The sequence below is a fragment of the Mustela putorius genome, unplaced genomic scaffold (assembly GCF_011764305.1).
Source record: "Mustela putorius furo isolate JIRA1106 unplaced genomic scaffold, ASM1176430v1.1 tig00000275_pilon_pilon_pilon, whole genome shotgun sequence".
NCBI classification, from domain to species: domain Eukaryota; kingdom Metazoa; phylum Chordata; class Mammalia; order Carnivora; family Mustelidae; genus Mustela; species Mustela putorius.
In genome coordinates, this window is record NW_025421341.1 from 12,800,654 (window position 1) to 13,070,914 (window position 270,261).

A 270,261-nucleotide genomic window follows, 5' to 3' on the forward strand; every position below is an offset into this window, starting at 1 on the left:
GGGCCCACACCACCTAAGTGACAGGTTGTAGGCCTGTCCTGATTGCAGGAGCAGAAGCCCTGCTGTCGGGGGGGGGGGGGTCAGAGGAAAGCAGACAGTCCCCACTTCTCCTTCACTCTGCGTGATACATCACTTCACCCGGGAGAAACGTTGTGAAACAACCTGGCAGCTCATGGGAGAAATGTAACCCAAAAAAAGAAAGCAACGAAGAAAGAATCCTGTTAGTCACAGAGCTTTTCATCTGAACCAGCGAACAGACTCTGGCTTTCTGCGGGAATAATAAAATCGCAGCTCTGCACTGTGTTAGCTCCTCCAACAAAGGCAGCTCCGGAGAATGGAACTCTTCGGGGCTTCTGAGTTAGATTAGTTTGCACCGGGTGAAGGCATATGTGAAAAGGAGAGACCCAGTGCCCTTAAGGAAATCAAAGACGAAAATAAGCTTGCTGTTCTAACAAGGAAAACAGGCCGTGGGGCGGCTCCCCTCTGGTCCGTTCAACACCTGGTGAGCAGACAGCAAGGTCTCCACCCCAGCTGGAATTTTCCCACAGTGCACCGGCAAGTTCAGAGGCTCCGGAGAACGCCAGCACTGTCTTCTGGACCTTGGAAAACAGGGTGAGAGGGGAGGCCTGCAGGACAGTCCATTCCAAAGGAAAATCACAGAAGTTAAAAGTTATTATAGGAGGAAAAAAAAATAAATAAAAAACCTCCAAGCAGGCGGCTGGAGCTATTTTCGGGGTAAAGAAATACTCTTTGTGGGGAAATGTTTAGAAACACACACACGTACACATACACACACACACATACACACAGAATGTATGATATCATAGCTTAGGGAAAAAATGCTCTCTCCACAATAAAAAAGCCGGTACAGAATGGATTCTTTTAACATCGTGTAAGCCCAGTGCACGCCACCTAAGCAGCAGTCCGTTTGAGGTAAAGAAATCAGGGCTTGGTAACTCTGTCTTAACCATGCTTCACCTTCCCAGTCCTATCTAGCCAAGCTTCTGCCTTCAGGGCCCTCTTCCTCCAAAGGCATCCGGGACTCTCAGGATTCTCCAAGAAGACTGTTCCTCTAAATTATTCATAGTACAGTGCTCCTTAGTTCCACCCCTCCCTTCCCAGAAGTATTTGCTACATAAGAATCAGTGAAAATGAGCAATGCTTGAACGAATAATCACTCCTGGCAAAATTTCAAGCACTCTTAGAGATTTCACTGGGGGTGGAGAGAGTAGAGACTCTTCTCTCAGCCTAAGTAACACAAAGTATAAAAATATACTATAAACTTGGCCTCTTTTAGAGCATTAATTCACATTGTATGGATGTGAGAACATTATTTTTGAAATGCTGGCTTTTAAAATTTAAGAGCACAACTTTCAATCAAAATAGCCAGGTAGCTAAAATAGGTCAGCAAGTAAATATTGATGGACTTATTTCCAAATTATGTCCTCCTCACGTTTGAACTTTTATCTCTATAAAGGTAAGAGAAAACTATTTACAGTAAACAAGACTTTCTAAAATCCTGTTTGATCTTGCTTCTTTTCTAGCCATGCACCAAAAAAAAAACCTTGGAAATGCTTCCTCCAAATTCATACTCTGGTCCTGGTAAGGATAAAACACAATAAATGATCTATGTCCATAGTTACAATGATAAGGGGTTCCTACTATACAATTGACATCCTCATTCCTGACCAGGGCAGACTATATTACTGGACAGATACAATAATCCTTCTTAATCACATGCCCTTTTTTGTTGTGACTTGGCCACTGCTCCTTCCCATCAGTAGTTGGAGTCCTCTCCCCTTGAATCTGGACTGCTTTTTGTGACTTGCTCTGACCAACAGAATCCGGCAGGAGGGAGTCGGTGTGATTTCTAGGCTTAGAACTTGAGAAGACTTAGAATTTCCATTTCACCCTCTTGCAACTCCAAGCCTCCAAGTAAGGAAGTTCAGGCTGTACTAACAGAGTCTCCTAGAGAAGCTCCAAGGTACTCAGCCCTGGATGTGTGAGTGAAGCCATGTTGCATCCTCCAGCCTTAGTCATGGCTGGCCTGCACATGGAGAAGAGAGGCAAGACTTCTGCCCTGCATCCTGCTCAAATTGCAGACCTACAACATCACAAGCAAATGAATGCTTTAAGCTTGCTTTTGGGCTAGCGTGTTACATAGCAGTAGATAACCAAAACTCCTAACCTCTTACAAAAATGATAAAATTGTGTATACCTATCCAGATCTGACATATCAAAGATGAGATACTTGACCTCAGAAAGCATAATCTGTCTCAGGACAAACATGTAAATGATCAAAGTTCAAATTATGCTCCAAATCAGAGGCTGCTCCCCAAATATTCACACTCCCCTTTTAGGGTAGTGGTTCTCAAAGTGTGGTCCTGGATCAGCAGTATCAGCAACACATGGGAGTTTGCTAGAAATGCAAATTCTTGCCTCTTACTGAATGAGAAATTTGTGCTTCAACAAGTTTTGCAGATGATTCTGATGCATTTAAAACTGCTGTCCTATAGCAATAACTCTTGTGATACGTAGCAGGTATATCAGGCCACCTGGATAAAGATTAAGTACAATGGCTGGGTAAGGCCACTAAGTTTTGGTCAATAAGAAATAAGCAAAGGGGCACCTGGGTGGCTCAGTGGGTTAAGGCCTCTGCTTTCGGCTCAGGTCATGATCCCAGGGTCCAGGGTCTCTGCTCAGCGGGGAGCCTGCTTATCCCTCTCTCTCTGCCTGCCTCTCTGCCTACTTGTGATCTCTGTCTGTCAAATAAATAATTAAAATCTTAAAAATAAGCAAAAATGGGGGAATGAGTATTCCCTTGTCTGTCTCTCACCTTCATGCTGGCTGGAATTCAAATATGATGGCTGGAGCCCCTGAAACTGTCCTAGACCATGAGATGTTCCTAGGGAATGAAATCATGCATCAAGCTACAAGATGGAAGGAGCCAGGGTCCTGAATCTATGGAGCCACATTAGCTCTGGACGGACGCTCTGACTTCCTCAACATGACAAGGGAATTCTTATTTCCCTTATTCCTCTGTTTCTTAAATTTTCTGTCCCTTCCAACTAATACACCATCCTAATAAAAGACTCCTTCCTCCCCTCACCTACAGAGATATTCTTTACTATAAAAATATTTTATCTTCCCTGTGTGTGATAAGATATCGTTCAGATTATTTCTTTAGTTGTTTATTAACTGTCTCCCTATTTTACCGGAAGTCAAATTATTGAATCCTGAACAGTTAGCACAGTTTTACCTTCACAATAGAGACTTGGTGAATATTTGTTGAATCAAATGGACAGATGGAAGGATGGATGTAGGCAAACCAAATTTGTCCAGTTTTTCAGCACTAATAAACTGACCAAGCCTTAAAATAAATCTTTTTTTTTTTTTTTAATACTGAACATCCAGGTATGTGTTGGTGACTAAGTTGGTTAAGCATCTGCCTTTGGATCAGTCCATGATCCCGGCGTCTTGGGATTGAGCCCCATGTCAGGCTCCACAGTCAGTGGGGAGTCTGTTTCTCCCTCTTCCTCTGACCCTCCCCCTGCTTATGCTGTTTCTCTCTCTCTCTCTCAAATAAATATAAAATCTTTAATGATAATAATAATACATTAAGGAAGTAATTAATTAATAGTGAACACCCAGCAAAATGATCCCCCCCCAACATCCCACTTCTTTCCTACATTTTAACGCAAAGGAAATAATAATGACGGTCAACAATTTTGTAAACCCTCCAATGTGCCAAAGGCAAATTCCAGTAGAGGAGCAATTTTCAGTATACTTGACCAGTATTCCTCAAAACTGTCAAGGGCATCAAAAACAAGAAATCCAGGGAGATTGTTACAGCAAAGAAAGCCTAAGAAGACACAAATATTGGATGTAATATAGTATCCTGCATGGATCCTAAAATAGAAAAGGACATTAGGTAAACACTATGGAAATCTGAATAAGCTACAGACTTTAGTTACTAGTAATGTATCAGTATTGGTTCATTGATTGTAACTAATGTGCCTACTAGTGTACAATGTTAATAACGGGAAACTGAGCTGGAGGTAGGGTGAGGGAGGATATGTAAGTAAATATTCTTGTACAGTCGCCTCCCCTTTTCTGTGAATCTAAAACTGAGCTACAAAAATAAAGCCTACTAATAAAAGAAGTACACCAAAAACACTTACAAGTATTAACTCCTGTTATACATACTAATTCTCATAAAGACTAAAATAGGTATTATGGTAAAATGTATTTTACAGATACAAGAATATACTAAGTTCAGTTTCGCCAACGCCTTGAGGCTTAACCTGTATGTTTCTTCTGGACCACAATTTACTTGATTTAGTCATTTTAATAATGCATATTGACTAACATGCGTCACCCAGGGACTGAGCTTAGGTGATTCTATGAAAAGAGTCAACATTGGGAAGGCAGAAAGGGTCTGCCTACTGAAATTCAAAGGGTGCAGGTAAACTTTGTAAAGAGCATACGATTCTAGAATGTGTTATATTTACATGTTGACACTACATATACTCTTCCAACAGCTAGAAACAACTGAGCTTGTCATCTAATTATCAAAAATAATTATTTAATATGAAGCCACCAGATGGCACAGATTGTTAAGAACACATAAATCATACATTGTAACTTAGAAAGCTGATTTGAGAGTGAATCTGTGTCTTGTCCCATGTACTGAAATAGCTAGGGCTCTCTCTCCAAGGACAAACCCTGGTCTGCACTGAAAGAACACCTCAAATGAGAAAAAATATCTATGTCATTGCATTCCTTTCTAAAGATAATCAATATAAACTTCCCTAACTACTATTTTGGCTAGCAGAATCTTAGAATTTCATTACTGGCTACTCTGCTGACCAAAACAAAGATTGAGGCTGGTCAGACTGGAATTCCTGGCCAATGCAGTTGGACCATGAAATGTTATCAGTGCTCACGATAATAATAGGGTACACCCAGACAGAACTAAGCTTTGTTGAAACATTTGCTTACAAAGTTCATTGCCTATGGGATTTAACTTCCTTACTCTGAACGGTAATCATAGGTAGTATCCAATCTGAATTTCCCCCTGAAATAATACCCAGGGGAGGACTTTGCATCTGTGATTTCATTGCTTCTCATGATACCTTCAGCCATCTCAGTCTGTTTATTGGGAAACAAGTTCAGCTGAGGCATCGGCTCCTTCACAAAATCTTTATTGACCTGCTCAGTGCAGACCATTTCCATGCACTCCAGTGGAACCTTGTGCTGATCTTGGTCATGGGATCCATCACAGTTCAGTGCACTTCAACAAGTGTTGAGCGGATGCCTCTTGGGCACTGTTCCAGGCCCTTGGGAATCATCAGCGAACAAATTAAAGGTGTCTGCCCTTGTGAGAAATCTAATAAACAATTATGCACCATATCCATATGATATGATATGATATGATTATGCACCATAATCAATAAGTAAATTTTACCATATGCTATCCTGTTACATGCTATGGGAAAAGAAAACATGGAATGTGTTAAGGGAGACGGGGTGGGCTGGGGTACAAAGGGAGGTTTGGGTTGCCATATTAATTCAGGTGGCCAAAGGTAGACTTCTGTGAGAACCCGAGCAAAACCTGAAGGAGGTGAGGGAGTTAAGTCCGTGGATCCTGGAGGCAGTTTCCATGCAGAGGAAAGAGACGGCAAAGAGAGCATGCCTGGTGAGACTAAGAACCAGCCAGGAGGCTAATGAGTCTGGAGGAAGTGTCCAGAAGGGAGGAGGAGGGGAAGTGGGGGGGGGGGAGCAGGGAGCATCAGTTATGGAGGGTCAGGGGAAGGGGGCACTGCAAAGACTTTGGCTTTCACTATGAGTGAACCCGCAGCTAATGCTTGGTTTCAGGTAGAGGAGGGACAAGAGCTGACTTAGTTTTGCATGATTCATTCAGGCCACTGTGTCGACGGACAGACCTGTAACGGGGCCAAGACAAAAGCAGAAAAACCTGTTGGAGGTGATTATAGGTGAAAGATGATGATGCCTTGGGCTAGAGCAGCAGCGGTGGAGAAAGGCATGTGAGAGCCGGGTTCTGGATTTGAAATCTTGGTGGGATTGGATATGGGGTGTAACAAGCCACAGACAGACAAAGGTGACTCCAGGAATTTTGTCCTGAGCAACTCCTACAATGGACTTAACCATAAACTAGTGGGGGAAAGACCCTGGAAGAAGCGAGTTAGGATGTGGTGTGCAGGAACTGAAGAAAGAGTATGAATTTGGTTGTTGCCTGAGAATGCACCGTGGACGCTTCCTGGAAAGACAAAAGAAGCGCAAGGAGAGGGCATGGCAGTGGTTTGCAAGAAAATCTGGAATTGCGCGGAGGATTCATTTCTAATTTCTAACACTTGACATGACAGAAAACATTGTGAGAAAAAACACGGAGATCCATGTCTCTGAGACAGAAAGTGATTCTGATGAATTAGACTCTGAGCAGGCAATGGTTCCTTTGCATCTATATGGCCTGAGGATGAAATATGATTTTTAAAGTCTGTCCAAGTCACTCTAAAATTTTTCAATAAATAAAAAATAATTATGATAAGAAATCATGTAATGGTTTAGTTGATGGATTTTTTTCATTGTGACACAAAACTATCCTTTAATTGGATACAATAAATATGATGATAAAAATATCTAATACTTACTAATCTCTTACAGTGAGTCAGGGACACCACTAAGTGAGATACACGTTTTGTTTTGTTTGTTTTGTTTTGTTTTTCATTCCACCTCATGACAATCCAGCAAAGTAGTTCCATCCCCCACCCTACCCTCCACAGAGGAAGCTCCAAACAGTGAAGAAAACCAGTGTGTTTCCTGCACGCCTCGTACAATCTCTGTACTCTGCCATTGTTTTTGGTTTTTTTCCCCCCCGAGATGAAATTCTCTGCTTCTGGTTTAATAAGTTCCTCCCCTTTAAGAATTTTAAGAATGCAATCTTTAGCCGGGTCTTCTTTGCCTACCCCCTCTTCCACTCAGCCGTCTCATTCCAGTCTTTCGTGTCCTGTGTTTTCGATGTTGAGTTTGGTTCACTCTGTTCAAGGCAATGAACAGGCACGAAAGGAGGTGCCCGAAGTAAGACTCCATCCCCGCCCCGAGGTGCTTGGAGTCGTTTGGTTAAGCAAATTAATACCTGAATGGGTCCTCTACCTCCTTAGACACAAGAGGTGCTCTGCCTGCATGAGTGCAGCAAGCTCTGACGGGAGCAACAACTTAGGACAAGTCCTTTTGGAAAGAAAAGGTGTTTTTAAAACTCCTTTGGCTGTGTGCTGTGTTATGGGTAATTCCGATAAACACTCGTGAGCTGCAGCAAGCCGCTTATGGAGTGTTTTGATTATAAGTCTTTTCACACCTTGCATCATGTAAGCCTAAAGCGCAAACACTATCTGTTTAATCTTGGACCAACAATGACAGATGAGGTTATATAAAAGTGAAACCAGGATATTGTACGTCGATTAGAGTTCAATTAAAAAAAAAAAAAGTCCTGAAAATGATTCAGGGCTGCCTTCCTGGAAGAAGTAGAAGAAACTGACACACGAGTACAAAAGTATTCTACTGGCTCGTTTTAAAACCACAGTGACAAAAACTGTTTAGTGTTGTGCCATAGAACAGATGTTGGGAATATTATAGGGTGTCAAATGGTACCATATTAGACAATAACATTTACAGATCCCTTAGATGACATCTACACAAGGTAAGTTTACCGACAGGAGGGACAAAAAAAAAAAAAAAAGAATGGGATCCATCCTGGAAGAAAATCAGTTTAAGGAGGAAGACTCCATCATCCTAGAATAAGATGTCACCCCCTCAAGAGTCAGAGCTGGGAGCATGACAAATTCTAGTAAATTCAATTCTATTTTACTAGTAAATTCAATTCCATATAGCCTTCCTTTGTAGTTTGAGAAGTGATTACTAAGGGACCTCTTATTTTAAGAGGATCTCAGAACTGTGAAGGTATGCGTTCCAACCCAATAGATTAAGATGAAACAAAGTTGTTTTTCTGATCTGCAAATGCACGACCGTAATGACATAACATTGCTTGTGCTGACGAGGCACGCTTGTCTTCCTGAAAGTTCTGTTGGCAGGAAGTTATTTTCCAGAAGAAGCAACGCTGTAGTTGACGCAGCATACAGAACCATATAGTAAATTGTCATCGATAAGTCCCTTACAAAAAGAAGTATGTCAAATACTGAAATATAACAATCTGGCTGACAGGACCAGATTCCTTACTAAGAAAAGTCTACATGGAGAAGGGACACTGGGAATAATACCATCGACATTTTTAAGTGTTCTTAGGCTCATTTGAGCCTGGTGACATGCACAGGTAAGAAGATTTATTCTCTCCTTCCCTATCATCCGTACACACCCAAACAAGAAAACTCTTGCTAAATTCCTTGTAGAAGGGGAGAAAGTGGAGAGGGGCTCCCAGCGTGGGCGGGAGGAGCTTTTGAAAATACACAGCACTCCTCCCCCCACTCCATCTTTGGATGTTCTTGGTAGAAATGTGTTTTGTGAGAAAAAGAAAACTTGATAACCACTCATTAAGTCCCTAACTGCATAAGTCAAATACCTTGATATGGCGAGTTTTAGGAGACACAGGGACTCCTGTATCCAGAGCTAACCAGGTTTTGACAGCCCTTCACCGTGCAGAGATGGGATGCTTCTCAGGGTATGGTTTAAACCTCTACATCCTGCTCCTGAGTTCAGGTAGTCACAACTCCTGTTAGGGCAGGAGTCAGCTGTGTTCTTTTCCAGTGTGACCAGGACAACATTCATGATGAAATCCCAGCTAACAGATACCAGAAGCGTTTTTTCAAGATACATATGAACTTCAGCGTTAAAACTGACAGAGTTACTGACTACTTCATCATGTTTGCTCATATATTGAAAAGAAATGTCACTATTCCAGGGAAGAAATGTGCTCTGGCACTTCTGAAATGTATCCTATGATAAATTGTATTCTGCTTTATTGCTGTAAAGCACCACTTGTGAAACCTTCAGCGACATTTAGTATGGACGTTTTTGTCTCCTTTTAATAAGCTTTGGGTAGCAGGAGCATAAAGCCTGAAGGGAAAGAGGCAAGAACCTAATAAGCCAGCTGAAAAAGGCAAGAGAATCCCTATGTTTTTATATTACTATTACAAATGCCTTAAGTATTTGACTATTAACATGAGAGCCGTGCAGTCAAAAATGCAGCATTTGGACAGGACTGCAAAAAAAAAGTAATCTTGTTAGCCTTAGAAAGTCAAAAGTCTTCACCTCGGGGTTGCTAATGCCGCTTTCCCATGGTTTCTTGGAAAACACAACTGTTTTCTTTGGACTTTTTCCAGGTGCTTTATTGAAGGGCAAGCTGGACGAAGAGGAGGTATCGTAAATAACTTTGCCACCTAAAGACAAGGAGCGCTGACCTCAATATGCTTCTGTTCTTTCTACATAAAATTCTCCAAGTATAATTGAGCAGAAGGCAGCATCACTGGAGGGGGAGCATGGGTCATTTGCTGATTGTCCTAGGACAATAATTCTCAAATGCTTTCATCCTAGAGCTTTACTTTAACACCCTAAATCAGTCCTTTTAAAACTGTGGCAAAGGACCACATTTTTTAAAACTTCCAATCCAATGCAGATGTTTGCAAAATACAGTAAAAACGAATTACTAGGAAAAAAATTTTAAAAGCAAAGAATACAAAACAGAACCCTCACATTTTGTACTATTGGTGTTTCATTTTTTTTTTTTTTTTGGCGTTTCAACAGACATAAAATACTCTATTGAATTAATCAATTTTAGTTAATGAATAATTAATGAATGGTTATTAATTAACTTATTAAAGCTTATAAATGTTTGCTCTCAATTTCTGTACTGAGCTTGTGGCAGACAGGTACCAGAAATTCCCAATTACAGTTTCAGAAGAACTGCCTAACCACACACATAAGGCAAACATGGGACACACACACGTCACAGAGGCACAAGCGCACAACACACCATGTAGGTAAGATTCTACCCACTTAAAAAATAATATAAATTTGCATTTAATTATGATATTGCATAGTGTTTGAAAGAACTCACTTTGTACCAAGAAAGCTGATGAGGAAACAGCAGTCTGTTAGCCCACCACTCCAAACCTTCTAGTGTCTACCCAGACAGGTGGTTGTTGAACAGTCAGACCTGTCACAAAGCTATCCCCCTCGGTTCCTCCTCCTCTGCCAGACTAACCTTCCTCCTGACACTCTCTCCCTCCTTCCTCACAGGTGCTGCTGTAGGGATTCCTTTTGGCTCTCTGCAAGGGTTCCCTTTTAGATAGAGTGTATTCTTGTTCAAAATATATGCTTCTCCTGCACTGAATGGATGGATGGTATTTCTTTACCCTCCTGACAGCCCACGCCATGACTTGTGATGTTCCACCCTATGGAAGGAGTCTACGTTTCTGCCATGTGAAACTCAGAAGTCACCATGTCACTTGCCAATTTGTGTGTCACCCCAAGGTAGAAGCTTAAGAGACAGATGATATCTGTTATCTCTCTTTCTCTATCTCTCTGCCTCTGCCACAAGGCTAGACAATAACATCCCGGGTAGAGAGTCCCAACAGAACGACATGGTGAACAGTTGGGTGAGTAAACGTTAAACCTTTATTGTAAATCGTGGAGATTTTCATGTTGGTTGTGACTACATCATACCCTAAACTGACAGATACATGCTTGTTTCCTGGACCTTCTTTCTTGGCTTACTCTCTCATTTTGGTAATGCATATCTTCTCATAGTTTCCTGAGGAAATGTTCATGAGGGGCAAAAAATCTAGCATGTCTAAAAATAACAGTAAACTGCATACTGCATTTGGAATAATTTTCCCTCAAGATCAGAACACATGAACACATTGCCTTCAAGCTTCCAGTGATGCTGTTGAGAGTTCAGTGCCCTTCTCATTCCATGTCCTCTGTACATACCTTCAGCCCCTCCCAGAGGCATTTACTTTCTTCTCGTTTTTGTACCTGGTATTCTAAAATTATATGGTCATACACTTGGACATGGGCTCTTTTCAAGAGATTTGAATATCTCCTTCAATCTTAATGCTCATGTTTTTCAAATCCAGGGAAGTATCTTTGATAATTTTTCCCCAATACCACGATTTATCCCCCCCCCCTTTTTAAAAAGAAAAATCTAGTTTTATCAAAGTTATACATGTTCATAGTTTGAATACCACAGCCTTCTCACTGAATATGTACCCTACCCTACAGATAGCCACTGTGAGTTTTCTTGGCTGGTTCTTCAGACGGACCTCCTTATCTCTACACATGTTTTATTGTGGCCACTTGGTACTTCTGCTTTAGGCATTACTCATTGCCTTTGTATTATGGAAATGAGGGTTTATTTTCCTCCCTCTCTGCATGCCTACCATACACATGGCCTTTCATTATAGATCATAATTTTATTTTTTTTAAGATTTATTTATTTGAAAGAGAGAGATGTGCAGGGGGAGGGGCAGGAATAGGGACAAGCAGACCCCATGCCCAGCACGGAGCCCAACAGGGGGCTTGATCCCATGACCCTGAGACCACTACTTAAGCCGAAATCAAGAGTTGGTTGCACAACCATCTGAGCCACCCAGCCGCCATTATCATAATTTTACTTAGATTAATAATTGGTAGTTGCATTTTTAGAGCCTTGTATTCTATTCTATTTGAGCCATATAATAGACTGTAATTAATTTTCCCCTCCTGCCTAACCTTTTTTTTTTTTTCCTGGAGCTAATAATTGTATTGTTCTTTTCACTTATGTGATTGTCTAAGCACATGTCACTAATTCAAAACTCTCCACCACTTTAACTCTCATCTCAATATCGTCAGACTTATCAGGCTTTCTGTTGGCTGGTTTTAGTTGGTTGAATAGTTTGTTGGTTTCTCTCTTTCATGCTGATCAAGTACCCCCAAATGGAAGTCCCTTCTCTGCACTTCTCAAGATAGGACAGAATATACTTTAGTTAGCAGTTTGTTAGCTGGATTTATAACTTACATTTTATAATTTACATTTTAAGGCCTCCTCTTTTCCTGGGCTCTGTAAATGGGATGCATCAGGTATGACCTCCAGTTCCTGATCCCTTCTGGGTTTCTCTAGGACAAGTTACCTGCTTCTTGATGCCATCCCTTCTCCCTCCTGTAGGCACTCAGGTATCCCCTTCTTCCGTCTTCCATCTGTTACTTTTCTTCCATCTATCACATCTTATAACATGTGCTGAATTTTCCGAACTGCTATGGTTTCCTTTCCTGTTCTTTTTGTCCTTAGGGAGCTGAATTAATTTCTTATTGTCAGTGTAACAAATTACCGCAAACTTAATGGCTTAAAACACGAATTTATTATCTTATAGTTCCAAAGGTCTGAAGTCTAAAATCAGTCTTGGTGGGCTAGAATCAAGGTGTTGGCAGAGCTGTACTCCTTCTGGACACTCTAGGGGAGGATCTGTTTCCTTGCCTTTTCTAGTTCCTAGAGACTTCTGTATTCCTTCGCTAATGACCTCATCATCTATCTTCAAAACAGAGCATCTTTCGATATGTTTTTTTCTTTCTCTCTGACTTGAATTCTCTTGCCTTCTTTTTTGCTTTATAAGGATCTTTATGATTACACTCAAATAATTCAAAATAATCTCCCCATGTCAAAACCCTTTGTTACATCTGCAAAGTTCTTTTTGCCAGGTAAGCTAGCATATTCATAAGTTTTGGGAATTAGGACATGAGAGTCTGGGGGCAGGGTGGCATTATTCTGTCTGTACCGTAAGGGTTCATACTTTTCTTCCTCCTGTACTATGGAGAGCCAGGAAAGAATAGACCAAAAAGTGTATATTTAATCATCTTGTTTGATCAGGTGCCAAGTAGTATGTGTCCCAGTTCATATCTCTAAAACTCTTTTCCTACATACTTCTGAAATAGATATAAGTAAGGAGAGCATATAATAGAAATAACCAATTATCACTAAAGCCCTCAATCTATGTACAAGATTAGAACCTGCCTGAGAATGTTTTCATAAACACTGAGTGCCACTGGTTGGGAGAGGAGCCAGCAGAGTGGAAATGAGAAGAAAACGAATAAAAAGTGATAACCAGAACAAAGGGGGGGGGGGAAAGGCTTGCAGAAAAGGTACGTATGTTAAGATTATGAAATATGGCTGTCACTCACTAATACAGGTGTTAGCCATGGCCTAGTAGACACAGATTTGAGATGGGAATAGGAAGATAACATTATATATAAGAAAAAAAAAAAGGAAGCTAAATTTAGAATTGGAAGCTCTAAATTCAAATCCATCTTCAAATTTATAGTTTTATCTTGTGCAAGTCAATTAGGTATCTTGAATACATGGTCAAGGAAACTGAAACCCAGAAAAGTTATCTCAGTTTTAAATTAGCACATAGATATCAAAGACCCTAGGGAGACATCACATAGCAGTTGAATAATAGTTGAATCTGAGGCAGAAAGAAGAGCCAAATGACAATAGCGTGGTGGCGTAGGCAATGGTAACATGGAAACCCAACAGCTGAAATGCAGACTAAAAGAAAATTATCTTTTCCATTTCAGGCTAGACAGACAACCTTGACCATAAGAAAACATACCTTAATGCATGGATATAATAGTCTATGGGAAAAAACACTTTTATTCATTCACTCAAAACAATTTTACTGAATTGCTCCAATGTGAAAAACATCATGCTAGGCATGTCTCAGTGAATAAGGTGGATGTAATCTCTCCCCTCATAGAGATTACAGTCTAGCAGGAGACTAGACAATTAAGTCATGACCAGTAAGTGTGATAGGCACTTTGATGGAAACAAAAACAGAGGCCCCTAAACTGGACCTGAGTGTTGGGTTGGGGGTAGAACAGTTAGGTAGGGCTCAGAGCTAATGATATACCCTTCAAAGCTCCGCTAAAGAGTAGGAGCTAGTGAAGTAGGGAAGGAAGGGAATGATTTGGCAGTGTCTCAAGGAGCCTACTCCTTGCCGAGGAAACATGGTATCTTGGAAGATAGTTGGTCTGATCCTACACACACACACACACACACACACACAGATTTTATTTACTTGACAGAGACAGAGAGCACAAATGGGGGAGCTGCAGGCAGAGGGAGAGAAAGAAGCCGGGGAGCCGAAGGCAGAACCTTAACCAACTGGGCCAACCAGGTGCCCCTAGTTGCCCTGATTCTTGTGTTATATAGGAAAACATCAATAGGCAGATGACAGAAAAAAAAGAGTTTGTGTTCCTATGGGGCTTCCAGAATGGTAGACTTATGCTGATGAAATCATAACTACTCTGTTTTCCTTTCAGTGCAAAGCTCCTCCTCACTGTCCCCTCTACAAACAGGCAGGGGAGCACTGTGGTTGAGAGTAAAGCTCTGGAACCCGAATTCCTGGGTTCCCTTTCTGACCTTGCCTTTTCCTAGCTCTAGGACCTCAGAGACATTTCTTTGCCTTTCTGTGCTCCAGCTTACTCATCTATAAAATTGTTTTTTTTTTAAGATTTTATTTATTTATTTGACACACAGAGATCACAAGTAGGCAGAGAGGCAGGCAGAGAGAGGAGGAAGCAGGCTCCCTGCTGAGCAGAGAGCCCGATGTAGGGCTCAATCCCAGGACCCTGGGATCATGACCCAAGCCGAAGGCAGAGCTCTGCTTTAACCCACTGAGTCACCCAGGCGCCCCTATAAAATGTTTTTAATGTTAATACTTCTCCCCATTGGTTTATTGTGAGGATTAAATTAATTAATACAACAAAAGTGTTTAGAACAGTGCTTGGCAAAAAGTAAGCACTCAACAAATCACCTGTTACCACTACTGATTTCAATCACCAACCACTGGCCCTTTTGTAATTTCTAGAAGGATAAGAGGCCATCTGATTGTTTATGTAGCACTGCACTCAGTTACAGGCACTGGTAGCTTACCATTTAGTCCTCAAAATAGAAATTAAAAGTAACCAGAATCTTGCTGGTCATTTCCTCAGTTCTGACTCTGGGACATGGGAAAATCAGAAAGCTTCAAAAGGGTCCTCACCTCCTTCAGGTTATATAGAACCAAGACAGAGATGGCAGAGAACATGGCCATGCTGAAATCAAGCCCCATGAGAAGACAGTACCTGGGTGGAACCCTCATGATTCAGACTGCAGGATAGAAACTCAGTATCTTTGGATGCATCCAGAGGCGATCAGACTGAAGGGGATGTGTTCTGCCAACCAAATACCAGGAGATTAATACTGAATCCAGAATTTCAATTACATTCGGTCAACAAATATTTGAATGCCAGCTATGTAGAAGACACTGTTCTAGAGGTTAAGGATACAGCAATGAAAAAAAGAGATAAAAGTCCCTGCCCTGGAGGGATCAGATGGGCAATAAACACAATTAGTGAGTTAAGAGTATAACACGCCACAGAATGATAGGTGCCACGTAGAAAAATTAAGTGGGAAAAGGAAATAGGGGGAGCAAAAGAGCAAAGGAAGGTGGAGTGGAAGGTGAATGATTTTCGTCAGGGTAGTAAGAGAAGACTTCACAGAAATGGAGACATCTGAGCAAAATCCTGGGGAGATAAGAGACATGAAAATGCCTGGAAGGAGCATTTCAAGCATGAGAAACAGCAAGTGCACAATCCCCAAGGAGAAAGCAGGGCCAAGATATTTGAGGAACAGCAAGGTGGCCAACATGACCAAAGAAATTAAGAGGAAGAATAACAGAAAGTAAGAGCAAAGAGGTAATGGGAATTTTGGCTAATTGCAAGAATCATGGCTTCTGCTCTGAGTGAGATGGGGACGTGCTGGATAGTTCCGGACAGTGATAGCATGGTTACTCTGGCTGCTTTGTTGAGTATAGAATGAAGATCAAGGGTAGCTGATATAAATCCTAGTCAAAGGTGACGGTGGGGGTATCAGGGGAGATAGGGAGCGTGGTCATATATTTTGAAAGGAGAGCAACACATTTGATGACAGGTTGGACATGGGGTATAAAAGTTGCTGAGTCAACCTCTGCCATGAGTACGACGGAGCTGCTGTTAACTGAGATAGAGAAGGTTGTAAGGAAAGACGGTTTTTGAGGGGAGAGGAGATCCAGGGTTAAGTTTTGCTAGAATGGAAATGGAGAGGTCAGTCCATTAAATATCGAAGTAGGAAAGCTCAGGTACTTGGTTGTACAAGTCTGGGTCTGAAATGAGGGAGTTGTGAGCTTACTTCGTAAGACTGAAAGAGATCACTAAGGGAGAGGTTACAAGAACAGAAGTTGTCCCAGGGCCCTGGATGGCTCAGTTGGTTGTGTCTGGCTTCACCTCCGGTCATGATCTCACGGTCCTGCCATCGAGTCCTAAGTCGAGCCGCTTCCTGCTCAGGAGGGAGCCTGCCTCTCCCTCTGCTCCTCCCTGCTGCTTGTGCTCTCCCTCTCTTGCTTTCTATCTCAAATAAATAAAATCTTTTTTAAAAAGAACAAAAGAAGTCCAAGGACAATGTCCTGAGACATTCCAATATTAAGAGGTCAGTGAGCAAAGAAAACTGAGAACAGTGACCAGTAGTGTAGGACAAAAACCAGGAGAACACAACGTCCCAGAAGCCAAGTAAAGAAAGTGTTACAGGGAGGAGGGAAGCATCAACTGTGTCAGATGCTGCTGATCGGTCAAGTGGGATGAGGACTAAAAACAGGTCATTGGATTAAGTAACATGGAGAGCAGTCGGGGGGAATGCTGGGGGTAAGAGCTAGTTGCAGCAGATTTAACAGAAAGTAAGAGAAAAGGAATTGGGACAGTGAATATAGAACTCTTTCAAGGGTATTTGCTGTAAAGAGAGCAAAAAAGAAGAAGAAAGAAAGAAAGAAAAAGAAAAATGAGACAGTAGTTAGAGAAGGAAGTGGAAATCAAGAGTTGTTTTTTGTTGTTGTTAAGATTAATTTTAAGAAGCAATGTATTAATCTACACGGAGAACTATTACTTATAAACAGACCGGGAATAATTGTAACAGTTCAGTGCTTTCTCATCTCTGTTGGAAAACTATCTGGAAAGTACAATGAGAAGCACAAAATGACTTCTTGAGCATTGATAAATTTCACTGATTCCAACTACAAAGAGCCCCAAGCATCCCTCTACACTTTGTAGGAGAGGAACTCAGGAGATCATATGCTAGCATCCACTGGGCAAGGGACCTCTCCCTTGACCAGTGCTGGAGAAACTCTAACCATACTTTCATTATTTTATTCAAGAAACATTACTAAGCATCTATTATATGCCAGTTACTATGGATGCAAGTTCAACAAAACAAAACCTTGCCATTAGGGAGCTCATGGTTCAATGAAGGATGAAGACAAGCAAATGAATAGTTACAATATAATCAGTATTTTAAAAAGTTACATGTACCTATAAGGGTCAAAAAATTAACTCAATAGTTAACTATTTAGTAGTGGGGATACTTGGGTCATTCATTTTTTTTTCTTTTTGTTGTTATAAATAGAGAGCCAAGAGTTAATGATTTCAATTATTTCCTGATCCAGAAATATTTACTGGTACCTATTACATTAAGTTTAAGATTATAAGGTAATTATGAAATAAGAAGAAAGCCTTTTATACATCTCTGCATTTTAACTGAAAAAGCAACCAAGAAAATAAATCTGAATGGTATGAACCATCTAAGATCAAAGACAGGCAAGTTGGAAATTCATTCAACAAATACGTATTGAGCACAGGGTATATGTTAGGGCATGGTTCTAATACTCGACATACATCAGCGAACAAAATGAAAATATTACTTTTTAAAACTTGTATTTTAGCAGAGAAGCCAGTCAACAATGAATATAAAAAGTAGTAAAATAGTATGTTTGAAGTTAATAAGTGCCACAGAAAACAGAAAAAAATACTAACAGGATATGGAGATTCTAGAAAAATGGGCTGGGTATGGGGGTATGGTTGAGGCAGGTGAAAAGTTGCAATTTTAAGTAGTATGGTAAAAAAAAAAACCCACCAAAAAAAAAAAAAAAACCCACAAGGAGATGCCCTTTTTCATCTATAAATGAGCAATCGGAGTAAATAAAGATGGACTGAGGTGGGTACTTTGATACATTGCTTAAAGGAATGTAAATTGCTATAACCCTTTTGATTAGCAATTTGATAATCAAGGACTAGGAATGCTTCATGATCTTTGCCCCAGTAATTTTACTTCCACTCTGAGGAAGTATCTCTAAATAAAACTTCATGAATAAAGCAAAAGATGATAGATAGATAGAAAAATAGAGAAAAAGAAAGAAAGAAAGGGAGAGAGGGAGGAAGGAATGGAGGGAGAAAAGTCAGTGAGAAACTGCTTTCTCCCTCAGCAGATTTGAAGTGAGGGAGTTAACTCTCTCCATATTTGGAAAAAGAACATTTTAGGCACTGAAACAGCCCCAAGGCGCTAAGGCAGAAGTATGGCTGGTGTATGGCCAGGCAAGAAGTAAGGAAACTTCTTCAGAAGAAATTGCAGTAATCCAGGCAAGAAATGAAGGTATTATAGATTTGGCTCACTCACAGTGAAGGTGGTAAGCAGTCAGATTTGGATACATTTTGCAGGTATAGCCTATAGCCAATACATTTTCCTAAAGGAATAGATGTGAGGTGTGAGAGAAAGGCAAGCACTAAGAGTCATGCCAAGATTTTTAACTTCAGCTATTAGGGTGGGAAAAGCAGGGAGTAAAAATGTGAAGGGGAAATTCAATTTAGATTTGGATATTTTGAGTTTGAGGTGTCTATCAACCCAGTTTAAGATAATAACCAAGTCAAGTTGTGAGCCTGGGGTCCCTAGTGACTTGTGGGGAAGGTATAAACGTGAAAGTTGTCAGCGTATACCTAGTGTTTACAACCCTGAGACTGGATGAGAGCACAATGGAGAGCACGATGGTGAACAAGAAATGTCAGAAAAGGAGAGGTTAAGGATTTTTGTATCCTTTAGATAGGAGCAATGTTTTATTCACTACTCTGCCCTCAGTTTCTAAGAGTGCATGGCACAAAGTAGGTGTTTAACTGATACTTTTCGAATAAATGAAATAGTTCACCATGGCCTTGGGGTTAGGTAGGAAAGCAAATTAAGTCATGAGAGGTGATGAACTGGAATAGGCAGGGTTCATGAAATGGCTTTGTAGTGACAGTGATAATTAGGTTCAACAGCAAAGGCAAGAGAGAAAAATAACAGGAAAAGGAAGCTGTGGTTAGAGAGAAGCTCTTAGATATCACTTTCTCCTTGAATCTTTTTATAATCAACTTATAAGACCTTCCCCCTTTTCTGGATCTGTCTCAGGGCACAAAACTTCTCCTCTTTTCCCAATATTGGTCATATTTTCCAAGGCTATGATTGAGTCAAAAATAAAGGCAGCTTCCAAGTCACAGAGACAAAAAAAAAAATGGATGCTGAAAGTTTGACATTTCTCCTTCATTTTCGTGGTTCATAGAGGTGCTAGAGAAGACTAGATGAAATTGAGAGACTCAATTTCAAGTCGGGAGTATATCCAAAATGTTTAGTAAAATAACTTGCACTTGGATGAATGGATGATTGAATGAATGAGTGAATGAACAAACTTAGGTGAGAACAGAGGCCAAGAGAGCAGAACTCAAGGAGAATGTAGGGTTTATAACTGTTGGTGGCCCACAGGTCTGACCACAGGGCACAAGGGAATAAGGGAAGTAGGCCTGCAGTCAGAACGCTCCTAGGAAGTTAGCAAAGTAAGATACGAAGAGATAGGGCCTAACTGAAGGTCATCGTGAGCAGAAAGGAAGAATGTGAAGAAACTTTGAAATAAAAAATTACCAGTTTGATTGGTGATAAAAATAGGCTATGAGTAAATAATTCCAAGAACTTGGTATCATCTATAGGGTAAGACGAGGAAGATGATAAGCTCAGTTTTGAAAACATATTTGACACAAGGGTAAGATGTGCAAGTAAAAGCTAGTAATACATAACATTTTTTTTAAAGATTTTATTTATTTATTTGACAGAGAGAAATCACAAGTAGATGGAGAGGCAGGCAGAGAGAGAGAGAGGGAAGCAGGCTCTCCACTGAGCAGAGAGCCCGATGCGGGACTCGATCCCAGGACTCTGAGATCACGACCTGAGCCGAAGGCAGCGGCTTAACCCACTGAGCCACCCAGGCGCCCCAATACATAACATTTTAATCCACTTATTTTACATGCCAAACATTGTTCCAAGAACACATTCCATCAATGGTCTCATTTAATTATCATAATAACACAAGGATGTAGGTGCTATTATCATCTTTATTTTGCAGATGGAAAAAACTGAAGGACAAGAATGAACAATTTGCCCAGTGTCACATAGTTAGTAAGTGGCTAAACCAGGACTTGAACACCAAGATGTTAAGGAACTTTGCCCAGGACCAGACATATTCATTATTTATTCAATAAATAACAAGTACCGCTACATTCTAGAAATTGTTGCTGGTGCTAGGAATGGGAAGGGAGGGGGAAGAGCTGGTGGTGAACAAGACAGACATAATCAGCACAGATAAGTATGTAGGGTGAGTTAGAAAACAAAGTGAGAAGTTACGGTTTGGCATGGGGAGTGGGTAGCAAAAAAAGAATTCCAGAGGAAGGGAACAACATCATTAAGTACCTTGAGATGAGAGCCTGCAGTAGGGAACAAAGAGAGAGAGAGAGAGAGAGAGAGAGAGTGAAGAGCCTAGAAAAAATAAAAAGACTAATGTGGCTGGAGTGCTGAGAGCAGGACAGTTGGGAAAGCTGGAGACAATGAGAAGTATGAGGTATGGTAGAGGGTCTGGTGTCCATGATAAGGAGCTTAGACTGTTTTCAGTAAGCAAAGGGAAGTCATTAAGAATTCAAGTAGAGTAGTGACTTGGTCAGATTTATATTTAAAAGAAAAAAATTGACTCTGGCTACAGCATGGCAAATGGATCGGAATAAGCCAAAAGCAGTTCTGTTGGACCTCGATGGTAATCATTGCAGGACTTCAAACGATGGAGGTTGATTATACTAGAGTATGAAAAGGAGCCACAGGAAAGGAGAGGTCGCAAGTCAAATTTTTTAAATTTTTTTAAAGATTTTATTTATTTTAGAGTGAGAGAGAGTGTGGGGCCTGGGGAGGGTGAGGCAGAGGGAAAGAAAACCTTAAGTAGACTCAGCACTCCGCACAGAGCCTAATACAAGATTTGATTCCCATGGACTCTGAGACCATGACTTGAGCCAAAATCAAGAGTTGGATGCGTAATCGACTGAGCCACACAGGCACCCCACAAATCCAATTTTTTAAGGCAGACGCGTGTAGGTGATTTGGGTGTGTCAGAAGTATCTTAAGTTTCTGGCTTGAACTGAGTAGATGAATAGGATGCCCCTTACTGATCCAAGGGCTGTGAGAAGATGATTTTGGAGGGAATATGATATATAGGTTGAGTCTGACATGGCCCAGTCATCCAAATGAAAGTGTCACAAAGCCAGTTAGAAATATGAATTCAGAGCTCAAGAGCAAGATCAGGCTTGAGGTATGAGTTGGACCGTCTTTGGCAGAGGGTACCTGTACATGAGGGCTGGGTTATCCAAATACTTGGATAAATATTGGGTTATCCAATATTTGGTTAACAGCGAAGCTGCTTGTTAAAGAACCATCAGAAAAATGAGAGGAAAACTTTGAAATACGAGCAGAAGGAAGAGAATGCTACAGTGAGGGTGTTGGTCAATAGTTTCCAACGCTAGAACGAGGTCTTGCAAGAGGAGGACTGAAACTTCAGAACCGCTTCAGGTGCGTGGAAGGAACAGAAGCCAGACCGGGGATGGGGGTGGGGGGTGGGGCTGAGGAAAGGGACACGTGAGAATGTCCCGTGGGTAAGACACAACTGCAGTCCCAGCTGGGGAAAGACTTAAGGAGAGAAATACTTTTACATAAAGGAGAGCCTTCAGCGTGTTCGAGTAACAGAAAAGCCAGGAGTGAAGGAAGGGTTGGATGTAACCGAGGGAAAGAGGGACCCTCTCCAGCCCCCAGTCCCTGGGAAAGCAGGACATCGAGAGCACCCGGAAGGGCACCCGGAGCGGGTGGGGCTCCGTCCGATGTGACTCGGTCCCCTCGGCTTCCTAAAGACAGATTCGCTTTAAAGGACAGAAGAACCGTAAGACCGGAGAGCCCGGGGAGAGGACTGCAGAGCTCAGTAAAAAGAAGAGCCAGAAACGTGGCCTTGAGCGACCTCCGAGAAAGCAGTGTCCGAGTCACAGGAACGCTAGTCACGCCGTCGGGTTCCCCGCGCGGGTGCAGGAAAGGGCGCCGCGGCTGCAAACCGCGGCGGTGAGAAACCGCGGCGAAAAGACAGCGACCCGGGGCATCGTCCGGGGGACGGGGGGGCGGGCAGGTTGGGGGCGGGGTTCGTACTTCGGAGAGCCCCAGAGCAACCTCGGTCGAGACCGGTCATTGCTCGGGGATCCCCAGGGACCGAACAGGTTATCACGGCCTGGCTGCTGGGCGGCGCCCCGCGAGGCGCCCCAAGTCCCGGGGCCTACGTCCCCCGGGATCGAACCCTGGCACGGGCGGCCGCCGGGCAGCTCCGCGGACTCTCGGACAGAAGAGGCCGCGGGCCGGGCAAACCCTTCCCAGCCCCGCGCCACAACGCCCGCGCGGCGCAGGGGCCCCGGATCCCGGCACGCGGCCCAGGCCCCCGGCTGCGCGGCGGCTGCAGAGCCTCCGCCACCCGCCCTCCCGGCTCGCCCGGCTCTGGCTCTCAGCCGCGTCCCAGACCTGGCGGCGCGTCGGCCACGTCCCCGCCGCGTTTTTGAAAGTTCCCGGGGCCGCAGGCGCTCCGGGGCCCGGGGCTCAGGCCCCCGCCGCCGCCGCCGCAGCCGCCCTAGAGCCCGCCGCTTGCTGCCACAGGGGCAGACAGGCGCGGGGGTTTCCACCGAACGGTCGACACGCGTCAGGAATTCCCCCGAAGAGCCACACACAAGCCGCCTTCCTCCTGCCCGTTGCCGCCGCCGGGTTTTATCCGCCAAAACCACGAGGTGGGGCTCAGACCACTCCTCCCCCGCCCGTCCCTTCCCACCTTAGCCACCACCCAACTCCAGGCGGAACGCCTTCGCCTCGGCCGAAGGACCGCGAAGGCCTTCGGCAAGTTCCGCCTCCAGCGCGGGGGGGCGGGGCCGCTCGAGCTCCTCCGGGCCGAGCTCGGCTGTTTCCGTGCGCGGCCGCTGCGCACTCGGCACTGGGCGGCGCTGGCTGGCTCCCTGGCTGCGGCTCCTCAGTCGGCGGCGGCTGCTGCTGCCTGTGGCCCGGGCGGCTGGGAGAAGCGGAGTGTTGGTGAGTGACGCGGCGGAGGTGTAGTTTGACGCGGTGTGTTACGTGGGGGAGAGAATAAAACTCCAGCGAGATCCGGGCCGCGAACGAAAGCAGTGACGGAGGAGCTTGTACCACCGGTAAGAGGAGCAGGAGGAGGAGGCAGGAGCCGGAGAGAGCCGGGGGGACGGAGGGGGGACGGGGAGGCGCCGGACACCCGCGCTCGGGGCCTTCCCCTCGCAGGAGGGGCCGCGGTAAAGATGGAGCCTCCGCCCGAGCCCCACAACATCGCCGCCGCTCGCAGCGAACAAAGAATAATGGCGGCGGACTGGAGCCAGCGGCGGCCGGGGCGGCAGCGACTCTGCCTGCAGCCAGCGGCGGCGCTCATGGCGGGGGGCGGCGGGCGGCGGGCGGCGGGCGGGGTGGGAGCCGGCGGCCGGGGGTGTGTGCGGGCGGCCGGCCGCGGCGAGCTGGCGCCCGCGTTCCCGCCGCCGCCGCCGCCGCCGCCGCCGGGCCGGGCGCGGAGCCGGGAGCCCGGAGCCGGGAGCCGCCCCGGGGGAGGCCGCCCGCCGCCCGCCCGGCCCGGCCCGGCCCGGCGCTGCCCCCCGCGCCGCCCGTCCGCCCGCCCGGCCCCCGCCGCCCGCCTCGCCCCCGGCCTGGCGCGACCTGGCCCGACGGTCCGCCGGGGCAGCGCCGCCGGGGTGCCCGCGGGGGGTGGAGGAGGAAGAAGGCGACAGTTGAGGGCAGAGGAGGTGAAGGTGCCTGCCTTCCCGGTAGCCTCGGTGCCTGCCATGCCCGCTTCGCGAGGGGAAGCGCTGCAACGTCTGACCTACTCTTCTCTCCACGCTCTTTGTGCAATAAAGTTCGGAACCAAAGGTTTCCTCTCGTGCTGTATTTTATTCGTGCCCTTTCCCCCCGCTCCCACCCCATTGGGGAGACACTGTTTTCTGTTCTTTCCTGCTTCGTTGACAGGACGAGAGCCGCGCTTTTAAAGATCATTTTTGACTCTCTCCCTCACTCTTTTTGAAGTCAGTAGTCAGTCCTGGAAATGCATTCTTTGGGGAGGAAGGCGGGTGCTAAGAAAAAAAGATTTGTAAAACTTTTTTTAAAAAGCTGTTGGGATCCTGTAAAAGGGAAGCTGGTGTCTGAAAACAGTTTCGGTTTTAACCCTTTTCAATAAGGTAGTAATCCTTCAGAGCTATCATTCTGAAACGCTTTGAAACGAAGGGTAGCCGACTCACTTTTGTTTTGCCTCACTTTGGGGGTTAGGGGTAACCGAGGTTGGGTCCTCTGGATCTCCCACCCCCTACCAAGGTTCCCACGTTTCTGTCTAAACTTAAATAAGAGATGGATTAATACTAATTCTAAAAATAGGCATTTAGAAGTATCCAGTGTTTGCCTTCCAGGCAAGAAGTAACTCCGGCGGGGACCGACCATAGTTTAAGCCACAAGGCTTATTTTTTCTTTGCCTGTTGGGAAAAAGGAACGGCAGAGAAGTCACTGACACATTAAAGATTAAAAGACAGTTTTGAAAGGACCTGGAATATGACCTATTTAAGTTTGTGATAGCTTCCTAAGAAGTTAGAATTTTATCCTAGCCTTAGCTTGCCTCGGTTCAGCCTTCTAAAGGGTTGGTGTAAAAGATACTTTGGTTGTCAGCTCTTGAAATCTTTTTACACTCACGGCTCATTTCCTGCTTTAAAAGCAAAGCCAAAACAGTTATTTTAGGTGGTGCAAAAGATGAACAAGTTATTCGTTGTAAGAATACTCTCGTAGTAGGATGGCATCGTGATGGATACATACAAGGTTTCTTCTTAAGAATAAATACTGATGGATAATAGAAGCCCTGTCTTTGGTTTTTCTGTATCCAAGTCACTTTTTCAAAACTACTTTACTGTAAGTCAAACAACAACAACAAAAAACATGTTAACAATATGTTATTGCTGAGAAACTTCATTAAGATGCAGTTAGGAGTGCTTACATAAGGATTGGGGAGGTGATTTTATTTACCAACACTGAAGTAGTTACAGTATCGAAGATGCCATAGATTACTGTTTTTCCTTTGATTTTCGCAGGCCAGCATCAGTTGAGTAGAATATTTTTCCCTTACACAGACTATGCCAGTGACTCTCTTTTTTGTGAATTTAAAGGGAAAGAATTTTTTTTCAGATGGATTTTTTCTTGTCTTATCCAAAAGGTCTTTTCAATTTTGTTTTATTCATAGATTCATAATCTGTAATTCTTAGCAGTTCCAAGTGGAATGTTTTAGACTTTTATATTCATTAATTTTTGAATGTTCACTTGGAGCATGGTTATAACTTATACTTATGTCACTTCTCAGGGAATCACGAAAAATTACAGTTAAATCTGTACTCTTTTTTTTTTTTAAGTGGTTACATCTATTCAGAAAGTGAATAAAAAGATCTTTGACCCAAACAGACTGAAAAATGTTAAAGGGCCACTTCTTGTGGAATTTTAAAATTCTGGTGATACCCCTTTTTGAATGATTTTTTCCCCCCATGTAAGAACCTAGGGGAACTTAGAAACCTGATTCATAATATGGTACCTTCCTTTTCCTGCTTTTGAAATTAATTTTCCTGATTATATCTAATAGTAATTTTCTATAGACAAGTAGCTTTATTTTATAATCTCCCACCCTAAAGCATTGGATTTTACTTTTTGGATATAATGTGGTTATAATAAAACCAAGTATGCCTTCTTCACCTTATTTTAATAGTTTTAGTCATTTTTTTCCACAGTAGAAAAAATTGTAACATAATGGCTTTCAGTGTATCGCTGAAATTTATAATTCAGTTTATTCCATAAAATAATTTAGCAGATATGGTTATATAGACTTGCTTATAACAGCCTGTGTCAGTCTTTTACAAGCATGTGCTTCTTGAATACTTATGCCTCTAATCTGAATTTAAGAATATACTAGATAATCTGGGAATGGAAAAAATGTAAGGGTTTTTTTTTTCCTTACTCATGTGTGAACTCATCTGTACTGCAGAATCACTTGAGGCAGTAGTTGGTCATAATTCAAATATTTAGTTGCCTGCAACAGAGAATGTAGTTAGTGGAAAGAGCATTGGGTTTGGATTTAAAGGCCTGGGTTTCATTCCTTCTGTTGCCACTGCTATCATGTGCCTACCCCTCAAGAAATTTTGTGACCTGTGGGAGTTTCTTAATCTTTCAACTTTGGTTTCCTTATCTGTTAAATTAGAATACCACCTACTTTATAGGGCTGTGCGATAAATTATAAAGTACCTCCTTAGGGACTTCATGATAGCTATTCATTTTAAAGCTTTTTTAACTTCTTGGCTGTGGGACCTTAAGTAAATTTCTTCTCCGTTCCTCAATTTCCTTGGTCACAAATATACTATACCTACCTCATAGAAATGTAGGTGTTGTATAATACACATATTAAATGCCTAGCATTTCACAAGTGTTCAACAAACATTTCCTATAATTTTAAAATTATTCATTATTACTACATTTAATACACCCAGCCAGAAACTGCAACAAATCCAGAGATGAATTACACTGTTTTATCTCTACCCTCAAGGAACTTTTGGGGACACGATGACTAATGAGACAGAATATATGTCATAAGAAAGAAATCAAAGGAGAGATCACCCTTAGTGAAATAATGGAAGAAAGGAAGATTATATATTTATATTTCCTATTTTATTTTTTTAATAAGTAATTCATTCAGGAAGTCCGTAACTCAAAGCATATAAAATGTAATACGGCAGATTGTCATGTGATACACCCTCGTGCTCATTCCCATTGCCCAAGTGTTACCAATTTCTTCTTTGTCCTTCCTTTCAAAGGTAATTCTATCCATATAAAAGCGAATACTCTGTGTTCCCCACCCTGTACCCACACTTTTTTTTTTTAAACAAATGATAGTATACTATATATACTCTCCTATGTCTTCCCTTTTTTTCACTTAAAATGACTTGGCCATTGGTTTGTATCAGTACATAAAGAGCTTCACTTTTTTTTAATGAGGCATCTTATTGTATGGATATACCTGTATTTAGTAACCAGTTAGTAAGTTGATTTTATTTTTAGGTCTTGTATGACCTTTTAAGCGAAGGGCTTCTGTCATTAATGTCTTTATTTCTGTTGAATGAGAAATACCAGTTTCTGACAGGAAATGGTTATTTGAACTGCCTTATTACCTTTTAAGCTCTAGTTTTTAAAAGTTTTAGTGAAATGATTCAGATGTGCATAAAAAGGCAAGTGTGTAAGAGTTAATTCACAAACTGTGTTGTCTGAATTTAACTCTTTTTGTTAAGATTCTTGTTCCTTGAACAGACTTCCTTCTATTATTGCAGCCAAAAAAAGTGTCTATAGTTTTTTTTCTAAATGAGAAAGAACATCTCATGTAGTCCAGTCTTTTTTTTTTTTAAGCAGACTATTCTCATGCAGTATTACTGCCCAGCAGTGCTGATTAGGGTGCAGCTTTTTCCCTGGTGGTTGTTTGTTTGTTTTTTTTTTGCTTCTCATGATGATGTTCCAGTATTTCTTCGTGTTATTGTCAGTGAGTTTTATATTTGATACCTAGGTAAATAGCAATAAATAATAGCAAATAATCTGTAAATGGCAAGAAATAAATGAGTTTCACCTATATGCTTGAGTACTTAGACTTTACTGCTTAGGTGATTGTGTGTGAGGGGTGGGGGCGTGTGTGTAAGTCCCTGGTCAACCAATTGGACAAAGTAATACTCAGTTTAACTAGAACACAAAACAAGTTTCAGTACCTTTCTCTTTCTTTTTGGCTGTTAAGTAGCATTTAACTAAAGTACATTTTACATGCAGTTAGTATATTTATCTTTAAAATACAAATTCTGTAAGTGTTTTAAGTTGATTAAACTTAGAAAATGATAACTAATAATCCAGCAGTAGGGACATACATAAGTCTCTTATCTCTCAAAAAAAGCCATTAAATGAAACTCTTGTGGTATATTTCATTTTCTGTATGCTGAAGCTGACAGTTACATGTGTGAAAGTTCTTAGTGTAAGAATATTGTCTTACTAATATTTTCATGATTTATAGTATTTTATATAAAATATTGACATATTTGGTTTTTACCTGCTCAGGGACTAAAATGTTTACAAAGCAATCATCTTTACGGATTTAAGGGGATGGAGATCCATCATTGAAATCTGTAAAGGCAGAGAATTTTCCTTCTAGAACCTATCTGTGGGAACCAGGGACTTAAATGATTTCTCACAGTATCCTGGAATCAGTAAATTGTCTTCTGTGGTAGAGGTAAAGATCATGAACTAAAGGGACAAACTCATAGTGTGAAAATGACTGTTTTCCTCTGCCAATTTTATATGCTCAATCATGATAGAAGAGCTTAATCCTAGTCAGCCTCTGAAGCTATAAGAAGAAAGATGGTTTTAAACGTATTCTATATTGATAGCTATCAATATTGGTTTTTGAGACATGTTTGAAACCTGGATAAAGAGTAGCTGTTGGATTTTCTTACTCAGAATGCTTCTCTCCCCTTAATAAATATATATACTCTTTGTTTTGCATTCTTAGCTCTGCCAGATATGGCCCTGTTGAGATGTATTTTGTTATATTTCACCTAGAGTCTTGCTCACCTGACTTCTAGGTTATCAAAAAGAAGGGGGGGGGCAAGTCTTTAGTATTCTGGTGTTTATTCAAGCAGATAAGTGAAAGAGGCTATTTTACACCTCCAAAGCTAAAAAAATTACCTTTAATATGTAATCAGTTCTTGGGGCTTAGTGACATGAATTTAAACTTAAAAAGTACCACTCCTTGATAAACTTTTAATTGCCTGAGTTGCTTTTTCTTATGGTTGAGTTGAAATAATAAAGGAGTTTACTGTGAATGAGATAGGCTGTCTGAACAAAAATGAAAAGCAGTTTTCTGGGGTGTCTGGGTGGTTCAGTGGGTTAAAGCCTCTGCCTTTGGCTCAGGTCATAATTCCAGAGTCCTGGGAACGAGCCCCACATCGGGCTCTCTGCTCAGCTGGGAGCTTGCTCCCCCTACCCCCCGCGCCTGCCTCTCTGCCTACTTGTGATCTCTGTCAAATAAATAAAATCTTTAAAAAAAAAAAAAAAGGAAAGGAAAGCAGTGTTCTTTCTGCTGTTGAATTAAAATAGAAAATTATGATCTCTGAATAATCTAATAAACAGCACGGTTTAGAGAGAGAGAGATCTGAGGGATTGATGGTCAGTTTTTTGCCAAAAGACTAGAAGTAAAGACTGATACTTTGTTACGGAAGAGAGAATTAAGTAGAAACTTAAAATTGCTAAAAATGACCTTGGTGTAGTAGTAAAGGATAGATCTGAAAGTTGACGGTAATAGGAAATTTTTTTCCCAAAGGTTAGTGAATCTTTTCTGAAACTAAGATTTCTCTCTTCAATTTTAGTAGTATTTCTAATGAGCTGGTTATCTGGGTTTCTGGCTATAATTATATGATGGTATAGATGTAACTAAAAATGCTTGTAATTTAGCCAAAGCTGAATAACCATTATTTCTGAGGGTTGTTATCCCTGTTTCTGTAGATGATTGGCAAATAGGGGACTCAGAAGTGCATTATCACTGAAGTGAAAATTGCTATTTGTTCCGAACTATTTGTACTCCTGAAGGAGTATCATTTCCTTGAAAGTATCAGTAGCAGCTTTGTTTGCTATGACCAGTAATACTAATGCTTTGGTTTAATTTACTGTCATTTATCAGTCTAGTCATTTATTTGGTGAACATTTATTGACCATTGACTTTATACTAAGCGAAATAATTGTAAGAAAATTTATTCAGGTAAGGATTTTTATAGATATTAAATGAAGTGTTGTGCTAGTTGCTTGTAAACAGTGAAACCTGAGTGTGTCGCTTCTGCCCTCCGGGAACCTACATGTGCTATAGTGGCGAGGACAAAGGAGCGTAAGGAAGAAGGATGTAGGCATGGCGTAGTGTCAGTTCTTCACTGCTGTCTGTGTAATAGGCACAGACAATGTATTTGTTTAATAAATGATTCCCTCTTGGGAGGGTTACAGCTTTGAAAGGCAGGAATTTAGTGAGGAAAAGTTTTATGAGAAAGAATATAAATTGAATACTAAAGAACTTGGTTGGGTAGTGATAGTATCTTCTAGGCAGTAGCAAGGACAACAAAGATGAAGACATGGAAGTAGAGTGGGGTAAAAATCAAGGTACAGCAACTTGCAGTGAAACATTTTAATTTGAAGTACCATATTTTGAGATTTGTTATGAACAGTTTATTATGGTGTCTTTATGGGTATTACTCATAAACTCTACTATACTGGGGAATTCAAACTTAACACACTTTTGCCATTGAGGGAGTAGTAACTCCTTCATTTTTTACAGATGACTAAACTGAGCCCTGGAGAGCTTAAACGATTTATTTGCTGGTAGAGCCTTTTCTCTGAACAAGACATAACAGTAAGCATAGTTTTCATCACTGTTTTTCTAGCATTATCTCTTTTGAAGAAAGTTTTCATGTTTCTGGCTTTATTGGTGATTACTAGGATTTCTGTTCCTAAACAGTAATAGTTTAGGTTTATAAAATTTCACTTGGAAGGAGTATTCTAGCCAAGGTATTAAAAAAATACATTGGTTTCATTATCTTACTAATTAGATCTACATCAATAGGAGAGATGCCTGACTGGCTCAGTCAGTAGTTTGTTGACTCCTGATCCAAGGGACATGAGTTCAAGCCCCACATTGGCCATGGAGCTTACTTCAAATAAATAAATAAATAAATAAATAAATAAATGAATAAATAAATGTTTTCTTAATCTGCTTCGGTAGATAGATTACCATAAATAGCCAGCTCATGCTTTATTTTTTCCATAATTCATTGTATATCTTTCATTTTGAACTGGGATTTTTATGGTTTTAAATCATTGTTATTAAATACCTGTTTGAAGGGAATTGGTAGGCAACCTGGTTATAAAAATTAGTTTATACTTGCCCAGCTCTGTGTGTGTGTGTGTGTGTGTGTGTGTGTGTATCTTTTTATAGAACACATATTTTATCTCTTGTTAGCTTGAGAGCTCTTTGAGAGAAAATTTCGTGTCTGTTTTAAACTCTAGTCCCCATAGTTTTTGGCAGAACACTTATTATGTAATAGGCACAGAAAATGTATTTGTTTAATGAATGATTCCCTCTTGGGAGGGTCACAGCTTTGAAAGGCAGGATTAAAAACAGTCCCCCTGTAGGGATGACCAAGTAAAGGAAGCAGACATACATGCTTCAGACAGTTAAAACTAATTGAAATTACAGATTTTTTTTAAAAGATTTTATTTATTTACTTGACAGATAGAGATCATACGTAGGCAGAGAGACAGAGAGAAAGCAGGGAAGCAGGCTCATTGCTGAGCAGAGAGCCTCATGCGGGACTTGATCCCAGGACCCTGGGATCATGACCTGAGCTGAAGGCAGAGGGTTAACCCACTGAGCCACCCAAGTGCCCCCAGATTTATTTTTTAAAAAGCCAAGGAAATTAGGCTCATTTTCCCATGGCTTAAAACGAAGCTTTTCTACTTAACGTTTTCATTACACTCTGATGCTTTACCAATCCTTCTTGCCTCTGAGACATGAGAAATGGCATGAGAGTGTATTATTAATCAAAACGACCTTACCAGAAATCACTACCAGGTTGGGTAAAAAAAAAAAAAAAAAATAGTACATCACTGATTGGACTTGTTTTTGATTCTTTCAGGAATAAAGATACCTAAACTTGAAGTGAATATTTTATCAGAACTATACATAAAGTCTTTGCTATTGTCTGCATGTAATTTATCAGCTTTGTAGCTTTACCATGGCTAAGTTTTAAATGTAGTCCAATATATTCTTGGTGCCTTAGGTGCTTGGGCTTTTTCTAGCAAGCAAAACACAATAAAAATGCTTAGCCAAAAAAAAAAAGGCTTAGCATGTGGCTTAATTATCCATGCCATTCCATTGCCAAATACAAAGAATTCTTCGCATTTTATAATACTGGAGGTTACGTGGTATACCTCTGCAGTCTTATAAACTCCTTGCAAATCTCTTAACATGTCTAATTCTCCATCTGTGAAGTGAGAGCTAAAACCAGGATTCCTGTTTTATAACTCCTCCTATAACACGTGCTGTCTCACTTCAGGAAAAGCGAATTGTCACTCTTCCATGTCTAATTTGTAAATAATTCACAAAAATAGCATTTTAAAATATAGTTCAAAACAGACCTGTCAAAATAATGAATGTTAACTTTATAAACACCCTTGGATATTCATTTTCCATTTGAATTTAGTGATTTTCACATAGTTCCTCTGGTTTTATTGAGCAAATGGAATAGTAGACTTTAAATATTTAACTTCAAGGCATAACTTTTGTGGGTCCTTACAGTTTTAGCATTGAGCTAGTTTATGAATCAGAACTTAAAATATGAAGACAGTTTCACTCTTTAGTCAACACAGAAATTGCTTTTCTATAAGTAACTGCTCGTAGGAGGTGTATAATCCTTTTTTCTTTAAAACAAAAATCATCTCCAAAAAAAATCGGTTTAGTAGAACTTTATATAGGAAGTTTATGTAGGATCACATCTTTGAAATGCTTAAGGTGTGAAAAGCTGTAAACATAGTATTGGATGAGAAAGAAAGGAAATTGGGAAGGAAATGGGATAAAATGTTATTATCTAAAATAATGCACAGTCATGGTTGCTGCCTTGCTAAGCAACACTGTCTCTTGGTGACCAGATACATGAAGGCTTGTTTGAGAGCTGTGAGTAGTCCATCTTCCTTGAAGGCAACAAGACAAATACATTTGCTAGTACTTAGAAAATAATGACTTTGATTTGAGAAAGCACTAAAGCTTTTCTCTTGAAAGTTACTATAGAATTAGTCACGTGTTATAGGATGGCTGTCATCATGCATCATGCAGTACAGTTCTATAAATCACATAATATTTTTCTAATTCACTTCTGTTAAAATATTTCTTTGAGAACAGTGTCTTTTTTTCTGATTTTTTAACTATTATTTTAATTTTTTTAATTAACATATAATGTATTCTTTGCCCCAGGGGCATGGGTCTGTGAATCATCAGATTTACACATTTCATAGCACTCACCATAGCACATACCCTCCATAATATCCATAACCCAGCCATCCTCTCCCTACCTCCTCACCCCCCAGCAACCCTCAGTTTGTTTTGTGAGATTAAGAGTCTCTTGTGGTTTGCCTCCCTCTTTCTTGTAGCACATGCTACATATTTTAAAATAATTTATTAAAAATAGCATCCAAATACTGTGGTGATTACAGAAGTGCAATAAATTGTAAAATATGAATATTGAACTTAAAGCAGTTTCTCTCAGTTCAATCCAGTGAATAAGTCAGGGAATTAACTTTATTAAATAACATTGAAAAGTTTCCCTGTTACTGTATGTTGCCTTTTTTGGTACTAGTGGTTGGGCGATACTGATATTTACTATTAATACAAAGAATTTATTAAAATATATACACAAATTTTTAGGTTTTTATTTTTCTTTTGTAAATGTTTAAATCTCATCGAGTTCAAATCACGCAATTAACTTCAGTTACAACTTTTCTTGCCTTTAATATCTAGACTATAGGCAGAAATATGGATTTATTCTCCTAATTAAGGGAGGGAGAATTTGGTAGGAGCACAGAGTAAACTTTTTGAAAAAACTGTCAGAATTTACACCAGTTTATTTTAGCTTATCACATTTCCTGTCCATACTCTCTCTCAGAAATGTATTTAACTAAATTTTGATAGTGTGTGATTATTCTAGTTTAATAAAATTTTAGAATTGAAGTTGGTATCTGTGTTGCGGGGTGTGTGTGTGTGTAATGCACACGTGTGCATACCTACACGTTATGTATACACATGCAACATTGAATCAGCTGTTTTCCTTTCAGGTTTCAGTGAAGATATGCTAAACTTATTACCCCAAGACTATTTATTATTAGCATCAGAAACCTGGAGCATTGCTAAATTTCCAGTATTGATTGCATACACCTCAGTTGCTCTAGATTAAGCATATGATAAGTGGCAACTATTTCCAAGTTAACAACACTCAAAAATGTACAGGGGTGGGGGGTGGGGGATAGAGGGAAAAAGGCAGTGCCACATAGTTACTGATTCTTGGAAAGCCAAAGTCTGTTGTGTAACACCTGGACATTTTGTAATTTTATTTAATAAACTAATCATAACACTTTAGAAAATTAATTAAGTCCTGTTGGAGTTTTTGAGAATGCGTTAGCAATGCTTTGAGTCAGTTATATTATCCTAAAAACTAGAAAAGAGGTAGAAAACATGTACAAGATATTCTGTACCACTCATGGCTGTTTCTAGGTATACTTCTGTAAAATATTCTTAGTACTGTATTTGACTCTGACAACAAAATAGTCATATAGTTTTAAAATCATGTGCCCAAATGTTCCTTTTGCTATGGTTACCCTAGAGACCTTAGATTTCTGCTTGTGTGATTTCCTTAAATCCCTGGGCTTTTGAGTTTCGGAGGAGTCAGCCACTCGCTAGGGTGCAGGGGGAGGTTTTTTCTCATTTTTTAATGAAGATCATTTACATTTTTAACAATCACAGTATTCATATGTTCCATTAGTTATGGATGCATTATTCTTCAGTCAAAATTCTTAGTTCATTTCTCTGAATATGGTAGTTATCCATCTCATCCTAAACTGGATTGAGATTTAGATTTAAGGGATTAAAAAGTAAACTAGGTTGTGAGGGGTAGATGGGTTTATTTTTTATAAACTTGAATAGAATGTTTAGGATCCTGTGGACTGGGGCACTTCCTAAAAGTCAGAATATTTCAAGAGGAAAGAACAAGGTAAAGATCTACAGCATTCGTTTCTTTTGTTTAATGATTTTTAGCAGAAAGTGAGAATATGAGCTTGCTTTCTTGTTGATGAGCTTTGCTTAACTTGGTAGAGGCAGGTAGGTATGGAAATAGTACTTCCAGAAATTGTCCATGATTTGGTATAGTTTTGTATAGGTGTTTAGTAGGTGAATTAAAATGCTACTTTAGCATCAAGATTTTCACTTGTTAGCTTTAAAAATATTGAAAAATCCCCCCAGCATCCTTCTCAGCTTGCTTTTTATTTATTTATATGTATGTTTGTTTATTTTGTGGGGGGAGGGGTAGAGGGAGAGAGATTTTTTTTTTTTTTTTGACAGAGATTACAAGTAGGCAGAGAGAGAGGGGAAAGCCGGCTCCCTGCTGAGCAGACAGCCCAATGCGGGGCTCGATCCCAGGATCCTCAGATCATGACCTGAGTTTAAGGCAGAGGCTTTAATCCACTGAGCCACCCAGGCTCCCCGGGAGAGAGAATCGTGAGCAGGCTCCACACCCTACATGGTGCCCAGTGTGGGGCTTAATCTCACAACCCTGAGATCATGACCTAAGCCAAAGTCAAGTCAGACATGTAACTGACCTGCCACTCAGGTACCCTTCAGCTTTATTTTTTATGCAATACTTCTCACCATCTGATTTATTACATACTTTATCTGCTTTCTCTTCCCTGCTCCACACACGGGAATGTAAGTTGCACAAAGTTTTAAAAATTTATATTGTATATTTCTTTTTCCCCAGTAATTTGACAGTGCCTGAAATATAAGTCCTCAGATATGATAACCTAATACAAGTATAATATATATAATGCCACTTGTTAAAACTGAAGATATTGTTGGTTCTATTTAAAGTTACTAGTGGTGGGTGCCTGGGTGGCTCAGTGGGTTAAGCCGCTGCCTTCAGCTCAGGTCATGATCTCAGGGTCCTGGGATTGAGTCCCGCATCGGGCTCTCTGCTCGGCAGGGAGCCTGCTTCCTCCTCTCTCTCTCTGCCTGCCTCTCTGCCTACTTGTGATCTCTCTCTGTCAAGTAAATAAATAAAATCTTAAAAAAAAAAAGTTACTAGTGGTGAATTCTCTCAGGATATGTTGCCATATAGAGTAGAAGTAAAATTCATTGTGATATGAAAGTTCTAAACACAGTTACTTTAAAGAGACATTATTTTCAATTTTCATTTTGTCCTAGTAGGCAGTTGCTGATTGCTTTTTGAGTGACTTTTCTGTTATCATTTGTCCTCTCTCCTTCCTTCTATATAGAATCTGGCACTAGCCACGGATTCACTCATTTCTCTAAAGGCATACTAATGTAAGCCTTTGCTCATACCATTTTTCTGATCAGAGAAGTTACCCTCCTTCCCCAGATTTATGGTGCTGGGTCCATTCTCAGTGCTGCTTTGGAATTCCCCCACTCTCTTGACTATTGCAGAACGTTTTCTATTCTTTTAAATGTCATGGAAGCACTCATTTGACACTTTACTGAGAGGTTTATCTAAACTACATTCTAAGGTTTTAAATACTGTCTTTACTGTATAAAGGGTACAAAAGTGGTACAGTCTTAGGGAAGTTTCTTGAAGCTTTCTAAGATGGGAAGGAAAAACTTTGTCCTCTGAAAATTAACAAAAGGGGACTGTAAAACTATTTAATAACGAACAATAGTTGTGACCAGATCAGTGTAATGAGTAAAAGAGTTGTTCTCCCAACATGTGAGAGAATCTTTATTGACTAGTATCTGGTCTTGTAGCATTTTTTTAAAGGTACTGCTAATTATGTTAAGTTGTATTGCATTCTCATGATTTTGTAAATCAGTAAGTGGTGATAGCTCTGTATTAATCCAAGATCAAGAGGCTAGATGACCTATTCTTAGTGAATCTGTCTTCTTTTACTGTCTACATATATTACTATAGAATAAAAGGAAATACTTCATTTATTATATATACTATTTTATTAAGTTGCCTGCATAATTATGTTTGCGTACATACATCTTGTGTCATTTCCTAGGATCAGAGCATATAAAATTGGACGAGCTCTTTAATTCATCTTCCTAGCTTTTACAGATGAAGAAACCTAAAGCACAAAAAGTTTAATTTTTCCAATGATCACTTGGTGACAGATCCAGCTTTCTACCAAGTGTTAGGCTCTCTCAGTAACACTAAAAACCACTTCACTTTTTATTTTTCATATTAAGAGGGATAACTCTAAAGAGCATTACATAGCAAAATGACACTTATCTTTGTGAATTGGTTTAAACATTTTGTTTCCTTTACGCATGATACTGTTTTGAAATTTATTATAAATTTATGGTTTCCAAAGGATTATGTTAATTTTTAGGGGATAAATCATGAAAATTCCCAAATCTTAAATATCCCAAATTTTGTAACTCTGAATTATTGGAAAACAAGAATCCCCAAACTCAAGCTAATACTAGATTTTCAGTGATTTCTAAGTTCCAATCTATTTCTCATATTGTAGGCCGAGTATTTATAGAACATTCTTTCTGAGTTTTTATGTACCTGATCTTTTACTTATTTTATAGTAGTATTCAGTCTTTTTTTTTTATTTTTATATTCCTGAAAAGCATTCATTTGTGTAGTGAATTAAGAATCTCCTTTCTTGCGACACCGAGTGGCTCAGTTGGTTAGGCATCTGCCTTCGACTTGGGTTGTGATCCCAGGGTCCTGGGATGAAGTTCTGCATCCATCTCATTGCTAGGCATGAGCTTGCTTCTCCTTCTGCCTGCTGCTCCCCTTGCTTGTGCTATCTCTCTCTGACAAATAAAATAAATCTTTAAAAAAAAAAAAACTTTCTTCAAACAACTTTGGAAATCCACATATTGGCTATAGTAATTGATCGTGTGTCTGAATATTATACTTCTGGCTGGACTGCTCCTTGGTTGATAAAAAAATTGAAGACTGTAGATGTAATACTGTAGTATCTCTTCCCTCACCACCTGAAGATAGAAAAGAACAAAAGTTTTCGAAGTCCAAAAAGAATACACCCACTTTAAATATTAGTTTAGTCTAGTTGAGAGGCCATTTAGTACCTTTGTGGTAAAGACCAAAAGAATAATGTCTGTGTTAGTTCAGTCAGTGAGTTGTTTATCTGAAACAAATTTTTATTCCTTAAATATATCTCACCTGCACTTTGAGAATTTTCTGATGAAAGACAGTATTTGTACTGTTGCTTTGGATGTTGCTATCTACTTGAGCTAAGAGTTATAAAAATTAAGAATGCTGTACCCTTCTCTAAAAAAAGATTCTGCCTGAATGAAAGAAATGATAATAAAACCCTGGCAGTTTAAATGAGAGAATCATATCCGTTGGAAATACCACTCTTTTTGTTTTGGGGTGTATTTTTTTGGTTTTTTGGTTTTTTTTTTAAGAACTTACCAAGTTGGGGAGTGAAGAAGAATGCAAATCACATTCCTGTTTTGAATGTGTCCTTGTAGCTATAATTATTTATGTTAACTAGTGGTTTTGTGTCTTTATTATAATAACGTCACATTTTATTTTTTGCAACAAAAAATTATAATGATGTCCTATACCTGAAGTATCAGGAAAAAAGTAGTCCTAATTCTTGTATAATAAACAAAAACAAAAGAAATATGATCTGTGCCATAGATTGCTTTTAATCAAATGGGGAAGTTAAAAATATATGGATGACAGCACAAGTTTAAAAAAAAAAAGTGGCCTGAAATAGTCTTTCAAAAATGGTTGGTGCATACTCTCTACAAAGGATATATTATGATTATATGATGATAAATTTGTATTTGTCTTCATTCTCATTAAAATGATGGCGTAGGGAGAGGATGAAAAAAAGTTGATGGAATTCTGCCCTTATTTAGCTTGACTCAGTTCAGTCTTTTTTTTTTTTTTTTTTTTAATTTATTTGACAGACAGAGATCACAAGTAGGCAGAGAGGCAGGCAGAGAGAGAGGAAGGAAAGCAGACTCCCTGCTGAGCAGAGAGCCCGATTCGGGGCTCGATCCCAGGACCCTGGGATCATGACCTGAGCCGAAAGCAGAGGCTTTAACCGAGCCACCCAGGCGCCCCGACTCAGTTCAGTCTTGTCCTCACATGGATTCACTGCTTGTTCCTGAGATTAGGTTTTAATGTTTTTACATGCTATTTTCTTGCAGACCAAAATGCAATGAACAACATTTAGGATACGTAAACCATTTTGTTGTTGATGTTGTTTTGTTATTTTGAGGTCTTTCTTAAATTTTTTAGTTTAAAAGAGCACAGATTGTAAGTATATAATTCCAGTTATCACAATTAAAATAAAATTATTTGATAATTTTTTATCTTTGGAATTGTGGGGTATTTTGGATATTTTTTACTCTTTGGAAATGTGGGGTAAACAATTTAGGCAAGATATAAATAAAAATAGTTTCATATAAAAATATCTAGGACTTAAAAATTTTTTTTTCAACAGGTATCTCAAAATCATGATTGAAATACAGTTTTTGGTTCATAGTTTTCAAAATGTTATTCATGACTTCTGGTATTAAAATCTTAAATTGTACAAGTGATCCTGAATCAATGCTGATGGAAAGAAAATAAATACTAAAATATGTAAAAAGTAAAAGGTGGAAGTCATCATCCTATCCAGTTCTACAACATCTTCCTCTCCTCAGAGCTACCACTTAAAATTTAGTATGTAACTTACCATACCTTTTTTGATGCACATACATGGGAAACGTTTTATAACAACTTGTTTTTACTTTTTTTCTTTTAAAATAAATAGAATTCTCTTTTTTACAGTATGCTCTGTGACTTGCCCTTCTCAGTTTGTTTTGGAAAACTTTATATGTTATTATATTACAGCTAGATTTTTCTCTCTTTCATTGCTATGACTTCTCGAAAGGTCCTTTGAATGATGGATACTTTTTCCAGTTTTTCACTATTACAAAAAAAATTCTACAATGCATATCCTTGCATACATCTTTGTGAACTAGTCAGTAATGGAGTTTCTTATTGACTAGTAGTTTCTCCGTATTCTAGGTGTTATTGTGTCGATTATACGTGGCAGGTATTTTCTCCCTGTGCTCTTGTCTTGGTGTCTTTTGTCATTTGAATGTTTTAAATAATTATGTAGTCAGGTCTGTTGATCTTTTTCATTTGTCATCCCTTTTATTGATTCTGTATTTCTAAATTATTTATACTTCTTTCCACAGAGGTATTTTTACTTCCATTTTTACCTGTCATTGTAAAACTTTTTATAGAGCCCTGTGAATGATGGAAAATATATTAGTATGTGATATGTTCCGATGGTGTGTAGTAATGATATAAGGATCAGTTGCAATTTTGATGATCAGTTTCAGAGTTATAAAATAAATGTAATAAATTCTGGAAAAGTGTTGGGGTTTTGTGTTATTTATGGGATTGCTATAAGTAGTCATCACTATTAATAAATTCATTTTTGACAGGTAATATGCCAGGCACTAAATGATAACAATAGAACAGAAATGAGAAGTAATCCCTTTTTCTGTGACTCCTTTAGACATGATTATCACCAGGAGTTTATTTCTGTTATCAGAAATATCTGCATGTAGCTGCTGCTGCTTTGAATTGTTCTCCACTAAATCTTGCTGCCATTCAGTGCCAGATTACCCAACAAATATACTACCAAAGCAGGGTCCCAAAGTAAAAAAGAGCAGCCTTGATTAACTTACTCAAAATTTTATTTCATGTTTGTGTGCATGTGTAGTATTGCACGCTGTATATGGGTGAGGATGCAGAAGGCTAAGATCTGCAGTGTTTGGGGTCTCTGATTTGGCTTTGTGTCTATTTATCCCACCTTTCTATCTTGATACCCCACAACCTGGGCTGCTTTTGTCCCACCACCAGTAATTATCTTGGAAGTAGCTTATACTTTTATGTTTCTGCCCTATAATAGAAGGGAATGCCCTCATATGAAGTACCATGAAGCCAATATCTCATAGACCCTGATATCAGCTCACTTCTATTCTCTACCTTCTCTCCATACCTGAGGAGTACAATTTGAAAAAAATTAGAATTTTACTGGCACCCCCTTCCCCTTGTTAATAGGGGAGATTCATTAAAGGGAGGAGTTCCTTCTTTCTAGCTGGAATAACAAGGGAAAAGAGAGGGGTTTTTTGGGTTTTTGGGTTTGGGGGGGAGGTTTTTTGAAGGGGTTAGAATTTTACAGCTCAGCAGACTTGGATAAGTTTACAATAATTGAGCTAGATTATTTTTTAACTAGATTTCTGAGTGCATTTTCTGATCTAACCACACATATACCTATTTATAACCTGAAATTTGCCTTTAAAGTCACAAAAGCACAAAGCACTGTAGTGCTTGTAACACTCTTCCATATTATTGTAGGTAACTAAATGACCATGGAATCTGGAGCAGAGAACCAGCAGAGTGGAGATGCAGCTGTAACAGAAGCTGAAAGCCAGCAAATGACAGTTCAAGCCCAGCCACAGATTGCCACATTAGCCCAGGTATAAAATACATGGAGAGATTCCAAGTTATGTCTCTTCCAAGAGAAATATGTTTTAGACAAGAGGATTTAGTTTTTATTGCAGAGATAGACATAGAATTGAGCAGAGACATTCTTAGAATACCGAAGTTCCTATTTACTAAGTATTAGCATAATTTTAGAAATGATTTACTAACAGAACAGAAAAATGTATTGTTAGAACGTTATTTGTAGTGACCTGATTTAGAATAATGACATTTTAACTAATGGGTAGAGATTGTCTCTCCTAAACGAGGGAAAAAAACCTGATATGGTAACTGCTTTTTTTTTTTATCACACAGATTTATTTTGAGGCATGGGAATTTAGATAATCCGAGACACTAAGTTTTCTATGTGCTTAAAATAAAAAATAGGGTAACCAGATAAATTGACACACAAGTAAATTTCAAGGATGATAAATTTTGTTTCCTATATCTTTTACATATAATTTATGATTCCTTTATTTTGTCTTTGTCTTAAACATTCTACCTCTAGAGTTATATTCTTTCATCCTTATTTTTTATTCTGATTTATTTTTCCTCAAATATTTTATTAACCATTATTTGCATACATAAGAAATAAGTTAATATAAGAACATTATATAACCTTATGCCTTATATAAGAAAGGTAGTTATAGATACATAGATAAATAACAGACATAAACCTGCTAGGTAAAGGAGTATGTTACTGCCTCTTTTTGATAAAGGCTCCCAGGAGAAAATAATCTTAGCAGAGGCTCTACAGTGTTGAGCTTCAGCTTCCTGAAGAATTTAAAAGCCCTACTAAGGAAGTCCCTGAGCAAAAATGAGTCTTGGCTAATAGGGGGCTAACCACAAATGGTTACTACACCATTTGTGGTGTAGTATTAACGTATGGCCCAAATACTGGGATCTCCAGCAGGAATATGGTCAGAAGAAGTGAGCTGCTCTGTGTTTTCTTCTGAGAGTATTAGGGTCTACCTCCAACCCTCAGCAGTAAGGCAAAGCAGAAAATATCTAGGGATAAAGTAAATACTTAGATAAGGCAGATGGAGGAATGAAGAAGAAAGAGCCAGGACTTCATCAGTACATGGTCAAGGCAAACATGCACAGATCAGAATCTGGGCTCACCTAAGCATTTGACCCTATGGGAAAAATAAGATATAATCCCAGAAAGGATCTTGGTGATGATGACAGCCCTCCAAATAACTGTCTCTTGGGGGGCACTTTTCCATCTGATCCGGTTGTCCTCTTAAGTCTGCTATACAATACAGCCCTGGAAATTCCTTTCCCCCTGCTTTCTTACTGAATTTGTTTCGTTGGTATAATAAAGCATGTTTTCCAATGGTTTTTTGAGCAAGTTTGGGTAAAAAATTCTTGGTAAGGATATCATTTTTCTTGGGGCACCTGGGTGGCTCAGTTAAGCATCCAACTCTTGGTTTCAGCTCAGGTCATGATCTCCCAATCCTGGGATAGAGTCCCATGACAGGCTACATGCTCAGTGAGGAGTCGGCTTCAGATTTTTTCTCCTTCTCTACCCCTCTCCACCTGCATACACATTCTCTCTCTCTCTCAAATCAATAAATAAATTATTTTTTAAAAAATGATTTTTCTTCCAAAGCTTGAAAGTTTCTCTCAAAGTTGGAACAGTCACCATGTGGTGTTGCTTTTGGAAAAGACTAAGTCCATTTATTTTGCCTCTCTGGTATCTTATTTCTCTTTGTTCACAGTGCTTCACTATTTCATTATTAGGGTCTTGGTTTGAATAGTTTTTATCCATTGTGCTGTATATTTTCATTGGGCCCTTTTTAGTGGAAGCTCATGTCTTCAATTTTGGGCAATTTCTTTAAATTATTTGGTTGAAGATTTTTCTCTCTCTCCTTTTTTCCTTGTCATCTAGATGTTATACCTAGAGGACTGTTTCTCTGATTTTCTCATCTTTTCTCTGTTGCTTTCTCTTTGTCTTTTTGCTCTGCTTTCTGGGAGACTTTTTCAGTTTGATGTTCCAACCCATTTGTTGAACGTTTTATTTCTGCTGTCATGTTTCCAAGAGTTCCTTTTGTTCTCTGAATAGTCCTTTTGTGTTTTAATAGCATCCTGTTTATGTTTAACAAAGGGAATATTTTCTGTCGTCTCTGAGAATATTAATTAGGTTTTAAGTTTTCTTCTCCCCACATAGATTTTCCTCTGTATAGCTTTTTGCCCTTCAATTTGTTTTGGTCTCCATCTTTCATATTAGAAGCTTTCCTCTATTGTTTTATAATTGTGGTTGTCTGCTCAAGTTTAAAGTAGGGGACCAAAAAAACCATTGGAAGCTCTAAGTGTGCTGGGGCCTAACAACTACGAGTTGTGTGTGAGCCTCACTATAGGGTGGTTATGGCCTTCCCAATGTCAGTATCTTTTAAGTCTTTGTTTAGCCCCTTGTCACTGATTAGGTTCCTCCGGGAAGGCTTTATTGATCCCTTGCTTGTAGGGTAAAGACCAGGGAGCTAAGAGAGAGTAGACTGGAGGTTAGTAACCCAACCTTCAGCAGTGTCTGTTATAGGCAGTCAGGAGATCCACTACCCAGAAATTAATTCTCCATTTTTCTGTCAGCATGGAGTAGATTAATTACTCTTCTACAGAGGGTGTGGGGAGGGGATCCAGTTGCTTTTCAAAGAGCCTTCAATTAGCCTTCCTTATTTTCAGCTTCTCCCTTTACTCCACCTTCCAGGATGACTTAGATCCTGCGCCTCTTAAGGATTTTGTGGTTCAAATCAGGCTTTCCCTGTTTCTACGTCATGAGTTGTCCTCCTGAGGTCTCCCAAGTTCATTACCATTCATCCAGTCTTCTTTCCAACCTCCAAAACTCTTTGTGTTATCTTCTGTCCCATTCTTTGCTCATGTAATTGTGCCTGTAAAAACAAAATCAATTTTATGAAGTTTAATTGAAGATTCAGGAAGGAGCAAAATGATATATACATGTTTAATTTATCATCCTTATCAGGCAGTCCTTTAGCATTTACTTTGAAGAGCAGAATGACATGATAGTTGAGTTTTAGAAAAGCTGGTTTTCTATTCCTATTTGTGTAGGTTTTGTTCTTTTTATTCCTAACTACAGAGTTTTTTCACTTGGTCATCCAAGTCCTTAACACATACATGATGCATTTTTGTCATAATTTCCTTTCATAATTCTGAAACCTGGTATTTTTTTGTCAGTATTTAATAATGGAAAAATATAATAAAATTGCCAAATCCAAGACTCTACAGTGATTTGAAGTGAACAGGAAAAAATTCAGCCAAGCTAGCAAAGGAAGAAAACCAATCTAAAACAATAATGAGATGCTTTATTTTACTTTTGGAATTTGCACAGTTTTGTTCTTTTAAGTGTGGGGCTTGAACTCTCGACCCTGAGATCAAGACCTGAGCTGAGATCAAGAATCAGATGCTAACCAAACTAAGCCACCCAGGCACCCCTACAGAGATTTTTTTTTTTAATGGGAAGGAAAAAAACAATATTAGTTTTGACTATGAGAATGTAAACTTTTATGGATTTAACTAAAGAGTTGGGTAAAAGGATGATCATTGTAGCTTCCTTGTAACAGGCAAATTTGAAAACCTAAATATCCAATAGTAAGGAATTTATTAAACAGTAATTTTTATTGTACAGCCCTAAAACCACTTAAGAAAATTATTAATGGTATGAAAAGATATAATGGATTTGAAAGATTAAATTAGATTCCATGATTGTGTGTTATAAAAATTGAGTGTGAGTGTGCACTTTTAAAAGCATCTAGATCTTCAGCAAAAATATTAACAGCAATTATCTCTGAGTGGTAGGAACATAAGAAATTTTTATCTTCTATATCTGTATTGTTTACGAAGTTATAATGAGACAGCTGTTCTGTAGAATGATCCAGGTAGAGAAGAGATTAACCAGCTCCTTGAGTTAGCTTGTTATATTTATTCTGTAAAATAGAGAAGAGGATATAATAATTGCTTCATATATCAGAAGAGCCTTTGTACGGAACTAAGAAGAAATATTCTGAATAACTTAGGGTTGTGGTTCTCAAATTTCAGTATAGGGGAAAGTGTCCTTAGGTCCACCAAGAGTCTGACTTTATAAATAGGCACATGTTGTAACTCTGTTGGAGGTAGTCCATGGACCACATTTTGAGAACCAGATAAAACCAAACAAAATTTATAGTGGCCAGAGAGAAAATGATTATATTAAGGAGGGATGTCCTAACTGCCCAAAGATGGATACTCATAGTTTTAACTTCTCATTTCATTAGGGCTCTTTCCTGCCCAAGCTTCTCCTTACTTCTTGTGTTCTCTGTTTCAGTTGATAGCATAGTTTATCGATTCTTACCAAAACATGAAATATGTGAGTCATCCTGGATTCCTCTCTCACCTCCTTCAAGCAGTCATTCATGAAGCTCTTTCTAGTCTGCCTCCTGGATTTTCCTTGAATCAGTTCTCTCATTCTCCTGTGTACCACAGCTAGTACTTTACTTCTGGCTTTATCATCTCACCTAACTACTAGATAGGCTTTCTCAGTCTTCTCCCCTCCACTTTGTTCTTTCAATGAAATAGATGATTTTCATACTGCCACTGAAGTGATCTATCTAAAATTCAAACCTCACCATGTGATATTCCAGAGTTTGAAAGCCGTTAAGTGCCTTTCCCAGTCTCCTCAAGATATAGTGTAACTTTTTTAATGGAATATATATGGTTTTTCATGACGAGCTCATTTAGCCCCTGCCTGTTGGTGTTACAATTTTATCTTGCCCTGGTTCCTACATTCCTACAGTAACGCACTTAGTAGTGCTATCATTTATTTATCCCTTCTTCCCCCAAATTCTGTGCCTCTCCCCTGGGAATCAAAATATGCCTAATTTGTAATCTTTATTTCAAATTTGCATTCTTCCCTTTTTAGGGGAGGTGGGGTAGCTTTTCTCAGTGTGTGTATTTTTCTCTTGGCAAGCCTCATTACTTCACTGGATTTTATTTATTTGTGTTCTTTTCCCCATGCCTTCATCATACATGTACCCCAGTAATTCCCTTCATGTTTGTAGTTTCAGTTCTGACATTGCTCTTAGCACATGGGTCCACAATTACTGTTTACCAAATGAGCAAAAATTATTGAACATTTGAATGTGTTCAAGCATAGGAACAAGAAATACTATCTGATAGATATAGATATGACATAAGAGCTCTTTGGACCTGGATATTGATTCATTAAAATTGCTTTCTTTGTGCCTCAGGAGAAAATTAGTATCTCTTAAATTCACTCAGTTCAGTTCTTTTATTCCTTTAAGAGGAAAATAAATCCTTAAAATATCAACTATCATATCAGTTTGATTTAGGAAGGGTAGAAATTTTCAGTTTATAATACGTATTAATACTTTCTCACTAATAAAAGGCATACTTGTAATTAGTTTAAAAGAGAAGACTGTGCTATACATTTTTAGATATATATTTATTCTAGACTTCGCTAAGTTTTGCCCAAGTCTGAGAGCAGTTGTATTTTAGAATATGAGTTATTTAACACAAAATATTCTGAAGACTTTTATGTTTCTTCAAAGCTACCATAGCTCTTGACCTTGGGTAAGTTACTAAATCTCTTGAGCAGTTGATATTTCTAACTCTAAAATGGAGATAATCCTTATTATCCAGTCATGATTTCTTCGAAGAGCAAAATGAGAAACTGGACATGAAAGCAGGTAGGAAAAATTTAAAGCACCATACAAATTAAAGTGTATTTAGTATTCAGAGGAAGTCTGTGTTACAAATTTTAAATATTAGCAAAAAAACCTAAATTGTAAATATTACATTAAAATAGTTTTTTGTCATTTGGAAGGATTTGAAAGGGAGGGGGCATGTACAGTTGTTTTTTTTTTTTTTAAATATATATTAAATGTAATCATTAGTTTCTTTCACACCAGTGAAATACTTGGCTAGCAGAAGTCATCTTTTTCCTGCTAAAAAAGTTGCTTCGTACTGAACGTGACTACTCCCAAAGAGGTATCTGTGATGATAATTTTTTTCCATGTTCAACACCATAGGTATCTATGCCAGCAGCTCATGCAACATCATCTGCTCCCACCGTAACTTTAGTACAGCTGCCCAATGGGCAGACAGTTCAAGTCCATGGCGTTATTCAGGCGGCCCAGCCATCAGTTATTCAGTCTCCACAAGTCCAGACAGTTCAGGTATGTGTATAAAAAAGTTCTGCATCTACTTTCATAACTGTCGTTTATAGCCATATCTCTCTCCTTTCATTAGTTATGGAATTAGGAACATATCTAGTTCAGAGTTTATTTTATTTACGGTAAAGGAATATGCTGCGTCTGTATAGTCACCTTATGTATAGGAACATATATACACATAAGAACAGACCAAAAAAAAGACTTTTTCTTAAGCTACAGAAGAAAAAGACTTGATTGGGGAAAAAAAATCTTAAAGTACATGGGGTAAAGTGGAAATGTTTGGGAAAGACCAAGGCTGATATACCTTAGTTCAGGAAAATTGAGATAACAAAAATAACTTTGTATTTATTTTCTAAACATGCAATTGGAAAAAATAAGCCCTTGTCAAAATTAATAACATTACCTAAGATACTAGCTTGAATTTGGAGATCATAGAAAGCATTATAAAACCAGCTATGTCTAGGGGTGTAAGTTAGAGTATATAATTTTGAAATAATGATATATTCAGGGATTACACTGCGCATGTTATCTAATTCTTTGGAGAGATTGTTCCTTTGGATTGAATCCAGGGCAAATAAAAGCACACAGAGCTCTGAATGAAGGTGACTACTCTACTGAACTGTAGGGAACCTCGAGTAGTAGACATCTTTGCAGTGAGCTTATTGAAAGAAAAAAAAAAGACTTGAACGTTCATTCAAGTAGGCCATAACCCCAGCCTCCCATTTCATATTTTTTGCTTCACAGTCTTCCTGTAAGGACTTAAAAAGACTTTTCTCCGGAACTCAGGTGAGTCCTAGGTCCTAGATTTGGAAAGAACTGTTTTTAGAAAGGAAGGTGAGAAATTATTCTTTATGTTGTTATCCTTCTATAAACATGCAATTTAAGGTTTGCATAAAGATCGTAGAGATCATCTAGGTCTAGGCCGGACTTGTTACCTGCCGAGCCCTTAGAGTATTGCTTACTTTCCCTGCGTATCTTTTCTCCTCTCCTCCAAATGGTAGTTCACCGTTACTTGAACACTAGGGAAATGGAACCCCTGTCTCCCGAGGTAACCAATTTATAAAGAGGGGTGATTGCTGAACTGTTCTTCCCTGTGGTGAGCCAGAATATACCTTTCTAAAACATCTAACTAGTGGTCCCACTTCCATCCTTAGAAACTTATTAAGCAAATTTAATTCTTTCTCCTTTGGACCACTTCTCCCTTGTCTCTTGCACCCTTCCTACTTTGAAAGAAAAAATGTCCAGACTAAACAAATGTCTATTTTTCTTCAGTCATTTATTGTACGATGTAGCTTTTATTGCTCTTTACTGTCCTTGCTATCATCCTGTGGATGAGAGCTGTTGTGTTTTCCTCGAGTATGGTAGCCAGACTGATTGATATTTGTAGATGGGACAAGTGCTTCCTTTGCCCTGGAAGCATTCTGTTAATGTCCTCAAACGGTATATTCGATTTAGTCAGCCGTATTATATTATTGAGTCCTTGAGCCACCATTACCCACCTCTACTTATGCTTTTGGTTCGCTTGGACACTTACATGGAAGAAAAAAAAAAAAAGAACGTTTTCATGTAAAAATATCAACACGTGTGAATTTACATACTGAAAGATACTCGGAATGGAATTTGTTACCAAGATGGAGACGGTGTCATCCTGGTGAAAACTAAGGAATTAGACATTTCTGTGAAATCACACTGACTGGCCAATAGTCTCCGATCCTTTGCCTCAGTTTTTATTTCATTGAGTGCTATATTACTATTCTCCATACAATGCCATTACTAATTTCCCACTCATTTTCTTCTTGGTAATAGTGGAAGGAACCTGACCTGCTAATCAGGAGACCTAGATTCCCGGTCACATTTAATCCTTACTTTCTCTTTTTCACTTACGAGTAGGAGGCCTTTCTATAAAGAACACACCAAAATTTTCTAAACTTATTAAGATGATAATTTTTCGTCATAATATGTGATATTTAATTGTCAATTATATTTTTAATTTTAATCTTTACTTTGTGACAATAATAATTTGGACCTGGGGAGTATATGGCTATTAACTTTGTAGAAATATTTATTCATCTTCTCAAGAGCACATTTTTCCATCAAGGTGAGCTATATTTATAACTGAAAACCTGAATTCTACAAATAGAGACACAATATTTTTACTTTATTTTTTTCTTTGAAGGGCCTAAATCATGAAGAATATATTAAACTTTATGGGTCATTTGAGCTGGTTAACAGGGATTAGTATTTTGGTAACTAGGAAGTAGTTTACATCAGAAGAGATGTGTTTAAACAGAGAAATGATCCTGTGAACTTCTACATGGGAAAATAAGAGTATTCTAGAACATCATTTTCAAAAAATACAAGACATATTTCTCTTAATGTGAGAATAAGATACTAGGATCTGTTTCTGTTTTTAATCTAAGAATATTAGAAATTAGACTGTGCTAGTGTTTCATATATGGCTTGACATTAGTGCCCTAATTTTATCCTTATGTGTATCAAGTCTCACAGATTATATGAGAATTCCTGCAAAAATAGTAGGAGTTACATGAACGTATAGAAGTTAACAGTGGCATTTTCACTTTTAATTTGTGCTTTAAATGCATTTTTAATAAAGTGCAGTTTAAACGTGTCAGGATTATGGATTATGTTACCTTAAATTATTACAGTCATTCCTTCAACGAATTTTTATTGATCACATGCTATGTGCCAGTCACTGTTCTAGGTGCTATGAAAGACAGCAGTGAACAAATAATACTTCTCTATTCTCATGAAGATCACATTTGAGCGAAGAGAAACAATGAAAAAATAAAATATGTCAGGTGAGGATAAGTGCTGGGAAGATGATGAAAGCAGGGGAAGGGATAGAGAATGTGGAGGGCAGGGGGCTCTGTTTTCTGTAGGGTGGTCAGGGAATGCAGTGAACAGAAACCAGAAGGCAGTGCAGGAGGCTAAGCCATGCAAGCAGTAAAGCAAGTCCCAAAGGTTTAGAAGTACGAATGTGCTTCATATATCAAGATATAGTAAAGGGATGTGGTTCAGATAGAATGAACAAAAGGGAGAGTGGCTGGATGAAACATTTGATAGAATCTTTATAATACTTTTTAATATGATGGGAACAATAATAAGTTTTTGTGCAAAAATAGGATCAGTGGTTATTATTGCAGCAAAGTATTGAAGACTGGTCTAACATGAGGCTGAGTTACTTGTTTGTGTTTTACATGAAACAAGTGTTCCAAAGTTTCTGGTCTTTTTAATGATGGTGAGTAAGGATTTGGAAGGGATGTGTTATCTATACTTTTGAAAGAAGAAATCCCTTTCAACTACCCTGGGAGAAAGTGACATTTTAACAATGCAAGAGGATAACTAACTGCTTTTTGAAAGAAAGTTGTGCTGTGGAGAGAGCATTTTGAAAGAAGTTTGGAAATGTTTTCATACTTTTTTTTTTTAATTGCAGTTAGTATAAATTTGTCAGCTCAAAACTCATATATATATAAAAAACTCTGGAAATAGAATTCTTTAAACTATTCATAAGTCTTCTAGAATTTCAGTAGGTTTTGTACTTGTTAAAATACAAAACTGTTAACACCTATTATTATTAGCATACAATTATTAAAAGCCAGGGAGATGAAAATGCACTAGGTAAATCTCATCAAAAGTTTGTATAATTGGTAGATGAAAATGAAGAAACGATGTTGTATTTAGTAAGCCCAGTCAAAAATGCACTTATTTTTATGTCTGCTTCTCATGAGTTCCCTTTTTCAACAATAGCAAATGCTAAATCAGTTTTTAAAAAGCCCAAGCTTAGAATCAGAGGCACTGTTATAAAATATTAAGTGATTTTTTAATGAAGCATATTAAATCACATCGTTCTTGCTCTATAAAAAATGGGATGATTTATGTTTTAAGAAATTTACAAATGTTTTGATACTTATACTCCTCTCTTTCAAAACTGTTTTATTATAAAAACAACAGTTAAAATTTACAGAGGGAATATATATGCTTATGTAAAATTTTCTTGTTTATAAGGAAGATCTGCAGGTGAAAAGAATTTGGAAATCATTATTCTAGATGTTTATTAATGTTCTTGATCCAGGGAGTAAATAACTATACCTAAACCATAAGTCTGAGTTTCAAAGGGACCGTGTGTAACTTGAGAAAGCATCTGACTTGGTTTTAGTCACTGTACATTTAATTTTGAAATTTCAATAACTTCAAAATGGGAAGATTGTCCTCCTTACAAATAGGAGGTATGGGTTTTTAACAAACTAAAAGTTGAGAAATAAAGATCTAAAACTTTACATCTACAAGTTGTGATATGGCTTTTGAAAATGTCTCAAACTTCTAAGTGGTAAGGTTAAAGACCTATTCGAGGAGCTAAGAAGAGGGTTAATGAAAGAGGTGACAGGAGGTAAGGGACCAGAGGAAGGGCCTCTACCAGTGGAATGTGGTGGTAGTTTGTGATACCTATGGTTGGGATATCATTTTTATATGGGTATGTCTAATAACTGTTAATTATATTTTAAATTGTAATTAATAGTTATTATTTATAAAAAGGATTTTTTGACATGATTTTTATTAGTCTCAGAAATGTGGATACAGTGTGTGCTTTGGATTTTGGTTTTGTTTTTGTTTGTTTTGGTAGGCAGTCCATAGGAAGTGGCTTCATAGCTTGTAAATTCTCCCTGGATAATATTCCCAAAGAGAAAATGTTATATTCGCTATGTGTTACTGAATAATTCTGAATTCCCTTTACATGAAAATAGTTGTAATTACTACATAGTGACAAATTAATTCCTTCTATCCGAAATCACAAAATCTTTTAGATGAGAGAAAAGGAGGCTTTTTTCCTGCTAAGAGCAGTAGATCCACGGAGTTTGGGAAAAAAACAATCAAAGGCCATATATTAAAATGCAACTTTAATTTATTTCATTTCAAAACTTCCCTGGGGGTAGCTTATATAGAATGTTTTAAAATTATTATTTTAATGACTTTCAACTTGGGAGATTATGCTTATGTCACTATGTGTCCTTAAAAAAAGATTGTAAGGATGAGAGTCATGCAAAGAAGGCAGAAAACAGTAGAGGAACTGAGGTTCTGAGAAGTACTATGAAGGTAAACACTTGTCACAGTACTGTCCACTTTGTTCAGTCTTGTTATTCCTTGAAATTCAGACGCTCTTCTAAGGTCTTCATAGCTCCTCCTCTGCTATACCTCTGAGGTTGGTGGGAATTGTTCTCTGTGCTCCTTTGGCAGGAAGCGTAGCACTGTTACTCTGCACAGAATTACAGACTAAATTCAGACTCACACATCTTTTTATCTGTCTTTCCTGGATTCATTAAGTGTTGCCTATTAATGTGTATGTCGTTAAGAGTATAGTTCTTAAACTTTAAAGTGTTTCGGTGGGGTACGTTATTTGATTGTAGGTAAATTCTGTGAGGCATGACTAGATTTACCTAATTTCATTTTAAAGGGAGTGCCTTTTTAGAAAGTGCCCTGTCAAAATGAGTCTTACTCTCCAGAACGCATAAGCTCAGACCACATATGAGTCCGTGTGGGATTCCTCAGGTTCCTCTGAATATGTTTTTTCTTGTTGCCATTGCCCTAAATTTCGACACAGAGCTGAACCACACAGACTCTTTAGCCTTCACTAAATCTAATTATTCTCTCTGTGACGGCATCATGCACATTTAGTTCGAAAAGAGCAGAAGACTCCTGCTAATTAGACTAGAGAAGCTTCATGGTATATATTCTGATATATATGCGTGGGTGAGTGAACTTGTAGTCTAAAACATCTCTGGATTGTTCCTTCTGACAAAACTGGTTTGAGATTGGAACCAACAGGATTTTGATGCTGGTAAGGATCTCTAAAATTGAGATGCCAACTATTGACAGTGGCTCCACTACTTCCTAGCTTTGTGACTTGGGTGAGTTACTTAACCTCTTTGTGCCTTAGTTCTTCCCATCTACAAAATGGATATAGTAATTGTACTTGTTTAGAACCTGATATTACTGTAATGTGCGTATGTGCTTTAGCATAGTATCTGGCACATAGTAAGTTCTCAATAAATGCTAGTTGCTGTTATTAATATTATCCCATGTAAAATCTTTGTTCAGCTTATCTTTTACTTTTCAGTCCAGGGATACTTTTCCAGAAATGCACAGTTCTTTACCTTGATTTTTGCTTAATAAAAATTGTCAAATGCCAATTTTGAAAGTCTATATGTAAACTAACTTGCTAGGAACAACCATCTGGAACATGATGGGGGATCACCAATCCTTATTTATACAGTTGTAAATATATTTATAAGTGTTTAAAGGAAAATATTTGTATAGTCACTATGTAGACTTATGATTAAATATATGCTCATTTATTCCTCCATCATGTCAGAAACCTTATTTTACTTGGCAGTTTTGTTCTAACAATTTTAAGAAAACAACTGACAGTAATGTTGTTGCATTCAAGATTGGTTACATGAGGTTCTGAAAGAGGTGAAACTGAACTTGGATATCACATCAGCTTGGTTTTGACAAAAAAAAAATTTAGGCCCCATGACTTCTGTAGAATAAGTAAAGGGGAAAGGAATGTGACTTCTATGGTTGTCTCCCGTAAAAATTGACCTTTTTCTACTGGCATGTGTAAGGTTTATATATGTCCTTTTACATTTAACTTTTTCTTAGAATTCATAAAAATTTTATGGGAACTAAACTCGATTATCAAGATAAAGTTCTTCTTTATTTTCAGATTTCAACTATTGCAGAAAGTGAAGATTCACAGGAGTCCGTGGATAGTGTAACTGATTCCCAAAAACGAAGAGAAATTCTTTCAAGGAGGCCTTCCTACAGGTATGGAATTTGATTGTTTAAAGAATTTAGAATCAAAGATGTCAGTAAGCCTTAGGTACTTAGAGGTGAAAAAATGTTAGAAGATCGGGCCACCTGGGTGGCTTTGTTGGTTAAATGCCTGCCTTCAGCTTAGGTCCTGATCCCAGGATCCTGGGATTGAGCCCCACGTCAGGCTCCCTGCTTGGCAGGGAGCTTCTCCCTCTGCCTGCCACTCCCCCTGCTTGTGCGCTCGTGTGCACTGGCTCACACTCACACTCGCTCTCACTCGCTCGCGCTCTCTTGACAAATAAATTCTAAAAAGAAAAAAATAGAAAAGATGTCAGAAGACCAATTAGGTGCTCAATTCGGGACCACAGAATTTACTTTTCTTCATCTTGAGGTATTTCTCTCTCTCAGTTGAAGTTTATTGTACAGAATAAGAGAACTTTTTCCTCTGCACAGTCCTGGATCAACAGTGATTTTTTTTTTTTCTGCTTCTGTTTTTATAGACTATGCCAGCTGCTGCTTTTTTGTTTAAAAATTTGGAATGTATTTCATTAAGTTATAGCATTTCTAGTTATTTGTTAGTTCTGACACGATACTATTTATCTGTTTAACAGCACATTTGCAAACCATTTCTTGTGCCATGGTATTTAGTGGCTGTTTATTAATTTAGTATTTGTTTCAGGATGATGCTTTGCTGATATCCCCTAATTTTAGGGCACCCTACTATAGTTTTTGTGTTTATTTGTGGAGGTTGTCTAGTCTATGACCTGCCTCGAAGATGTACCAAAATCATTTTTTTTAATATGTAGAAATTGGCTCCATGCTAAATACCTCCAGGAAGAGCAATTCCATAAATACTCATAAGCTTGCTTCAAAGCTCAACAAATTTCAAACTTCTACTATTTCTTCTTGTTATTAGCCTAAGTTATTTCTGTTTTCAAAGGGATGCTTAAAATTTTTTTCCACTCAACTACTAAGCTAACCCTTTTCTCTTTTAAAATAAAGGATCCTAAATGAGTATCAACAAACTGACTTTGAATTCTTAAGAAATTTTGATAACAAGTATATGTTGTATGCATTTATGCTCATTTTTTTAATATAGCAAATTTTAGATTTGAACTTTGAAATCTATCTCATGTTAGTTTTTAACACTTTTTTTTTAATCCAATGTATTTATTTAATATATTCATCACAAGGGCTCAACCAGAGACTTAATTTAAAAAACAGAAACAAAACAAAAATGACACCACAGCTGAAGATACACAGTCCTAGATAGAAATGAGGAAAAAGACAGACTGTCTAAGGAGAAAATAAAAAGACAAAATAAAAAGAGAGGCTAGACAGTCAGGGATCTTGGCTGGAGACCTGCTTTGAGTAGGTTTCTTGTAGATACTTCTTAAAGGCTGTGGGGTTTTTCCAGAGCTCGGCAGCGTGTGTGTTCAAAGGACTATCAATGTTTGGTTCTCCTAGCAGGCTCTGGATGGACATCAGGATGGTCCTGACGTCATATAGGGCTGACCACTTGTCCTTCAGGATGTCCAGGCAGGTGTTCCCCTGGGTGTCCACGTTGGAGTGGTAGCAGGGTGTGAGGAATTTCACTGTGGGCGCATTGTAGGAGTAGCCACTGGGGAACTCCAAGGAGAGCTTATACCGCAGGTCTTCATACACTGTGCCAGCTGCTCCGTGGATGGTCCCCACCCATTTGAAAAGGTTGTCTGATTCAGGGAAGGCAGAAATTCCTTTGTCACCGGACATCATGAGGGTCATCAGCTCCTGCTGTAGCCTCTTGCCCACAGGTCCACAGGCGGTGCCCCCACTGGGCTCGGCTCCTTTGCGGGCGGCGGCGACGCTGGCGGCAGCTGGGTCGCGGTTCTGGGAGGCCATCCGGGCGGCGCGAGGAGGGAAACAGGAACTCGGAGAGCAAGACCGCAACTGCCAGTTTTTAACACTTTTAATCTTGAAGCAAATCCAACCAGCTTTGGAGACATAAACCTTCTCTGTATATAAATTTCAGGCAAATAGTTGTAAATAAGTTCTGTAAATTCTAGTTGTAGACCTTATAAGAGCTTTAGGACACCTGGGTGGCTCAGTTAGTTAGGTAGGTGTATGACTCAGACTCTTGATTTCATCAAGAGATCAAGCCCCGAGTCAGACTCCTGCTCAATGTGAAGTCTGCTTGAGATTCTATGTCTCCCCTTCCCTCTGCCCCTTTACCTACTTGTGCTTTTTCTCTCTAAATAAATGAAGTCTTAAAACATAAAGTAAAATAAAACAAGAGTTTTATGCTGAAAAAGATCTTTTGTTATAACCTGTATCTTAGCAAGGATCATTTAAATAGTAACACCTTAATTCATAATCAGATAGAAGATGCCTGAGACCACACCTGCGTTAGAGAGTTCTGTTCATGAAAGATAATACATCTTCCCTTAAAATCATTATGTATCATTTTTATTTTAGGCTTACAAATTCTTGATACCTAGCTTTTCTGTCTTGACTATAACAGCATCTTTAACAGAATCCTTATGATACACTTGTGAAGTTGGAGAAATGGGGATTAATTGATACACCCAGCTTTATAGTGATTAAATTATACAGAGAAATTTCTTGAAGGGCTCTCACTTCATCTCCCCTGGCTTGGTATTTTTACCAGCGGTTCAGCTGAAAAACACAGAAGCCATGTTTATCAGATTGCACGTGGCAGAACTTTAAGGGAGAGTGCCCTTAAAGAGTGCCCTAACGGATATGAGAATAAGTGCTTTGAAAGATCATAGCCAAGGAAAATTCTGTCCGTTGTTGGTGATAATTATATAATTTCTGAAATTGAGTCTAAAAACCAGTTCTTTAAGTATAAGATTCTGGATTAAGAATTCATTTTTGAAAGATAATTGTGCTCTTTAATTATCATTAAGATATACATAGACAGTCTACATTAAGGGAGGGAATTAATCTCACTGCTCAGACCACATCTGGAATATACTGTGAGAGAAAGTGAAATATATGCCCAAGATACAAGAATGACCAAAATGGTCTAGGTCAACAATATTAGATACTAAAAAGAGAAGACAGGATGTGATTACTGGCTTCATGAAAAAGATAAGATTTATTTGTGTGTCTAGAGTACTAGCTTTCAAACTTTTATTTTGACCACAATGCACAGTAAAAGATATATCTTTACATTTTACTCTGTATATACATTATCTATATTCATTTATGGATACACACACACACACAGGTACACACATATTTCTACCTATATATAGGCATCTGAAGCAAAATATATAGCAGTACTCACCTTTATCATATATGATGTCCAGCTGTTTTTTTATTTGTTTCATGTTGATTGCAAACATACGTAACTCTTTTCACGGCAATGTATGGGTTGTGAACCATACATAGTTTAGGATAGGTTTGAAAAACATTGCACTGAGGACCAGTACTATTCAAAATGTGGTCCAGAGACCACACTGGCAATCAGAATCTGGTTAGAAGTACAACTTCTTGTGCCGCTACCACATATTCTAATGAATTAGAATCTGTGGAGTGAGGACCCGGGAATCTGTTTTGACATGCTCTTCAAGTGCTTCAGTGCTAAAGTTTGAAATGATGTTCTAGAGCAATGATCAGCGTATGCTCTCTGTTGCCCCCCCCCCAAAAAAATTATTTGTTTATTTATTTATTTGAGAAAAAAGAGTGCATGCATGGGAGAAGGGACAGAGGAAAAGAATCTTCAAGCAGAGCTCCAGTGCAGGCCTCCCATGATCCATGAGATCACAACCTGGGCCAAAACCCAGAGTTGATCTTTTGACCAGCTGTCAGTCTATAAGCTGTTGAAAATAGTTGTGTTTCTCATTCACAAAGAGATAGGGAGAGAAAAATCATCCTTGTGGTAAGAATAGGAGTTTGCTAAATGAAAACAAACAAATGTGGAAAAGAAATGATTAACAAGTCTGAGAAATGAGAGATACAATTAGTGGAATTAAGAAAAATAACAGCCAAAAATAAATAAATAAATAACAGCCAGTTAGTGGGATAAACAAGATTTGAGTAGCTGATCAGAGAATTGGTAAACTGGAAGGGGACTAAAAAATTACTGAGAATAGAGAACAGAAATAGGGAGAAAATGAGAAAGGTGAAAAGTCATGGGGAATAGAGTGAGGTGCTCCAGTAGAAGAAGCATTTACAGAATTTTCAGAGGGGAAATAGGGCCAAAAGAAATGTTAGAAGAGTAATAGTAGAATACTTTTTACAATTCCAGTAAAGGCAATTAACATGGGTAAATATAAAAGCCAATATTATATTCTTTGCTTTGAAATGCTTTTTTTCCGGTGTGATTGGAAAGACAAATGCATAAAATAATAATTATGACTTTGTTAATGCACACACAGTATATGAAAATGTAATTGTGACTATAGCAGCATAAAGCAGTGGGGTTTGGGTAGACTGTTGAAGCTAAATTATTAATTCATGCTGGTTTGTTAGAAGTTTAAGATGTCAGAAATTACTTAGGTGGGTTTTTCCCCCCTCTTCTGTGATTATGCCACTCATTTGGAATACAGTAAGGTTTATTATTTTTATTTGTATTCCATTTTAGAATTTTTTTCTCCATCCTCCTTGATTTTTTTTTTAATGTGTGAAACATGAACATGGTTCTTTGAAAAGTCAGAATTATACCAAAAAATGCACATGCTCAGAAGTATTCCCTCCCAATTTTTCCTTTTTTAAAACTTCTTTCTTACCAATCCCAGTGGATTAAGCAATCTCATTAACTTTATCTGGTTTATTCTTTCTGAGTTTCTTCTTCAGTAGAACAAATGCATGTATATTATTTTACTTTCTTTCTTATAAAAAAGGTACCATGCTATACCCATTATCTGGATGAACTGTAGTTTATTCAGCCGCTTTCCTATGTAAACCGTTTCCAGTATTTTTCAGCTACAAACAGTGCTACCGTGAATAACCTTATGTATGTATTTTTGTACTGTAATAAGTATATCTTAAGGATGTATTCCTCGAAGTAAGATTGCTGTGTAAAGATGTAGTTTTGTTACATGTCACCAAATTCGTTCCAGAAGGGTTGTGCCAATTTTATACTCAAAATAGTGAGAATGTCTGTTTTCTACAGTTTTGCTAAGAGAATGTATTGTTAAACTTTTTTTTTTTTTTTTTTTTACTTTTTACCAGTCTGAGAATTGAAAAGCTTAATCAGGTTTTAGGTATTTATTTATTTACTCATCCATCCATTCATTCATTTATTTATTTTTGCCTAAATTTTTCCGAGTTCTTTATATATCAAGGCTATTGACCCTTTATCTGTAATATATGTAAACATTTTCTCCTAGTATTATTAATCATTTTTAACTTTTTTTTTGGTGTTCTTTGCCCTGCAGAAGGATTTTTTTACTGTAGTCAGTGTTAATAATCTCTGCTTACACCTGTATTTCCAATCACAGCCTTTCTTTTCATTCAGATTAAAGAGAAATTCATTTCTTTTTTTTTCTTTTTTTTTTAAGTCCTTGTATGATTTTATTTTGACATTTAGATCTCTCATCCATGTATGGTCTGTTCTTGTTCTTACATTTTAAGCTACTGTCCTGGGCACCTGGGTGGCTCATTTGGTTAAGACTCCAACTCTTGATTTCAGCTCAGGTCATGATCTCAAGGATCACGAGATTGAGCCCTGCGTGGGGCTCCACACTCAGCACTGAGTGTGCTTGTCTCTCTCCCTCTGCTCCTTTCCCCACCCACAGGCCTGCTCGCTCGCTCTCTATCTCTCTCTCTCTCTCTCTCTCAAATGAATAAATAAATACAGTCTTTTTTAACTGCTGCTGTAAGTATTAGCAGCTTTCTGCCCATTTTCTTTTACTATTATGTATATTTAGCCAGTAAATGTCATTTTCATTTTGATTAATGTAGATTTCTATTTTTCTAGGAAAATTTTGAATGACTTATCTTCAGATGCACCAGGAGTGCCAAGGATTGAAGAAGAGAAGTCTGAAGAGGAGACTTCAGCGCCTGCCATCACCACTGTAACGGTGCCAACTCCAATTTACCAAACTAGCAGCGGACAGTATAGTGAGTAAAAGATATTTCTGCTTTGGAAAATGAGATTTAAAAAAACAAAGCTAATGGCTGCATTCTCCTTAAAGGAATCCTACAAGTGCCAACCTTTTCTCAGTTTTGAATGCCATTATTATATTTCCTTTACTGTTCAGTATGCAAAGTTGTGTAACAGAAGTATTTTCTTTTCTTCCACTCTTTTCTTTTTCATTCTATTTATACATAAATATATTACCATGTATTTTGATACAAGTGAGACCTACATTATTCAGGGTTTTTGTTAGTACTGCTCAAGCATGTTAGTCCTTCAGGTGGTCCTTTGTTTTGTGCAGATGCCAGGAGAGTCTTGGAAGTTTTTTGAACCACTGCTTGAAACTCTAGATTTTAGTCCTTGTGTAATATATGACGCTAATAAAGGAAATACTTCTTCAGATAAGATAGATAACCATTCCATGGTTATGTGTAAGGACAAAAATGGTCTCACTATTCATCTATTTATTAATTCGCCTTCCCTTCTAAAAGTAGCATTTTAAAGTCATATTTAATGTTTTCTGGTGGGGGTTGAGAGGCTTGGTCACAGTCTACCAGGACATTCAGTTACTCTTTTTTAATATAAAATGTAATGTGAATTATGGTAACATAGACAAGGACTGCTGAAATTGGCTCACACAAAGTAAAGGTTTTATTGTGTGTGTGCAAAATTAATCAAAGTCTCTGTTTCTGTCTGATACTTAGGTCTCTCTTCTTATCTTTCACCCAAATCTTTTAACTATCTTTCCAGTTCTGCTTTTGCTTGATCAGAGGCATTTGTGTGAATGGTATGTTTTTCTATCTGTTCCCAATACCTTTTGACTCCCAGAGTGCCTCTTACATAGATTTCTTCATTTTGATTTATCCATTAAATCCAGTACTTCCCATTATGTGGTTTTCCCCCTTTTTCCTCCTTACTACAAATCAAATGTACACATTGACACTCCCTTGTTGCATTAATTTTCTAATACCCTGGGGTGGTCTGTGTCAGGAATATGTGTAAAAGTTTGACTCCCAAGTTAATAGTTTTCACAGTACAGCTCAACCTTGGTTTAACCATAACTAATTTGCTTTCTAACTGTATTAAAAGCAGATTCCCAAGTACCAGACTTTTTAGCTCTCCCAAAGCTGAAACTTTGGAAAGTGAGCAGAAGGATAGCATTTTTGACTAACGTTCCTGTCCACTCTGTGCTTACTGGAGTTCAGTCCCCTTTTTCCTTCTTGAGTTCTTTGTTGACAAAGAGAAACAGGTATTATCTCTGGACACAGATGTGTGTATTTTTAGCCCTATATCCAGATAATTTGAGTTACTCCGGATGTATGTATGCTGAGACATTGATACATGAACTTTACTTTTCCCCTGCCTCAAGAGAAACCTGAGGGATACAGTGTACTTCTGTTAGTGACAGTGATTCAGTGATTGTAGGGATTCTTGCTTGCAGGAGAAAGCATGCTCTTTTGGAAATAGGCATATTAGAATCTCAAATAGGGAAATGAAATTAGAAATGTGTATATTTAATTTGATACACCACTCTCTTCCAGGAACTAAAAATTGCTGGTTTTAAAGGTTAATACTTCAGATTTTTTTAAAGCTTTATTACATTATATATATCCCTTATTTACATAGAGCCTTGACAGAATTGATGTAGCATGTTCTTGATTGTCATTAAGAATCATTCTAATGAAAAAAAGTCAATGTAATGACTATTTAAATATATACATCATTATACATTCCTTTTTTTTTTTTTTTTTAAGATTTTTATTTTAGAGAGAGACCCAGCAAGAGGGGGAACACAAGCAGGGGGAATGGGAGAGGGAGAAGCAGGCTCCCCGCTGGGTGGAGAACCCAACACAGGGCTTGATCCCAGGAGACTGGGATTATGACCTGAGCCGAAGGCAGACAATGACTGAGCCCCCAGGTGCCCTATATAGTTCTTAATTTATAATCCTTTTCATCTCTCCCTGGTAGTTAAAAGTTTAGTATATATCCATTCTTTTTCATTCTATTTATACATAAATATATTACCATGTATTTTGATACAAGTGAGACCTACATTATTTATATACTATAGTCAAATGTATATTTACAGATGTATACAATTTAACAACTGTATTGTATTTCACTGTATAAATATAACTTTTAGAAATGAAATCCTGCCATTTGCAACAATGTGGATGGAACTAGAGGGTATTATGCTTAGGGAAATAAGTCAATCAGAGAAAGACAATATCATGTGATCTCCCTGATTTGAGGAAGTTGAGAGGCAACGTGGGGGGTTTGGGGGTAGAAAAAGAATAAATAAAACAAGATGGGATCGGGAGGGAGACAAACCATAAGAGACTTTTAGTCTCAAAACAAACAGGATTGCCAGGGGGAGGGGTGTAGGGAGAGGGAGATGGGGTTATGGACATTGGGGAGGGTATGTGCTATGGTGAGTGCTGTGAAGTGTGTAAAGCTGGCAATTCACAGACCTGTACCCCTGGGGCTAATAATACATTATATGTTAATAAAAAATTAAAAATTAATAAAAATAAAATAAATATAACTTTTATTTAAACATTCCCCCCCTCTTTAATATTCCCTCCCCACCCCCACACACACGGATGAACATTTAAGGCATTTCTGCTGTTTCAGGCACTGTGACAGGAAGATTCTTATATATGTAGTAGGACCTCAGTTGGATAGGATCCAAAGAGTGGAACTGTTGAATCAAAGCACATCCTGCCCAGTTTCCCTTCCCAGTGCCTGCACCAGTTTGTATTCCTTCCATAAACTGGTTTTTTTTTTTACATTTTAAATGCTGTCAGTAGTTTTATCTATTACTTGGTTTACTATTCCTGATAGTCTTATTTGAGAGATTCTCTTCTAAGGTAGAAACATATGTGTCTATCATTTTGAACTTGAATTTTTTGTTTCACTAAATACAAGTGTAACCCATGATGTTTTCCTCCTTACTTTGGCTATTCAGAATCTTAGCTAAGTTCACGTTTAATTGTATTCTCTTCTAGATTTTCTGGTAGAACCTCTGTGGTTAGAGACATCAGTTACTTGACTTCTCGCTTCCTCTTGTTTTAATGAATTTAGTTTTATTGAAAGACCTCTCAAATCCTTTTGGAATTATAAAGTATATAAATATGTGTTATAGGGAAAAACACATCTGATAGGATCAGACTTGCGTTTTCAGAATACTTTCACCTACGTGATCTCATTTAATTTTTATAGTTGTATTTAGTGCCTAGAACCAGGTATTTTTATTTTTATAGAAGAGATAATAGATTCAAGTAACAATTTAGTGATAGAATCTGGACTAGAACCCAGGTCTGATTTCTAGTTTCCTACTTCTTTTCTCCCTTGAGTTTATTGTTATATAACCAAGAAGAAAGCTATGTATGTTAAGGGCAGTAGAATTTGCTTATTAACTCTATATGAGAAATTGTGTTTTAATTCTGTTAACCTTCTGATTCCTTCAAGTTACCTGCAATATTAATCTCAGAATAGTTCTTATATATTCCTTTTTAGTTGTCAAAGATAAGTAAAACTTACGGGAATGGCTAAAGTGAATAGATTGTATATGCCAGTATCTTAATTTCCATAGGTATCATTTGTCATTTGTAAACCAAATCATACTTACTTACTGTTACTATTTCTTGACCAAACAATAGATAATCCATTTTCTTTATATAGGCGACTCAGGATATTAGTTGCCTAGAGCTGGCTAACAAATGATCCCAAATAATTCCCTTCTAACAGACCAAAAAAAAAGGAACTTGAGTAAGTCGCAAGTTTGTTGACTTATTTAGTTAAAATCCATTATGCAATTTTATATGTAATATTGTGATTTTTTAGGCCTCTTTCCAGAAAACTTTTAATAGGGAGAGTGTCTAGAGAGGATCCAACTGCCTATCTTGATTGTAGTATCTGAAGGACTGCTTTCACTCAAAAAAAATAATAACCTACTTCTTTCTGTTAACTTTTTCCATGTACTGTAGCATAAAGTTGAATTCATTTTTTTAATAAAGTGAAATATCTTTTAGTGTGAGCCAAAGTAGATTACTTCATAAAAGATGAATGATGTATGGTTAATTAGTGAATAATCAAAGGATCCTGTATGAGAATGCATGGATATGTAATTTACAGTTTATGCATTGGTAGCTGAGTTGGAGAACAGAATGCACTACTGAACTGTTTTTATTTAATTATGCATTAAAATAACCATTTATTGGGCGCCTATTACTGCCCATTTCTGTGCTAAGTATGTGAAAGTAGAGAAGAAAAATCACATTTCCTGCCTTCAAGAAATTTATTTGCTAGTGGAGCAGCAAATATCAAACAGTTAAAATACGGCCTAAGTAAGACTAGAATAAAGGAAGTATGGATCACAGTGTGGTACCTCTTCTGAACCAAACAACTTTGAAAGGAATTTAACATCTTCTCATTTATTTTTTTTAATTGTTAATGGGTATTACTGTAAATTATAATACATAGAGTGCATTTGTATTATAGCAATTGGATGTGGGTTTCCAGAGCAGAAAGTTACCTGAGTATACGAAATCTTCTTGCTAGTGTTATTTGTTACAATAATTTCTCCTCAGTTATTTCTTACACATTATTCTACTTTGAATTTAGTGTGTTGTAAGTCTTACATGGCATTAATTAAACTGATAACAATAAAATCCATTGGGTTTTAGTTGCCATTACCCAGGGAGGAGCAATACAACTGGCTAACAATGGTACCGATGGGGTACAGGGCCTGCAAACATTAACCATGACCAATGCAGCCGCCACTCAGCCGGGTACTACCATCCTACAGTACGCACAGACCACGGATGGACAGCAGATCTTAGTGCCCAGCAACCAAGTCGTCGTTCAAGGTGAGAGAATTCAGAATTCACAAGTGTGGTAAATTCTTTGAAAGGTTAAAACTTGTTTATAAACTCAGAAAAAGTAAGTATGATACTGCCAAGCACTATGAAAATGCAGTTAATTTTTTTAATTATAGAAAATGTTCTCCATGAACTCTTCCATTATTCCAGTTGGACCCAAATGTCATGGCATAAAAACAACTGTCTTCTCTTTTAAAAATATAACATCTTTAACACTTTCAGCATTTGGGGATAGGAGAATCAGGGTAGGTTACAGGGCACGACAGTGAAATCAGGAGTTAGAAAAGCTAGATTCTGGATCTAACTGCATAGATTTGCTATGTGATCTTGAGTAAGAATCACCTCTCTGTGCCTTTTTTTTTTTTTCTTTTTTTTTAACATGTCAAATAAAGAGTTATACTAAATCACTGGTGAGAATCTCTAGAGGTTCTGGCCGCCTGACTGGCTCAGTTGGTGCATGCAACTCTTGATCTTGGGGCTGAATTCAAGTCTTACATTAGGTATAGAGCTTACTTTAAAAAAGAAATCTTTGAAGGTTCAAAATTCTGTTTTTCGGATTTTTGCTCAAAAAATTTACATCCTCATTTCTAAGATCATCATTTTATTTCAGATGAAAACAGTATGTTCTGAAAAGTCTTATACCAGTGTGCATGTCTGCTGGTCTATGGAGAAAAAGTAGTAGTTAAATCCTTGATGAACTATTGAAATAGCGTTTTTTCTGTTTTTATTTATTTATTTATTTTTCTTGCTTTAGGAATCTTTATGGATAGGAGTTGACCATTTTTCTTTGAATCCATTTGAATATTTTAAGAATATAATTTATGCCAGATTGAAATTTGCATATTGAGGAAATAATGTTAAAATCTGTATCTAAAAGTATTTTTATTAATAATAATATATTTTGCCTCTGTTAAATAATGACCATTGTACCCCTTCAGCATGGATGATAATTTTTGAATAATCCTAAAACACCAACTAGAGAGTCATCGTTTACTTTTAAAGGCCCTAATGTATTTACAGAACATATTCTGTTACTAAACAAATAATATTTGAAGAAGATAATATTTTGTTTATTAATGGGAGTAAAACACCTTTTCACTTTACATGCAGGTACTCAAAAATTGTAAAGCAGGATGTCAGTGAATTTGAATTCTGAACGTCAGTTTGAAGATGGTAACATGTTTAGTATATAAATCTTTTCCACTCAAACCACACACATTTTAATTGATATTAATAGCAAAAATGGATAATTTATAAAGACCTTCAAATTCTCTCAGATAATTTTAGGTTCCTTATTCTTAGTAGGGCATATTACTAAGCTGTTTTTAGAAGCAGTTTGACAGATAATGATTGTGTTTCTTTTTACAAGTGATGGATCATTTAGAAAAAACTTCAGTTTATTTAGCAATTAGCATTTACATTAAAACAAGTAATATAATTGACATCAAGTGGTACACTTTTTCATACTTTCAGTTTTGTTTCAATTAGAAATTTATAATAGTTGACCATAATGCTTTATTTTCTCTCCCATTTTGCTATTTTATGAAAAATCATGGTCGTTTTTATGTCGTGGCAAGAGTCTACTTGAAATTTTTTAATATGAATTTACCAATATCAAAGGAAGACATTGAGGAGTATACTCTATCTAGGAAGATCATCCAAGCTGTGCCCTACTTACTTTTAGACTTAAGGTTGGTAAGCATGTTAACAACAGAATAGAACTACATTCCAATGAGAGATAAATACAAGACCCGGCAGACCTAGGTTAAGGCTTTTTCACCCAAGTGTCTATACTAATAAATATATTAAATTGAAAATTATTTGTCAGTAATGACCCAAAGAGTGCTGATTCTTTCAGCGTTTTAGTTAGAATCATGTTCCTTTTTTTCCCTTTTCAATCCAAAGTATATGTTTAAATTGATGATTGACACATGTAGTTTTACTGAGTCATATGCTTCTGTGTCTTATGCCATATTCACTGTTTTTCTTTTCAGCTGCCTCTGGAGATGTACAGACATACCAGATTCGCACAGCACCCACTAGCACCATCGCCCCTGGAGTTGTTATGGCATCCTCCCCAGCACTTCCTACACAGCCTGCTGAAGAAGCAGCACGAAAGAGAGAGGTTCGCCTAATGAAGAACAGGTACATCCATTGCATTTACTTAGATTGTGGTAGGTCATGTCATCTTCAGATTCTGTCAGACATGAATTTGATAATTGATTGAATCTTTGCAATGAATTTTTTTCTGGTAGAATTGATGGATTTGTTAAAACTTTTTTAATAATCTGCACTTATGAAATGGCTAATGGGGTTATGGGTCAAATCTTTATTTTGTTAAGATTTTACTTATTTATTTGACAGCACAAGCAGGGGGAGAGGGAGAGGGAGAAGCAGCCGCACCCCCTCACTTAAGCAGGGAGCCCGATGTGGGGCTCAATCCCAGAACCCCAGGATCATGACCTGAGCTGAAGGCAGATACTTAACCCACGGATCCCCCAGGAGCCCCATGGGTCAATCTGTAACATAGTTTTCTTTTGTGTAATTATTCCATGAAAGATTTAATACACAACTCTTACATTTTCACTATGCTCTAACCAGCAGCCTAGATTATTTAAATACTGTTTCTTTTCATGAATAGTATTGCTCAAGAAGATCAAGAGTTTCAGGTATGTATATTAATATCAAATATTTCATTTATGTTAAGTTTATTTAAAAGAAAGGAAATATGATGGCCAGTTCATGTTTTAATTAATATTATCTTCACTCAAATTTGACAAGTTAGTACCTAAAGAGTCATCAAAAATAGATTAAATCTAAGATTACCTTGTTATTAGACAAAATCTTAAAATAGAGTTAGTCTTCAACAATGAAAATGCTACACAACAAAATGTATGAAGTGTGGGTAAAGTAATTCTCATAATGTAAATTTACAGCTGTAAATGGTTTTGTCATCTAAAAAATTAGTAAGAGGCACCTGGTTGGGTGAGTAGGTTAAACATCCGACTCTTATCTTGGCTCAGGTCATGAGCTCAGGGTTGTGTGATAGAGCCCCAGGTTGGGCTTCTAAAACTGGGTGTGGAGCCTGCTTAAGATTTTCTCTTTCTCTCTTTCTTTCCTCTCTCTGTCCCTCCCCCCCAAAAAACAATAAAATGTTTTTATTGTATTTACTTTAGTATTTTTATTTAGTTTAGGATCTAAATATTTAGCTGAGGATTTAAAATGGAAATGACCTAAGACAAACTATAGAAAATGAAAATAAAGTTTTATAAAGATAAAATTTGAAATTGGTGAAAATATTCTTGCTCCCCCCCCCCTTTTTTTTAAGATTGTATTTATTTATTTGACAGGCAGTGATCACAAGTAGGCAGAGAGGCAGGCAATGGGTGGAGGAAAGCAGGCTCCCTGCAGAGCAGAGAGCCCAATGTGGGGCTCTATCCCAGGATCCTGAGGTCATGACCTGAGCCGAAGGCAGAGGCTTAACCCACTGAGCCACCCAGGTGCCCCTCCTCTGTTCTTGACCCCAAGATTTTTCAAACACTGCCATAAAGAAACATAGGGATTGAATTTAGACAGTCTGGATTCAGGTCCTGGATCTACTCTACTTGCTGTGACTTTGGAAGAACATACTAACCCCCTCTAAACCTCCTTTTTCTTCTTCGAAAAAAAGATTCTGCCACCCATCCAAATGGCTGTTCTATGGGACAGATATCATTCCTCTCAAAGCACTTTAACTGTAGTGCTTTATTGAAGTGTTTGTTTTTATGAAGTTTCATATTTCCACTCAGCTCAACCTCTTTTGTCCCTAAAATACCTAGCTGTTATAGAGTATCAGTAAATGACATCTGAGCTCTGGGAAATGGCAGGACTTTTTCTGGAATATTAGTTGTGCTCTATCAATCCAAGATTTTCCTTAGGTGTAGTAATAATAATAAACAGAAGCATCAAAAGCTGCATTCATTTAAATGTATTCTAAATTATACATTAAATACTGTATTTACATCTTTTCAGCTTTAAAATGTTTGTGAAGAAATGTTTAACCCTTTCTAAAATTAGAAGCAAGTCCGATTAAGAAGTCTTAAGTAAAGGCCAGGTTTTAAAACTTAAGACAGTAGCGCTTACTAAATAAACCAGTTCTAGGCAAGACACAGCAAAGCAATCAGATGGGGAAAAAAAAAAAAACCTTCTTGATTATAAAAACAGCAGAAGGACTTTATGCTGTGTCCTTGTAGTTGCCTCTGTGGGACAGAAACCTCCCCCCTGCACCTTTTTATTTAAAGATTTATCTAGCCATTTCAGAGAGTGAGTGCGAGTGCGGAAGGGGCAGATGGAGAGAAGATTTTCAAGCAGAATTCCTGTGACGCGAGATTGTGACCTGAGCTGAAACCTAGAGTCTGTGACTCAACCACACACAAGTCCCCATAGGCATTTCCCCTTATACAGAAAAGACCAACAGGTGGTGTAGTTGGTGGGTGAGGAGGCAGCCCTATGGCTTCTTGTCAGCTCTGTTGTATGGAGCAGAGAGCTGCCCATTTATGAACACTTGTTCATTTGTCTAGCAAACCAAATTTCCTTTTTTCTTTATTTTTTTAGTTTATGTATCCCCCCCACCCCTATACTTATATTCCAAGTTAGGGACAGGGCTCACAAAGCTACAGTTCCTAACAACCTTTGCTGGTCTGAAATCTTTAGCATGGTCTCTTTAATAAAATACTTTTGCTTGGATTTAGTTTTAAGGAGACTTCCCGTTGACTCTGCTGTAGTTCCCTTTACCCTTTATTCCCACGTTACTACTGCTTCCTCTTTCCAACTTCCATTCATTAGAATCTGGCCTCTATGCTCACCATAGTACTCTTAATATCTTTAAAAAATACAGATTCGCACTTGGCAATCTGGTATTCTCTTTTCATTTCACTTTACTTTTGTGGAATATTTGACACTTTTTTTTTTTTTTTTTAAATTTTATGTATTCATTTGATAGAGAGACACAGTGAGAGAGGGAACACAAGAAGGGGAGTGGGAGAGGGAGAAGCAGGCCTCCCGTGGAGCAAGGAGCCTGATGATGGGGCTCGATCCCAGGACCCTGGGATCGTGACCTGAGCCGAAGGCAGATGCTTAATGACTGAGCACCCAGGTACCCCATATTTGACACTTTTGACTTATTCTCCTGAACTCTGATTTATTCATCTGGTTTTCCGACTACTTTTGAAGTTTTCCCTTAGAATGTTCATTCATAACCATGTATTTCAGGCATCAGCTATATGCTGACACCTTCTAATTCTAAATGCTGGCTTTGACCTTTTTCCTAAGATACTATTTACTAAGGGCCAGTGATGCTAGACATCAAACGTAGTTTCTTTACATATTTTATATTGCCTACGATGAGGGAGAAGCCTATCTCCCTTTTACAGAGGCGCTATAGTTCAGATTGAAGTTAAGTATCTTGCCAAAGGTCACACCTTTAAAGAATTAGGTACAGGGCTGCCTGGCTGGCTCAGGCAGTAGAGCCTATGACTCTTGATCTTGGGGTTATGAGTTTGAGCCCCACATTGTAGATGCTACTTAAAAATAAAATCTTTCAAATTTTCGTTTAAATTGGTAGACCCGAGGCTTGAGCTTGTATCTGGGGGCAAAGCCCTGTCTACAGGTTAATTCTGAGATCTCAGTATACAGCTCTCTCCTGCTGTACTTCTCAAACCAGAGCTTATGATAGTATGCTGGAGATAATGTAGCCCCAAGAGGTAAACATGGAATGCTCTCCTCGAATGTTTATCTTGCTCAAAAATTAGAAATATTTTTAAGGTAAGAGACTTAAAAGAAGTTCACACCAGCAGTGGTTGCTTTGGGCTGTGTCCCCAGAATTTCCTCTTCCATTACGGGTACACTTCAGTAGAAAAATTAGGGGATCACTCTCCTCCTGAACATACTCACTAGGATGAATGTCCCTTATATGTATCTCAAACACAGCCTATCTTAAACTGAAATTTGATGAAAAAAGTTATGATCCCCCAATTCTACACTGTTCAGATTACCATTTACTCAGAAATGAAGTGATAAGTGGTCTAAAAGAAAGGATAGACGGTTGTTATTTTAATTTTTGTTGCTGTAGTAACAACAGAAACCTCAAAATCTGTGTCTTAGAACAACAAAATTTCTTCCTCACGTTACATTTGACAGCTGCAAGCCAGCTGCTGTGTCTCTCTTCCACATGCTCCCAGCTACAGGAGGAGCACCTTTTTTGAGACATGTCATTTTTGTAGCAAAGGAAAAAAGACAGTGTTTCTTTAAATCCTCTTCTTGATGGTGATCAACATCATGTCCACTTACGTACCACTGGCCAAAGTACAGACAAGGAGAAGCCCAGTGTCAGTGGAGTGGGAACGTGTGCTCTTCCCATGGGAAAGGTGGAATAAAAAATTACGGAATTAATGCAGTCTACATCCTTGTCTTACAATTTTAGAATGCAGTATTTTAATAGATTTCCTGAAGGCAAAATAATAGATGTAAATGTTAGGTGGGTTTGACTGTACAAAAATATAAAACCTCTGTTTAGCCAAGAAAAAGATAAAGTAGCAAAGCAAATGACAAGCTAGAAATGTTTAACAAGTCAGAAGACTAATAATGAGTTAAGAATATAAATAGACAGATTCATACATACTTGGCTTCCCATTAAGTATAATTTACATATATGTTTAACTCTAGTATACATTTAAAATAGTTACAAAATTGCTAACTTATATACCTGTGAGAAACAAATTTACCAAATACAATACAGTATTTATGTATGGTTTCTTATCGTTTTTTAGCCTTAAAGTACCAGTGAAAGTACTGTTTTCCAACCTGTTTAGGTCTGTTCCTCCCCGCCCCCCAGAAGATTAAGATTATATCACACACGTGTAGTATGAAATATTCATCACCATCTTCATTCAATACTGGGATTGCATGTAGTTTACTATAAAAAGTATAAAAGTTCTATAGTTCTTTTGGTTTTGACAGATGTATGGTACCATGTTTCTACCCTCACAGTGCCTTACCAAACTGTCCCACCACCCTAGAATGAATCTCTTTGATACCCCATGGGTAGTCTGCTTCTGCCCCCTTTCCCGGACTTTGGAAGCACTGAAATGTTTTCTGTCCTTGGGATTTTGCCTTTTCCAGAATCTCATATAATCAGAAACATACAGTATATGTAGCCTTTAGGATTTGGCTTCTTTCACTTAGCAAAATGCATTCAAGATTTATTGATAGTGTTACATGGATCATTATTTGGTTTTATCCCTAGTATTCCATTGTACACATATCCTGTGGTTTATTTATCTGTTGACCTTGATGTTCATCATAGTTTTCAGTTTGGGAGGATTATGAATGAAGTTGCTATAAACATACACAGGAGTTAGTATGAACTTTCAGTTAACTTGAATAAATCTTAGCAGTGGGCTGGGCAGGTAGAATGGTAAGCGTCTATTTAACTTTATAAGAAATGGCCAAGTTGTTTTCCAGAGTGGCTGATGTTACAGTTTATGTTTTACATTTAGGTCTGTGATCCCTTTTGAGTTAACTTTTATATAAGATGTGAGGTGTGTCATGGTTCATATTTTTTGTGTATGGATATATATTTGCTTCAGCATATTTGTTAAAAAGATTATTGAATTGCCATTGCACTTTTGTCAAAAATCACTTAACCATATTTGTGTGCGTATGTTTCTGGCTAGCTTGTTTCATGGGTCTTTGTGTGTATCCTTTAGCCAGTACTGTGCTGTCTTGATTACTGTAGCATCTTAGTAAGCTTCAAATCTGACAGGATGAGTCCACCAACTTTGCTCTTTTGCAAAATTGTTTTGGCTGTTCTGGTTCCTTTGCATTTTCATATGAATTTTAGAATTGGTTTGTTGATGTCTATAAGAAAGTTTTCTGGGATTTGGATTAGGGTTTTGTTGAGTTTATAAATCAAATTGAGGAGAATTAATATCTTAAAAGAATATTGAGTATTCCATTCTGGGAACACGATGTTCTTTCCATTTTTTAGCATACAGATTCTGTACATTTTTTTGGTTAGATTTATATCTAAACACTTCTGGGCTTTTGGTTGTGGTTTTCTTGGGTGGTGGAGGGGACTATTTAATAGGAATTTCATTCCTGTTATTGAGAATTTGTGGCCTTTCTCTCTCTCACTTGGTCTGGCTAGTTTAAAAATTGTTTCAAACAGACTGTGTGGATTTGACCCATGGGTCATAGATGGCTAAACCTTGTCTAACCCACGTAAAAGACCAGACAAAAAACCCAAGACCTAACTATATGCTATTTATAAGAATCTCATTTCAAATATCAAGCAAATATCAAGCTTGATATCAAATACCAAGCATAGATAAATGAGAAGGTAAGGAGTAGAAGAGGATAGAGCGGGCAGACAGCAATCAAAAGGAAGCCGGAACATTGTCGGGGATAAAACAAAAAAGGAGAATATGTAAAGATAAAAGGATTGTTTCTCTAAAAAGCATAGTAATTTTGCATGTATATGCTCCTAACAGAGCTCTAACATAAATGAGGCCAAATATGATGAAACTGAACAGAATTGAGTAGTTGAAAACTTCCGGGCAACCCTCGCAGGTCCCCTCCCCCTCTGGGAGCTTTGTACTATCACTTCACCATTGCTCAGTAAACCTTGCTTTGCTGCCCACTAAAAAAAGAAAAAACTTCAGCATTCTTTTCTGAATGATGAAAGAAGATAGACAGCCTGAATGACAGTCCACCAACTCTACCTATTGGGCATTTTAATGACACTTGTTAATTTAAGAGAATAGAAATACTAGAATATGCGCTTTGCCCATAAAGCATCCAGGAAATCCCCAGTTGTGTGAAAATTATGTATCAAACATTTCTAAGTCTGTAGGTCAAAAAGGATGTTTCAAAGGAAGTATCTTTAACTAAGTGCAAATTGAAATACGACAGAAATTTGTGGGAGTTCAGTCAGTGCTTAGAGGGAAATTTATACCATTAAATACTTAATGTTAGAAAACAAAGTCTTAAGTCAGTCATCTGTCAGGGGTTAGCAAACTATACCTCATTGTCTGTTTTTTATAAATAACGTTTTACTGGAACATAGCCGTGCTCATTCAGTTATGTGTTATTTAAGGCTGCTTTCATGCTACAATAGCAGTAGTTGGGACAGAGCCCATTTGGCCTGAGAAGCCAAACATATTTACCAAAAACAAGTTTGCCAACCTAACTTCCATCTTAAGAAACTAGAAAAAGAAGAGCAAATTAAAATTAATAAAACTGTGGGAGCGTGGAGGCTCAGTAGGTTGAGTGTCTGCCTTCAGCTCAGGTCATGATCCCAGGGTTCTGGAGTCAGGTCCCACATCGGGCTCCCTAGTCAGTGGGGAGCCTGCTACTCCCTTGCCTCTGCCTGCCACTCCCCTACCTTTTCTCTCTGTCAAATAAATAAAATCTTTTAAAAATAAATAAATAGGGGCGCCTGGGTGGCTCAGTGGGTTAAAGCCTCTGCCTTCGGCTCCGGTCATGGTCTCAGGGTCCTGGGATCAAGCCCCAAATCAGGCTCCCTCCTCTCTCTCTCTCTCTCTCTGCCTACCTTTGATCTCTGTCTGTCAAATAAATAAATAAAAATCTTTTAAAAATAAATAAATAAATAAAATCAATAAAACTGAAAAGAGAAAGAGAAAATCAATAGAGGAAAATCAGTGTAACAAAAGCCTGTTTTTTGTTTGTTTCTTAAAGTACAATTGATAAACTTTGAAGGTAAAAGAGAAAAAAATCAGGTAGTTTAGAATTATGGAGGATGCTGAAAACGAGAGAATAAGAATCATTTAGAGGCAAAGAACTAGTTCAGTGAATGGAGGAGGATGTTGGGACACATTATGTGAAAGAACTTTTTCTAAAAATATGCCTATCACATCAATTGCAGAATTTATAAGCCATCTGTTTGCATGAATGCTTAAAATCATAAAATCCTATTTCTGTACTGGAAGAAACATCAGTGGTCAATTTAATCTTCACACCATGTTGTCAGACCGATCCGCTGGGAGAATCCTTTCATTTTCTTCTTCTTTTTTAATACATATCTAAAAATTTTTGAGAAGCTTTAAGTAGTATTCTCCAAGCTAAGGATTTCTTTAAAATTTTTATTTAAAGTTCATTTGTGGGACACCTGGGTGGCTCAGTTGGTTAAGCAGCTGCCTTCGGCTCGGGTCATGATCCCAGTGTCCCGGGATCGAGTCCCATATCAGGCTCCTTTCTCTGCAGGGGGCCTGCTTCTCCCTCTGACTCTGTCTGCCTGTGCTCGCTCTCGCTTGCTCGCTCTCTCTGACAAATAAATAAATTAAAAAAAAAAAATAAATAAAGTTCATTTGTATTCTGTATTCCACTCCAAAATATAATAATGTTTTTCTAAATATGAAAATGTTTGCCACCCCTCTGACCCATTAATCAGAATTGGTGCTTTAGAATGACATGGCGGGTTTATTCCCTGATTTTGCATACTCCTTAATACAAATCTAACGGTCCTAGTTGGAGACATCTTGATTAGTCCTTTTAAAAAAAATAAATAAATAAAAATTAAATTAAAAAAACAAAAAACAAACAGATAAAGAAATAGTTCTTCCCTGGTACCTGTTGGAAACTATAGAACTAGTTAGTTTCAAAGCCAGGCTCTGAACCTAAGATTTCTGATCCTCAGTTTAGAAGTCCTGCTATTCTATCATACTATATTAAATTTGTATCCACGTTGTTTATTTTAAACTGGGAGCGTCACTGTGCAAGACAGTACTTGAACTTTATTTGGTGTTCCTCCAAAAAGGTATTTTATACCCATAATGAGCTTGGCATTTGCTAGTTGGAATTCCTCTTTGGAGAGAGTCTCAATATAAAGTATATTGAAAGGATCAAAGGTGTTAACATTAAAGAAATAAGTTAATTATCTTAATCCAGTGTTCCTTTTGTTTTTTTTGCTTTTTGCTTTTGAGAAACCCAAGCTTTAGCAACACTAAAGTATACTAACTTCGCTAGAGCAAAAGTAGAAGATACTAACCTATGGGATCATATTTAACTTTTTAGAAACTAGCATATAGATAGATACTGGATTCATGTGAACACTTGTGAACTCTAAATTCTCAAATGATGGGGGAGAAAGCAAGGAAAACAGGAGAACAGCCCTGGATAGAAGTAGATTTGTCAGTGTGTACTACATCCCACAGACTCCGTATTGTTAGATTTCACCACGTACGGAACATCCAGACTGACCTCAGAATCATTCCCACCTGCGGTCTTCTACATCACTCACGGCCTTATCGCACTTCTTGGCTTGTTGTCTTCACTGTGCATGAGAATGTTTGGCCATTTTTAAGTCCTTCCTCCCCCCAAATTTTCACCAGTGGTACAGTGATGCAGTGGATCATATATCGTCCATATGTCATGGATAATAGAACATTAGGTGCAGCTTTTTTTATTCCAAAAGTCAGCTTGCTCCTTTTTTCTGACTGAGAAGGCTGTATGGGGATGAAGACATTAATGAAGGTACTAGAGTTATCTAGAAATAATTACAGCAGACACATAAATAGCATTTACAAAATGCCAGCCACTATTTCATACACTTTTTATATATTAATTCCTTTAATCCTCATAAAATTTTTGAGGTAGTTAGTGTTTTCGCTATTTTACAGTCAGGAAACTAAGGTCATGTAATTGCCTTAATTTGCTTATGGTCATATAATTAATTGGTAAGAGGGAACCATTTAAACCTAAGAACCTGACACTGAAGTTACTACTCTTTAAGTGCTATGCTGTGTTGCCACTATTGTAAATGAGTGATTGAAGTTGCTGCTTTTTTCTATTTTTTAAAGACTTAGAACCTTTTTCTTTCAACTCTTATGTCCATTCAGGAATAAGGACCTACATTATGCCAGGCCCTTGGCTAGTGACTAAGGATATAATATGCGATCCTTATTCCAGAGAGCTAAAAAATTTACCAGTTTGGACTTCCTGGCTCACTAAAAATATTTTTTATTCTTAATCTGCTAGATTTTTAAAAATAGTTTAATAGTTTTTAATTGTGGTATAAAACTTAAAATTTATCATCTTAACCAGTTTTAAGTGTGAAGTATATTCATACTGTTGTGCAATAGATCTCCATAACTTTTTTTTTACCTAGTGAAACTGAAACTCTATTAAAAACAAATTCCCTCATTTTCCTCTTCTGTGAGTCCTTGGCAATCACCATTCTCCTTTCTGTTCTTATGAGTTTGACTACTTTGGATACTTCATATAAGTGAAATCATACAGTTGTCTTTTTGTGGCAGGCTTATTTTGCTTATTAGCATTTTGTTCTCAAGGTTCATCCATGTTGTAGCATTTGGTGGGATTCCCTTCTTTTTTAAGGCTGAATAATATTCCGTTGTATATATACACCACATTTTTAAAGTGTGTCTATGTGTTGATGAATACTTGGGTTACTTCCCCATCTTGGCTATTGTGGATAATGCTATTATGAACATAGGCATGCCCATATCTCTTGAATATCCTGTTCTGTGTTGTTTGGATATATATCTAAAAGTTAGATTGCTGGATTATAGGGTAATTCTATTTTTAATTTTTTAAGGAATTGCTATAGTGTTTTCTGTAGTGGCTGGGCCATTTTACAACCCACAGACAATGCACAGGGTTTACATTTCTTCACGTCCTGGTCAACACTTATTTTCTCTCTGGGTTTGGAGGGGAAATTGTTTTTTGTTTTATTTTGTGTAAATATAGTAGCCATCCTAAAGGGTGTGAAGTGATACATCGGCGTAGCTTTGATTTGCATTTCTCTAATAATTAGATTGATGTTGAGCATCTTTTTATATGCTTGTTAGCTATTTGTACATCTTCGGAGAGATGTCTATTCAGGTCCTTTCTCATTCTTTAATCAAGTTATTTTGTTAAGTTGTAAAAGTTCTTTTTGTATGTCCTAGATATTAAGTCCCTATTAGATAGATGATTTGCAAGTATTTTCTCCCATTTCATGGGTTGCCTTTTCACCCTATTGATTGTGTGCCCTTTAATGCACAGAAGTTTTTAAGTTTGATGTCGCCCCATTTTTTTATTTTTATGTTGTCTGCTTTTGGTGGCATAGCAAGAAATCCCTGCCAACCCAATGTCTTGAAGCTTTTCCCCTGGGGCGCCTGGGTGGCTCAGTGGGTTAAAACCTCTCCCTTCAGCTCAGGTCATGATTCCAGGGTCCTGGGATTGAGCCCCACGTCAGGCTCTCTGCTCAGCGGGGAGCCTGCTTCCTCCTCTCTCTGCCTGCCTCTCTGCCTGCTTGTGATCTCTATCAAATAAATAAATAAAATCTTTAAAAAAAAAAAAAAAAAGCTTTTCCCCTGTTTTCTTCTTAAGTTTTATAGTTTTAGGTCTTATATTTAGTTCTTTAATCTATTTTCAATTAGTTTTTGCATATGGTATAAGGTAAGGATCCAACTTCATTCTTTCTGTATGTGGGTATACAGTTTTCTCAGCGTCACTTGTGGAAGAGACCCATGTTAGGCTTTTTTTTATTACCCTGAAATGATGAGTTTATGAGATTTTTGTATTTGACTTAGGATGTTTTTCACAGTGACATTTAGCCTTAATATTTTCTTAGTTATTGATAGAACTTCAAGTTTTATAGGTGTGATACAGAACATATCAACTAACAGTGATACAACTTTTAAATTTTAAGTGATCATTCAGCCCTTTGTGTTGTTCATGGGATTTTCACATTTGGATTTTTTTTTTTTTTAATTTCTTTTTTTTCAGTGTTCCAAAATTCATTGTTTTTGCACCACACCCCGTGTTCCATGCAATACATGACCTCCATAATACCCACCACCCTCTTCCCCTCCAAACTCCAAAACCCTCAGTTTGTTTCTCAGAGTCCACAGTCTCTCATGGTTTGTCTCCCCCACCGATTTCCCCAACTCACTTCTCCTCTCCATCTCCTTGTGTCCTCCATGTCATACTTATATGGTATGTTTAATTAAAATTTTATATGAGGCCATCTCCAAATCATTCTGTATCATTTTTTCAAATGCTTAGTCTTTAATATATTAAAATATGTTTTGCTTTGAACTAAATATTTAAAAGTACTCTAGCCCAAAATAAATGATACATAAACAAATGTTGCATAATTTCTCCTGTCCTTTTTTGCTCATAGGGAAGCAGCACGAGAGTGTCGTAGAAAGAAGAAAGAATATGTGAAATGTTTAGAAAACAGAGTGGCAGTGCTTGAAAACCAAAATAAGACACTCATTGAGGAGCTAAAAGCACTTAAGGACCTTTACTGCCACAAATCAGATTAATTTGGGATTTAAATTTCACCTGTTAACGGTGGAAAAGGACTGGCTTGGCCACAACCAGAAAGACGAAATAAACATTTTATTTTCTAAACATTTCTTTTTTTCTATTCGCAAAACTGCCTGAAAGCAACTACAGAATTTCATTCATTTGTGCTTTTGCATTAAACTGTGAATGTTCCAACACCTGCCTCCACTTCTCCCCTCAAGAAATTTTCAGCACCAGGAATCATGAAGAGACTTCTGCTTTTCATCCCCCTCCCTCTTCAAGGAGTAATAATTTGTTTACTTGTAAATTGATGGGAGAAATGAGGAAAAGAAAATCTTTTTTAAAATGATTTCAAGGTTTGTGCTGAGCTCCTTGATTGCCTTAGGGACAGAATTACCCCAGCCTCTTGAGCTGAAGTAATGTGTGGGCCTCATGCATAAAGTAAGTAAGGTGCAATGAAGAAGTGTTGATTGCCAAATTGACATGTTTTCACATTTTCATTGTGAATTATGTAAAATTGTTAAGAGATACACCCTCTAAAAAAGAATTTTAGTATGGTGTTGAAGAAATTAAGAATGAATTCGGAGTGCTTTCAATGTACATTCTCTTCTTCAATACTGAAAACTTGTCCTTGATTCTTAAAAACGTTCTGTATTAACTCCAGCTCTTCCATAGGGCAGTTGTTGCTTCTTAATTCAGTTCTGTATGTGTTCAGCATTTTTGAATACATTAAAAGAAGTAACCAACTGAATGAAAAAGCATGGTATTTGAATTTTAAATTGAAGTAAAAGTACAAAGCTTGTTTTAGTTAGTACCAAATTCTAATTAGTAAAAAGATGCTCATTAGTAAACCACCCCCTTGAGTTATATAACCAGGTTTTTAAATAAATGTTTTTGTCATCGCCTTCAAAAAATATTTATGTCACTCATTTACTTAAAGATACTTCTAATTAAGCTGTTCCCATTTGCACTTACAGTATACCACCAACAGGAAAGCCTTCAAGATGTTAAATAAAACAAAATGATTATATTTGTTTATAAAATGTTATGTGTTGTAGAAAAACACTGATTTGAAATCTTTTCCATATTAACATACTTTAACAGAGTATCTCTAGTGAATTTTTTAATAAAAAGTTGTATAGTTATAAAAAGTACAGGATTAGATGTACACAAGGAAAGTTATTTTCTTCAGAGATATTTGAATGACTGCTGTACTACAGTATTTGGATTGTCATTCTTACAAAACATATTTTTGGTTTGTTTTCTCCTAAAAAGGACAGTTTTGCTTTAGCTTTCCAATATGCTATATAGCCTTTGTCGTTCTACAAAGGAGCTACCTGTTTGAACCCCTGACTATAACAGTCTGTATTTATATGTATCATACATTGTTTTCAGTACTGCTTCTAATTATTAATTACTCACTCACTAAGCTTGATAAATCTAAAAGTTACCCTTTAAGAGAAAAATAGGACTAAGGTGGATTTTAAAAATTGGAGACTGACATAATGTTAGATATAATTTTTCATTTAAGAAGGTTATTCCTTTTAAAAGAAGAGTATAGAAAATTGATGTTTTATATTTAGTCTTGAGGGTTTTTTTTTAAAACATTAAGTTTATTAATATGTTAACAAAATATGCATTTGGGTGTTATCAGGTCCATTTTGAAAAATAAGGCTTTTAATTAATACTTGTATATGGTATATTTTTGTTTGTAACAAACCATTGTCTTTTTTCAAGGATGAACAGAGTTTATGAAGGAGCATCATTCTAAGAATTGAGTGATGTAGTCTTATATTTGGACAATTCACCAGATTCTCAAGAAGGCTTTCAAACGACTGTAAAGTTTGATGTTTATCCTGCTGAGCTAATGGGGAAAGTTGTAGCATAAAAATTATTTGTATATCAGCATAGATCTGTCATTTTCCAAAACTTCAACAGAAACTAAGCAAAATCACAAATCTGTTCACAAACTAGAATTCTTAATGAGTCGAAATGTTTTGAATGTCATAAACTTTATAAATGAAAATTGCCTAGGCTTTAGCAAGTTGTTATTCTCTAAACCCTTTTCCAAAAGTTGAGGCATTCTGTTTAATTAGAAATTTGGTGGTCCTCTTAGTCCCTGATAAATCAAGGCAGTCACACCCATATGAGCTGGTTGAATTTATAAGTTTTTATAAATACCAGGTCCGTTGTACCTTGAGGATGATTGCACTGGTTTGAAGTCAATTACTTCATGGTGAGGTAAGAAATGTATTCTATTGCTAAATCTGTTTTAGACCCTTAAAGAGACTTGAAGATATTTCAGTTTATACAGATAAGCATCTTTTATGCAACTTTTTTTTTAACAAGAATTGGAAAAAAGGTGTTTGTTTTTAAGCATGCAACGTTGAAAATCTTTATTAAGAAAATGACATAATAAAAAAAAAAATCTTGTAGCCAAGAACATATATGGGCCACATTACCAGTAATGTTTTTTCATATTGGCCAAAAGGGAATGAAAACATCATAGGAATCTGTACATATGCTACTGATTTGCCTAGAAAATAGCAAGTTTGATATCGCTTACTTTGCAAATATAGGGCCATGTGGCACTTTTATCTATAGGACAGATTAACTCTAATAAAAATGAAGTGGGAGGGGTTTATTTTTGATATATTACTCTCATGAGTTTTCAAGCTTTGATAGTGTTTAACTGAAAAGTGGTTTAGAAAGGGCTAGATCCAATGTGTTCACATTATTAAAAAATTGATATCAGATATAATTTTAATTTCATTCTTTTCAAACTCAAGTACCATATTGGCAACCATCATATTGTCATAGGTGCTCTGTTCATTTAGATACTATTGGGGGGGAATGGCATTTGTATAATATATGTGTAAATATATATAAATACATACAGTATATAATCTGAAGCTCTGAGAGCTCTTAAGTCAGGAATGCTGAGTATTATAGTATATTGAGGTCAGATGAAATTTTACATTTTTGTGTGTTCTATTGCATCCCTTTTGGTAGTTTCTTGGACTGCATTACTTCAGCACTCATGATTGATTTTTGTCTTCTAATTTTCTTCCAAGTTTTTCCTTTTTTTTTTTTTTTTATTGTTAGTTTTCTTTGGCTGGATACTTTTACATATGTTACTAGTCACTTGAAAACTCCCCCACCCCTCCCCCAAGTATTTGATTTTTTTGCTTTGTTTCTGGCAGCTATAACAGTGGTAACAACATTTTGAAGATAGCTTCTAAAAGGTACCACTGATTTTTCAAAACTCATCCTGGGGGAGGAATTTTAGTGTTTTCATTTGAGCAGGGATTTTGTCAGAAAATGTGTTTTTGATGGTAGGTCAGCGGCAGCGCTAGTGTCGGAAAGCACACACTGTGGGGCAGGCTGTGTGATCAGAGGTCATCTGGCTGAAGTTTCTCTCGGTCTCTCAGGCCTCATCCCTACTGTCATTTTGACCATGTGGGGTGACATGTGGAATCATACAAAGGCTTAGAAAGAAACAACAAGTTTGTTTAAACCAGGATGCTTTTACTTGAAGTGACTTCAATCTAGATTTCTTCTTTACATTTTTAAAATGTACATAATTTTGTCATCTGCTACAGTCAGCTACTAGCATAAATTGGTCTCTTTATTTTGAAGATCAAAAAGGCTGCTTCATTTTGCAGGATTAAATAAGACAAATATGGTAAAGTTAATTAAAGTGGGTTTTAAGAACAGTAGTTACACACCTTTTCAGGTATTTCAGGAGGCTGTATTTTGTTGCCTTTGTGGCTCTGAAAACTTTTGGTATATTGTTTCCCATTGACCTAATACAAAACTTGTATATTTATTTGGATTATATTTACATTGTATTCTTTGTAAATGTTTGGTGTAACTTGCACTTTTAAAAATGACCCAGTTGGGTATTAGCAACTTGAGAAGTTCCCTCATCAATTAATTGTCAACTGACTTATGTCTTTCTCCTCTTTTCAAATCATGTGACTTTTTAAAGTGGAAACTTTTCATTAAAATATTTTAGCACCTAAAGGCTAGTCTTTTAAATAGCTATAAAGGAAAAATAAGAGGAAATTAGATTTGCCTGGCCCAGTTAGTTAAAAGATGATTTGGGATCTAATGTTACGCTTTTTCATCATGGATAAAGATAGAAGGAAAAGCAACTCGAATGAATAGATGTTAATTTCCAACATTGATGTTGTCTGTAGGATGCCAAGGTATCCATGAATTTGTCCAGAACAGTAAAATATTTTTCAAGGTAATTACTATCATGATGGAGACCACGTGTAATCATTTGACAAAGGTTTTATCACTTTAAATTGGCTTTTTTAACATCAAAGAAATGCTGCCTAAATTTGACTGATGTCAGGTGAGACAGGAGAAAGTGCTGTGTGCTTTAGCAAGCCTGTAGGTGAAGAGTTGGGGGATATGTTTGCTCACTCAATCATACAAAGCACAACTAGAACTTTTGTTGGATGGTTTGCATACATCTTGAATACTTTTAATATTGATATGTTGACTTTTTTAAGTTGACTGCACAGTCACTGTATGTACTGGGAACTGGTTTCCTTGACTTTCTCGAATTGATGGCTAGGAGAGGCACTAATACCTGAGGGGTTGAACATATCATGAAGCTGAGTCAGTATGGAAGAATTTCAAATAAATCAAACAGGGTGCTGAAGTTCCATCTGTCTCATATGCTTCTGATAAGTTCTTACTGATTAGTGAATGTAGCTTAAGCCTTTGTATGTGTCCTCAGGGGGCAGACAAACTTTGAGAGGGACCAGATAATGTTTGAATGGAGGGATTATATTTCAGGTGTTTTAGCTTGAAATTTATTTTTTAAAAAAATAAAAATAGAAAAAAAAAATAGAACAAAGCCTGTGAAGCAAGATGATATTATAAACAGGCAGAGTTGTTTAGCACAGAGGGAAGATACTGACCTGTCTGCATTCTGGTACTGTGGGTGCAGGTCCTAGCTGGGCATAACATGACACGTTTTTAATTATTCTCACCAGCAAGTAAAAGAAAAATGAACAATCTGTGGGAAATGTCTTTGAAAAGGGTCAAAGAGTAGGAAATTTAGATTTACCTACTTTACACAGGCATTATATGATACTTGCCTACACAAGTATGGCATTTCCAAGCTTCTGTCTGAGGAGCATCTCAGAAATGTGAGAGTAAATCTAAGGTAGTTTAAAAATTGGTAGGGAAGGAAGAAAATCCCTGCAGGTAATAATCTTACGTTAGTTGGCCAAGTGAAATGATCTATCATTGTGTTTGGGAGGTTTTATTTTCTTATGTTTTTAAAATTGAATTGGTAAATGCTTTATAGACGTATTTTTATCCAGGTGCCACTCCAATTTGTGTATGTAATAAAATTATTTATATTAAAAGTGGGAAATAATTTGTCAACCTTGTTCTGTGAGTATGGATTTATTAGGGGTGGCAAAGAAGAGTGCTAGTTAGCAGTTTTCCATGGAGAGTGTCTCTAGCTGATGTGTCCACATGTCACTTGTCATCCCCACCCACAGAAGGAATGATTTCTAACCTAGATGTATCACTTGAAACTTTTTAGAAACAAAATAATCAGGGAAGTTTCTAGAGAGAAAGATGCTTTTTGTTTTTGTTTTAATTTTTCCTTGAGGACTGGGGTAAAGAATACCTCCCCCACAAAACTATCAGCACAAAACAGGGTATTGATTTTTAACTCTGATGTTGCTATTGGAGTTGAATACTAAATAAATAACTATAATGAGGGAAATACATTTCTAATAAAATTCCCTACATTCTAGAAACATCCCTGTTTTAATTTTTTTACCTAAATCTTTTGTGCTCTGTGTAAAGAGAGAAAATGTACTGAGTTATAATGCATTTTATTAACACTATGTACATATTAGCTGCTTTGTGTTCAGAATGGTAGCAATTGCTTTGTATATTAAAGTGATCCTTGTGAATTTGTGAAATATTGTCATAAAGTGCTTTTTTCTTACTGTAATCTTTGTGGTATCAACTGTCATAATGCCCTTTTTACACACATTTATGTGCAGTCACATAAACATGCTTTTAAAAACTCTGTAAGTCTCTTTTTTGGGGATGGGATCTCTATTTTCTCTTTTGTCAGTAGTGTTGAGTTATAGTTTCTTAACTTGGGTTTATTACTTTTGTTAAATGAGCAAATTTATGTTAGAATATTTCACAGGCTTGTTACATAGCAACAAAACTAATGTGAGCAACAAGAACATATCTTCAGTTATTTACTTTTACTGTATTCGTCATTTTTAGCACAAGGTTTTTTTGTTCAATAAGATTGAACAGGTGCCTATTTGAAGATTTGGAGATATTACCACCCTATTGAGAAAACCGGTGGGAGACAAACTAGGAGCTGTCTCCAGTGTCATAAAATACTGTGTTTGCATTGGAAGAACAATAAGAATAGAAAACTTCTCAGGTCCCTTTGTAATTCTAAAGTTCTGTGATCATATAAAATGGAAGGAAATGGGAGAGGGTGTGGTTAATCTGCTCTTTGCTTAAAGCATAATAAAAGATTCTCCTATTGATTCAATTTCTGAAAATAAGCAGTTGCATTTATTCTAAACTTTTTTTTAGAAAAATTACCATGACGTGTTTATGAAGCTTGTTATATAAATCTTATTGTTTTTCTACAGAGCATGACTGTGTAAGTTATTCTGCAGACATTTTTAAGAGTAAAAAGGTGATACTAATTAATAGGGACAAAAGGGGTAAAGCAGGATTGTGCTGAGTAAATCAGGACCTATGGTCATCCTTGTAACCCGTGTTGTTCAGGTGCTTGGGCCTCCAATAAAACCATACGGTACCTTAGAGTACCCATCTTCTCTTTGCCCACCATACCTTTGTTGTTTCTTTCTTATTTCAGAAATACTTGATGACACACTTCTGGGCAATAAGAAGTCCCTGCCCTCAAGAAGCTGAGACAAAAAAAAAAAAAAAAGAAGCTGAGACAGCCAAAGAAACCTTTCTAAAACATTTATACAATTTCAACTCTGTGCTACAAACTCCGATTTGTCATCTCTACTCAGATTGCAAAACTGAGGTCCAAAGCAGAACTTCTAATTTCTCCTCTAAATCTGTTCATTCTTCAGCTGGTTTCTTCCATCTTATAAAAGATGCCACTGTTCCACTCAACTGCTTAAGGCAAAAGCCCAGAATTGCCTTAATCAGCATTAGCCTTCCACTCTCCACATCTTTCTTAGGCACACTGACCAAATTTGGGGCTTAGAAGTCTCATGAAGGCGTAACAAATGAAGAGGAGAGAGGAGAGGTATTTCTAGGCACTTGAATGCTACTTTTGTTTTTAATTGAGCTGCAATTCACGTAACAAAATTGACCATTTTTTTTTTAAGTTAACAGTTCAGTGGTATTTAGTGCCTTCGCAATGTGCTACCGCCCCCTGTATATCCAGTTCCAACACATCGCTGCCAAAAGCCTGTCCCTATTAGAGAGTTACTCCATTTTCCTCTTCCTCCAGGCCCTGGCATCCACCAATCTGCTGTTTCTATAGTTACCTGTTCTGAATATTTCATGTAAATAGAACCATATGTGACCTTTTGTGTCTGGCTTCTTTCACTTAGCATGTTTTTGAATTTCCTCCACACTAGTTCTTACCATTACTTCATTCCTCTTTATGGCTGAGTAATAATCCATTATGTGAGCCACAGTTTATCCGGTCATCCGCTGATGGACACTGGGTATTTCCAGTTTTTGGCTCTTGTGTATAGTGCTGCTATTAACATTCATGTGCAAGTATTTGAGTCCCGTTTTCAGTTCTGTTGGAGAGCTACCTAGGAGTGGAATTGCTGGGCCATATGGCAACTCTGGGTTTACTTTCTGAGAAACTGCCAGATTTCTCCTGAGCTGCCGCACCACTTCACACTCCTCTGAGAGATGTATGAGGGTCCCAATTTCTCCATGCCCTGGCCAACATTTGTTCTTTGTTTTTGTTTGAATTGTGCCTATCCTTATGGGTGTGAAGAGGTATCTCGTGATTTTGATTTGCACTCTTTAATGATGTGGAGAATAATTTCATGGGTCTGTTGGTTATTTGTAAATCTTACTTGGAGAAATGTCCCAGTCTTTTGCTCATTTTTTAATGGTGTTTTTTGTTGTTGAGTTTTAGGAGTTCCTTACATATTTTTGGATACTAGACTCTTACAGGTAATGTGATTTGCAGTTATTTCTCCCATTAAGTTTCCTTTTCACTTTCTTGATAATGTTCTCATTTTTTTCACTTCACATTTGGAAAAAACTACACAGGGGGAAGCAGTACAAAGCAGTTTCTTGCGTATCCTTTTAGTGACAATCTGTGCGTGCACATGCAAATGCAATGTCTATTCTCTCCTCCTCTCCCTTTTACATAAATGGTACTTTTTCACTGAATGTGTCTTGTCAGTTCTATTTCAGTATATGTACATCTGCCTCAGTCTTGCTAACTACTGTGCACTGCCCTACTGTATAGATAACTCAGTTTATTTAGTAAGGACCCTCTTGTGCACACTTAAGTTGTGACTTTTGACTGTTACAGATACACACAAGTTAGTAAAAATACAAGCTAGTTTATCTTTAGGATAGATACAAAGAAGTGGAAATTGTCATTTATTAAATATGGTTTTATTCATATTTGGAGGTTGCTTCCTAAGCATTAAGAATCTGCTAAATTAATAAAAAAAATTTTGGTTAGTATTTTTTAATGTCATACTTTATATATAGTGTATGTGATTTTCTTTTCTTTTTTTTTTTTAGGAGTTAAGAATAGCAGAACCAGCCTTAACACAAGGCTCTGTAGTAGGTAGGCCTTCTTTTCATGCCTCTTTCACAGGGTTTTCCCTTCTAATCTTCCTCACAAGCAGTTGTTCTTAGCTAGGAAAGAGTTTCTCATTGTCCCGGCTTTTCTAGTGTTAAATTTTAACACTTTGCTGGTTGTGGAAAGACAAGCCTAACATGACTTAGGAGTGGAAAGAAACTTCTGAGCTAGCAAATCCTGTTTTTAAAGTGACAAAGAACTGAGAAGAAATCTGCCCTGATTTCATGCAGTGCTTGTCTGTCCAGAGAAACAAAGCCTCTTGTTTCCCAGAACAAGGTTCTCCATGCTCTAACGGTGTCTTGCCTCATTCTTGTTAAAGACCTTCAAAATGCCACTACGTCTGCCTCGGGAGTGGTTCTGGGGTAGCAGCAGAACTGTGACCACATCTCTGATGTTAAAATAAATCACATGACTTTCACCAACTACGATGTCAGGCCCTATGTCTAGGGCCTCTTACCAATATGTGTACATTTAAAAAGTGATTTTTTAATTAAAATTTTGTTCTCTTGATTTAAAATTTGATAAATCCTATCAACCACCACAAACTAAAAGCATAGAGAGTAAATGGATTTGATATTAGAGTTCAATCTTTTTCTATAAGTTGATAGTAACTTTTTGAGAGTAGGCTTTGTTTTTTGATCTCTCATTATCCCTACACCTTGGGCAAGGGAAAGTAAAGCACAGAAATTAAGCAATAAGGTAACTCGTCTGTAAAGGAATCTGTTGGGGTTTTTTTGAATCTGTATTTTTCATGAGTAAACATTTATTTACCCCTTTGAAAACACCTGCCCTTTATGAAGAAGGCACCATGTTAACACTTGAAAGAGGTATTGTCTTCTAGGAGCATAAGTTGTATTTGGTAAGATGAAACATTCCAGACACTGTTGTTATTCTGCCCTGAGTTTTCAATTTAATGTTCAGTTAATTTAGATAAAGTATTTTGATTAGAATTCTGATCCTTCTGTATGAAGGAATAAATATTCCACTAGAAACTAACCAAAGATGGTACCAGGGCTTCGGATACATCTATCATGAACTAAAGCAAGATACCATCAAGAAGTAATCCACTTAGAAAATGACAGCATACTTTATAGTAGTGGTAGTTCTAAGAACCTAATATCATATATACATATATTTTAACATAGCATCTTGGCACCAGTATTTGGCTTTAGTTCTGAGAAAAGTCACTGATAGCCGCTGGATAACTGTCTAAGAGTTCTAAGAAACTGAGCAATGCGAGAATCAAGGCTTAGTGTATAGTATGTTTGGACTGGGTTTCTATCCTTGAGGGTAAAACAAGCAGACTTAGAATGCACACTTTGGGGATCAATTAAATCCCTGAACATAAGAGAAACATGTCACAACTTTACTGACATTTATGGTGGGCACTGGCATGCTATCCAGGGATAGCCTCTCTCCCCGGCCCCTCACCCCCATGAAGCAGTCTGGGAATGTTGGCTGATGGCCCTGAGCGGAGATCCTCTTCAGTTATTTTCTTTCCCTTAAAGTCAGGCCCCTCAGGTCATACGACTAATCTCCTCCACTGGGATATAAAGTCCCACCCCCTTGCCTTAATAGGCCCAAGTGCAGGGCCATTCTCGCTCTCCGTTCTCAGAGGACTTTCGTAACTGCGTCCCAACCCAACTTCCCCTCCTTCCCAGGCTTGGTACTTTTTACCTCCTCAGAGATGTCGATCTGGAAGCAGTCCCATTTAAACTTTGCACCCTAACCTCCACCTCTATTTCCCCAGGGAACTTAGCCTGCGACAACATTTGAAACCCAAAGCCAAAAAAAAAAAAACTGAAACCACCCAACTATTCCAGATGAATTTTTCTTGCCTTTTATTTTCTTCTATTAAAACAACAACAAAAAACTACCTTCAACCTTTTCTGATTCTTTTTTTTTTTTAAAGATTTTATTTATTTATTTGATAGAGAGAAATCACAAGTAGATGGAGAGGCAGACAGAGAGAGAGAGGAGGAAGCAGGCTCCCCGCTGAGCAGAGAGCCCGATGCGGGACTCGACCCCAGGACCCTGAGATCATGACCTGAGCCGAAGGCAGCGGCTTAACCCACTGAGCCACCCAGGTGCCCCAACCTTTTCTGATTCTTATTATGAACATGTAAAACCACCAATTTATGCTTGCTTCACTTCTCGGGTAGCGCATCCAGGCATCCCGAAGCTCCCCATCCCCACCCCGTCCCACCTGTCTCCGTCTATACCAACAATTACCTCAGCATCTGTCCTCCAAAGCCAAGGATATTAAAGGAGCTGAATTAATTAAAATACTTCTAAAAGGTGGGCACCTGGGTGGCTCAGTGGGTTAAAGCCTCTGCCTTCGGCTCAGGTCATGATCCCAGCATCCTGGGATCGAGCCCCGCATGTGGTTCCCTACTCCTTGGGGAGCCTGCTTCTCCCTCTCCCACTCCCCTTGCTTGTGTTCCCTCTCTCACTGTGTCGCTGTCAAATAAAATCTTAAAAAAAAAAAACTAACAACATACCTGAACGGGACTGGTCTTTCATTACAGCGTTGATGATACTGCACAGCTCCTCCTTCACTTGTTTTCAAAGACCTTCCATGTTCATGGCACACTACTGGTATTTTACGGATTTGCTAAGTTATGGATATTTCTCTTTCATGTGCACATATAAGAAGTGTGTTGAACCAGTATATCACAGAATGCTCAGAACTTTTAATTCGTAATTAATCTTTATTAAAGTAAAACCTCTAAAATGTATGCAGAAAATAACGTATTGGGTATTTTCACATCCAAGATAGTCATTGAAAGGTTAAGAGGAAAGAAGTCTTGTTTCTAATGTTTTACAAAGGAAATCTATCTCTAGTACCAAATACCATACTGAGCTTATAATATTCTTATCTAAATTTGCTGAAGCTGTTAATCTTGTACCTTGTTAAAAAAAAAAAAAAAAGTGTGTGACTTCATTCATAAGGTCTGTCAAAGGTAATCATAAAACAACGAAGCAATCATTTACCCCAAAGACCAGTCCTCTCTAAATGGAATGTATCTTTTTCATTCAACACTATGGCTCTGAGATACTGGCTACTGGGAGGCAGCCAGGGAAGAGGCACAGAACAGTCCTGGTTCTCCAGAGGACCCCGCCCCAGTCTTTCAGGGAATCCAGTGTGGAAGGAGCTTCTCCTCAGGGAGCTAACCTCCCATGAAGGGCTGAGATTTAAAACCGATTTCATTGTCACCCTATGCATTACAAAGAGGAGGGGAAAGCCTAAGCAAGAAACATGAGAACAACATTTGAAAAAGGGGAGTGCTAAGGGAAACCTACAGCTTTTGAGGATGATAGCCTGTGCACAGCACATGGAGGACCGAGATTTTAGTTTTCAAAAAGCAGCTAAAATTTTATTTGTATTTAATCCTTTGTTTATATACCTATCAGAAATTAAGCCAGGGACGCCTGGGTGGCTCAGTTGGTTGGACAACTGCCTTCAGCTCAGGTCATGATCTCGGAGTCCCGGGATCGAGTCCCGCATCGGGCTCCCAGCTCCACGGAGAATCTGCTTCTCTCTCTGCCCTCCTCACTCATGCTCTCTCTCACTGTCTCTCTCTCAAATAAATAAATAAAATCTTTAAAAAAAAAAAAGAAAAAAGAAAGAAAAAGAAATTAAGCCAAAAAGCATGAAATGAGAACCTCTAAGAACTCATATCCTACTCTCAAATAACCAAAACTACTTAGCCCTAAATGGGGCAGACAAAAAGTTCTCAAGAGCATTAACAGCTCAGGGGATATACATTAAGCCTCTTGCTTTATATTCACAAAATTAGAAAACTGGGCTAAACATACATCTCAAATGTGTGTCAAATAATTTGCATGGGTTAACCTCCCAAAACAAGCTTGCTGCTTTAAAGACACGCTTATAACAACCCTTCCTTACATCATCAGGGAAATTGTGAATCAAGAGGGAACAGCATGGGACACAAATATCTCATATATTCCTTTAATGGTAGTTGAATTTTTCAGAGTCAAATAGGACTGAAATGTCACAGCAATGGGACAAAATGCTGCTTTGTTTAACCATGTGCTTTTTGGCCCTTGAGAACCTTTGGTTGGACTTTTCGTTCAGTAATCCATTCCATTAAATACGGTTCAATTCCCAGTCAAAGACCTTCACTGGCACTCAATAACAACATTCTTATAAATTAAAGCCAACTATAAGTCCTCCCTCTGGTTTCTCTTCTGTGCTCTGTATATATGTACATCTTTTTCAGAATCATAGTGAACCTTACTCACAGTAAATTGCCTCTCCAGCATCGCTAAGAAGTTGTTGTCCCGTTCATAGCGAATTCGGCAAGCTAAAAGAATCACGGAGCGCTTGCTACTGAGATGTTCCAAAGTCTGAAGAAGATCTGCAAAAGTTTCTTCTAAATATATGATATCAGCTCCAAGTATCAGGTCAAATTCTCCAGGTGAATAACTCCCCAAATTTTGTCCCCACGTCAGCTCCTTAACAACAGCATTGGGTTGGATATGGGGAGGTAAGTTGGCTTGAACATTTGACTTAAGAAATTCTAATGCTACTTTTCGGTCCGTGATAGTCACATGAGCACCTAGAATGTGGGACAGAAAGACAGTCATGTGCACATCAATACAACTAATAGCTTGGCCGGTGGGGGAGGGGGGGGATCAAGTTAAACAGCAGAGTGAGTGTCTCCAGTATTCCACTGCAAGCCAGAAGATCATGGCCTTCAGGGATGGCTGCAGAAGAGCAGAACAACGACCAGTAGCTCCTTCCACACACTCTACTGGCAAAGGTGAATCTTTGATTTGTCTCTCTGACACACCTTCTGCAGACAGAGCTGGCCCACCCTGCACAGGTGTCTACCACTACTTTCATTCATTCATTAGGTCATGATCTTCAAGTCAACAGACCTGAGGGTAAAATGGAATCCACAGAAGAAAAATTTAGGAGCAAATGATTATGAAGATGACAAGATACCAAAAACAGGGAAAGGCTACTTTCTGGAGTCTAAGCTTTAAAAGAAATCAAGGGAGAGATTAACTGGCTATTATGAAATCCCAGTCCACATCTCCTGCTGTTAGGAAGCAGCATTATGTATTTTATGTATTTATGTATATATAAATTATATATTATATCATTATATATTTATATCCTTTTAATTATGTATCAATTAAATTATATATCAATTTAAATTATATACTTATATCATTTCTGAAAAATGGCATACTTAGAGGAGTATATACAAACACTAGATTGTATCAAAGCACTATAGGTTAAAATGTGAGATCATGTTTCCTAAATGCTAAGTTTCTACGTGTGGTGTATACAGTTAATAAGGCAGTATTCTGTTCATGTTTCTTGTGAGTTATTTACCATGAACCGGTACGGCTGGGAGAAGACTGAGCTGGCAGTTCACTCTCACGGTGAAACAAGCACGTAAGGTCAGCCCTGAAACAGATCATCTGTGCTGCAGTAAATACAGCGTGCGTAATCCTGTTCAGTTTGGGCCTAGTGAATTCTGAACACTGTAACACTAGGCTTCTTCTTTCACGAGATGAACTCTCCTCTGCACTCTTCTGTAGTTGGAATTGTCATGGGTAATTCCCCATGGGGCTCCAGACCAGCTACAGCAAACACCATTTCAGTGGCAGCTTGGACTGGTGTTTATCTTGGCCTGTGATGTTAGGACGGCGTGTAATTCAATCTGACATTTACAGTCCCAGGTGTGACACCGAAGACAGTGCTCAAGCTGCTGGGTTTTACAAGCGCTGCCACCACTTGGACCATTCAGTGCGACACAGCGTGCTGCCTGATGAGCAGAATCCAGAGATCCTGCTCCTCTCTCCTGATGATAAGAAAGTCACAGACAGCCTTTTCCTGGTTTAACTCAAAACTTCTCTCTGGCTTTCTTAACAGACTGTTCCCCAGACTTGGTGGACATCAAATCACCTCAAAAGCTTTTAAAATCCAGATTCCCTGACCCCACCCCAATGTACAGAACCCTATCTTTAAAATGGGATACTTTTTTCTAAGAATAGTTTCTAGGCAGTACAAAGAGATTTTCAAAGCAAGAACCAGGGTTTAAGAGTCAGAACTAGATTCCAATTCTAACTCCATAATCCATGAGCTTCGTGACCTTGGGCAAGTTACCGAACCTCTACCAAGCCTTCATTTCACCACTGAAGAGAGCTCCAACTGGACCCACCCACCACACAGGGGCACGCTGAGGAGCACAGACTAAAGACCTGGGAACTGCCTAGGCATTAACAGGTGTTTTTATTCTTTTAACAGGAAAATCTCATCACTCATTATTAAAGTTCTGCAGAAAACTCACCAGGGATTTTTTGGGTGTTCCCTGAATTCAGTAATAAATGACTCAGGATACGAAAAACAAAAATACTTTAAAAAGGGGAATGATCAGGGCGCCTGGGTTAAAGCCTCTGCCTTCCTATCAAGTCATGATCCCAGGGTCCTGGGATCGAGCCCCGCATCGGGCTCTCTGCTCAGCAGGGAGCCTGCTTCCTCCTCTCTCTCTCTGTCTGCCTCTCTGCCTGCTTGAGATCTCTGTCAAATAAATAAATAAAATCTTTTAAAAATAAACAAATAAATAAATAAATAAAAAGGGGAATGATCAACCTCTTACATTTCAAAATCACTACCTATTCTGTTCTCACTGCCACCTTTCTAAAGAAACTTTTTCTTTAGTCTCAGGTTTCAGCCTCAAAACTAACACCTAATACTTTGCAGCCACAACCAATAATAGGTATGCAAATCACATAGCACAGAGAGGTACGCACGATGTAATGTTAAATGAGACATATGTGTGTGTGCGCACACACACATACACACACACACACACACACACACACTCTGTAACAGTGAACTACAGCTATGATTAAAAATACAGGTGGAGGGCGCCTGGGTGGCTCAGTGGGTTAAGCCGCTGCCTTCGGCTCAGGTCATGATCTCAGGGTCCTGGGATCGAGTCCCACATTGGGCTCTCTGCTCAGCAGGGAGCCTGCTTCCCTCTCTCTCTCTCTCTCTCCCTCTGCCTGCCTCTCCATCTACTTGTGATTTCTCTCTGTCAAATAAATAAATAAAATCTTTAAAAAAAAAAAATACAGGTGGACGTGGAGGCACCTGGATGGCTCAGTCAGTTAAGCATAGGCTTAGGCTCATGATCCTGGGGTTCTGAGATGGAGCCCTGCAGTGGGCTCCCTGCTCAGTGGGGGGTCTGCTTCTCCCTCTCCTCCCTGCTCATGCTCTCTCTCTCAAATAAATAAAATCTTAAAAAAAAAAAAAAAAAAAAACAGGGGGAGGAAAAGGAATGGAAGGAAATATACCAAAGTGGCAACACTATGTATGTTGCAGTCATGAATAATTAGGACATTAGATGAGTTCGTCATCCCCTTTCTGTATTCTGCTTCTAGGTCTACTTTGAAAGAGAGTGACATCACTTTTGTAAAAGAAACATGACTTTTCATGATCTTCTAGTTTGTTCAACTCTGATTCCAGAGCTACTGAAGTATCTACTGTGTGGCAAGTGGTGTGTGGGGCCAAGGACACACAGAGTAAGGTGCAGTCCCGAGTCTCAGGAACCTCAGCCAGCCAGGACAGACAGACACAAGGACAAACCGCCTGTTACAAAATGTGACACAGTGGGGACGTAGGTGGTGAGCCGACCAAGTGCTGTGGGGAGAAGAAATCAGGCTGCAATGAATTCTGCTGTGGGACAGGAAAGGACTCCAAGAGGTGACAGCGAAACCCGGCCAGGAAGCACATGTCCCCATCAGGAGCACAGGGTCTGCGGCTCCCCTCCAGCCACTCCAGGAGCTGTCCCTCTTATGAGGCAACAACTAACCTTCCCTCGCTCTGCCCTAGTCTTTGAAAAAGCTCATCCGGTTTTCCCCATCCCACAGATCCAGACTTCTAGATCACAAAAGGAAATACTCAGAGGAGCAATCAACATTTATTTGAGCATTTGCTTTGTGCCAGTTAATGAGCTAACTGCTTCCTGTGCCTGATCTCACTGGATCCTCAGGCATGAACTAATTATTATCCCCAGTTTACAGGGAAACTGAAGCTGACAGATTAAGCAATTTGCCGAAGGTCACAGAGCTGGGAAGAGTTAAAGGAGGTGTCAAAACCAAGTATAACTCTAAACCTATGCACTTGGCCAACTAACCCGTTTCTGTGCCAGCTGCTGCAGAAACAGAAGAAACCTCATCTCCCTTCCAGATAACTCCTCTCACAGCAGCAAAGTTAGCATCAAGGAAAGATAATAAAGGACCGCAGTGTCTGAGGAGCCTGGTTTGACTCTCCGGGCTCCACTGACCAGGACTTCACAAAGGGCTTCATCTCCCAGAACCCCAGTTTCACTGGAAAATAAGAAGTTCAAAATAAGACCTAACACCCATGGGGATGTTACAAAGCTAACAAAAGGCAGTGTACGAGCTAGGGCTTCATCAGTGCCTGCAAGGGCTGTGGTGTGCGGCGATGGAAACCTAGCTCCCCACCACACTGCCCCGCTCTCCGTCACATTTGGAAAGGCAAGAGCTAAACAGAGAAAGGAAGACTGAAAAAAGAAAGAAGTTACCAGAAAAAGAACACAATAAAGGACGGGCTTTTGTGGGTCCTTGAGTACCTATACGTAATGGGATGAAATTCTAGCTCCTGACCACCAAAGTGTGGTCTAACTCCAACAGTGTTGGCATCATCACCCCTGGGAGCTTGTCAGAATGGAGGCTCTCGGGCCTGACCGCAGACCTACAGAAGCTGAAACTGCATTTTAACAAGAGCCCCGGGTGACAATACTGAAATGAATGTTATATCTCATTGGATAGTTTGAACTGCATGAGTCAGAAGCTATAGAAAGGAGTCAACAAAGAATTTTTTAAAATTATAAAATAAAAACAAAGCTTAAGGGCACCAGGGTGGCTCAGTCGGCTGAGCATCCATCTTTGGTTTAGGTTCTGATCTCAGGGTCCTGGGATAGAGTCCTGAGTGGGCTCCCTGCTCAGTGCAGATTATTTCTCCCCCTCGCTCCTGACCCCTATCTCTCCCCACTGTTCAGTGCTCTTTCTCTTTCTCAAATAAATAAATAAAATCTTTAAGTAAAAAAAAAAAAAAGTTAAAAATGCTCTAGGCCTAAGTTAATATATGTACACCAAACAAAAAATGGCAAACCCTGGTATCAATTCAGGACTGCATACTGTGAATACAAATTTTAAATATGTCAGTACAAACTATAGCAGGGCCGACCCTTCTTAGAAGAGAAAAACCAGCAAAGTTTTCTCAGCAAGGAAACTATAAGAATGAGACTACCTGCTCAACCTGCGTCACAGGGTTAAATCCAACAGAGTACGGGAAGGACCCTAAACTGGAAAAAAAGCTGTGCGCGTGAATATGAGAATTCTCTTTGAACTGAAAGTTGCCTTCAGATCATATTACTGGCATAAAACTGAAGGGGGGCAGGAACCTAATTCAGACAACCTAATAGTCTCCCCAACTGCAATTCTAATTGCCCAAATAAATGTGCTTGCTTTAAAAAAAAACAAATTTCTTTAAAAAACTGAAGAAGGCAAAGCAATCTTTTATGAGAAGTATAAATAACAGGATGAGAGCAAGAACAAGAGAGAAGAAACCAGGCTTACTGGAGTTAAGGGCACCAGCAGTTGACTCATAAGCACAGGGCACAGAAAAGTCCAGCAAGGGGAAAACGAGTTTGAGTCTGTCTCAAGGAAACCGCAATCACACCACACAATGAGTTCCACTCACAGAGAAGTGAGCCAACGTATGGCACTCACCCAGCAGGGCCAACGTATGGCACTCACCCAGCAGGGCCGCCACTATGCCCACCAGCCCGGTGCCGGCGCCCAGCTCCACAGCAGAGCAGCCCCGCAGCTCCACAGCTCCCATCTCCAGATACGTGCAAAGAACGACAGCCTGAGTCAAAGCACAGCGGGGTGAGTCAAGTCAACAAGTGGTTTAGGAGCCCATTTCAGGCAGACTTCCCACTAGCAGGAAGACATCACACACCCCTCTCCCCCCTGCAAGGTTCCAGTCCCAGTTTAGCAACAACAGGCAGAAACTCAGCTGTTGCTGGGCGGTGACCCCCTAAATCGGGCACAGACACTGAGGCTTCAGGCCCCACAAGATCCCCCCCGGAGGACAGTAGGGGTCAAGGACACTGCCCACACAACACAGGGTGCTGCGACGTATGCCAAGTTTAATTACCGTCTGGTATATGAATTATATCTTACTATAAAGCTGTTATTAAAAATAAGTAAACAAAGTGCAGTCTTATCATCAGTTGCAGCGGTCTTCAGAGGCCCAGGGGTGTACTTACCGCGTCCCACACCACGGCTGCGACTCCCAGCTGTCTCCAGTCCTGCCGGATCTGGATGGTGTGGCTGGCAAAGGAGAAGGTGGCGAGAGGCTTGTGGAATTTCTGCAAGCCCACTCCCGCTGTCTCCTCATAGGGCACCAGGGCCATTTCGCCTGCACTCCGCTCTCTGCTCCCTCAAAGCTGTTGAGCAAAAGAAGCTTGCGTGACGCTCTGGCCAGAAAAAAAAAAAAAATGCACTCTCTTAAGTAGCCCCAACTGCTTTTTAAGGCCATTTTTTTACAGGTTCAAAAGAAGACAACAAAGGGGGCGGCGCGGGCGGGGGGCTTTGTCTAATTCCTCCCTGCAGGGCTCTTCCTCTTCTGGGAAGGGCGATTCCGCTTTGAAGCCCGCCAGACGAGGTCTTCGGGCAGAAGCACGCACTCCCGTACGGCTCCCGCAGGATGCCCGAGGCACTCCGCGGTCACCCCCGCGTGAACCGGGGCCGCGGTAGGAGCGAGAGCGCAGCCGGGCTGCTGGCCCCGGGCCTCGGTGGAAGTCGCGCTTCCTACCCTGTCCGAGCCCGTGTGGACCGCGGCTGCCGCTCGCGCCGGTCGGCAGGACAGTGTTCGCTGCTGCGTCCCGGTCTCCCCTCCACCCCCTCGAAATTCAGCGCGTTCAACAGCGACAGCCCCGGGCCCGAAGCTGCACTCGGACTGAGTGGTAACGGCTTGGTCATCCGGCTTTCTGTCGCGGTCGCGGTTCCAGCTCGCCCGGACTGGAAGTGAAAGACACTCGCGAGCCCCGAGTCGCGGGCGGGGAGAGCCGGAGCCCGGCTCCGGGGCGGGCTCGGGCGTCCGCGGCTCAGAGGCCTGCCCTGAGTCCTCCGCCGCACCCGCCCAGTCCCCTCCAAAGGGTCCGCGTACGTACTCGCTGCCGGCGGGCCCCGGAGCTCCGGGAGCCCGCGGGGTGGGCGTGGGGGGATGGGGAGGACACCCCCCCCCCCAGCCGCGCCGGACGCGCCCCGCCCCGGGAGTGCCGCCCACTTCCCCAGCCCAGGCCGCCCCGAAGCGGGGCCGGCGACGCGGCGGGGCCCGAGGTGGGCCTCGCTTCTACTTACGGCCGGGGAGCCGGCCCCGCGCTTTCCCCGCCCCGAGCGCGGCCGCCGCCGCCGCAGCCGCCCGCCTTAAAGGGCCGGGAGCCGGCGGGGCGCGGGCTGCGCGGGCCGGCGGCGGGGGTGGGCGGCGCGCACGCCGGGAGACACGCGTTTCCGGTCCCTCCTACCCCGGACAGGTGCCCCGCGGCGCGCAGGGTCGCAGGTGTGCGGGGCGCGCGCTGGAGGAGGACGCAGAGGGAGAGGGGATCCGGCCTCCCTCCCGGGGCTCCCCGAGGCCCCCGAGGTTCCCGGTCCGCCCGATCAGCTTCCGGGACGCCGAGGGCAGCGTGGGCGAGGAGCCGGAGGCGAGCGAGGTGCGGAGTCGCGGGTAGGTGCGCGGGGGTGCCCTGGCGGGCTGGGAGGGAGCCCGCCGGGCCGGCGGGGGAGGCGTTCTCCTGCTGGTTCCACTTTTCTGCGGGTGAGCGGGTTCTCAACCCTCCCCCGCCGCGCCCCGCGCTCTGTGTGCGCGTCGTTTTGTTTTCTTCTGGTCTGTACGCCGGCCCGTTTTTAGTGTTAAAGGTCACGAATTAGCAGGTGTAGGTAAAAGTTTGCTCCGAAGTGGACACGGTCACCTGTGCGTCCTCGCGGCCGCAGGGGAAGTCCGAAGTGGTGTCATCGCCACTTGGTGGCAATAGAGTAGGAAAAGTGACAAAGCCCTTGTCAGCTCTAGCGCGAACTCGGAGCCGCACGCTGCGCCCGGGACCCGATCGCGAAAAGCGTCCCGCGGCAGCAGCGGGGCCGGGGGGCGCGGGACGTGGCCGCACACCTAGTGCGGGGCGGTTGCCGCAGACCCAAGGCCCTAGCGTCCCTCCAGGAGGGCCGACGGTTGGCTCCCCTGCCTCGGGACCCCTGTGCTTGACGCCGGAGCCACTGACCCAAGCTGCCGGCCCTTAGAAGGCGCGGCCGGAGTGAGCAGCCCACCGCACGGCCCCGCGGGGAGCGGCGGCCGCCCCTCCGGGAAAGGTGCCTTTGCTTCCTGAGCCCCAGTTCCTCCCGCACGTGCCGCCGCTCGGACCCGGGCATTCTCAGCCCCGGCTGCGTGTCGGAGTGCACGCGAGCTATTTTCAACTCCCCCGGCCTGGACTCTGCCCCTGGGAAGTCGCCGTTGGCGTGAGGCGCCCCGAGCATTGGTATTTTTCAGCGCTTCCTGGTCATTCCCTGCTGTAGGGGCCTGAGGCCAAGCCTGAACCCCGCCGCTACTCGCCTCTCCCCGCCTGCAGGGGGCGTGCCGGCCTCTCTGCACACCTCAGCCTTCCAAAGGAAGGGGGGGCTGCGAAGGAGACTTGATCAACTTCAAAGATCTGCAGCGAAGTTCTTTTACTTTTTTTTTTTTTTGCTCGATTTATTTATTTTTATTTTTTAAAATGTGTGTAATCGAATTTATTTTTATTTTTTTTAAAGATTTTATTTATTTATTTGACAGAGAGAAATCACAAGTAGATGGAGAGGCAGGCAGAGAGAGACAGAGGGAAGCAGGCTCCCCGCTGAGCAGAGAGCCCGATGCGGGACTCGATCCCAGCACCCTGAGATCATGACCTGAGCAGAAGGCAGCGGCTTAACCCACTGAGCCACCCAGGCGCCCCTCGAATTTATTTTTAGAGCGGTTTTAAATTCACAGCAAAATTGGGAAGAAGGTACAGAGATTTCACATTCACTTCCCTGCTCCAACACCCGCATAGCCTCCGCCCATGATCAGTAACCCCCCACCAGAGTGGGGCATTTGTTACAACCGATGAACCTACACTGACACATCATTATCACCCCAAGTTTATCTTGGGATTCATTCTTGATATTGAGCATTTGATGAGTTTGGACCAATCTGTAATGGCATATACCCACCATAATAACATCATACAGAGATGGGGCCCTCCCTAAAATTCCCCTGTGCTCCACCTAGTCCTCTCCCTCCTTCTGCCATGACCACTCGTCTTTTTACTCAGACCCTTTGGGTCCATACCAAAGACTGTGATTACTGAATATTACAGCAAAAGTATATTGAGTTTTGCAAGAAACCACCAGACTGTCTTCCAAAGTGGCTGTACCATTTTTTTGCATTTCCACCAGCAACGAATGAGAGTTTCTGTTGCTCCACATCCTTGTCCATATTGGGTGTTGTGAGTGTTTTTAAATTTTAGCCTTTATGATAGGTGTGTATTAGTTGTTTTAATTTGCAGTTCCCTGGTGACATATGATGTGGAGCATCTTTTCATATGCTTATTTGCCATCTCTGCATCTTCTTTAATGAATTGTCTGCTAAGTCTTTGGCACACTTTTTTATTTTATGGTTTTTTTTTAAGATTTTATTTATTTATTTGACAGACAGAGATCACAAGTAGGCAGAGAGGCAGGCAGAGAGAGAGAGAAGGAAGCAGGGTCCCCGCTGAGCAGAGAACCTGACTCGGGGCTTGATCCCAGGACCGTGGGATCATGACCTGAGCCGAAGACAGAGGCTTTAACCCACTGAGTCACCCAGGTTCCCTGGCACATTTTTTTAGATCTTTATTTAAGTTCAATTAACATATAATGTATTATTAGTTTCAGAGGTAGAGGTCGATGATTCATCAATCTTATCTAACACCCGGTGCTCATTATGTCACATGCCCTCCTTAATGTCCATCACCCAGTCACCCCATTCCCTCCACCCCCTCCCCTCTAACAACCCTCAAGTTTCCTATGATTAAGAGTCTCTAACGGTTTCTTTCCCTGGTTGCTTCTTTATTTTTTCCTCTCTTCCACTATGAGCCTCCATTTTGCTTCTTAAATTATACATAAGACTGAGATCATATGATAATTGTCTCTCTCTGATTTACTTATTTCATTTAACATAATACCCTCTATTCCATCCATGTCATTGCAAATGGCAGGATTTCATTTTTTTTGATGACTGCATAATATTCCACTGTGTCCCCATACCACATTTTTATCCATTCATCTGTGGATGGACTTCTGGGCTCTTTCCACAGTTTGACTAGTGGGGACATTGCTGCTATAAACACTGGGGTGCAGGTGCCCCTTCAAATCACTACATATGTATATTCGTGCTAAATACCCAGTAGTGAGATTGCTGGGTCGTAGGGTAGCTCTATTTTCAACATTTTGAGGAACCTCCTTACTGTTTTCCAGAGCACCTGCACCAGCTAACACTCCCACCAACAGTGTAGGAGGGTTCCCCTTTCTCCACATCCTCACCAGCATCTGTCATTTCCTGACTTGTTCATTTTAGCCATTCTGACTAATGTGAGGTGGTATCTCATTGTGGTTTTGATTTGTATTTCCCTGATGCTGAATGATGTTGAGCACTTTTTCATGTGTCTGTTGGGCATCTGGATGTCTTCCTTGCAGAAATGTCTGTTCCTATTTTCTGCCCGTTCCTTGATTGAATTATTTGTTCTTTGGGTATTGAGTTTGATAAGTTTTTTTTTTGTTTGTTTTTTGTTGTTGTTTTTTTTTTAAAGATTTTTTCTTTATTTATCTGACAGAGATCACAAGTAGGCAGAGAGGCAGGCAGAGAGAGAGGAGGAAGCAGGCTCCCTGCAGCGCAGAGAGCCCGATGTGGGGCTCGATCCCAGGACCCTGGGATCATGACCTGAGCCGAAGGCAGAGGCTTAACCCACTGAGCCACCCAGGTGCCCCGAGTTTGATAAGTTTTTTATAGATTTTGGATACTAGCCCTTTATCTGATAAGACATTTGCAAATATCTTCCCCCATTCTGTTGGTTGTCTTTTGATTTTGTTGAATGTTTCCTTTGCTGTGAGTAAAAGCTTTTTATCTTGATGAAGTCCCAATAGTTCCTTTTTGCTTTTGTTTCCCTTGCCTTTGGAGATGTATCTAGCAAGAAGTTGTGCCGAGGTTACAGAGGTCCCTGCCTTTGTTCTCCTCTAGGATTTTGATGGATTCCTCTCTCACATGTAGGTCCTTCATTGATTTGGAGTCTATTTTTGTTTATGGTATATGGTATAGGTATTCTTCTCCATGTGGCTGTCCAATTTTCCCAACACCATTTGTTGAAGAGACTGTCTTTTTTCCAGTGGACATTCTCTCCTGCTTTGTTGAAGATTAGTTGACTGTAGGGCGCCTGGTGGCTCAGTGGGTTAAGCCGCTGCCTTCGGCTCAGGTCATGATCCCAGGGTTCTGGGATCGAGTCCCGCATAGGGCTCTCTGCTCAGCAGGGAGCCTGCTTCCTCCTCTCTCTCTCTCTGCCTGCCTCTCTGCCTACTTGTAATCTCTCTCTGTCAAATAAATAAATAAATCTTTAAAAAAAAAAAAAAAGATTAGTCGACCGTAGAGTTGAAGGTCCACCTCTGGGCTCTCTATTCTCTTCCATTGATCTGGAACACATAGTCTATTGTTGTGCTAGTACCCTACTGTCTTGATGATTACAGCTTTGTAATAGAGCTTGAAGTCTGGAATTGTGATGCCGCCAGCTCTGGTTTTCTTTTTCAGCCTTTCTTTAGCTACCTGGGGACTTCTCTGGTTCCATACAAATCTTAGGATTATTTGTTCCAGCTCTGTGAAAAAAGTTGATAGTATTTTGATAGGGATTGCATTGGATATATAAATTGCTCTAGATAGCATAGACATTTTAACAATATTTGTTCTTCCAATTTATGAGCATGTAATGTTTTTCCATTTCTTTATGTCTTCCTCAATTTCTTTCATGAGTGTTCCCCATTTTTCTGAGTACAGATCCTTTGCTTCTTTGATGAGGTTTATTCCTAAGTATCTTGTGATTTTTGGTGGCCCCTTTTTTGGGGTCCTATTTTAATTTCTAGCTGTATTGAGATATAATTGACATATTTATGTTCAAGATATATAATGTGATGATTTGGTTCATGTATATATTGCAAAATTGTTATTATAATAAAGTTAGTTAGGGGCGCCTGGGTGGCTCAGTGGGTTAAAGCCGCTGCCTTCGGCTCAGGTCATGATCCCAGGGTCTTGGGATCGAGCCCCACATTGGGCTCTCTGCTCAGCAGGAAGCCTGCTTCCTCCTCTCTCTCTCTGCCTGCCTCTCTGCCTATTTGTGATCTCTGCCTATCAAATAAATAAATAAAATCTTTTAAAAATAAATAAATAAATAAATAAAAATAATAAAGTTAGTTATCACATCTATCATCTCACATAATCATAATTTGTATGTGTATGCATGTGTGTAGTAAGAATATTTAAGGTCTACTCTCTTAACAACTATCAAGTATATGATATGGTACTGTTAACTATAATCACCATGCTGAATATTAGATTCCTGGAACTTATACATCTTACAACTGTAAGTTGTACCCTCTGAACAACATCTTGTCATTCCCCCACCCCCAGCTTCTGGCAACCACCATTCTACTCTGTTTCTATGAATTTAGCTTTTTAAAAAACAGATTCCACATAGGGGTGCCTGAGTGGCTCAGTAGGTTAAGCATCCAACTCCTGGTTTCAGGTCAGGTCTGCTCTCAGGATAGTGAGATTGAGCCCAGCATTAGACGCTCCACTGGGTGTGGAACCTGCTTAAGATTCTCGCTCTCCCTCTCCCCCTCCCCTCACCTCCGCCTGCTATTCACTCTGAAAATATAGATAGATTCCACATATAAGTAAGATCATATAATATTTGTTTAGCTTCTTTTGCTTAGCATAGGACCCTTGGGACCCAACTATGTTGTTGCCAATAGCAAGATTGCCTTCTTTTTAATGGCTCAATAATATTCCAATGTATATTTGTATGCCTATGATATGTATTATATGATATATTATATATGAGATATATCACCCCACACACCACATTTTCTTTATCCATTCATCTGTCAATGGGACTAGGTTGTTTCCTTGTCTTGGACGTTGTAAATAATGCTATAGTCAAAGTTCATGAGGGTATAGGTATCTTTTCGAGATAATGATTTCATTTCCTTCGGATATAAACTCAGAAGTGGGATTACTGGATCATATGGTAGCTCTGTGTTTAATTTTTTGACGAACTTCTGTAATGTTCATACTGTTTTCCATAGTGGCTACACCACACTGTATCCCACCGACAGGGTACCAGCATCCCTTTTTCTCCATATCCTCTCCAACACTTGTTATCTCTTACCTTTTTGATAGTTGCCACTCTCACGGATGTGAGGTGATATCTTATTGTGGTTTTGAGTTACATTTCCCTTAAGGGTAGTGATGCTGAGCATATTCTCATGTACCTGTTGTTGGTCCCATTTTTAATCTGATTATTTTCTTATTGTTGAGGTTGGTTTTTTTGGTTTTGTTTTGTTTTTTTTTTTTTTAAGATTCGTTCATTTATTTTAGAGGTAGAGCATGACAGTGCTAGCGGTGGGGGGGCCGTGGGGAGGGAGCAATGGGAAAGAGAATCCTTAAGGTAACTCCCCACTGAGCACAGAGCCAGACTCGGGGCTCTGGGGCTCAATCCCAGGACCCTGAGATCATGACCTGAGCTGAAATCAAGAGCCGGCTGCTTCACTGACTGAGACACCCAGGCGCCCCTTATTGTTGAGTTTTAAGAATTCTTTGTATATCTTGGATAACAGTCCTCTATCAGATAGCTCTTTTGCAAATATTTTCTCCAAGTCTGTGGCTGGTCTTTTCCTTCTCTTGACAGCATTTTTTGCAGACCAGAAATATTTTATTGTAAGAAGTCACCTTATCAATTATTTCTCCCATGGATATTGCCTTTGGCCTCACACTGAAAAAAATCATTGCAAACCCAAGGTTGCCTGCATTCTCTGCTATGTCATCTTGTCGGAGTTATCTTGTAAGGTCTGTGTTTAGATTCATGTTTTTGCATGTGGATGTCCCGGTTGTTCCAGCACCATTTTTTTTAAAGGCTGCCTTTTCTCCATTGTATTGCCTTTGCCACCTTGTCCGGGATCAGCTGACTGCATCTCCGTGGGTGTTTTTGGGCGCGCGCCGCTCCACCGATCCGTTCACCTGTCCTCTCGCCAGCCTCACGCTGTCTCGATAATTGCGGCTTGTGCTAAATCTGACGTCCGGTCGGGCAGTCCTCCAACGACCCTTCTCCTTCAGAGTTACTTTTCCTTCTCCGGCCTTCTCGCCTCCATTCCCCTCTCCCCGGTCTCCTCTCTCTTACCTCCGCCCTGTCTCTGTGTGGCCGCTGCCTCTCAGCTTTCCTCCCGCCCCGTTTTCTTCTTCCCTCTCTGGGTCCCTTTCCCTTGGGAAGTTAGGATTGGGCACAAGAAAAAAGACGGGCTTTGGGGCCAGAGAGACCATGAAAGTAAAATTCTGCCTCTGACCCTTTCATCGGGATGACCCTGAGTGATGTGCACAGCTCCCTAGCTCCCAGGCTCCTCGAGTGTGAAGGCTGCCACAGAGATCCCAGCCCCTCCTCCCTCCTTCTCTGCACTCGCCATTGTTTTTGCTGAAATCATGCACAGAACTTTACGAGACAGAACCTTCTGGACCTCTCCGGCACTCCACTAACACAGGACATCTGTCTCATTATATTTACTTACATTTCATCTCGAAATGTGTGTCCCATCGCCCTCTCAAGGTTCTCATTGGTGTCACTTGGCTCAAAAAGCACCAGAAAGAACAGTTAGGGCATATGCAACTTGTATAGCAGTGTAGACATGAAGTGGAGCTCATGTTTTTATAAGAATAAACCAAACAGCCGCTGGTTCTCTGTGAATACTTGAAAATAAATGTTTGATCCTCAAAAAATACTGGGTATGTAGTAGATGATAATTATTTTAAATATCCAGTCCACCTTCCCCAGGCCTGTCCTTGGTGTCCTTTCTGGAGGAAGTGATGTCTGTCCACCCACCCTGGGCCAGGACAGGATCAGGCTTGGCTGTGGGACTTGCTCTGGCCAGTGGAACATGGGTGGAAATGACACTGGCCACCTGCAGGCAGGAGCACGAGGTGCCTTGCACAGCTGTGTCATTACTTCTCCCCTGCTTAAGAACTGTGTGTCTCAGAGCAGGACACAGCCTCACCGCGGGTCCCGTGGAGCAGAACCACAGCTGTCCTGTGCGATAGGGGAAACGGGAGTGAGAAATAAACCTTGTGGAGCTAACCTCTAAGATCTGGGGTTGTTACTGCAGCGTAGCTCAGCAGAAGCTGACGAACAAGGTGTGAAAGAGACCGGAATCTCAAGCATTAGGTACAGGTTTTTAAGCGGGTGGCTCGGTTTAGCTTTCCAGTAAAGTGGATCCTGTTTTGGAGCTCTGCCCATCTCATAATGTCTCCTGGGCCCCCAGCGTCAACGTCAGCCGAGACCACTGACCCCCTTTCTCCAGCTGGGATTCTAAGACTTGAAGGCAGTTCTCTTACTGACAGCCTTGCTGGAGGTATCCAAAAAAAGAGATCCCATTTTTGCATTACCCACATTTCAAAGTACAGTTCAACCATAATATAGCAATCCAAAAATGATGGGCTTTTTCCTAATAGCAAGAGGAGCTTGCTAACTAATTAGGGAATGTGCTCAGGCATCTCCCCAGCCCAGGGGGTTCCCTCTGCACCTTCATGGTGCACTGTTGAACTTCTCTGAGCATCATGGAACTCTTCATGCCCACACAGCGTCTTGCAGGAAAGCAGAACTTGGGAAGAGTTAACATATAAATAAGTCCACCCAGAGGCCTATGGCTGATAGCTTTTTATTTTTATCCGCATGATTAATTGCCTTTCCCCTACCACCTCCCCAGAGAAGAATGGTGGAAGGGTGCTTATTCTTTTGTCCCTCCTGTGTTTTGGAACTAGTCCATGTACTAGGTCATGGATTGTAGAAGCCGCCACCTTGGAACAACATGATCCCACCCTGGGTCACGGTGGGTACCCCACCCAGGCCGGATCCGTAACTCTCTCCACAGAGCGAAAACTCAGAGTGGCTGTTGGACAGCTAGCTGTTCTTACTGTTATTAGCCCAGCATCCGTGTCGCATTTTGCTGGTGGCAGATCCCTTGTGCTAGCTGTCAAGAGCCCAGCTTTTGTGGCCTGACAGTTCAGGTCAAATCCCAGCTCTTGCAGGTTACAGCTGCGTGGCCTTAGCTGAGACACATTCATCTGTGCCTCAGTTTCCCCACCTACAAAAGGGGACAATGTGCTGATTAAATTAGCAAACAAAGAAGATAAGGTTAAAACGATTTAACTTCTCTAAGGCACCTAAAATTGTACCCGACAGTCGACGTCATGTATCATTTGCTCTTATGTGTTTGGGGGAGAGCCAGCCTTGGCCCTGGCTCCAGACCTGGCAGTGCGCGCTTCCTTCCATCTGCCCATGGGTGGTCCAGAAGCAGGCACGTGACCAGAGCTGCGCTTACTTGTAGCCCTTACCAAGACTTGCTGAGACTCTCAGAATAGCAGAGTGTTGGCAAAGGGTAGAAGTCTAGAGGTCCTTTTGGTCATCTGGTCCCACGAGGGCTGAGCCAGCCGGGAATGGAGCCGGCAGTGGTGCTAGAGGAGGGAGAGGCTGCTGCTTAGGGTGCCCTGTGACCACCTGCATCCAGTGGACTGAGAAGTTTGAGTTATTTGAGCCATGAAATTCCCCAATTCACTTACGCCAGGTCAAACAGCTTTCTCTGTCCCCTGCAGGAGCCAAACAGCCCTGACACATTCAGTCCGGGCTGGTCCCTTGAGTAAAGGAGATATAAAGCCATACCAGCGCAGGGCGTCCTCGGTTTGGACGATGTATGTATGGAGAGGCTGGTCCCGGAGAGCAGCTGGGGGCTTCCCGGCCACAACCTGCACCTGGCTTCTCAGAGCCTATGGGACACCAGTGTAACCTGAGAATACATTTCCTTTTCTTGCTGAAGCTGGCTTGAGTGCCCGATGCACACCTCGAGAATCATGGGAGTCCTTTCTTTTTTTTTTTTTTTAAAGATTTTATTTATTTATTTATTTGACAGAGAGAAAGATCACAAGTAGGCAGCGAGGCAGGCAGAGAGAGGGGGAAGCAGGCTCCCTGCTGAACAGAGAGCCCGATGCGGGGCTCGATCCGAGGACCCTGAGATCATGACCTGAGCCGAAGGCAGACGCTTAACCCACTGAGCCACCCAGGCGCCCCGGAATCATGGGAGTCCTAATGAGTGATGTGTTTTCCGTTGTTTTTAGGAAGAAGTACACAGAATACATTCTATAAGTCCCTGGTATATAACTCAGAGATAGCTAGCTTACTGTCCTATTTGCCAAAGAACAAATATGATCCTAACAGATGAACATGTGTTTGAAAAACAAAAGTCTGACTCCTCTCCACACTTGTGGTCAACAGATGACCTGAGTTAGCCCAGACCATGATAAATGTTGGTGGAAAGGAAGCCTGATCTCTGGTGACATCTTTCTGCCCATTCTAGGCTGAAGAGGTGCCCCCACCATACCAAATGTACCACCTCCGGGACACCTTGGTGGCTCTATCAAGGGAACAACAGACTCTTGGTTTGGCCTCAGGTCATGATCTCAGGGTCATGGGATCAAGACCTGCATTAGGCTCGGCGCTCAGTGCAGAGTCAACTTGAAAAATAAAAAAAGGTACCAGCTCCCTCACTGTGCAGTGCAAGAGTTGGTTGGGGGGCGGGGGTAGTTAGAGTCGCCAGGACTTGAATGCTAGCTCCCCTCTCGCTAGTGTCTAATTATGCAGCCTTAGGCTGCATTTTTACTGCCATTCCCCTGGTTTCCATTTTCTTACCTGCAAATGGGGTTGATGATAATGCCCACCTCATTCAGGGCTTGCTGTGTGCCCCAGAGGAGGGGAAGTCCGTAACAGTGGATTAGTATCTCTGGGCCTCATTCTCCTGCTCTGCAAAAGGAGGATCTTCCCACAAGGCTGAGGCTGTCACACTGATGTGAGGAGGAAGTGCCCTCATGCTCAGGGCTGAGCACAGTGCTTGACCTGCAGTAAGCACTCACCAAATCCTAGTTGTTACCAATTCCTTCACTGTGGTCCCAGCTTCTCCTGTCTAGCAGGCTTGGTGACCTTCCTGCTTTTCAGTGCCCGTTTAAAATTTCTGTTCGGTCACTGTGCATGTAAGCCCAGGCGGTTACGGTGACCAGAGTGTCCTCCCGAGGCCTGTCTTGCAGCAGGACCCCGCCGCCTCTCCAGCTGATAGCCCACCGCCGTCACTTGGCCTGCACACCGTCTTTAGAGTTGCATATCAGTGGCTCCCCATTGCCTACAAGTTCATGGCATCCAGTTCAAAGACCTAATTTTTTCTTTATATCCTGCCTTGTTCCAGAAGATATTCAGATACCTGGCAGTATCTCATTTTTGTTGAAGATGCTCTGTGATCTCTCACTACAAAACTAGGCCTTCAAAATAGTCTTTGGACCCAGACCCCATTATCAGTTCAGTCTGGTCCTGTCACCCACTGGTTTGATGGGGTCTGTCCAGGGGGCGTCCGTACGGTGCCAGGCACAGGAGAGCCGTCGTGGAGGCCTCGCTCTTAGGGTCTTGGGTTCAGCTGGGCCTCCAGCCCATGAAGTTGGTGTATTCGTTGCCAAGAGCTGCCATAACCAAGCACCACACACTGGGCGGCTTATAAAAAGCAGAAATGTATTTTCTCCTAGTTCAGGAGGTTAAGGGTCTGAAATCAAGGTGTTGGCTGGGCCATAACTTCTCCAAAAGCTCTAAAGAAAGAATCCTTCCCTGCCTCTTCCATCTCCTGGGGGCCCCTGGCCTGCCTTGTCTGGTGGCAGCCTTCCCCTCATCTCTGCCTCCATCTTCACGTGGCAGTCTTCTCCCTGGGTGTCTTTGTCTCCAAATCTCCCACTCATCCTAAGGACACCAGTCATGGACGGAAGGCCCATCCTAATCCAGTAGGACCTCATCTTTATTTGATTACATCTGCAAAGAGCCTCTTTCCAAATAAAGTCGCATTCATGGGTGCTAGATGTTAAGACTTCAGTGTATCTTTTGAGAAGACACAGGGGGCGTCCGCACGGTGCCAGGCACAGGAGGGCCGTCGTGGAGGCCTCACTCTTAGGGTCTTGGGTTCAGCTGGGCCTCCAGCCCATGAAGTTGGTGTATTTGAGAACCCATTATAGCAGCCAAAGCAGCAAGAAACAAATAAATGAGGGCAAATTTTAAATGAAAATACTTTTTTTAGGGACACCTGGGGCGCTCAGTCAGTTAAGTGTCTGCCTTCAGCTTAGGTCATACTCCTGGGGTCCTGGGATCAAGCCCCGTGTCAGGCTCCCTGCTCAGTGAGGAGTCTGCCTCTCCCTCTGACCCTCTCCCCTGCTCATGCCCTCACTTGTGCTTTCTCTCTCTCTCAAACATTTTTTAAAAAGAAAATAACTAATATTCACAATTTTATAGTGGAAAATGGTATAGGACAGTGTTTGAGAGTGTAGGAAAAGTAGAATAATAGTAATAATGCCCACATCTTTGGACTGTTTGGAGGAGGAGGCGGGCAGTGAGTTAACACATGGCAATTACCACATGTAACACCGTAACACCTGCACATAGTGATCTCTTAATGAGACCACCTATTCTTTACTTTTTTTCATTTCTTATTTAGAATCTTAAAATCTGCAAATATGAGAACACTTTAAATAAATCCACTGTTATTAAGCCTTAAATCAAGCATCATTGTGCACTTAAGGAAGTCTTATCTGTCATCTTGTAAATGGGCTGCTCTGTGCTCGCACAGCTTACCTCCTATTAAAGTAACAGGGATTATAATATCAAGTTATCAGACATTGTATTCTGTCGCAGTGAATGTGCTGCCCACATGGCTAACCCTTTAAAGGTAAAATGGATTATAAAGACCAAGAGCGTGGGGCATCGCATACCACTGCCGTGAACGGGAGAGAATGGCTACTTGGTTTCTTTAAACTGAAGTTTACCACAGTGACAGCAGCGTGAGAAAACACACCAAGCCGTCACCCAACCTCAGGAGCCGTTTCTTTACACAGTATGCAGTTAAGATGAATTTTGTTACCATGAAATTTTATCTGTAGTGACTGTTTTCATTAATGAGGGCCAAGGCAAATTGATTAGACTACCAATCTCCAAAAAGTAGAAGAATTCATGGACGGAATGTTGTGCTAAAAGCAAATTGGACCCATTTTCCTACTACTCTTGAGCAAGAGTGGAGGTGAGAAAAGGAGCAGAAAGTTGGGGAAATTTCTTTTGATTTATTGTTAATGCTCCTCTCTTAGTTTTTCTTTAGACTGCTTAGTTCTCATCCAAGCTACTATGGTTAATGTTTTTAGCTTATATTTTACTTAATGTTGTAATAGAGATTAGTATTATAGTTGTGCTATAATCTCATTTTAAAGACATAGAAATTGAAACATAGACATTTTTAAAAGATATTTTTTAAACTGAGCCTCCTAATTGCTATACACTAGAGTTTAAAGTGTTATCAGAAAACACATTGCCTTGAACTTCTAACCCAATAGCATTTCTCAAATTTTATGGTCTCAGGATTATTTTTTTTTTAAGATTATATTTATTTATCAGAGCGGGAGCACAATGCAAGGGGGAGGGCAGGCAGAGGGGAAGCAGGCTCCCCACTGAGCACGGAACCCAATGCAAGACTCAGCCCCAGGACCCCGAGATCATGACCTGAGCCGAAGGCAGAGGCTTGGCCTACTCAGCCACCCAGGCATCCTGGTCTCAGGATCCTTTACACTGTAAAATTATTGAGGACCCCAAAGAACTTTTGTTTGTGTGGGTTTTATCTATTGATACATACCATATTAGAAATTTTAAGAAGTTAAAACCTAAAGCAATCATTTGTTAATTCATTTTCAAGTAACAATCATACTTTGATTACATATTAGCATCACAGCAATGACATCATTATATGTAGGGAGCTTCTAGAAAACTCCATAGTACACTCGGGAGAGAATGAGAGCGAAAAAGACAAATAACAAACATCTTAGTATTATTATGAAAACAGTTTTGGTCTTGTGGATTCCCTAGGTAGGTCTCAGTGTTCCCCAGGAGCTCCGGGACAGACTTTGAGAACCATTCGTCTAGGTGGTTCCCGTGCCTTGAACCACGGGAGCAAAACTGTATTTTTTGTCTAAACTATGACTATTCAAGGAAAAGGAACAAGCATACTTGTAAGACTCGGCTTTGCTAGCACTGAATAAAATATATAGTTGATACGTTGTCAGTCTTCTTGTTGTCTTTAACATGGAAGCAATGTGGGCGGTACAGAGTACGTGCTCTGAGAGGACTCAGGGTTCTAATCCCAGCACTGCCACTTAAGCCTCGTGGCCTTAACACTTAGTGCCTTAGCCTCGGCTTCCCATCTGGAAAATGAGCAGGCCGCTCCTCCGGACCTCAGAGGCTTGTGGGAGCATTAACTGGAATAATCTCTGTAAGGGAAGATGACTTTCCCAGCCCCCTCCCAGGGAACCTGGGGCCTTGTGCCTGGTTCTTGGCCATATCGCCCCTGCCTGGGAGCCCTCTCTTGCCCATCTCACACCCTCAGCAGCGGACAAACTGGAGGAACTGGATTTCTGAGTCCCTGGATTGTGACGTGAGCAAGAAGTAAGCCTTTGTGGTGGCAAACAGCGGACGGGGTTTCAGTTGACGCCCCCCTGCGTGGTAGCCTGGCCTCTTCGCTATCACACGGGGAGGGGAGGACACGAACGGGGTGACATTTAAATGGAAACTCGGAAGCATAGAACCTTCCAAAATGAAAAGATTTGAAGAAAGGAGCTACCTAAATGTGGGGGCAGGGAGGCCTTCCCAGCAGGGAACTAGAAAACGCAAAAGCCCCCAGGCAGACGCCAGGAACTTTCCAGAGACTGGCAGGCCCCAAACAAGGGGGAAGTGGAGAGTAAGTCCCTGGGGTACTGAGGCCTTTGCAGTCCCCAAACCCCACAAACAGCGTGGGGAGGCATCTCTGCGTCTTCTACCCGGGCCCCTGGGTGGGAGTCACAGAGTCCAAGAGGTGCAGGCCTCACGCTATGCAAGACAGCAGAAGGAATAAAGCTTCAGTTGGTGCCACTGAAACATAAGCTCGTAGAGTCCCGGCGTAACTCCAGTCCTAAGTTCTGCAGCTTCTCCCTGTCCGAGTGCTCACAGGTCCTCCCTGGCACCGGGAAGAGGAGAGTTGCTGCCCGTGTACCCGGAGGGCATGAGCAACCTCAGTAGCCACACTGGGGTTTGTCATTTTGCCGGGGAGGTAGTGCCTGTTCCCAGCAGCGGGGCCCAGGAGCCCCCACGTTCTCCTTCAACAACGCAATAGAAGCCGCGCCTGGGGGAGAAGTTTCCAGCATTGCCTCCCGGTGGGCACGGCCATCCCAGGGGCAGTTTTCAGAGAACAGCGGAGGAAATACCTGACAACGGATGGCATGAAAGTTACAGTTGAGAGCTATCCTACCCAACTATTGCCTGCCTTACTTCCGGGGGTTTAAGTTCAAATTCCACTTCCTAGATGCTTCTGAGTCAATGATGCTCAAGAGTTTGTAGAGGTTGTCATCTTCTGTGTGTGTTTTCTCAACCTGGGGTTCGGTGGTACCCACAGGTATGGTGCCTCCTCGGGTAAGGCATGGTGGACTCTTTATCTTTTGATGATTCCAAGGAAAGGGAGGGAACCGTTTGCCTGTCTTTTGCCTGTGCTTATTAATTCGTGTGTAACTCTCAAAGTTACACATGCATTTCACATGGCATCAAAAGGAGAATGGTGTATTATCAAATAAAAATGCTAGCTTACAGTTTCAAACTAACTCACAACCTTACAACAGTGCCCCTCCCCGGAAGACACGGGGCCTTTGGAGTCCGAGTATCCTGATGAAGTCTAAGGACATTTTTCCAGCTGGATGATGGAATTAGAATTACCTGCACAGGGGACCAGGAAGATGGCACCCTGGGGGTCCAGGACCGGGTGCAGGCAGCTGTCTCAGACTGGCAGTGTGTTTTGTTCATCCCACACCACGGGGTTCTGTTTTTTTAGTTTCACTGTCAACATTGAGGAGTAGGGAAGTAGCAGATAGAAACCCAGATCTCTGGTTTTCTTTAAAAATTTGAAATATCTGAGCACCTGGGTGGCTCGGTTAGGTGACTGCCTTCGGCTCAGGTCGTGATCCTGGAGTCCTGGGATCGAGACCCACATCGGGCTCCCTGCTCAGCAGGGAGTCTGCTTCTCCCTCTGCCCTCTCTCCTCTCATGCTCTCTCTCTTTCTCTCTGAAATAAATAGGTGAAATCTTTAAAAAAAAAAAAAAAAAGTTTGAACTATCTGGCCAAAGTGGGTCCAAATGCCCACAAGCTAGCAACCAGCTGGCTCTACCCTCTTGGCCGCACCTTCTCCTCAGGGTCCCACATTCCCCTCTACTGCCTTTCCCCTAGCCAGCTTCATTCATTGACAGTACCAATGGGGTCTTGGAACCCCAAGAAATAGAATCTCTCCTGTTCTTCTCTGGGTTCTAAACAAGCTGAGAAGTAAGACAGTGCATAAAGCTGAAGGCAAAAAAGAGCTCTGTTTACAGAGCGAGAAGAGGTTGGAAGGCATGGCCTCCAGCTGCGGTAAAACCAAGCTGGTTTAGCCAGCAGGGTTCCGGGGATTGGGGTTCAATCCTTCCTACAGCAGAGGAGCAGGAGAGTGTGGGTCCCGGGTGCAGGCGTGCTCTCAGAAGAAGGACAGAACAGCCACATGTCAGGACTTCAGGCTTCCCAAAGTGTGTCAAAGGGCACAGAGGCCTGGGGACAGTCATGGGAACTCCCAGGGAGGGGATGGAGCACCAGGCGCTCGGAGCCGCTGGGGCTGGTGAAGGCTGGAAGAAGGTTAATTCTTTAACAAGCCGAGCAAAGAACACCCATGCTCTCCCAGGAGTGCGGTGAAATCACCCGGGTCCTTAGCTCAAGGTCGGTAAATGTGGTGACCTTTAGCAACCATAGAAACCAAATTTCTAGAAAAAAAGAAGCAGAACTCACTCTCTACTGGGGTAAATCAACCGGAATGAAAAGCAGGAAAAACAAAAGCCACAGAACAAAAAGACAAAGCACTGAAAGGCAACCCAAGATGTATTTTATGAGACAAGAGCTAAATTCAGGAAAGCCAGAGTGAGACCTGGCATAGATGGGTGAACAGCAGAGTCCCGGGCCAGCCACTGAGGCATAGCCTTGTTCAGGGAGCACTCGTGAGGGCCACGCACACTCACTACCATGCAAAGCACGTAATGTGAACCCCTTTACAGATGAGGAAACTGAGACCCCGCATGACTGATTCGAGGTGGCTGGTAGAGGATCCCAGGGCCAGGCTCACAGCTCTGAAACGCTTCCCCTCTCCCTGCCTGTCCTTTTGGGCCACGTGTAAGTTGTTTCCCGAGAACAGAAGCAGCTCCTTCGGAGAACGGCGGGTCTGCAGTCAGAGACCTGGCCCGACTGGGCCAGGCTGGGCCAAGCTAGGCAGGCCCTCCAGCCTGCCCTGTCCCTGGACCAGTAGGCATCCTGGCTTCTCCCAACCAGTAAGGTGGTTACCTCCGGTCTGTGAGGCCGTGACCTGACCTTTCCCATCCTCCAGCTGCGCATCCGGTCTGTGAGGCCGTGACCTGACCTTTCCCATCCTCGGGCTGCGCACTCCCCACAGAGCAGAGATGGCATGAATTTGGCCTCCACACCCACCGTGTTAAACCCTCCTGGTCCATTAGCAGCAAGTTTTCCAGAAAAGATGAGGTGCTGCCGGGCACGACTACGTTGGAGGGGCTTCCTTCCCTCCTGGTTTAGTTGTGTTGCCACCGACACACACACCTTGGTCACGCCTGCCTGGGGTCGTGTTCACTCAGAAGTTCTCCACGAGATCAACTAGTGAAAATCCCTTAATAGGGAATGTTTTTAGAAGGAACATATGGGAAATCAAAAAAGGGCTAAATATAAACCTGTATTTACAGAACTGAATAAGGAGCAAAGAAAAGCTGAGCAGAGAGAGCCGGATGGAGAAGCCTTCTCCTAAGACAGGTTTTTTCCGGTGGGTGTGAGTGCGCATTTCGCTGTATATGTGAATTCGTGGAACACTGGAGTTGCCTATAATTAAACAAGGAAAAAAGCAGTTCATGAAGCCAAAAACAGTTCTGATGTCAATCATATTATGGAAGCACCTGAGGCTATACCCACTGACTTTACCAGAGCTATCATTTGGTTGCATTTCAGACTTAGAAACAATCAAATGGAGCATAAACTTCTAAAATAGAAGTTTCATATTGAAGGCATTTTTTAGGTAGCTAAGGCAACTCTGAGAAATGATCTGCATCATGAATGCTAAGAGAAAAAAGAGGCCAACTCTGAAATCAGGGCATAAGCAGGCATGAAAGAAATCCCCATCACCCAAAGAGCGTGAGGAAGGAAAAAACACATATTTATTGAGCAACTACCATAGGCAGGATGGTTGGTAAGCATTCTCTGGTTTGACCCTCTTGATGTTGCTAAGTTGAAAGGATTATTTTTCTCCCCTCTGTAGACTGAAGATCTCAGTGTCAGAGGTTACAGTGCTAGCCCACAGCAGGCTTGGGATCCAAAGATAGTTCAAAATCCAGTTGTCTGGGGTGCCTAGTATCCATTAAGCTGAGCCTTGGGCTAGGTCATGGTCCCAAAGTCCCGAGGTCAAGCCCCGTGTCAGGCTCCCTGCTCAGCGAGAGTCTGCTTCTCCTTCTCCTTCTGCGGCTCACCCTACTCATGGTTGTTCTCTCTCTCTCTCTATCTCAAATAAATAAATAAAATCTTTAAACAAAAAACCTAGCTGTCTGGCTCCAGAGACACTTGCCCTTTCAAATACAGCTGAGCCTTTGGGATGGCATCAGCAGGTCGTGCTCCAGAGGTTCTCATTCTCTCCTTGTCAAAGTTTTTAAATCAAATCTATTTGAGAAGTTTTCTTCTCTCTTTAGGGAAAGGTATTTCCTTGAAAGCACTTGGTGGTAAATTTTACCGTAAAGACATCCCCGCCATAATTTTTGTGTGTCGTGTCTTTCATTAGATTAGATAAAATCAGTTAGATTTTACGTTATTTTGTGTGTTTATTTCTCTGTCCAGAGACTTTACATGTTGACACAATATGGTGTGAACCAAATACTTGACTCACTTGGATCACTGTGACGCAAAATCTACCGGAAACAGCCAAGGGTGCGACCTGACCAGGATCCTGCTTCACCTGCCTTTACTCAAATGTCAAGGCCATCTTTGAACAAGCAGATTAGCCACAGATGGTGAGATAGCAAGCAAAGAGCAAGCAGAGCGAGAAAGGTTCCCTGTCCTCACACAAAGTATGCATTGGAGGACGCAGCCTGCATTTGGCTGAACAGCCTGTCCTGGTGTCAGCGGCCCTTCAGCAGCACCCATAGAAAGTGCTGATTTATACAGCCTACTGGTCTGTGGTGGAGGTGGTGGAGGTGGTGGAGGTCTGGCTCCCTAAGAAATGTGTCAACAGGGGCGCCTGGGTGGCTCAGTGGGTTAAGCCTCTGCTTTCGGCTCAGGTCATGATCTCAGGGTCCTGGGATCGAGCCCCGCATCGGGCTCTCTGCTTAACGGCGAGTCTGCTTCCCTCTCTCTCTGCCTCTCTGCCTACTTGTGATCTTTGTCAAGTAAATAAATAAAATCTTCAAAAAGAATTTTAAAAATTAAAAAAATAAATAAAAATAAATAAATGTGTCAACAGCCCACCTGCTCAGACGGGAGACAACCTGCTTTCATGCAGCTACACTAGAACGGGGACTCCCAACGTGCAGAGTCCAAAAGGCAACATCACTGAGCAGCAGGAAGAAACGGAGCTGCCAGTTATGTATGTTTTTAATGTCACCCTTTAAAATTTTGGCTTTCAGGGCCTCCTGGGTGGCTCCATCAGTTAAGTGTCTGACTCTTGATTTCAGCTCAAGTCATGATCATAGGGTCGAGATCCCCGCCTCAGGCTCAGTGTGAGGTCAGTTTGGGATTCTCTCTCCCCCTCCCTCTCCCTCTGCCCCCCCCCCACCCCTGCACGTGAGCTTGTGCACGTGTGTGCTTTCTCAAGTAAATAAATGAAATCTGTAAAATTTTGAGTTTCATGTAATGGATTTATATGTACTTAATACATTAAAATTTATACTACATGCATAGATTTTGTTAGTTAATAGGTTTAACCTAGAAAGACATGCTTGACAATGGTTTGCCAGCATGGGGACAAAACCAAAAAAGCTTGGAAAACCCTCTGCCTAGGGGAAGGTGAGTATCAGTGGAAGTGTGACCAAAGCCCGCTGCTAAATTCCTAAAATCTAGAAGATAAACCAAAATTGCCTGGGTCACAGCACAGGGAGAGGCAAACTGCCAGGAGCAAGGTACAACTGGACTCTCCTTGCTTCTCTTTTATGCCAATAAAGATGACACCCTGAGAAATTGCCTGAGAAGCAGGTGTCTTATGAGTCGCAAGACAGCCCTTTCATTCCCTGAGTAACCCCAGGCTATGGCCCCCAAGAGACCAAGAGACCAGTTCTCCTTCCCAAACCAATGAGTTCTGCTGGTCAAAGGAGCAAATAGTAAAAGATAGGTAAAAATTTCAATATCATTTGCCCTACAAGAAATGCACATTAAAACTAGTAAGAATACCCTATTCTCTGACCATCAGTTACATAGATTTCAACAAGTCAGTATTTGGCTGGGGTGGAGAAGCAAGCGTTCCCATATACACCCAGTGGGTGTGTAAATTGGCAAAAAATTTCCGTAGGCAATTTGAAAATTCTGACCAAGAATTTTAAAAAAACATATACATCTACCTACCCATCAACTTCTCCTCTGGGTATTTTTTGAAGAAAATAATCAAATTTGGAATTAAAGGTTTAAATACCTATTAAAGTTTGTTATTCAATCACTTATTCATTCTACACACACTTACTGATGTCTTTTTCAAGGCAGATTCTATGCTAGGGGCTGCCACACAACAAAAAATAAAATAAGGCTCTGCTCGCTTAAAGATTATTAATAATCATTTCAGTGTTATTTATAACAGGGAAAAATAGAAACAACACGACCAAAATCAGTGTTGTTATTGTTGTTCTGCAGTTATTAATTCCTATGCAGCCATTATAAATTGTATTGAAGAAGACACTGGAGGCATGCCTGGCTCAATCAGTGGAAGAGCTGCCACTCTTGATCTCGGGGTCGTGAGTTTGAGTCCCACCTTAGGTGTAGAGATCACTTAAATAAATAAGCTTAAAAATAATAAGAAGAAGACAACAATGACGATGACATTGGAAAATGTTCACATCAGGTAGTTTGAGTGGAAAAAAACAGTTAACAAAACAGACATTGTATGTCTCCCCACAGCCTTGAGTGCCCAGAGAAGGGTCACAGTTGACCCTATCATTTGAGACAGAGGTAATTTAGAATGAACAGACTTCTCTTCAGTGAGAAACAAAACAGAATAGAACAAAAAAGCATTGGGAAATGTGCCCATCATTTCTTCCTACTTCATGAATATTTTCTGAGGGTAATTCTAGGAGGAGCTAATAGAGCAGGTAGCAACAACATCGTTGGAAGATTCTGAGAGGCAGTAAGACTCATCTCAGGAACTATAGCCCAAATTAAAATAAGTTACCTCATCCAATATTTAAAAAGAATCTCCAACATAATCAATAAAAAATCCCTTAGAGAAATGGGCTTGCTCAGACACTGTGGGTATGAGGCTTGTTATAAACATTTGAGAAGGCAATTAGCCATATTTATCAAAACTTGTAATGTCACTGTCATAACCTAGTGATTTTATCTGTAGGAATGAATCTACAGGAGTACTTATGCCTGCATCAAAAAATTTAATAAGGAAATGGAAATTAACCAACTAATGCATGTTGGGAGTCTGTAAGGAGACCAGAGAAAAAGAGGCAGCAAGAATACTTGAAGAAATAATGGCCAAAATTCCCCCAAATTTGATGGAAAAGATTAATCTGCACATCCTAGAAACTCAACAAACTTAATCAACCCAAAGACAGGCATGCTGAAATACACCATAGATGGACTGTCCAACTGCCTAAAGCCAGAGATGGGGGGAGAATCTTGAAAACAGCAAGAGAGAAATCCAGTATCATGTATAATTGATCATTAGTATATAAACAGTTGGCTTTTCTCACCGGAAACTGGGGAGGCCAGCCATTAGGGGGATGATCTATTCAAAGTGCTGAAACAAAAACAAAATTGTTCATCCAGCAAACTATCCATCAAAAATACATCATTGAGGAGTGCTTGGGTGGTTCAGCTGGTTGAGCGTCCAACTTGATTTTGGCTCGGGTCATGATCTCAGAGTGGTGGGACAGACCCCTGTGTCGGGTTCTGTGCTCAGTGGGGAGTCTACTGAAGATTCTCTCTCCCTCTCCCTCTCCCTCCACCCTTCTGCCCACACCTCCCCCCACCCCCATTTCACACACACACACACACACACACACACTCTCTCTCTCTCTAAAATGAATGGATAAATCTTTTTGTAAAATGTGTCATTGAAAGTTATTCAAATAAACAAATATAAACAAAACTTGAAAGATTTCATTTGTCAGTCATTGGCCTATCCTGCAAGAAATACTCGAGGGAGTTCTTTAGGCTGTATGAGGGGACACTGGACTACACTTGCATCCACATGATGAGATAAAGATCTGACCCTTGACTAAGTGCTAGGAATGTGGAGGGAAAGACCAGACATAGCACATCTCTGGTTACCTTGTCTTCTTCTTCTTACTCTTCAAGCTTTACACTCTTGAGTTTTTAATGCAATATCTAACAAATACCCAGTCATATTGAATCAGCCTAATGTTTGGTTTGGAGGGCTGATGACCCATGCTTGTTTTGATTTGATGAAATTTGGAGCTTGGAGCTAAGAGAGATCTCCCTTTTGTATGACTGAGCACGACCTAAGAAATAACACCACCAATAACAGCATCATCATTTTATAATGTAAGTCTAATTGGAGGGTGAATGGAAGTGCTATTGGCCAACGGGCCCTATCCACTAGTTACATCATATTAGAAAGTCTGACCCAAGAATCTGACAATCAAGAAGGATTATCTTTTATTTCACCATTATTTGTTCACAGTTATGCTCATATAACCAGAGGAAACTTGGCACCCACATTCAACTGGAATGACCGTCAATTCACAAAACACCCTATTTTCTCTTTGCCAAGAACAAAGTGACAACTGATCTCAATGTGTAAGTACTCATAATGTAAGACAAATGACTTGAGCAAGAAATATTTTTTAAGAAGTTAGAGTTAAAAGAACATTTTAGTGTCATCAGATATCTCCAACTATGTTCTAATAGTATAACCCGATTTATCTTTCTTTGTGTTTGTCTCTGAATTTTCCCTTTGATTTAACAAATACTTTTGGATCACCTGCTTTATAAAATGGAATGAGCCAAATACTGAGAATACCAGGCTATATTGGGCAGGAAATGGGTCTAGCTCTGTAAGAAAGAAAACATCAGATTTCAGTGGCTTAACCCAATGGAACTTAATTTCGTGTTCACTCAACAGCTCAGTGATGCTGTCCTAGGTCATCAGGCAACTCTCTTCCACCTGATGATCCAGGGATTTGGGCTCCTTCTGTCTTGAGTTCCTGCCATCTTCTCGGACATCAGAATCTTGGTTCAAGCTGCCTAAGCATTAGAAGAGTAAAGAAGGCATGCGCACTTCTTAGGACGCCTAGCCCGTAAGTGACACTTGTCACTGCCACTTGCATCCACCTGTAAGAACAAGCCCCTTGGGCACATCCGGATGTCAGAGATTGGCCAGTGTGGTCCCTGGCTGGGTAGTCATTTCCCTGCAACAACCTGATACTCGGGAATGAGGGGGAACAAGCTAGAGGTCTACTGTTGTATGAGATGTAGCTTCTATCTTCAAAGAACCTCTGTCAGAGTAGAGAAAGGAGTGCACAGGAGAGGCACCTCATGGAGGAGGTGGCATTTGAGATGATCCTGGATTGTCAGACCTGCCAGACCATGTGTTGGTGAGAGGGGCATTCTAGACGAGTGACTGCCACTAGGGAAGCAGGGGGGTGGGAAGGGAGTGTTGAGTAACTGGTGTTCCTGGAACAAAGATCTGCACAGGGAAGAGATGGAGCTTCCAAGTTTTGTTAGGTCGCTGTTGTGTAAGGCCCTGAATGTCAGGACAAAGAGCTGGAATTCCATGCTTCCTTTATGATGATTATCCTGCATTTTTAACACAGAGTTTCCAGAACAGTGATAGCATTAATCATTATCAAGTATCAGTCACAGAACAGACAATACATTCACTATGAAGGGACTTCATTTTTCAGGTGGTAATGCTAGTAACAGCATCATATGACATTCACAGGCTGTAATCGATTGCAAAAGTTTGCATCTGTTCTCACGTGTCTTGATACTTACAAAATACAATCCAAACACTTTAATTTCTTTCTTGCGGGGGCGCCTGGGTGGCTCAGTGGGTTAAAGCCTCTGCCTACGGCTCGGGTCATGGGCCCAGGCTCCTGGGATCGATCCCCACATCGGGCTCTCTGCCCAGCAGGGAGCCTGCTTCCTCCTCTCTCTCTGCCTGCCTCTCTGCCTACTTGTGATCTCTGTCTGTCAAATAATCCCCACATCGGGCTCTCTGCCCAGCAGGGAGCCTGCTTCCTCCTCTCTCTCTGCCTGCCTCTCTGCCTACTTGTGATCTCTGTCTGTCAAATAAATAAATGAAGTCTTTAAAAAAAAAAAAGAGCAAGATTAATTTCTCTCTTGCTCCTTCTCCCAAGATTATCTCATAGTTCTCTAGAGACGCGGAGGGTAGCTTTACACACTGACATCACAAACCAGCAGGGCCTCCCCTTGGGCGGGGCAGAAGATCTTTTTAGGGCTGTGAACTCTGAATACTGTTGAGACGCAAAATGAGCAAACCCTTTAGAATCTCTAAAAGTAAGAAAGAGAGTTTTTTCCAGCCCAAGTTAAGACAGCTGCCCACGAAACACACTCTTCACAGGAAAAGAAGAACTCCGGAAAATGAACAATTTTTACAGGGTTATACACTTTTCACATCTTTTAGAAACTCCAAAGATTATAGATTAACATAGAGTCAGCAATCGTGAGTTTTTTTGTTTGTTTTGGTGTGCTTTTTTTGTTTTGTTTGTTTGTTTGTTTGTTTATTTAAGAATTCCAGTAAGAGGCAAGTCACGTAGCTTTTTTTTACTCCTGGTGTTGGGTTTTTGTTTTTTTTTTAAGATTTTATTTATTTATTTGAGAGAGAGAGAGAGAGAGCAGAACCAGGGAAAGGGTCAGAGGAAGAGGGAGAAGCAGGCTCCCTGCTGAGCAGGGCGCCCCACATGACACGGGACTCCATCCCAGGACTCTGAGATCATGACCTGAGCCAAAGGCAGATGCACAACCAGCTGAGCCCCAGGAATCACAAGTTTCAACGTCAAGGAATGCAGGGAGTAAGAACATTGATAGCTTTAGGACAAGATGGTTTTCCTTTAAGCCACTCATTTATAAAGTAGGTTCACAATGTATGCTTGGTGGGCCGTAAGTCAGGCTTTCGCTTTGAACAAAGTTTATGTACAGTCATACTGACTTACAAAGAAATCTAAAGTGGCTTTCCGCAGACATCAGGCCTTTAGAGAGCTTTCTTCTCTTCAGTACTGATACCCATCACTGCAAACCCCTAAACGTAATCCCTTCACCTTCATCAGACAGCATCCTCACAGCATCAGGGTCAATGCTGGCATGTAAATCGTCCTGGAAATTTAACAGGAATAAATATTTGTTTAAAAAACATTCGCATACAAAAGGACTGGAGGGGCACATAAAGCAACATTGCGGAGCCTTAGCAAAGTAGTAACTGGACTAGGAATTGAACTTTTTCTGAAGGCATTTAGGTTTCTAACAGTAGCATTTTGTGCATTGTGACTTTGATGTATATCTCTCCAAGCTGGCGGTGGCTTTAAAGTAGACCCAAGTAGGGTGCCTGGGTGGCTCAGGGGGTTAAGGCCTCTGCCTTCGGCTCAGGTCATGATCCCAGGGTCCTGGGATCGAGCTCCACATTGGGCTCTCTGCTCAGCAGGGAGTCTGCTTCCTCCTCTCTCTCTGCCTGCCTCTCTGCCTACTTGTGATCTGTGTCTGTTAAATAAATAAATAAAATCTTTTTTTAAAAAATCCCTTCAAAAAAAACAAAAAAAAATTCTTACTTGAAGCTCTTGGACCTACTTTACCTGGTACTTATTCTGTTGATTTCCATTTAATATAATGCAATTTTGCAAAACTGTTTTTAAGCCATTGTTTTAGGGCTTGTATTTAAAGCCTTGGTTTAATATTAGTCTAAATAGGCATGATATAAGCTAGAGTTTAGTTATACAGAGCTCTTAATATTACATGGTTAACCTTACTTCATAAAATATGACAAATATAAGCAATAATTTCACAATTAATATTTTTAATAAGTTCACATTCATAACCATTTTTCCCATAATAAAATTAGCAAAAAATTTTGAAAAGATGACATCTAAAGTTGGTGAGCATGTTGTGAGATGAACATTCTCATTCACCAATTCTGCTGTTTTAATTAAGCATAAACTTTCTGGAAAGCAATTTGGGAAAATGTATCAAGGGTTTAAAAATGTCTATTCCATTTGTCTCGATTATATATACACGCACACAAACAGAGCAAAGAAACGTTCTCCACAACAACAACAACAACAAAAAAGCAAAACAAAGCAACCAAATTAATGATGATTATTTCTTATTGATGGGAAAATAGTTTTTACTTCAGAATTATATTTTAAAAATCTATCCCCACTGAGCAATTATTATTTTTATGATTATGATAAAAATTCTTTCCATCATTTAAGAATACTTCTAGGGGTGCCTGGGTGGCTCAGTGGGTTAAAACCTCTGCCTTCTGCTCAGGTTGTGATCCCAGGGTTCTGGGATCGAGCCCCACATCAGGCTCTCTGCTCGACGGGGAGCCTGCCCACCCCCGCTCTGTGCCTGCCTCTCTGCCTACTTGTGATTTCTGTCAAATAAATTATAAAAAAAGAAAGAATATTTCTAAAGAATTTTAATAAAATAAAATATTCATGATGTTCAGTGAGAATAATACCATATTTTATAAAGACTATAATGTTAACTAATTATGTATGTACATGTGTATATATACAAATATATAGTCATTTGCCTGATAGATACATCTGTTTCCTAAGGTCTAGCACGTACCAGTGAGCTAAGTCTAAAGCCTCATTTATCAATAAGAGTTAGGGCAATTGGAATAGGAATTACAAATTTTTTAAATTTCTCATTTACAGTTTTTCAGCATTGAGCTTGTATTGCTTTTAAATGCAAAATAGAACACTTAAAAATCAAATAGAAAAAAATCTCTACAGAGCATGACGATATCATTCTATTCACTGTACGGTTTATAAGTTGTGTCAGGCTGTCAACCTCCTCATTTGTAAATGGAGGGATTAGATGAGATGTTCTTGAAGATATCTCTCAGGCTTAGGAGACTCTATGGCTGTGAACTATACAGCGCATACCTAATAAATAATTCTCAAAATAACAAACCATGTCTATTATAAATCTTAAAAGATTTCGACCTTGAGGTGTCATGATATAATAATGAGAGCATGGCCTTAGCGTTAAAAAACTTGGCTTGGGGCACCTGGGTGGTGGCTCAGTTGGTTAAGCATCTGCCTTTGGCTTAGTTCCTGATCCCAGGGCCTGTGTCATGGGACTTCCTGCTCAGCTGGGACTCTCTTCTCCCTCCTCCCCCTGCGTTGGCTCTCTTTCTCTCTAATAAATAAAAAAAAAATCTTTAAAAATAAACACTTGGGGGCTCCTGGGTGGCTCAGTGGGTTAAAGCCTCTGCCTTCCTCTCAGGTCATGAACCCAGGGTCCTGGGATCGAGCCCCGCATCGGGCTCTCTGGTCAGCAGGGAGCCTGCTTCCTCCTCTCTCTCTCTGCCTGCCTCTCTGCCTACTTGTGATCTGTCTGTCAAATAAATAAATAAATAATCTTAAAAAAATAAAAATAAACACTTGGCTAGCATCCTGGCTGAGTCTCCTTTCCCTCAGTAGAAAAGTGAGGGTAACAATTCTAGGATTGAAAAGGGGTTGAAATGTGATAACAAATCCAAAGGCCTTCACATGCTGTCTGGCTTGGATTAGAGGCTCTAAATGATGCTTCCCTCACTAATCCAAGACCTGTTAGGATATTGGCCAGATTGCCCTGGACCTCAATTTGCAGTCCCTGGATCTAAACTGAACCCTGCAGCAGGAAGCAGAGGGTAACCTTTGTGAGGACTGAGCCATTTCAGTTTGGGGAAGTTGAGACGAGTTCAAGTGGCACCTGCGTGCGGCACGCCTTGTCCCCAGGTCTTCAGCGTTGTCGTCCTTTGGGAAGAGAAGTAGGAGGCACGGGGAGTTGAAGTGGGACACAGAGGAGAAGCCTGGTGTGTGTCTTCCTTTGTGCTGGCTTGTTCACCTGCCTGCCAGACTTTCTTCCTTCTCCCCTTCCTTCCTTCAGAAAATATTTAATGGTACAGATGATGTGGCAGTCTTCATGCATGGCATGGAGTTTGAATATTAAATAAGATACTGGTTCTGATCCTTAACTAGCTTCTACTCTAGTAGGAGAGACCGATGATAATAAAAATCACAGACCCATGTGATCAGCCCTGCACACAGGGTGGGTTGATGGTCCAGAAGCCAGAGAATTCCGTGCTTGGGGGAATAGTGGACGTCAGGACCTGGTGATAGAGGCCTCCCAAGGACAGTTCCTTCAAGGTCATGTTTCCTTCCGGCGGAAGAAGGTGTTGCTCCAGTGGTTTGCACTCTGTCAGGAACAACACGTGAAAAGATCAATAAAATGGCTCTTCCATTAGGGAACCTCATAGAAATGAGCTGCCACAAAGAAGCGTGTGATGTACAGAGAGGAGGAAAGTGAGGCTTACAGCCGGACCATGAAGGATGTAGACCACGCTTAGGATCTAGAAATAACAGCTCAACAACCGGAAAACCAAAAACCCAGGTAAAGAATGAACAAAGGAGTTGAATAAACATTTCTCCAAAGAAGACACACATATGGGCAACAAACATGAAAAGATCCTCAATTTCAATAATAACAAGGGGGAAAAAATAATAACAAGGGGATGACCATTATAATGATGATGATGATGATGATTATAATAATAGAAGTGTTGGTGAAAATGTGGAAAAATTAAAACCTTTGTGCACAGCCACTAAGGAAAACAGTCTGGTAATTCCTCAAAAAATTAAAATGGAATTACCATATGATCCAGCAACCCCACGTCTTGGTATTTATCCACAGGAATTGAAAGCAGAATCTTGAAGAGGTGGGGCGCCTGGGTGGCTCAGTGGGTTAAGCCGCTGCCTTCGACTCAGGTCATGATCTCAGGGTCCTGGGATCGAGTCCCGCATCGGGCTCTCTGCTCAGCAGGGAGCCTGCTTCCTTCTCTCTCTCTCTCTCTCTCTGCCTGCCTCTCAGTGTACTTGTGATTTCTCTCTGTCAAATAAATAAAAAAAAAAAAAAAAAAGAAAAGAATCTTGAAGAGGTATTTGTACACCGATACTCACAGCAGCGACACTCACAACAGCCCAGAGGGAGAACAACACAAACTTCCATCCATGGATGGCCAACGGCTAGACAAGGCGCAGTGAACACATACAATGGAGTATTGTTCCGCCTTAAAAGGAAGGAGATTTGGACAGGCGCGACCGCGTGGATGAATGTTGAGGACATTCTGCTCAGTGAAATATGCCAGTAGCCAGGGGACAGAGACTGCACGATTCCACTTCTGTGAGGTATCTAAAGTTGTCAGACTCCTAGAAATAGAAAGTAGAGCGGCGGTTGCCAGGGCTAGGGGGAGGTGGAGGAGAGGAGCTGTTTTGTGGGTATGGTTTCAATTTTGCAAGGTGGAAAAGTTCTCGAGATCCACTGCACGACAAGGTGCGTATAGTTAACACTACACTGCTGTACACCTGCAAATGATGAGGATGGCCGGTCTCGTGTTAGGTGTTCTTTACCACAATGAAAAAGAAGGAGTTGGGACCAGTCCTTTAAAGGCAGCGGACCGGGGCGCCCGGGTGGCTCAGCTATTAAGCATTTGCCTTTGGTTCGGGTTATGATCCCAAGGTCTCTGGGGTGGAGCCCTGCATCAGGCTCCCTGCTCAGCGGAAAGCCTGCTTCTTCCTCTCCCACTCCCCCTGCTTGTGCTCCCTCTCTCGCTGGGTCTCTCTCTGTCAAATAAATAAATCTTAAAAAAATAATAATAATAAAGGCAGCGGACCGTACCCTGAAGCATTTTAAAGCTGGGAGAGACACGGTCACACCCTTCCCTGGGAGTAGCCTCCGGGAAAAGCGTTTCATGGATTAGTGATGGAACAGACTGGAGCCCTGGCGAGACCAGCTGGAGGGCCTTCGAGGGTCCAGACAGGGCCTGATGAGGGTGTGACACGCTCAGAGAGAAAGAGGAAGGAGACGGGACAGCAGGAAGGCATGTAGGCGTGGCTGGGAACCACCGTCATTATGCCTGAGGTGTGTGACCGCGGACACCGTCCGCCTGGCGATTCTGGGTATTGTCCCGCTTGGCGAGTTGTTCCTCGTGCCCAGAGAGACATCTGATTCAAGAGGAGTTCGATGAACTGCTTGCTCTGTAGGATTCTGAAACTGGGTCCTCTCCTCATCCTGCTGCTCTAGCTTCTTTCTTTCTTTCTTTTTTTTTTTTTTTTTTTTTAAACAGTAACACCAATTCCCTTTAATATCAAAGTTGCAATTCTCCTAAAGCCAAGTAAGGAGAGTCCTGATTCAGGCAGCATCTCTAGAAATTTAGTAACTTTCCATTTATCTTTCTTTTATCTGCATTCTATGGACTGTCCCAGCAACTCTTATCCTCCAGAAATGCATCCTAGGTGAAACCTTTTTGAATCTCCACATTTGAGAAAAACCATTGTCTGAATGTTTTCCTTCTCACAAATGCATTAACATGCGATTTCTGGAGATGGAGCATGTCACCATCAGTGGGTGAGAAGGGTGAGGTCACCCCAAAAGTCAGATGTGGTGGGGGGTGGTCGGCGAGGGACTCTATCAAGCACACCATGCTCTCAGCACAATTCACATTTTGACTCAACAAAATAACGAAGTTCTTTATACCACTAGCTTTTGGAATTACTTTTGAAATGTGGACACCACTGAATGCCAAAAGCCAAAAATAGTTTCTTCTAAATTAATCATGGGTGGCCTTTGTTAAAGCTGCCTTCGGCTCAGGTCATCATCCCAGCGTCATAGGATCGAGTCCCACATTGGGCTCCTTGATCCGCAGGGAGCCTCCTTCTCCCTTTGACTCTGCCTGCCACTCTGTCTGCCTGTGCTTGCTCTCGCTCGCTCTCTCTCTCTGACAAATAAATAAATAAAATCTTTGAAAAAAAAGAAATTTAAAAATTGTATTTAATAGTACAATTTATTTTTTATATAAGACTCAAATCTCTTATTTCAGTCCTTTGATATTTCATTTACTGCTTCCAAGCTTAGAGAATTTATAACTCCTCTAAAGATATAACTATGTTCCTGTTTTCTGCTACTTTACTATGACTCGATTTATATATTGAATTGTCAATCTTATCTAAAGTGTTTTGGGTTTTTTTGGTATAATGTAAATTAAGTCATGTTTCAGTATTGCTAGCACCAAGAAGTAAATCCAAAAGGGGTTTTCCTCCTCTATAAAGCTGATCATTTGCATGTTTTGCAAAATGCTTAGCACAGTATGAACGTGAGGTAATTTAACCCATAGGGGAAAAACATTTTCACTCCACAGCTCCCTTGGAAAATATTTAAAACACAGCAGTCATAAATCTAATGTTCTTTGAAGGTACTTTTGGATAGAATCCAGGAAAACTACCCATTGTAAAACAGATGAATATTTCATCTGAAAACTTGGTCCACTTAAAAAAATTAACTATCAAGCATGTTTAAGTGTCTATGTTAGTTACTGTGGTACAAATTATAGTCAATAGAAGCTTCATGCTGAGAAAAACCATGAAGTACATAAGATGAATGCCATTCACTGTGATTATTCTCTTCAGGAGCTAGAAAATAACTACTTAGATTATGCATGAGGGTAATTGCTGTTTAATGGAGAAAAACTAGGGGAAATAATTATAAGAGTGAAGAAGATATTTCCTAACCATCTGTCATTGAAAAATAAGAAACAAAAAAGGAGACGTAGTACATTTTCCAGAAAGACTTGGACATGATGCCAAAAGGCAACAATCTGAGGCTCCACACACAAAAGAACTTCCCATGAAGAAATCTGAGATTGTTGTATGTAAAGTTCCTTCTAGAGCCATCGCCAAGATGTGTTTTACGGTTACAGTCACTCACCTTTATTTGACATTTTTACACAGCCAAGGTGGAAAAACACGCCCACCTGAGACGTCAGTAATTGGAAGGAGACGCCAATAGAAAGACATTTCTTCCTTCCGGGAAAATAAAAGTAGGGGCAGTGGCGAAAAGCAACCTTTGAATTTCTTATTTGTTTATGGATCTATACGTATGGCCTATAAAGGTCTATATTTATGGCCCCGTGTAGGCTTTATTCAGATAATAGTTAATCGGTGATCTCTTCTGTTGAAACTGGTCTTCTGCTAAGTCTATAGATATTCACCCCTGCCATATGACTACCTGGGCTTCAGCCCTGCCTCAGAGGAGCTAATGCCCTGGAGGCAGAGGAGGGAGCAACTCGGTGAGTCATTCCACGGGACTGCTTTGCTGTTGTTCAATAATATAGGCTGTAATAATGAGACAAGACAGCAGTACAAGAGTTGCGGTGAGGCAGTATGTGATTAAGGGTGCAGCTGGAAGTAATCTCTCTCTCTCTAAATTTCCAGAGCTCTTTATCTATGCCTCTTAAGACATTTTCCCCTTTCTTCTCTGATGGTACTGTTATTTCTCTCTCTTCCCCCTCTTAGAGTGAATGACTCGGGGGCAAGTTCCAGGTCTGACTCATTTTGGATCCCCCATAGACCCTAGCCTACACCTGCCTAGCATTGCTGCAAATAGACATTTGTTATTTATTTTTTTAAAGCTTTTAGTTATTTATTTCACACACACACATACACACACACACACACACACACACATACACGCGGAGCAAGAGACAGGCAGGCACAGAGAGAGGGAAAAGCAGGCTCCCCGCTGAGCAGAGATCCCAGTGGACCACAGGCTGGATCCCAGGACCTTGGGACCATGACCTGAGACAAAGGCAGACTCTCAACCAATTGACCCACCCAGACACCCCAAGACCTTTGTTATTTAAATAAAATGAGGGACACAGAGAATACATATGAGTGTGAGGGGGATGGGGGAGGGGCATGAGTTTGTGTGAAGATTCTCACATTGGACAAAAAAAGATTTAAAGCAAACAATAAATGCCTGAAGCAAACATTGTTTTTACCTCTGTAGCATCCATTCATCCTTTCTGTGGTGAGAACACCTTGATTTTCTTTTTTGAGGAACTGCCACTCCATTATTGTGTGCCTTTGGTGGGACTGTGATCAAAGGGCCTTCCCCTCCCCTGGCCTGGATAATCACACTCTCATGGAGATAGAACTCAGGCAGAACAGGGACAGAAATTGCCAGTCACTCATTCCAGTGGTAGCCTATCCACTAGGATAATGGATTATCCATTTGGATGCCATTCTTCGGCAGATTAAAGATGGCTGCTCATTCTCTGTCAGCCCTCCCATCAGAAGGCAGAGTCTATGCCCCTTTCCTTCAATCTGGACAATATGTCCCTTCCATGATTTAAAGAGTCAATGGAAGTGACCGGGTCAGTTTCAGTACCTAGGTCTTCATAGTTTGGCCACTTCTACTTCATGTCTCTGGGAAGGTGCCTTCTTAGAGCCCTGAGCCACCATTTAAGTCCAACTACCCTGACCCACCATGCTGTGAGGAAGCTGAAGCTCACCACGTGGAGAGATGCTGTGGAGAAACATGCCCACCCATCATGCAGCACCCTGCCCCAAGCAGCTGACCTGTGAGTAAAGAACCCTTTACATGACTCTATCTCAGAAGCCATCCGACTACAGCTGCATGAGTGATCCCTGTAAGAACTCTCCAGATGAGTCCATGAACCGTGAGAGAGAACAGTAAAATGTTTTAACCCACTAAGTTTTGAGGTGATTTGTTATACAGCACAATAACCGGAACACATGGAGACTCTTCAGAATACCGTTGTTCGGCTTTCCCCTCAGACGCTTCAGGAGTCCTCTTCTCCCCCATCAGGATTGTAGGACTACCTCGTGTTCCTGTAACGCAGTCTGCAGTCCGGAGTATGCTCATGTCTCTCTTCTCCTCTCTTCTTTCCTATACCTCAACTTCCTGTGTGTGAAATGAGGTTTCAAGGCACTTTCATCAAGCGTTGCTGTGAGGAAGAAATGAATACTGTAAAGCACTTCAAACATTGCCTAGCACAAAGTAAGCACTTACTGAACATAGCTTTTGTTAACTATTAATCCATATAATAATGCCATGATTTAGATGAGACTGTTAAGCTTAAACAAGTGAAATCAGAAACTGCAAACTGGCCATCCACTATGGGCCTTCCCAGTTTAAATATTTGAATTAGTTGCAGCCATTTCCAAATCTGGTAGAGTTCGTATGAATATCTAGAATTCTGGCTTATTGCGCAAATGGAATGATCTCCGCAAGATGCCTGGTGGCTCTTACTGACCAGTGACCTCCCACTTCACACGGAGCCTGTCCTCTCTGGTTCACCACTGCCCGCCCGGCCCCCACTCCCTACCCTGGTATCCACCACCTTCGTTCCTTTGCGTTACTTGCCTGCCTTTATGGACATTTGAGTAATTCAAGGAAGTGAGCGAAGAGAGGAAGGAAGAGAGGCAGAGAGGAAGGCTGAATTCAGCACGGGGACATGTTCTTTCTGACTATAGCTACTTTGGCAAACACTGTAATAATCAAAACATACTTCATCTGGTAGGAGGATCAAATCCACCTTTATAAAACAAGAACTTATTTCAATCATTAAGATAAAACCAATGTTTGATTTGGACAAGTGTTCTCATTCAAATGCTTGCAAAATATAATTTCTTGTCTGGGAGATGCTCTCTTTAGGAAAAACCCTGGGGGACTATGAATGTGTTAGTAAGAGAGCATCGCCAGAATATTTTATTTATGTATTTATTTATTTATTTTTAAAGATTTTATTTATGTGTGAGAGAGAGAAAGAGAGAGAGAGAGAGCACACAAGCATGTGGGGTGGGGTGGGGTGGGGGAGAAGGAGACTCCCTGCTGTGCAGGGACTCCCCTACCAACCCGGGGCTCAATCCCAGGACCCTGGGATCATGACCTGAGCTGAAGGCAGATGCTCAATCAACAAAGCCACCCACGCACCAGTCTTGGAATAACTAAAATCCTTTCCAGGCCCTTCCACTTGCTGCTTTTTTCTAAATTATTTGAACTATTTAGCTTTCCCATTTCATCACAGGGGAGCCAGTCAGTACAGTGTGAGTTTAAAGGTTCCCTACCTGTCTTTTACCTGAGAGCATTTGCAGGTCTGTCTCCCCCGTCCTGTACCAGTTTAGAAGTGGGGAGATCATGTCCACTGCAAACCGAGGGTGGAGGCTCTGGCTGTTTCGGGCAGCCAGTCGAGCAGCTCAGTCTCCCTCTGGGCCAGGGCCTGGATGCGGTTTACTAACACGAGAACACTGGGAGACCAAAGGAGACTTTGTTGGGCTAAGGTTCCAGAGGGCACCTCCCAGGGGAGAAGTGCACAGTTTATATTATATTTAACAATCTGTCAATCAAGGAAGAATGCAGACATTAAAGCAGTTTGTGTAAAGGTTATTATTAACGTAATATAAACACAAAGAACAATAGAAAAATAGGAATAATAGAAGAAAAGGTGACCCATCATCCAAAAAATAATCAGGTTTGCCATAAAGATGTAGTTTTTGCCAAGCTTTTGTCTTACAAATCTTAATAATCATAAGGTATAGTTTTGAATATGGTCTTTTCACTTGACCTGCTGTTATAAGCATTTCCTCTGATATTATTACCTGACCTTTGTAGGCAAAACTGTAGTGGCTACAAAATATCTCTAGAGGATATGTCCTAATTTGTAGGATTACTTTACTGATATTTGTATATTTAATTTGTTTCTAATTCTTATAAATAATATGGCTCTGAACATCATTGTTTATAAAGTTTTTAATATATCTGGAATGAGGTCCTTATGCCAGATCTTCAGAAATGGAGTTATGGAGTTAAAAAAACATGGAAGGGGTCCCTGGTGACTCAGTCAGTTAGGTGTTAAACTCTTGGTTTCATCTCAGGTCATGATCTTATCATGAACTTTGCATTCATCAGGGAGTCAGCTTGCAGTCATCAGGGAGTCTTACTCTACCCCTCCCCCCACTTCCATGCTCTCTCTCTCTCTCTCTTTCTCTAAAATAAATGAATAAATAAATCTTCTTTAAAAATGGAAACTATCACAGCTCTTGTTGCGTAATTACTTTTCTGAAAAGGATGTATTTATTTGAGAGAGAGGGAACACACACGTGCAAGGCAATTGGGGCAGAGGGAGACAGAGAGAGAATCTCAAGCAGACTCCCTGCTGAGCACAGAGCTGGCGCCGGGCTTGAGATCAAGCCCCTGAGATCATTACCTGAGCTGAAATCAAGAGTCCTTGGGATGCCTGGGTGGCTCAGTTGGTTGGACAGCTCCCTTCAACTCGGGTCATGATCCCAGCCTTCTCGGATAGAGTCCCATATCCGGCTTCTTGCTCAGCGGGGAGCCTACTTCTTCCTCTGCCTCTGCCTCCCACTCTATCTGCCTGTGCTCATTCTCTCTGTCAAATAAATAAATAAAATAAAATAAAAAAGAAATCAAGAGTCCAGTGCTTATAGGGCACCTGGGTGGCTCAGTCATTAAGCGTCTGTCTTTGGCTCAGGTAATTATCCCAGGGTTTCGCAATTGAGCCCTGCGTCTGGCTCCCTGCTTGGTGGGAAGCCTGCTTCTCCCTCTCCCACTCCCCCTGCTGTGTTCCCTCTCTCACTGTGTGTCTCTCTCTCTCTCTGTCAAATAAATAAATAAATAAACCTTTAAAAAAAAAAGTGCTTAACCAACTGAGCCATCCAGGCACCCCACTTGTTGCATATTATTAAATTGTTTTCCAAAATGTTTTTTTTTTAAGATTTTATTTATTTATTTGACAGAGAGAAATTACAAGTACACTAAGAGGCAGGCAGAGAGAGAGAGAGAGAAGGAAGCAGGCTCCCTGCTGAGCAGAGAGCCCGACGCGGGACTCGATCCCAGGACCCTGAGATCATGAACCGAGCCGAAGGCAGCGGCTTAACCCACTGAGCCACCCAGGCGCCCCTGTTTTCCAAAATGTTTTAACCAAGTTAGGCAGCCACCTCAAATGAATGAGAGGTGATGTGTTGTCACTTCCTTTTCAACAGTACGTATGATCTGTTTTTTTAAATCTTAAATTGGTTAGCATGGCATTTCACAATCTTAATTTCAATTTCCTTGACTCTGTTCAGAATGAACCTTCCATGTGTGGAGTACTTGTTTTTTCTTCATGTTGAATGTTATTCAATGTCTTTTATGCACTTACATATGAACTTTTTAGAGGTTTTCTTGTCTTTTTGTAAGCTCTTTATATAAAGTGTTATTAACCTGCTGTTGTATTTGTTGGAAACGTACTCCTCTAGTGGTTTGAATTTTTTAAATATTTTTTTCATATGTTGGAAACATATAGAGGTTAATACAGCAAATACCGATGAAACTACACCCAACTTAACCAAATAATATTTTGCCATAACTTCTAAAATGTTTCAAGAATAAAAAATTACAAACAAGTATATGTAATCTGTATGGTACTGATTTTCGGAGACTAACTCTGTGACCTTGTTGAGACTAACTCTGTGACCTTGTATGTTGTCAGTTTTTATAATTGTTTCGACTGTTTGGGAAAAGAAGAAACAGTCTCTGTTTACCACCTGCAGGATTCTCTCAATCCAAACTTGGTAAAGCTCATTAGTTTTACTTTGCAAATATTCCTTATCCTTGCTAAAGTTTTTTGTCTTCTTGACCTAATAGTTTCTGAGGAAGGTGTTAAACATTTCCCACCATGATGTTAGATTTGTAACTGTATCCTATCATTCTGTCAGTTTCTGCTCAGCATATGTAGTAGCTGTGTTGTTGGGCATTCACCACTCATGATGGTCCGTGACTCCCCCACCCTTGATCCTGATGTGGCATTCCAGGTTACCTAAGGTTTTTGCTTCATGTTCCATTTTATCTGATATAACTACTACAGTGGCTTTTAAAAATAATATTTCCTCATTTCTCTATTTGTCTTTTATGTCGTCATTCTCCTGTTCTCTTTTTTCCTTTCAAACTTCATATGGTTTTGTTTTAGGTGTAATTCAGCAGTTTTCACCTTAGCAGGACATTAAGAATCACCTGGGAGGTTTTTAAAAATACCCACTGCCTACCCTTCCTACCCTCCGCCTGTACCCACAGAGATACTATGTTAGAATTGCTTTGGTGTGTTTTTTATTATAGTAAAGGACACATAAAATTTACAATCTTAACCATTTTTAAGTACAGAGTTCAGTAGTGTGAAGTACGTTCACTTTGTCATGTGACTGCATCTCCAGAACTTTTTCATCTTACAAAACTGAAAGTGTTAAACATCAACTCGCCTTTTCCCCCTCCCCTCCAGCCCCTTGCAACCACCGTTTCACTGTTTTTATGAGTTTGACTCATAAAAATGGAATCTTAATCTCATATCAGTGGTATCATACAATATTTGTCTTTTGCGATTGGCCTATTTCACGGAGCATGATGTCCTCAGAGTTGACCCATGTTGTAGCACATGACAGGATTTCCTTTTGGGAGGTCGGTGTGCAGAGAGGGGCAGAGGGAGAGGGAAATGGAGTAGGGCATGGAGCCCACTGTGGGGATCAATCTTACAACCCTGAGATCATGACCTGAGCAGAAATCAGGAGTCAGATGCTTAACCGACTGAGTCATCCAGATATTCCCAGGATTTTCTTCTTCTCTAAGGCTAAATACTATTCCATGTGGAAATATATACAATATATATATACAACATTAGCCATTTATTCATCCATGAATGGATGGACATTTGGGTTGCTTCCATTTCTTGGCTCTTGTGAATAATGCTGCTATGAACATGGGGGTACAGATATCTCTTCAAGATCCTGCTTCAGTTCTTTTGGATATACACCAAAAAGTGGGATTGCTGGGTCATATGGTAATTCTATTTTTAATTTTTTGAGAAACTGCAAATAGTGTTTTTTAAAGCAACTGCACCACTTTACATTCTCACCAACAGTACACAAGGGTTCCAATAAACATGGATATTTTGAAAAGGTCTCCCTGCAGGAACTACTTAATTTCCTTCTTTCTTCCCCAGTACTGCTTTAACACAACCTAATCTTTTTTTAAGATAAATAAGCTTTCTGTCTTAAGTTATCAGTTCATTTGCTAAAATCTATTTTCTGTTTACAGATCTTCTACCTGGGACACTTTTCCTCTTGGCAAAGTATATACCTTATGCTTTTGTAGAGGACTTGTTGCAAAGGTATTGTCCGAAATATTTAACAACCAAGATTCTGCAGTCAAAATGAGTTGACCGATCAGAATGAGCTCTTCCCACAGGGCAGAAGCAGGATTTGGGGAGAACCCCTACAGTGATACCCATTAACTCTTTAGTTATAAAATATGGATCAGTCTGGGCAGGGTCCCCACGGAAGGTTAAGATGGCAGGAGCACACCTGAATGTTTGGGGCAAAGGTATTTACTAACCAGTAAGTAAGCACTCAAGAGTGATATTAAAGATATTATATCCTAGGGACACCTGGGTGCCTCAGTGGGTTAAGCCTCTGCCTTCAGCTCAGGTCATAATCCCAGGGTCCTGGGATCGAGCCCCGCATTGGGCTCTCTGCTCAGTGGGGAGCCTGCTTCCCCCACTCTACCTGCCTGCCTTCTGCCTAGTTGTGATCTCTATCTGTCAAAGAAATAAATAAATAATTAAAAACCAAAATATTCCATCCTAGGATAGCATGGGTAGTAGTCAGCCAGAACAGACACTGACCATAAGCAGCCAATGCTCTTGCCAGTGCCATTTTGGATCGAAGCCCCAGTGTGCAGGTGGCTAACTTCGTGGTCTTCTGCTTTACTACTTGAAAATGGTTTCATTTTTGCATACATATGGCAAGAGTTTAGCTGTGTACAAATCTATGTTCCCTCAGTTCCTTGAAGATACTTCTTCACTGGCCTTTTTGTGTCATCTGATGGGAAGACTGTTGCCTCATTGCATGTAATCTCTCTCTTATCACTGATAGTCCTTAAGATGTTCTCATTCGTGATGTTTTGAACTCACCCTGCAATGATTTAATTTTTTAATTTTTTTTGGTGTGTACGATACAGTTTCAGTGTGAGGATTTCGGCTCTTTCTCTTCATTTTCTTCTTCGGAAGTCCTTGCATCATACCCTCAGCACCCCTTAATTGTTCTCTCCTATTTTTCTTTTCTTTGGTCAGGAACTGGGTGAGTTCTTTTTTTCCAATTCAGTGATTCTCTCTTTGAAACTTTCTACCCTAACATTCATTCTTTCTATTAATTTTTTAAATGTTAATGTCTGTATTTTATGTTTCTATTTGTTTCTCTTTCAGATGCATTTGTTCTTTGTCTCATTAGTGATTTTTTTTGCTTTATACTCTTGTGTTCCTTTTTTTTTCCCCCCTAAAGATTTTTTTTCTTTATTTAACAGAGAAAGAGAGAGAGCACAGCAGGGGAACTGGCAGGCAGAGGGACAGGGAGAAGCAGGCTTTCCATTGGTCGGGCAGCCCGATGTGGGGCTCGATCCCAAGACCCTGGGATCATGACCTGAGCCCAAGGCAGATGCTTAACCCACTGAGCCACTCATCCTCCCCTTGCTGTTCTTTCTTTTCTTTTTTTAAAAAGATTTTATTTATTTATTTCACACAGAGAGAGTGACAGAGAGAGCACAAGCAGGGGGACAGGGCGAGGAAGAAGCAGGTCCCCCACAGAGCAGGGAGCAGGACTCCAGCCTCTATCCCAGGACACTGTGATTATGACCCAAGCCAAAGGCAGACACCAAACAACTGAGCCACCCAGGAGCCCCTGTGGGGTTTCTTTTTCTTTTTCTTTTCCTTTTTTAAGCATTTTATTTATTTATTTGACAAAGAGAGACACAGTGAGAGAGGGAACACAAGCAGGGGTGGGAGAGGGAGAAGCAGGCTTCCTGCTGAGCAGGGAGCCCAATGCACAGCTCATTTCCAGGATCCTGGGATCATGACCTGAGCTGAGGCAAATACTTAACGACTGAGCCCCCCAGGCTCCCCCCACCGCGTGTTTTTTAGTAGAAAGGTTATCTTCATATATCCCTTTGATATATGAAGCAGCACATTTATATTCAATTCCTTGTCAAAAAATTCCTTAAAATTAGTTTCATCTCGAAAGGGGGAGTGGGACTCATACTCTTTCTTATGTTAGATATTTTAATATGGTTTTGGAATTTTGTTTTGCCAGAGGCTCATTTTTTAATAAAAAACTGTTTCATCTTTTATTTATTTCCTCTTCCTCTTTTTCTCTCCGTGCTCACCTTCTCCTGTCTGACTAAATTGCTTTCACCACCCAGCACCCTGGGGCCCCCATCCACAATGGATGCACAGTGGTATTTTGGTATTCCTGACTTAACTTGGATATTATAGATGCCACCATTCCTTCTCGTCATCAGGCTTGTCTGAATTCCTACTTCCCAACATCTGTAGCTCCCTATGAACGCAGATCTCTAAGCAATGTGTGAGCAAACTTTTTTTTTAGTCTCTGTGACAAGCGGGAGCACCAGCCGTGATCTGTGTCCTCCAAGATCTGTTTTGAGTCTGTACACTTAGTCTTCACGAACCTTCGGCAGCTGAAGTCTTGGGCGTGGGCATGGAAGGCCACTTGATATCCAGCAGCAATTCTGCTTTCTTTGCGGTGGGATTTTTTTGTTTCTATTCCATGGAGGTATTTATTTTTATGCCTTTCAAACCCAATTTTATCATTTCTATTTTCCCTTTTTATATCGTATTTATTATTGCTGTGTGTTTGTAATGGGTGTGGGGAGTGCGGGTAGGAGGAGACGTTCTATCAGAGCGTGAGGCTGCTGTATCACTGGACTGGACGTGGGTTGTTAACTTCACTTACATTTCGTTGGCAAAGTGATCAGATATTACCTTGTTTCCTCTTTTGATCCCTCTTCATGCTTCTGACCTTCAAGAATGCTCCCTTCCTGATGTTGGATTAAATACTCTCTTTGTCCACTTTGTCTGAAGATTTTTCTATTTTATTTGACTCTTTAGTATGTAAGTATATATGTATGTATGTATCTGTATGTATATATGTAACTATTTATTTGCAAGTAGGCTCCACCGCAGCGTGGAGCCCAACTTGGGCTTGAACTCACAGCTCTGAGATCAAGACCTGAGCTGAGATCAAGAGTCAGACACGTAACAACCCAGGCACCCCTGAATCTAGGTTTTAAATTCCACTTGGAAAACATTTGAGTATGAAGCATGAGATGGGGAATTTCCTCTTAAAGAGCTAAGATTTTCTCAACACCATTTATTGAAAAACCCTTTCCTTTCTCATTATTATTCCCTAAAGTATTTTTATATAATAGGATTCATTTCTGAGCTATCTGTTCTGTTCTATTAATTTATTTCTCTAGTCACCTTCTAATAGCATTCTGCTTTAATTACTGAAGATTTTATATATATGTATATATTTTTAAAGATTTTATGTTATTTATTTGACAGAGTGCACAAGCGGGGGAGTGACAGGCAGAGGGAGAAGGAGAAAGAGGCTCCCTGCCGAACAGGGGGTCCAATGTGGGTCTGGATCCCAGGACCCTAGGATCATGACCTGAGCCAAAGGCAGATGCTCAACCAACTGAGCCACTGAGGTGCCCTGCTTTTATTTCTTTTAATATCAGGTAGAATTAGTCACAGTGCATTTATTTTTTCTTTTCTCAAAATATGTTTTAACTCTTACCTATTTAGTTTTTCTCAATAAACTTTACTTCATTTTTCTAATTAAAAAAAATCACTTGGGAATTTTAATTAGTATTTGTACTAAACAAATAAAAATTTGTATTAAATTTGAGGATAATTTACAGGAGTATGACATGCATTAATAGGTTATTCTCTAAATCTCCCATTAAAATGATTTTGAGGGGCGACTGAGTGGCTCAGTGGGTTAAAGCCTCTGCCTTCAGCTCAGGTCGTGATCCCAGGGTCCTGGGATCGAGCCCCGCATCAGGCTCTCTGCTCAGCGGGGAGCCTGCTTCCTCCTCTCTCTCTCTCTGCCTGCCCGCCTGCCTACTCCTGATCTCTGCCTGTCAAGTAAATAAATGGATAGAATCTTAAAAAAAAAGAAAGAAAGAAAAGAAATAATTCCTTGTGGCCCATGGGACAACTCTATCTGGTTAAATGTTTCTTATGCTGCTTGAAATTTCCATCTCTTTTTTTCTTATTAGTGAAAATATTTAAAGAACCCCTTTGGTTCTGAAAGAACTCCTTGCCCTTTTCGAAAAATTCTGTTGAAGTTTTAGTTCAAAACTTTTAGATAAAAAAAGAAGAAAAGCTATGAAGTGATTTTTAGTTTTTACTTTCGAACGAGAGCATTACGGGATTCCTGAAGTAAGGAGCATGCGCACAGGAGGCCGGAAGTGAGCCGGGATGAGATGTGGGAGATCTTAGGATGTTTGGGCTCAAGAATTTGGCATTTCTGCACTACAGGAAGTGACAATCCAAGTTCCACATTTGTCCTTAAAAACTCAACTCCCGGAACACACGAAATTCCTGTAAAGCTCGTTTTGCACTATAACACATAGAAGCACAATGTTGTATTTGAGAATCACTATTTGTTCATTTCCTGTAAGACATGTTTGAATGTAAAATGGGAGGAAAAGCCTTGTATTTCAGTTCCTTCCTGATTTTTTTTTTCCTTAAAGGGAGGGGAAAGCACTGTACAGTTGTTCCCCTCTGTTGAACACAAGCAAAACTCTGCATTTATGCGCCACTGGTTAAACACAGTCACAGAAACAGCACTGTAACTATAAACACAGAAAACATTTTTTATTGCTAGAAAAGCAAAGTTACAACTGGTAAAGACTCTGTCATGTTATTTAAAACCTGAGAAATCTGTAGTTTTAGTTGTTTTCCCACCAAGCTGAAAGGACTTCTTCCCCCACCCCCCGCCCTTAAATCTTGGATTTAATTTTTCTTGGTCGAAGGCCCAATGCACCAACAGTGGTGAGTCAGAAGGGGTGCCTGAAATAGTTCACGTACAAGTTATCTGTGTTCATGTCTTATCTTTCTTGGATGGCCAGGACTGTCTTTTATTCATCTATTTATTCCACAAAAGCCCAGCCAAGTTCCTATATTAAATGTTTGCTGAATTATATTAAAAAGCTTTCAACTCATCTGTCAAAACTGTGAGACAACAAATAGCATTTTGTGATGTGTATGTTGATGTGAACTTAAGGTTTGTAGTTAGAATCATAAGGCCAGAAGTAACCCAGAAATTTCCTTATCCCTTTCCTCGACTGGAAGAATTGCCCAATGACCGCTATCAGCTGCTGATGAAAAATCTCTGGTAAAGATATTTTTCTCAAAATATGAATAACAAAGTAAAAACCTTTCCTCATAGAAAGTGATCATCATTATCTAGAAAAAAACTGAATTACACATGAAATAGTGATATCCATCTTTCAGGGGTGAGACAGACTAACAGATGCAGGATCACTAAGCCTCCTCTCCAAAACTCTTTAAAAAATTAAAAAATAGTTTGGCTAGTAAATAATAACCTAGCAATGTGCAAAACTAAGGAAAGCCACACATTTTGAAGAATGTCATCCTGCCGTCGATTAAGGGGATTTTAGGAGTCTTGTCACTTCTGTCTTCTACCCTACCCTCCACAGTCCTCGGTGGCCTCCAGAGCACTTCTCAGAGCTGCTACAAGGACCCCTGTAATAGCTTCTATTGGCCATACACATGGGGATCCTGTCCAGAGAGTGTAAGAGGTTGGGTAGGAAGGGTTGAGGCAAAATTGTTACCAAAGTTTGTCGTTGACACCCACCAAAAGAGAAGAAAGATATGCCCTAGGTATCTTTTGGCAAGGGGTGACTTGGTGTTGCTCCAAACTAAAGAAACAGAGGGGATTCTGAGAACTCTTCCTCCCTGGGGTTCCTGGACATTCTTCCTTTCATTATCACCACGTATCTCCCATCAACCACTCTCCAGTGCTGGATTGGAAAGTAGCCTAAGATATGATTCTTAAAAATAGGTTGGTGGTTGCCAGGGGCTGGGGCTTAGGGGGATGGGGAAATGCTCATCAGAGAAGACAAATTTCCAGTCATAAAATGAATAAATTGTGAGGATCTAATGTATGACATAGTGATTATAGTTAATACTGTATTGTGTACTTGAAAATTGATAAAGAGCAGATCTTAAATATTCTCACTTAAATATTCTCATATACACGCACAGTGATGATAATTATGGGAGGTGATGGATATGTTAATTAACCTTATTATGACGATCATTCTGAAATATATACCTACGTCATATTATACCATTGTTCACCTTAAACTAATACAATGTTATATGTCAATTATATTTCAATAAACCCGGGGAAAAAAAGACATGGATCTCAATGTGCTTATGGGTCTGGTGGTGGAGATTCATTTAATCCTTCAACATTTTTGCAGCACCTATGAGCCACAAATATATGACAGAAGACAGAGGGCTTTCCAAAGGAATTGTGCAGCTACTCCGTGCAGTGAGATTTAGAAAATGATACTCATACGTTGAGTAGCCTGGGAAGATGTTGACAAAGCACTTATAATTAGATGGGACTCGTGAAATGGGTAGGACTTGGACTGGGAGAGAGAGAGGTGGTGATGGCTGGAAGTGAGAAGGCATGAGTAGGAGACCCAAGAGAATTCAAGCTAGAAAGGGAGATCTGAGCCTGTTTGGGGAACACGTGGAGGTTTGGAAATGTGGGAGGGAAGGGAAAGTGTGGTAGGCAGAATAATGCCCCCCCCCAAAGATGTCCACGTTCTAGTCCTCGATTCTGTGAATATGTCACCTTAAATGGCAGATGGAGCTTCACACATGTGAGAAGGTTGAGGATCTTGAGATGGAGAGATTTTCCTGGATTATCAGGATGGACCCAATGCAATCACAAGAGTCCTTATATACAAGAGGGAGGCAAGAGGGTCAAAGAAGATGTGACCGTGAGCAGAGCTTGGAGGGATGGGAGGCAAGGAAACGGATTGTATCCTAGAGCCTCCAAAGGAACACAGCCTTGCCATCCTTGTCTGATCACTTTCCTTTCCAAATGTTAAAATATGAATTTTCGGGGCGCCTGGGTGGCTCAGTGGGTTAAGCCGCTGCCTTCGGCTCAGGTCATGATCTCAGGGTCCTGGGATCGAGTCCCGCATCGGGCTCTCTGCTCAGCAGGGAGCCTGCTTCCCTCTCTGCCTGCCTCTCCGACTACTTGTGATTTCTCTCTGTCAAATAAATAAATAAAATCTTAAAAAAAAAAAAAATATGAATTTTCTTTTCTTTAAGAAAATCTATACAATGACTTTAAAAGGAGATTTCTCTTTGCTCTGTAGATCTCTTATGCCATGTTAAACTCATCATTAAGACCCTAAAAGGGTGCATTTTTTGCTATGTGAATTATATCTCAACTTAAAAACAAATTCAGGGGTGCCTGGGTGGCTCTGTGGGTTAAAGCCTCTGCCTTCAGCTCAGGTCATGATCTCAGGGTCCTGGGATCAAGCCCTTCATTGGGCTCTCTGCTGCTCAGCAGGGAGCCTACTTCCTCCTCTCTCTCTCTCTCTCTCTCTCTCTCTTTCTTTCTCTCTCTCTCTGCCTGCCTCTCTGCCTGCTTGTGATCTCTGTCAAATAAATAAATAAAATCTTTAAAAAAAAATTCAGACTTTTTAGTTAAGATCCCTGGAAGGGATTAAAGTAAATGTTAAATTTTACCCTAAAATCAAGACTAAAGTCACTGTTTAAACAAAGGTTATGTTTTACACAGCATGTCAAATGAAAATTATGCCTACTCTGTGACAATTACCCTGGAAAATCTCTTGAATTGCCAGGGTATAGTAATAGTCAGAATTAGTATATTCTTTTTCTTTTTTTTTTTTTTTAAGATTTATTTATTTATTTGACAGAGAGAAATCACAAGTAGATGGAGAGGCAGGCAGAGAGAGAGAGACAGGGAAGCAGGCTCCCCGCTGAGCAGAGAGCCCGATGCGGGACTCGATCCCAGGACCCTGAGATCATGACCTGAGCCGAAGGCAGTGGCTTAACCCACTGAGCCACCCAGGTGCCCCAGAATTAGTATATTCTTTACCATCGCCTAAATCCAGCACAACCAGCCTTTCTTCCAGGAGTCCGTCACTGTTTCTATTGTAAGGCAACAGATGAAGTTGTTGGCTTGCATGTCAGGCCTAGGTTGTGTGAAAAATTCAATTTGAATGTGCATTCTTGACTTGTCAGAAATTACAGCGGTGCCTGGGTGGTTCAGTGGGTTAAGCCTCTGCCTTCGGCTCAGGTCATGATCTCAGGGTCCTGGGATCAAGCCCCGAGTCAGGCTCTCTGCTCAGTGGGGAGCCTGCTTCTCCCTCTCTCTCTACCTACCTCTCTGCCTACTTGTGATATCTCTCTCTGTCGAATAAATGAATAAAATCTTTAAAAGAAAAAAGAAAGAAAAGAAATTAAAGCCATACATGATACAATTTCATTGTATTGTTAAATTCTACCCTATACCTCAGATTCTTTCATCCAGTCACTGTCCTCACTTCTGTTCAGCTTGTGATTAAATTCAACTGTCTATGTCTAGCCCTAGCGAAACTTACATTCTTTCTGTATATCATGGGTCCCCCTGCAAAAAAACAGGAGCCATAGTCCTTCCAAATAGATACACATAGTTTTAACATGTTCATATTTTTCTCTTTTTTTATTTTTAAAATACTTTTTTTAAAAAGATCTCATTTATTTGAGAGAGAGAACACGTGTGCGAGGGGAGGTAGAAGAAGAGGATCCCAAGCAGACTCCACGCTGAGCCAGGAGCCCAACGTAGGGCTTGACCTCACAGCCCTGAGATCGTGACCTGAGCCTAAATCAAGAGTCAAACACTTAACCAACTGAGCCACTCAGGCACCCCTCATGTATTATTTCTTTCTAACCCTTTTTTTTTCTAATTTAAAAAAAAAAATTTTTTTTAACATTTTATTTATTTATTTGACAGAGATCACAAGTAGGCAGAGGCAGGCAGAGAGGGAGGAGGAAGCAGGCTCCCTGCTGAGCAGAGAGCCTGACACAGGGCTCGATCCCAGGACCGTGGGATCATGACCTGAGCCGAAGGCAGAGGCTTTAACACACAGACTGACCCAGGCACGCCTAACCTTTTTTTTTTTTTTTTAATGAGAGAGTGTATGAGTGGGGTTTGGGGAGGGCAGAAGCGGGGAGGTGTGGAGCAGAGGTAGGACGAGAGAGAATCCTAAGCAGGCTCCATGCCCACTGCAGAGCCCAACGCAGGGCTGGATCTCACAACCCTGAGATCATGACCTGAGCCAAAATCAATCCGACACTTAACCAAATAAGCCATCCACATGCCCCTCTTTTTTTCTATTTTTTAAACACAGCTGAGATCAGCCTGTATAAATTGTCACACGTTTTCATTTTCCTGGTACTATAAATAATGCTGCAGTGGACATCTATGAACGTAATTCTTGACCTGTCCAACTATACTTTTTCACTTTTGAAATTTTGCAATAACAATAGATTTAAACAAACAGTTACAGGAAAGTTGGAAGGGCAGTTCAAAGAGTTTTGTTTTCCCTAATCATTTGAGATTAGGGAATCAGGTTGAGATACCAACCTGATTCTACATCACCCCTAAATATTTGTTTCCCTAAGAACACTCTCCTACATGACCGTAAAATAACAACCCAAACCTAGAAAGTCACACTGATATACCACTACCGCTTAATAACACTTAGTGCTCATTCAACTCTGCCTAAATCTGCCAGTGCTGCCGTGAGAGCAGAAGCATCCAATTCAGAATCAGGTCTTACCTTGGGTGATAACCTGCGTCTCTTTAGCGGCTACACACTGGAACACTGGCTCAGCCTTTTCTTAATCTCCTGGACTCGATAGTCTAGAAGAATACAGCCCGTTATTTTGTAGAATGACCCTCAGCTTGGGTTTGATTGATGTTTCCTCATGATTAAACTCAAGTTTACCTTGGATTTTTGGCAAGAAGAACCCAGGACTGAGGCTGAGCTCTCATTGGATCCCCACAGGTGGTGCATGATTTAACTTTGTCTCGTTACTGCTGACGTCCACCAGGATCATCTCATTAAGCAGTGTCTGCCAGGCTTCCTCACTGTAAAACTACTCTTTTCCCCTTTGTAGGTGGGAAATATTTTGTGGGATTGTCCTTTAAAAGTATACAAAGATCCCATTTCTTATTAAACTTTCCATTTATTTATTCATCCTTGTACCTTGGTGTGGATTTGTAGATTCTTGTTGTAGTCATTGGGTTATAATCCACTGATATTCTCATTCATGCTCAAATTGTCCTTGATTTGGCAATTGGAGAGCCCGTTCAGCTGGCTTTTGTGTCCTCTGGCATATCCCCTTCATTCTTTGAGTATCTTTTTGTTTTCTGGTATAGCAAAATATTGTAGGCTTTCCTTGCACTTTCCTTGTACCAACCCTGGAATCAACTATTTCTCCAAGGAAATCTGACCCCCTTTAGGGAAATGGTATTTAAAAGCCAAGATCCAGGCACTAGATGTACTCTTTGCTATTGGCATATCACTGGCCAATAGACAGCACAAACACACACAGGCAGACAGTTACATCTAGAATTATTTCTATTCTCATCTATGAAACCATCAGTTAACCCTGATCCACCTAATTCCGATTCAATGTCTTTCCATACTGTTCTCCTGTAGGAAAAGCCAGGCTTGCATGATCTTTAAAATATTTGTTTATTTGATCAGTTCCCTATATGTTACTGTCCTGGGTTGAATGGTAGGCACCACCCTCCCCCCCCCCAAAAAAAAAAGATTTGGTCACATCCTAAGCCCTGGAGACTGTGGATGTGACTTTATTTGGAAAATGGAGCTCTGCAGATGAGATCATGTTGGATTATGAGTAAGCACTAAATGCAAGGACCACTGTCTTTATAAAGACACACACACAGGGAGACACACAGGGAGAAGAGGGGAAGGCCACCTAGAGACAGAGGCAGAGACTGGAGTTCGGCAGCCGTAAGCCTAGAGATGCCGCTAACGGACTGAAGCTGGAAGAGGCGAGGAGGATTCTCCCCTAGAGGCTTCGGAGGTGGCCGGGCTCTGCAGACATCTCATTTTCAGACTTCTGTCCTTCGGATCTGGGAGAGAATAGATTTCTCTCCTTTCAAGCTGCCAAATATTTGGTCATGTGTTACAGTAGCCCTAGGAACCTCACAGTCCCTCTGCTGCCCCATCTCCCGGGCCGAGGCTCTCCTTTCTTGGCTTCGGCTCTAAGCCCCCCATTTTGGGCCACTTCCCACCTCCCTCGTGGGTACCCTCTTCACTCCCCACTGGAGCTAACACACCCCACTCCAGACCACCATCTGTGTTGATGTCCTCCTCACAATGTGGCCAGATAAAAGACAGGATTGTCCAGTTACATTTGAATTTCAGATAAACTACAAATAATTCATACAAGATTTGAGACACATTTATACTAACAAAATATTCATTGTTTATCTGAAATTCAAACTTAACTGGGTGTCATGTTTTGCTTTACTAACTTTCTTTCTTTCTTTTTTTTTTTTTTTCCTAAATCTGGTAACCCTATCTCCTCACCCCACACAGGCCAGGACCTTCACCCCTGATCTCCAGGCCACCTCTCCCTGAGCAGACTCAACACTTCAGGGCGGCTCTGACATTTGCACCAAGCTGCCCCCCTGGTGGGCTACCCGTTCTCTCTGCTCAGACTCTAGTAGCCCTCACTGGGCCCCTGCAGCTCCCCACGCAACCTCCTACCACTGCAGACACATACCTTGTTTTGCTCCACTTCATGGGTTCAAGACTGAATTATTTAGGATGAGAAGAGAAAGGAAGGAAGAGAAATAGAAGAAAAGTGATTATTCTCTTAAGTGTGTCTTCCATTCTCCCTAGAGTAGATTTTTATGTGAGGAAATGACCTGTGTTAGAATTCTCCAGAGAGGGGCACCTGGGTGGCTCAGTGGGTTAAAGCCTCTGCCTTCAGCTCAGGTCATGATTCCAGGATCCTGGGATCGAGCCCCGCATTGGGCTCTCTGGTCAAGTGGGGAGTCTGCTTCCTCCTCTCTCTCTCTGCCTGCCTCTCTGCCCACTTGTGATCTCTGTCAAATAAATAAATAAAACCTTAAAAAAAAAAAAGAATTCTCCAGAGAAACAGAACCAATAGGACATAATGTGTGTGTGTGTCATAATATATATACATTGTATGTGCATGTATCATAGTGTATACATTGTAGGAATTGTAGGAATTATAGCAATTGGCTCATGTGACTATGGAGGTTAAGAAGTCCCACAGTCTGACCTCTGCAAGCCGGAGAATCGGGAAAACCAGTGGTATAATTGAGTCTGTCTGAAGTGTGTGTGTGGTGGGTAATGGTGGGCCTAGTGTAAGTCCTGTGGTCCAAAGGCCCAAGAACCAAGATCTCTGATGTCCAAGGGAAGGTAGACATCCCAGCTTGAGAAGAGAAGGCCAAGGATTTGTCTTTCCTTCACCTTTTTCTGCTCCATTCAGTCCCTCAGCAGATTGGATGCTGCCCACCCACCCCAGTGAGGGTGGGCCTCCTTCACCCAGTCTACTGAATCAGATACTCATTCTTCCAGAGACGCCCTTGTGGACAACACCCATAAATAATACTTTACCAGCTACCTGGGCATTCTTTAGCCCAGTCATGTTGACACATAAAATTAGCTATCACGTGGCCTGTGTGGGAAATTGATGGCCCTTCGTCAGCCATTAAATAGAAAATGAATTATGTTTTTGAGGATCACCTGAGGAGAGTGAGATTTTGAAAAGTTCAAATGCTGGGAGAAATATCATTTGAAGGGACTTCAGTGTCTTCTCTTTTGACCTCCTCCCCCTATTTCAGCTTCTATCTTGTGTTACTGCCTCTCATGTTTCAACCTTGTGTCTACTCGGGATTTTTATGAGTTTTCTGAGTAAGGACCCATGAGCGCCAACTTAGAATTTCCCACCTATTCCCAAAAGTCATTGTCTCAGCTTCAACCAATCCTTGAATTGAAAGAGAAAAAAGGGGGCAGGGGAATATTTAAAACCAGATCCAGTATATCCACTAAATATTGCAAAGAAGCCAATAATCAATAATCCCTCTCGGAGTGGTTTTCCTGCCAGGTTCAGTTGCTCTCCTCTGGGATCATCAGGTGACCCCAGACCATCTCTCGAACATACACACTAGCCATCCCTCAGCGCCATGACCTTGCAGATCTGCGTTTTTCGTGTGCTCTTGGCCCATGCTGCATCACCATCCTGTGCCCAGGCATGGACCAAACCTGGAGGCCTGGCCCCTCTCTCCTCTGCTCGCTTTCTGTCACCAGCTCAGCTCCGTTCCTCTTTGTACCATAGACTTGTTGCTCATGGCCTCTTCCCTTTCCACTCCCTGCTGTTTCCTGCTCGTCCGTCACCCGTGGAACTATGACCCTGGACAGGTCCTTCTCTTCAGGCTGAAGCCATGTGAAGAGACTTCCCGGGCTCTAAATTATCTACTTAGCCCTTTTGATTCGTCCATATAACTTTTACAAAATTATAGGGCCAAAATCACAACTCAAGCAGTGTTTGGGGCTGAAATAACAAGCAAATCAGAAACTCTAATTTAGGGAAGCAGCTCCATTTCCTACGTGCTCTCTAGTTATGTTTTTTAATTTACAGTCCAGCCAATCACCACCATAAATTAAAAGGCTATGGTTCAAGCACCCATTTCTGATCCAATATATCACAAATCCAAGTCAGCCAGTCAAGGCTTAATATGCTCGTTTCAGTGTTTATAGCCATAAGAAGCAATAAATGACAAGGGCTATCGTGCAATAAAGCTGTTACCACACTGTGAGAAAACCCCCATCTATTAGTAGCTACACCATAGCTATGCCAGCCTCATAAATTCAGATGCCTTTTCTATGTCGGAATAGTTTTCCATCGCAAGTGAGGTACCCAGTAATGTTTATCTTTCCGAAGACTCGTCACAGTCATTTCTACCATTCCTGCATGAATCACGCTGGTTCATCTGTTATGACTTAGAACATTGTGGCCAATGGTCCACGGAAGCCAAAGTGACAAATGCACAGCTGGCTCGTGTGAAAACCCCTGTGGACTCATTTCAGGAATAACAGGGGGAAGATTTACGGTGGTGGGGCAGTGACATCTGTGGGAATTCTAGCCGTGGTGGAGCTGGGACTCGGGGCAGTCAGGAGAAGGTTAGATCCACCGACTGAGCTAAGAGAAAGTCTGGAGAGAAGCACTGAGTGGAAATCATGGTTGCAAAGGAAAACTTGCGGCAGATGAAGGCTTCAGGTTGGGGCTGACTTGGATGCCCCGGGTTTGCTGGGGAAACACCTGAGGCCCTTCAGCACTGAGCAGCTTCTGCAGCGAAGTGTGTAGTAATGAGCCACTGAGGTGACAGGTGACAAAAATAGCTTACAAAAGTCTTGGTAATGTTCTACCCAGCAAGAATAAAATTTTATGCCTTTTTTTTTTTTTAAATCATTGCCCTTTCCTTAGGTGTCACATATTTGAGTAAAACTCATTTTATTGATGTAGATAAAAATCAGAACCTCTTGACCAGTTGTCCCTGGGTTGTGCTTGTCTATCCCCGGGATTCTCCCCACCCCCACCTTGAGTTTTCCTCCACCAATAAGGAGGACGTAGGTGCAAATGCCCGAGATCTCAGGAGTGACAGTGACCACTGTCATGGAGCGGAGGCAGAAGGTGAGGGATGCCCCATTGAGGTAGGTTTCACTTTCCTTCTGTGGGGCTCTTTGCTTCAGCTCAGGGCTGGACTCACCGTGAGGGAGGAAGCTCAGTTCAGGTCCCTATTATGGTAACTGGGCAGCCACGGCCACATACTTTATACAATATGTTTCATCTGGGTGAAGTCACACTTTGGAATTAATCATAAGAAAAATTGTGGGAAAGATGCAGAAGGTAAATTTAGTTTCCTGCTCGTTGTGATGAAGCATGGTATTTGCTTTTTAAGAATGAATTTGATAATGGTCTGGTGTTGAAGGTGTCTTTTGATGATGTGAAGAAGGTGGTGAATAGAGTTCAGAGAAGCTTCTTAGCCTCAACACACATAAAGTGTGACCTTCTTAGAGCATTTCTACCCGGTGAAGAATTAAAAGAAATGAAGATCATGCTATTATACATCAAAGAGCCTTTATTTTTTTAGTTAATTTATTTATTTTAAGTAATCTCTCCACCCAACGTGGTCCTTGTTCTCGTGACCTATGATCAAGAGTCACATGCTCTACCAACTGAGCCAGACAGGTGCCCTGAGCCTTGAGTTAATTTCAAAAGATGAAAAATTGGGAAAACTTAGACGCTCTAACTGTTGGTAATGATTAGTCTCTTGTGACTCTCTTCAAAGGGGACAGCAACAGAGCAGGTGTGCTAATAAGGCAGTCTGAGGCGTTCTTCTCTTGGACACTGTTTGAGGACTCAACATTTAGCTGGGGCAGCTCTTTCCACTCCAAGCCACAGGATTCCTGAATAAAATGCAATAATCTTAAAAATGTATAGATAGTTTTTGAAAGGAAATGCCTAGATGACCGAACAAAAGATGGAACTCAAAACAAGAGCAATAGGTGTATGAGATGACAACGAAGTCCCAGGGCCGCGATACCCAGACATAGGTCCTAAGGGCCATGGGCTGGCATTACCAAGACAGAGGCTATGACCAAGGGCTCACACCAGGTAGGAAGCTGGAATCAAGACCTCTGCTTCAGAGCACAGCCCAGGGAGAGCTGACCCCTCTGTGAAAAAAATGTTACCCACACCGTACCCAGGGCCCACAGGAAGTTTATGCCTCTGCAACTTTGTGTGTAAGACGTGGAAACCCCATGCAATGATCTAAGATCTGAATTTATACTGTCCACATGAGATAAGACTCCCAGCCCTAGAGGTTAGTATAAAAATGGGCCCTGAGGGGCGCCTAGGTGGCTCAGTAGGTTAAGCCTCTGCCTTCAGCTCAGGTCATGATCCCAGGGTCCTGGGATAGAGGTCGGCATCAGTCTCTCTGCTCAGCGGGGAGCCTGCCTCCCCCCCCTCTCTCTGCCTGCCTCTCTGCCTACTTGTGATCTCTATCTCTCTCCGTCAAATAAATAAATAACATATTTTTTAAAAAGGGGGGGGGGTCCTGAAAGGGATGGAGTCCCAGAGAGCCGTGGCTGAAGCAAATGCAAAATCTCTCTTTGAGGGCACTTTTATAACTCAAGGCCCATGGAACATTTAAAGAAACAATGCACCTCGCTAAAGATATGCTCACAACAAAAAATTACAGACCACATGAGGAAAGGATCCAACGGGAGGGAGTCAGGAGATAGTAAGTGGGAGAATGAGCACCCCAAGAACTTGAGATAATAGAATGATACAGTAAAACAATCCAGAGATCATAAAATAAGAAAACAGAGGAAGAGATGGTATGGTAGGTTGTTAGCAAAAGAAAGATGTTAGAATACGACAGCACACATATTCCCGTAAGTCACCAGTTCATGATGGATTGAAACTGAAACCAAAACATTTGAAGGTAAGCTTGACATTTTTTAATCACTCTACTTGGGAATAGATTACCTGCAGGAATTATGGAAACTCGATTATGTGATTCTCAGAAGATTATAGTTAAAACTCCCCGATGGGTTTAGCTTATATCATAAATGTAGAATGTTTTCACTGATTTTGAGCTGCTGTATGGATAAATTTTGTCCATAGGAATGTCTTCTAGTTTTTAATTTTTTCTAATTATCAAATTAATACATCTTCATTATTTGAGACAAATTTTGAAATACGATAAGCAGAAATAAAGAGTCTCACTGTTCTCACAGTAAACACTGTTCACATTTTAGCATATTCCTTTCCAGTTTCGCTTCTATTCAGTGTACCCTTATGGAGCTCAACTTATACTGAAATAAAATTGTTATTCCTTTTATTTTGTAAATTCTACATTATGTCATAGGCATATTTCCATGTTCTAAAACATGCTATTAGTATAGTTTACATGGCTGCATAATATTTTCTTATGGATAGAGTTGCCTGGGTGGCCAGTCGGTTAAGCATCCATCTCTTGGTTTCTGCTCAGGTCATGATCTCAGGGTTGTGAGATCGAGTCCTGTGTCAGGCTCTGGACTCATCATGGAGACTGCTTGAGATTCTCTCTCTGCCCCTCTCCCTGCTTGCTCTCTCTTTCTCTCTCAAATAAGTAAAATCTTTTTAAAAAATTTCCTCAAGGATATACCATTTGTTTCATAATTCTCTTTTAATTATTTATTTACAATGCCTCCGTGTTTTCATTGTTCTAACTCTGCAATAAATACCTGTGCATAGATCTTGGCTTATGGGATTGACTATGTCCTGAGGCTATATCTATGTTCTTAAACCAAGGGACAATTTGGAGCACCTGACTGGCTCAGTTGGAAGAGCACACAATACTTGATCTCAGGGTTGTAAGTTCAAGTCCCATGTTGGGTATAGAGATAATTTTTTAAAAAGAAGGAGGGACAAGCCTTGATGTTTTACAATTTATGTTTTCAAATGTGTTTTACTTCACTTCAACAAAATTCATTAAGTACCTGCTATGTGCCATATAACCTTTCTGTATATACCTATTATTGTGTTTCTTTTTCTTTTGATTGTCAGAATCATCATATGTCCTGTAGAAAATCTGACATGCATTCATGAATACTTGTGTGTTTGTGTGTGTGTGTGTGCGTATGTGTGTGCGTGTGTGTGTCTAAAAAGGCAAGAGTAGGAAAAAGGAAGCATGAGGAAATTCAGCTACCTTCTATGTTCAGCTTTTAGGATCCAAGTCAGCAAAGAGAAAACTCTAGAAAAATTTTTGTGGCACACTTAAAAATTTTACAAAACAAATTTCCTGATTAGATGGAAAGGTGAGTGTTGTTTTAATCTATTTGAGCCTTAGAATAGGCCTGCGTTGGGGCGCCTGGGTGGCTCAGTGGGTTAAAGCCTCTGCCTTCGGCTCAGATCATGATCCCAGGGTCCTGGGATGAAGCCCACATCAGGCTCTCTGCTCAGCAGGGAGCCTGCTTACCTCTCTCTCTGCCTGCCTCTCTGTTTCCTTGTGATCTCTGTCAAATAAATAAATAAATAAATAGAATAGGCCTGCGTAAAATCAGCAATGTGCATCACATGACCCCCTTCCCAGACTTTCTTCCTATTATAATACTAGGATTTGATGACAACTTTTGTAGCTGCTTTCAAAAACTATGTCAACTTTACAGAATGTCTATTCAACCAAAACATAACACCTCTCAGGACCAAGTCTGCAAACTCCAGCACTTCATGACCTTTCTCCAATAAGAGAAGCAACCGTAACCTTGGCAAATGAACCAAATTTACACCACAGCAATAATCTCCCAGAAAACCTTAATTAAATAATACTAATAAATGGAACCTATTTCAAATAAGCCAAAAACTGATTCTGTCTTGGGCACATAAGTAGATACACTATTTTGTTTGTCTGTTCAGGTTCTGCAATAGCAGAGAAAGAATTTAGAAGTCACAATGCTAAAACCTAGAAATAAGGGAAAGGGTTGTGGATAAAGCAGAGGAGAAATAAGGAAAGGAAATTTCTGTTGCCGTGTTCTTTGCTCCAGTGCTTGGTTCTTCTAGTACAAAGCTGTGGGGGTTAGGGGGCGGTGGGTATGGTTATGCACTTGCATATGGAATAATCCTAGGGGCCATCATTCACAGTGAGCCCCGGCTGAGGCCTCAAGAATTGTAAGTCAATTTGTGATTATGTAAATGTCTATACATATATGTAAACTACAATAGACTGAGATAACTTCAGAAAGAAGAACTGAGGGGTGCCTGGGTGGCTTAAGTCAGCGAAACATCTGCTTTCGGCTCAGGTCATGGTGCTGGGATCAAGCCCCACATCGGGCTCCCTACTCACTGGGGAGCCTGTTTCTCTCTCCTCCCTTCCCCTGCTAGCGTTCCCTCTCTCTGTGTGTCTCTCTCTGTGTCAAATAAATAAATAAAATTTTTAAGAAAAAAAAAAGAAGAAGAAAGAAGAAATGACGCAGATGATTGTGTGAAAAGACTCATTGCTGAAGAGAAAAGACAAGGGACAGGGGTGTATATACAGTTCGGGAAAATGCAACATCTCTTTTTCAGGAGCGATACTCTTTTGTGCAGTGCACACATCTGGGCTGGCACCATTGCCAAATTTTTGAAAGGTTGCTGTCAAAAGCTGAGGCTAAGAATGTATGTCAAGAAGTAATTTAAGAAAATAGAAGTGACTGCAGTTTAGCACTTAAGTAAGTCCTCAAACAATGTTCAATAGTAAGGAAGAGGAAACCCAAAATGAATAACAGGAAAGCTACAGGCTGGTTTTCACTCCGCAGAAACGGTTTCTCCTGTGCCTCCTACTGCTGGCCTGTCACTTGGACCTTTCCAACTACTGGCCTACACAAATGACTTAAAAACATGTGGAGTTGGGACCCGTGGGGATGGATTCTGACCATATGTCGTCCAACCTGGGCAAGCCCGGAACAAGTCAGACTTGCCCCAGGGCTGCTGGAGGCCTGCGAGGGCTGGTTTCTGGAGACGGCAGCCTCACGTGCTCACCCAGGAAGGGGCAGGGTGACACAGGGAGAGGGTGTCATCCAGTTCTCCGCTCCTGTGTGTCTAACGGACAGCATGCTGTGTTTAGGCAGTGTTTCTCCTACTTCAGGATCTGATTAATTGGGTTCCCACTAGGTGTTGACTTTTCCCTTGGAGTCACCATTCACTTTAGAAACCATACCAACTTTTTCTGTGCAATAAAATGGAAGAGAATGAGCTTGGGAATCAGGCCAGACCAGGCTTTGAACCCTGAGCAAATGGCCTATGCCTGGCTTTTTTCATCTGAAAAATGGGAAAACAATGAGCTCCTCCAGGAAGAATAATGACCACACGAAGATCATTTGATACAGAGCCTGGCACCTAAAAGGCTCAAAGAAAATGTAATTTATGTTGAGCAGCTGTTTAGTAAGGAAGAGGTAAAGCTTAGAGCCAGAGTTAAGGGTTCATCATGTGACTTACAGATTTGTGGCCTTTGGCAGGTCACTTCAGCTCTGTACCTTAGTCTTCTCATCCCTAAAATGGGAAGAATGAGAGCACCTACTTTGTGGAGAGTCATGAGGAATGAATGAGTTAATATCTGTACAGCACCTGGCACATCGTAAGTTCTCGATAAAAATCTCAGCCATTCACTAGAATAAGAATTAAATTACTTTTCTTAGCCCATGAGATTGTTGGGAGGCTTATATAAAATAACCCATGGGAGTGCTTAACTAACAAACCTTTAGCAAATCATATTAAGTACTCGATTACAGTTACTTACTACATTGATGATGATTACTACTATGATTATTGGTATCTCACTATATTGTATAGTTCTGCAATAGAAGGCAAACTTGTGCATTTCTAACAACAATGATGTGTTACAGAGTAATTAATTAGACACTGCCATGAGTTGGTAAAAACAGCATTTTCACATGTGGAATTAAAAAGCGTTGCAATAATAGAACTAAAGAAAATACAAAATGTATTAGCCTTTATGGAAATGTCTCATTTTACTACTTTCCAAGTCCCTAACACAGATTTTCTGAGTTTTCAATGTTTTGCCATCAGAGTTAAAGATATATTTTTTTTTTTCCTTCAACGTAATTTGAGTCAGTCCCCTGGTATTTAGCTAAATTGAACTCCGGTATTTTGGAACGGTGTTTGTTGACACAAATATATTTGGCATCACTGGGGAACCTAAAACTACATACAGCCAGGGTCATGATCCCTCAAACTCAAGATGACAGCAATATTTTGAAGTACAAGCATCGCTAATAAGTTTTATGCTGTCATTTCTCGCCTGAACACAGAGGCGCGTTAGTGTCTAAGATAGCAATGGCAGTTACAAAGATCAAACTATAATTTTATGAGCATTCTTCACAGAGTACACGAGGTATTTTGCCATTTTGCTCAAGCAAAGAAGACTGAGAATCTGGTAATATACAGCAAAACCTGTGTAACTTTCCACTCACCTTACCTGATTGTGAGATGACCACGGAGGGTGAAAATCAGCTGCCTTGCTCTCACTTCACCCCAAAGGCTTATCTGATTCTCCCTCAACCTGGAGGATGTGCATTCACACTGGAGGTTTTGTTTTGGTCTCGCTTAGATATTTCTAGTCTAGAAAATTCCCTGACAGCTCAGTGAAATGAAAAATCTAAGCATTCAGAAACCGACTGGCCTGGGCAGAACATTTGCGACTCTGGATCTTCTGCAACAACACTATTTTTCTAAGTAAAGAAGTAACATGAGGAGGCCCGTCTGGTGAATGACCAGACTTTGTCACCTTGCCTCGGTTTCAGGTTTTCATACGGCCTTTCAGAGGTCAAGAGAGGCACAGGCCACTTCCATATTAAAGCAAACCAAACCAACACCAAACAAAAGGAAGAAGAAAAAGAAATGCCAAAATAGGGTTACAACATTTGTGGTGTATTTTAAATGTATCTAAGAAGTAAATAATTTCAACCCACGTGTACCCACCCACCCCCCCACACATTCAGTTCAATGCGGTTATAGTATTCCCAAGATGATTAAGGGAATTATTAGAGGATTTATTAAAACTACTGTTTCATCATTCTCGGCAGATATGGCCCAGTAATGGGACACGGAGTTAAGTTGGGAGGAAATCATCTTCCTTCTTCAAATCCACCAATGCTTCTCTGTACTTACAGGTATAACCTGGAGGCACTGAGGTCCTTTGTGACCGCAAGGACCCCAGCCCGTGACCCTCCTGGTGTTCCCCTTCTTAAGCCTGGGGTGTTTGCCCTTGGCTCTATCCAGCTGCCGGTCTTTATAACGTCAGCTGTCACCTGTGCTCAGGTGAACAGACCAGCCCAAGCGTCTGGGCGGAACTGGGACCCTTACTAATGGCATCCATTTGGTTTTTTTCCAGTTCTGTGTGTTTCTATTGCACTGGAGAAAGAGAATCAAATTGATCCCTTCGTTTCATGAAGCAAGTAACAGTCAAAACACAGCCTAGAGCAGATTAAGTACAGGTTGATAGAGGCAGTTGGCCTTGGGGGGAGGACAGTACTGACCTTCAGCAGGAGGCAAACGTATGCGCATCGTTAAAGGAAGCTACTGATGAGGGCTCCTGCCAAGACAGAAAACCCCTCAGGAGCCTAAGAAGAGTCTGGAAACTAACAAAAGCTTCCTTAGAGGGGTGCACAGGTGGAAGTTCGGTCCAACCCTAAGCTAGTTACTGCCCCTGGGGCCATTACATCTGATTTGACAGAAGGCGTGAGGCTTCAAATTGACTTCAGTCCCCTGACTGACTCATGGACATTGTCTACTTCCCTGAAATTTCACTTGCAGATCTGGGATAACACTTCCATTTCTCCTTTCCCTAGAGGAAGCCAGGTGGGAGGGAATGGGAGGCAGAGGGGAGAGAGAAGAGGAAGATGGAATTCTGGCCGATGGCAGTTGATGCCGGTGAGCTTGAGCTGGGGTAGAGGGAGCTTGAGGATTGGGAACTTGGGTGTAAGCTCCAGAAAGAGGGAAAAGAGATAAGCAAGAGGAAGGGTTAACACCTTAACAGGGCGGAAGAAACTCAGTGAATGACCCTGTGGAAAAGGACTCATGGAAAAAAGTCTGAGGCTGGTTTAAAATGATGGTTTATCCAGTTTCTCAGATGGGGGGTGGGACAGCCCAGTGGGATGCTGCAGGAACAGCCAGGGCTTAGGACTCGGGGCCAGTGTCCCTGAAGCCCCGCCCCCTGCCTCCCCCTGCAAACCTTCACCAGGCCCTGCTACATAATTTCACTGATTGATAAGAGGGTTACACACTTTCTGATACATCTAGACCGGACTCCTCACAGAGCCAAGGCCCTTTGTTAAAATATGTCAGGTCCAGAGGTTCTCCAGCAGTTTCCTATTTCCCAGAATATACTCTGAAGTCCTTTGTGAGGCCGGCAGGCTGCTTTAGGACCTAGTGGTACCTGCTTCCTCCTCTAACCTCATCACCTTCCGTTCTCCCCTCAGTGACCCTTCCAGAATACCTGGCTTCCTTGCTTTCCTCTAAAGCAAAGCAAGCAAACTCCACTGTAGGGCCCTGGCACTCACCATTCCCTGGATCCTGCAGGATTTGAACCCTCTCGCTGCGCTCAGACCACTCTCTGCCCCCGTTAGTCTGCTGGGGCTACCCTAACAAAGCCCCCAGACTGCGACTTAAACAACAGGAACGAATTCGCTCACAGCTCCAGAGACTGGAAGTCCAAGACAGTGAGAAAAGTCTGGTTTTCTCAGAGGCACATGTGAGAAAAATCTGTTCTAGGTCCCTCTCCTTGATTTATAGATGACTGTCTTCTCCCTGTGTCTTCACGTGATCTTCCCTCGATGTATGTCTGTGTCCAGACTTCTTCAAAGGGCACCAGTTTTGGATTAAGGCTCACCCTAATGATCTAATTTTAACTTAATACCTCTCTAAGGACACTATCTCCAAAGACAGTCATAAGGACACTATAGTCATAAGGACATGATCTCCAAATACACTCCAAATACAGTGGAGGTCACGACTTCAGCATATGAATGGAGTGGGGGAGGATACAGTTCAGCCCTAAACAGCTTCTAATCACAGAAGACTCCCTTACAACATCCAAAACAGTGTCCCTATTAACTGACACATATTCCTGTAAAAAGATTTTATTTATTTATTTGTCATAGAGCGAGCACAAGCAGGGGGAGCAGCAGGCAGAGGTAGAAGAAGGCTCCCTGTTGAGTAAGGATCTCAATGCGGGGCTTGATCCCAAGACCCTGGGATCATGACCTGAGCCCTGAGCTGAAGGCAGACACTCAACCGACTGAGTCACCCAGGTGCCCCTAACTGACACATATTTATTCATTCATTTGTCAAAGGTCTTCCTTCCAACCCTAGAGGGAAAAATTCTTTATTTTGTTAACTGATGCATCTCTAGTGCCTGCCTAGTCGCTGCCTGGAGAGTAGTAGGCCCTCAATAAATATTCATGAATGGGTGAATGCATATTATGAATCTATTGCAAATTACTCTGCAAAAAATCAACGACAGGAACAGATACTCACGGATGCTGTTAAGAAAGTATGTTAAAAACAACTGCGTGTATATCATCATTTTATTTTTAAATCGTATGCATATAATTTATCTTTATTAAAATAAAACTTGGAGATGCAACAAAATGCTAATGGTGGTTCTTGGGGTAGAATTTTGATTTATTTTGATTTCTCTCACTTCTGTGTATTTTCTTATTTCTCTTCAATGAATATATATTACTTTTGTACCAGGAAAAAAGTTGTTAAAATTAACAGAAGATATTTTTGTTGTGACGTTTAGCTGGCCTGATGTTCAGAGAAAATAAATACATCATTAATCATTTTTGTGGGGACACAGTGAATGGGCAGTCTCTCAGAGCACAGACTCCCAGAGTCGACCTGGTATGGAATCAAGTCCTCACTTTCCACTTTCTGGATCTCTCTTCTCAGGCATGTCAGTCACATGCACTGACCCCCTGTTTCTCATCTGTATAATGTGGTAACAGTGGTCCACAGAAGACCTGGGCTGTCTTCCATCCCTGACTAGAATTGCATTATTCTCATCTCAGTGATTTGGAAATATCAAGATACCAAGGATCAGAGAGACTAGTCCAAGGGTTTGACTCTCCCTCTTTTCCCTGTCCAGGGCAGGCCAAGCCGTATCCAGATACCCCCTCCTATTGTTTCTGGGCTTAAGACCTGGCCTGAGGAGAGGTAAGTGAGACACCTGCCATAGGATCCCTATGTAAGGGGGCACAAACACTCAGTAATTAAGATAACAAATAAATAGCATGTTTTGAAAAATAAAATTATTTTAAAAATCTATATTGAACAAAATACCAACAATTTTAGTGAAGATGGGATCAGTATTGCCAATTTCCCCTTTGGCTCGGGCTCCATTATGGCTCACTGTGTTGCTGCTTCCAAACCACAGCCTGAAGGTAGGGAACCTGCAATTATTCAAATCATTATTAATTACTGCTTAATTATAATTAATTATCCAAACGGCCCTAAGCCTCAGAATCGCCATTGTTCACTCTGATTGTTTGGCCTCTAGTCAAGCTCCTGTAGGGATACCCACAGGGAAAGGTGTATTTTTCTGACTGTTTCTTTCTTTCTCCTTTGAAGAGACCTAATCACAATGGCCAACTAAACAGCCTTCTAACCTCACCATAGACTCTGAGGGGTAAGCGTCTCCCTATTCTTTTATAGAAACATAAAGTGCCAGCAAAGCATGATTTCTACCCCAAAGAGAGCTAAGCAGAGTTTGCAGATGTGGCAGGCTCCTCCCTGATATTCCTGGGGGAAGGGCACACAGACCTTGGCACACTTTGCTTCAAAAATAGGTGGTAGAGGTGCGTGGGTCACTCAGTGGGTTGAGCTTCTGCCTTCAGATCATGATGTCAGGGATCAAGCCCCGAATTGGGCTCTCTGCTCAGCGGGGAGCCTGCTACCTGCTCTCTCTCTCTCTCTGCCTGCCTCTCTGCCTACTTGTGATCTCTGTTTGTCAAATAAATTAAAAAAAAAAATTTTTTTAATAGGCAATAGCAAATAGCATGCCCCTTCCACCTACTTCCCAGGAGAAGGGAAAATCCTTACGTAATGGGATCAAATGGGTCAGTGGTGCCAGGTGGAGAGTTGCCCTGAGGGCCTTTCATATCACCGCATCCGGAGATTTTGGAGGCTAATTATTATATATGCATGTAAAGAACTTCCCAGTGCACGTTCGCAGGAAAATTACTAGTTAAATGTAGCAATGACAGTAACACTTAAAGTTTTCTTTTCACACGATGGTTTCATTTTACACTGGACACTTCATTTGCTGAAACCACAGATTCTAAGTTGCTCTACCGAAGTAATCACTAGAAAAATGTGATGTTTTCAGCATGTAAATTTTAGGAGATTTCTCTGACTGCTCCTGAATTTGATTTAATGTGAATGTTATTTTCAAATGTTCAATTCAAAACATCACAAAATGCACATATCCAATGGCAAATTTGGTTCTGAAAGCACCTGCAGAAATCCATGTTCTTCCTAACATGGATTTCTAACAAGCGGGAGTGGTGGTGGGGGGCGGGGGGGACTGCCTCGAAGCCAGGTAGTGCGGAAGACTGAGATTTGGCTACAGCAAATTTACCACGATCCGGGGTAAGGTGATGATCTCCACCCACTTCAGAAAGTGAAGGAGCTGGCTTTGGGGGTGGGGAGAAGAAACGTTGCTCCCCATACCTCTCCCTTCCTTCCCCACATTTTAATTTTACTCGTGTTTACCAGAAAAGTGAAACCCACTGGGATTTTATATTTGTGTCCAATAAGAAGCCCGAGCACTCTGAGGCCATCACACCCCGAGGGACACACAACCAGTCCCAGGTGTTCCGGCCTCGGCATGGAGGCCCCTGATGGAGGAATGAAGAAGCTGCCCAGATGTTCAGGCCTCAGAAGTCACGACCTGCGAAAACCTGGAGGAGTCCCGCTGACAGCCAGAACTGCGGGTCCAGACCTACACCCCCAGGTGAGCGGCCCTCAGCCGGCTCCCGTGGCCAGACTCGCTCCGGCTGCGGCCTTGGCCGTGCTGGGGCGCATGCGCAGTCCTCACCTACACACTCTCGAGAGCATCAGAAAATAGCTGTTGTTGGAAAAAATGCTATCGGGCAGCAGAAACTAGGAGCAGCGGCACAAAAGAGAATAGAGAATACGGAAAAATAAGGAATGGGTATAATCGGTCTTGAATTGTGATTGTTGCTCTTCTCAGATGTAACTTTTTCATTCATGTATCCATTCATTCAAGAAGTGTCTGAGGCGGCTGCAAACCAGGCATCTTACTTAGCCTGAGGTTGCAAAACCTGAATAAAAGAGCTCTGCCCTGGGGGGTGTGCCTCGTTTACTGTGGGGGGTGGGGTGGGGAAGCAGCTCTCCTACAATGTGATGCAAGGCTGCACCACGCAAGGACTGCACCCAAGATGCAGAGTTTTCCAGGCGTAAGGGAGTCCGAGAAGCTTGGCAGCAGGCTCTGCTGGATACAAGCCCCAGAGCATGAGTAGAGGTTGACCGAATGGCCCAGCTGGGGCAGCTCCCGCACTCTGACAGGCAGACTGGGTGTGGGCCCTGGCTTTGGCGGTTAGCACTTCTCTCCTCAGTTTTTCTTTGCCTCTTCTTGGCCAAGTATTGACTCTATAACCAGACTACTTTTTTTTCCCCCTAGAAGAGTGTTCTATGTTATCTGTATAGTAAGTACAGCAGAGAAGACATAGCTCGTGGGATGTGGGGCATCACTCAAAGGAGCACCTTAAAGAAGCCAGGCCTGCTCAACAGAGAGGCCAAGACCATAGCTCCTCCACTCCCCTCCCCACATGCAATCGGAGTTGTACATTTTGTTGTTGTCATTGTTTAAGTTCACTTTCTCTACAAATGAGTCCCTTAAGACAAATTTCTTGGTCCCTGCATCTATCCAGTCTGCCCATCCTAATCCCTTCTGATGGAAAATTCTAGAGGTAGTGCAGGGTGCGCTCCATGCTGTGAGGATAAAAATCGATTTGTCTCCACAATAGGGCAATAGAGTCATCATGAGGAAAAGACTGTGCCCTAAAACCTATGAGCTCTGTTTCTAGGGGACAAACTTGGTTAAGAAGACTTCTTTAAACTTTTCCCTGCTGTCAAGTTTAATGAGACTGCTCCTCCTACAGTGTTTCTAATATCAGCTTGACTTCAGGAGGCTGCTGTCAAAAAGGCTACCAGAAGACACTGAGGGGAACACACTAAATCATTACAGGAAAAAAGTTCTAACTTCAGTAAGCCAGCTTGGCCAAAAATTCCATCTTAAGAGTAAAATTGGCACATCAAACACTGACACATCTTCAAAGCAACAAGATATCACACAAGTGAAACAAGTAGAAATAGTGAAGTTTGGTGGGGGGAAGGGGTTAGCATTGGCAAGATTGGGAAAAAACAACTGCAAGCATTATTTAGTTATACTCTACCTTGCTTTTGTTTTTTTTTTTTTTTAAGAGTATATTTATTTATTTAAAAGAGAGAGAGAGGGAGAGAGCACAAGCAGGGTGAGGGGCAAAGGGAGAAGCAGAGGGGTGCCTGGGTGGCTCAGTGGGTTAAGCCGCTGCCTTCAGCTCAGGTCATGATCTTAGGGTCCTGTGATTGAGTCCTGCATCAGGCTCTCTGCTCAGCAGGGAGCCTGTTTCCCTCTCTCTCTCTCTCTCTGCCTGCCTCTCCATCTACTTGTGATCTCTCTCTGTCAAATAAATAAATAAAATCTTTAAAAAAAAAAAAAGGGAGAAGCAGAATCATTTCTGAGCAGGGAGCCTGATGTGGGGTTTGATCCTGAGACTCTGCAATCATGACCTGAAACAAAGGCAGACATTTAACTGACTGAACCATCACAGGTGCCCCTCTACTTTGCCTTGTTCTAAAGTGGATTTGGCAGTGAGTTTACTTCCAGGGCAAGTGTGCTAGGCAACTCTTTCCGGAAACTGGTTGAGTGTAGATCACATGCCTTTATAACCTTTGGATCTGGATTGAAAGCTGGCATCTGCTTTAGAAAACCAGGAGCCTGAACAGCTGTGCGCTAAGATTTTAGATTTCCTATAGCACTTAGACAAAGGCAACGGGAAGCAAAGAAGCCATTAAACTGCAAAGAAGAGAAAAGCCTCCAGGAAAGGAAAAAAAAAAAAAAAATCCAAGGCTCTTAAAACTGTAGGCCCTTCCTAGCACTCGTCCTAGAAAGTGCCCTGCTGTGTTGAGTTGTAATCACAATGGACATTCAGGGCCAGAACTGACCTGTTCAATGAACATTAACTGCCCTAGTGGTATGGCAAACTAACACCTTTTTTTTTTTTTAAAGATTTTCTTTATTTATTTGACAGAGAGAGATCACAAGTAGTCGGAGAGGTAGGCAGAGAGAGAGAGGGAAGCAGGCTCCCTGCTGAGCAGAGAGCCCGATGTGGACTCGATCCCAGGACCCTGAGATCAGGACCTGAGCCGAAGGCAGCAGCTTAACCCACTGAGCCACCCAGGCGCCCCGAACTAACACCTTTTAAAATTTTTTTCAGAGCGTCATTTCAAATAAATGAACATTCTCATCTCAACTGACTTCAGTGGGCCAGAAGAAACCTTCATACAACGAGAAGAGAGAAGGTAGGAGAACAGTTCAGAAGGTGTGGAAAGAGACAGATGGAAAAGGCACTGGATTGTTTTCTTAAATACGAATGTCAGGACCATCAAATGCCCCACTTACTAAAAAGTACCAATTATAATTTTCTAAAGTTGGGAATGAGAAAAGTCAAGTTCCATATCAAATCAGATATAGTAATAATTCTTAATGTTTTTATTCACATATGTCATAGAGAATATGGTGATAAGGGTAGACTCTCTGCCCAGAAAAAGAAAATGTACATATTACTTACACACAAAATCCTATTCTATAATACTCGTCATCATAGTCAAGATGGAATCCAGTTAGTCGCAACACACATGTAATACATAGTCCTAATCACCTGACTGTCATAAAATCTTTTGTGCATCTAAGCTAGTTTTATTCTATAGTTTAAGCCTCTCACCACTTTTTCTGTCCTCTTAAGAAAAGATTATTACAGAACTCTCTGTTTAAGTTTTCATATATGCTTGCAAAAGGATATGAAATTTTATCATGATCCCTTTTGCTTTAAGCTGAAACTTCTCTAAACTTCACTTGTAGATGATAGCACAGAGTGTTAGTTACCGTGCATATCCTGTTATCCCTTCTACAGTAGTTACTCAGCCGTTTGATTACATTTTCTGAGCCTTCATTACAGCCATGTGTGGTCGTATGACCATGCTTTAAGTCAGTGATATGTAAGTTCTGGGCTATGCGCATCTTAAAAATCTCCATTCCTTTCCTCTGCTCTGATGTCTGGAATGAAGATTCTATAGTCATTCTGGACCTTGAATTTGAGGTGTGATGGACAACACTGACTGTTGACTCACTTATTGGAAGATCAATTTCATGAGAATAGGGACTTGTTTATTTTGATCAGAACATCTTCAACACTTAAAAAGTGGGTGGTATGCGGTAAAGGCTTAAGTATTGAACAGGTATTAAATGGATGAAATATGAGTCTATTCCAGACCCATATGAAACACTAACCACAAAGTCCTCCCCAGGGCCCCTGGGTGGCTCAGTCACTTAAGCATCTGCCTTGGGATCAGGTCATGATCTCGGGGTCTTTGGATTAAGTCCCACATGTGGCTCCCTTCTCAGCTGGGAGACTCCTTCTCTCTCTCCCTCTGCCACTCCCCCTGCTTATGCTCTGTCACTTTCTCTCTCTCAAATACATAAATAAAATTTTTAAAAGGCATCAGTAGGCACATGCAGGTTCTCAGTTTCTATCACAGAATCAAACTCTTGCTTAATTCAAATCACATTGCTACTCTTTGTTTCCCTTTGCTCTGTCATTGAAGGATAGAGTTGTTGTTGTTGTTTTTTCTCACCATAGCACGTACAGTCCCCAGTGTCCATCACCCAGCCACCCCATCCCTCTCACCCCCTTCCCCTCCAAAAATCCTCAGTTTGTTTCCTGAGATTAAGAGTCTCTTGTGGTTTGTCTCCCTCTCTGGTTTCATCTTGTTTCATTTTTCCCTCCCTTCCCCTATGATCCTCTGTCTTGTTTCTTAAATTCCTCCTATCAGTGAGATCATGTGATAATTGTAATAGAGTCTTTTCTTAATGCTCTCCAATGTCTTTTTCAAACAAAATATTTTAAAATCTAGTTTTATAACAATGCTTTCCAATGTTTTCTTTTTTAAAAAGATTTTATTTTTATTTATTTGACAGAGAGAGACACAGCGAGAGAGGGAACACAAGCTGGGGGAGTCGGAGAGGGAGAAGCAGGCTCCCCACTGAGTGAGGAGCTCGATGTAGGGCTTGATCCCAGGACCCTGAGATCATGACCTGAGCGGAAGACAGATGCTTAACGACTGAGCCACCCACGTGCTCTGCTTTCCAATGTTTTCTTAGCAAGTGTTAAGATTCTTTAATTTTCAAAGTCATGCATATCTATTTTGATGTGTGTCTATTTCTTTTTTTAAGATTTTATTTATTTATTTGACACAGAGAAAGAGAGATCACAGCAGGAAGAGGCAGGCAGAGAGAGAAGGGAAATAGGCTTCTTGCCCAACAGAGAGCCCGAGCAGGGCTTGATCCTAGGACCCTGAGATCATGACATGAGCCAAAGGCAGAGGCTCAATCCACTGAGCCACCCAGGCACCCTTGATGTGTGTCTATTGTTAAATGCAAGCACTATTTTATAACATAATCTTGGGCATTGTCTCAAGTCTATAGGAATCATCCAAAATGGCATTTGAAGGGGTCCCTGGCTGGTGCAGTTGATTAAGTGAACAGCCCTTGGTTTTGGCTGGAGTTGTGATTTCAGGATTGTGGGATCGAGCATGCATTGTGCTCTACAATCAGCACAGAGTCTGCTTGGGATTCTCTCTACCTATCCCCGTCATGTGCTCATGCGCTATCTCTAAAATGAATAAATCTTTGAGGAGCCTGGGTGGTGGCTCAGTCGGTTAAGCATCTGCCTTCAGCTCAGGTCATGATCCTGGGGTCTGGGATCAAGTCCTACATCTGACTCCCTGCTCAGTGGGGAGTCTGCTTCTCCCTCTGCCCCTCTTCATGCTCTTGCTCTCTTTCTCTCTCAAATAAGTAACATCTTTTTAAAAAAATAAATCTTTAAAAAAATGGCATCTCATGACATTCCTAGAACTTCAGACAATATTATTATTATATTATTTTAGATTTTATTTATTTATTTGACAGAGAGAGAGAGAGAGATCACAAGTAGGCAGAGAGGCAGGCAGGGGGTGGGGGAAAGGCTCCCCACTGAGCAGAGAGTCCGATGCGGGGCTCGATCCCAGGACCCTGAGACCATGACCCAAGCCGAAGGCAGAGGCTTAACCCACTGAGCCACCCAGGTGCCCCTCAGACAATATTATTATTATTATCATGGAATGTAGTCACTGAGGATTTAACAATATGTTGTTCATGGAAACCTAAACTTTACTGAATCTTTACAATTCTACTGTGCTTTCCCAATTTCAATTTATTGTCAATTTTTGTCCCCAAACCGTATTTTACATCTTTTAAACAATTAAATTAAGTATTAATTATCCCTGCTTCTCTGATATTTAGATTTTTCTCTATTTTTTTCTTTTGAGTATAGTTGACACATAAAAGTTACTTTAGTTTCAGGCGTGCCTGCTTCTCTGATTTTTGAGGTTACCTTTCCTTTTCTTTCTGCCATCCTAATAAAGGAGGACATTCCTCCCTTTCGTCCATTTTTGGGTATCTTATGTGGTTAAAGTGTCTTAAATGTTCACATTTTTTGCAATTACATGTCATTTTCTTCTTAATTTTGTTTTTACTTGCACCCCAGAGTTGTTGTAATTTAACTATTTGGGGGAAATAATTAGCCCCATCTACTTTTGCAACATACCTGCTTATACTAGAGCTCCAAGATTTGTGGTCAAGTGTCTCTTCAATTTACCCACCTTTGAGGGAAGATATTTACTTTTTTACATAAATATACTGAGCTTTTATGAAGTGTGGACTTATCTACACGTCATTCTCTCTTCCCCAGAGGAGATTTCCAAGTAGAAGCTCATTAAACTAGAGAAACAGAGAGGTCACCAGATGAGCTCTTCCTAAGCCTCTCCTTTATTAGAAATGTCTATGTGGCCACACAGGTCCTTCCCTCTTCCTTGCTTTCCTATCAGTCCAAAGCTAATCTCTCCTAACTCTGGAGTACCTCACTTTTGCCTTCTCAGAGACCTTGCTCCTATAATTCTCTTATCTTCTGTAACTTCAAACGTTTTTTCTCCATTGACTCTTACCTTTAACAAATAAATAGACTCACTTTTTTTTTCATCTTAAAAAAAAAAAATCCTTAATCATACACCGCCCTCTAACTACTACTGCATCTATCAGTCAAATGTTTGGGAAGAGACGCCCTCAGTCCTGGTGTTCCCTGTCCCACCTCCGATTCACTTCTTTACTCACTACCTGCCATCTGCCTCACACACATCCCCAGTCTCCCAGTTGCCATAGCCAAAGGCATTTGTAGCTTTCCCATCCTGGACCCCGCAGGGAATTGCTTATTGCCTGCCTACCTGCCAGGCACTGTTCTAGGTGTAGCCCTGTAATGAGAGGCAGCTGTGGCCCCCACCCTCACGGGACTCACTTGATCCATCAGTCGTTCCTGATTAATACTCAGGTCCTTTGAGTTCACTGCTCACCTTTTCAGGCTTTACTTAAATGCCTCTTAAATCTCTCTATTCTCCAGTCTTTCTTTTTATTTCTTTTTTTATGTATTTATTTTTTTTAAGATTTTATTTATTTGACAGACGGAGATCACAAGTAGGCAGAGAGGCAGGCAGAGAGAGAGAGAGAGAGGAGGAAGCGGGCTCCCCGCTGAGCAGAGAACCCTATGCAGGGTTCGATCCTAGGACCCTGAGATCACGACCCAAGCCGAAGGCAGAGGCTTAACCCACTGAGCCACTCAGGTGCCCCCAGTCTTTCTTTAAAAAAAAAATCTTTTTAATTACACACATCTTCTTAAGACAGTCATTTCTGTACCCGTGGCTTAAAATACTTTCTATATATTCTAATGAAAACACAATTTTACATGTTTATTCATTTAACAGTTTTATTTTACATAAAATGCTTCATTCGCTAAAACCATAGTGTTCTATGATCAACCAAGTTGTTCTGTGAAAGTAATCATTAACAAATGTTATATTCTTAGCATGTCAGCTTTAGGAAGTTTCCCTGATTATGTTTCCTTTTTTCTTTTTTTGGTTTAATATGTGTTATTTTTGAAAATGTAAGTTGGGATATTACAAAACAGATCAGTCAAAAGAGGTAAATATCCAACTTTCCACCAGACAGCTCCTTTCGCATGTCCCACTTAACAGGCAAATATTATCTTCCTCCTCAAACCTGTTCCTCTTCCTGTATTCTCTCTCTAGGAGAGAGTCACTGCTGTCTACCCAGTCCGCCAAGCTAGGACCCTGGTAGCCATTTTTGCCTCCCTCTTCACTTGTCTCTCCAAATCTAGTCATTAAGCCCTTCGATTCCATCTCCCTAAACATCTGAAGGCCTTTCCCTCCACTTCAGTCACTGCCACTGCCTTCTGTCCTAGTTGAACACAAAGTCTCTGAATTGGCCTTGTTGCCTCCTTGAGTCCTTATTTGTCTCGCTACAAACCATCTGAAAGTGATTCCTCGACTTTACGTTATTCAATTGTCGCATGTTTGCAGGATAAAATCTATCCTCTGTCCCTCAGCATCTACTATGGGGTCAGTTAGTTCTAGGTTTGACTCCCAGACTCAAGCCCTTTCCAGCAGTCTGACCTCAGACAGTAGGATTCTCTAAGCCTTTGTTTTGTCATCTCTGTGAGCTCACTGAGGGCAGGAGGCTTTCTCACATACAGTGCCTAGCATGTGGGAGAGAATATTAAATGAAGGGAAAACATTTTAAAATCTACATTAAAAAATTGTCCTTCCTGGGCGCCTGGGTGGCTCAGTGGGTTAAGCCGCTGCCTTCGGCTCAGGTCATGATCTCAGGGTGCTGGGATCGAGTCCCACATCCGGCTCTCTGCTCAGCAGGGAGCCTGCTTCCCTTCCTCTCTCTCTGCCTGCCTCTCTGCCTACTTGTGATCTCTGTCAAATAAATAAATAAAATCTTAAAAAAAAAAATTATCCTTCCTTAAAAAAAAAAAATCCTGATATACCATGTCACTTCCTCTCAAGTTTTACTTCTGTCTTTATTTTCTGGTAATCACGATAAGGTGCCTGGGGTGATCTGCACTATCTGGGATCAAATCCCGGCCCCACACCTGAGCGATCACGTGTCCAATGTTATTTCGTCTCAATTTCTTCTTTAGTATCTGTAAAAGGATTGTTTTTGAGGGTTAAAGGAGTGCCTCACTTGGAACGGGGTAGGGCACGCAGTTAAGTGCTTGCCAAACTATCATCATCCTCAAATCAGGACCGTGTCACCCCGTTTTGTGGTTCTCAATTTCGTATGAGAAAATCGTGCTTAGTGGACTGTTGGCCAAAGATAAAACACCTGGAAACTCCTGCCTTGGAAGGGAGTAAACGGAAGGGAGAAAAGCGAGTTGGTGAATCCCCGCGTTTCTGGGCTGGGAGGGACCAGGTCGGTCCCCATTTCACCGATAACGAAAGGGAGGGTGACGTGTCCTCGAGTCTCATGCAAGACACACAGCCACAGCGCCTTCCTGCGAGCGGGGCCGGGGCTCCGGGAGTGGCTGCGCTTACGTGGCAGGCGAAAACTGAAACTTGGGGGGCAAGAGATGGGCGTCTGGTTACGAAAACGGTCAACAACTCGGGGGGAACTAAGTTCGGCGACCAATGCATCCCATGAGTCAGCTGTCGGACCCGCTGCAACCGAGCTCCTGACGGCATCGGCTCTTTACTAACAAGACTTTCTGTAAAGCCCACCGACCCAGGGCAGCTTGGAGCCACAAACGCCCGCAGCGCTTCCCGCAGAACCGGAAAACTCCCGGCTGCGCGAGATGAATGGGAGCTGGAGTCGGAGGCGCGCCGCGCGGGGGGCGGAGCCGCCGCGGGGCGGGGGCGGGGCATTGTGAGTCACGTGCCACCGCACCGAGGCGGGCGCGTGGAGGGAACTCTGGGCGTGATTGGTCCCTTGTAACCAGGTGACCACAGAATGCGTTCCGGTTGGCAGGCGCCAGCCAGGCCAGCGGACTTCAGTCGGGAGGTGGCGGCGGAAGGAGGAGGAGCCCCGACCGCGCTCTCTCCCGGCAGTGGCTGCGCGTCTCTGCGCTTGTCGGGTCCCCACCCCTTTTAAATAAGCCGGGCTGGTCACCGCCCTCACAGACTAGTTGGCTTGGGGGAGGCGGCGGCAGCGGCGCGGCGGCGGGGGTGCGGCCGGGGCCGGAGCCCTGCCCCGGGCCCGGCGGCTGGGCGGACCATCGGACAGCGGGCGAGGCCGCGCCTGCATGCGCGGCGCAGCCCCGGCGTAGCCCGGGGCTGCCGGTGCCGACCGCGCCATTGTTGGGGGAGGGGGTAGCTGCTGAGCGCGGCGGAGTCGGGGGCGAGTGAAGGCGGCGAGGAGTGGAGGCGCCCCATGGGGAACACCCTGACCTGTTGCGTGTCCCCCAATGCCAGCCCCAAGCTGGGCCGGCGCAAGGGGTCGGCGGTGCCCGACTACGAGTCTGAGATCTACGAGGCTGCGGCCGGGGACGCGGTGGCAGTAGCGCCGGCGCCTGCTGCCGTGGAGCCCGCCGAGTTGGATTTCGGAGCGGGCGAGGGCCACCACCTGCAGCACATCAGCGACCGGGAGATGCCTGAAGGTAAGGAGGAGGCGGGCACCTCTCGTCCCTCTCGGGGGCCGACGCTCTCCGCTCTCGGGCGGTCCCCCGGGGACGCAGCCGCCGCCTCGGGCGCCTTCCTGCCCGGAGCCGGCTTGCCCAGGGCTGGGCGCCGGGGATCAAGGCTGGCTCTGCCTGGCGTCCCCACCCCTTATTCTTTCCCCGTCGTGTCCGGCCAGTTGCTCTCCCTCTTCCCTGCCCCGAACGCTCGGTTCTTTCCCCTCTTCCCATTTCCCAGCCCGGCCCGAGACCCCCCACCAGGCGCAACTCCTTCCTGTTTGTCGGTCTACTTAACATCTCGGGGGACTTTTATAAAGACTTTTTATGAAGACTTTTTGGTCTATTCTCTCCCCAAAATGTAAATCCCCCGTCCACCTCATCTCCCTGTGCGTACCGAAGCGAAGAAACCAGGTAAGAGCCTGATGGTATCCTTCCTCCCACCCGTTAAGGCACTGGACACGCGGGACAGTTGAGACGCATTGTTACGGCTCTGTTATTGAAATTCACAGTACAGACTGGCCTGGGAGAGTCCGTGTGGTGTTCCTAAGTAGGCGGTTTTCAGCAGCCTCGGTGGAAGCTGCCTTCCTCTAGAATTTGAAGACGGACGGGAAGAAAATGATGGGAGGAAGGGTCTTGAAATAACTGTGAACGGTGCGGAACGTTACTGCCAGGGCTACCAGAAGTACTTCTTATACCGAACGGAGAATCCGGGCAGTTCTCATTACTTTTAATTCCCACTTTGGCCCAAATAGGTCTTCAGCCCTACCTCAGTGACTTAACAGACTTCACTTACTTGTTGCCCGTTCTAAAAATGAGAGGCGGGTGGTTAATGAGACGATTGATTGGTCGAAAGTTTCCGGAGAGGGGAAAAAAAAAAAAAAACAAGCCATAAATTTAGACCTTAATTTGTAATATAAAGGTTTGGTAATTAAGATGTGTGTCATCCTGGGGTGCCAAGGTCGCTTAGTCGGTTAAGTGTCTGCCTTCGGCTCAGGTCAGGATTCCAGAGTCTTGGAATGGAGCCTCGCACCGGGCTCCCTGCTCAGCAGTGAGTCTGTTTCTCCCTCCTCCTCTGCCCCTCCGCCTGCTTGTGGGCTCGCTCTCTCTCTCTCTCTCCCACTCAAATAAATAAATAAATAAATAAATAAATAAATAAAATATATGTTTTTTAAAGTGTCAGATCTTGCACAAGAATGTCTCCAAATCTCTCTTTCCTTCCTCCCCCGCTCCTGTCTATAGAATCCTGTTCAACTTTAAGAATGTTGGGGTAAAAGTTCTGACTAAACGGTTGGGGGAGGGGGGAGGGTAAAGAGGAAATGTTTGATTTTTGCCTCTGGAATTTTGGAAAGGGATGACTAGGTAAAGATAATTCTGAGTAACTGCCTGGCTCTTTAATGAAGTCTTATATCCTTTGAAGTAGAAAACATTGTATCATAAAGATGTTAAAGCCCCATTAGCCCATTTGTTTCATTTGAGTGCCCCAGCTTATTTCATTATTTCCTAGGGGAAATGTCTAGTTCTTTTTCTATGTAAACTTTAGGTGGGCTGTTAATTTGAGTTATAATAATTAAGCCTGTGGATTTACCCATATGATGGGTATGGCTTTGTAACTGGAAAGCACTGCTTTTTCAGAATATTGAAGTGTTGTAAAAGAATGAGCAAATTATTTGAGTTCATTGTACTTTTAAACACAAAGCATGTAAATACTTGTGAAAACTTCCGCTCTTCTTGGTGCTGTAAGGTAAGCAAGCCTCTGAGTGATTGGTCAAAGTAGTTAGTAGATGGGTAGTGTTGGAAGAGAGACCAAATTTGGACCTTTTAATAATTCTTTGAAGATTTTGTGACACATCTTCATGTCTGTCTGATTTGGCCCTTCCAACTACACATAAGGGCATGAGTGTGTTCTCCCTGCATTGCTGATGGAGGAGAGATTCTGAGATGGGCAATGACTGTAACACAGCAGCTGAACAGAAGAAACTGACATGGAAGGGATGGATTGCCAAATTCAGTTCTTGGGGTGCCTAAAAACCTCTTTAGAATGCATCTGTTATTATTTATCCATGCGATAGGCCTGTCTCCGCTTAGCTTGATGATTTGCAATTCAGAAGCAACTTTACCTCTCCCTTCCATGTCTGTAATTATTACAGTAGATAAGACTAAAAGAAGTCATGATATAGCCTAGATTAACCAGTCGGGTAAACGCGTTGATGCATTTAAAAGAGTTTGTTCTGGTGATCTCGAATAAGCCAAGAATGCCCTGGACACAGGAACAGTAAGAAAAGCTGATAAGGTAAGTTACCCAGTATTAAGTATAGGACTATAAGGAGTGTTAAACCAGAAAAGTTTAAAAAAAAAAAAAAAAGTTCGTGAATATACAATTTACCTTTTATATTTAACATAGTTAAAATTCATTTTAGTTTGTCTTAATTTTCTTTGATGTTCAATAAAATGATAAGAGAACCCTCAATTTCAGCATTTGCCTCTTAGGTTTCCATAGAAACAGGGTCAGAACACCAACTATGAAGTGCAGGCACATTGAAAGTTTGCTTTTAATGTCTCTATTTCAGACAATTTTTACAGGGGAACTAAGAAATACCTACTTAAATAGAGAACATTTTGGCTTTTCCATGATGAAGAATTTAATTGGTTCCTTTCTTAGACAGAAACCTCCATAAATAATGTTGTGCCTTGTTTTTCTGAAACATTTCAACATTTAACATTGAAACATTGAAATTTAACATTGAAACATTTGTAAGCCATTTCAAAGAGATATTCCTAAGAACCTAATATAGATTTCAGATAGACTCAAAAGAATTTTTCTACTACCTTACCTTTATCTAACAGTGTATCCACAATAACTGGTGGTAGTATCAATAACACAAAATAAGACAGTAAAGTCCTATTATCCGACCTTATATTACTCATCAACTTTTCATACAGCCTTTTATGTTCCAACCTTACAGTCTTCGCTAATTTGCTTGCCAAAAGTTCTCTCTCAAGTGACCCCTTCTTCCCCCTTCCCCTGAAGAGTGAGTGAGGAAAGAATTGTCAATCTGATGTGGAAAAACCTCTGAGCAACAGAGCTTTCCTCTTTCCAATAGCTATTTTAAACACTTTTTTTTTTTTTTAAATGACAATAGGCATTTGCTGTAAAATATTTAGAAAATACAAAAAAGGGGCACCTGGGTGGCTCAGTGGGTTAAAGCCTCTGCCTTCAGCTCAGGTCATGATCCCAGGGTCCTGGGGTCGGGCTTCCTGCTCAGCAGGAAGCCTGCTTCCCCCTGTCTCTCAGCCTGCCTCTCTGCCTACTTGTGATTTCTGTCAAATAAAATCTTAAAAATAAATATATATACAAAAAAGTCATTCACTTAGAAAATCCAGAACTTTTATTAATATTTTGGTGTTTCTTATTCCTAAACCTTTCATTTGTATATAAACATTTGTTAATTTTATTTTGTTAACTTTACAAAAATGAGATAGCTTCATGTGCCGCTTTATAGCTTTATTTTTTTTTTTTTAATTTATAATATTTGACAGATCACAAGTAGGCAGAGAGGCAGGCAGAGAGAGAGGAGGAAGCAGGCTCCCCGAGGAGCAGAGAGCCCTATACAGGACTCGATCCCTCCATATAGCTTTTTGTGTTAAAGAGAAATAATGGTATAAAGTTCCTGGAACTGTGCTTGACCCCCAGAGAGCACTCAGGATATATTTCCATGGAGCTGCACATAGCTCTACCACATGCCTTTTAATAACTGTTTAGTGTATCTTTGAATGGTTGGAGCACCACTCATTTACCTACCCTTTATGGTTGGGCATCTCTTATAGTAAAACAACACAATCCCATTATCATGCCTTATTCTGGGGACACAGATAAAAACTGCTGCATTGTACCTCTCTTTAGAATTCAGATGGTATTCTTTGTCTTATGTCTTGTTCTTTTTGTAGGTAAAGTACTTTAACATTAAATGTTCTTATACCAAATTGAAGTTACTTTTGGTTTTTCACTGGATGTTAGAATTCCTCCTTGAGATTTTTGTGTTCTTTGTAGACTGTCTTATGTCTTTAATTCGAAATAACTACTACAAGAGATCTGAAAGTCATGCCGGTCTAAGATGACTTCTCCAAAGAAGCATTCGAAGAAATCTTAGTTGGGGAAATTGGGAGAAGCTTAACTGGATTTGGGCACACTGAAACAGAGATTTTTTTAGGCATTGTTCCAGATGCAGGACAGACATAAACAGGGCAAAGCCTATAACCTTAACTTCTTAGATGCTAGAGGAACCTAGGGTTAGACAGCACGTGAATATTGAAAGAACCTCAGATAGTGAAGTGATGAAAGAAGGTCAAGGATTGGAGGACAGGTTTCCACGAAGTGGTGTAAGACTGCTGCTTTCAAGTGACAAGTGTACAGCCCTTAAAGTGAGAGGGAGCTATGGGAGGATATGGGAGAAGATGCTTTGATCAGTTCCTCACGTGGGAATATGCTGGTGCAGGCAAAGACAGGAAGACACCGGGATGGAAGCCGCAGGGTGAGGGATGCCAACAGGAATGTGGTAGATTCAGACCTTTAGAATACCGGGGCTTCACAAAAAATTGGGATCTTAGTTTAGTTGTAATGGGAAACTTTTGGAGGATTATATAAAGGGGAATGACATTAATTCTTTAAAAACAAACAAACAGACTAGCCACTGTGTGAGCATGTGTAACAGAGGCCTGGATGGAAGCAGGGAGATCAGGTAGAAGTCTGGTTCCGGTAGTTCAGGTGGGAGGCAAGAGGAGACTGAACTGAAAAACAATACAGGCCTAAAATACAGAGCGACTTACAACAAAGATATGAAGCGCAAGCCACAGAGCAAATGCAGATGACCCTTAAACATGTCTTCATGCACAGGGGAAATGCAAAATAAAGCTATACTATGGTTTCTCTCCTATTGGGAGAAAATCCACTGATACCACATTCTTTGGTGAGACTGTGAAGGAACAGTTACATTCGTACGTTGCTGCTGGAAATGCAAAATGGTCTGACCCCATAAAGGGGAAATCGGCCCAATCTCACAACATTGCAGATAGATTTAACCCAGAAGTCCTACCCCGAGGAATTTATTCTGAAGATATACCCCACAGGTATGAAATCACATATTCACACAGTTTATGTTGCAATATTTTCAAGAGCAGAGTATTAGAAATAACTAATAAGTGTCCAGTAAGAGGCTGGTAAAATCAACTGGTACCTCCACATAGTGGAGAGCTACGCAGCTGTAAAGAAGAGCAAGGTCCTCACTGCTGTGCAGTGATCTCTAGGTTACATTACATGGAAGCAGCAAGGAGAGGACACACAGTGATCTGCATGACAGCAGCAGGAGAACTAGATATTTAAACCAAAATCACTGTGAGAAATTCTTACTGCTTGTGTGACTTTGAGTCCTTTCCCTTTAGTGTTCGCCAAAGCACATATTTGCTTGAGGTGATATTGGCTGAGAGTAATGAGTGGACATTTCATGCACTTTACAATGAAATGCTGAATGTTCAGTTTTTGCTTCTGAGTTCGCTTGTGAAAGCTTTTTTTGGTCATTTATTGTGCTTTATATGTTAACGTGGATGGCTCTTGCATTTCTTTCCATCCTCACGAACAATGTTCTGTGTTACATAGTATAAAAATTAAATGTTTTACACATGAGAAGATGGGCTCTGAGGGGTATAAACTGAGTTGTTCACGTTTTGAAAATGAGATGATAGATCAGGGATATAAATCACAGATATATGGCATACTGTGGTAGAATTTATTGAATGATTTATCATGTGGGCTACTTTGGATACTACTATTTTCCCTTACCGTTTGTGTGTGTGTGTGTGTGTTAAAGTACTTAGGTTTTAGAATTAAAATATTAACATTGCCCAGTGTGAAATGAAATAAAGGTAACTCGCAGCCCAGAAATGTTCTCTGACATTCAAGAAACTGAGCAAAAATACTCCTTAGAAGTGGGTAAAGGAAAAAAGACGCACTTCACTACGAAATGGCAGGACTGAGAACCAAGGTAGATTCAGGTACAGAAGTGGTTTAGAAGCCAGAGGTAGGAAGCAGAAGAATTAGGAATTTCCTGGAAGGTGTGGACTCAGGGATAAAATGAAGGTAATTTTAAGACTTGAGAGACTTGTGTTAATGGGCCATAAAATGAGCACGGTACGGTGTAAGGATGACAGCGTAGTTCAGTAAGTGCAGGAAGCCTTAAGTGAACAGGTGCCCAGCAGCTGGCCCAGAAAAACTGCTGACATCTTCTATTTAATTGGAATATATTGAAATCAATATATTGAAACAATCTCCTTGTGAAACACACTGCTTTGACACTTTCTTGGTCACTTCCTTCTTTCCCTAATATTTTGACAAGGAAAAATCATTTACTACACTTACAGTTGCATAATTTTACACATTTGGCCTTTAATAATGCATTTCATTTATTCTAAGTTGCTTGTATTTTCACATTTTTAACATCTCTGCATCTTATAACTGGTAGAATCTTTGATTAGGGGGAAAGCAATATTGGATGTCAATAGTTTTATAGATTTCCTCTGTATTTACGTTAAGATCCAAGTTTAATTTTTTTTTTGAAGTCCTACTTTCCTACATTAACCTGTCATGCTGTCAAGTTAAGTTGCAATTTAAATTGATTTTTTTAAAAAAGTGATGGGTCTTAAAATACAATTTGAATCATAGCTTCTAATCATGAACTCAGGAGTATTTCTCTTAGGTTAAAACATTCTTAGAGGTTTCCAAAAAAGTAATTTTGGGATAGAGTCACATACAAGATGTACAGTAATTTCATGCCATCTCTCTAAACCACTGTGTGTGCACACATGCCTATGTGCATGTTGGTGGGAGGTGGTAACGCTTCGCTTAATGGTTCGCAGTCTTTCTCTTTCATAGAGCAAATAGGGTAGTTCAGTTGTCTTAGGTTCTTGAGAAGACAGTAAAGGACAGTGCAGAAATACTGTGTGTGTGCTCATCTGAGTTTAATATCTAAAGGCTTAAGTATCCATTCTATAAAATAGCAATGTAGTTTTTGTCATTAGCAAAAATCGCAAGTTATATAGAAATTGTCATAGGCTAGAGACAGAAGATTATTATTTTCTGAAAACCTCATACAAACTGAGAACATTTTAGGGTCCTTGTAATTATAGTACATATAATACATACATGTGATAGGCATCTCACCAAAGTGGAAATAATACTGTTAACTATGGGTGAAATAGTTAAATTGTATAATCAGAAGTGCAAATTAGAGACAGTGAACTTCTTCATTTATATCAGTAGGAATTTTTTTCTTTCAGGTATCAGAAGTCAGGGTGGGAGTGAAAACTGGTGCAGTTGATAGCATTACACACTAGAATGCTCCCACCTTTTTAATAAGAAAGCAGCTTTGTATTATACATTGAGTCATGACAACTATTTAACCTTATGGTCTAGTCATCCCATTTTGGAGATCTTTCCTAAGGAGATAGACAAAAAACTATGTATATGAAGATTTTCCTCATAAGAATAGATGTTTGTAAGCAACCTGAACCCTAAAAATATGTGATTGACTAAAGTATGGGAATAACACTTGGTAGGCCATTGTGTATCCATTAAATAGTAAATATATTCGAATGGGGTTGAGATTGCCTGTCAGGAAAAAAGTAGGACATAAATGGAGCTATTTTTTTAAGGGTAAGTAACAAGGTAATGGTTGTGAGTTGATGAGTAATTTTTAAACAAAGTATTATTTTGGTTCTTGCAAATTTTTGTTCATGATAGGATATTTGTTAAAGGAAGGAGCAAATGACTTTAACTGTTTGCACCTATAATGTGACCATCAGTACTGCTGATTAACCTGGTTTCTTTCATTTACATGTTAATATCTAAAAATTAAAAAATATATATATTGACTTCTATAACCAGAGTTCATGGAGTAAATTGGTTACTACTTGACCCAGGAATTAAATGGCCTTTCTCAGTTCTGCTCTCCTCTGTTGATACATCCTAAAAGGCTTCCATCATGCGCAACCCTTCCCCACCCCCCGTGATGGCAAAGGAAGCCTGGGGAAGCTCCAGACAGTAGCCAAGAATCTACAGCTCTGCCTCTTTTTTTTCTCTCTCTCTTTTTAAAAAAGTATTTATTTATGTATAGAAACAGCATGAGTGGGGGGAGGGGCAAAGGGAGAAGGAGAGAGAATCTCAAGCAGACACTGTGCTGAATGGGGAGCCTGAAGCAGAGCTCAGTCTCATGACCCTGAGATCAAGACCTGAGCTGAAATTAGGGAGTCAAATGCCTAACCAACTGAGCCACCCAGGCGCCCCAGCTCTGCCCCTCTCAGTGGTTCTTGGGAAGTCCCAGGGCAGCAGTAGCTGGCCCAGCCTAAATGGAGTAGGGACAGTGCCAATTTCCTTCTTATCACTTGGGCTCATTTTGTACTTTTTCTGCATATTGATATTTCTTTTACCCAAGGCCTCTTGAATTTTAATATTTAGATCCTTAGTAGCATATCTTGGTTTGGGAAGGGGGTGTGTGTGTGTGTGTGTGTGTGTGTGTGTGTGTGTGTTTGTGAGAGAGAGAGAGAGAGAGAGAGAGATCCCTAGAATTCCCACTGAAAAGTGTTAATTAAACTTCTTTTGTGCCATAGGCACTGATAGGTAGTATGTTTATTTCTACAAACATTTCTGCTTATTTTCTAGATTCACATGTGATATATTTGCTTTTTTTTTTTGTAAGAAGTTGGTCATGAACGCTTTCGAAAGCCTTAGGTTAGAGGCAGCCGTGAAAGTCTTTGTCACTTTGAGCACAGCTGAATTCATTGATTTTCCAAATAACTAACATTGTCTTATTTTTCAAATATGTGGAAAAAAAGTTTAATTTTTATGTATGGTTCTTTTACATAAAAATGTTGAATAGAATAGTTTCTCCAAAAGCAGTCAAACAGACTTCAAATTCAGTGAAGGAATTTCCATGAAGAACAAAGCTATGTTTAGCTATGTAAATTTCTAGTGCTGGCAGTACCATTAAAATGGATGGTTCAGATTCCTGTTAAACCAAGAAGTCCGAAATGGTGATTGTGAAAGATTCTATTGGAGGAAAAAATGATTCTAGGTAGATAAGTTTGTGAAATGCTGAATTAGACATTATTTACTATATGACTGATTTTTTTTTTTTTTTTTAAGATTTTATTTTGTCAGAGAGAGAGAGAGCACTGTCAGGCAGAGGCAGAGAGAGGCAAGCTCCCTGCTGAGCGAGGAGCCTGATGTGGGATAAGACTGATTAGTTTTTTGGTTGTTTTTTAAGATTTTATTTATTTATTTGAGAGAGAGAGATCACAAGTAGAGAGGCAGGCAGAGAGAGAGGAGGAAGCAGGCTCCCCGCTGAGCAGGAAGCCTAATGAGGGACTCGATCCCAGGACCCTGAGATCATGACCCGAACCACCCAGGCGTCCCAAGACTGATTAGGTTTTAATGGACATTTTGATTCTCTAAGAGCCAGGGAAGCCAAGGATACTATTTTCTATTAGACTGCCAACACGCCTTTAAAAAACAGAACAATTGTTATGTGGTTTGGGGAATACTAGACTTAACCATTACTCTCTCAGGATCTTGGTCCGGTTTCTTACATGATTGGCTAAGTACTTTGGGATGGACCTTGCTGAGGAGTGTCATATGGTGGGTTTTTTTTTTTTTTTTCCTCAGAGAATTTTGAGTGGTTCTTAACAAAGGTTGTTGCAATATGAAAGTCATTTGTTTGATAGAAGTATCAGGCTGTCTTGTCAAAAACAGTGAAGTAGCCCAAAAATATATTTCAGAGCTAACAGAGCTTAAAAATAACAAAGATTATATGCAACCAGACAAAAACCTATTTCTGCATTTCCTATTTCTTGCTCAGACTGCTTTGCTTATCAGACTGTCACTAAACATCTTGAGGAAATGCAGAAACCATTTTGTTTGGAATCTTAGACACACCAAAGGTGTTTCACTTGTTTTTAAAATGATAATTTTATTATCGCATATAGTGGCAAACCCTCTTTTATGAAAGTTCAAGTACCTGCTTTGTATTGTGTAAATAGAGAATTTCCCACCTTGGTACAAGGTGTGGACTACAGGCAGGCATACCTTTACATAGGTATAGACAAAATTTTTTACAAGTAGCCCCATGATCTGGTCCAAAAAGTACTCTTATTGAAACCCCAAATTAATCATGCAGCATGGATGGAGGAAGCAGGAGTTTTACTTTGGAAATTGAGAGCAAAAGTTAAAAATTACTTGCTATTATGGAAGTGTACCTGTAGAATAGAACATTGAACTTTCATACAGTTTTTTAAAAATCTGCCATGGTGGATAGTCCCCCATATAAACCACAGCAAACTAAATGAGTTCATTTGTTGAATGGAGTTAGAATTAGCTATTTGATTGTCTAAAGAATATTTGCTTGCCAAAAGCAACTTGTTTGGTTTTGACATATTTGGTATATTGAGCTGGTATCTGACAGTAATAGCCACAACGTAACTTGCTTTTTGAGACTGTTTCTGGAATATGCCAGTAATATCAGCTTAAGGGGTGGTGACAGGATTTTTAATAGTTAAGTAGGAGGGGGAAGGCACAAATAAAATTCCATCCAAACGTTGCATAGATTATTTAGGTGCAGGTTAAAAAGAAGTTGAAGACACAGCTTGGTTTTATTCCACATATGTGAAGAGATTCTACAATTTTGTGGTTTCCCAGTATAATTTTATATTGTTGCCTTTACTGAAACTGGCTTTTTGTCATTACTAAAAACTCTTCCCCACACTGCTAAGTGATTAAAATTGATGTGTAGCTATTTTTAAAATCATGTATTTTTCTACTCAAATTGTCACACCTTTTTCTCTTCTTCCTATACAGAGTTAGCTTTGGAATCAAACCCTTCTGACCATCCAAGGGCAAGCACAATTTTCCTGAGCAAATCTCAAACGGATGGTAAGACAGTGTTTTTCCCCCTCTGAGAAAAAGATTGTTTTTGTTTTGTGTATTATAGAAAGTCCCTAAAAGAGCTTGTACGTTGGTTTAAGTGTTTCACTCTTTCATGTATTCATTTCTTATTATGATATCTGATGATATATTCTCCTTTCGTTGTTACGGATTTAGCTAGCAGAAACGGAGACTCTGTGTACACATTTTGCCACCTCTTTTACCAACTTTTATCAACTTATCACTTGTGACCGCATGATTTAGATATTGTCTAATTCTCCGTACTGCCTTGTCCTTTAACCCCTGACTCCAAAGAACAACGGTTTTCAAGATGAGTGATAGGATTTAGGCCCCAGTTAAGTTTCCATTTAACAAATTAAAAAAAAAAAAAAAAAGTTGTTAACTTACGGGGATTAAATCTGTGATTCTGGCCCCATTTTACACCAGCCTCAACCAACAAGCCTATCTCATATCCACATTTATTCTACTCAGAACTTCTGAGCTATTCAAAATTTTCTCATCCTAATGTAGTGGTGTGCCTGGATACATGGGAACAAACATGGCCTGTGGGGTTTCCTGGAAGGTTAGAGACTAGTATACATTGCCTGTGTCCTTGATGTATGATGAGAATCAGAACTGTAGAGTTTTAGCGCTCCTGCTTGCATGCTTATTTTCCTTAATGTAATGTTAAATCCTTTTTTATTTGAACTAAGAGCCATATGTGACCAAGTTTTTCGGATGATTATGACAGCAGGAATTTAAAAAGTGAGGGCTCCATAATATTTGAAGTATGCAGCACGATAAAAAATGGGTGGTTTTAACCTGCATTTTCATAGAGTATGTACATAGCCTGACTTAAGCAGATCACTTCTGGTTAGGATTGCTGTATTTCTCTGTTTCTTCCACATGTAGAGACAGTGTGTGGAGACAGTAAAAGCAAAGCTTTCTCATGTCTCTCTCTCCTGAGTCATAAGGAATGTGTGCCTAGGATGTCACCCCACATTAAAGGAGGCAGTGTGGGAAACGAACAAACAAAAAATGGGGTCCAAGACCCTCATTGGAGCTTTTATTCTTCGTCTAGTCTTTTTTAGAGCAAAGTGATTTTGTGTGCTGTAGATAACAATCGGTTGGGTTAGCACACTTATTAAAATATAAATTTAAGATAGATACTTTCCAGTTGTGTAATGGCCCATTTATTTTTTAGCAAGGTATTCTAGTAGATCACCAATAAGTGCTTTAGGATGCTTCCAGAATACTGATGTATCTAGAAATTAGTGCCTGGCCAGAAACTGATTCTTAGAGCTGTCGGATCCTGGTAATTAAAGTAAGTTGTATATAAATATAGAATTAGAAAATACTATGTCGTGGTTCAGATATTCAACAGGTAAACATTTTTATTAGTTAAATTTTCACCTGGCCTAGTTTGCTTTGTCCTTTTCTTTTGTACATGGGGAGCCTTTTGTTTGTACCTAACAAAGAAAATCTGTTGGGTCAAAAAGTAAAACTAAGTTTTTAGATTTTACTTTATAGGATTCGTCTTGCTAGGTAATTTAAATTATAAATTTTGTTGGAAATTATATTTTTAAAATGAAATTTCACCTCATTGTGTGCATTGGTAATCTGTCAGATGAGTAGCAACTACTTTTACTTTTCTGTGGCATTTGTATCAGAATTGATCAGTTAATTTTTTTTATTCTTAGTGCGAGAAAAGAGGAAGAGCAACCATTTAAACCATGTAAGTAAACAGTTGAAAAGTTAAGTAAGAAATTAATAGTTTGAATTAAAAGTATATGTCATTATTCCCCAAAAATATAATGGATCCCATACTGTTAGCCCTGTAAGGACCTCTTTTTGTAGATTTTCTGAAATCTGTTCTATTTTCCTCGTTACCAAATGTATTCTAGAAAGTCTTTGGCTTAGTAGTGCCCATTTTTTAAGGGTTCTGACATTTAACTTAAATTTCAGTAACATAGCTATGGTATAAAGTTCTGCCTTCATTTTTTAATCTTATTTTTTAACCAAAGTAACAAAAATGTAATAACTACGTTAATTTTTAGCACTCTCAACTTCCTATTGTGCCAGATGCAAGCTTAGCTTCGTCCTTCACCATGGCCTTTTTGCCCCTGCCGCTAGTCCCTCAACCTGCATCACGGTCTTTGTCAGAATCAAGGTGTATGTTGTTATGACTGTGCAAATGTTGTTCCCTGCTGAGCCATGTAGTTCTCTGCCTGTGCCTTCTCCTGTATACACCTCATTCTTTGTCTTGAGTATTTCTGAGACCTGAGCACTTCTGCACTTCTCCAGGGTAATCCGGGCCCCATTCTCCTAGCCAACATGATCTCACACGGCCAAATGCTGTAAGGAGCTCCCTGGCGGGTCTTTCTGCTTTCACGTTCTTCCTTTTTTGTGTGGAATTAATTTCCTGACACTGTTCACTTGCTGATTTTCTAATAGCTAATTTTCCCCCCAAATGTTCTAACAGTTGTCACATGTCCATCAGAAATATTTTTCGTTTACTAAAACACATCTGTTCTGTTTTTTTCTTGGAGACTGGCTTTTGTTGTTCTATTCCAGTAGAGTAGACTGGTTTTCACTAGGTTGGCTCTGTGTCTGTTTTCCTGGTATATCTCCTTGAAGTCATCTGGGATCTCACATAACTGCTGTCCTGTGTTGGATCCCCTATGTCCTAGATTCTCTGTTTCCCCTTGTCTTGTTACAGGCCCTTGTTTTACTGGAGCACATTTTTCTGGGAATAGGCAGAAGTTTTTAGAGATCTAGCTTCTCTGAAACTATTTGATATTTGATGAAGTATAGAATTCTATAGAAATTAATTTTTGCAGTTCTATAGACATTTCTTTATTGTCTTCTCATTTATTTAAAGTGTTGCTCATAAATCTGTTGACATTGTATGATACATTGTACATTACCAATTTTAGTCATTGTTCCCCCATCCCTTCTTTCCCTGAAACCTTCTAGTACCTTCTCTATCCCTGAGATTCTGAAATTTCATAATATGGTTTGATATGGACCTTTTCATTTTGTTGGGGCAAGTCAGTCTGCAGACCATCTCTCTTTCTAATGAGTGTCTTTGTGTGTGTGTGTGTGTGTGTGTGTGTGTGAGAGAGATTCAGATGTTGGACCTCTTGAACCAGTATTCCCGCACAGATCTCTAATTTTTTTCCTATTTTCCATTTTGTCTTGTTGTCCTACTTCCTGGGGACTTCCTTGACTTTATGCTCTAACCCTTCTCCTTCTATTGAATACTGAGCTTTATCTATCTTGTTTTTAATTTATAGAGTTCTCTTATAGTCTCTCGTTATTTATAGCATCTGGTTCTTTCATGAATGCGTTTTCTCATCTTAGGGTTTTTAAGAATTTTTGCACTTTTCATTTGCTTCTTAATTTTATCATTCCCATCAATTTCTTTTCCCGTTCTGATCTCTCTTATTTGTCAGAGGCTTCTCTCAAATATGGAGTGGTCTCTGCCTGTGTCTGTGATCTCACTGGAAGTACTATGCGTGAGCAGGACTTGTTCACGGATGGGCCTCCCTGTGGGCGTCTGGGGGCTGAGTCTCTGAATTCTGAGCCTGCCTCGGGTTCTGTAAGACAAACTGGCTTTCTTGTTGCTGTTCCAGCCTCTGTGCTTTTCTGTTCTGCCGTGTCAGTCGCCACTCCTTTGGTCTTTTCACCTTTCAAACGTTAAAAAGCACCTGCTATTTATCCTGTGTTGTATGTGTCCTCTGAAAGGAGAGGAAGTAGATTTGTGATCAGTCCACCATGTTTTTAAGTCAAACTTAGAACGTGTTTTGAAAGTATATATTTAAGTTTAAAGCTTTAATTCAGTATAATTAATGATATTAATTCAGGCAGTATTTTCCATTTATCCTCATAATTAGCATACTACACTTTTCTCCTAATGCCTTGATTAAGGATTCAGACCACACACCCTGTCATATTGTCCCATTAATGCACAACATAGATGAAGCAGTTTTCATTAATGCATAGTGTTGGACATTTTAAAGTTGTCTTGTGAAAAAGACAACTTGTGCTGTGAAAATGAGAGACCCACAAGTGAACTTTAGCAGTAGGCACAATGGGCAGGACAGTGGCTGGGGCCTGGATTTCAACAGGTACTTGGCCTTTGATGGTAAGGCTTGGATTGTGATTTCCTAGACTTCTAAGTATGATTATTTTTTAGTCTTTGCCATTGAATCCTAAGTGTGTGAAATAACCTTTGTTGTAAAGATTATAAAAGTCCACCGATTCCGTTAGTGCTCAATGAATGAAAATAAACACTGCCTTTGTCTCTGTCTATTCTAGTAACAACTGAAATATCTGTGAACACTATACTGCTGTTTTTTGCTATTTGATTTTTTAAGTATTTACTTTTTATGACCCTGTGCTTGTCAGTGTTGTTTGTTGAGGCTGTAAGCCGGTGATGGTAAGCCTTTAACCATAAAAGACAATTGTCTTTAAATCTCGGCTAATTTTAAGCTAATAAATAATTATAGCTTGGTATATCCAGGCATTGTTCAGAGGCTTAATTCTGCCACCCTCTAGTTGAATATTAGGTCTTACTGAATACTGAAAAGTAGGCCTGAACTGATAGGGAAGTGTTCAGTGTATCTTTGGTTGGATCTAGCCAGTACACTGTAAGTTGCTGATTCACTAACCCCCCATATGGCTGTAAGACTACATCTAATTAAAATTTTTAAATGTTTCACACTAATATTTTCAAAGGCAAGCCAAAATATATTCATACTAGAAAAAAAGTTAATGAGGAAAGTGGGAATAAATATAACCCAAAGCTTTACCAACTGATCTATATTTTGGTGCATTTTCTTTCTATTCTTTTTATGGCTCCTCAGTATAGGTTTTGGTCAGCATTGACTTTTATTATTATGTAATTATACACCATAGTATACTCTACTAGTAGTGGCCTTAAAGAACTTTCTTTCATTTAGAGTAAAAGTATTTAAATGAATTAATTTTCGTTTTACATGCTGTATTTATTGAGATTCTTAAAATACGTATTGACTGAATAGCTTTAAAGAACATGACAGTGTTACATATAGTTGAACATTTCTGGTTTGAAGCAAAATTTAGTGATACTTTTCAAAAACAGAAGGTCTAGAACTTTTTGTTAGTAAGAGGTAAATGACTTTGTAGGAAAACATCTGAAACAGGCAAAGTGGTGTTTTTATATATCATGTGGATATTTCTGATTATTGGCTACTGGCAGCTTTTAAATGCTCTGTATTTTAAAAAGTAAACTAGATTTTTTTTTTCCCCCTGCCCCATTTGTCGTTTATTTGAGGGGGTTGCTGACAGAGTGTGACAGCATGGCGAATGCTATTTTATATTGATAAGAGGAAGGAAGGCTCATCTGAATTAGTTAAAAAAAAAAAAAAGAAAGAAAGAAAGAAAAAGAAAAAAAACCACAACAAACCAAGATTAAAATTGTTGGCATTCTTTGGTATCGAATGCTGCTATTACTTTTAACTACTTAGAGTGACTGGGATTTGTTTATTGGTTTTACGTTAAGGAAGAGAATTGTCCTAACATAGTTTAGGCTATTTCAGTATTTGACTGTTGCTATATACTTGGGCACAGGCTCTTCACAGATAAATGGATACTTCTAAAGTGTTTTAAAGATGGTTTATTCTATGGAGGGTCTCCAAAAGTTCATTGTCACCTCTTGGACACTACTGCAGATAAATCCTCATTAATTTGTAGTAAGATTTACCTTCCAGTTGTAACTGATTTTAAATAATTTGTCAGTTAATTGAACTCCTACTAATCTGTCCCAGAATCTGTGTTCAGTAGCTGGAGGTGGGAGGAATAAGAGTCCGCCCTTCTCTAGAGAAGCTTACTTTTTTTTTAGGAGGGGAGGGGACACCCTCCAGCAGTTGGTAGCATGTAACAAGTGGCAGATTAGATGTGTGAGCGTACAGAGAAAGAAGTTTTGTGGTGTGACTGCTGGCAAAGGTATCCTGGAGGTAGATAGGGTCAAGCTTTCTGGGACAAGGAGAAAGAAAAAGGCATTGTAGGCATAGAAAGCGGCGTGAGGGAGGCAGGAAATTGTTGTGATGAATATCAAGTAACTCATAGAATAGAATTAATAAAATTTTTAAATGAATGGAAAGTCCTCTGAGGTTCTCACTTAACTAATATGATGGCAGTCTTATTTAAACATGAAGTTAAAGTGAAGTTCTCATAAGCTGTTTTATCTGGGTTTTTTTGGATGTGAGAGAATGTTAACGCAGTACTCTTTTGCCCTCCGGATAAGGAACCTGAGGCCCAGAGACACCTACAGCCCCCTTAGCTTATTAATGATAGAGCAACCCTGGCACAGACAGCTTCTGACTCAAGAACATTTGTTTCATCACACTGTCTCCTGAACTGATACATTTATTATTGGCTTTCATTTTCTGCAATAAAATGTTCTTGCATCAATATTATATAAAGCATTACATTTCATTGTAGTAAATGAATAGCAAAAGTAGAAAGTCTCAGCTGCTTTTCATAGTTTAGGGGGGAAAAAAACCACTGAAATCTTATTCTAAGCTCCTTACGTTATTAATATACAGGGAATTTATAATACGTGGTTGCCAGGTTTGATAATAGGTAATTTATCAAGGGCTGTAGTTTATAAGCCATTCCTTAAATCCCATCTGGGAATTTAGAGCATCCACTGTGTTTCCCATAGAGCTGCACAGGATAGCACACTCAAGCAGTTCATGAAGTGTAAGAAAAATCTTAATGCTTTATCGTTTGACATTTTAACCGAGGAAAAAACACACTTTTATAGGTTTAACTTACTGTGACATTTTCTTCTATTTCCCTTCCCCTTCAGGTATCTCCAGGGCAGCTTACTAAAAAGTATAGCTCATGCTCAACAATATTTCTAGATGACAGCACAGTCAGCCAGCCTAATCTTAGAACCACAATAAAATGGTGAGTACAACTAGGTTGCCAAGGGCTGAGTGACAGACGCCCCCCTCATGCTAAAAGCATCCTAGCCATACTTGATCTGATTTAAGTCATTTGATTGTCCTTTTCAGTAATCAGGTTAAGAAACTGGTGTCTATTTTATATTGCTTTCCAGGACCTCAGTCTGAATTATCAGTTTCCATTTTAATCTTAGAGTGCTTGGTAAAGGGAAAGCCAGTTAGCAAATAAAAAATCCCAGGAAAAGTATACCTCTTACTTAATACATTTCCGTTGTTAAGACATTGTTAAACATAATGAGGAGATGGAGAGGTGCTTTTTATTGGATGTTTCTAGAAAGAAGTATTTCTTTATGAGTTACAGGCCTTAAACAATGTATACTACTTTGGAAGCTACTCTTGAAAGAAGGAACAGTTTGTCCCCTACTGGCACCAGAGTGTAACTGCATTTAAATTTAATTGAATTTTTGTCAGATTTTCCCCAAGATTCATTTTTTTTCTCCCTCTGCACTATTGCTGTAAGAAAATTAACTTCTCCTTCCTATCTCCCAAAGAGGGGGAAAATATACCAAGTCAATCTTGAGCAAATTCTCAAGCTTAATTTCTTTAGGATGAGATTTTACTCAACTGAAAATTATAATTTAATAAATATAGTTAATCTTAACTTTATAAATGTGTATCAATATAGAAATATATCTCTAGGACATATATCAGTCCATGTATAAGAAAACCACAGCAGAGAACAATGAAAGAGATGCTTTTGGAAACATAGCTGTGGTCAGGTTTATACAACAAACATGAACAGTGTTACGATGATGGAAACTATACCTTAATTTCCAGGAGCACCTTATAATCCACAATTAGGGTTGCACTTTTAGAACACCCCAAGATGAACCTTTCAAGCTTATTTAAGGAAGAGGATAAGCCCAAAACTGGATATGCAGAGCTTCCTGACTTCATCGAAATTGGCCAAAGAACATTATTAACATCTCTTTGGGACATGAGTGTTGATTTTCCAGAACACAGTTTAGAACACTACTTCAAAATATTAATATTCTCCTCTTGAATTTTATTTTTCAGTCTTAGAAACAACTGGCTTGTAAACTTTATTTTGTTTCTTATGTACCAGCTTTGTCAGCTAATTAAACTATCGGTAACTTCTACTTTAATTAAAAACAGCAAGTTTACAGTCATTATAATGTAACTTTTCTCTCACTCTTATAACAGCAGAGATCAAATCTGTATTTCAGCAAAAACTGAGCATCAAAAGTCTAAAGTCCTGAGCTTTGGCACCTAACAAGTAATCACTAAGTGTTTTTATTCAGCCAAAACACTAAATCCATTTGTAAAAAAACAAAACAAAACTCTACTTTGGCTAGAGTTCCCAGCTTTTGACTACAGAAGATTCTAATATTTTGGTACATAATTCAAAAGTGGTTTTAAAGATTAACCTTGCTCAGACAAGTAGTTTTCATGCTTGTTTTTCCCTACTTGGCCTAATTTGTAGAAGTACAGTAAATTTAATTTGCTTTCATTAAGTTTTAAAAATAATTCAGTGCATTTATTGATGAAATAAATGTTTACTGAGAAAACTAATAGGGCAAATTGGTTTTTAGGAATGATTTTGAAAAATGTTTACATTGGGGTAGTGCATTGTTCTCAGTGGGGGGAGCATATTAGAATCACTTGTGCAACTTTTTTTCAAAAATCTGTTTCAAAATACATGCATTACCCTCTCCCCTACCACACTCTCACAAGCCTTTTGATAGGCTGAGGAAGGATACAAGGCATAATTGTATGAATGAAAGCATCCCGGAAGGATTCATTCATTCCCAGATTTTGTTGCACGTTGCAGTCACCTGGGGAACTTTAAAAGCCAATCTGATGCCCAAGTCATACCCAGTGTCAGTGAAATTAGACCATCTGGAGGTGGAAGCCAAGCAGTTTTTAAAAGCTCCTCAGGCAATCCAGTGTGCAGCCAAGCTTGGAGAGAACCGCTGCCTGGTTAGAGTGTGGGAGAATGAGACCCGCTGCTGACCATCTGTGGGACCTTGGGCAAGTCAGTTTTAAGCCTTGGTTCCTTGTGTGTAAGATGGGTTGTTTAATTAAATGCTAAGGCTTCATGGTCCTTTTCAGCATAGAACTCTGAATTCTGTGATTCTAAAATCAAGTTGAAGATGAAACTGTTTGAAGCACTATAGAAGTATCCATTTTTGGTCCTAATAGCATGTTAGGCCTTTTTACAAGTGCTCGTATTCTATAGATCTAATTCTAAAATTCAGATTTGCCTTCCCTCAATTGTTTTGAGCTTCATTTTAGACGTTTTGAGGGCAAAGGGAAGCATATAACTTAACTAAGAGAACCCCTTTGTTGCCTGTACAAAACATCTGTGAGTAACTTAGGAATATAGTAACTTAAAGAGTGTCTGAGGACTTATATCTATCTGTTCATTAATATTTAATTTGGAAATACCTGTCATTAAATATTTTATTGTATAGTATTACGCTGCATTGTTAGCACAGCTTATTTCAGGGTAACGACCTATTGTTGATTTTGTCAGTACTTATATTTGCTATTAAATTTTCTAATTATGATTTTAAATTATTTGGTATGGAACACTTTAATTATCAACTTTTAGGGCAACAATAACAAGTGGGTGGGTTTGGTGAATAGAAAACTAAATCAATCAAAATGTAGGGTCTTTTTTTTTTTTTAATACAAAAAATTATGGCTTAAATTTAAGCATGTGTACAAACAGAACTTGTATAGGAGGATGAAATATTCTGTGGGTAGAGGGTCAAATGACAGGGAAAATGTGTAATAATTTATATATTATAATTATGCACCAAAACAGGTTTTGTAACAGTTGGTCCTCCTTTTTGCCAAAAGCCAAAGGACTAAAACAAGGGGGAAAGTGCCCATATGAACTGTTCTGAATTAGAGGATTTCAGGGCCGCTGGGCCCCTGGAAGGATCCTGTCTCCCTCCCAACCCCTTTTAAAAAAATGACTTCATGCCTAACGTGATAAAAGTAATTGTTACAATTTTCTTTTTCCTTCCACAGTGTGACCTTAGCAATATATTACCACATAAAGAACAGGTGAGCTCTTTTAAAACCTGTCTTGTTATTCCAGCTCCTTAATTTGCAAGATATCAAGTTTAGTGTTAGGTAACGAGTATAAATATTATTAGAATAAACTTGTAGAGTGCTTTTATTACACTATTGAAGACCCAAGGAGTAATTGTTCCTGTGGGTTATATTAATATTTACTGTATTAGAAATAAAATTTGAGAATTTAAAAATTAAATACACTGTGTATCAAAACAGGGTTTTTATGGCACTGTTGAAGTTTTGAGCGAGATAATTCTTTGTTGTGGAGGGTTGTCCTGTGCATAATAGGATGTTTAGCAGTCCGCCTGGCTTCTACTCACCAGATGCCAGTAGCACGTCTCTCTCCCTCCACATTGTGTCCCCAGACATGGCCAGATGTCCCCTGGGGAACAAAGTCACCCCGGATTGGGAACCCCAGTGTTAACATAAATCTTTTCTTTTTTTTTATTAAAAAGTAACTTTTCCACAACAAAAAAGTTGAGTGAAAAGTATGTCATCAATTTACAGTTTTACAAATCTCTTTACTATCTGGCTTAATAGAAGACAGCTCATTCTCATATCCTGTCTTCCGTGGTTTGTTTTGAAGCAACAATATGAAGACCCAGCCTTGTTTAGATACCGAGTTGGGAAAAGGTGCACTTTTAAAACCTTCAGATATGCTATGATACTTTACTAAAAGTCCACAAGTGCCAATTTCTTAGGTTATAATGGAAATATATATATAATGGAATTTTAAATCGTATCAGTGAACTTATACTCTGTTAATATCTTGCACACTGAATGGATCTTTTACCTGTATGTAGTTTTAGAATATTATGCATTGGTCAGCTGGAAAGTACTAGTACACATTTCTTTATACAGTGTCAAAAACTCACTTCTGTTAGTATCACCACCTGTCTTATCAGAAGAGCCTTTAAGTATTGAGAAGCTATCAAGCTTACAGTAGATGAAGCTCATAGTAAAAGGTACAAGTTTTCCCAAAATCCTGATTTTTTTTTTTTTAGCTTGATAGCCTGAATTTTATCATTGGCAACAAATACTTTATTTTTCTTGATGTTTCAGGCTCACTTTGTTCATTTCCTTTTTTTAAAGATTTTATTTATTTATTTGAGAGAGAGAGAGAGCAGGAGCACAGGAGCAGGGGCAGAAGGAGGGGGAGACAGAGCTCCTGCCGAGCAGGGGGCCCAGTGCAAGGGCCAGGCCCAGGACCCTAATCGTGACTTGTCCTAACTGATTGAGCCACTCAGTTGCCCCACTTTGTTCTTTTTTTTTTTTTTTTTTTTTTTTTTTTTAATTTTTAGATTTAATTTTAAGTAAACTTTATACCCAACATGGGGCTTGAACTCAAAGCCCTGGGATCAAGAGTTCCATGCTCTACTGATATAGTCAGCCAGGCGCCTCTCACTTTGTTCATTTTTAAGTTGTACCTTAAAATGGGGCACCTGGGTGACTCGGTCATTAAGCATCTGCCTTCAGCTCAGGTCATGATCTCAGGGTCCTGGGATCGAGTCCCTCATCGGGCTCCCTGCTCTGCGAGAAGCCTGCTTCTCCCTCCTCCACTCCTCCAGCTTAAGTTCTCTCTCTTGCCGTGTCAAATAAATAAATAAAATCTGTAAAAAGTGCTCTGTGAAAAAAGTGGTCTGTTCAGTTCACAACGAAGTCACAGGTTCTTTTCTTTCCTTAACTGTCTTGCAACATGCAGAAGTGTTTTATAAATATTTTCTAATTTTTCAGAATATTAGAAGGATCAAGGTTTAATAACACTGTTAAATCTTACTGCTTTATCAAGGGTGTTCTTAAGTAGAACAGAATTTTTTTCAACTGCAGGCGGCAGGGAGGGCTGCTGCGACTGGCACCGCCACCTTGGTTTATGTGCAAAAACAAGCCATTTTATTCCCTTTTATTTTGTCTACAGTCATTGCAAATGTCAAAGGTGTATGAGCAAGTAAGGTCTTTAGTATTCCTATAAAAACAGTTTTGACTTCATGAGCCTCAGAAAAGTGGAGCCGCACATCTAGAGAACCACTGTCTAAATGGGTAAAGTGTATTACTGGGGTGACCTTTTATATGAAAAAGACAGGTCTCTCTTAAAATTTAAGAAAATTACATTTTTAACTCCACCAAACTATTTAAGAGCGACTAGAAGAAATACATGGTAATATATAATATAGAGAGCTACAGAGAGAAAAAAAAAACATGGAAAAAACATGGATTTAATATTCACATTTATTAAATTCTAAAGATTTTTTGCCCACCACTATTGGTTTATAAAATGTTCTTATGTGTTCCAGTGTGCAGTTAGAGGAGTGAAAATATATTTGGTTTACTAACATTGCCTGTGAGGGAAAGTCAGTGTTCTGAAAGGCACCTCTGGCTTGGCTGGTCATGGTAGAAGAGATTTCACAGAGGTCAGGAAACCCTCTGAAGGCCAGAATGCAAAAGAATTTGTAAAACTGTTTGCTTTTGTTGAAGGTTAAGCTTCTTCTACTCCCCTCTCTAATCCCAGCAGGTACTTTACAAAGATATTAATTTCTATATTAATTTTTAAAACGCATGTTCTTATTTTATAGAGATGCGAATAGATCCTTGGATATTTTTGATGAGAGATCACATCCACTCACAGTAAGTGTCAGTTTTATTTCTCTCACGCAGTTGCATTTATTTCATACTGATTTGATTTGAAATTAACTACCAGGAGAAAATTACTCCCTCTAGCTTAAAGTCAAAATCATCTTTTTTTTTTTAAAGGTTTTATTTATTTATTTGACAGAGATCACAAGTAGGCAGAGAGGCAGGCGGGGTAGGGGGTGGGAAGCAGGCTTCCTGCTGAGCAGAGAACCTTGATCCCAGGACCCTGAGATCATGACATGAGCCGAAGGCAGAGGCTTAACCCACTGAGCCACCCAGGCATCCTTGAAGTCAAAATCCTCTTACGTCTTCTTCCCTACCCCATGTTGTGTCTAATCATTTTACCAAAGGAATGACGTATTAGGTATATATGAGTGCAAGAACTGAGCTGCAGCTTTGTAGAATTAGCAAAAGTGAGTAGATGTACCCAGACAACAGAAAATGTGTCTTCTTAAAAGATAATTTTCAGTAACTGCAAACAGTATAAGTATTTGCAAATAAGCCTAACAAATATGTTGTGATCTCTCTAAAGAAAATTCGAAAATGATTTAAATGTTAAATCCTTTAAAATAACAGGGAGCCTGGGTGGCTCAGTGGGTTAAGCCTCTGCCTTCAGCTCAGGTCATGGTCTCAGGGTTCTGGGATCAAGCCCTGCACTGGGCTCTCTGCTCAGTGGGGAGCCTGCTTCCCCCCCCCCCTGCCTGCCTCTCTACCTACTTGTGATCCTTGTCAAATAAATAAAATCTTTAAAAAAAAAAAAAGGAAAACTTTTTTTAATTTTTTAAGATTTTATTTATTTGACTGAGAGACACAGCAAGAGAAGGAACACAAGCAGGTGGAGTGGGAGAGGGAGAAGCAGGCTTGCAGCTGAGTGGGGAGCTCGACGTGGGGCTCAATCCCAGGACCTTGGGATCATGACCTGAGTCAAAGGGAGACGCCCAACCAACTGAGCTACTCACGCATCCCTAAAATAACAATTTTAACTTCCTTAGTTAATGACAGTTTACTCCCTCAGGTGCTCTCACCACGTGTGGCTGGTGACTATTACATAGGTCACACTTAAGAGTCTTACGGTTACAGGGAACAAACTTTTTCTATCATTTTTTTAAAAGATGATTTTATCAGAGAGAGAGAGTGCACATGCATACCCATGCAGATAGGCAAGCAGGGGGAGGGAGAGAGAGAGAGAGTCTCCAGCAGAGCCCCTGCTGAGTGTAGGACCCCGTGAAGGGCTCAGTCTCCCCACCCTGAGATCATGACCTGACTGAAACCAAGAGTTGGATGTTTGACTGACTGAACCACTCAGGCAGCCCAAAATTTTGATAGAAAGGAATATATATATGTTTTCTGAGGTCATGCCTATATTTTTCTTTAACAAATGTGGTGGTACGTATTGAATCACTATAGTATTTTAATATCCCGTTGTTTATATCTAAACCACTAAAAGACATGTCACCCAATCAAAATCATTTTGGGAACATGGGCCCAAATGAAGACTGCAGTATTATGGGCGTTTAAGTACTTTTCCTCTGTGGATACTTAAACTGCATTTTTTTTTTTCCTTCTTTCAGAGAGAACAGGTTCCAGAGGAATACTTTAAGCATGATCCTGAACACAAATTTATTTACAGATTTGTTCGTACTCTTTTCAGTGCTGCACAGCTAACAGCCGAGTGTGCAATAGTAACTTTGGTAAGATAGTTCTTTCTTACAGCCTGTTTCTTCAATGTCAATCTTACAGCACAGGGTATGGTCCTGCTTTTCACATAAAAATAGGTTCCTGAAATGATCAACAGAAGTTTATTAAAAGAAACTCATTGAAAGTAAAATACACACATTCAAACTTAATATCATTATTTTTCAAAACATTGCTGTTGCTTTTCTCATCACAAAAGAATGGCTGTTAAAGGCAGCAGGAGAGATTTCTGGTTTCTCCTTCCATACCTCTCAGTATACAGATGTACACTCAGTGCACACATGTGCACACTCAGGTGGTGTGCTGGGGGACCACAGGCAGTAACAGAACCGTCTGGTCCACAGGCAGAGTCTCATTTGGTGTAGATCTAAGCTGAGTCCCAGATTATTTCGGTATTCCCCACACAGTTCTCATGTGTGTCTTGATTGAGAACTGTTGCCCTAAATTCTCTGTTCCTTGGGTGATGGGTGTTCATCCACCCCTGGTGTCCTTTTGAGCCTGCCTGTGAAGTTGCCCAGGGTTATAGCACCGGAAGTACTTCTAAGGACCTTTGTGTTATCCATACAGAATTCCTGTGGTAAGATTTTATCGTTGGAAAAATAATTCTCTTTAAGTGAGAGACAGCTGGGGTTATTTTCACTCCTCTGTACAGCAGACCTGTAGGGGAAAGTTAACTATCTGGAGGGAAAGTTAAATGTCTGGAGGGAAAGAATACTTAGGTCAGTGCCTGTATTCCTTTAGTATCCAGTTAGAATTTAGGAGAGGAGGCTTCTGTTTTTGAGTAGAGACCCCTCAGTGGGCACTCAGGCCATTTCTTTGCTCTGTTTTTGAGTAGAGACCCTTCAGTGGGCACTCAGGCCATTTCTTTGACCATTCAGAGTGGCTAATCCATGCTGGAAAGAGGCAGAGTGGTCCTCCCACATGGAGAGCAAGACGACGCCTGGAGGAGAGCATCTGGATTGGAGTTGGGGAGTTCTTTGTAGACAGGTTAAACGTGACATGCCCGTGAGATAGCAGAGTGACACTGTCTAGTCATCAGTTGAATATATGAAACAGAGCATGAATCCGAGCTAGGCGGAGGGAATTAAAGAGTAGTAGCTGTTCAAATGCAGAGAAAAGTAGAGAATAAAAAGTAGATAGAAGCTAGATCTGTAAGGACTACTAGCATTTAAGGGACACATCCTCAGAAGAGTGGCTAGAGAGTGGTAGGACCCAGGAGGGAATAATAAGAAATGCCAAGATATGAGGGGTTCAAGGAGAGAGGGGTCAGAAGGCCAAATGCTGCCAACCATTGCCCATTGCATACCCACTGAATACCAAGTCTGTGTCACTAAGTGTTGGGGACAGAGGAGAAAACAGATGGAATACAGTTCTTGCCTTTGTCTAGCTTATATTCTAGCAAGGAAGAAATAAGTTGGGTTTTTTTCATTTGCTTTTTCAAAAGAGTGTTACCGAACTATTTCAGGTCGTGGTAAATACCAGGAAGAGAAAGCAGCGTGAAGGGATAAGTGATCGGAGGGGCTCGCCATTGTAGATAGCATGATCAGGACGAGCCTCTTGAAAGAGGTAGCACCTGAACCATGACCTGCCTGAGGAAGATGATGGGCTCCGGCATTACACGCAGAGGGGCCAAATGCGAGACTCTCGAGACGGGAGCACGTTTTGTGTATTTAAGGAACAGTGAGGTGGCCAGTGTCAGAGGAAGAATGAGGGGAACATGCGAGATGAGGTCACAGCCTGGCAGGGCTGTATCTTCCGGGGCCTTGTCGCTAGCAGACCGGGAAGAAGGGAAATTGTCATGGTTTGATGGAAAGCTCTGGTAGGTCTTGAGCAGGATTATGACGTGCTCTTCATTGAAGAGGCTGTCCTTGCTGCTTTGGGGACAGTGGACTGTAGCCGGAGTCAGCCTGGAGGCGGAGAGTTAAGGAGGCAGTGACGGTGATATAGCCGAGAAGTGAGATAGTGAAATAGAAATCGGTCAGATCAGCAGTGCAGATAGAAATAACAAAAACTGCCAGCGGATCGGAACAGGGTTAAGTCCAATGGAGGCCCCAGCAGCAAGGCCAGTAGATTGCCCTTTAGGTTCCTAGGGAAGGCTTGGGGAGTGCAAAGTTGGGCTGAAGGCACAGGGGAGCTCACGAGTGACAGCTGCAGAGGGCACTCTCACAGGTGCGGAAGCTGATGGGAGGTGGGAAGCCAGCACGAGGCCTTTTGTGTGAGCAGAATGAGAGGATGTGGGGTGGGAGCCGTGGGCAGTGTAAATCCCAGTCGTAGCAGGGGGAACCTCTGGCAGAGGGGGAAGAAAAGTCTCCAAAAAGAAATTGTGTAAACAGTTTCGCACAAGTGGGATGGGCTCATCCAAGAGTTACTTGAGTGAGAAAAAGAAGATCTCATTCCCACAGACACAGGAGAGCTAGTGCTATCAGTGAGGCGGGGCGAATCCCAAGTTTCCCATAAAGAGGGTAGAGAGGAAGTTGAGAGATTGCCGGTGTTGTGGAAGTGCCTCTGATTAATTCCCATAAAGTAGAGTTGAACCTTATAGGTTCAACTTGTTCATTCTTAGGACCCCTGAGAGAGCTGCATTTGGGGGAATGGGAGCAGAATTTCACTGAGGACATAAAATGTTCCAGAACCATTTGTTTTTAAAAACAGTTGAGTTTGGAAAATATTGGCAAATCTGAGCTGGCGATCAGACAGCCTTCAGACAACAAACACACTCTAAAATTGGATTTTTCTTGTCAAATGGCATATATACTCTTCTGCAGAGAATTCTTTGAAGTAACAACAAATTATCGCTTACCTCTGTAGTCTTTACTCGGCTGTTAACTCTGGCCGGGGCTGCTGGAGCAGACATTTGCTACTGTAAGGGAGATCCGTCCATCGGGTTTAGAGGAGCCCCAGGGTACAGAACCTGGGGCTCTGTTAGCACTTTAAAACCAACAGAATTGACTAAGCTGCAGGTAACAAACGAATTATCGTGAAATGATGATAATGGTGATGTGAAAATGAGGGGAAAGAGAAGGACTCTCCTTTGTATGAGTGTATGTTCCTTTAAAAGACACTTAACTATGAGGGGGACTACTTGACAGCACACCTGTTTGTGCTTGCTGTCCTGCTGCACCACTCAGCAGCCACTGGGGGGCTCTCTTGCCCACCAGTTTCTGTCCTACTTTGAAAAGGGGAAGGCAAAAATGTGCTTTGTATTATCCAGGGTTTTACATATTCAAGTATTATGTAAAATGGCCATGTAATGACCAGCCAGCTGTGGTACCTTGCACAGGGTAGGCACTCAAGGGCTTATTGAACAACTTGAATCTGCAATCAGTTGTATTGAGTCAGTTCCCTTTATGAATGGGAAGGTTAATAACCCAATGCCTGCCTTCAAGATGCCCTTTGCTGAGATGTCCATTCATTCCTGCGACAAAGGCTGGAAATCCACATGGGCAGAGTAGGCAACAGAAGTATCTGACCTACAACTGTGACCCGGCCTCTGGCTTTGGCCAGCGGGGCCAAGTCTTTGTAGACCTTTGTAGGAATAAAAGGCATGTCAAAAACAGATGAAATCTGTGATTCCTAACAGTTCTTATCACAGCACTTTAAACTGAACTAAAATCAAAGACCAGTGCTCTACTTTTGCAGGTTTACTTAGAAAGGCTTTTAACTTATGCTGAGATCGACATTTGTCCCACTAACTGGAAAAGAATTGTTTTGGGAGCCATTCTTCTTGCCTCCAAGGTTTGGGACGATCAGGCTGTATGGAATGTGGACTACTGCCAGATCCTCAAGGACATTACAGTTGAGGACATGTGAGTTTATAAGGTTTTGGTGAACTTTCTAACCATTTTCCAGTACCTCCATTGCTCTGGTAAGGTATACGTTTTAAGAAATATTTTTAAAGGTTACATTGTGCAAAGAACTGAAATAGGCATAAAATAACAGACTTCCTATCTAGCTACAATATAACAATTCATATTTCCCATCATTGATTGGTAGGGCTTGATGTGTTGTTGTTTTAATAATCTGCTTGGTAAATTGATGTGTATATATTCCTTTTTTGTTGTTGTTAAATATTTTATTTGACAGAGAGATCACAAGCAGGCAGAGAGGCAGGCAGAAAGAGAGGGGAAAGTAGACTTCCTGCTGAGCAGAGAGCCCAATGCGGGGCTCGATCCCAGGACCCTGAGATCACGACCCAAGCCAAAGGCAGAGGCTTAACCCACTGAGCCACCCAGGTGGCCCTGAATTTCTGCTGGGTTTTGGCATACATTTTACTGGCTTACGCTCAACACAGTATTGTGAATATCTTCATGGCTTTCTTAAAGCTGTCTACAGTTCGAGTTGATTTTAAAGAAGCCTATGACTGACCTTTAAAAATGTTTTGGCCACTGTTAAGGTCTTAGGTCCTCTAGACCATTGAGAGGTTCTTCAATCTGAGTCAGCTTTTGTCAGTCATTCTCTCCTTATCTGAAGTTCTGTTGTTAAAGAAGCCGTGGTACGAAAGTGGCCACACGTATGAAGGTTTCAGATCCCAGTGTTCCTACTTCCTCCCATACTAGGAGTATTGCACTTGTTTAAAAGTAGGTCTGAGGAGTTAGGAAGCTCCTGTTTCTCAGGCAGTCCTGAAAAGCAGCACTGGGACATCACCAGTGCCTGTTGTATTCGTATTCGAGAGTTCTCCCGAGGCACTCAGCAACCACAGCAGCACTTTGTGGGGCCTGCCATCCGCCATGAGGGGGCTCCTTGCTGGTGGCATGAAACACCAGACTTAACAAGGGCTTTTGATCTGGCCACCCTGGCTTCCGGGAAGGGCCCTGAGGGTGGTAGGAAGGATGAGCCAGCGAGGTATTTCCAGTAGATTCTCAGAGTGCCCATCTGAGAGTGAAAATGTCTTTGTGGGTGGCATTTGGGAAAATGTGGAAGAACACGTCTTGATTATACAGAACCGCGTAGGAAGATTAAGATCATGGCAGGCAGTGGCAAGTTTGTTTTTGTTACCTTTGCCCGTTACTCTAGGTAAGATTGTCATTCAGAATTACCGAAGTGCATATTTACAACTAAAATGAGGATACTTGTGACTAGAAGAGCCCAGTGATTGTTGGTGCTTCTCCGAATGGCTTTTGATAATAGTGGAAACTGAGTGGGCGTGGAGATGTTGCTTGCAGCCATGGTAGCAAATGGTGTAATGGCAAATAATGGATTTGAAATAAATAAAAGTACTTTTGGAAGTTGCGGAAACTAAAGTGACTTTGAGACACTGTCATCAGTCTGCAAACTCTGGTGCCTTGAAGGAAGAAAAATTTAATCACAGACCCTAGCCCTACCATGGTGGCACCTGAAATTTTCTCCAAACCTTCAACGAAGCTGGCTGGGGCTCTGATTCTAGCAAAACCTCAGAACATGCTGGGAAGTGTGTGAGCTCGTGAGAATGAGTTTCCAGGAGCAGTGATGACAGTGTCTGGCTACGGGAAGACCAGTTCCAAGCAATACTTTGTGTGTGTCAACAGAGCAGCACTCGGAGCTATGCTGATAATAATGGGCTGCTTTTGTTTATGATCTTTGGAAATTGGAAAGCATTACAACAAAGTGTTTAATACACATTTGTTTTGTCCCCCTGCTGTTGACTTCGATTTGTAGTAGTCTCATTTTGAGTCTAAATTGAAGAATTGGTGTCTATCAGCTTTTTCTTCAAACTTTCCAACATCTATGCTTTAGAATATATTCCCCTTCAAAAGAATAAGTTAAACTGAGCAGCTGCTATTCAGAAGATCTGCTGTGCCTGTAAATGGTGTGCTATTCAGCCATTTGGCTATTTAAAAAACAAAAAACCCAGAAGATGCGTATTCTATAGGCATAATGCTTCTCTCCAGTGATTAAACCTTTATTAATAGACATGTTAATCCTATGAAGTACTGTATTTCCACACAATTAAAATGTATTAGCGGAGAAAATATAAAAGGGATAGTGAAGTGCATTTATTCCTGTAGTAAATTAAGTCCTGATTAGCTGATTATCAAAACATTATCTGATTTACATTTCTATAGACTTACAGCCATATGAACAGGAAATTAAATTTGGAAGTAGGTTCAGTTGGGTTTAAAATTCAACAAATGAGAACTTCATCTGTGCTCATATTCTGAATGCTCTCCCTACCATACAGGAGAACATCATTTGTTGACCTATCCAACAGATAAAATACTAAAACTTTAAAACCGAGAAACCAAATACGTTATAAAATAAGCTGCTCATGTTTGTTCGGGTACTTAGCGTTTTAATGGGATTCTCTAAAGGATGACTGTGAAAGTGGTCAATTTGATATTTATTTAATATTGGGCAAGTGAGCCCGTGTGGTCATGTGGAGCCAAGGACTGCTCCCGGCATTTTCCCTTCCTGTTTTACTGAACTCGCCCCCTGCGGGTGTGCTCGTCGTGTTCTGGCAAGAGGGTGGCGCCACATCTTGGGGTTGCATTCCCAACATGAGAGAAAGGCTGTTTGAGTCCAGTGTTCGACCAGAGGTCACATCACAGTGAGTTTAGTCAAGCCGAGACATCTCTTTGATCGTTCTGCCCTCCAGAGTTTAAAAAAGTGCATCCTGTCCTATCAGAGTGACAATTTCTTGCTGTAGTAAAATGAAGGTGCACGGAGATGTGCATTTATGTGTGCCCTTTGACATAGCCCTATGCACTGGGGCAGGGGAAGGGGATTCCTTTTTCCATGCAGTGGAGCTTATTTATTTATTTATTTGAGATGAATCCTTGTTGCTTCAAGAGTTTTTCCCCCCCAGAGATAATAGCAGTGACTCTCGATGGGTCCATTTGTTGCCGTGGTGATGTGCCCACTCCTTTTGTTGGCGCGTCTCTACTTCAATAAGCCCCTTCCTGTTATCGGCCCGGTGAAAATGTCTGCAAGTTCTTCAGAGCTAATAAACAGCATACATCATTCCTTTCATCTGATCACTATAGCAGGGCCTTGTGAGCGAGCGTGGAGCATGAATCGTACAGCTGCACTAATGGAACTCTGAAGAATGGGCCCCTGAGTCAGCAGCAGGAGTGCCTAAGGGGGCCGCAACCTCTTCCCCTTGCCCCAGGCTCCAAGTGCTGGGATGCGGAAAGGTCCACAAATAGCTGCACCTTGTTTGAACGCTAGTGTACTAATCCACCGGGAGCCTCTGTTTCTTCCAAAACAGAATTTAGAGCCCTCCCCGTAGCGCAGGAGGATATTTTTGAAGATAGCCCAGTTGACTAAAATTGTCTTGTGTTGGTTTTGTTGTCTCCTCCCCCAGGAATGAGATGGAAAGGCATTTTTTGGAGCTACTTCAGTTTAATATTAATGTTCCCGCCAGTGTTTATGCCAAATACTATTTTGACCTTCGCTCCTTAGCCGATGACAACAACTTGAATTTTCTATTTGCTCCTCTTAGCAAAGAAAGAGCACAAAACCTAGAGGTAAGGCTGTGAAATCGTTAGTTGGGGTTTTCTTTCGGCCACTAAAACCAGCATCTGTGGCTAAAGCTCATTAAGCAGTGATTAGCAAAACGGAAAGATTGAAATTAACACATCGAAGAATTTCTTAACCCTTTGGTGGCATATTTCCTGTGTCTTTTATGATTTATGTAAGGTTTAAAAGGTATGTAGATATTTCCTCTGTGACCATAATTCAGAATATTTCAGTCAAAATTTAACCTTTTTTTTTCAAATTTAACATGTTAATGGTTTTCCATTTGAACTTTATCCTTCCATATAATCATACAATCATATATACCTAGATAATTTCTTATAATTGTATCCTTAATCGTATCAATATACATAATTTCTTATGATTGTATCCCCAACCATATCTACATACTCGCCATTCTTTTTTTTAAGGTTTTCTTTATTTATTTGGGGGAAAGCTAGACACAGAGCAAGCATGGTGGGGGGGGGGGAGAAGGAGAGGGAGAAGCAGACTCCCCAATGAGCAGGAAGTCTGACATGGGGGCTCCATCCCAGGACCCTGATCATGACCTGAGCCCAAAGGCAGATGCTTAATCGACTGAGCCACCCAGGTGCCCCTCTACTCACTGTCCTTAACAGTCTTTTACTCAGTTTGCAAATTCATGCCAGTGTCTTTTCCAGGTGCCACAGTTCAGTCCCATGAGTTCATTAGACAAAGCATCTGTGGCTCACCTGAGACTTAGACTGTATCTGTGTTTCAATTACTGCCGTAGAGAGCCTGTGGGTTTTTAATGAAAATGGTAAAGGATAAGAGACAAAGGAATTATGGTTTATAGCTTATAGTGAGTTTACAGCAAAAGTATTCACAACTGAAATTTCGAGACACTTAAAATGGACACTTCTTGTAGTATCTTGGTGTAAGTTCTCAGTCAGGTATTTTCTACCACGGTTAGTGTGCACTTTTTGGTGCTTCGATCATTAGACTTGTGACCTTCTAATAATAAGGTCCAGACATGCCTGCCCTGTTAGAATCTGCTTAGAGGACATAATAACCAATGAAGACTAGAAGCTGAATGGCTGAGAAACACTGGTTTTTGCCCAGGTTGATGTTCACTGTGTTGACGAACAGGTGGACAGGGAACAGGGGATATTGCTGTTAGGAGCCTACCAGAATACCTTTGACATCTTTGGAACCCAGTTTGTAAATAAGCACATTCTTCCTTGCCCAGTGACCTAATTATAGCCTTTTAAGAGATATTACCGTAGTGAATTGTCAGAAAGTAGCATCCCCAGAATCTGGGAATGTAGACCTCCACAATCCAAAGGAGCAGTAACTGAACTATGTGAAGGAGTATGGCTGTGTGACTTATCAGTGAGGCTTTTTGGTTTGGGGTTTTTTTTTTGTTTGTTTGTTTGTTTGGGTTTTTTTTTGCCCAAGGTTGGAATGCTTTTTAAAAGTTTGTTCTTGTGTTCTCTTTGATTGACTTTCCCAGGCCATTTCCAGATTGTGTGAAGACAAATACAAAGACTTGTGTAGAGCTGCTATGAGAAGGTCTTTCAGCGCTGATAACTTCATTGGTATTCAGCGCTCTAATGCCATCCTCTCTTAAGGGAGAAGGGAGGGGTTGTAACATCATGAACCCCTCAATCTACAGGGACTGGAGAAATACCACCTCTCCTGCTCAAAAACCAGCAAAGTTAGTATTTTCATCTAAAAGAAAGACCTCGAATTCAAGAAACTCATGGACCGCAAGGATTATGGTCACAGGAAAGAATGGGACCTTGTTAATGCAACACACTCTTTTGTCCTTTTTAATGTAAACAGAGTTACAAAAACCACTCCAAAGCAAAAGCTCCAACCCACACACGGATATCTGCTTACTATGTAGGCTGATAGCTGTGAACTAAGTGAGGTTTTTTTTTTAATAGCTTAAATTTTTAAACTTTAAAGACACTAACTATATAACTTTTATGTTTTTTCCTATTTTTCTTGCCCCTTCCCCCCATATTGCTGCATATTTCTTTAGCATCAATGCAGTATTACCAACCGTGAAAACATGGGACTCCTAACAACTCATAAAGCCACTTAGGAACAGACTGTAGCATTGTGTTAGGTATTGAAGGGTTCTTCCTACTTTATCACTGAAGCTGCTAGTCATTATTGGCAATCAGTTTAAACCAAAAAGCTGCTGGATAACACTTGTCACTCAAATTCTTTGCAAGCACTACTTATTACCATATTAGTATATTTAGGGTCATAAACAGAGAAAGTATGTTATCGATGATTATCTACTTCTATTGGGTCCACGCTGCATTTCTTGTGAACTATAATAATGGTGCTTCTCACTTTCTGATGATTTTCCTCTTTATTAAATACCTGTATTAAAAGATATTTTCACAATGCCAACCAACATGGTGGTCCAGTGGTAACAAGCAGGTAGTGAAAAGAAGGTGTCCTGAAAACCTTAGTGCAGCTTTAAGCTTTAACCTAGTGTGATTGGGCCCTCTGGGGCACAGCTGAAGGATAAATGCTACACACTGATAAAACATCATTTAAAAGTTTAGTTGTTTCTTGTAAACATACCTACTTTTGTACATTTTAAATATGAAGCTTTTCATTTTAGTATTTTTGTTTTAGCCCCTCTTGAAGATGGCACATATTGGCTGAAACAAAAAAATTAAAATGAAAATCTTAGTATATGAGGCTTTTCATTTTGGTATTTTTGTTTCAGCCCCTCTTGAAGATGGCACATATTGGCTGAAACAAAAATACTAAAATGAAAAACCTCATATACTAAGCTTTTCATTTTAATTTTTTTGTTTCAGCCCCTCTTGAAGATGGCACACATTGGCTAAAACAAAAAAAATTAAAATGAAAAGCTTAGTATTTAAAATTTACAAAACTGGGTAGGTTTCCAAGAAATAATTAAACTTTCAAATGGTGTTTTATCACTGTGTAGCATTCATCCTTCCACAGGTATCAAAGCTTAAAATTGCACTAAGACTGGAGGGATGCCTTGTATCTTCATAGACGCGCCCTCCCCTTTTTAAAATCATTCTTTGCAGGGCTGTGCTGCTTACCTGCTTTGGTCACCAGAATTTCTTTTTCCTACATTTGTAAAGAGTATGAAGAGCAGTGATAATTCACATCTAACAAACCAAAAGGAACTGGACTCTAATAGTAGTCATCTGAAAGTAGGGGATCTGGAACAGCTCCTCTAGCCTACCCGGTAACCTGGCTGGAGGGGGGCTCATTTCGAGTCCTGCTGTTTAAGAGGAACCCTCACCTCAGGCTTTAAAGGGCAGGGAGTTAAGTAATCAATCTTTTAGGAGATTGGTAATGATGTCACTTAAACTTGAAATTTAAAAAAAAAAAAAAAAAGTGTTCTTAACTATGTGAAATCTTTCTCCTACCTTCTCAAATGTAATCCTAGGAATTTTGCCTGTAAACATAGCATTTCTGGGCCAGGAATACTTTCTCCAGATAGCAAGTCTTCATTATTATATTGAGTGCTGCAGGTTCCATCATTTTTAAAGGACAGACACACAAATGATAAATAACAGTATATAAAATACTACAATCTACCACCTCAAAAAACATTGTTTATGGAGTTTGGAGCTTGGAGATTCAAGTATTGATTGCAGTTTTATTTTGAAAAGAATGCTACAACTTACGTGGTTTTTCTTCCTCATGTTTATATTAAAAGCTAATAAACTCTATTTTAATTAAAATACGGCTAGTGTGTTTGTAACCTTTCAGTTCACATAGCATTACATCTCTGCCTAACTTCAGTGCTTTTCCGTCCACTCTAATGGTGAGTGAGGTCTTAAAGCAATTTCAAACTGACCATAATTTGATTTGACTCTTGCCTCTAGTTAAGTGTTATCATGTATTTCTTTGGCTTCTGCTCTTTGCAACCTGAAGATCAGTTAGCACACTTAAAATCACTGGCCACAGTACTCAGAGGCATTGCAGCTCATTGTTGTGCCAAGACTGGAAGGTTAAATTAGGTAGAGTATACCAGAGAGAAGGAGCTACAAGAATAGTGCATAAACAATGTGAGTTATATGAGGATTTTAAGCAGTTAAAACATAGGAAAGAAAATAGAACTAGATTTGTGGTTGTTGTAAAGCGAAACAACCCACATATTTGGACTTTGAAATACTCTTTTCAAAGTTACATTTCAGTGAGAAATATGGCAGATCTTAATAAGGTTGAAGACCCTAGCCACCCAGGGTAAGCGAGGCTCTGTAAACCCTGAGAGTCTTGCTGTAATTTCGTCCACCTTAATTCACTACCTAAGGTCCAATCTTCACCTGATCACTTTGTTCTTGATAAACTGCTGATGAGGTTAAATGATCTGATTTCACTTAGAAGGGCAACCTGTCACAAATCACTGTCGACTGTAGCCTTGACCATGCCAACTACTAAGGAGTACTGCTGGCATGAGCAGTCAGAGGCGACATACAGGTCTTGGGTGGGAGGCTGGACAGGACTAGCTTCAAGAACAAGTTGCCAGGATCGGCAGAATCACAAACTGTTCTTTCCCTTTTGGCTTGAATTCTAGAAGACAGTACAGCCATCTTGATAAATGGGAAATGGAGTCAACTTGGGGTAAAAGTAACACACATCCCTGAAAGCTCATAGGTTCTCTGACAAATAATGGGCATGGAAACTGGTCACAAGGAGGGTAGTAACTATGGCAGTTTTCTCAGGGCTTTACACCGAGGAAGAGTTTGTTCCCCAAATAAGACTATTAAAAAAATACCTCGTTTATCTTTGGTTTTAGTTTTTTTCCTTATTGGAATACTAACTTAGGTGAAACTTTTAACTGATATATTGGGAACTGAGTTTTTAAGTATTTACAAGGAAAAGACAAAGGTTTGAAATGTATGTCTGACCGAAATGAAATTGCCATTTTTGACAAATGGCTGTTCATAAGCAGTTTCCAGATAGCTCTGCTAAGACATTCGTAAGGCCTAATGCTTCTGGTTAAAGAGAAACTTTCTCCGTGCTCTATCAGATTCCACCACAACCTTCTTCTTGACATTTACTCTTAACGTACCCCATGTATGCCCGTGTATTACTGAAATCCAACACCACTGAATCTTGGTTTTATAAGAGTTCAGTGTTCATTGCTTGGTTTATTTTCCCTATATGTATAAATACCCTATTCCCTGAATTCCCTTAAAAAAACTCCCTTAAAAGAAGAATGCTGAAGCCAGTATTTATGGAAGAACCATTCATTCTATATCGGTATTATACAATGTTTTTGGATAAGCTGAGCTGCAGCGTACAACTTAGCCAAAATCTTTTCATCACCAAGACTTCTCTCTACTCACATGTGAAATGACTACAACTGCTGCCTCACCCAGAAGCTGCATTCCTGAGTACAGAGCTACTTGGAAATGCACTTGAATCTGTAGATGACATGTAGCATCTATCACGGTAAGGATTCAACTACCTAAAGTCTTAACCATTTATGTCGCCTCTGATCGCTCATGCCAGCAGTTCTCCTTAGCAGTTGGCATGATAAAGGGTACAGTCTTACAGTGACACAGCAAGAGAGCAAATGGTCTAGGAGCCCTTCAGCAAAGCCAATTCCCGCAGATCACACATGCAAGCAGCTTGGTTTCAGAGGCAATTTTTCACTACTTTTAAGAACATGTACTTAATTTGATACAAATTTTAAGAATACCAGTTTGTGGTTGGGGATCTCTAGGGTGCAGAAAGAATTAAGAATGAAATAATATAGAAATGAAGAGGAATCTAACAACAAATGAGAAGAGGTTAACATTCTTTTAAGAAGGAAAAAATTAGGTTTTAATGATTAAAACTGCTAGGAAAGGAACTAAATCTGAATGGATTAGAGAAATTCAGTGATTGCCTTAGAACCCAAGGTCCTCAAGAAGGTATCGATGGCATCCACTTCAAGACCTCCAATTATTGTGCTAGTTTTTTGTTTTTGAGTGGTTTTTTTTTTAGAGGCGGGGAGAGAATCTTAAACAGGCTCCACGCCCAGCCCAGAGCCCAAGGCGGGGCTTGATCTTGGCACCCTGAGATCATGACCTGAGCCAAAATCAAGGGTTGGATGTTTAACTGACAGAGCCACCCAGGTGCGCCCACCAGCGACTTTTTCTTAAAGCATCTATTCCTTCATCTTACCACTCTCAATTCTACGAACCTTCTAGCCCAGATGGGAGCCCCGTTATCTCCTCACTTTGGAACAGTCTCAAAAGCAGATCTTCAGTGTGTCCCCCTCCCACCCCCGATTAGGGTCCTCCCTCAGTAAGATCATCTCCCCTCTGCTAGTGTCCAGTGGCAATGCTTGATGTTAGTTACTACTATGACCCATTTCCAAAGCATTTCTACAGGGTTCCAGGAAATACAGGATTTTATGTGGCTCCGGGCTAACCCGGCCCTTGTAATCCAGTATAGTCACCTACTTGAGAGAGCTCCTGGTTTCCGCAAAGCACCTGTTCGCTATATACTGTGCCCTTGTTCACTCCTCTGATCTGCCCACAACCCAAGGTGGATCTAGTCTCGGTAGCATCCCCACCTTACAGCTCCAAGACTCATTTCATCCAGCATTAGGAACAGACGCCTCACTTCTTAAGGTAGCCCCCTCATCTCATGGAGGGGATTCCATTCCAACTTTTTAATACCAGCCTTCTAGATCTACCCCTCCACCAGTGTACCCCCTTCTGCTTCAAAGCTGCATCTGCCCAACATGAGGATGGGGCAATTTGACCTTGATCGGTGCTTTTACTTGTCGTATTATTTCTCAAGATACGGTCCCCGGACCACCTACCTCTCATCCGCTGAAGGGGCCTATGAAATGAAGCTTCTCTAAATGCAGTGTGGAATCCTGGATCAGATCCTAGAACAGACAAAGAGCATTAGTGGAAAGTCTGGTGGGATCCAAATGAAGTCTGGAGTTAACAGTACCGTGCCAGTGTTGGTTTCTTCATTCTGACAGCGTACTACAACGATGTGTTAGCATTAGGGCCAAGTGGGAAAGGAGTATGTAAGAACTGGATTATCTTTGTAACTTTTCTGTAAACCTGAAATAATTCCAAAATAAAGTTTACTAAAAAGACGATGGGGAGGAGTCAGCAGCTTGGGCACTACTGAATTTCAATTCTTGGAGCTTAAGTCTATGAATCTACATTTTTTAATAGGAACCCCAAAAGATTCTATCAATTACCTTTCCATTCCATGACTGACCAGTGGTTTCAGCCTTGCCTTACCTTACCCTGATCTAATGCTTTAGATCCTCTTAACCATAAGTAAGTACTATTATGCCACTTTCACAGATGAGAAAAGTGAATCCTCAGAGATTAGTATGTCCAGGATCACGAGCCTGTAGATGGTGGGGCTGGACCTTGAATCCCTAGCCATCTAGCTGCCAAGCCTTTAGGCATAACCCTCCTACTGCCTCTCAATCCCGCTTTCATTAATGACCAGTTAAAGACCTCTAGATCACTAAAAGAGTAATTCCAATAATGATTCCAGTAACACTCTGGACCCACCTGTTTCTCCAACCTGCTAAGTTTCTACAGTCCTTTTGGCTCCAGCTTATGGCTTTGCCCTGACCCCCTTTCCCGCCGCGGGAAAATAAGCAATGTGAAAGCCCCGGGAAGACACGCCAACCAGAGTCCTGTACACAAAAGGTACTGTTGCTCTTCTGTCAGGATCCAGCTCACCTAGAGTATTTTCAGTTCTGCTTCTCCCAACTGCCCCAGCTTCTATGGGAATCTGATAACCTTCATAGCACTCACGCTGACATTAAATTACGTACTCTCATATCATTATTCACCTCTTATCGGATTTGTCTTATCTCCCCCAAACAAAATTTTAAGCTCCTAATTACCCAGCTCCTCCTCTTCACGGAGGCCCCTGAGCCTTGCTGGAGACAAGAACTGGAGGCAGTGGTTGGCTGACTGGGAGCTAATCTGCATTTTGTCGAAGCAGCAGCCAGCAGAAAGTCCTCTGACGATGGGATCTCGGGTTTACTGAGCATCTGTCCAGATTATCAGGGACATGCCAACTCCAGAGCAATTTCTATCCTCTCACCTGGGCTCCCTGACTTGTATGTAGAGCTTACTACCAAGTTGGGGGGCTAACTGCTGAATGACTGTAAACAGTTTTGAGAGTCCCTGCCCCCCAAGTGGAAACACAAAACAACAGTGTCACCTCTACTCAAAGAGGTTGAGTTGAGAGTACAGCTGGAGGGTTGATAAACTAGAACACAGTCTCGGGCAATGTCTCGGGTCTTACGGGTATTTCCCTTCATTTCCTCAAGTGAATCACGATTCAGTCACAGGATCGGCAGGAGAAACCTATGAAGAATATTCAAGTAAAACATGTCTCCATTAGTTTTGCTTCTGGTGACTGGAATTTGCTTGAATTTTCTATCAATGAAAACAATGCCGCTTTAAGCACATTTGAGAAATCAGATTATGAAATCAGAACCCATCTATCTGCTCAGGTACTCTTAGAAAGCAGTATGTGTCTTCATAAAAGCATGAGGAGAAAAAGACGTGTACAGCATCTCTTTATTTTCTTTACCATTGCTTTAATGCACTTTAAAATTTATCTACATCAATTGGGAACAAAGAAACAAAAATAGACATTTCTTTGTTTTTCATAAATAACTACTCTCCATATTTGATAAAAATTTCAAACCATTATTTTACCTTCCCACAAATATAATACATACAAAATCTTTTCTGAAATAATAAGGTCAGCAAATGAAGGATCTCGAGACTAACATAACCACATACAACTGCTGTTCTACGGACTTCCAGGAACCAAACAAGAAACAAAAACTTCTTAATCAAGATGCTCTGGGTTACCTTTTGTTAATGTTATGGATTCAGAATTATAATCATCTGCCAATAATGCTTTATAGAGTCAAGTTGATTGTCTCCAAATAGGATACTGCTGGCTCCGACCTGTGAGTTCTGGATCTGACAGGACAGTGAGGAGGCACGACAGGCACTGTGCGTCCGTGAAAATCAGAAAAAGGACTGAATGTCCTGGACTCCAACTACTGACTCGGTATGTGCCTCATTTGGCTCAGTAATAAATTCACCTGCACCAAACCCGTATCGAAAGTCACTAAATCTCTCATATATATAATATATATTACGTATATACACACCCACAACACACACACACACTACACATACAGTTTCTAACAACCTGGAGTACTACTGTCTCAAAATGATGTACCGTGGACATGATCCTGGCTGAAATAAATCCTGGGAATTGTCACTGAGCTGCTAGAAGCTTTTCGAGTTCTGAGTCGGGTTACTTAGTGACTTCCACCCGGCCTTCCCTTTGCCCGGCTTTAATGCCTTGGTAGCTTTCTCCCCCTCAGAATCACCCTCCCCCCCACTCCAGGCATATTTTCTTTCCAGGATCCCTTGACTGGACTTTGGAGGCAAGAGAAGGCACGCGGAGAGGGAGCAGGCGATTCGCAGCCACTGTCCCTCACACCTGCCTAGATTTGTGATGTTCTCTGTCCTTTTTGCCACAGTTGGTGTAAGAAAGCAGTTACTCGAAGCTTTGTCCCTCCTACCCGCCTTGGTCTTTCTGTAGAGCACAACAGTGAAAGCAGCCCCTTTAGCAGGGCTAGCAGTTCATTAAAATATACAACTACATTTCCTAGCTCTGGGGTTCCCATTCTGGCCTTGAGAGTGCAGGTCACCCACACTGTTGTTAAGGTTCAGTGTGGGATCTATGGGGTCTTCTCCTGGCAGCCAGTGTCAGGATTAGTGCAGCCCTGGCCCAGGAGGAAACAGTCTAATGAATATCATCAACTTGGAAACAGTGCTGTCGGCACAGGATTTAAGCTTGTACATGCGCACAATTACACACAACACACACACACGCACGCACACACATGCCCGCACACACACACACACACAGGCCTGTCATTGCGAACAGTCATGTGGAAAGATGACAAAGGTTTGCAAAGATAAACCAATAAGGCACCAAGAAAAATTATTTTCAGCCAAGTTAGACAACATCAAAATGTGAGGAGAGAAATACTGTAAGTTAAAGAGACTTCCTAAAGTCTGGCTAACCGATTCACTAAGAGGTCACATTAGTTCCTTTCGATAACCTTCTACATCTTCACCCCCAATCTATGACGTGATAGAATGCGAAAAGCTGAACCGTGAAAGGGACAGCCTGGAAGCTGTGCATGCCATTCAACGGAACCATAAATCCTCTTCAGCGGCACAAAGCTATCTGTGAAGAAGTTGCCAGACTTCTCCCCCTGCCCCGCGACACACAAGCTTTCACTGTATTTGTTTTCATGAGTATGGATTGTTTGCATAATAAAAATACAAACTGGGGAAATAGCGCGTGGGATAGAAGCAGAAGGGGACCATAAACAGATCTGACCTCTCTCCTCCGGGCAGGGATGGGGTGGTGGGCAGTAGTAAGACCCGAGGGAAGCAGGTGGGCTTTTATCCTTGCGGGAAGGGGAAGAGAGGGCAGGCGTGAGAACACAGACTGAAAACAAAGGGGCACCTCTAAAATCGGTTCTGCAACTAGACCCCAAAAGACATTACCTACATCGCCTCTCCTTGGCTTTGTGTCCTTTGTCAACACCCTTTTTCTGTTTGGTTTTGTTTAATTGGTCGTTCTCTTAGAGTTAGCATGTTGCCAAAATGAAAAAAAAATTTTTTAAAGAGGAATGAATCCACTTTTATCCATTTCATGCCACAACTTTTAGATATACTGTGCATCATTTCCAGATCCCTCCACAAAGAAAATGTAAGGGGGACAATGCAAATTAATCACAAGGACTGGAGGCAGCAGAAAACTCTATGTAATTTCTGGGAAGACACACTAAATGAGGGAAGGGGTCAAGGTGATCACAAAAGGTCCTCATTTGAAAAACAGAAGAATTGGCCCTCAGACAGGGGATCTACTCCAAGGTTCCAAGCCACAGCTTCTGAGTAAGGACAGGAATAAGATGTGCAAAGTTCTGTAGTTCTACGTACTAAATTTTGTTGAATCCACTGAAATTTTACCTTGTGCATTTTTATAAACACAAACAGCTTTTGAGAGTCTGCAAAACTATAATACCAGGCTTCTCCCTCAGCAAAGGGTTTCAGTTCATTATGGGAACTATGCAGGTCTTTCCGTAAAACCCATTAAGTAAAAACTGACCCGGATTTAAACCTTACTTTCCCAACTTTGGTATAAACGAAGCTCAAATGCCCAGACTCGTCATTTTCCTAGGGGAGCCATTCTAAATTTTCCAATTGTTTTTGCTGTTTTCGCTTCCTAAATATAGTCCCCACTCAACCCTGGTCACTGGCATTTTGCAGGCCAATGCACTCTCGCCTCCTTCCCCAAGTCATGGCCTCAGACTCTTCACAAAGGAACAGTTAAACAGATTAGAAAAGCAAACAGAATTCTTTAATAGGAAAGAAATGTGTGTGTGTGTGTGTGTGTGTGTGTTCATACATAGGCCTTCGTATATATACACGAATGGTTAAGATGATTTAGAAAAAGAAACAGAATTCTCTAACAGCAAAGTGCATGTGTATTTGCATGTGGGTTCATGCAAGTGTGTGCTGATCAATACATAGGTTTTCTCAGGGGAAAAAAAAAGAGAGAGAGAGAGAAACAAATGTGGGGGAGAGAGGACAGCTTTCCCCTACAGCAGCAGGACCCTGATCCATCCTGTGTGTCATTTGTTTTGAGAGACTGCAGAAAGCCGCGTTGTGCTGCTTTGGGACTATCTGACTATTAAACTAGTCCAAAGTCCAGGGACACTTATTTTTCCCTCCTTGCTGCCAATGTTTGTTCACAGGTAGCCAGCCTCCCTCCCCCCAGTTCAAGCACCCCATTCAAGGGTGGGTGTGGTTTCTTAATCACAGCTCTCCAGGAGAGGAGGAATAAGAAAAGCAAAAAGACTGTTTAACATGATAAAGGAGGTGGGCTGGGTGGAGCAGATAAGAGAAGTGTTGGAAATTTACTTAATTACTGGAGGTATGTTTAGTCCTTAAATCTAAAAAAGCAGCCCCTTTAACAACTATCTCTAAGTATTTCCAGAAGAAGGGAGTGGGGGTTTACTTTGACCAAAATCAGAACACAGGTTCTTAAAAAAAAAAAAAAAAAATGGGATCACTGAAGCCTATTAAGAACCACCCACTCCTCTGGCACAAAGCTGCCATTTTACCAGTCTAGAATTCAAGCTCAACCAATCACCATCCTTTAGGTTTTCAATTTCCTAAATGTTTATACCGGCACGCTATAATGCCACCTCTAACTTATTCAAGACAACGCTGGGTGCTGTTAAGAATAAGAATGATTACAAGTACTACAGAAAAGAAAATGAAGCTCGATAAATAAACAAAATCGTCAAACACTCTCTAACCTTGTCACTTTGAGGGGGCCCTAACCTTGGCATGAATTGGGGTTTCCCCTAATTCAGGGACTATAAACAGAGACAAGCAGCTCACCTTAAAGCATCTTGGACACTTTAAGCAGTGAAAGGAGAAAACAAGCTAAGAAAGCACACCCAACAACTCCCCAGTCATAGCAACCTAAACTTTCACTATTCACATTTTTTTTAAAAAAAGACACAAGTATAGGAAATATATTTTCCCAATTAGACCACACAGTTCAAAGAAATCTGAACCAAGCGGAACTTCATTATAATGCCAACCTTAGGATTGTAAAGCCCCCAAAGCAAAGGTAAATTTTGTTGCCAAAATGCAACAAAGTTAAAAATTAAGAAAACTACATATAAATTAAAAACAGGGTTTCCCTAAAAAAAAAAAAAAAAAGGTAGTAAGAAACGCAAAATGGAATACACGCGAGCTGAGCCCCTCTGAGAAGTCCTGGGACAGGTGCTCCTTGAAAGGGCCCTTTTCCCCTCTCCAAGTTGCCCCAGGAGGGGGCATCAGCACCATGAAGGTAAACGGAAGTGAACTTGGCCAAGCTACCAAACAAAACCTCCCCTCCCCCCTCAACTCCCGGCTCCTCTGGGCCTCCGCCTCCTACACGTGCGACAGGGACACCTGCTTGTGGTAGGCGGCGGCCGCGGCGGCGGCCGTGGGGGGGCCCGGGGGCCCGGTCCTGCCCGTGAGCGCGGCGCTCGCGTCATAGTCCCCGGCCGCGGTGGCGCCGCCGCTCTTGTGGCCCCGCCGCGGGCGGCAGCAGCAGCGGCTCGTGAAGCGCCGCCACGACTCCACAGTCTTGCCGGACCAAATCCAGACGCCCGACGTGATGCCCACCACGAGGCACATGAAGTACTTGAGCATGAGCACCCAGTACTCGGGCTTGGCGCGCGGCTGGCCGGCGTCGGGGCCCGGGCACGCGCAGGTGAGCGCCGCCTCCCAGCTCTCGCGGTAGTGCTGCTCGTACAGGTAGCAGGCCACCACGATGCTGGCCGGCACCGTGTAGAGCAGCGTGAAGATGCCGATGCGGATCATCAGCTTCTCCAGCTTGTCCGTCTTGGTGCCGCCCTGCTTGATGACGCTGCGGATGCGGAAGAGCGACACGAAGCCCGCCAGCAGGAAGAGGGTGCCCACCAGCAGGTAGAGCACCAGCGGGCCCAGCACGAAGCCGCGGAGCGAGTTCAGGTTCTGGTTGCCCACGTAGCAGATGCCGGCCACCGGGTCCCCGTCCACCGAGCTCAGCGCCAGCGCCGTGATGGACTTGACGCTGGGGATGAGCCACGCGGCCAGGTGGAAGTACTGGGCGTAGCCGGCGATGGCCTCGTTGCCCCACTTCATGCCGGCCGCCAAGAACCAGGTGAGCGACAGGATGACCCACCAGATGGAGCTGGCCATCCCAAAGAAGTAGACCAGCAGGAAGACGACGGTGCACAGCGCGGGGCCTGTTGTCTCGTAGTGAATGTGGCTATGCTCGCGGCTGCAGGCGACGCTGGCATGGCCCACCACCAGGCGCACCAGGAAGCCCAGCGACACGCACAAGTAGCAGGCGGACAGGAAGATGATGGGGCGCTCAGGGTAGCGGAAGCGTTCCATGTCTATTAGGAAGGTGGCCACCGTGGTGGAGGTGGAGATGAAGCACAGCACAGACCACAGGCCAATCCAGAAGGTGGCGAACGTGCGCTCATCGGGGCTGAAGGAGGGCTGGTAGCAGGGCACCGCGCAGTTGGGCACCTGGCCCGTGCGCACCTTGTTGTAGAGCGGGTGCGACTCCTTCAGAATGGGCACGAAGGGCTCGCGGCACTTGCACACCGACGGGCCCCCGGCGGCGCACTCGCCCCCGGAGGCCGGGGCCCCTGCTGGGCCTGGGAGGGTGGGTTTGGCCGGGAAGGGCCTGGGGGGCGCCGTGGTGGCCTCGCTGCGGTTGTAATCCATGCACAGGACCTCGGCGTCGCGGCCCAGCACCGGGAGGCGGTCGCAGCTCATGCGCTCCGGCCAGGCGAAGCCGTACTGCCGCATGAGCGGCGAGCAGCCGGCCTTGGCGCGCTCGCACACCGAGCGGCAGGGCGGCAGCGGCTTGTGGTAGTCCGGCAGGCAGATGGGCGTGTACATGGAGCACAGGAAGAAGCGCAGGTCCGGCGAGCAGTGGATCTCCACCAGCGGCCAGAACTGGTGCACCTCCAGGCCAGCCTCGTCCTGCGTGTCGTGGTTGAACTGGTTGGGCATGTGCGTCAGGTTGTAGCCGATGCCGCGGCACATGGGCACTGTGATTTCCTGGCACACGGGGGCCTTGGAGGCAGCCGCCGCCCGGCCCGCCAGCTGCGCCAGGAGCAGCAGCAGCAGCGAGGGCGGTGCGGACGGGTCAGGCCGAGCCATAGCCCCCTCCCTACCCTCGCCTCGCCTGCCGCAGCCCGCGCGGGGCCCACGCAGCCAGGGGAAACCCGGCCGGCCTTTCCGCCGACTTGTGTGTGGCGCCGGGTCTGGCAACCTGTTGGTTTCCTTTTCTCTTAAATCCGTCCAAAGAAAAAATGTTTCGGGAAGGCGCTGCCTCCGCAGGCAGCGCTCAGCTCTTCTCCAGATAGGGTGGGGAGGGACGGTTAGGGCTCCGATTCCAGGGCAAGTACTCTATAAAAAAGAAGCTGGGGGGAGAAGAAAAATTGCAACCACTCCCAATTAGAAGCGAGTCAACGGCACAGTCCCCGCAAGCGCTCTCCAAATCTCTTAAGTTAACGTCTCTCCGTTCCTTCCCCTCCTCCTCCGGGAACCAAACTACTGACTCCCAGCCCATCCCCAGCCCCCCACCTCCCCCAACTCCCTCCACGCTGGGCCCTCCGGGCTGTACCCCGGGGTCAGAAAGCTCAGCCGCCTGGAAAAGGGCGGAGGAACGGGGAAAAGAACGGGGAGAAAAGGGAAGGCGCGGGCTCTCACCTTCGCGGATCCCGAAAGAAGCAGATAGTCGGCCCCCAGCCTGGGTTCTCCGACCCCGGGACACTCGCTCAGAAATGCGACTCAGAACGGGCTGGCACCCGGAAAGTTTGGCGACAGGCTGGGTAATCCGAGATGCGGCACATGGCAGCAGGTAGGGGCGTCTCAGACAGGGGGTCGCACCCTGAACGTGGTCGCCGCAGGCTGGTCACTCGCCCTCTCCTCCTCCGGGGCCCCCCGCATGATCCGAGCGGGGCAGAGCAGGAGCAGGCCGTGCGTTCCGCCGGGGGCCGGGAGCCGGACGAAGGGCGAGCGCGCCTGGCAGCACCTGGGCGAGAGGAAGGCGGTGTGCGGCCCCCAGGGGATCCCGCTGCCTCAGTGCACCGCGAGCAGCCGGCGCTGGCCCCGCCGGCACTGCATGGTGCTCGCCCGCCGCCGCGTCCAGCCCGCTGCTCGCCTCCTCCCCTGCAGGGGGCTCCGCGCTCCAGCGGACGCCTGGGGGCGGTGGCGGCGCTCCCGGGACGCGCCCGGCTCGGCTCCTCCCCCGCGCTCTCTCACTCTTTCGCCCACCTCCGGCGGGTACAGAACGGCGCGCGGCGGCGACAGCACCGCGGACACCGACGCGAGCCGACTGGCCTGTCCCGCCCCGCCCGGGTCACCTGCCTCTAAAGCCTGCCGGGAGGCTCCGCCCCTTCCCCGCCCCCTCGCGCCGGGGCTCGGTTGGTGGGCCGCCCCGCCACGTTCTCCGCGCGTCCCCGCCCATTGCCCCGCGGGCTCGGCCTCTCCCCCGGCGCCCTCCGGCCCCGCCCGGAGCCGGCGGGCGGCGAGCGCGGGCCAATAGCGGGCGGGAAAGCGATGGGGGGCGGGGAGAATGCTAATCGCTCGTTCCTGAGACCCCAGGCGGGAAACCTCTGCTGGAAGTCCCTCCCGACGTCTCGGCGGTGGCCCACCAGGACAGGGCTCGCCGTCCTGTCATAGACTAGCTCCTGAGCCCTCGCTTCCAGGGCCGCACCAGCTCTCCCTGCAGCTAACAGTCCTTCGCTTTCAGCGCTCGAAGAATCATTCTTAGCCGCGGCACCTGCCTCCGCTCCGCGCGGTCCTCGTACCAGGTGAGCTCACGCGGCGAGGAGCGAAGGCTTCTGGACCCACTACTGTGTGTCAGCGCGTTAATCGCTCGTATGTCAGATCTTCACGGTTCTGTGACACAGGTACTCCCTACAGGTGAAGGAGCGAAGGTTTTGAAACTTGACCGAGGCGACCGAGCTAGTACTTTCCCAGGAAAGCCGCAACAGAGGCCTTCTTCAGCCCGGTACTCCGAGCTCCTGGCACACAGTAGGCGCTCAAATGACAACTCGGTATTCGAACCCACGCAGCTACATCCCAGTGTTAACCCCCTCGCACCCCAGCCATGCACTCTCCGTATCCCCCGGCCTTCAACCTTTACTTTAGCATGTCGTCACAAAATCTTACTGCGGTAAGAAAGCGGTTTTCTTCCAGTCTTAGGAAGACTCCTGAGATGGAAGCCCTTTATCAGTCGAAGTTTAAAATCCCAGCCAGTCCCGAAGTCGCCTGCAGGGAGAAGCGGCCCTGGCTCGCGGCTGGGTAATGGGTGGACGCCCGCCCCCCACCCCCCACCCCCCACCCCCGGGGGCTGCCTGCTGTTGTGCGGAGCTCCCGCGCGCCTCTGGGGAGCCAGGTCGCAGGGAGCAGCCCCGGCCGGCGAGAAGACCCGCTGGGTGCCCCCGCTGCTGGAACACACAGTGGCGCTCTCCAAATAGGTTATTACGCTGCAAGTTTTAAATGTCCTAAAAATGCCTCTTTTCTACGTGTTCTAATTAGGTTGGAAGACTGAGGTGTTTAGCATTCTTGAAATTCATTCACACACTTACAAAGAGGGTTTGAATTGTTTCCCGCTCCCCCACCCCTTCCTTCCCCTGGGAAGAAGGCAGAAAAAAAGCGGGAGGGCCTGGGTACTTCAGGGAGTCAGGACTGGGCTAAGCAGCTGAGATAGATAGACAACAGTCCTTGTCGGGTCTCCTGTCCTGGATCCCGTTTGTACAGTCTGGGAGACTGAATTGCAGAATAGCCCTCTCCCTCTTGCTCATCAACAAGGCTTTGTGGACAATAACGAAGAATATGTGCTTTAATCCCAGACTAGAAGTTTAAAAATGAATAAATACAATTGTTTCACAAGCATCAAAACTATGAATAAATATGTTTACAATGCACCTTACATCTTTCAGTCCCTGAAATTCTACAGGTGTTCATATTTAACCTCTTTTGTGTTTGGGAAGCAATTGGCACTCTGGGTCAGCAAACATCCCAGGGTTGAAAGTAGTGGGAGTTGAAAAGCTATGGAATAGCAATCAAAAAGAAAGGGAAACCCTTAGTGGAAAGTATGTGCAGACTGTGAACATGCCAAGCAAGTGCTGTCTCACTCTGTGCCCTTTATGCAACGTGTGTATTATTGGAGATGGACAAGTGGTGGCTAATAATAAAAATTATTTGAAGTTGGAGAATGTTAATCACTCCGGCTGGAATTTGGCCAGAATACTTGTGTTATTTCATTTGGTTCTGATTCAAACAGTGTTATCCACTGGTCTGTAAACCTCTCTCCTCTTAATCAAGAGCAAAATGTTATTTTTGCTTGGAGGTCTCTAATAATAGTAGTAATAACAGCAGAAGACTTTCCCAGAAGAGACTTATTTTGTATTGTGTAGTTTTGGGATATCATTTAAATTTTTGCCTTTTTACATATATTACTTCAATTTAAAAGCAGTTTAAAACATGCTGATTGTTTCACATGTGCTAGGCCGCTAAGTAATTCATTTACATCACCTCACTGAACCCCTCACAACAATCAGATGGAACCCGGAACTGTAACAACTTGCTTGAGGTTGCCTATCTAGCCCATTGAAAGGATAGAAATCAAAATGTTCTCCTGAGTCATAATTTGTTATTCAACAAGCTGGATAATACTACATGATCTTTTAAAGGTGCAGTTTGTTAGCACCTAGAACGTTGCCAAGCATTCTCTTGTATTCATTGACCCATCTGTCCTTTGATCTAGCCATTCATCTATCCATCCATCCATCCATCCATCCAAGAAGCCAAATTTCTGAGTTGAAGACACAGCTGCCATGTTAAAGAGGTTTCTACAAAGCCAAATTCATGAAATCCAATTTAAATTACTGTTTGAGTTATGTTTTTTAACTGATGAAAATACAGAGGACATTGCTAACCATTCCACCAAAGAAGTGTGTAATGTTCCCAAAGTTTCGAGGTACTGGCTTTGGATTTGGTTACCAGGGAATAGTTGGAGCATTTTTAATATTACTAGGTTTGTGTTCCTTCTATGCGTATTATTCTGTTGAGACACCTGAGAGTTCAATGCTTTAGGAAAGATAGGTAGACTTTGTGTACTCTTCGGTGTCTTTGTAATCAGACCTAGAACAGTATGCTGCACATAGATGCCCTCAATAAATATTTATGAAATAAACTGGGGCACCTGGGTGGCTCAGTGGCTTAAAGCCTCTGCCTTCAGCTCAGATCATGATCTCAGAGTCCTGGGATTGAGCCCCACATCAGGCTCTCTGCTCAGTAGGGAGCCTGCTTCCCCCTCTCTCTCTGCATGCCTCTCTGCCTACTTGTGATCTCTGTCTGTCAAATAAATAAATAAAATCTTTTTTTAAAAATTTATGAAATAAATGGATGAGTGACTGACAACATGAGTGAGATTAACTTTCTAAACTTTAGCAACTGGCATTGAATCCCTATGACCTCTGTCTGTGAGGTTGTCCATACCCTGTTAAACACAGCATGAGTCCAAACCTTGTCTCTGCCTTTACTAGTTGAACCATCTAACAGCTCCAAGTGCTCTTTCCTTCCCTGTAAAATGAGATACAAATAGAGTGGTAGTGAGGGGTGAGTGAGTTGATACGGTAGAGTGATTAGAACCTCATCTAGTACCTGGTAACTATGTAATAGGTCTTAGCCATTATTATTAGTTTCTACTATGGTTCATTCTACTTTTCTATTTTCCCAATCTTCGATATTTTATTGTGTATATTAGTTTAATATTGGGGGAAAAATTACACTTTTTAGATGTATTTTATGTATGAGCACACACTCAGCTGTTAGCAGCTATCTCCGGTACTTAGACATCAGCTCAATTTTTGCCAAAGTAGGGATCATTTCACTTGCCCTGAATCCAAGCACAACCAGCCAATGAGTGTGCGAACGTGCGCAGGGCTGGCCCAGGAGAGACCCCGCCAGCCGACATGAATCCCACACAGGTGTTTCCAGACTAGCTCCTTACCCATCCTAGCACATTTCTGATCACTTCTTTTAGCAGATCAGACACTTCTAGGTGAGAAACCGCATTACTGACCAGAAGATTAACAGGATAAGTCCTTTCTCCATGTGCATAATGAGAATGTCTTGTTCACATTATAAGTGGAATAATTCTATGACGACCTTTAGTCCTTCTTCCTCCTCCAATGGTGGGGATTATAGCAAAGTAAAAGCTTTCTCTGCCCCCAGAGGAAATGGAAGTACTAATATTTCCCACATTGAACTGTGGCTCTCCACAGCACATTATGAGCATGTGGGGGAGCTTTAAGAACCACTGATGCTTGGGCCCTATTAAATAAAAATCTCTAGTTCGGAGACTTCTGAGATCTTGTTATTTTGGTTTTGTTTGTTTATTTCTTTATTTTTGCTGCTTTGTTTTTAACTCTCCAGGTGATCCTGATTTGGGGCTAGGGTCAAGAATGACTGACATAGGTGGTTCTGTTAACCATAGATGGTTCTGTCCCCCCAAGCTCATATCCAGCGGGATCTTCTGCAGAAAGGGTTATTCACATCCGTATGTAAATGGAACTCCTCGGGAGAAAGTGCCGTCTAATTGCATGTGAGTCTGTCTGGGCTGTGGGCAAAACTGGGTGAAGCAACAGGACTGTGATTTAGTGATGAGACCCTTAACCGCAGTGAGGACTATAATAACATTTTTACATGTATAATCTCTTTTACCCCCAAGAACCTGGTAAGGCTGATATTATTTCCGTCTGATAGATGAAACTGAAGTTAGACGAGGAATTTGTTCTATAAGGTTACACACCTTCCGACTTAGATTTTTCCCAACTCCAAAGCCTCTGCTGCCATCAACTGCAGACTGCAAGTTAAGCCCAGCAGAGAGGGTCCCGAGAACCACCAGAAGGTAAATCTTGAGATAAGCAAGTCCCCTTGTTCCTTTGCACCCCTCTCCTGGGGACTAGGATGAATCTTCAATTCTGGGGTGGTCTCTTGTGGAGGGGGTCCGATGTGTGAAAACACGGAGGGCTCTGCCTTCATCTAGAATCCAGTGTGAATTGAGAGCCAACTTGTTCTTTGGGCTTTGCAGCCTAAGCATGAGGTGGGATGCCCTTTAGACTAGAACCTTCCTGGTACCTTGGCAGAAGAAGCTCTGGTTCGGTAAATACTGATGGGGCACGTGCTGTGGGCCAAGCACAGGTGCCAGGGTGGCGTGGACTTTCCAGGCAGGGCGTGGTGGAAGCACAGCAGAGGTGCCCATCCTGATCTGGTGGCTGAGGGAAGCCCCAGGCTGTGCCTGGAAGGCTGCATATGAGTTGGGCAATCTATCAGGCAGGGTTTGGCACAGGAAATAGAAACTCCTCTAGGTATTTGGAGCAGAGGAAGACAATACTGAGAATCAAGCACGGTCTTGCAGAATTGTTGGAAGGGCTGGAGGCACAGAAGTCAGCGGGCTACCTGAATTATGGGGTTCCAGGGACCACTGCAGCGGCTGTGTCCCAGAAGTGACAGGACACTGATTCCAGCATTCAGTGCCTCCGGCATCACCTCTTAAACTCTTCTTGCTGGCAGTGGCAGAAGCAGCATGGTGCCTTCTCCTTGCATCTGCCTGCAAGATCTCACCAGGATGCACCTGTTTCATATGCAGACCCAAGTTGCAAGAGAGTCTGGGAAATGTAGTTTCGAAGCGTCCAATGTCTCCAACTAGAAGAAACGCCTAACAGAATCAATTCCCAGCATCTGCTACAAGGGAGAAAACTGAGAACTTCCTAGACAGAGGAATCAGCACAAGGAAAGGGCATGAGGCCATGACAGAGCACGGCGCAAGAGACTTTCAGGGAGTAACAGAAGCGCCCGAATCAAAGTCCTTCCCTGAAAGCCCACTCTTGTCTAATCAGTGTAGTTTTAAACTTAGATCCCTATGTATACTCTACATGTAGCATGCTTTCATTGCTATAGTACCTGACTTACTCAACTTACTACTAAAGCAGAAGGAGAAAGGAAATGAACCGAAAGCACAAAGAAGAAATAAATGAAAGTATTAGGCGGTGTTCATGCACAAAGAAAACAGAACCTTAAGCTTCCCCAAGCTTACTGTTGCAGACACTGTTGCTGCTTGAGAACCCCTCCTCTTTCTCTTTCCTAATAGGATCCCAGGTTTTTTGTTTTCTTTTCTTTTTAATCTTTACTCTTTTGCGCCTAGCCTCAAGAAGTTACACGTGATTGGTCCAGCTGATTATGCTGCTGATCGATATTTAGGTGACACAGGTGCACAGGACACAGTTCTGGCCAGTCTGGGAGTAGCCAATGTGAAGCAGGCTTCTCTCTATTATTTTGTCTGCGTGCAATGCCTGCCATTGTGGGGACCGTCTTGTAACCATGAAAGAACTGAGCAGACACACGGGAGGGATGACATTGGAGCTGCCTGAGCTGCCTGCCTCCAGACTTCTTTCTTACGTGATGGAACACACTGCTAATTTTTTTTAAGCCTGTTGAGTCAGTGTTTTCTATCATTTACAACTGAGAACATCGTGACTACTCACACACAGTCCGCGGGTTTAGAATGAGGATCTGCCCCCTTAAACTTGGCTAGTAGAAATCTCTAGGGGAGATTTAAGGACAAGAATTTATACCCTCCCCCCCACTTTTTTCTTCTTCTTCTTTTTTTTAACCAGAAAAACTGTTTTTCATCCTTCAAAAAGTATTCGAGACCCACTCAGATTTCATTCCTGTCTGGCTGAGTTATCATAGGCTGTATTTTCACAACCCTTCCACCACGCCGCTGTTGGAACATTTTACTCCTTCTCTTTTGACAAAGGGTTATGGAGTACCTGTTACAGGCTTGGTCATCTTCTAGGTACCGAGGATACCGCAGGGAACTAGAGGCATAGAGATTCTAGTCTAGCAGGAAGACAGAAAATGACCAAAAACATTTAAATGTCCTGACTCTTATCAGAGGGTGAAAAAATAACCCCATGGCAGCATTTAGAAGAGGAGGGGCGACTGGCTGGCTCAGTTGGCTAAATGTCTGACTCTTACGACTCCACTCATGATCTCAGGGTCTTGGGATCAAGCCCCACCTCGGGCTCCGTGCTGGACATGGAGCCTGCTTGGGATTCTCTTTCTTCTTCTCCGTCTCCCACCCTCTCAAATAAATAAATAAATATTTTAAAAAGTACAAGTAAAAGAGGAGGAAATAACTACACTGAAGTTTATTTTATTGTGCTGTAATTATCTGGTCATGTATCGGTTTTTTCCACCAGACTGCATGTTCTTACAACCTTCCTCCTCACCCCTTCCCTGAGAGATTGTGTTTTCCAGAGGTGGCTGCAAAAACATCTCTCATTCCACGTGTTCTGCAGTGTAAACCTGCCACTCCCCATGGGGAGGGAAGTAGGAGGTCCGATGCCCCCCCCCCCCCTGAGCCTCAGTGAGCTTTCGAGGATTTTGACCAGCGGATGAACTTGGAAGCGAAGCTGCGGGACTTCCACGGATCGGTCGTAGAAGACCATGCAGCTTCTACCTGCTTCTCTTGGAGCACCTGCTTTCTGAAATGTTCCTTCTCTGGAGCACCTCCTCTTGGAATCTATCTGTAGATGCTCCAGGTGACGGCCCCAGCTGAGTGAGCGTTCAAGTCATCCCAGGCCAGGAGTCTGATACATGAATAAAGAAACTTCCAGATGACTCTGGCCCCCAGCCTCCACTCCTCCCCAGCAGTTCAATTTTCCCAACGGAGGCCCCAGGTATCACAAAGCCGACCCAAGCCATCCCCGCTGTGCTCTCTCCTAACTTGTGATCTAGAGCTTCCATGAGCCTAATAAAGTGCATACTGGTTTACACCCGAGCGTGGAGTGCTTTGTTATACCGGGACGATGACTGGACTATGCAAACCTGCCTTCCTGTGAAAGCTTCGATGACCAAGTAGACAACTTTTTTCCTTTTTGCCTGACCCAGCTGGTGAGCAGCTTAGGCACTGAAGCTCGAGAACTTTCATCCCGCTTTCATCCTGCTGAACCTCGCTGTTGATGATATGCATGTGAAATGTCTAATCTTTTAAAACACAAATCTTTACCATTGATCTTAATATCCTGCTGCAGTGAGTTCCCCAGGTCAATTGTGTGTAGTGGGAAAAAAGTACCTGCTTTTATCCGTTTTAAACATGCTTCCTTTTCATCCTATCTTGTCCTCTTGTTCTTCCCCAAGTAACGATATCTCCATTTGGTGGCTACCTAGACACAGAGAACTGAGTTGAGACAATAATCTTGCTTTGAGGTGGTCACCCAGAAGGCCTCGGGTGTGCAGCAACATGGAGCAACGGATTCTAGCTTGTGACTTAAAGGTGCTGGGGCACTCCGTTCTAATTAGTCATAGGTTTAGTGCCAAGCTTTAAAAAACTAGTCTCTTGGGGCGCCTGGGTGGCTCAGTGGGTTAAAGCCTCTGCCTTCGGCTCAGGTCATGATCCCAGGGTCATCGGATCGAGCCCCGCATGGGGCTCTCTGCTCTGCAGGGAGCCTGCTAACTCCTCTCTCTCTCTCTCTCTGCCTGCCTCTCTGCCTACTTGTGATCTCTGTCTGTCAAATAAATAAATAAAATCTTTAAAAAAAAAAAAAACAAAAAACTAGTCTCTTAAAAAAAAAGAAAGTCTCAGGGGCACCTGGGTGGCTCACTTGGTTAAGTGTCTGCCTTTGTAGGGGCACCCGAGTGGCTCAGTCCATCAGTGTCTGCCTTCTGCTCAGGTCCTGATCCCAGGACCCTGGGATCGAGCCCGTCTGTGGGCTCCCTGCTCCATGGGAACCCTGCTTCTCCCTCTCCCATTCCCCCTGTTTGTGTTCCCTCTCTCACTATCTCTCTCCTGGTCAAATAAATTAAATAAAATCTTTTTAAAAAGAAAAAAAAAAAAAAAGCCTCTGCCTTAGGCTCAGGTGATGATCCCGAGGTCCTGGGATCAAGTCCTGTATCTTGCTCCCTGCTCAATGGAGAGTCTGCTGCTCCCTTTGCCTCTTCCCCTGCACCCCCCTCCCATAAATAAATCAAATCTTAAAAAAAAAAAAAAAAAAGTAAATAAAATAGTCTCTAAATTCTGCTCGAGGCAACGGGTACCTTGTGGGGCTGGTAAACGGAGCACAGCGTAATGGGAAGAGCATTGGCTAATACATGTGGCTAATCCTTGTGAGCCAGCTGTGTGTCCTTGGGCATATCACTTAACCTCTCTGGACCTCATTTCCCTCAACTATGGAAAGAGAAATTTCAACCAGAGGGCCCTCCACACCCTTTTGCCTCCAACATTCAATGAAGTCTGTGTTTTTGCCAGTCGTTCTGAAACATCTACATGAATTCTTGGGAAGAAAAAGTCTGTACTCTCAACAGTTTTTCCCTTTTTCGTTCTAAAGTGGGGCTGGGAGGACCCCTGTTCCCCCTGAAAAAAGAATCCTCCAGTTTTTGGAGAACACACGTTATCTTTTTCCAAAAACAGAATCCGCACTAGGCTGCCATGACCAAAAATAGATTCTTCCCGTGCGGGATAAGTGACAGCTCCCGCAGCCCGCGTCCTTGGGGTGTGGCGGCCGGATCGCCCCGAAAGCCACCTGCAGGCTTGCTTTCCAGGAGCCCGGCCAGTCTCACTGCCACAAACCGGTGTTGGCGCGGGCACAGCTTCATGCCCAGTGATGAGGAGGGATGCATGGGCGACGGCCTCTGCTGCCTGACCACCTCCGGGAGGAAAAAGAATGTTGTCCAGTGAGCAGTGTAGTAGGAAAGATTCAAGTGAATCCCAGACAGTCTGAGATCTCTTCTTCCCCAATCCTTTTTTCCATACAGCAGGAGAAAGCAGTCACCGTCTGGGGCGAAGGGGAAGGCCTTCCGTCTCACTCAGCCTGGACTCACTGAGCTGCTTTCCTGGTCTGCAAACGTGTCTTCAACAGCTGGGATACTTAGAACTTCATGGGCTCCAGCCCCCTTCTTCAGTTCTGCATCTCGTTTTCTCTTACTGAATGCTCACTTGCCAATCTCAAGTGAGGGGAATGCATCTCATTGCTGATTTTTAAATTCATTTCAGAATCACCACTCTTTTTTAATTTTAAGATTTTTATTAATTTATTTGACGGAGAGAGCACAAGCAGGGGGAGTGGCAGACGGAGAAGGAGAAGCAAGCTCACCAGTAAGTAGGGAGCTCGATGAGGTGGGGCTCGATCGCCAGACCTTGGGATCATGACCTGAGTCGAAGGCAGATGGATAACAGAGTGAGCCACCCAGGCGCCCCCAGAATCACCACTCTTGAAGGGCTACCGGGTTGGGAGGACAGACTGCTCCTTGCTGTTGGGTTGGCAAACTCTATCCATGGCAAGGAGAAGCGTGAGAAGGCCCTGCTCCCCAGAAACTTATTTGCAGGGTTATATAACCCCTGAGGTCTTTATAACTCATGGTGTGTATAGACTCTTAGGTTTAGGGCATGGAGTCTTAGACTCTTAGACTTCAAGTAACAAGTAGCAGAATAACAGCAGTGAAAGTGATAAAATAATATATCTAATTCCTAGAAAGACTTTTTTTAAAGTGTGAATTCTAGGGGCACCTGTGTGGCTCAGTCAGTTAAGAGTTGTCTGCCTTTGGCTCGGGTCATGGTCCCAAGGTTCTGGGATCCAGCCTAGTGTCGAGCCCAGGGTCGAGCCGTGCTCGGCGGGATTCTGCTTCTCCCTCTCCCCCGCCCCTCCCCCTCCACTCATGCTCTCTCTCTTGCTTTCTCTCTCAAATTAAATAAAATCTTCTTTTCAAAAAAGTATGAATTCTAGGGGTGCCTGGGTGGCTCAGTGGGTTAAAGCCTCTGCCTTCAGCCCAGGTCATTATCCCAGGGTCCTGGAATCAGGCTCTCTGCTCAGCAGGGAGCCCTCTCTGAGGGCTCTTCCCCCCTCTGTTTCTGTCTGCCTCTCTGCCTACTTGTGATCTCTGTCTGTCAAAAAAATAAATAAAATCTTTAAAAAGTATGAATTCTAAAGAAAAACCCTCCCCTATCTTCCTTAGTAACGTGTCTCGTGTTCTAAATGATCACACACACCGCCTTCCTGATCATCATCATAATCTGCAAAAATGTTTTGATGTTTTCATTAAGACCATCAAGGAAGGCTTGCAAACATCCCAACAACATCTATGCCAACACTCTCCGTTGTACCCGTGGGAAAACTGAAGATCATGGAGGATGCATTATTTGGCTCTTATTTAGTCACTTAGGTTATTTGGCTAGACCACATCACAAGTGTAGCTGTTTCTTAGAACAGCGCTACCCCTGCTAGGCGGCCTGGGTGTGCTCAATGACTCCTCGGCTGTAACTAAAAGGGGAACCTAGTGTATCCAACACCACAGTCTGTTCCCCCTTCTGCCTTCCTACACACACTCTAGCTGGGGGATGACTTTGAAGGCTTGCTGGCGTCAAAGCCCTTCAGCCCAGATGGGCTATGCTGCACCAGTGCTTGCTGCTCAAAGACACACGCAAAGATGGGTTCCTGTTTAAGTAAGCGGTACCTACAGAGTTGCTCAAGCAGTGGGCTGCATTTTTTTTAAACTAATAGACTTTATATTTTAGAGCTTTTTTAGGTATACAGGAAATTAAGCAGACAATCGAGTTCCCAATATCCTCTCCTCCCACTCACAGCTTACCCTATTATTAATATCTTGCTTTAGTGTGGCACATTTGATACACTGATGAGCCAGTATTTATATGTTATTATTCTAAGGTCCATAGTTTACATTAGGATTCACTCTTAATAAAACTAATGGGAGAAGATATTTGCAAATGACATATCTGATAAAGGGTTGCCATTTAACATATATAAACAGCTTGTAAAACTCAACACCCAAAAAACAAATAATCCAGTTTAAAAATGGGCAGAAGACGTGAGTAGACATTTTTCTAAAGAAGATGTCCAGATGGCTAATGGACACATGAAAAAACACTCAGCACCACTCATCATCAGAAGAATACAAATCAAAGCCAAAATGAGGTATCACCTCACACTGGTCAGAATGGCTAAAAAGAAAAACACAGGAAACAAGTGTCGGCAAAGATGTGGAGAAAAGGGAAACTCTTACCCTGTTGGTGGTAAGGCAAGCTGGTGCAGCCACTCTGGAAAACAGAATAGAGGGACACCTGGGTGGCTCAGTGGGTTAAGCCTCTGCCTTCAGCTCAGGTCGTGTTCCCACGTCCTGGGATCGAGCCCTGCATCGGGCTCTCTGCTCAGCAGGGAACCTGCTTCCCCCCCCACCCCGCCACCGCCTGCCTCTCTGCCTACTTGTGATCTCTCTGTCTGTCAAATAAATAAGTGAAATCTTTAAAAAGAAAGAAAAAAAAAAGAAAAGAAAACGGAATAGAGGTTCCTCAAAAAGTTAAAAATAGAACTACCCCATGACCCAGCAGTTGTACTGGTCAATGTACGCAAAAATACTGATTCGAAGGGACACATGCATGCTGATGTTTATAGCAGCATTGCCAACAATAGGATAATTATGGCAAGAGTCCAAATGTCTATTAATTGATGAATGGATAAAGAAAATGCGGTATGGGGTGCCTGGATGGTTAAGCATCTACCTTCGACTCGGGTCATAATCCCAAGGTCCTGGGTTGAGCCCCACATTGGACTTTCTGCTCAGCAGGGAGTCTGCTTCTCCCTCTGCCACTCTCCCTGCTCATGCTCTCTCTGTCTCTCTCTCAAATGAATAAACAAAATCTTAAAAAAAAAAAAAAAAAAAGGAAAGAAAGAAAGGAAGACCCTGTCCTTCTTTAGGAAAAGAAAAAAAAGATATGGTATATATGGACAATGGGATAGTATTCAGCCATCAAAAAGAATGCAATCTTGCCATTTGCAATAATGTGGTTGGAGCCAGAGAGTATAATGCTAACTGAACCAGACCAGTCAGAGAAAGACAAATACCATATGATTTCACTCATATGTGGAAACAAAACAAATGAATATAGGGGAAAAGAAAAGGAAAGCAAACCAAGAAATAGACTCTTGACTCTAGAGAACAAACTGAGGATTACTGGAGGGGAGGTGGGCAAGGGGAGGGCTACGTAGGGGATGGAGATTAAGGAGGGCACTTGCTGTGATGAGCACCAGGTATTTTGTATAAGTGATTCATCACTAAATGCCACACCTGAAACTAAACGAAGGAAGGAAGGAAGGATTCACTGTTTCTCTTGTACACTTCTATGGGTTTTGACAAACACTTTTCATGTATCTACCATTATAATATCGTACAGAACAGCTCCCCCACCCTAAAAATCTCTCGCGTTTCACTTAATCATTACTTGCCCACCACCCACCCCCAAACTCTGATAATCTCCAATCTTTTTTACTCTTTACAGTTTTGCCTTTTCCAGAATGTCATTTAGTTGATCATATAGTACATGGCCTTTTCAGAATGGCTTCTTTCCTTTATTAGTACACACTTAAGTTTCCTTCATGTCTTTTCCTGACTTGATATGGCTAGAAAGCTTATTTCTTTTCTTTTTTTAATATATACTTTTGGGGCTTTTTATGTTTTTATTTTATTTTTTGACTTTTTAAAAAAGTAGGCTTCACGCCCAATGCGGGGCTTGAACTCACAAACTCACACAGAATTGTGTGTCCTACTGACTGAGCCAGCCAGGTGCCCCCGGTGTCTTTTTTTAGAATAGTTGTAGGTCCACAGCAAAAGTGAATAGAAAGGACAGAGAGTTCCCATCTACTTCCTGCCCCCACCGATCCACAGCCGTACCCATTATCAACATGCCACACTGGAGTAGCACGTTGTTAGAATAAATGAACGTACCTGACACATTTTTATCACTCAAAGGCCATAATTACTTAGAGTTTACTGATGGTATTGTACATTTTATGAATTTTGGCAAATGTATAATAATATGTATCCGCCATTATGGTATCATAAGGAACAGCTTCACTGCCCTAAAGATCCACCTGTTCATCTGTCCGTCTCCCCAAACCCTGGCAACCACTGATCCATCGTTTTGCCTTTTCTCAGAATGTCGCAGTTGGAATCATACCGTCTATATCCTTTTCAGATTGCTTCTTTCAAGGAGTAGTATACATTTTATGGTTTCTCCATGTCTTTTCATGTTTGACGACTCTTTTCTTTTTGGTGGTGAATAGTATCTCATTGTCCATACATACCACAGTTTACTCATTCACCTACTGAGGGACATCTTGGTTGCTTCCAAGTTTGGGGAATTATGAAAAAAGCTGCTATCAACATCTGGGTTCAGGTTTTCCTGCGGACAGAAGTTGTCAGCTCCTTTGGGTAAATACCAAGGCATGAGCTTGCTGGATTATCTGTATGTAAGAGTATGTTTAGTTTTGTAAGAAACTTCCAGACTGTCTTCAAAAGTGGCTGTACATTTTGCGTCCCCTTCAGCAAAGAGTGAGAGTTCCTGTTCCTCTACATCATAGCCATCCTTTGGTGTTGCTATTCTAACAGGCATGGGGTAGTTCCTCGTTCCTCTAATTTGCAATGCTCTAATGACATATTGTATGGAGCATCTCCTCAGATGTTTCTTTACAATCTGTGTATCTTCTTGGGTCAGGTGTCTGTTCAGATCTTTGACCATTTCTTTAAACCGGGTATGTACGTGTGTGTGTGTTTTTCTGGGTTATAAGAGTTCTTTGTATGATATAGAGCCTCTATCGGATATGTGTTTTGCAAATATTTTCCCCATATCTGTGGCTTGTCTTATTCTTAACAATGTCTTTCACAGAGCAGAACTTTTAAATTTTTTTTTAAAGATTATTTATTGGGACGCCTGGGTGGCTCAGTTGGTTGGACGATTGCCTTCGGCTCAGGTCATGATCCTGGAGTCCCGGGATCGAGTCCCGCATCAGGCTCCCAGCTCCATGGGGAGTCTGCTTCTCTCTCTGACCTTCTCCTCATTCATGCTCTCTCTCACTGTCTCTCTCTCAAGTAAATAAATAAAATCTTTAAAAAAAAAAAAAAAAGATAAAGATTATTTATTTATTTATTTGACAGATCCCAAGTAGGCAGAGAGGCAGGCAGAGAGAGAAGGGGGCAGGAAGCAGACTCCCCGCTGAGCGGAGAGCCCAATGCAGGGCTCGAGACCAGGACCTGAGATCATGACCTGAGCTAAAGGCAGAGGCTTAACCCACTGAGCCACCCAGGTGCCCCAGAAGTTTTTAATTTTAATGAAGTCCGACCTGAATTTCCCTTTCATGAATTGTGGTGTTTTATCTAGGAAGGTGTTTTAATGACTGTGAAACAAGCCCTAAAGAAATCCCTGGACTCCATGATGCATCTTGAAAAATCTTGGGAGAGACATCGTAAGCTGGCCTTCTAGCATTTTGAGGTGACTCCTGGCAACAGGAGTTCAGCAACAGCCTGAACTATGGCTAGACCGTCCCTGCCTCTCAGTCACTGACCGTGCCACTGCCAACTTCTCTCTGTAGCATGTGTGGACTTCAGCTTGGATTTTATGAGGAGGACAGATTTCAACTGAATTTTTGGATTTACCATTGCTCCTCCATCCGTGATGATTTACTAAATAAGTGATTTTTCTGGCGCTAGCCAAGTATTCAAATCTCTCTAACAAAATTATCCACTTGATCCCATCTTTCTGACACAAACAACTCTCACTTATTTTTAAAAGATGGTAAGTCACTTTCTTTAAAGAAAACATTTTTGACTCTAACATAAGCATGAAACTTTAAATTGGTAGTGACATCATGCAGGAGAATGAGACAAAAATAAATAGTTGTAACAGTTCTGTGGACAGTTGGATGATCAGTAATTTTCCAAGTATCCTTGTTCAACAGTAGACCCAGCTCTTTTCTATAAAGCAAATTGGGCAGTTGTCACTTACAGAATTTATCTTCTTGACCTCACATTGCTGTCTGCTTGTTTGCAAACTATACTGCAGAATGTCTGATATTTGTGCCAATATTATTATTTCTTAATCTACTTCAGTGTGGGCCACTCTAAGGCCCGAATCAATGGTGTTCACAGCCCAGCCCAGAATCTTCTATGTAAAAAGCCCCTATAAGTATTCACTGAATTAATTTGTTAAACCTTTATCCAATAATACTTACTAAATTATACTTGCCATAGTACTTACTCAAGAGAATTATAGTTCTGAGGAACCACATGTATAAAAAAATTTTAAGTGAACAACATTCAGGAAAATAATCCCAGATTCCTGAAATGTTAAAATATAGAACAAAGGAGGAAAGAGGAAGAGTATATTATGAGGGTGTCCTGTTGGGCAAGATGGCTCTTCATTTCCCCACAGACAAAGAGAAGAGGTAGATACAATTGCAATAAATAAAATGGAGATTCAGGACGCATATAGGGAACAAATTTTTTGACTCTAAGATTCCTGGAAACTTGGTGGAGGTAAGCAGAAAGCACAGATAAGAGAAATCAGAGTCTCCTCCAAAGGATGCAGAGCTGAGTTGACTTAGGTAAGCCCCACCCAGATGCTGGAGACAGGGGCGGCCAATTTCCGGTCCACATGCTCTCGGTCTTCGCACTTACAAATTAATGTGCAACAAGCAAGTCACGGATTGCAATAGGAACTCAAATCAGTGCCTCTTCCTTCCTTATTGGACCGGTACACGAAGGTGAGTGGTAGGAACAATAGTTATGAAAACATAAAAGTACTTACTAGGAACTCTGCTGGAAATCAAAGGCAAAGACAAAATGACTTTTGGGCGGGGTCTTGTAAATTTGCAACATCTTGTACTAATAGCTTATTTATGGAGCCCTTGACATATGGGAGGACAGGGGGTGGACACCGACGTGAGGTAGGAAGTCCATTGTGAGCGCCAGTTAGCAGGTGAGGAAGCAGCAATGTCGTGAGGTTACCTACGTGACTAGCCCAAAGTTTCTCAACCAGTGAGTGACAGAGCTGGACGTTGAACCCAGATGTCTATCCGGGTGTCCCTGCTGTAGTGCCCAGTGACCTCTGGATTTGGGCAAGCCAGTCCCACCAACCCCTGGCTACTCCACGGGACTTTCTGCTCTTGACTGCAAGGCCAATTCTGAGACCCAGGCCCACTGCAGCCCCCAGGACCTCTGCGCTGCCTCTTAACTGAGGCCGCCCATGGCAATCACCTGGGAAGCTTTACAAAAATGTTGATTGCAGGGTCCCACTCCTAAGGATTTTGCTTTAATTGCTCTTCAGGGCAACTTCAGCCAGGAGGTTCCTGTGCAACGTTTTATCGAAGTATATGGTGCATGTAGAAACGTGCACTGCCCTAAGTATACAGCACAGTGAATTTTTACAAAGCGCAGGCACCTGGGTAACCACCACCCAGCTCAAGAATCGGAAGGTCAGGATCGCCTGAGAAGCAGGCCGGCTCCCCGCCCCCAGCTCACCCAGGCCCCAGCTCACCCTGCCCCCCGCAGCTAGCCTGCCTTCGGACAGCACGGTCCCCTCCTGAACAAAGTTCCTCATTTATCAACAAGTTTGCTCAGCGTTCACTTCTTAGGGCAGGAATGCCTGCCATCCTGAGGGTTACCGAAGTCACACCTACAGACCAGGATCAAACACAGTGTGGAGCGCTTCTTGCGCACCCAAGCCCCTGCCTGAGCGCTTGGCACACCCTCCCGCCCAGTCCCGGGCACACTCAACACGCACCTTCTTGTATCCCCCTACTTTACAGATTGGTAATCGGAGGCACCAAGAGATGACATCAGTCGCCCGCGGGCACACAGCTTGTAGCTGGCGGAGCTTCACAGAACCTTCTCGAGCCGTCTCTCTGCTCTGGTTTTTATTTTAAGTATCTGTACCAACCGTCCTCTGCCCTTGAATGCCTGGACAGAGTCATGGCGCTCTGGTCGCTCTCGTTCGAGGTGCAAGGAGCTGGGGAGGGAAGGAAAATCCTAGAACCACCACAGGTGCTGGGATGGACGCTGACCAAGGTGTGGTCTTACCTCCCTCTTTTACCTTTTTTTTTTTTTTTTTGTGACAGAGGGAGAGAGAGCACAAGCAAGGGGAGCAGCAGGCAGAGAGAGAGAAGCAGGCTACCCACTTAGCAGGGAACCTGACACGGGACTCGATCCCAGGACCTGGAGATCATGACCTGAGCGGAAGACAGTGGCTTAACCCACTGAGCCACCCAGGCGCCCCTCCCCCTCTTTTTCAGAGGAGGAAAGAGCCCAGGAGAGATTTGGGGTGCCTTCAGCTGAATGAGGGAAAATGCGAGAGAGGGGGGAAGCCTTGTGGCCCTGGCTGGGCCGCGGGGCACCGACTTCTCCTCGGAGCCCCAGATGCAGGAGCGCAAGGCCCTCGGTTCCCTCTGCGGCCGGGATGTGAGGTTAGCCATGCAGCTCGAACAGTCTGGCGGCGAGCTTCTAACCTAAACGAGATGGAGAACGGATGAGCCCAGAGCTGTCGGAGTTGGAAACGGGGTCCTCTCGGTGTCCCCGGTTGTGCTCATCGGGTGTGGATTGAGCGAGGGCACTCCTGGCCTTCATCCGGCCGGGGAAGGGGCCGGGCACGAGACACAGCTCCGCCAGAAGTTCTCCTTGAAAACGTGGTGTGCCACGCAGGCCTTATTCCTGCAGCGCTCCCAGAAAGCAAAACAAGTCTCAGAAAACGTGGGCTTGATTGCCTTTTTATGTCCCTCCTCTAAGATGGCTTTGGAGTTTCTTGCAGATCTGTCCGCCAGCCCACGCCCCCAGAGGCCGCCTCCTCCCGCGGGTCCCCACGTCCCCGGACCCTGCGTCAGTTGCTCTGGTCTTTGGACAGGAGACTTCCTTGGAGCCAGAACGCTCACTCTGTTGCTCTCTAATTTTTTTTCTTTTTTTTTTTTTTTCAGAGCCAGTTTTCCAATATAAATTACACCCTCAATTACTTCTCTCTTCCTAGAGCAGTGAATCACGCTCTGAGAGGCTGTTAGGGTGGGGACAGCGGGAGACAGAGCCCGGAGGTTCCAGCCAGTGCCTGCTTGTCGCCCTCCTTCTCAGCTTACCCCCCCCCAACCCCCACTCCGCAGCAGCCGGTGCGGCCTTGCACTGAAGTCACCAGCGACAGAAGCCCCTTCAGTGGGCACTCCTGCGCCCCCCTGTGCTCTGGGCACCTATATGAAGGCGAGGTTACTGCTTTAGGGAACTGGCCTCTGCTTGGAGGCAAGAAGAAACATCCTAGCTTCACTAGGATGGCTTGATATTTGACGGACATTGTAGACTGCATTAGGGCCTCCAGGCCTTATTCATTCCTCCGCAACTATGCTCTGCCCTGTGCCTCTGCAGCTCTGCCCGTCAAGAGATGAGGACGCTCTCTGACCTGCTGATTCTGCCCAGGACACCTGCTCTGGCCAACGGGATGCCAGCGGATGAGATGTGAGCAGAGGCTTGAAAGCAGGCTTACGTGGTTGAGCTAGCCCTCCTGTATCTCTGCTGTTTCCACGACAGGAGCCTGCCTGGGCTAGGCCCCTGGTCCCAGGAGGGAGATGAGAGATGTGTGGAGCAGAGCTGCCCCAGCCGGGCCCGCCCCGCCCCTGCCCTGCCCAGAGCAGTCCAGCTGCCTCCGGATGCCTGAAGAAACCCAGCCAAGATCAGCAGTTCTGCCTACCAAGGTTGGAGAGGTGGGAGCTAGAATAGGAAGTGATTGTTATTTTAAGCCTCTCAATTTTGAGGTGGTTGGTACTCTAGCAATAGTGACGAGACGATGACGATGATTATATGAGAAACAAAGGACTTGGCAAATGGGAAGCCATGGGAAGTGAGCAGAGAGGAGAGGAGGGCTGCTGAATAAGCTCTGGGCCCCGAACCTGAAGATGAGTTAAAATCCACTCCCCTCCCGAATTCACTCTGTAAACTTGGGCAGATCATTTCTGGGTCTAATCATAAATTACAGAGTTGGCTTGCAAACTATGAGGGCTTGAGAAAATGTTGGAAAACTGATACGGGCCCTAGAACTTCATTGGTAGGGAGTTAAGAGAGGGATGGGGGAAGGTAGGAGAGAGGTCCCCTGCCCAAATGAAAGGGACAAATCTACTGAGATGGAAATTGGATGATTTTGGAGAATATGTTTGGTCTAAGGCTGGGAGCTAGATTTGGAGCCTAGATATAAAGTCTTGTTTCCCCAGACCAAAGACTCTGGGATACATAAACATTCCTGAAAATGGGAGCTCTTGGGTAGCTCAGAGGGTTAAGCCTCTGCCTTCAGCTCAGGTCATGATCTCAGGGTCCTGGGGTCAAGCCCCCGCATCTGGCTCCCTGCTCAGCAGGGAGCCTGCTTCCTCCTCTCTCTCTGCCTGCCTCTCTGCCTACTTGTGATCGCTCTCTGTCAAATAAATAAATAAATCTTTTTTAAAAAAAATTCCTGAAAATGGGTTATAGAAGTTGATTTCCTGACAGATCTTCACTCAGAACAAAGCAAAGTTGGGGACAATTATGGAGTCTTTGGTCAGGTGGAGAAGTAACAGGCCAGACTAGCAGTTAGATGTGCTTCTGTGAGCTCTTTTCTTGGCCACTTTAACTTTTCTTGGTTGTTTATTATCTGACCTTTGACAAGTCACGTATCCTGTGGACAAGCAGATGAAATACGGGTTATTCATTTGTTATGTATTGATCACGGGCTACATTCCAGGAACTGCTCGGGGCAGTACGGACAAATCAGGGAATAGGACACGGTTCGCTGGCTGTCTGCCAGCTCAGGCTGGATGAGACGTTTAAACATTGTCATTCATACCAAACATATAATACTAGATCCTTTTTTGGAGGGCAAAATTATAGCTCAGAGAGATTAGGTGGCTTGTCCAAAATCAGACAACTTGTAAGAAAAAGCTGAAAAATTACACTTTAACCTTAAATCTGTGTTGTTTCTATTCAACTATGCTGACTCTTCCAGTTGGTTGTTTGATTTTATTTATAAAAATACTGTGTGTGTGTGTGTGTGTGTGTGCACCTGTGTGTGTGCTGGGTGGCTCAGTCAGGTAAGCATCTGCCTTTGGCTCAGGTCACGATGTTGGGTTTCTGGGATTGAGCCCCACATCCGGGTCCCTGCTCAGTGGGGAGCCTGCTTCTCCCTCTGCCTCGGCGGTCTCTCCTGCTTGGGCTCCCTCTGTCTTTCTCTGACAAATAAATAAATGAAAACCTTTTTAAAATGTTATTTTTATATACTGTTTTAGAAGTACATCTCTGTATATGAAATAGAGTTTGGTGCTTGGATTTTTGTTGTTCTGTTCGAATTCTCTTAGTTTCCAGGACTATGAAAGTAGGTTCCTGAATTGAATAGGGACAAAGCTTAAATGCATAAAAAATAAGGAATGGTTTAATCAAGTGTGTTCTGCTCAATGGTTTACTTTGCAAACATTAACTGGGATGGCTATGTCTCAAACATTATAGGTGAGAGTTTAAATTGTTACGGTTCCTCCAGGCAATGTGAAAATACATATCAAAACTGCAAATGAATATGCTTTTTGTTCTAACAATTCTCACTTGAGAAAGTTGTTCTATAGAAATATAGATCATGGAAGTACAAAATTATTCAAGCAGCTGGAAATAACCTGGAGATACTGATACTGGAAATAACCTGGATCCTTTAAATCAATCTGCACCAGCACTAATTGACTTTGTCTTATTTGGAAGGTGCTCAGATAGATTTTATAAAAGATTTAAAATGACACGTGGGAAGGTCCTTCTCATCTAGTACGGTCTAGCTGGGGTATACTAATCTTTCTATATAAAGACAGCCAGCCATCAAAACCATCACATGATAAAGACTGAGTGTGGAATCAACCTTAGGTTAGGATGAGGAGGAAGTGTGGGCTTGAGGGACTCAGAAGTCTTCAGGGGAATCTCATTTAAGTTAGGGAAGGGTTTAGATAGGACCAGAGATTTGCGGGAGCCAGGCAGGAGGCTCTCTTCACAGAGGCCGAGTCTGGAATGAGCAAGGCAGACTGGGGGCAAAGAGGACCTCTTTGGTGGAGAGGGGAAGATGAGCTTACAGAGTGACTCGGTGGTAAGACCAGAATGGTGAGTTGGGGCGAAACCGAGGAGGACGTTGGACGCCAAGATAAAGATCTGGAATTTTGTTTAGGTGTTTGAGCCAGGCCAGGGGCAACATGCACAAAACAGTGTTTGGGGGAGTGTAATCTAGCTACCTGATACCGAATGGATTGTAGCAGAGTGTGTCTGAGGTTAGCACACTCCTGGAGACCTCGAGCAGGAGTCCAGGGACCGGGAAAGGAGGCCCGAGCTAGGTTGGGAGCCGGAAAAGTAGAAAAAGGAAGCCAACACTAAGGTGTTACTCCTTCACCTACCCTGCCTGGACTTGATTTTGACATTCCCCTGGCAAGTCATAATTACCAGGACAGTTATTATCTTGGGTTTTACAGGTGTATAACACAGGCGATTGTGTAAGGATCCGAGGGTTACGGACCCGACGTTGAGCTGCCGCGGCTGGCTCTTTGTCTGCAGACTGTTAGGGATTGAAAACTAACGTGGAACATGTTTTCCAAGGCACCTAGCTTGCTGCTCAGAAAAACCATAAACACAAGTCCACTTCCCGAAAGCCAAGACTACAGGGTAAAAGTAGTTTTTAAGAGGTATTTTTCTAGTATTCAATCACAACTTTAACTGAGGTTTTCTTTTCTTTTCTTTTCTTTTTTTTTTTAGATTTCATTTATTTATTTGAGAGAGAGTGAGCTAGAGAGAGCATGAGCAGGGGCAGAAGGAGAGGGAGAAGCAGACTCCCCACAGAACAGGGAGCCCAACACAAGGCTCGATCCCAGGATCATGACCTGAGCTGAAGGCAGACACGTAACAGACTGAGGCGTCCATAATGTTTTCATTTAAAAAGAGGGTTGCTAAAAGAACCTGTAGCTCTTCAAAAATTAAGTAGATTTTGAGCGCCATCATGTAAAGAAGTCCATGCTTCATCGTTAGCTGTGGGAAACGGCCACCTCTCGGTAGCGTCACACACTACGCCTGCTAAAAGCATCGTATCTGTTTTAAGTGTGACACCGGAGAGGCCACCCCCCAGCAGGGGCACAGGGGATGTGGTGGGGGGGAGGGTGCAGAATGGTAAAGCCGCTTTTCTGCTTCTGAGTAGTCACAGTATTTTACAAGCAGGTTAGGGCTTGTAAGGAAAAGACTCCTGCAGACATTTCGTTACACCCCAGGGACGCACAGCTCCCACCTGCTCACGCCTATTAGACGAAAACAGACAAAAATGCTAGTGAGGGAAACAGAGGCAGGAGAGCGATCGTAAAAGTCTTCCTGGATCTGACAGATCACTTCTCCGGGGTGACTCCCCGGTAGAGCCTGGTGTGTTTCCTTGAGCAAGCTGTGTCTCTCTAGGCTTCCGTTTCCTCAGGTCTGAGTGAGGATGTTGCGATCAAACAAAATAAGATACGTAGAGCATTCCTTCACACACTGTGGCCATCTCTAAGCTTTTAGCAATCACTGGCTATTGTTCTTCTCCGCTTGGCACCCCAAAAATCTAAAGATGACCTTGTACTTTTCCTTGACTCTTAAGTTATTTACTTGCTTGATCCACGCCCCCTACTAGGAGGGGCACTCCTAGAAGGTAAGGTGCTTAATTAACAATTACTTTAGGGACTCCTGGGTAGCTCAGTCTGGGTTAAGCATTTTTTTTTTTTTTAAAGATTTTATTTATTTATTTGACAGACAGAGATCACAAGTAGGCAGAGAGGCAGGCAGAGATAAAGAGAGGAGGAAGCAGGCTCTCCGCGAAGCAGACAGCCCGATGCGGGGCTCGATCCAAGGACCCTGGGATCACGACCGGAGCCGAAGGCAGAGGCTTTAACCCACTGAGCCACCCAGGCGCCCCTTTTTTTTTTTTTTTTAAACTGGATTAAGCATCTGCCCTTGGCTCATGTCATCATCCCAGGATCTAGGAATCGAGTCCCACACCGGGTTCTTTGTTCACAGAGAGGCGTCTGCTTGTCCCTCCGCCTGTCACACTCTCTCTGACAAATAAAATCTTTTTAAAAGAAGTTATTTTAATTGTTTTTCTTCCCTGCTGAAAAAAATAATATATCACTGCGGTGTTGGGGGTGGTGGGCAACAACTACAACTCTCCCTTCATCTCAACCCTAAAGATAATCATTATAGACTCCTTTAGATATTCTGAAGGGTTGGGACAACACTGAGGCCCCATTTCGGTAAAGGGCCAGAAGGTAAATACTTTTGGCTTTGTGCCCACAGGGTCTCTGTCACAAGAACCCAACTTTATCCTTCTAGCGGGGAGGTAGCCGCACAGAGGACCTAAACACATGGGCGTGGCTCTCTTCCAGGAACACTTCATTTATGAGAGCAGGCTTCAGCCTGATCTGGCCCAGGGACAATCGTTCGCTGCCTCCTGAGCTAGAAGACTGCTTGCTCTCTGATAGAAATATATTGTGATCCACACACACAATTGTGCATTTTCTCATCCATATATTAAAAACAATTTTTTAAAAGAGTAAATCAATTTCAGTAGTATGTTTTCTCAAACCCATGTTTTTATCAAACATATGATCAAGATAAATAATTACTGGGGCGCCGGGGTGGTTCAGTCAGTTGAGCATCTGACTCATGATTTCGGCTCAGGCCGTGATCTCAGGGTCATGGGATCGAGCCCTGTGTGGTGCGAGCCTCTGTGCTCAGTGGGGAGTCTGCTTGTCCTCTCTCTGCTTCTCCTCCTGCTCCTGCTCTGTCTCTCTCTCAAATAAAAATCTAAAAACAAACAAATATGTAAATAACTATGGAAATATTTTGCATGCCTGTTTTTGTACGAAGTCTTTGAAATTTGCTGTGGATTTTGTCTTACAGCACATCTCAGTTCCAACTAGTCCCACTCCAAGTTTCATGGCTACCAGGTGGACAGCTCATGAATCTAGGTAGCCTTTGTATGTATGTAATTACATATATTTAAGAAAATAAGACTAGTATAATATATAAGTTTTTTTTTTCACTGAGTAATCTTTCTGGATGATCTTTCTTTATCTTCCATAAAGATTAATCTTTTTATAGAACTATCATAAGATCCAGCAATTCCAGTTCTGGATATTTATTAAGAAGAAAATGAAGGGACACCTGGATGGCTCAGTCAGTCGTGGGCTGCTTTGGGCTCAGGTCATGATCTCAGGGACCTGGGATCGAGTCCCGTGTTGGGCTCCTGGCTCAGTGGGGAGCCGCCTTCTCTCTCTGCCAGTCCTCCCCTACTTCTTCGTGCGCTCTCTCTGATAAGTAAATAAAATCTTTAAAAATAAATAAAAAGGAAAAAGAAAATGAAAACATTAATTTGAAAAGATATATGCACCCCTATGTTATTATTTACAATATTATTATATTATTATATATTTGTAATCATATATTAATTATTATTATATTATTATTTATTTATTATGTTATTATTTACAATATTATTACAAATTATTACTATTATTTACAATAGTCAAGCTATGAAAGCAAACTGTTAATCAGTGGATGAATGGATAAAGAAATTGTGTATATACACAATGGAATATTACTCGGTCATAAAGAGAATGAAATCTCACCTTTTTTTAAAAAAAAAAAAGATTTTATTTATCTGAAAGAGGGAAAATGAGAGAGAGCACACGAGTGGGGAGGAGAGGGAGAAGCAGGCTCCCAAGAACAGGGAGCCCTACACGGGGTTCGATCCCAGGACCCCAGGATCACGATCTGAGCTGAAGGCAGACGCCCAACCGACTGAGCCACCCAGGCGCCCCTTAATTTTGAATTGGTATTTAAAATAGTTCAAGAATTGTCCTTTTACATAATATATTTTATCTATCTATCTATCTATATATATATCTTTAAAGTAAATTCTTGGGAGTTGAATTGCTGAATCGAAGGCTCGGATGATATTTAACTTTCCATAACAGTTGCCAAGCCGGAAAGCTGCAATTCTATCCTGTTTTTCTCTGTGTCTCTAGCATGTCGGCACTCAGTGAATAATTGTTAAATGAGTGGATAAGTTAAAATCTCACACCATTGAGAGAGAGAGGGAGAAAAGGGGCAGAGGGAGAGGAATATTATGGCATAAAGTGGGAACAGTCAGTCGCACATGAGGGAGACAAGCAGAAACACACCGAGCTGGTGTAGGGACTAGTGCTTGTGTAACAGTCAGGTAAGCTCCTCGGAACTCAGCCCAATTCCCGTCTTAGAAAGTCTCCAAGCCTTGGGACTTGGGCTCCGGGACTGTAGGTTTCACTGGGAAACTATTCCCTGCATCTGGAGGCCAGTGTGAACCCCAGTCTCCCTGTGGTGGACAGGACAGAGTTTCTAGTTAAGGGTAGGGGGAGAGGTGGGAGGTGGTTAAAGCTGCTACTTCCTCCCAGGAGCGTTGGGAAAACCCCTGCTCCTCAGGGATGGGACAAGTTCCCGACGTTGTGGAGTCCCCTCTGGAAATCTCTCAGACCAAGCCCACTCCCCTTCTGGAATGAAAGAAGGCTCAACAACCTGGTACCAAGGGGAAAATGAGGTTGCACTCTCCGATGGCCAAGTGCAGGCCCAGAAAATTTATGAAAACCTGAATTTATCTTGAGATCGTCCCTGTCCCCCTTCCTGCTGAGAATTCTCTGGTCTGTCTCCCAAAGCAGCCCTCTGGCCACACTCACAGCTCTGCCTCGCCTGGCAGGCCATGCTGGGGTCTCTCAGCTGGCCTGCCCCCACCCAGGCTCCCTTGCTCTCTGGTTCATCCAACCCTCCTCCCCACCCCGATGGGCAACCCCGTCCTAACACCTGCCCTCCGTAGCCGTCTGGAAGGCAGAGCCCAGCTTCTTTGTCTCCCCAGAGGCTCGCATGGTGCCTGACACACAGTTGGCACTTAATAAATGTTAGTTGAATAAAAAGACGAAATAGTTTCTGGACTTTTTAGTTTGCCGTCCATGGCATTTGGCCTTCTATATGGAATAACTCACTGGACAAGCGTTGATCAGGCACCAGCCATATGCCAGGCATGGGGACAGGTGATAACACAGGGGTTCCAAGCGCACGGAGCTCATGATCTTGGATCCTTTTTTGGTTGTGTCTGACATTCCATGGCTCCGCGGACACCCACGGATTGTTCTGTCCTGTTATTCACTCACACAAATTTATTTGAGCACCCATTCTGTTCTAGCACCATGCTATGTCCATACTCTTTCATTCTGTGTCCAAGGTAACACTGGCCCCATTTTATACACAAAGAAAATGAGATGAAATGATTCCGCCAGTCTGCCTATGCCCAGGAGTGAGCGGGACCAGCGATCCGCGCCAGGCGGGCTGTGCCCGGGGGCCACACCCTGTTCATCCTGCGGCCCCACAGCCTGTCTAGGCCCCTCGGGGAGGTGGGAAGAAGCCCTGGAGACCAGCGGGAAACCCCTGTATGCGGGGGGGGGGGGTGGCCAGGGGCTGCTCTTTTTGGCTGGGACACCAGGCAGCAGGACAGGGAGAGACACCCCAGAATATACTGAAAGTCCCCGATGGCACAGTTCCTTCAATTACTTTTCTTTTCATCCGTAAACCTTGGGGCTCAGCTTCTCACTATAACTTCTTCCTCTTCATCTTTTTTTTTTTTTCCTTAAAGATTTTATTGATTTATTTGACAGAGAGAGAGCAAGAGAGGGGACACAAGCAGGGAGAGTGGAAGAGAGAGAGAAGCCGGCTTCCCAGGGAGCAGGGAGTGGGGCTCAGATCCCAGGACCCTGCGATCCTGACCTGAGCCGAAGACAAACGCTTAACAACTTCTAATGACACACTTTGTCTTTAGGTCTTTACTCCAAGTTTCTGAGGGGACGCTCCCAGCCGGGAAGGTTGTGGGCCCCGCAGGACGGGGATCTGAAGAGCCTCAGCTCACTTTCCAGGTGATGTTGGTCTTTTATTTTGCAAAGCAAAGTGCAAGTCAGTGGTGATATTGCTGGTTGGGGACTGTCCTTAGAGGGCACGCTGCGGCATTCAGGAGGGAGAGGCAACCGATCTGCTCCTAGGCCTTCGCCCAGCACCGAGAGGCCCGGCAGCCCCACAGGCCTCCTGCTCCAACACTTCTCACAGCTGCCAAAACGCCTCCCTCCCAAGGCCATGCTTTCAGGAGCAAAGGAAAGAAAAACAAGAGTAAGTCATTTTGATAAAATAAGACCTAATGGATCCAGGGAAAATTATTGTAATCAGAGCCACAGTCATGGTACCGGCCAGGAGGGGAAAAAAAAAAAATCGTAAAATAATGCTCACATTATCCTGTATTTCTCCCCCTGCCCAAAGTTCTACTTGGAGTGGTGTACTTTTAAACATCCTGAAGATGTTTAAAATCTTGCCAGAGGCAGGAACACAGAGGGGAAATATTCCTGCCTATAAACAAATGGGAAAGTTTCATGCAAGGGACTGAGAATTTTGAGACTTAACTTGGAATTGGCAGTGGGAAAATGTAACGCTCTGGAAATAATGATCGCAGCATTAGGTCACTTGGGCAACGCAGCCGTCCTGCACAGCCTTAAAATGTGGCCTCAGCCTCTTCGCAACGTGAAGCCACAGGAAGGACGGGTCAATTCATTTGTTCAATGGTCAGTGGTCTCTGACGTTTGCAGGGAACTGGGAGAGAGCCGAAGTGAAAACACAGCTCCCCAAAGCTGCATACAGCCTCACGGGAGCAGCGGGGAGACATGTGTGTTGCCGGAGTAACTACAGGGTCGGGGGTAGGAGAGATCGGGAAGCCCAGGGACTGTCTCTCAACTTGCTCCCCAGCACCAACCCCTGCAACCTCACCGATGGAACTCCCCTCTGCAAGTGCTCAAGGGCTTCCCTGCTGCTTCCCACAGCACAGGCCTCTCCCACCAGCACGTGGATCTGGCTTTGGATCTCCCGCTCTCCTGGGTTATGGAGGAAGGAAGAAGAGGTGCAGAACCCAGGAAACTGGCCCTGGGAAGCTCCAGAAAGCCCAGCGCATCACTTACGCTCAGTGATGGGGGGCTGGCTGTGCTTTCCCGCCTCGAAGTCAGGGCAAGAGGTCTGAGAGTGACCCACCTACATTCTCGAAATCATCTGTTTCCACCATCCATCTTGTTAACGTGATTGCTGCTGTTTTCTAGGGAGGAAACCGGGCCCCGAGGGACTGATTTGCCCAAACACAGAGCTGGCTTGGGGCTGAGGCGTCCAAATCACAGTCTGTGGCATCTTCTGTTCTAGAATGCCACATCCTCCCCATTCCAGCCCCACCCCCACCTCTCTGCTTCCAGTTCGTCCTGATCATGAGGTCCTGAGTAAGAATGTGTAACATGTTCAACTATAATCCAGCATCTCTGCTCCCAGATATTTGCCTGTGGGAGAGAACACTCCTGCCCTCCAAAAAGCTTGGACATGAATTTTTCTGCACCTTTATTCCTAATAATAGAAAACTGAAAGTGGGCACCTGGGTGGCTCAGGCAGTTAGGCCTTCCGCTCAGATCATGATCCTGGGGTCCTGGGAGTGAGCCCCATGTCCGTCAGGGAGCTGGCTTCTCCCTCTCCCTGTGCCTGCCACTCCCCTGCCCGTGTTCTTTCTGTCAAATAAATAAATAAAATCTAAAACAAAACAAAACGAAACTGAAAGCCGGTGTTCATTGACAGACGACCACACAAACCGAGGTAGGTCCATGCCTTCGAATGTTGTTCATCAATTAAATGGAGCAAATTGTTGATGTTATCCCAGATGTTATGCTGAGGGAGAGAAGCCAGACACAAGTACCTGGTGTACGATTCTGCTTATATAAAGTTCTAGAATAGGCTAAGCTGGAAATCAGATCCGTATTTGCTTGTAGGGGCTGGAAGGATAGGGAAACAGAAGGGGTCGGGGAGGAGATTAACTGGGAACGGGCATGAGGGAACTATTTGGGATGATGAAAATGACCCATGCCTTGGCAGGGGTCTAGATTTCGTGGGTACGTACATTTGCTGAAACTGATCAGTTGGTATAGTTAAGATCCGTGCACTTCAGAACTATAAGTTTTGTCTACATTTAAAAATAGGAAAAGAGGTAGGTAGTATGTGATTGTTGCAAAACTTTATAAAGAAGTAATGAAGCAAGCAAAAACTTTTCTTACATCCAAATCTCACACTTTCGGGCTAACTGCTATTACTACATTATGTAACCTTCCAGAGACTCTTTCTGGGCAAAAATGGGCTTCCCCTGCTCCCTGTGCCCCATGACAATGTGTCCAGCTGAAGGAAGGCCTTCCAGCGAAAAGACTGAAACGGGTTATACCTGAGTGTCAAACTGTTCCATGTTAAAGATGGTTTTTCCCCAATCGAGAAATGGGCAGAGGACATGAACAGACAGTTCTGCAAAGGAGACATCTAGATGGCCAACAGACACATGAAAAAGTGCTCCACATCACTCGGCATCAGGGAAATACAAATCAAAACCACAATGAGATACCACCTCACACCAATCAGAATGGCTAAAATCAACAAGTCAGGAAACGACAGATGCTGGCGAGGATGCGGAGAAAGGGGAACCCTCCTACCCTGTCGGTGGGAATGCAGGCTGGTGCAACCACTCTGGAAAACGGCATGGAGGTTCCTCAAAAAGTGAAAATAGAGCTATCCTAAGACCCAGCAATTGCACTACTGGGTATTTACCCTAAAGATACAAACGTAGTGATCTGAAGGGGCACGTGCACCCGAGTGTTTATAGCAGCAATGTCCACAATAGCCAAACTATGGAAAGAACCCAGATGTCCATCAACAGATGAATGGATCAAGAAGATGTGGTATATATTTACAATGGAATACTATGCAGCCATCAAAAGAAATGAAATCTTGCCATTTGCGACAACGTGGATGGAACTAGAGGGTATCATGCTTAGCGAAATAAGTCCATCGGAGAAAGACAACTATCATATGATCTCCCTGATATGAGGAAGTGGAGATGCAACATGGGGGGCTTGGGGGTAGTAGAAGAATAAATGAAACAAGATGGGATCAGGAGGGGGACAAACCATAAGAGACTCTTAATGTCACAAAACAAACTGAGGGTTGCTGAAGGGAGTGGGGTTGGGAGAAGGGGGCGGGGTTATGGACATCGGGGAGGGTATGTGCTATGGTGAATGCTGTGAAGTGTGTAAGCCTGGCGATTCACAGACCTGTATCCCTGGGGCTAATAATACATTATATGTTCATAAAAAAATTAAAAAAAAAAGATGGTTTTTCCATGTTATCCTGATTAGAAGCAGTTTGTGGATATTATGAAAGCGTAAAAGAATGCCTTGGTGACATCATGTTTTTCAAAATGGTTTTTCTTTTGGGGCACCTGGTGGCTCAGTCGGTTAAGTGTCTGCCTTTGGCTCAGGTCGTGATGTGGAGTCCTGGGATCCAACCCCATGATGGGCTTCCTGAGCAGCCAGGAGTCTGGCCCCCCACCTACCCCCCCCGACCCCCTGCCTCCACCTGTGACCACTCGCATGCTCTCTCTCAAATAAACAATCTAAAAAAAAAAAAAAAGTTTTCTCTTCAGGGATCCACATTCTCTTAACTCTCCCACCCCTGGTCCCAGGCTCCCCTGGCCTCACGCTAGTCTCACTCTCTCCTGACATCTCAGGTGGTGCTCTTTAACACCCTCTGCCTTTTTTTTTTTTAATATTTATTTATTTGAGGGCGTCTGGGTGACTCAGTCGTTGAGCAGCTGCCTTCGGTTCAGGTCATGATCCCAGCATCCTGGGACTGAGTCCCACATCAGGCTCTCCGCTCGGCGGGAAGCCTGCTTCTCCCTCTCCCATTACCCCTGCTTGTGTTCCCTCTCATGCTTTGTCTCTCTCTGTCAAATACATAAATAAAATATATTTTTTTAAAGATTTATTTATTTGAGAGCGAGCGAGCCAGCAAGAGGAGGGGCAGAGGGAGAGGGAGAGAGAACCTTCAGCAGACTTCCGCACTGAGTGTGGAGTCTATCTCAGAACCTGATCCCATGACCCTGAGGTCATGAGCTGAGCTGAAACCAAGATCTGGAAGCTTAATGGACTGTGCCACCCAGGCGCCTGCCTCTTTGCAATTTCAACTATGCAGAACACAGTCATTTCCATGGGCTCAAGCCCCCCCGGGGTGCGTGGAGAAAGTGCTCCTCTTTCATAGTCTAGATGTGTGCTTTCCCAAGCGTGAAGGCCCCTTCTTAAAGTCTAAACGCCCCAGAGAAATTCCCTATGACACTTTTAATATTTATTGAACGAGAAAGCAAATGGAAAGGAAAAGCTATTGATTAAATAGATTTGCATTTTATCAATGATGACAGCGTTTACATGCATTAAAATAATAATATTAATAAGCAGCTAATATTTCTCGTGTACTTATTATGTGCCAGGTATTTTGTTAAGTCCCCTATACAGATTATCTATAATTCACCCCCCAACCCCATAGGTAGAAATCACTGTCACCCCGTGGCATACATAAGGAAGCTGAGGCTCAGAGAGGGTAACTTGCTCAAGTTCACACTGCCAGGAAGCAGGCTGAGAACGCTTGATCTTGCCTCCTTTATTGACTTACTCTGTGCACAATGCTGGTGTGCTTAGGAATTCCCTAGCCCCGGGTTAAGCTCAGGGCCTCCTGGGAGCGGAGGGAGTCAGGAGGGAGGCACAGGCTATGTGGGGCACTAAGGCAGGTGCATTGCGCTTAGCCTGGACTCGAGCGCCGATGTGTTTGCTAGCCCGGGCCCTTCCTAAATCCAGCCTCATCCAACCCCCTGAGCAAGCCATGCCTGAGTTGGCGTCTGTCCGGTCTGGCTTGTCCCTGGGTCCCCAGAGGCTGGAGGGGTTAACAGTTGAGAACCTGTTTGCAGACCATTAGAAACAATAATCACCTTGCCAGTAACCTGATCTACTTCCAAAGAAGGGTCTCGGTTTTAGCAAACAGATTAAGTGGCCCCGTGAAGTGGAGGGTGCGCCCTCGTCACCTGCCTAGACGGCATTTCTTCTGGGCCCTTGGAATTTGTGTGGCGATCTAGCCAGGCCCAGAGGCCACGTCTGGACTCACACCCTTCTGGCGGCTTCTTCCCCTGGAATTCTGAAAACTCTGAACTTCCCCTGGATCTGACACAAGCCCCCACGGGGCTCTTTTCCAGGCCCAGCCATGGGAGCGAGCAACTCTAACGATGGCCCCAAGATCGCGCGCGTGCAATGAGTCCTCAAGGTGCGCCCCACCAACCCCCTTGCGGTCTTCCCTGGTCCTCGTGTTCCCCCCTCCCCCACTCCGCCCAACCCCAACGGAGCCTTAGCGCCCTGATGCCTCCATTCCAGCGGAGAGACAGAGGGACCACTGTGTGCAAGAGCCTGCACTGCTGGTTAAACCTTCAGGAATTTGGCAAGCGGGTGGTTAAACGTGGCCATCATTAAAAACGAAATAAACCTATAATTACATAAATTATATTTAAAACAAAGGTAATAAGTACTCGAAAGCCATCACTTGCTAATTGCTTTCTTATGTTTCGTGGGTGTCTGTGCTTTGGGGTTATTCACGTGGGTTGTGTCGGAATAGCGGATAATCTGTGCCGCAGTGTGCTACCCGACGTGCGTCCAGGCCCTCCGTTTCCTGACAGCGTGTTGGTCCCTTGAGATCAGCCACGGCGGGGGTGTTGACGCCACAGAAATGGGCAAATGTACAAATCAGGGCTTGCGTTTCCCCCACGGCCTCTCCTCCCTCGAGAGCTGGTGGTTAAACATTCACCAGCGTCCCTGGGTTGAGAGAGGGTGACTAACTCGGCAAGGTCCCGAGCCTGCCCCTGGACCCGAAGCTCACCGTCATGCTGCTCTACCTCTTAAAAAATAATAAACATTCTTCAGCACGTTGATTACAAGAAAATAAAAGGGTTGAAGGAGGATTAACGATTAAAGATGAAAAAACTTAAAAACGTAATCTCCCACAATCACAATATGTACCTTATTTGTATTCTGATTAAAATAAAATGTAAACAAAATTGATGGCATGGTGAGGCTCTTGGAAATTTGGGCCCTGACTACATAGTTGATGATATCCATGAATTATCCTGACTTTTTGGGTGTGATAACGTCATCATTTTTTTTTAGAACACTGAGTATTTCAGATGAAATGACATGCGAGGCAAGATTAACTTTAATAATAATAAAAAAAGGGGGCGCCTGGGTGGCTCGGTGGGTTAAAGCTTCTTTCTGCCTTCCGCTCCAGTCATGATCCCAGAGTCCTGCGATCGAGTCCCGCATCGGGCTCTCTGCTCAGCAGGGAGCCTGCTTCCTCCTGTCTCTCTGCCTGCCTCTGCCTTGTGATCTCTGTCAAATAAATAAAATCTTAAAAAAAAAATAAAAAAGTGAGTGCCCTTATAGACTAGTGGTTCTCCATATGTGGTTCCCAGACCAGCAGCACTGGGGAAAATGCAAATTTTCCATCCCACTCCAGACCTACTGACTCAGAAATTCAGTGTTAACAAGCCCCCACGGTGACTCTGAGGCCACGTCCAGTTAGAACGACTGGTTTAGATGAAACAAGATTCACCTTGAGTTGATGATCATTGAGACTGGGTGACACGTGGAGGGGATGGGGAGTCGTATGCACAGGCGACATCTTCTCTAGAAGTTTAAAGAATTAATAGACACAGGGAGCGTAGGTCTGATGGGGAGGGGTCAGGGTTGCAGGAGACTGATGGATTCTCTCGGATGCCTTCACCAGGTCGCATCGATAGGCGCATCTTTATTGTCTTTTGAATTAAAAATCCAGGTTGGGGCACCTGGGTGGCTCAGTGGGTTAAACCTCTGCCTTCAGCTCAGGTCATGATCTCACAGTCCTGGGATCAAGCCCCACATGGGGCTCTCTGCTCGGCAGGGAGCCTGCTTCCCTCTCTCTCTCTGCCTGTCTCTTTGCCTACTTGTGATCTCTGTCTGTCAAATAAATAAATAAAATTAAAAAAAAAATCCAGGTTAATGGGTGCGTGGGCTCCAGGCTTGAAGCTGCCTCCTGCCAGCCCTGGTCCAGCCAACCCCGGCTCTTCAGGTGTCTCCCACCTGCCCTGCCCCTTCATTTGAAGCCGTCTTGTTTATAAGGTTTGATCCTGAAATTTCAGATCTCTCAGCGGAGCAACTATTTTACTTTTCAACTTCCACCTAAAGCTGTGTGACTTGAAAATCGCCCCCCTCTAGACCTGCTTTATCAGCTACAGACGTGATGCAATTAATTAACTAGATGCAGCCTCTCACCACGCGCGCGGCTTAACTTCCAGCCCATTGTAGCTCTGGTTTACTTAGCAGATAGGGCCTAAGAGCCTGTGACTGTTTACCTCCCTCTGGAAGGGCTGTCCTGGGCAGATGAATTCATTAGTTGGTGTTTGCCAAGCGGCAGGAAACTGCCCCCCACCCCCACCCCCAAAGAATTAGGTGAGTCTTTATGTCTATCTATTTATTTTCTGTGTAAAATGTTCCGAGAAACTGAACTTACATCCAAGTTAACGTTGCTGTCTGCGCTGCTCCGTCTGCAAACTCCTCCGCCCCCCCCAGTCCCCCCAGCCCCCCCTTCCTCCAACCCACTTTTTTTTCCTGTCTCTCATTTCCGCTATTTCTCCAACTGGAAAACTCTTTGGATTTTGTCCCGGAGGATGGAAAAGGTCTGCCTGTCCATTAGATGGGATATTTGAGGATTTTGAGTCTTGTTGGTTTAAATGCCAAATGCCTCCCCAATCCTCTGCTTCCTGGTCCTCTCCAACCCACCCCGCCTCCAGGAAGCTGTCCCCCCCCTTCCTTTCCTCTTTCCCTGCCCTCCCCTCTCTTCTTTTTAAAAAACAGTCCTGTTGAGGTTTTGTCAAGAAATAAGCACAATTTTCCCCCCTAGGAACTGTGCTTCCCAAAACTCTTGGAAAAGGACGGAGAGAAGGAGTGGCCGTTTTCTTGCAGACATGGGGGCAGAAGCAGAAGGGGGGGCGGCGGACCTTTGGGAGCAGTGAGGACGTTTGAACTCCGCCTCACCTTTCTCAGTGATTACTCCTAGAACAGGATTTCTGAAGTGCACTCTATAGGGCGCTGGCGGTAGAATGCAGTTTCCTGGGCCACACTCCAAGCCAACTGAATCAGTTTCTGGGAATGGAATCTGGGCATCTGTATTTCTTTTTCTTTCTTTTTTTTTTTTATTTAAGATTTTATTTGGGGCGCCTGTGTGGCTCCGTGGGTTAAAGCCTCTGCCTTTGGCTCGAGTCATGATCCAAGGGTTGTGGGATCAAGCCCCACATCAGGATCTTTGCTCAGCGGGGAATCTGCTTCCTCCTCTCTCTCTGCCTGCCTCTCTGCCTTCTTGTGATCTCTGTCAAATACATAAATAAAATCTTAAAAAAATAAAATAAAAGATCATAAGTAGGCAGAGAGGCAGGCAGAGAGAGAGGGGGAAGGGGAGCTCGATCCCAGGACTCTGAGATCATGACCTGAGCCGAAGGCAGAGGCTTAACCCACTGAGCCACCCAGGCGCCCTAGCACCTGTATTTCTAACAAGCTCCTCAGACCACATGGGTGTCCACTGACCTTTGAGAACCCGGATCCAGAGGGGAAAGCTGGGGGGTCCCGTTCACTGAATGCTTTCTGGATGTCCCGTTCTGCACAAGGGAGAGAAATAGCTTGGCTTCGTATTTTGAAAGGGCAAACTCCAGGTACCCTTTTAAAGAAATGAGTATTTCGTTATTTTGTATTCGTGGTATTTACTGGGTGTTTGGTATATGCCAGATGCTTTATAATCCGCACGACCCCTCCCTATCTGTATTCCTGTTGTACCCATTTTACAGATGAGAGAGATGTGGAAGACGTAAAATAGTTTGCCTACCTCACGCCATTAACCTGTGGTGTCTTTCGACTCCTGTATTTCCGGCTCAAGGCTGAGCTGTCCCCTCCCAAGCCGAACTGCTGTGGCCCTATTTCCCACACAGGAAGCTGAAACTCAGGACTTCACAGGTATGTTTTTATTTTTACTGACAATCGTTCGTAATACTCGCGATCTGAAAGGTCTCCTTCTACCCTGGGCGCGCGTTAGCCTGTTCTCTCCCCCTGTAGCATGTCCTTCCGGTCAGACAGGGCGGCAGGCCTGGGCCCTCACTGCCGAGCTGCCTGGCAGGAGACTCCAGCCTTCCTCCCCGGCACTGGGGGGTTATGGACCTATTTTAAAGTCATTCTTAAAGTCATTTTAAAGTCACTATCATTGTGATAAAAGTTAATCACAAGTTCCCATTTACTCCCCCACCCCCATTCTCCTCAGAAGCAAGTTCTGTGATCAGTGTAGGGTGATTCCTTGGAGACCTTTCCCCGGGCTTGTGCACGTCCGAGAGATTTCTTCTTCTTAACATAAGTGGAAAGGTATTGTGTACAGCAACCTTTTTCACATCATGACTTATCATAGACTTCTTTCTTGGCGTCCCTCGTTCTTCTAAAAATTGTTTCTTAATTTCTTAAAGGATTTATTTATTTTATATATTATACACACACACACACACACACACACACACACAAAGAGCACAAGTGATGGGGAGAGCCACCCAGGTGTCCTGCATTTTTTTAAAAAAAGATTTTATTTATTTGAGAGAGACTGAATGAGGGAGAGAGTGAGCTCAAGCAGGGGGAGAGAGAGGGAGAAGCAGATTTTCCAGTGAGCAGGGAGCCGGACATGGGGCTCGATTCCAGGACCTTGGGATCATGACCTGAGCCGAAGGCAAGATACTCAACCAACTGAGCCACCCAGGCGCCCCCACCCCCTGCATTGTTAATAGTAAAGGCACACTCAAGAAGTTCAATGACGGGAGGAGAAAGAAGGGTATTTTTAAGGCATAATTAGAAAAAAGAAGGATGATGGTGGGTTGTTTGTTTGTTTATTTGGTTCTGAGGGAGAAAGAGAGCAGGGAGGAGGGGCCGAGAGAGACCGTAAGCCGAGTGTGGAGCCCCACTTGGAGCTCAGTCTTACCACCTGGAGACTATGATCTGAGCCGAAGTAAGGGGTTGGACGCTTCACCGACTGAACCACCCAGGTGCCCCTAAAGATTTTATTTTTTTAAGTAATCTCTATACCCAACATGGGGCTCGAACTTACAACCCGGAGATCAAGAGTCGCACCCTCCCCTGACTGAGCCAGCCAGGTGCCCCTAGAATGATAGTGGTTTTTGAATCCAAGTTGGGAAATAACTTTTTTTTTTTTAAAATTGAGGTTAAATATCCATAACATAAAATTGGCCATTTTAACCATTTTAGGTGTCCAGTTCAGTGACATCAAGCACATTCACATGCAATCACGGCCCCCTCCATCTCCAGAGCTCTTTCATTTTCCCTCCCTGCATTCTGCACTCCTGAAACAGTGAAACAGGAGCTCCGCCCCCCCCCCCGCCCCCACCAACCCCATTCCGTCCTACCCCTACTCTACCCGGTCCCACCTCTGCCCTGGCAACCACTCTTCTACTTTGTCTCTCTGAATCCGACCGCTCCGGCTCCTCCTCTGCGTGGGATCACGTGGTATGTGCCTTTCTGTGTCGGTAAATTGCACTCAGCATCCTGTCTGCAAGGATCATCCCCGTAGTAGCATATGTCAGAATTTTCTTCCTTTTTAAGGCTCACAGTACCTGGTATGTATAAACCACATTTTGTTTTTCCCTCTTCTATCAACCGTTCCCACCTTTGGGCTATCGTGACTGATGTAGCCGTGAACCTGGGTGTGCAAAGGTCTGCTGGAGTCCTGGCTATCATTTCTTCCGTTGGTACCCACCCGGGGAACTGCTGGATCATAGGCGATCCTGTCCTCGCTCATTCCTTCTAAGACCACATCCGATTCCACTGTATCTTTCCTGTGTTTCCTGGCAACTTAAATTCACTTTTCTATGCACTGCCCACAGATATGATTTTTAATGGGATTTTAGACAATCTTTATGTAATTTGGATGTTCATTCTTTTATCTGTTATACACCTGGCAAAATTTTCACATTTAAAAACAACGTTCTACATCCTTCCAGATCCAAACACTTGTCCTTATCTCTGATTATTTAAGAACTATTTATTGATGAGAATTTTTATTATTCTAAAGATAAGAGCACACAGGCGGCCATCTGGACAAAGCACAGGGCCTACCTCGCGGAAGGTGCTCGGTAAATGTTTGCTGAACGACTGAATTACTTTTGGATAGTTCATGGTTTCATCAGTTTCTTTCTTTCTTTTTTTTTTTTTTTAAGATTTTATTTATTTATTTGATAGCGATCACAAGTAGGCACAGAGACAGGCAGAGAGAGAGGAAGGGAAGCAGGCTTCCTGCTGAGCAGAGAGTCCTATACAGGGCTCAATCCCAGGACCCTGAGATCACGACCCAAGCCGAAGGCAGAGACTTTAACCTACTGAGCCACCCGGGTGCCCCTCATCAGTTTCTTTTTAAGGATTCACTGCAATCCATCTGATCCGGAAGCTCAATGAAATCCTTCATGATAACTCCTAGCACAGCTCTCCTTAAGTTTAACCTGTTCTACCAGGCTCAGGGGGGAAAAATACTATTAAACCAAATTGCTATGAAAGTCACAGATCATTCAAGTTTCTGTTATTTGAAAAGCACGGCAGGGAAACGGTCCTGCGGTGGGCTTTGTCAAAATGAGGATAGTTAGTGATCAAATAACCCGTAGACTAGAAAAGCGTGGAAAAGGGACCGTAGTTCTTCGCACAGTCCTCCTGCCTCTTCTCCAGAAAAGATTAGTACAGGCTTAATGTGTACCAAATAATTTGCCGAACACTGCACATCTGTTATTTAATCTTTAACATAATCTTGCAGGGGAACCGTAAACATGCATGTTTGACAAATGTGGAATGGGTGGGCTTTGCTCAGGAAGGCTGAGTCACTGGCTGGAGAGCTCGTGGTCCAGAGTGGAGCTGGGAATTCATCCCTGTGCCTTTGGTGGCAGGCACTGAGGTCTTGGCCATTTTTTCATCTGTGTCCATGGTACCCCAAGACCCGACCAGGGTTCCTACTGGGAACCATGGCCAAGAGTGGGCGACCTTGCTGGGGGACACGCATGGAGCGGGAGCAGGAAGGTTTGCTCGTGCCCCTTGGCAGGCTGCGGAATGTAAGTTGGGGTGACTCTGTGAACTTCAGAGCGCCACAGCTTCCCTGGATGACCCCTTACCCCTCCTGAGACTGCTTCCCTGAGACGCTGCCATGTTCCTGGGGCCGGAGGGGCCTCTAGGATACAGCATGAATGCTCCAACTTGTCATCGCTGGGGAATGGCTCTGCCCCTCTGCGGGATGACGCTGCTTCCCAACAGTAGCCCTTAGGGATCCCTGCCTTTTGAACCTGAGCACACAGGGAGTTTGCAACTCCCAGCTTAATACAGGCATATGTTTGTTCTTGTGTTGCCTCTGAACTTTGTTTCCTGTCACACCGGACAGACGGTGACATCTCCAGGGCCAGAGGCTCTTCTCAAATGTGGCACTGGACCCAGGTACTGACTGATAAAGTGTTGTTTTCAGTGGACAACCATTTCGGAGCCTCTGAGACCTTAGCGTCCGCTGCAAATAAGTGGTATGAACAACTGTTCTCAGAGAGGAGAAGAAAGATTGAATTTTATATTTCCAGAAAGAATGCCGTGTGCCTGTTTGTGAATGCCATCAGTCAGACTTTGAGGGGAGCAAAGTTCCTGCTGGCCTTTCCCTCGTGCTCATCCCAACATCTGGTCTTAAGTGTAGCTCCTTTCCTAGAATTGCCGGCTCTGGTGTCTGTTAAGTAGGAAGCACCCCTAGGGAACCTGGTGGGGGTGGAGGCAGCCAAAGTGAGAAGAGGACCCCCGTTTTACTTGGAGGCATGAAAAAGTAATCTCTCCTTTGGATGACAATTTAAAATAGCATTTGGAATTATCATTCCTACAGGGATATTGTCTTTTCTTGCAAGAGTGTGGATCATTTTATTTATTTTTATTTATTTATTTAAAAAGATTTTATTTATTTATGTGACAGAGACCACAAGTAGGCAGAGAGGCAGGCAGAGAGAGAGAGGAGGAAGCAGGCTCCCCGCAAAGCAGAGAGCCCGATGTGGGACTCGAACCCAGGACCCCGGGATCACGACCTGAGCCAAAGGCAGAGGCTTTAACCCACTGAGCCACCCGGGCACCCCAAGAGCGTGGGTCATTTTAAATGCCAAGACACTGTGGGCTCGGTCTGTGATTTTACCTGCACCTTCCTGATCCCCCACCGCCCAGATCTGCTGTGATTTCTACTCCCCCAGCTGCTCTCATCTTTGAAATTGTCCCAGAGTGATCTGCCGTTACCGGCATCAGTTACAGAGTCCTCACTGAAAGAAACAAAGCTCCTTGTGGATGGAAGTGTTTCTCTCTCTCTCTCTCTCTCCCTTGAAGTCTTTAACACGCCAGCCGCCAGATGACCCTGCACTGGTTCGCACCCAGACTGTGACCTTGGCCTGGCAGGCTCCTCCTCGGAGGTCCCTCACTAATGTTAACAGGAATCCTTTGACAACTTGGGAGGAAAGGACTGTAGACTCGTCTTCTTGCCCCGGGGGACCATCACAGACTCCCTTGCCTGGGCTGGGCGTTCCTCTCCCACCTAGGTGTGGAAGGCTGCTCTTTCTGATTTGGAGGTGAGACCACCTGCGGCTACTCCAGGGAGCCCCACATCGCCGTTGTCAGCAGAACGTGCATAGACAGAAGTTGGTGGTTTCCGTCGAAGGAGACGGAAAAGCTTGTTTCCCCTTTCATTGGAAATCTTCCTCCTGAGGGGCTCAAAGACTGTCATTTGCACAGATGTCCTTCCGCACAGACTTGCTCCTTGGCCACAGCTGAGACTGACTGCATGAGGGAAGACTGTGCTGTCCAAGTGGGAGCTTCAGCCACCAGCGGCTGTTGAAATTTATACTATTTGAAATGAAATAAGGTTAAACATTCCTGTTGTGTGTTGCACTGGCTATGACCGTTCAAGTGCGGGGGGCATCCATAGGGGCCTCAGGACGCTCCTGGCATTGCAGCAAGTCTGACTGGACCGCGGTACTCTAGGGCACGCCCCTTACCAGAGGCTGCCTTACTGGTCCCAGCGGGGGTGACATGTGCTGTGGTCCTGAGGGACCTGCGTGACACGGGAGTGAGGAGTGTCACCATGAGAATGCACGCCGAGCACGGTGTGGTCACTAGAGGGAAAACTTGATACTTTGAATCAACGTGTACTTCTTTCTCTCTCTCTCTCTTTTTTTTTTTTTAAGATTTTTATTTATTTATTTGACAGACAGATCACAAGTAGGCAGAGAGGCAGACAGAGAGAGGAGGAAGCAGGCTCTTTGCCGAGCAGAGAGCCCAATGCAAGGCTTGATCCCAGGACCCTGGGATCATGACCTGAGCCGAAGGCAGAGGCTTTAACCCACTGAGCCACCCAGCCGCCCCTCAACAAGTATTTCTTAAATACAGCACTTCATTCAAGGTCACACAAATGAGCATGGGAAATCCTGACACATTTCTGTTGCCTTGGAGTTCATTCATAATTTACATTGACTGCAATGGCCTGGAAAGAGGGCTAAAGACAAGAGAAGTGACAGAGGAACACGGAAGAGATACGTAGGCGGTGAGCCTGGTGATGGGACTCTGACTGGACAGTGTACGGGGTGTGCAGTGCAGACCTCATGGTCTGGAACCCATGGTCTTCAAGCTCTAAGTCCGAGTGGGCTCTCGTCCACTGACCACTCTTAAGCCTCCTCCTTGGAAGGTTCTGGCATCTTGGGCTCCCGTTACCCCTCCCAAGCACAAGGCTGAGGGTGGAGAGCCAGTGCCACCAGCTCCTCACCTAGAACTTTCGGGCACACCTTACCCTTCTTGCCCTCCTCCAGGTCTGGGGCACCTGAACCAGCCCCCCCCCTCTGCCCTAGAAACAAGCCCTTAGGAGGCTCCATTCTTTGCTCAAGCCTCCCTGGGACTTGCATTTCCTGGCCTTCGTGTTTGTGACATGGCATGGGCCACTATCCGAGAATTTCACTTCTCATTTCCTGACTGAATCAGGACGTGTCCTTTTTGCAGGGGTGGGAGGTGAGGGAGCCAAGGCATCCACCCAGAGCCCAGAATAGTCCCCATGGCACAGCACGGAGAGAGGAAGGAAGAACTAGTGTGAGGGCACCGTGGGCAGCTCTCCTGTCCAGCAGACAGCGGGGAAGGAAGCCAGTGCGTGTCCAGTGCCAGGACTCCTCCCTCTGGTTAGGATCTCTCTTCTAATCCTGCCACACTCATCACAGCACTTTAGGGCCAGCTTAGTAGCCCCTCCACACACACACACACACACATGCACACACACGTACACATGCACAGTGAGCCAGCCCGGGTCTACAGCCACCTGCCCCTGGCCACTCCCATCACCGGGGGTTGCGGATTAGAACTCTGGTCTTCAAGTTCCTGGACGTTCCTCCCACCAACCCGTCCATCCCAGGTAAAGACCTGGGAACAGCCCATGGTTTTTTTCCATTTCAAACATGGAAAAGCCAAAAAGAGGAGGCAGACTGGTTAGACAGTCCTGGGTAAATTCTGAAGGCTTCGTTTCTAAGGCGGGGCGGGGGCTGGTGGTGATTTTATTGAAACCTTGCATGGAGCGGAGATCCTCATTAGCTTATTTATAAAATACATTAATCGGAGTCTGGTCTGACCCCAGGCGAGGCAAAGGGGAGGCCGATGTAATGCCTTGGAAGGGACATAAGAAGCACGAAGAGCAGAGTGAAGTAGGTACAAGTTACGAGTTGACTGCGTCCCGCTTCGCTGTTCCAAGAAAACCGTTAAAAAGTAGTAACCCGTGAATATGCTCGCTCCCTGGCAAGTCCGACTCGGTGAGTCTTTGCACTTTCTAGAAAGTGTGGTGTGGTCTAGGTGGAAGATGAAAGGGAGAGGGGGAGAGACTGAGTATGAATGCGAATGAACTTGGGCTTTCAGGAGACCAGCTTAACTTTAGGGGGGCTTCTTTGTCTCAGAGAACGTTCCTTGTCCCTCAGCTCTGGTAAGCACCGAACACTTCCGCTGGTTTTAGGGATCAGGGAGGGGGAAGAGCGGGAGGAAAAGCCGGGGGGAGGTTGTGTGGTCAGCCCCAGAGCGGTCGATGGATGCGCCGAGTGCATTCTAGCGCGGGAGTGAGGGCTGCTTTCCCAGGCCGGTCCTGGGTTTAAACTGGGGTCTCGATTTTACAAGCAGAAAGGGCTCTGAACAGGAGTTTGGCTGACAGGAGAAGTCCACGGCCCCTGGGCCCTGGATGGAAGGGCTGGGCCTCGGGGGGCATCTCGCCGGCTGCGAAAAGGACTGGGCTGCCCGGAAGGCCCTTGAAACAAATAAAACAGTGACTCTAAAACGTACCCATATGCCACGTTCTTACAGAAAAATACCCTCTGTAATTAGTTACAAGCTTCAGAGAACAAAATCCAATTTACCTGTCAAAGAGAAAGGCTGAGCGGCTGCTGGGGGGGGAGGGGGGCGGTGTAGGGCAGAGTAGTGGGGGGGACATGGCTAGCAGGCCCTTCCCTCCCCACAGCCCCTGCTTTTCTCCCCCCGCCCCCTTCACTTGTGAGGACTGGAAGAAAAAAAAAATAGGAAAGTTGGAAAAATCCTCTAAAGACACACAGTGTTCCAAGCACAATCAGGCCACTAATTACTGTTAAGCCCGAGCCCCTTTTTGTGTTCCAGGTTGGGGGGGGCGGGTTCAGCGTGTGGCAACCTCTCGGGTCTTTCATGAGTTCAGGCTAACTCCTGAATAGCAGATTTTTTCCCTTCTCTTTTCAGCGTTCGCTTGCAGCCTTCCCTTCTTTTCCTAGGGCCTTCGTCTTCAACTTCACATTCTCCTTCTGTCCTCTCTCTCTCTCTCTCTCTCTTTTTTTTGGTGCTTTTTTCCCCCCTCCCCCCACCCCCTCCCCTTTATTCTTTTTGCTTTTCTGATAGCATTTTTCTTCTGGCGTGGTGTTTTAAGTCTCTAAATGAAACTTGACTGCCCCCACGGCCGGCTGGAGAAGCACAAAGGCCTCCCATTCCACTGGCTACAGTAACGCCATTGTGTGTCCTAACAATGCACTAATTGGTGGTGACAATTGTGGGGCTGGGAGGAAGAGGGGGGGCGCTCTTTTCCAATCAGTGGGCCACCGGGATAAAAGGAGAGGAGCAGGAGGAGGAGGACCGGAGGGCCCCCCCCCCCCCCCCGTTCCTGGTGAGAGGAGGGGGGACAGATCTGCTGAGGGGGCACACACCACTCGGGGCTCTTGTTGGGCTTTCTAAATTAAAAATACAAATGAAGGAGAAAGAATTGTTATGGGAAAAAAGTAGACTTTGCCTCAGACAACTTCAGGGTCCTGGTGGTGGAGTGGGGGGGGCGAGCCCCCCTCAGGTCAACTGTGGGAAGGAGAATGAGCCGCCCCCACTTCTCTGTCCAGTGTTCCAGCGTTGCCACTAACGGATGGGAAAGTGGGAGAGGCAGGAGGGAGAAGGCTGTGGGGGAGCTCCCCATGGGATGGTCGAAAGGCAGGTGTTGAGGCTGCTGTGCGGTTACCTCCCGTCTCCACCACATTTCTCAGCCAGGGGAGGAAACCAGAATGGGAGAAGGCTGAGCCTTTGCCTGCTGGTGCATTAGACTCTCACAAAGGCCGGGAGCTCGGGATGGAGACTCTGACCTTTAAACTGGTCCAGAAGCGGAGTTGGGCAGGACTGTAGACCAGAAGGCAATGGTTGCCAAATGATGCTGCTGGAGAAGGCGCGCGAGGCCCCAGGGTGTCCCCCAGAGCTTGCGGGAGCCTCCTAGACACGGGGCTCCCGCCGACACCCTTCCTTTGCACAGAATGACTCACCTTCTGAGACCAGCGTCAAACATACCCTCTCCCGGAAGCGCCTCCTGGCCAGGTGGGGCCGGCCCACACCCTCTTTCATGCTCTCGCTCTGCACCCTGAAGACCACAG

General features: G+C 42.3%; 6 protein-coding genes and 1 long non-coding RNA gene across 23 annotated transcripts; 3 read left to right on the forward strand and 4 right to left on the reverse strand.

Moving 5' to 3' along the window:
• The first annotated feature begins 23,184 nt into the window (after positions 1–23,184).
• Positions 23,185–85,974, forward strand: CREB1 (cAMP responsive element binding protein 1). 7 transcript variants are annotated; one of them, XR_006606354.1, is made up of 10 exons: positions 23,185–23,412; positions 41,488–41,609; positions 47,652–47,798; positions 48,540–48,581; positions 54,538–54,638; positions 60,553–60,695; positions 65,400–65,582; positions 66,705–66,767; positions 67,172–67,285; positions 67,589–67,726. XR_006606354.1 is itself a non-coding variant. In XM_045078653.1 (9 exons), exons 2-8 carry the CDS (start codon positions 41,496–41,498, stop codon positions 66,719–66,721), a joined length of 747 nt encoding a protein of 248 aa, XP_044934588.1. In that variant the 5' UTR covers positions 23,185–23,412; positions 41,488–41,495; the 3' UTR covers positions 66,722–66,767; positions 67,589–67,724. The 7 variants fall into 7 exon arrangements, 5 of the variants coding, with proteins under 5 accessions (XP_044934588.1, XP_004764314.1, XP_004764315.1 ...); XR_001181464.2 differs by lacking the exons at positions 66,705–66,767; positions 67,172–67,285 and adding exons at positions 79,777–80,345; positions 81,642–85,974 and having other exon boundaries at positions 23,187–23,412; positions 67,589–67,739; XM_045078653.1 differs by lacking the exon at positions 67,172–67,285 and having other exon boundaries at positions 67,589–67,724.
• On the reverse strand, positions 55,766–56,726 carry LOC101676938 (ubiquitin-conjugating enzyme E2 C-like). Its single transcript, XM_045078663.1, has one exon. It carries the CDS (start codon positions 56,505–56,507, stop codon positions 55,968–55,970), a length of 540 nt encoding a protein of 179 aa, XP_044934598.1. The 5' UTR covers positions 56,508–56,726; the 3' UTR covers positions 55,766–55,967.
• On the reverse strand, positions 82,972–100,455 carry METTL21A (methyltransferase 21A, HSPA lysine). 10 transcript variants are annotated; one of them, XM_045078657.1, is made up of 5 exons: positions 100,344–100,455; positions 99,084–99,263; positions 98,542–98,680; positions 93,007–93,323; positions 82,972–86,848 (listed from the first exon to the last, which is right to left on the reverse strand). In XM_045078657.1, exons 2-5 carry the CDS (start codon positions 99,228–99,230, stop codon positions 86,702–86,704), a joined length of 750 nt encoding a protein of 249 aa, XP_044934592.1. In that variant the 5' UTR covers positions 99,231–99,263; positions 100,344–100,455; the 3' UTR covers positions 82,972–86,701. The 10 variants fall into 10 exon arrangements, with proteins under 10 accessions (XP_044934592.1, XP_044934591.1, XP_044934593.1 ...); XM_045078656.1 differs by lacking the exon at positions 100,344–100,455 and adding an exon at positions 100,180–100,276; XM_045078658.1 differs by lacking the exon at positions 100,344–100,455 and adding an exon at positions 100,180–100,236 and having other exon boundaries at positions 98,569–98,680; positions 99,084–99,293.
• On the forward strand, positions 99,524–168,897 carry LOC101678804 (translation initiation factor IF-2-like). The gene is made up of 5 exons (XM_045078935.1): positions 99,524–99,793; positions 99,828–100,529; positions 164,232–164,299; positions 165,902–166,097; positions 168,646–168,897. The coding sequence occupies exons 1-5, from the start codon at positions 99,524–99,526 to the stop codon at positions 168,664–168,666; spliced, it is 1,257 nt and encodes a 418-aa protein (XP_044934870.1). The 3' UTR covers positions 168,667–168,897.
• Positions 150,150–162,078, reverse strand: LOC106007015. Its single transcript, XR_001181479.2, has 4 exons — positions 161,620–162,078; positions 159,560–159,613; positions 151,292–151,321; positions 150,150–150,666 (listed from the first exon to the last, which is right to left on the reverse strand). It is a non-coding gene; the product is annotated as an uncharacterized LOC106007015 (long non-coding RNA).
• Positions 168,898–175,387: 6,490 nt separating the features above from the next.
• Positions 175,388–212,129, forward strand: CCNYL1 (cyclin Y like 1). 2 transcript variants are annotated; one of them, XM_004764262.3, is made up of 10 exons: positions 175,394–175,971; positions 186,887–186,961; positions 188,653–188,687; positions 193,809–193,909; positions 196,966–197,001; positions 199,584–199,635; positions 201,213–201,332; positions 204,976–205,142; positions 208,616–208,778; positions 210,260–212,129. In XM_004764262.3, exons 1-10 carry the CDS (start codon positions 175,746–175,748, stop codon positions 210,374–210,376), a joined length of 1,092 nt encoding a protein of 363 aa, XP_004764319.1. In that variant the 5' UTR covers positions 175,394–175,745; the 3' UTR covers positions 210,377–212,129. The 2 variants fall into 2 exon arrangements, with proteins under 2 accessions (XP_004764320.1, XP_004764319.1); XM_004764263.3 differs by lacking the exons at positions 193,809–193,909; positions 199,584–199,635 and having other exon boundaries at positions 175,388–175,971.
• Positions 212,130–217,308: 5,179 nt separating this feature from the next.
• Positions 217,309–224,767, reverse strand: FZD5 (frizzled class receptor 5). Its single transcript, XM_045078664.1, has 2 exons — positions 224,124–224,767; positions 217,309–223,834 (listed from the first exon to the last, which is right to left on the reverse strand). Exon 2 carries the CDS (start codon positions 223,569–223,571, stop codon positions 221,799–221,801), a length of 1,773 nt encoding a protein of 590 aa, XP_044934599.1. The 5' UTR covers positions 223,572–223,834; positions 224,124–224,767; the 3' UTR covers positions 217,309–221,798.
• Between the last annotated feature and the right edge of the window lie 45,494 nt (positions 224,768–270,261).

Excerpts from the sequence above, each read along its gene's own strand:
- CREB1 (XM_004764257.3), top strand. The coding sequence starts at position 41,496 with ATGACCATGGAATCTGGAGCAGAGAACCAGCAGAGTGGAGATGCAGCT. Across the intron at positions 41,610-47,651 it reads AGATTGCCACATTAGCCCAG|GTATCTATGCCAGCAGCTCA; the intron begins GTATAAAATACA and ends TCAACACCATAG. Across the intron at positions 60,696-65,399 it reads AACTAGCAGCGGACAGTATA|TTGCCATTACCCAGGGAGGA; the intron begins GTGAGTAAAAGA and ends ATTGGGTTTTAG.
- LOC101676938 (XM_045078663.1), bottom strand. The coding sequence starts at position 56,507 with ATGGCCTCCCAGAACCGCGACCCAGCTGCCGCCAGCGTCGCCGCCGCC.
- METTL21A (XM_045078657.1), bottom strand. The coding sequence starts at position 99,230 with ATGGCCCTGGTGCCCTATGAGGAGACAGCGGGAGTGGGCTTGCAGAAA. Across the intron at positions 93,324-98,541 it reads CCATACGTTGGCCCTGCTGG|GTGCTCATGTGACTATCACG; the intron begins GTGAGTGCCATA and ends CCCACATTCTAG. Across the intron at positions 86,849-93,006 it reads TGCTGGAGAGGCAATTTACT|CTTCTTGAGGGCAGGGACTT; the intron begins GTGAGTAAGGTT and ends TTTTTGTCTCAG.
- LOC101678804 (XM_045078935.1), top strand. The coding sequence starts at position 99,524 with ATGCCCGAGGCACTCCGCGGTCACCCCCGCGTGAACCGGGGCCGCGGT. Across the intron at positions 164,300-165,901 it reads AAGACCTGGCCTGAGGAGAG|AAGCCCGAGCACTCTGAGGC; the intron begins GTAAGTGAGACA and ends GTGTCCAATAAG. Across the intron at positions 166,098-168,645 it reads GTCCAGACCTACACCCCCAG|AGCGTCATTTCAAATAAATG; the intron begins GTGAGCGGCCCT and ends AATTTTTTTCAG.
- CCNYL1 (XM_004764262.3), top strand. The coding sequence starts at position 175,746 with ATGGGGAACACCCTGACCTGTTGCGTGTCCCCCAATGCCAGCCCCAAG. Across the intron at positions 186,962-188,652 it reads GAGCAAATCTCAAACGGATG|TGCGAGAAAAGAGGAAGAGC; the intron begins GTAAGACAGTGT and ends TTTTATTCTTAG. Across the intron at positions 201,333-204,975 it reads AGTGTGCAATAGTAACTTTG|GTTTACTTAGAAAGGCTTTT; the intron begins GTAAGATAGTTC and ends CTACTTTTGCAG.
- FZD5 (XM_045078664.1), bottom strand. The coding sequence starts at position 223,571 with ATGGCTCGGCCTGACCCGTCCGCACCGCCCTCGCTGCTGCTGCTGCTC.